The following is a 288,358-nucleotide window of genomic DNA, read 5'->3' as shown; positions in this document are numbered from 1 at the left end:
TTATTCCAGGGGCTGCAGAACATTATTGACCTCATTAACGAAGAGCAGTGGTAGGACGATTACAGTGCTGTTACCATAGGGAAGAGTAAAATGCTTCCCTCAATTATATTTCTCACACCATTTGAAAGTTGCTTTCCATTAGGATGTTAAGAAAGCGGATAGATAATTCCCAGAATAACATTAAAACCACATTGTCAGTTGTAAAGGAAGTGTGTGGCCAACAGCACAAGGTCGACGCCATAAAGCCAATACCCTAAAACATTTTTATTGGAATGTAGGATATGCGAGATGCGACAATAAAGTAGAGACTGATGTTAGAAAAATGTTGCTTACCGTTTTAGTTAAATTTGGTGTTGTCTTCTTCAAAGTAATTGCCTTTTGATTGTACACACTTTTTCCAGCGCCTCTGCCGTTGATGGTAACATTTCTGGAAGTCATCTTCTGTAATATCCCCGAAGACCTTCGTCATAGCTTTTTGGACTTCTTGTGTTGTTTGAAAATGGTGTCCCTTGACCACCGTTTTGGCTGTTGGAAATAGAAGACAGTCGCACTGGTGCATAAGGTGGCTGTGGTAGTACTGAAATTTGTTTTGAATTTAAAAATTGATGTACTGACAAAACAGTAAGGAATGGCACACTATCGTGATGCAGGATACAAATATCAGCAATTTTGGCACGGACACGAAAAACTCTTTTACAATTTCATTGTAGTAATATTGGTTAACTTTTTGTTCGGGAGGTACCCACGGTTTAAGAGCAATTCAATTGGAATCAAAGAAGCACACAAGCAATTCACTTTTGACTTTTGACATTCGTTCTGCCTTCACTAAACTTTTTATGCCAACTAAAAACTTGAGCTCTTTACATAACCTCCTCTCGCAAAGCCTTCTGAAGCTTACCGTTATTTGTCATCGCCTTTTCACCTAATTTAACGGAAAAAGAAATGGCATGCCGTTGCGTAATATTACGCTGTTCCATTTCCGTGACGAGAGACACAAACACATGTTAACTTATTACAGCACAACTCACGACATCTTGCAAAGAAAACCTGTCTCATTACTGTACTGTTGCACCTCGTAAATACACTAATTAATAATTATTAGCAAGTGAATTGGACAAAAATTTAGATTCTACAGTGAAACATATAACACTCTTAGAAAAGTTTTCTTAGACAGTTGCCTGAAAAATACGCCTCCGTGATAATGACAAGGAGATTAAGGTAATAATTAAATCACTGAAGACTAAAGATTTTCATGGATGTGATGAAATACCTAGCACGATACTGAGGTACTGTGCTGTATACGTTAGCACAGCAGATAGTTACATTTGTAATTTTTCCTTTAGGAATGCTCAGTTTTCTGAACTTAACATACTCACCAGTGAAACCACTTTATAAAAATGGGAGAAGAATACTGTAGACATTTGAAACCTGTTTCTATGCCGCTAGCCTATGTAAAAGTTATTGAGATAGTTGTATATGAGTATTAAACTAAGTGAACATTTCAGTTCAGAACATTTTATAATAGTAATTCTTCATTTCAGCTCACATAATTTGCTGTCGAACTTGCAGACTGGTTTTATAAATGGTTTAACAACTTAAAATGTTGTATTCTCTTTTCTCTGTGAGGCAGTGGACGGATTAAACAAAACATTATGGTGATTCTAAACTATTTCTGTTTGCGTTTGACACTAGCTTGGTAGTGAAGGATGCTGAATACCTCATAGAGAAATGAATCAAATGGAGACGTTCAAGGCGTAAGTTCATGGCTTGTCGACAGTAAATTGATAGTAAATGAGAGTCGGACTCAGTTTTTACATTTTCAATGCCGAGTTTTAACCAAAACTGACATGGAATGGGCATATGGTTTGTGAGTTTGAATATTCCAAATTCCCTGGCTTACAGATAGATGGATAGCTGTTATGGAAAGCCAATGGTCAGGATATTCTTCAAACTGAATGCTGCTGCGTTTACCATAGGGTACTATCTACAAAAAGTAGTTAATCTAATTTGCTTCTGTTTATTCGCTTATGACGTGAGGTAACGCTTATCATTCGCAAAGGGTATGTTTTGCTCAGGAACTCGTAGTTAGAGCAATAAGTGGTTTAAATTTCCGAATTTCTCGTAGGCCCATGCTCAGCAATTCAGGAATTCTGGCAGTGGTCTTTCAACAGATATTTAGTTCTAAGTAGTTTGTCTTTAACAATACGAACTGATTACCAGGGATTAGTAGATTTCACTTTTCTAGCCAGAAATAATATCTGTATCTGGTTTGCGGGTTTGTAGCGCACAGTGTTCTGTTGCTCCAATTTCAATAAGCTACGACACATTTTTGTTTAAATAATGAGAATTAATTCTCACACGTTCATGTTTAAACTGAAGGATTTCCTCCATGACCACTTCTTGCCTTCTCTTTGCGATTTTCTAGACGATAACTAAACAGACTTCTGTGTTGTGTTCCTCAGTATACTAAGATACACTGAGTAGCTAGTCATCTACACGCGTAAATTTTAATTTTTCCGTTACTAACTTTCATGGCGTTAATTTCATGCACTGACTCGTCCCCTGTCATTGAAGATTTGGTCCTACGGAACTAGAGTTGTAAAATAAAATAACAAACAAAATCGCTCGAGATGTTTTCTGCGCAGAGTTCACCCTGTTTATAGTTTATGGCTGCTTGTTGAAAATGGAGCTTATGCGCTACTCTCAGGCATGCATTTAATGTGTGATTCAACAAAACACACTGCCCGAAAAGCAACATTATTGTACAGAGAAAACCTATGGAAAAGACGTCCCACTGAGCGGATGAAATTCATTAGAGCGGACACAAACGCGCGAGCAACTGGGTCGCCCAGACCGAAGTTCTCGACAAAGAATAATTCGCGCGATAGAATCTGAGGAGATGGAGATGGATAGTGCTGGATAGGATTCATGAATAGGCATCCGTCAAGTTACCTGTGCGGAAAAGCTAATTTTAACTACTTTTAAGGTCGCTAACTATGTGTTCAAAAATTTCAAAACTCTTACCTTTGAGGGGCATCCTTCGAAGGACATGTTCGAACAGATATTACACGCCTGTCGTACACAGCGTGAAAACAGTGGTACTGCAAGGTCTACAAGTGTGAAATCGGAATATCCCTACAGATGCTGGTAGCCTTATGTGTAGGACCCGTGAGACCGCGTCTGCAGCGCCATCTGTTTCCTGTAACGGTTGACGAGAAATGTCAGCAGAGATTAAGCCAAGTTCCATACATCGGTATCTGTTTCAAATGCGTAAACATATCGGGTTTGGTGCCTACGAACTATGATTTGCAGCAGTATTGGTTTTCTGTTGTCATTTGAAGAAAACTAGTGCAGAATCACATCGAGTGCTTGTCGAAGCAACAGTGCTTCGTGTGGTTCAAAAAATTCAAAAGTGATGATTTTGACGTGAGAAACGACGAGCTCTGGAAACCACCGAAAAAGTTCGAAGACTACGAACTGCAGGCCCTATTGGATGAAGATGACACTCAGTCTCAACAGGAACTCGTGGAACAATTGAATGTGGTGCAGAAAGCCGTTTCTCTTCGGTTGAAAGCTAGAGGAAAGGTGCAGAAAGAGGAACAATGGGTTCCGCATGAACTGAATGAAAGACAGCAAGCAAATCGAAAGATCGCTTGCGAAGTGCTACTCGCCATATAGAAAAGAAAGTAGTTACTTCATCGATTAGTGGATATATTTTAAGAATATATGCGTCGTAGAACATAGGTGAATTCAGGCTATCCATCGACATCGACTGCAGGAAGAAATTGCTTTGGAAAGAAGACAGTGCTCTGTGTTTGGTGGGATCAGAAGGGTGTCATCTATTATGAGCTGCTAAGAGTTGTTGAAACTGTTAACATTGATGTAGTACTCGTAGTTGTTGTAGTCTTCGATCCTGATACTGGTTTGATGCAGCTCTCCATGCTACTCTATCCTGTGCAAGTTTCTTCATCTCCCAGTACCTACTGCAGCCTACATCCTTCTGAATCTGCTTAGTGTATTCATCTCCTTGTCGTCCTCTACGATTTTTAACCTCCACGCTGCCCTCCAGTACTAAATTGTTGATCCCTTGATGCCTCAGAACATGTCTTACCAACCGATCCCTTCTTCTGGTCAAGTTTTGCCACAAACTCTTCTTCTCCCCAATTCTGTTGAATACCTCCTCATTAGTTATGTGATCCACCCATGTAATCTTCAGCATTCTTCTGTAGTACTAAATTTCGAAATATTCTATTCTCTGTTTGTCTAAACTATTTATCGTCCATTTTTCACTTCCATAGATGGGTACACTCCATACAAATACTTTCAGAAACGACTTCTTGATACTTAAATCTGTACTCGATGTTAACAAATTTCTCTTCTTCAGAAACGCTTTCCTTGCCATTGCAAGTCTACATTTGATATCCTCTCTACTTCGACCATCATCAGTTACTTTGCTCCCCAAATAGCAAAACTCCTTTACTACTTTAAGTGTCTCATTTCCTAATCTAATTCCCTCAGCAACACCCGACTTAATTCGACTACATTCCATCATCCTGGTTTTGCTTTTGTTGATGTTCATCTTATACCCTCCCTTCAATACAATGTCCATTCCATCCAACTGCTCTTCCAAGTCCTCTGCTGTCTCTAACAGAATTACAATGTCATCGGCGAACCTCAAAGTTTTTATTTCTTCTCCATGGATTTTTATACCTACTCCGAATTTTTCGTTTGTTTCCTTTACTGCTTGCTCAATATACAGACTGAATAGCATCGTGGAGAGGCTACAACCTTGTCTCACAACCTTCCCAACCACTGCTTCCCTTTCCTGTCTCATGACTCTTATAACTGCCATCTGGTTTCTGCTCTCTGTATTTTACCCCTGCCACCTTCAGAATGTGAAATAGAGTATTCCAGTCAACATTGTCAAAAGCTTTCTCTAAGTCTACAAATGCTAGAAACGTAGGTTTCCCTTTCCTTAATCTTTCTTCTAAGATAAGTCGTAGGGTAAGTATTGCTTCACGTGTTCCAACGTTTCTACAGAATCCAAAGTGATCTTACCCGAGGTCGGCTTCTACCAATTTTTCCATTCTTCTGTTAACACGTTTGTTAACACTGATATCAACAGCTAATGATCGACTGAAATCGAGCATTACGTGAAAAACGACCGGAATAAGGAAAAAGTAATCACTTGTTCAAATGGCACTAAGCACTATGGGACTTAATATCTGAGGTCATCAGTCCCCTACACTTAGAACTACTTAAACCTAACTAACATAAGGACAGCACACTCATCCATGCGCGAGCCAGGATTCGAACCTTCGACCGTAGCAGCAGCGCAGTTCCAGACTGAAGTGCCTGGAAGCGCTCGATCACAGCGGCTGGCTAAGGCATTCCTTAGTCATATTGTTTCATAATAACGCCGAATTACCCAGCAAAACTCCCCATGGAATGATAGATATGTTGAGTTGGGAAATACTATCGCATGCGGCTTATTCTCCAGGCAATTTGCATGAAAATGTACGAAAATGCCATGCTGAATGGTTTTTTTTTTTTTTTTTTCATTCATAGTCTGTCGGAGATATGGGAGAAATGTATAAATTGCTAAGGAGATTATTGTGAATAAAATATTATTTATCAGTTTCAAACCACATCCATGCAATTAGGGCAACCAAATTCCGGTTTCATACTTCTACACCTGGTAAATAATTTTTAATTCGGTCCTGTCGATGAATTATGAGGCAATGCACGCGGTTAGTATTTCAGTCGACAGTTAGAGAAACGTTTCTACGCTGACGTCACTCGCGTAGAGTTTAGGTTGTTTATACTAAGTATTAAGCTGAGTATGCATTTCCGACCCTTAGTTTTCTATCGCAGAATAGGGTCCTCTTCATCACCTATATGACATCCCGTGTATCGATCTATCCTATTGGCGACATAGTACAACGCACAGGGTAGTGGACAAGACAGAGTCAAAGGCGACCAAGACTTCTCGCTAACTGGGAAGGCCTCTATTCGTTCATAACGACAAAGCAATTTCTTGTCTGGGCGTGCTGAAGATCAAGGTGGATGTGACGTAAGAGGAGAACAAGCAATTTCACGCAGGGACTGTTTTCTTTGGCCATCTTGAGGGAAGCTAAAGGAGTTAACGTATAGATGTGGTTCGTTCCTTGTAATTTAGGGACCAGAGTTACTGTACGGTAGATAAACGAGCACTCAGCAACCCAATAAAAATATTTATAGCACGCTAACACTCGAATTAGAAATTGTGTTGTCTTAGTGTTCATTCTGGTCGTAGGACTCACGCAGCTGTTCATGCTGGTGCATAGGTCTTCATCTCTGAATTTCTCTTGCATCTTGCACCCATTTGAATCTCCTTACCCCAGACAAGCCTCTTTCCCACCACAAGTTTAATCTCCCCCTCCCTCCCTCTACACAATGTTCCCTATATTATTACCAAATTCATTGATCGCTGATGTCTCAGACGTGTTCTTCTTGTATTCAGTGAATGATATAAATTTCTCCCCAGTTCGATCCATTACCTGTCGTTGGTAATCCGACCTTACCATGTTTTCTTCAATATTTCAAAAGATTCCATTCTCTTCTTGTCTGGACTGTAATATCATCCTCGTTTCACATCCGTACAGAGCTACACTCCTGCTGATATATACCTTCATTGAAAATTTTCTAACATTTAAATCTATGATCAGTGTTAACAAATTTCACATTGTCACAAATTCTATTCTCACTATTGTCAGTCCACATTTTACAGCCTGCCTGTTTCATCCAGCCCACCTGCTTCATGCAAAAAATAGCAAAAACCATCTACAGATTGTAGTGTCTCATTTCCTAATTTGAAAAAGATAATGCCCCAACATCAAATGGTTTAATTCTAATTCATTCCATTACCTTTGATTTAGGATTGTTGATGTTCATCTTATAACCTGTCTGCAGAGCACTGTCTTCATCTACGTAACATCAACATCAATACTAATCGGTTCTCTATAGAGAGCATGGTGAAAGTTTCACCAGATCTTCCAATTCGTTTGGCGTTTCTGAAGGAATTCCAAACTTATCGGCGAAAGGAAAAGATTTGTTTCCTCGCTGTATTGTAATCCCCCTCCATGGTTTCGTCTTTATGTCTTTTACACGTAGTTCTATGTACATCTTGAATAATAACTCGAATCTGCTATCATCCTGAAACTTCCTGGCAGATTAAAACTGTGCACCCGACCGAGACTCGAACTCTGGCAGAAGTAAAGCTGTGAGTACCAGCCGTGAGTCGTGCTTCGGTAGCTCAGTTCGTAGAGCACTTGCCCGCGAAAGGCAAAGGTCCCGAGTTCGAGTCTCGGTCGGGCACACAGTTTTAATCTGCCAGGAAGTTTCATATCAGCGCACACTCCGCTGCAGAGTGAAAATCTCATTCTGGAAACATCCCCCAGGCTGTGGCTAAGCCATGTCTCCACAGTATCCTTTCTTTCAGGAGTGCTAGTTCTGCATGTTTCGAAGAAGAGCTTCTGTAAAGTTTGGAAGGTAGGAGACGGATACTGGCAGAAGTAAAGCTGTGAGTACCAGGCGTGAGTCGTGCTTCGGTAGCTCAGTTGGTAGAGCACTTGCCCGCGAAAGGCAAAGGTCTCGAGTTCGAGTCTCGGTCGGGCACACAGTTTTAATCTGCCCGGAAGTTTCATATCAGCGCACACTCCGCTGCAGAGTGAAAATCTCATTCTGCTATCATCCTGTTTCACTTCCTTACCAACTGTAGCTTTCCATTCATGTTCCTCAACACTTATAGCTACAAGCTGGTTTCTGTTCAACCAGTGAACAATTCCTCGTACCCTGAAATCAGTCCCTGCCAGCAGCGCAGTAAGATTTTCTCGTCAATATTTAGTTACATTAGTGGAGAGTGGTGTTGACGAGCAGGACGTGACGACAAGAGAGTTTGGGAATGCCGTGAATTATGTTCTGAATTTCTCCGCTATGTCTCTCGGTATGGTACTGTGCTACACTATGATCCCTATGGTGGTCGTGTTAGTTAAGCTCCTCAGGTTCATTGCTGTTGTTGAAAGCGCAAATGGCTATATTCAGACATAGGAAGATAGAGGAAGACGTTAGTCATTAAACTATTTCGGGATTTATTGGGGATAACCATGTAAATGTGTTACAACCATTTCCACAAATTCCTGTACTCACCTGTTGCATTCCATGAAAATAATTATATGGTCTCAGTTCATATCTTCTTTGTCACAATGATGATATCAGTTTAAGAGGTGACGCTGAGATTTTATCTGTTTTATCGGCAAGTCTTATATTCATAACGTTCTTCCGTATTATCTGGTGTCAGATCTCGAAATTCCTTCACCAATTCAGCTGCTGTGAAGATGTTGTACTACTTGTTCGTTGCACTGTGGAAAAGGTATGTTCTTCCCCTAAAATAAGCGCAAACCAATGAAAGAAGACGTGAGGACGAATGATGAAATTAAATAGGTCGATACAGTGTTTTCGCCAGTCGCATACGAATTTCACTCACCACTGACTGTTTCTCATTGTCAAACGAATGTTGCAGAGCGAGGTGACATCGTCCTGGAAGGTGTTCTTTCAAGAATATATCGGGACGTCCTTCGGCGTCCTAACGCTAGCTATAAATGGTGCGGTAAGTGACTATGCATTACAGATGTTATATATAAAATGCAGGAACACTGGACAAAAATTTACTTCCCCTCCCCTATTCGGCCTTACCATTCTTTTCACACTAATACTGTGTAACACCTGTGTAACAGTGTAACCGTTCATACTGGTCACAGTTCGGCCAGGAAGATAGTCTACAACTTCCTTCAGTTACACTAAATTCAGTTGAATCCTCTCACTGACAATTAGGTCATGTACACCTACGGAGATGGCAGATTTTGATTACTGCATTCCAAACGGATTGTAGAATTTTCATTTGGAATTAAGATCAGGTAATTTGGTGGGCCAATGGAAGCAAGATCGTCTACCGTTTAAATTGGAAAGAACACACAGAAAACACAGAAAACGTCGTGGGAAAAGTGAACCGAAGACTGTTTTTTATTTATTTATTTATTTATTTTTTTGGCGGTACAGTTAGAAGAAGCAACTGATCTACTAAAGAGACTGCCTACACTACGTCTGTTCTTCCTCTTTTGGAGTACTGCTGCGAGGTGTGGAATCCTTACCAGATGGATTCAAGGAGCACATCGAGAAAACTGAAAAACTGATAGAAGGGTTGCACATTTTGTATTATCGAGATATAGTGGACAAAGTGTCACGGACGTGATAGAGGATTTGAGTTGGACATCATTAAAACAAAGGCGGTTTCGTTGCGGCTAGGTGTTGGCACGAAATTTCAGCCACCAACTGACTTCTTCGAATGCGAAAATGTTTTGTTGACGCCGACCTACATAGAGAGGAACAACCATCGTAGTAAAATAGGAGAAATCAGAGCTCTCATGTAAAAATGTAGGTGTTTGTTTTTTCCGCACGGTGTTCGAAAGTGGAATAACAGAGAATTATTCCGAAGGTGGTGCAATGAACCCTCTACCTGGCACTTAAGTGTGATTTGCAGAGTTGTCACGTAAATGCCTAAGTGTTCGCTAAAGTGTGGAACGTGCGCGAGTTGTTGTCATCTTGAAAGACGGATGTGTCCACACCATAGCGGTCACGATGTAGAAGAAAGAGCACCACACAGTCAAGCGAGAATGTCTAGTTAAACATCCTGTTTCATATCCACAGTAACATGAAACGGTGGTCCCACGTTATGGTGGCAAAAGCACCCCCAAAACATCACAGAACCATGTCCTGCTTGAACTATACCCTACACAGCAAACGGGGTTAACGCCTCATTGCCCTCTTGGTTCACTCGAAACGTTGTATCACTTGAAATGAAGCAAAACACCGACTCGTCGAGCACACGGTACACCTGTTTGGCACACTAATGAGTTGAAGCGTTAGGTGTCGCTGTGAGACACTGCATTTTGCGATTTACCGCACTTCATATACTTGTCCAGTGCCAGTTCCCTCCGTACACTGTTCTCGGAAACTGCTTAAGACGGACAAAAAGTCAGCCGGCCGCTGTGGCCGAACGGTTCTAGGTGCTTCAGTCCAGAACAGCGCTGCTGCTACGGTCGCAGGTTCGAATCCTGCTTCGGGCATCGATGTGTGTGCTATCCTTAGGTTAGTTAGGTTTAAATAGCTCTAAGTCTAGGGGACTGATGACCTCAGATGGTAAGTCACATAGTGTATAGAGCCATTTCAACCATTTGGACATACAGTCACTGATAGCGATAATTCCTGCCGGTTCTGAAACCTGTTGACATTGGCCAGGCATAACACTCGTCTACAGTCGCTATCGGACAGGGATATTTTCCCCACAGTTCGTATGTTGTGTTAGATGACTGCGATTGTTACGCCGTTGCTTTTCGACACGTAGTACAGTCTGCGTGTATAGACAGTCAGCTTGGGCAGCTTTATTCACGCTGATGTTGTGGGCACGTCAAAACCTGGTAGCTCTTTCTACTATGGACTCGCATCCTTTGCTGAACCATGTTATTGCACTTATTCCATACAATCACGTGGTGCATACTGTAACGATTTATGTGTACAAGCACCTTCGCGATCTCGGAGTGCCTCCATAAAACGAGCTCAGTCCCAAATAATTTCTGTGACACGAAGCAATCTAGAGGGGGTCGTAGGACGCGCAAGGGCCTTTGAACGAGACCGTGAAGAATCATCTTCAGATTATCAGAGGAAGACGACATAGCCGCAGGCGGTCTTACTGACTAATGGTCTCCGTATGACATCGCAAAAAGGAATTGCCTGTGGAACAATACGGCCTCCTCTATGACGAACAAGACGGAGCAGCGTTCCATGATGATCGACGAACGCTATCCGCCTATCTCGGCGCTATGTCCGAGCGAGAGCTAACGGGAAAAGTCACAGAGGGCGACGTAATGTAAGCGATCGATAAGGGACCATCTAAATAATCCGGGGGCGCGACGGGTTTTCTTTAGAGTGTTATCGAATATTTAAAGATCTCATGAATCCACGTTGGACTGCCACATCCAGGAATTGATGTCGCCTAACCCCCCCCCCCCCCCCTCCCTGCCCCTCCGATGTGCTACTACCACCCACCTTTGTGGAAAATAAAATGGCTCTGAGTACTATGGGACTTAACATCTATGGTTATCAGTCCCCTAGAACTTAGAACTACTTAAACCTAACTATGCTAAGGACATCACACAACACCCAGTCTTCACGAGGCAGAGAAAATCCCTGACCCAGCCGGGAATCGAACCCGCTAACGCGGACGCGAGAAACGAGAACGCTACCGCACGACACGAGATGCGGACCCTTTGTGGAAGATATGAGGCTACTAGACATTGCCACTTTGTAACTGCGACTTCAACATCAACAGCCGGATACTTGCTGCAAGTTTCAGATGGATGATCCGCAAGAGATATTACTCGACCAGACGCAGCTAGGAGGGCATACTAATATGCAAACAGCACTCTCCAACTACCACGATATGATTGCAATGGCAACAACATGTCATATGCTGGGTGTATTGGTGTCAATAGATTTCGATCGCGCCTTTGACGGGATGAGTAATGCACACGAAGTTCCCACTGTGTTTTGTCACCGTCCTGATGTGGCTACTCCACTGCGACTCCTCCAGAGTGCTTGTCGATTCACACATGTTGCGGCCCATCGCTATTCCGCGATCGGTTAGGTAAGGGTGTCTAGTGTCGACGATAATTTATGTCATGGCTCTCAAGCCGCTGCTATGGGGGCTCGGGAACCGACTGCAAGTGATGACGAGAATGCAACACAAGCTTATACGCAGAACCTACGTGGATGATCTACTGTTTTTGGCAAGGCCTGACGACGAGTCAAGACCTGCTTAGCATTGGATTAATTTCTATGGTGTAGTTACGGGTAGTCGCATGAACATGACGAAATCGGAAGCGATCAACGTTGGGAGAGCATTCCCAATGGGAAGTGTGGCCACCACGATGGACAAATACAAAGCTTTGGAATTATCTTCACTACCGACGTTCGAGGCACTGCGGCACTCAGCTACACACGTCTTCTCCAGTCGATTCGTACGAGTGTTCGAAGTCATAGGTTAAGGGTACTTGACATGATACAATGTGCCACCTTCACCAACGCTTACCTAGCTTCTCGCATCTACACCCGGGCTCTACTCCTTCCAGTGCCGGTGGTGTTGGTGCGCCAAATCCTGGCGGCATTTCGAAATTTCAAGAGCACAGGGCTGCTATTGAATATTCAAAGTTAGATAACAAACACTCCCTCCTCTAAAACCAGTAGTCATGGAAGCATTTGGCTAGTTTATGTCCGCGAACGAGCACTGGCTATGTATCTCGGCACGATGACCATATTGCGGACACGACACCTGACAAGTCTGACTGGTACCTGATAGAGAAACTGGCATCGTTTTCTGGTCTGGCGCCAGTAGCGGTACCTCTCGTCTCCCTTCCGACTACCAGGATGGAAACGACACGAGATATACTCGGAAGCGCCAAAGAAACTGGTGCAGACATGAGTGTACAAATACAGAGTTGTGTAATAAGGCCTGTGGTCGACAACGCCTGTACACGACAAGGTCCGGCGCAGTTGCTAGATCAGTTACTGCTGACAGGAAGGCATGTTATCAACATTTAAGAGAGTCTCAATGTGGTGTTATAGTCGGCGCACGAGCGATGAGACACAGTATCCCCAAGGTGGCGATGATGTGGAGATTTTCTTGTACGACCATTTCACGAGTGTGCCGTGAATATCAGGAATCTGGTAAAACATCAAATCTCCGACATCGCCGGGGGCCGCAAAAAGATCCTGCAGGAACGGGACCAACGACGACTGAAGAGAATCGTTCAACGGGACAGAACTGCAACCCTTCTGCAAATTATTACAGATGTCAATGCAGGGCCATCAACATGAGTCAGGGTGCAAACTTCTCAACGAAACAACATCCATATGGTGTTTTCGAGCCGAAGGCCAACTCGAGTACCCTTGACGACTGCACGACACAAAGATTTACGCCTTCCCGGAGCCCGTCAACACCTACTTTGGAGTGTTGATGACTGGAAACATGTTGCCTGTCAAACGAGACTCCCTTAAAATTTTATCGAACGGGTGGTCGTGTACAGGTATGGAGACAATCTCATGAACCTATGGAGCCTGTATGTCTGTAGGGGACTGTTTAAGCTGATGGAGGCTATGTAAATGTGTGGTGCGTGTGCAGGTGGAGTGATATGGGCCCCTGATAAGCCTAGATATGATCCTGACAAGTGACACATACGTAAGTTTCCTGTCTGATACCCTGCATCCATTCATGTCCATCGTGCATTCCGACGGACTTTGGCAATTGCAACATGGCAATGCGTCACCCCACACGTTCAGAATTCCTACAGAGTGGCTCGAGGAACACTCTTCTGAGTTGAAACACTTCCGCTGGCAACCAAACTCCCTAGACATGAACATTATCGACCATATCTGGGATGCCTTGCAACGTGTTTAAAAGAGATCTCCACTCCATCGTACTCCATGGGACGTCGTACAGCATCACTTCGGTGCGTCCAGTGCACCACAATCAACTTGATACGGAAGACGCACGCACTGTGGCATCAGGTTGTAAATGGGAAATACGTGATATGTTCTAAGTTACATACAACTCAAATGACCGATACGCCACGGTGCCAATAGTGCATTGCTGTAGTGAAGGATGAACATATCTTGATATGCCAGCCCTCAGGGGCAACTTGATGGTTGTTTCCAAGATGATATTCCTTCTTTGGGCGGTGCCGAAAGCAATTCAACCACGGATACTGCTTCTCCCGGAAACAACGAAGACCAACGCCGTGACTTGGATTGGGAATATGACTGTACTTTAGCTTCTCCGATGGGGCGGTAAGAATTTGGCAGACTTTTCAGCCTTAATGCAAGGACGTCACGCATTGATTGTGCAAAATCCGAGGTATAGAACATATTACGAAATTGCCCCCCCCCCCCCCCCCAAACCAGTTGAGGTGTACGAGGTTGGAGAATGTAATTACGGCATGTGATGATTTTAACAAGAAAGGACGAGGTCAGTTGAGGGGATCCACCGTAACACGTGAAGCTGTGCCCGGCTCAAACACGAATTACAACATAATCTGTGAGGAACGCGCCCAAGGAGAGTGAAACGGTCCGTTATTTTTTGTGCTCAAGGAAGAAGTTTGTTATTTGTTACAGCACTAATATAAGAAATGGAATGTTCAAAATGTTTACTTCTTTACATTTCCAAGAAATATGTTATTTTATAAAGAACGTTGTGTTTTGTTTTCAAGCAAAAGGAATTTTTTTGTTTTACCATGTTAGCTGCAAAAAGAGGGGGTTACGGCGAACGCTCGCAACAAGCGGGAAACCCGGGTTCGAGTGCCACCCGGCACAAATTTTCAGATGTCACAAATAGCCGACGTCAATCCCGATTTGCAAAACGCGAATACATTTCGTCATTTTAACATCCTCTCTGCAGTCGTATCGTATAAACAAGCAGAGAATCAAACATACATGTGTGCAACGTACATCAAATACGCGTGTGTTTAAATTCACCCCCTCCCCCCTAAACCGCTTATTGGATTTCTACCAAACCTGGTACACACATTACTTACTATTTGGAAACAAACACTATGGGTTAAAAAGTACCAGCCTCCCATTGGGATGGAGCTGGGTGTGATCACAGGGTAATTGACTGTGTGATGGGAGGACCAAGTGGTGAAGAGAGGGAGAGCATGAGAAGACGGGCAGAGAGGAAGGGGGGGGGAAGAGATGCGCAGAAGTAATGAGCAGGAAGAATCGACAAAGAGAGGGGACAAGGCCGGGTTTTCAGCTGGTGAAATATACAAACACAAAAGGAGTTGACCCTTTATTTATAGAAATCAAATTACTATTATATTTAGCCTCGGCATGATTGGAGAAAGCTGAGCCAAGTTTACAGAAGATACTACCTTTCGTAAAACTGAGAAAATATGGTCTCGTAATTAACTGTAGAGGTAAAGATAGTTTTTACAAGATAAAGAAATCAATTATAAATACTGAAATATTTTTGTAAAGAACTGACACGCCTGAATACCTGTCTTGATCAATTCTTGCAGTGTTTTGCTTTTAGTGTCATCTGAAGTTGACGAACTCAGAAAAGGCGACTATTAAGCCAGCTCCAAACTCGGAGAAAAATCGGCACAGAATGATAACGTAACTTTAAACTGGAAAATTACGAGTGCATATTAAATAATTTTACCACCCGAGGCATAACGAATATTCTGGACGTTATTATCTTCTTTTAATCACACAGATGAAATATCTGTAGTTTTGGACGTTTCAAATCATTCAAGTCAGAGATAGGTTTATCGACTCGCAGTACAGACATGCCTATTGTAGAGGGAGAGCCTTATTGTGCTGTATGCTTGTTACAGGCAAAATCTTTCTTAGAGGTGACGCAGCTGTCAGCTATAGAAGAAGATCCGGGACGCACATCGGAAACATCAGAGGAGTCACACATAATTCATCATTGTCTCATTTCAGGTGAGGCGCTTCACTAGTAAGCACGCTTTACATCACTCGATCACATCCTGTTATGCTACAATATGCTACAATGAAGCTGAAGTGTATCCAGTGCGCAGAGTAGCATACACTGTTCTGTTATGTGTGGCACCATAAAATTTTGGACCTGACTGGTTTACATAACCACACTCGTACGTATTAGACAAGGCAACGCAAGACATACTGCATAGTGAGGGCACTTCATGCTACCTTTAGATATTAGCTTGTGTTGGACGAGGAAAACAGTCTACATTTTATGATCATAAGTATCCGGACACCCCTTTGTAACGCGCAACTGACCACTAGATGCCTGCCGAGATGGCCGAGCGGTTCTAGGCGCTACAGTCTGGAACCGCGCGACCGCTCTGGTCACAGGTTCGAATCCTCCCTCGGGAATGGATGTGTGTGATGTCCTTAGGTTATTTAGGTTCAAGTAGTTCTAAGTTCTAAGGGACTGATGACCTCAGAAGTTAAGTCCCATAGTGCTCAGAGCCATTATTGAACCACTACATGTCATAAAAGCCGATCCGGTAAAATACAAGCATGCGCAGAATCTTGTGTTGTCAGTAGAGTAGCATTAAGAGCAGAATGTCTCTATCTGCAGGGCTCAGTGACTTAGAATGTGGACTAGGCCTAGTTTGTCACCTGAGTAGAAAGTCGGTCAGTGACCTCTTACCCTTTCTAAATCTGCCTAATTCGACTGCTGGTGATGAGACTATGAAGTGGGAATGCAAATGAACAACCTTAGGTATATCAAGACTATGTGGACCTCATATACAAATCGATAAGGAATAACGAGTATTGCTGGTGGCGGTTGCAAAAAACGCGCTTGCAATCAGTGGAAGGAATCATTCGCGAGTTCCAAAGTGCTCCAGTAGTTCAGCTAGCAAGTTGACTGTAGGTACGGAGACAAAACAATGGTGTAAAATATTCAAGCTACTCCTTGAAAACCATATACACTGAAGTGCCAAAAGGCATGCGTATTCAAATACAGAATATGTGAACTTGCAGAATACGGGGCAACGGTCGACAACAACTATATAAGACAACAAGTATCTAGCGCAGTTATTATATCAATTGCTGGTGCTATAATGACAGGTTATCAATATTTAAGTGAGTTTGAACGTGGTGTTATAGTCGGCGCACGAACGATGAGACATAGGACCTCCAAGGTGATGATGAAGTGGGGATTTTCCCGAACGAACATTTCACGAGTGTACTAAAAGCTATCAGATAGATTATATAATGGTAAGACAGAGATTTTGGAACCAGGTTTTAAATTGTAGGACATTTCCAGGGGCAGATGTGGACTCTGACCGCAATCTGTTGGTTATGAACTGTAGATTAAAACGGAAGAAACTACAAAAAGGTGCTAATTTAAGGAGATGGGACCTGGATAAACTGAAAGAACCAGAGGTTGTAGAGAGTTTCAGGGAGAGCATAAGGGAACAATTGACAAAAATGGAGGAAAGAAATACAATACAAGAAGAATGGGTAGCACTGAGGGATGAAGTAGTGAAGGCAGCAGAAGATCAAGTAGGTAAAAAGACGAGGGCTAATAGAAATCCATGGGTAACAGAAGAGATATTGAATTTAATTGATGAAAGGAGAAAATATAAAAAATGCAGTAAATGAAGCAAACAAAAAGGAATTCAAACTTCTCAAAAATGAGATCGACAGGAAGTTCAAAATGGCTAAGCAGGGATGGCTAGAGGACAAATGTAAGGATGTAGAGGCTTATCTCACGAGGGGTAAGATAGATGCTGCCTACAGGAAACTGAAAGAGACCTTTGGAGAAAAGAGGGCCACTTGCATGAATATCAAGAGCTCAGATGGAAACCCAGTTCTAAGCAAAGAAGGGAAGGTTGAAAGGTGGAAGGAGTATATGGAGGGTTTATACAAGGGTGATGTACTAGAGGACAATATTATGGAAATGGAATAGGATGTAGATGAAGACGAAATGGGAGATAACATACTGTGTGGAGAGTTTGACAGGGCAATGAAAGACCGGAGTCGAAACAAGGTCCCGGGAGTAGACAATATTCCATTAGAACTACTGACGGCCTTGGGAGAGCCAGTCCTGACAAAACTCTTACCATCTGTTGAGCAAGATGTATGAGACAGGCTAAATACCCTCAGACTTCAAGAACAATATAATAATTCCAATCCCAAAGAAATCAGGTGTTAACAGATGTGAACCAGGTTTTAAATTGTAGGACATTTCCAGGGGCAGATGTGGACTCTGACCGCAATCTGTTGGTTAATAAGATTAATAAGTGACAGCTACAAAATACTAACGTGAATTATTTACAGACGAATGGAAAAACTGGTAGAAGCGGACCTTGGGGAAGATCAGTTTGGATTCCGCAGAAATGTTGGAACACGTGAGGCAATACTAACGTTACAACTTATCTTAGAAGAAAGATTAAGAAAAGGCAAACCTACATTTCTAGCATTTGTAGACTTAGAGAAAGCTTTTGACAATGTTAACTGGAATACTCTCTTTCTAATTCTGAAGGCGGCAGGGATGAAATACAGGGAGCGTAAGGCTATTTACAATTTGTACAGAAACCAGATGGCAGTTATAAGAGTCGAGGGTCATGAAAGGGAAGCAGTGGTAGGGAAGGATGTGAGACAGGGTTGTAGCCTCTCCCCAATGTTATTCAATCTGTATATTGAGCAAGCAGTAAAGGAAACATAAGAAAAATTCGAAGTAGGTATTAAAATTCATGGAGAAGAAATAAAAACTTTGAGGTTCGCGGATGACATTGTAATTCAGTCAGAGACAGCAATGGACTTGGAAGACCAGTTGAACGGAATGGACAGTGTCTTGAAAGGAGGATGTAAGATGAACATCAACAAAAGCAAAACGAGGATAATGGAATGTATTCAAATTAAATCGGGAGATGCTGAGGGTATAAGATTAGGAAATGAGACACTTAAAGTAGTAAAGGAGTTTTGCTATTTAGGGAGTAAAATAACTGATGATGGTCGAAGTAGAGAAAATATAAAATGTGGACTGGCATTGGCAAGGAAATTGTTTCTGAAGGAGAGAAATTTGTTAACATAGAGTATAGGTTTAAGTGTCAGGAAGTCGTTTCTGAAAGTACTTGTATGGAGTGTAGCCAAGTATGGAAGTGAAACATGGATGATAAATAGTTTCGACAAGAATAGAAGCTTTCGAAATGTGGTGCTACAGAAGAATGCTGAAAATTAGATAGGTAAATCACATAACTAATGAGGAGGTATTGAATAGAATTGGGGAGAAGAGGAGTTTGTGGCACAACTTGACAAAAAGAAGGGACCGGTTGTTAGGTCATGTTTTGAGACATCAAAGGATCACCAATTTAGGGAAGCATGGAGGGTAAAAATTGTAGAGGGAGACAAAGAGATGAATACACTAAGCAGATTCGGAAGTATGTAGATTACAGTAAGTACTGGGAGATGAAGAAGCTTGCACAGGATAGAGTAGCATGGAGAGCTGCATCAAACCAGTCTCAAGACTGAAGACCACAACAACAACAACATCGTGAATATCACGAATCCCGTTAAAGATCAATTCTCCGACATCGCTACGACCGGAAAAGGATCCTGCAAGAATGGGACCAACGACGACTGAAGAGAATCGTTCAACGTGACAGAGGACCAACCCTTCCGCAAATTGCTGCAGATTTCAGTGCTGGGTCACCAACAAGTGTCAGCACGCGAATACGTCTAGATACGACGCTGACAGGTGTCATGTACGTCGATCGCACGACTGTGCTATGAATATCAGGAATTCGGTGAGACATCAAATCTCCGACCTTGCTGCTGCCGGAAAAAGATCCTGCAAGAATGTTAACGACGACGACTGAAGAGAATCGTTCAACACGACAGAATTGGAACCCTTCCACAACTTGTTGCAGATTTCAATTCTGGGCCCTCAACAAGTTCTCGTGTGCGAACCATTCAACGTAACGTCATGGATATGGGCTTTCAGAGCCGAAGGCACATTCGTGTACCCTTGATGATTGCACGACACAAAGATTTACGTCTCACCTGGGCCCATCAGCACCGACATTAGAACTGTTGATGACTGGAAATTATGTTGTCTAGATGCCGAGTCTCATTTCAAATAGTATCGCGCGGATGGTCGTGTATGGGTATCGAGACAACCTCAGGAATCCATGGGTCCTACATGTCAGCAGGGAAGCTCGCGGGAGCACTGTAAGTGTGTGAGGCGCGTGAAGTTGAAGTGATACTGAATACGTCTGGATACGACTCTGACAGGTGTCACGTACGTAAGTATACTGTCTGATACCCTGCATCCGTTCTTGTCCACTGTGCATTCCAACGGAATTGGTCAATTTCAGCAGGACAATGCGACACCCCATACGTCCAGAATTGCTACTGAGTGGCTCGAAGAACACTCTTCTGAGTATAAACACTTCCGCTGGCCACCAAACTCACCAGACGTGAACATTATTGGGCATATCTGGGATGCCTTGCTAAGTGCTGTTCAGAAGGCATCTCCATCCCTCCGTACTCTTACGGATTTATGGACAGCTCTGCAGAATTGATGGTGTCAATTCCCACCAGCACTACTTCAAGTCCATACTACGTCGTGCTGCAGCATTTCTGCGTGCTCGAGCGGCCCTACACTATGTTAGGCAGGTGTACCAGTTACTTTTGCCCTTCAGAGTATTTCTGCAGGCACCGCTAAGCCGCGAGTGAGGTGGTGTAAAATGCGACGACACAGGACACATGATGAGTAAAAGCGAGAGATTCGATGTGATGAGTCATGCTACACATCGTGAAGGGATTCGGTTTTGGCGAATGCTCGTAGGACGTTGCCCGCCATTGTATGTAGGGTCAGCTGTAAAGTATGAAGGAAATGATATTACCGGAAAGGAGAGGGATGTTTCATGTGGTTGTTGTGTGACGCCGTTATTGCGTTTAAGGAAACGCTAAGTACCAAAAAATACCAAATGTCTTACAGCAATGTATACAGTACAGCAAAGTACAGTAGAGGGAAAGTTCAGAGACGACGATCGTATTTTCCAGCATTAAAATGCACTCTCTCATAAAGTAACATACGTGGGGCAATGGTTTGTGGACAATAACACTCATTAATTGAACTGGCCTACTCTGCGGTCTAATTGAACCCGAGGGAACACATTTTGGACGAATTCGAAGTTCGACTTCTCTATATTGTTGAAACTGTCTCCAGCATATTTCAAACCATCATAAAGGGGAAGAGTTGACGCTCCCCATATTAAAGGCCACTAATAGGTGTTCCAATTCTTTTGCTCACAGGATGAATGTATCTCGGCACAGCGCCAAATGAAGCTTATCTTTCTGGCGCTACAGTCTAGAATCGCGCGACCGCTACGGTCGCAGGTTGGAATCCTGCCTCGGGCATGGATGTATGTGATGTCCTTAGGTTAGTTAGGTTTAAGTAGTTCTAACTTCTAGGGGAGTGGTGACCTCAGAAGTTAAGTCTAATAGTGCTCAGAGCCATTTGAACTATCTCGTGGTCCCTACACATGATATATGATAGGCGCTGTAGGAATTGCGTTATAGTTTTCCTCGATTATCGGTTCTTGAAATTTAACCGAAAGGATTTCGTGAGAATGACACTTTTCAATAAAATATTCCCATTCCAGTTTCCTGAGCTTTATCGCTCCACTTTTGTATCTCTAAAGTCCTTAATGTGTCTCTAAAGTGTGTCTCTAAAGTCGTTTGATGGAATTTTCGTGTCAGCAGTATCAGATTACACAGTATAATTTGTGTCTTAGGAAACAGGACAATTCGGTCATGGTACTTCAGATCAGAAGCGAGCGGCATGAATTGCATTAGGACTAATTAATTTCAGTTGCCTAATGCCGTACAGGTTAGTGAAATGACGGCAGAGGAAAATGTGTTGAGTTGTCTGTGCTTCAGCTCAATCACAGATGTAAGACTGCACTGTGTACAATTAAAATCGCACAAAAGAGGAAGAGCCGCTGGACATGATGGGATACCAGTTCGATTTTACACAGAGTACGCGAAGGAATTTGCCCCCACCCCCCCTTCCTTCATGCAGCGGTGTACAGTAGGTCTCTAGAAGAGCGTAGGACTGTAAAAGGGCACAGGTCATCCCCGTTTTCAAGAAAGGACGTCGAACAAATTTGCACAACTATAGACCTATATTTCTTAACGTTGATCAATTGTAGAATTTTGGAACACGTATTATGTTCGAGTATAATAACTTTTTGGAGATTAGAAATCTACTCTGTATGAATCAGCATGGGTTTCGCAAAAGACGACCGTGTGGAACCCAGATCGCGCTATTCGTCCACGAGACTCAGAGGCCAATATACCTGTACATGCGTTCCCAGGTAGATGCCATGATTCCTGACTTCAGCAAGGTGATTGACAGAGTTCCCCACAGTCGTTTAATGAACAAAGTAAGAGCATATGGACTATCAGAGCAATTGTGTGATTGAATTGAAGAGTTCCTGGACAACAGAACGCAGCATGTAATTCTCAATGTAGAGAAGTTTTCCGAAGTAAGAGTGATTTCAGATGTGCCGCAGGGGAGTGTCGTAGGACTGTTGCTATTCACAATATACATAAATGACCTTGTGGATAACACCGGAAATTCGCTGAGGCTTTTTGTGGATAATGCTGTAGTATATCTTGAGGTTGTACTGAAATGCTGGAGTACCTGCAACGAATTTACGCATGGTGCAGGGTATGGCTATTGAATTTCAATGTAGGCAAATTTAATGTGCTGCGAATACATAGAAAGGAACATCCTTAGTCGTTTAATTACAATGTAGCAGACCATCAACTGGAAGCAGTTTGTTGTTGTTGTTGTTGTGGTCTTCAGTCCTGAGACTGGTCTGATGCAGCTCTCCATGCTACTCTATCCTGCGCAAGCTTCTTCATCTCCAATTACTTACTGCAACCTACAACCTTCTGAATCTATTTAGCGTATTCATTTCTTGGTCTCCCTCTAGAATTTTTACCCTCCACGCAGCCCTACATTGCTAAATTTGTGATCCCTTGATGCCTCAGAACATGTCGTACCAACCTGTCCCTTCTTCTTGTCAAGTTGTGCCACAAACTCCTCTTCTCCCTAATTCTATTCAATACCACCCCTTTAGTTACGTGATCTACCCATCTAATGTTCAGTATTCTTCTGCAGCACCACATTTCGGAAGCTTCTATTCTCTTCTTGCCCAAACTATTTATCGTCCATGTTTCACTTCCATACATGGCTACACTCCACACAAATACTTTCAGAAACGACTGCCTGACACTTAAATCTATACTCGATGTTAACAAATTTCTCTTCTTCAGGAACCCTTTCCTTTCCTTTGCCAGTCTACATTTTATATCCTCTCTACTTCGACCATCATCACTTATTCTGCTCCCCAAATAGCAAAACTCCCTACTTTAAGTGTTTCATTTCCTAATCTAATTTCCTCAGCATCTCCCGACTTAATTCGACTACGTTTCATTATCCTCGTTTTCCTTTTGTTGATGTTCATTTTGTCTCCTCCTTTCAAGACACTGTCCATTCCGTGAAACTGCTCTTCCAAGTTCTTTGCTGTCTCTGACTGAATTACAATGTCATCGGCGAACCTCAAAGTTTTTATTTTTTCTCCGTGGATTTTAATACTTACTCCGAATTTCTTTTTGTTTCCTTAACTGCTTGCTCAATATACAAATTGAATAACATCGGGGAGGGGCTACAACCCTGTCTCACTCCCTTCCCAACCACTGCTTCCCTTTTATGCCCCTCGACTCTTATAACTGCCATCTGGTTTCTGTACAAATTGTAAATAGCCTTTCGCTCCCTGTATTTTACCCCTGCCACCTTTAGAATTTGAAAGAAGGTATTCCAGTCAACATTGTCAAAAGTTATCTCTTGGTCTACAAATGCTAGAAACGTAGGTTTCCCTTTCCTTAATCTATTTTCTAAGAGACGTTATAAGGTCAGTGTTGCCTCACATATTCCAGCATTTCTACGGAATCCAAACTGATCTTCCCCGAGGTTGGCTTCTACCAGTTTCTCCATTCGTCTGTAAAAATTCGCGTTAGAGTTTTGCAGCTGTGACTTACTAAACTGACAGTTCGGCAATCTGTCAACACCTGCTTTCTTTGAGACTGGAATATATTCTTCTTGAAGTCTGAGGGTATTTCGCCTGTCTCATACATCTTGCTTACTAGATGGTAGAGTTTTGTCAGGACTGGCTCTCCCAAGGTTGTCAATAGTTCTAATAGAATGCCGTCTACTCTCGGCGCCTTGTTTCGACTCAGGTCTTTCAGTGCTCTGTCAAACTCTTCACGCAGTATCGTATCTCATCTTCATCTACATCGTCTTCCATTTCTATAATATTGTCCTCAAGCACATCGCCCTTGTGTAGACCGTTCATATACTCCTTCCACCTTTCTGCTTTCCCTTCCCTTCCCTGGGTTTCCATCTATGTTGTTAATTCCATAAATTATCTGGGAGTAGGCATTAGGAGTGATTTAAAATGGAATGACCTTATAAAATTAATCGTCAGTAAAGCAGATGCCAGACAGATATTCATTGGAAGAATCGGAAGGGAATGCAATCCGAAAACAAAGGAAGTAGGTTACAGTACACTTGTTCGCCCACTGCTTGAATACTGCTCACCGGTGTGGAATCCTTACCAGATAGGGTTGATAGAGAAGATCCAACGAAGTGCAGCGGGCTTCGTTACAGGATAATTTAGTAATCGTAAAAGCATTACGGAGATGATAGATAAACTCCAGTGGAAGACTCTGCAAGAGAGCCGCTCAGGAGTTTACAGGATAATTTAGTAATCGCAAAACATTACGGAGATGACAGATAAACTCCAGTGGAAGACTCTGTAAGATAGCCCCTCAGGAGTTCGGTACGGGGTTTTGTTCAAGTTTACAGAACATACCTTCAGTGACGAGTTAGACAGTATATTGTTGCCTCCTATGAATATCTGGCGAAGAGACCATGAGGATAAAATCAGAAAGATTAGAGCCCACACAGAGGCATACCGACAGTCTTTCTTTCCACGCACAATACGAGACTGGAATAGATGGGAGAACTTATAGAGGTACTTAAAGTACCCTCCGCCACAGACCGTCAGGTGGCTTGCAGAGTATGGATGTACATTTAGATGTAGATGTAGATATATTATAAGCTTTGCTTTCAATCTTTTCGTTACTCTCCACTGTCGATTGAGGGATATCCAGAGATTCCCCTTTTTGGAAATGACGGCGACCTACTTAGATGGTTGCATCCAGTGACGTCTTTTGTAGCCTCCACTTTACGCTGAGATTGTTTGTCGTTTTTATTTGTGTGCTCTAAGGGACGTCATCTTTTGTGTGCTCTAAGGGAGGTACATGTCGATTTGAGCCGTTGAGTAGCCAGTCAACCAATTTTTATCGAACCTTTATACGAAACCGACTCGCCTCTAGGTGTATGGTGTTTGGGTCAACCAGAGAACAATATTTACAAATACTGAATTCCGTGCACCACGAGGAATTTAGGCTGGCCAGCAGGAAATTTAGGACTAACGCCATTCACAAGCGTCTGCGTCGAGGCTGGGTGGGTGGCCCCTCCACGTCAGGCGCAAATCTTCAGACACACAAAATGTATTCCTCTCCTCTCTCACCAGTACATCATTCCGTTGCTTGTTTGCCTTTCGAACGACACTTAAAGATCTCCCTTGGCTTGGCCAAGCATTATTTTAGAATCGACCTTGTTCAAGAAAGAACGCACTTCGAATATAATTTTTAAGTCTACTTCTTACTGGATAGAAAAATGAAACATGCATTATACCACATATGTCTCTACTCATTAAGTGTCGAAACTTGAACAGAAATTTAATACAGGTAATACACTTCAACATTTGAATCACTTCAGTATGTGCACCTCTGGTGATATGCAAAATATCAAGCCGGTATTCAATATTTTGCCACACATTCTGCAATATGTCTGTTGTGATTGTGCCATTGGCATCTGTGATACGTTGTTGCAATTTTAGAATAAAGAATATCATTCACATACCCATAGCGAAAGAAATCTGAGGGGGTAATGTCAGGTGATCTCGGGGGCTACGGAATTGGGTCGTCTTTGCCACTTACCTCTTGGGAAAGCTTTCATTAGGAAAATCACTGTCTTCTAGAGCCTAGTCAGGGGAACTCAATCTTGCTGAAAGATTGTAGTGCCTTGCATATCCTGTAGCTGGGAAAAGGCATAAATCACCAACATGATAGGTAAACATATCCACATACGTTGCTTACGAGAAGAAAAATGATACAGCCACTCGATCACCCATAACCCACAACACACATTCACCTCTGAAATGTTGCAAATGTGTTGTCTTACACAGATCCGGACATTATGGCGGTTAACTGAAACTCAAACATGAAGTGTAGCCTCATTGGAAAACGACACACCCTTCAAGATGTCATTGTTCTTATCCATTCGGTTCAACATGTTCATTGCGAATTTTCTGCGTTTTGGATGATCATCAGATTGTAATGCCTGCACAGTTTAGACCTTTTATACATACTATTTGTCAAACACTTTATGCAATATACTCTTTGGTACATGAAGCTCCGGCGAAGCTTGGCCATCCGATTTCTGTGGCGATATCTTGAATGCGGTTTGAACTGCATGTATGGTCTCCTCTGAAACAAATGTTCTGACGCTGCTTGTCCGTTTCTGTACCGGCCACGTTGCTAAAAATGTTTCCATCCATTATCTGATTAACCTGACATCAGGTGCTTTGTTTCAATAATGAGCCACAAACTTTCGCTGCACAGTAATCGATGATTTGGTTTCTATTAACCTCACAACACACAATGAACTCCCCTGGGGAAATCACACAATATTTCTTGTGGTGAAAATGTTGAATGAAACACAGCTGTACAGAAATGCCGTGGGTTCTCTAGTGGACAAAAGAAAAACAAACATTACCACAAACGATACAATTAACATTTAATGCTGAAATCAGGGTAAACATTTGTTGACACCATGTGTATACAGACCGTTCGAAACCAGGCAATGTTCTTGGCTTCTCAGTAGCTTTTTACCCCGCTATTTTCACGTATCGATCTCCGATCTTTTACAAGTTTTAGTGCTGAATTGTACACGATCCTGAAGGCAATGCAGCAGATCAGGCATCATCAAGCTAAAAAGTTTTTAAAGAGGAATTTTAAAGGCTCACTCGAGAGAGCGTCCCATGTTAGTCCAGCGTAATATTTATTTTATTGCTGTGCATTTACAGAGCCATCAAAACAAAAAGATTAACCAGAACACCAGCAGCGGCTGAGTATCGCTGTTTTATGGCCGTATGTGTAAGCGTGGAAATAGACGGCGCTGTCGCTCCTAAAATATTGGTTATTCCCCATGTTTTCCTGTACCTGTTAATATATATCGATAAAACAAGTGTCGCACTAGACTCATTTGGTACTGCTCTGTCGAATGGGTGCGAAAAATTCCGATTTAGAAATTAGTTTTGTTCGTAACGGGAAACAAAGCGACGCTTTCCGACGCCACTGGCCGTCGGATGAAGGACGTGATTAGCGATGTGTGTCTGGGCTAAGACAAGCTACACAATGCTGAAACAAAATTGAAAATATCGTCACACGCAGCTGCTATTCTACCAACTAACTCCACCTCCCTATTCACTAGGTTCTTTCTCACAAGTGACTTTAGGTATCCCAGGAGAAATAATCATAGGGATTGAGGTCTAGGTGACTTCGCAGGTCATGGAATAGGACTTCCTCTTCTAATTCAGCACTAGGAAATACAGCACTGAGATGGTTTCGGACATCCCCACTGAAGAGAGGCGGTGCACCGTCATGTTGTATCCACATCGTCTCACGAACAGCCAACGGTACGTTCTCCAATAACTCCGGCAGACCTCTTTGCACGAATCTCAAGTATAGATGGCCATTCAGACGGCCAAGTAGAAGATATGGACCAATTAGATTGTTACCTACAATGCCTGCCCAGATAATGACAGCAAAATGTACTTTATGGTGTGATTCTACTGCAGCGAGTGAGTTTTCATTCCACACATGACTATTCCTGCTGTTACGACGGTAATACCAAAAATAAGGTATCCTAGTTTTTTATAAGTACAGAACTCTGTTTGTGTGGCAGCTGGTGACACTGTTATGAAGAGTGCATCACGCGCTGTGTGAAAACAAGCGCACGCCGTGCTAAAGCTTTCAGTCTTGGGTTGGCAGCCGTTGCGAATGGAACTCCAATTGGATGTTACCGCCAAGTTTCCAGTTATTCGGTTTTTGAACGCAAACGTCACTGCGCCGATTGAAATCCATCACCAATTGATGGAAGTGTATGGTGAGTCGTGTACGGATATGATAAATGTCCATAGGTGGTGTAGAGAGTTTTCAGCTGGTCGGACCGAAATTCACGACGAACAAAGGAGCGGGTGACCATCAATTTCAGAGCACGGTTGAAGGTTGAGCAAAGTATGCGTGAAGATCGAAGGGTCACCCTGGATGATCTGTCACGTTGGTTCCTGAGGTTTCCCGAACCACCGCTCACAGAATTTTAACGCTAACATTGATCTACCGGAAGGCGTGCGCAAGATGGGTGCCACGCATGCTGACTGAGGACCACATGCTTCAATGAGTTGATGCTTCCCTCGCATTTCTTCACCGCCTAGCACCAGAACAGGACAACTTTCTGGACTCAGTTGTGACGGGTGAGGAAACCTGGGCAGAACACTTTACACCTGACAGCAAGCAACAATCACGCCAGTGGCGGCATCCTTCTTCGCCAAAGCCGCGGAAATTCAAACACTATCTGCCGGTAAAGTCATGACAACCGTTTTTTTGGGATCGGAAAGGGGTATTGTTGGTCGAGTTTATCCCCACTGGGACCGCAATTAACGCTGCAGGTACTGCGAGACTTTGAAAAAAACTCAAACGGGCAATTCCAAACCGGAGAAGAGGAATGTTGATCAAGGGCGCACACATTCCCCATAACAACCCATCGCTCGGCAAACCATTGATCTCCTGCAACAGTTTCAGTGGAACACAATCACTGACCCACCCTATACTCCTGACTTGGCGTCTAGTGACTATCACCTGTTCCCTAAGTTAAAAAAAGCATTTGGCCGGAAAGCGATTCAGCTCCGACGAAGGGTGAAAGAAGAGGTTCATAACTTTCTGAACAGCATGCCAGCGAGCTGGTATGACATAGGCGTACAAAAACAGCCTCAGCTTCTACAAAAATGCATCGACAGAAATGTTCAGAACTTTCTGAACAGCATGGCGGCGAGCTGGTATGACATAAGCACACAAAAACTGCCCCAGCGGCTACAAAAATGCATCGACAGAAATGTTGATTATGTCGAAAAATAGCTAAATTTTCAAGCTGTAAACTGATGTAAACCACTGTAAATCTCAACAGGTCTATGTACTTATAAAAAATAGAAGACCTTACTTTTGGGATTACCCTCGTAGAAATAGCACCAAGATCAAATGAGGCCTCATCGGTAAACAGCACGATTTGGAGAAAATTTAGTCGATCAATCCATTGTTGGAGCAACCACTGACAGAAGGCGGCCCTTGGTGCCAATTCTGTCACAAGCACAGCGTGGACACGTTGTGGTCATATGGGTGTAACTATTGTTCGTGGAATACTCGCCACAAGCTACTATGTGCAACGACCATTTCGCGTGCAGTACGACAGTACTTAGACTGGGGTCTGCTGCAACACGTTCCTGGACCTCCTCTTCAAAATTGGATGTGCGAGTGATACTCACCTTTCCAGCTCCCTCGTTTCTTTTTGATGATGAACCATTCTCCCACATTCGTCGAACGAGAGAAGTAAACAATCGTCATGAGTGATGATGCTTGTTAGGAAATCGTTCCCTGTACATCGTTTCAGCAGTGAGGGTATTGCAAAGTACTTTTCCATACTCACGGTACATGTCAGAGAGTTCTGCGAAGCTGTATCAATACCTCTCCAACATATTGTACTGTAAGTGTCTGAATTGCTCTGGGAAATGAATGGGTCTGTCGTTGATTCATAGAACGTTCTGTCATGGAACAATGTAAATACACACACCAAAATATTTAGCATCATCTTTGTTCCGATAGTTTTGGAACCACCATAGGAAATTGGAATAGAGATCAACATAAATTCCATTACTGCTCAGAAAAACCACTCGTTGCAAGTTGTACCCCCATGCAGCGAGACCTTCAGAGGTGGCGAACCAGATTCCTGTACACATCTGTACCTCTAATATCCAGTAGCACGTCCTCTTGCATTGTTGCATGCCTGTATTCGTCCTGGCGTACTATCCACAAGTTCATGAAGGCACTGTATGTCTAGATTGTCGTACTCCTCAACGGCGATTCTGCGTAGCTCCCTCAGAGTGGTTGCTGGGTCACATCGACCATAAACAGCACTTTTTCAGTCAATTACAGGCAAGTTCGATAGGATTAATGTCTGGAGAACTCTCTGGCCACTCTAGTAGAGCGATGTCCTTATACTGAAGGAAGCCATTCACAAGATGTGCATGATGGGTCTGCGAATTGTTGTCCGTGAAGAAGAGTACCTCGCCAATATGCTGCCGATGTGGTTGCACTGTAGAAGGAGGATGGCATTCTCGTATCGTACAGCCGTTACGGCGCCTTCCATGACCACCAGCCGTGTACGTCGGACCCACATAATGACACCCCACATCCTCAGGTAACCACCTCCGTGCTGCACTCGCTGGATAGGGCGTCTAAGGCATTTAGCCTGAACGGCTTGCCTCCAGTCACGTCTCAAACGATTGTCTGGTTGAAGGCATATGCGACATTCTTCGGTGAAAAGAACGTAATGTCAGTCTTGAGCGGTCCATTCGGCATGTTGTTGGGGCCACCTGTACCGCGCTGCATGCTATCGTGGTTGCAAAGATGGGCCTCTCCATAGACATTGGGAGTGGCGTTGTGCATCATTCAGCCTATTGCGCACAGTTTAAGTCGTAACACGACGTCCTGTTGCTGCACGAAAAACATGATGGCGTTGCTGCCATTGTTCCTCCGAGCCATAGTCCGTAGGTAGCGATCATCCACTTAGTGGTAACTCTTGGACGGCCAGAGTGAGGCATGTCATCGACAGTTCCTGTCTATCCATGCCCGATCAACACCGCTTTGGTTCACTCCGAGGCGCCGGGAGAGTTCCCTTGTTGAGAACCCTTCCTAGCATACAGTAACATGGCGGACGCGATCGAACGGCGGTATTGACCGCCTAGGCATGGCTGAACTACAGACAACACAAGCCATGTACCTCCTTCCTGGTGGGTTGGAACTGATTGGCTGTCGGATCACCTTCGTCTAATGGGCGCTGCTCATGCATGGTTGTTTACATTTTCGGGCGGGTTTAGTGACATCTTTGAACAATCAGACTGTGTGTGTGACACAATATCCACAGTCAACGTCTAACTTCAGGAGTTTTTGGGAACGGGGGTGGTGCAAAACTCTTGTTGCTATGTGTATATACAACGGAGTCACCTTATGGGCGAGTAAAGTAAACAAAACGTGTATCATGACTTCCCGGTAATCCACTCGTCATCCTTGTTTCCTTGCAGGAAATAAAGAATGTACATGCAAACAAACAGCGCAGTACGTAAAAACTTGTACCATGTTAGATGTAACTAACGTGGAAAATAGCAATGCGCGACAGAGAGGTGGACGAGTTTACTTCCAGATCTTCCTAAGTTGACCTCTGGGAACCTATGGAAACCCCTCGTTTATACACTGAAGTTCAAACGTAAAGCAACTTACCGAAATTTTACAAGGTTGCGTTTATTTTGCCACACAACAGTACAATCAGGCGATAATGAAGAAGAAACAATTTAAAGAATACAGAACGTAACCAATTTTAACATACATAACGGTACAAAAGAGTGTCCTTCGTTTTTTTTCCCCAGCGTAACAGGTTTAAACACACATTCCAACAATTGGTTAATGGGCTCAGTATGGGTTGTGACCAGCTCTGGCAGCAATACAGGCCTGGAAAACGAAGGGACATGTTGTGAATGATATCATCAATCTTACGCTGATACAATAACGCCCATTCTTCCTGCAGCGCTGCTCGCAAGTCTTGGAGAGTGGTTGGTGGATGCTGACGTGATAAAACCCATGTCCCCAGAGCATGGCAGACGTTCTGTATGGTATTCAAATCGGTAGAGTGATCAGGCCACGCTATGCGTGCACTGTCTTCCGTTTCCAAGAGAACAGCAACCACGCATTCTCTATGAGGTCGAGCATTAACGTCCATCAATACGAAGTCTGAGCCCACAGCGCCTTGCAATGACAGCACATGACGTCCCAAGATATCGTGAAGATACCTGACAGCAGTGAAGCGTCGTCGATTTAACGATAAAATTTCACGAAGAGGTGTTTGATTGATCAACATAATCCCTATCCGCACCATTAGAGATCGTCCTCGATATCAGTCTCTTTCCACATGGGTCTCAAAATTGTGTTCCACGTTCTCCCCTGATGCGAATCCGTCGAGAATCACTGTCCAGATCAAATCAAATCGGGACTCACCTGTGGAAAGAACTTTGGCCTACTATTAGACCATCCAGACGGCATGTTGAGGTTCACATATAGTAGGTGTCTGACAATAAAGCCCCCTCTGCCGAAGCCTTCTGTGCACCGTCTGCCTCGCTACGGTAAGTCCTGCGGATGCTGCAAGCTCAGATGCCCGTTATTGTGACATACTAAGTCGGTACCATCGTACTCTTACAGCCTTCCCACGCCCGGGTTACCGGGTTAGATTCCCGGCGGGGTCAGGGATTTTCTCTGCCTCGTGATGGCTGGGTGTTGTGTGATGTCCTTAGGTTAGTTAGATTTAAGTAGTTCTAAGTTCTAGGGGACTGATGACCATAGATGTTAAGTCCCATAGTGCTCAGAGCCATTTGAACCAGAGCCGTTACAGCCAAATAACAGTTCTCTCTTTCTGATGTTACATGTGGGCAGCCTCGTCCTGGTCGTTGGGATACAGTTTTCATCCCTAGACACTGTCGCCACAATTCGGGAAACAACAGAACGACTCACATTAAGCCATCGGGCCATCTCATCTTACGACTGTCCGGCTTCCATTCCTATCGTGGCCGTCCACCGCAGATACGTAGCCTGGTAGGCGTCTCGTATGTGCCATACTGCCCCGTGAGTAACTGTGTACACAGTGATTGCGGCAAACACTTACCCCTTTGAAAAGGGCCCTGACGTCATCGTTGGTGTGGTTTTTATACAGGGTGTTCATTTTAACTGAAGACATTGAAATATCTTGAGAACTATACATCAGATAAAAAAGTTATAATTCCGATTTATTTGACATCCAACAATACCACACTCGACCCTCCACCCCACACCGTGCGTTGGCGGGGGGGATTAACTTGGAAATCTTCGATGGGAACTCCTGTTTTCATTGCAGATTACGGTTCTTCAGCATAATCCACATACGTTTTGTCTGAAACATTTTCTTCGTTTCACCACAGATGGCGCTGCATTCAAGAAATAGAAGTGGGTACACAGTCGTAATTTGCGACATGCTGTTTAATGTCCCTTGAATATCAAATGCCACGTGGGACCCCCACCTCCATGCTCCGATAGTAGGACAGGCCAGTATTTCATAGCTTCTAATTGGAAAGCCCATTCGCCACGTGCTATTCCTCCAGTATATTGAACGGGGGACTACTCGACTCTCCACTGTAGCCGTGTAGTGGACTACGTCATATCATAACATGCAGTAGCCGGCCGATGTCACCGAGCGGTTCTAGGCGCTTCAGTCTGGAACCACACGACCGATACGGTCGCAGGTTAGAATCCTTCCTCGGGCATGGATGTGTGTGATATCCTTAGGTTAGTTAGGTCTAAGTAGTTATAAGTTCAAGGGGACTGATGACCTCAGATGTAAAGTCCCATTGTGTTCAGAGCCATCTGAACCATTTGAACAGGCAGTCCACTGTGACCGGGGCTCGCTTATTGCGCAGATACAGAACAGATAGCGTCTCTAAAAATTACAATACTTGTGCAGTTTTTAATGCCTGCACACATACAATGCATCTGTAGAACAGACGTTTAAGTGGACTATGAATGGTGCAACCACAGAATAAAAAAAAAATTGTATGCTGTGGACCTATTTACCTACCCAATAACAAGGCGGATGCTCCATAAACTCAGACTTTTTCCATCAAACGACAATCCAAAGGCATATCAAACGTCTTCCGGGATTCACTGAACGGACTGTGAATATGCACAAGTGTACTGTCGCCAGTGCTTGCTGCAATGTATGGTTAACTTTTATGTTAGTTGATCTTGCATCAGTGACCTATTATTCAACTAGCTTAGTATCTCCTTTAATTCATAAGGCAAGTGGAAGCTTAAGTAGACTGACGTATTAAAATTTTATTGATATGAATCCGAGAAAGATAAATTTCTTTTGAGAAACCAACGTTTCATCTCCATCTGTGAAACGCATCTTTAATGAAAATAGTATCTAGAAAGCACTTGAAGGTTTCTTCCGTAAATTATGAATGGTTCAAATGGTTCAAATGGCTCTGAGCACTATGGGACTTAACATATGTGGTCATCAGTCCCCTAGAACGTAGAACTACTGAAACCTAACTAACCTAAGGACAACACACACACCCATGCCCGAGGCAGGATTCGAACCTGCGACAGTAGCGGTTACGCGGTTCCAGACTGTAGCACCTACGACCACACAATTTACCCCGGCCGGCGTAAATTATGAAGAAAGGTTAGGTTTTGATCTATGAAAGTAACTCGACAACGACATCATAACACGGAATATTTTAATAAATGTGTGTTGCATTTTACAGGTTAATTTGCGTACATTCATTTGTTTTGTGTGTATGTAGAGGGAAATGTTATTAGTCTGTGATCGAAAAATGTAACATATGTCATTTAAAGAGACTTGATGATTATACATCTTCAGAATGGTGCATACACCTGCCTCATAAAAGGTAATTCCTGTTGCTACAGTTAGCCCCGAGATCAAACGTGACCTGCAACTGTGGTTGGCGATGTTGGACCTCGAGAACCACGTCCTTCTTCTTGTCGCGGCCATCTTTGAGGTGAGTACTTCGTATTCGAATCTGTAAAGATGCTCACGCTGTTACGTTTATGGACCATCTGACTAACTAGGGAAATATACAATATTTTACAACGATAAAATTTCTCTTCCAGTGAGGCAAGTGAAATTTTGAATCAAGAATGTATTAAACTAGCAAATGTCATATTATTTTAGTTTAAAAAACAGTTAAAATTAATATCATTATACTGAAGTAGCAAAGAAACTGGTATAATTATGCGATTCAAACAGGCAAAATACGGCGCAGTAGTCGGGAACACCTATATAAGGATCCACAGACAAAAACATTATGGAGCTCATGTGGGGTGTCTTGAACGTGCTGCTCAGACCCCCACGTAGTCTCACGGATTTATGGAGAGCCCTGCAGGATACATGGTTTCAGTTCCCTCCAGCACTACTACAGACATTAGGCGAGTGCATGCCACGTCTTGTTGTGGCACTTCACCGTGCTCTCGGGGGTCCTACACGATATTAGGCAGGTAATTTTGATTGTAATGAGTCAGAAAGTGGTGTTATAGTCGGCGCACGAGCGATGCGACACAGTATCTCCGAGGTAATTGATAAATCGGGGAATTTCTCGCACGACCATTCCACGAGTGTACCGCGAATATCAGGAATTCGGTAAAACACCAAATCTCCGACCTTGCTGTGGCCGGGAAAAGGTCCTACAAGAATTTGAGCAACGACGACTGAAGAGAATCGTCCAGACAGAATTGGAACCCTTCCGCACTTGTTGCACATTTCAGTGCTGGGCCATCAACAAGTATTTAGTGTGCGAACCATTCAACGGAACATCATCGATATGGGCTGTAGGACCCGAAGACCAACACATGTACCCTTGATGAATGGACGATACAAAGATTTACGTCTCACCTGGGCCCACCAGCAGAGATATTGGACTGTTGCTGACTGGAAACGTGTGTCCTGGATGATGAGTCTCGATTCGAATTGTATCACGCGGATGGATGTGTACGGGTATGGAGACAACCTCATGAATCCATGGGTGCTGCATATCCTGGGTCGTTAATACAGCGTATAAGGTTTATGTGGTTAGTGCCAAAGCTCCCTCCCGACAGTTTTCTATGAGGTCTCTATTTTGTTTCACAAGCTAGATCCTGGTGAAAAGTTAAAACAGTTCTGAGTGCAAGCTATGGAAGACGTTGCTAAGATAACCGTAGGCTATAGAAATACAGCATAATACGGGCAGAGTTCCTAGTAAATGGAGACACCACACGAAAAACTTCTAGATTAATTTTGTCATCGTTACAAGGGTGTGGGCGTGTGTTTAAGAGTTGCAGTACTAACGGCAGCCCTGTTTCATTCATTTTTTCTTCATTGGACAAACGGCCACAGTTTATGAGACGCAAACATTTCGCAAAAGTGTCTGACGGTCACGGTACATTACATAATAGATTATGTTATGTGTAAGTATGTACCCAGAGTAAGAGAATTAGATATAGCTGGTTGATTAAATAATATGAGATGCAAGATAACCATAAGACACTAGTCTATACATCGTGAGGAATCGAAAAGGTACCACTGCAGAAGTTGTAACCAAGTGTTATCTAACAAGGTATGACTCTTTCGGGACAAGTTAACTGAATTCAGCCGTACACTTGCTCTGGTGTCCCTGACTCGTAGCTGATGTGCAACTCGGAGTTTACTAAAACGGAGCCAAAACTACTGGCTTCATCTGTTATTGACAACATTGTATTTACGATTTCTTTGCAGATGAGGCATTAGATGATTCCCAGAAAATTTTTCGAAGTAAGCTAATAGTGCGTAACGTAACCAAATATAGAAACTGGGGAAACGAAGAAGAAACATGTTATAATCAAACATATCAAATAAACATCATCGTTCAGACATCGTTGTAGTTCTTGCCTCCGTTGCTGGCAATGTCCTGACTGAATGACTGATGTCTCCCAGCCCATACCGCTAAGAATTGAAACTTTGAATTTGGAGGTGTGGATCTTACAGCATAGGCGTCGTATAAGAAGTGATTTTTCGAAATTCCAATCCAAGGGTGGTGAAATAGGAGATGAAGGTCCTTTTCTTTTCTTTAAAATGTCGCTAAAGGGATTTTTGAGCTAGACATACGAACATTAGTGTTTGGTTTCTCGGTCAGAAATAACGAATTATTCCTACGTGTTTCAGAATTTTTGGAAATTGAGCCACTAAGAGGATTAAATAGTGGGTGAAAATGTTTTGAAAATAAGTGATTACTAAAAACTACTGGAGGATTTTTAAGGCTAGATCTATGAAAACTGATATTTGGCTTCTTGTTTAGAAAAAAGAAACACGTTTTAACAAGATATTTAGCTATATTAAAAATTTTATACCTACATTTATAAAAAATGGTGTCTCGCTTCTCAGTTATATATAAAGTTAATATTTGCTAGGAGATGAAGGTCGCTGTGGAAATATCTCCACAAGAACGAAAAATGCTTGACTAACAAAAACTTTGGTAGCTACCAGAATAGACCATAATTAGCGTGAAAAGCTGTTGCAGTTATTGAACAACATGAATATTCGATTACATAATTCAAAAATAAAAAAAAAAAAACAGAAAACTCCCAGCAAGCTATACAGTGTACGCCAGAAAAGCAGCGGATCCTGAGCTAACATTACATTGATGAACAGAGTAGCAACTTTGAACAGGAGTCTGGAAATCGAGTACTAGGAAACTGAGAAATTATGTACATTAACAACATATAAATACCATAAAATAAGGGTAAACACATATAACCAACTGAAGAGTTTTTGTGCTTATGATAGCTAATGACAGCGAATGGGTGATCAGCAAAACAAATTAAGAGAAGAGTAGTAAAATTTCTGGATAGGTTTTGCTAAGCTGATTAGAGACCTCAAACTGAAGATTGCAATATATCTGAAAATGATAGTGTGCAATCAGTGGGTAATACATTACTTTTTAATCTACGGAAGTGAGACATAGGTCATTAATACGAAAACTACACACATAAAAAAGAAGTTTGGCATCACCCCGGTTCCCAGAACTCCTGAAGGTAGACGTTGACTGTGGATATTGTATCACAGACACAGTCCCTGTGACTGTTTACAGATGTCCCTAAACGCGCCCACAGATGTAAACAACCATGCAAGAGAAGTGCATTAGACGGAGGGAGTCCGACAACAGATCTGTTCCAGTCATTCCACCAGGAAGGAGGTACACAGTTTGTGTTGTCTGTAGTTCAGCCATGCCTATACGGTCAATACCGCGGTCCAATCGCGTCCGCATTGTTATTTTGTGCCAGGAAGGGCTTCCAACAAGCATCCAGGCGTCTCGTAGTGAACCAAAGCGATGTTGTTCGGACATGTATGAGATACAGAGAGACAGGAACTGTCGATGACATGCCTCGCTCAGGCGGGAAAAGGGCTACTACCTACTAATTATGAGTCGGCAGAACACTGACAGCAACGCCATCATGTTGAATAAAGCTTTTGTTTCAGCCACCGGACGTCGTGTTACCACTCAAACTGAGCGCAGCACGGTGTATGATGCGCAACGTCACTCCCGACGTCCATGAGAGGTCAATCTTAGCAACCACGATACCATGCAGCGCGGTACACATGGGCCCAACAACATGCCGAATGGACCGCTCAGGATTGGCATTGCGTTCTCTTCACCGACGAGTGTCGCATATGCCTTCAACCAGACAATCGTCGGAGACGTTTCTGGAGGCAACCCGGTCAGGCTGAACGCCTCAGACACGTTGTCCAGCGAGTGCAGAAAGGTGGAAGTTTTCTGCTGTTTTGCGGTGTCATTATGTGGGGCCAACGTACACCGCTGGCGGTTATGGAAAGCGCCGTAACGGCTGCACGATACGTGAATGACATTCTCCGACCGATAGTGCAACCATATGGGCATCATACTGGCGAGGCATTCGTCTTCATGGACGACAATTCACGACCCCATCGTGCACATCTTGTGAATGACTTCCTTCAAGATAACGACGTAACGACGTCGATCGAGCAGAGTGGCGAGCGTGTTCTCCAGACATGAACCCTATCGAACACGCCTGTAATAGATAGAAAAGGTCTGTTTATGGACGACGTGATCCACCAACCACTTTTAGGGATCCACGCCGAATCGCTGTTGAGGAGTGGGACAACCCGACCGACAGTGCCTTCACGAACTTTTGGATAGTACACCACGACGAAAACAGGCATGCATCAATGGAAGAGGACGTGCTACTGGGTATTAGAGGTACCGTTGTGTACAACAGTCTGGAGCTCCATATCTGAAGGTCTCGCTGTATGGTGGTACAACATGCAAAGTGTGGGTTTCATGAGCAATAAAAAGGGCGAAAGTGATGCTTATGTTGATCCCTATTCCAATTTCCTGTACAGGTTCCGAAACTCTCGTAACCGAGGTGACGCTAAACTTTTTTTTGATGTGTGTATTTAGAGTAAAATCGATGTTTAGTGAACAATGGACAGATACGTTTAGGCATTTTTTTTAGGACAAATAAGATAAAATATCGATTTGGAAACAGACTGAATTGTAATACGAAATGTGAGCTGTAGCCAAGTAGGTGAATGGCACCTTGGGCAAGGCAATTTTTTTTTCGATTCCAAGAGATAGAAAAATATGAATCGACAGTTTGTTGGATACTGGGCGGGTGATACAGAAAAACAGGGGAGGGCCAGCATGAATGTGTATTTCTGAATGATCCAATGTGTGAGAGCCGTCCGGGTTGGCCGATCGGTTCTAGTCGGTAAAGTCTGGAACCGCGCGACCACTACGGTCCTTAGGTTAGCTACGTTTAAGTATTTCTAAGTTCTAGGGGACTGATGACCTCTGAAATTAAGTCCCATAGTGCTGAGAGCCATTTGAACCATTTTAAAGCGTAAGAAAACGTGAAGAAGACCATTATCAGAGAGTGGAGGCCAAATGGCTGATGAATGTTACGCTGACGCTTTACATCACGTAACCTTGTTGCTTTGGTTGCCGCAGAGTCCGCCGCTGGTAGTGCCGTGGCTGATACTACATGGTACGCAGTCGCTGGTGGAGTTGCTTTGGATTTTCAGCCATTTGAAGATCTCTCAAGACTTACGGGCCAGCTTCATGCGGTTGATGGTCACAGGTAGGAACCAGACTCCTCGATCGGTCTGCCAGACGACTCGAGTTCGAGTTCCGTTTTGTTGGCCAAAAAGTACATAACTAGCCATTAAATTAGAACAGCATAACTATGTGTAGACCGTACATTGCTGAGAATATGTGAGTGAATCTGTAGGTGATTTTTCGGGTGTACTGGATACGAATTGTAGTATAGAGAACTGCAACCTTTAGCCGTGACGATGTCTCTAACATTACTGGTTTTCGGTTCGACATGAGCTACACACAAGTACTCCACTACATGCCGTTCCAACTCTACGCTAGAGTTCATGAATCGCTGCGTCTGCGGAGCGATGGAATGTTGGCCTGTCGGTCGATATGAGCAGGTGTTTGCGAAAAGTGAGAGATTTGGAGAGTGGGCTAGCCAGGGCAACACCAAACACTCTCTGCGCGAGTCCGATCAGGAAGACACTGCGCTGTCTTGATGAGGAATTACGTCACAGAAATCTCGAAAACAGGGCGCAGCCACAGGCCTTAACAAGACACAAACCGGCTGCGTGAATCACAGATTGATCTTTTTATATACCCAAATGGTGCCGCACACCATCATGATAGGTGCGAGGTTCGTATGTTGATGACGGATGCAATCGGGTAATGATAGTTCGCCTATGAGCCTCCACATACCGATAAGCCTTTTTGATGCCCTTCGCAGGACGTTGATTCGTCACAATAGTCTATGTAATGCTATTACTGTGTTGTCACTGTGTGTTCCACTGTTGGCGTGTGCCTTTCTCTCTGCTGCTACGTCAACGGAAGCCTTACCAATGATCGCGATACAGACAGTTCCAAATGGTCCAGACGACGCTCACTCTAAATTTCGATACGTACCTTGGTGGAAAGCAGCCCATTTCTTAGTATCGTGGCTGTACGATGCTCCACAGAGTCAAGGTGAACAGTATGGCTGTCCTTTCAGGTTCTAGTTTCGTGGGTAGGGTGAGATTCTCCATGGCGTTGAGTATGGCCTTCCTGAACCCACCAGTTCCAAATTTGCTTGTGATATGCTACGCGCTGTTGAACGCGCTGGTGAACGCGCAATGAGGACACTGTATGGTATACAATGTAGAACAAGTTTACTGAATGTGCAAAAACACAATCCCGCTATGTGGATTTTTAAGTCCGTCCAAATGAATGTTTGTTTGGTACTTTTAAGTCCCCACAATGGAACACAAATAATGACCATGTGGCCGAAGGCCAAGAAGAGTTGAAAAAAGATTAGAGTGGAGATTCATTTGGAATGTTCATGCGTTACTAACGCATGACAAAAGCCTAAAAAAAATTTAAGAAACTGCCCTAAGGTCGGTGGACATTATAATATAAGAACTGAACGGCGACTGTCCGATGATGCTTCCTGGTGAGAGTCCTGATAGATGGGCTGCGGATGCAGCCGACGCCTGGCCCCGAGGACTTGAAGGAATGACTGGTTCGATAGCCGAGACCAAAGCGCCAGTCCGTGGTTGTGCTCCAGCGTAAAGCCGTCGGCACACGGGCCGTGCATCCGAACGTAGAGCGTTGAGCGTGCCGAGTTTCTGACGTCATAGCGTTGAATAGCACGTTCGGGGGTCTTTACGAACGTGCAGAGCAATATCTGGCATGTCAGACATTCTGAGCGTGCGTCTGAGAGTTGACCAATGAGATGGCACAACACCACCTACGTCACACGCACGTCGTCTCCCTTCAGTACACAGTTGATAGGCGCCATATTGGCATTTATTTCAAGTCTATATGTATATATGCCGTTTCTGAGCACCAGCAAATTGAGAATCACTGGAAAACCCGTTGTTAGCTGCGTGATTCGTTCCAATAAAATAATGAGAAACATGATATTCGTGGCTAAAGAATTACTGTAACTTGTGTATTATGAGAGTAGGCTATTTGAAGGCAGTGACACACTGAAGATCCACCCAAAACGCATTGTTCTTGGTACAGTTTGTTATAATTGTATTTCTATTAGTAACATAATTATCTACGATTAACGTTTTCAGTAAGGGGTAACATAATATGATTAAGTACAACAAGCATGTTGTTGATATAGCATTATGGGTAGCGTCTCTGTCCGATAATGAGTTTTTGTTGAGGCAGCAGTTCGCGTCTTAACATTTCCAAATTTCTTTTCCTAACATTCCCATTTTTATTAGGTTATGTAAATATTAGTTCATCTTTTTTTCAGGAGTGACTTTGTTCGATTGGCTTAATCTACAGGACAGCTTGCGCTACTTGTGTAAAGACATTTTTCTCCTTTTTCTTTTACGCTTCGTAATTCACATGTTGCAAAGATTCTGCTACTGGGTAGGAACAGTGATCAAGTAAGACTGAGCTAGGGGTTTTACTAAAATATTGGAATGATGAAATAATGTTTATCTTATGCGGAGAAGAATTCCAGATTTGTACCGCACTGTTTCTAATGGAACTTTTGTAAGCCTGTGTCCTTATTGATTGGACATGGTACTTTCCTTTTCGTGGACGATGGAGGAAATGTGTGTTTCAGTAGAGCTAACGTGGTAACATTACGCTCGCCCGTTGAGTAAACAGTGTGATTTACGAACTAGAAACATCCCTCAAACTGTCGCAGGAGTGCGTTGCGATCGCGTATACCACGTTGGGGCGCACGTACCGTGTGCGCAAGTAGCATCGTTCCTGAGCGTTCAGCAGCACGTCGAACTTGGCACGCTCAACGTTAACGTTCGACAGCACGGCCCGTGTGCCGCCGACGGCTTAAGCACTGACGCTGCGTACGGGCACGACACGTGCTGCTAGCGGGCACGCGACATCACGTGCGATAATAAAGCGGACGACCATTGTGCCGTGGTCGTGGAGGTGCGCTGTCTTGACAGCGGACCTGATGCCTCTGCTGGCTGCTGCCAGACACTTCGTGGACCATAACTGGGTGTGTTTTTCTTTTTCCGGAACAATTATCAACATCCAAGACGAGCGCGGATCGATGCTTGGTTTGCGGACGCTTGTACTCGTTATGATAGACGGTATTCTTAGCATTGGCCCCTTCGAGACCCGAGAGTGTTGTAGATTTATTGTTTTGTAGCAGGGATACGGCCAGGAGCGATTCTAGAAGTCGATTTAGAATGGGGGAAGGGGGGACCCTAAAGGGGGTGGGGGTTGGGTGGTGGAGTGGGTTTTGGGGAATGAAATATTGCTTAAAAAGGAAAAGGAGAGTTGGGGTCCACTAAAGACAAATTGGTAAAATTTGGTGTTGCTTATAGTAGTTTTTGGTACCTGTTTTGGAGTTAAGGTTAAAAAAGTGTATTAATAAATAATGATACGCCAATTTTAAGTTAAATGATATTTATTGACGTCGGTTTTAGTAGGGTTTTGGAGCATATACTGTATTCAAACATTACGGATCACCTCAAAGGGAACGATCTATTGATACGTAATCAGCATGGTTTCAGAAAACATCGTTCTTGTGCAACGCAGCTAACTCTTTATTCGCACGAAGTAATGGCCGCTATCGACAGGGGATCTCAAGTCGATTTCGTATTTCTAGATTTCCTGAAAGCTTTTGACACCGTTCCGCACAAGCAACTTCTAATCAAGCTGCGGTCCAATGGGGTATCGTCTCAGTTGTGCGACTGGATTCGTGATTTCCTGTCACGAAGGTCGCAGTTCGTAGTAATAGACGTTAAATCATCGTGTAAAACTGAAGTGATATCAGGTGTTCCCCACGGAAGCATCCTGGGACCTCAGGTGTTCCTAATATATGTAAATGGCCTGGGTGACAATCTGAGCAGTTCTCTTAGGTCATCCGAAGCCCAGTATCAGTTGCAAAGCGATTTAGAAAAGATTGTTGTATGATGCGGCTGGTGGCAGTTGACGCTAAATATCGAAAAGTGTGAGGTGATCCACATGAGTTCCAAAAGAAATCCTGGGTGTTAAAATTACGAATAACTACAGGTGGAAAGACCACATAGATAATATTGTAGGGAAGGCGAGCCAAAGGTTGCGTTTCATTGGCAGGACACTTAGAAGATGCAACAAGCCCACTAAAGAGACAGCTTACACTACACTCGTTCGTCCTCTGTTAGAATATTGCTGCGCGGTGTGGGATCCTTACCAGATGGGATTGACGGAGGACATCGAAAGGGTGCAAAAAAAAGGGCAGCCCGTTTTGTATTATCACGTAACAGAGGAGAGAGTGTGGCAGATAAGATACACGAGTTGGGATGGAATTCATTAAAGCAAAGAGGTTTTCCGTCGCGGTGAGATCTATTTACGAATATTTCAGTCACCAACTTTCTCTTCCGAATGCTAAAATATTTTGTTGAGCTCAACCTACGTAGGTAGGAATGATCATCAAAATAAAATAAGAGAAATCAGAGCTCGAACAGAAAGGTTTTGGTGTTCGTTTTTCCCACGCGCTGTTCGGGAGTGGAATGGTAGAGAGATAGAATGATTGTGGTTCGATGAACCCTCTGCCAAGCACTTAAATGTGAAATGCAGAGTAATCATGTAGATGTAGGAAGTAAGCTACTCGTATTTTCCACTCTTATTCTTTCGTTAAAATGAGTTTGCAAAACATTGCAACCTATGTTGCTACATAACTACATAAGAATGATTGAATCTCTTGAGGTAATGTATTCGCTGATTTCTGAAGTCATTTTATTCAGTTTAATATAACAGTCCATGGAGTGAGAGGGTATAGCCACCATAGACCCCCCATCCCTTTCCCACCGCCAGTGGACACAGCAATGTGATCCCGAACAAGGCGAACAGCGATATTGAGGAAAAGCAAACAGCAGTCTCGATTCCATTCCATCCTGTTGCCACCGAATTCCGACATGGGATTGCAGATGTCTAGTGCATCTTACACGACGCATAACGAATCCTCTTACACAACATTAAAATGGTATTTCTGCACGAAGAACCAGTTAGGTGTTGAATATGGATGGCATTACTCCTACCGAAATGTGCGACTGCACTGAAATGATCATCATTCTCATATCAAAGTTTTTAGTATACTGTGTGCCAATTAGACTTTTGTTGCGTCCAATTTTTATGACGTTCTAATTTTACCGTTCAGCAGCTTGTTCTGAACCGTTATGTGACTGAAGTACTGGTTAATGTTATCCAACCCATCGACAGTGACGCTACTACAATTATACTCATTGGAGAAACTCCTCCATCGGGAACACGTGGGGCGTCCCAAAGCCTTACTGTCCAATGTATGGTGGTGGTAGAGGATATGATCACTTAATAATTTTGAAAGCCTTCACTAGTGCTGGTTCTTCGCTACTTAAATCCGCCTGCTTAGCTGGGTGGTAACGTGCTCGCCTCCCATGCAAGTGGGCCCGGGTTCGATTCCCGGCCGGGTTGGAGATATTGTGGCACTGGGTGTTGTGTTGTGCTCATAATCGTTTCATCCTCATTATCGGCGTGCCAGTCGCCCATTGTGGCGTCGAATACAAAAAGACTTGCACTTGGCGGCCGAACTTTCCCGAATAAGGGCCTCCTGGCCAACGATGCCATACGCTAATTTCCATTTTTGCTACTTAAGGGCGAATATACACAATGTGATCCTATGTGACAGTGAAGTGGAAACGTGAAGGGACACGTAAAGCACAAAAGCGTACAGGCCGACCTTGTGTGTTGACTCACAACAACCTTAGCCTGTTGAAGAGGGTTTAATGTGCAATAGGCAGACATCTATTCAGACCATCACACAGGAGTTCCAAACTGCATCAGGATGCAATGCAAGTACTCTGAAAGTTGGCGGGAGGTAAGAAAACTTGGATCTCATGGTAGAGCAGCTGCTCATACGCCACACATCTCACCAATGAATGCCAAAAGACGCCTCTCATGTTGTAAGGAGCGTAAACATTGGACGATTCAACAGTGGGAAAACGTTTTGTGGAGTGACGAATGACTGTACACAATGTGGCGATCAGATGGCAGGGTGTGTGTATGGCGAAGCCCCGGCGAACGTGTGTACTGCCAACAGTAAAATTCGGAGGCGATGTTGTTATGGTGTGGTCGTGTTTCTCATGGAGGGGGCTGGCACCCCATGTTGTGTTGCCTGGCACTATCAAAGCACGGCCCTACATTGATGTTTTAAGCACATTCTTGCTTCCCACTGTTGAAGGACAATTCGGAGATGGCGATTGCATCTCTCAGCATGATCGAGCACCTGTTCAAAATGCATGGCTTGTGGCGGAGTGATTAGACGACAATAACATCCCTGTAATGGACTAGCCAGCACAGAGTGCTGACCTGAATCCTACAGAACACCTATGAGAAGTTTTGGAACGCCGACTTCGTGCCAAGCGTCGCCGACCGACATCGACACCTCTCCTCAGTGCAGCACTCCTTGAAGAATGGGCTGCCATTCCCCAAGGAGACTTCCGGCACCTGATTGTACGTATGTCTGCGAGGGAGGAAGCTGTCATCAAGGATAGAGATGGACAAACACCATATTTAATTCCAGAATTACCGATGGAGGGCGCTACGAACTGGTAAGTCATTTTCAGCCAGTTGTCCGGATACTTTTGATCTCATGGTGTAAGTCTGTAAGGTCGTTAATACATACAGAAGAAACAGAGGACAGTATTTTACTGGCAGATGGTGACACTGGTTTTCACAGAAACGACTTATACAATCTGTAACGACTGAAGCAGAAAATAAGTATACCTTACATAGGATTTTCAAAGGAATAAGTCTGTGCAGTTTCATGTCAGGAGGCTCAGTGGATGATGATACTTTTGCCGTGAGAAAGAGGAAACTAGTAAGGCAGAGAGAAACTGTGATGAGCAGCTGTAGCACAGAGGTAGTGAAATGAACCATTGCCTATTAGCGACTTTGGTTCTTTAGATGTATGCAGAATTAAGAATGAGTCATAGTATTCGACCGGCAACGGCCCTGCCGCCCCGTCAGATCATCGAAGGTAAGCGCTGTCGGGTGTGTCCCACACTTGGATGGGTGACCGTCCGGGCCGCCATACGCTGTTGCCGTTTTTCGGGGCGCAGTTAGCCTCGTGATGCCAGTTGAGGAGCTACTCGACCGAATAGTAGCGGCTCCGGTCAAAGACAACCATCTTAACGACCGGGAGAGCGTTGTGTTGACCAAACGCCCCTCCTATCCGCATCCTCAGATGAGGATGACACGGCGGTCGGATGATCCCGATGGGCCACTTGTGGCCTGAAGACGGAGTGCATAGTATTGAGCCCTCTACCCTAATGAGACAATACCCTCCAGCCTTTCCCTGTGGCTTCGTTCAGTTGTTTAGATATTTAATTACATTCCTTTTTGTGTTCACTTGTCTAATTGGCGACGCCATTGGTATCCTTTCAGTTCATCTCTTATTCTCTTTTTTACCAGGACTATGATTACTCACTTTTGCATGTCCAGCATTTCATGTCTCATGTCTTATAGACGCTCAGCTCTGTCCTCATTGCAATTTTAAGTCTGTCTTTATGTCACTGAGTTTTACGGGTAAGGAGAAGTTTAAAAAATCGTACGAATGTTTGTCTATAAAAGAAAATTGTTTTGAAAATTTACTGTTTCGTTACTTATATTGTTTATTATCGTTTGCATTACTTAGAGTGCTTGCCAAACTAATATTCAATAATCAGAAGGATCTTTTCTTTTCCAGGAACGACCATATATGATTTCCTTCAAGTATTTTGTTATTTGTTAAGGAAGCTATCATTCTGGTAAAATCGAAGAAACAGTAGCTCGCCTGTTCACAAAGTGATGCAATAATAGTGCTCAGACGCTACAGCGTTTTTTGCCAACTATTTGTGAAGTTCGCAATCTGTGAAAATCGCCCAGGGAGAGGATTTGCACTCCCAAAAGGAAGATGCTTCAGCAGCTTTCAGAGTATTTAATATTTATTCTTCTGGAGTAACAATTAAGTAATGACTATTAATATCTGTACCTTACAGCTGGTCAAAATCGATCCAAATATTTCTTTTTTCCATTTCGTCGGGATGTAATGACCAGTATATGTGCAACAGATGCGTACATATGAACTGTGTTACAACAAGTCTTCAGAACTTGCAGCAATGTGCAAGACTCAGACGCTACAGCGTTATCCAAAAGCTATTTGGAATCATACAGCCTGTGAGAAATCTTCCAGTACAGCTACAAAGAAGCATCCTTGCAACTCCGAAACGGAAACTGCATAAGCAGCTTTCAGAATGTGTAGTTAGTATTATTCCTAAGTTGTGCTTATAAAACTTATTGATACCTTTATTATATCGTTATAATTTTAATAGTACAAATATTCTTTATTTATTATTAATAATAAATATTTTTATGTTTACCGGTACTTTCACTTTAATTATTGGTTTAGTTATTGGTTTTAGTTGGTGTAGCTTAGTTCCTTTTATCCTTACTCTCCTGAAAACGTGGAAAATATAAATATTTCTTTTTAAATACCACAGGAGACCGAGAGATGTATTCCGCAGCGGCGATCTCGGGGAAATTCCTAGCCGCTATCTGCTCCCCCTCATATCTCTGAAACGTTTACTCGCTACGCAGATCGTTCGGCAAAACTGTGCGTTATGTTGTTTGTTTAGTCTAGATGATAGGTCCAACAATTTAGCAAGTTACGTTTCATTAATTGGGAGATAATTTCTCGACGAATTATGACCGTAAAAAACCGTAGGAAACGAATTATGACCGTAGAAAATGCAGGTTCGCACTATCGTAACGAACTTCATCTCCCAGCGATCTACTTCTCGTAATATCTGTACCGTGATAATTAACTAATTTCGGTATGGAGATATAGATATACACACCTTAAATACTTGATGTTAGTTATTCCATTTTATTTTGCGCCAAAAACTATTTGAAGATTATTGTTATCTTTGATACTTTTTTGTGACTTTTGGCGCGGAAGCGTACAGAGTAGTCAAGTTTTTGTGTTGAATATGAACAGTCTTGACTTTGTCTTTTAAATGAAAAGATGAGTCTGAGTTGTGGACAATGAAAAATGTTGTGAGTTTTATTAAGAGCAGTAACGGCTGCGAAATTGTATGATGAAATAATGTTTTGAACGTGCAAAAGTAGAAAAAGTTTAATAAATGTTAATTTCTGTGAAAAGTGAATGTCAAGAATTATTTTCAAGTGACCATTGTTTAAAAATGTATGAAGTACATTGCAATGAAAAACATAAATCATCAAATTAATCCTGAAAGATTGTCTTCGTAAGTTGTTCAAGTCGGCGTAATTAACATCCGACTGCGTTTCGGAACAACAGCGATAGTCACGCTACCTAGACAACATTTTTAATTACGAGCCAAAGCCACAGCGAGATTGTCGTTGGATTGCAAATACAAGATAAGTGATATTATTGTTAATTTTTTCCAGTGACTGTAATCAATTGACGTAGCAATACCTGCGACATTAAAGGCCATTTAGCTGTGTAATAAAAAGATCATACTTTCAGTGCGCGACGGGATAATTTTTGAACTAATTAACTGTTAGTGGAGGTATTGTTATAACACAGAGTCCCTAAAACAAAATCTTTGTTTCGGTAAAAATGGAAATGCCGTATGGCTAGGGTCTCCCGTCGGGTAGACCGTTCGCCTGGTGCAAGTCTTTGGAGTTGACGCCACTTCGGCGACTTGCGTGTCGATGGGGATGAAATGATGATGAAAGACACACAACACCCAGTCATCACGAGGCAGGGAATCGAACCCGGGACCCCGTCCGCGGGAAGCGAGAACGCTGCCGCAAGACCACGAGCTGCGGACTTTGTTTCGGTAAGAGACAGAGATGCGTTCGTATCACGGCACGTCCGATTCGTCGCACCCAATTAAAAATTTTGCCTTACATTAATAAACCATGTTGCTCATCTTGAGGGCGAATTTTTTTCCTTAGACACTTCGGGGCCAAAATTACAATACATAAAATGACTACTGTTTCACTATAGCATTTGTGGGATGTGGTTGCAGCGATTGACAACTTTATTCGCTTATGCAATCTGAGTAACTTTCATAATCACTCGCTACTGTCCATAAGGTTAAAAAATTTGACATGAACTTTTTAATCACAATAGCCTCCCCATTCTGGCGATGTTTCCTAAAGGAAAACATGGAAAACCAGGAACAAGGCTAATTTAATCTTATGTTCCACCCAGCAATTTACAAAATTTATTTAAAATTTTACCTGACAGATCTGAAAGCATCTCGCATTGGTGGAATCAGGTATAAACAAATGTGAAGATATCTTGGTAGCGTCGTCAGCACGTCTCGTGGAAGGTGCAGGGAAGGTGTGGAGAGAGACGGAGGATGACCGTCCTGCTACTGTGTGTGGGATGGTAGACGTGATTAGGAACAAGGTCGATCCTCGGGTACAAGAAAGGCAGGATCAGACCCTCAAATCGCCATTCACAGGAGGGGGACGTGTGAACATGTAACATACCCAGGAACAAGTAACAGTGCTAATCATAACTAATGGAAAAACGCTCTCCATTGTCACGCTACTGGTATGAATTCAGAGATTTGGAAGAAGTAGACCCAAATTCATTACCCATAATTCGCGTAATATTTCGTCACATTTACCAATTTTTGTCTTTATATAGTCAATTATGAATATCGGAGTACCACATCCACACACTCACGTGGGTGGTGTGACATGGACCAAGGCAAACTGGAGCCATGACAAGGCTACGACGAGGCAAACTGCCAAGTTCGCCCGACTTTCGACAGAGACGTTGGAGGAAGTTCCTACTCGACTATCAGTTATTAAATTGACGGAGAAAGCTATAGATGACGCAACTACTTATGTGTTAGCAAGATATCATAATTTTGCTCCTACACTTGTTTCACCACAACTAGTGGACTTTGTCAGTACCATCGAAGAAACTGAGCGCCGCCTTACTACAAATGAAGCTGAGGACGTACGTCGGCATTGGCGTGTGTTGACAAGAGCTACTCCGTCGACGGCCATCTCGCCCATGGAGATGGCAGCCCTCCGGAACTTGCGAGCAGACGCGGATACAGTGATACTTAAATAGGACAAAGGTAATGCTACTGTTTCAAGCTACGAGAGGACTACATTAATATCAATGTTCTTTTAAGCGACCCAACATGTTGCAAAACCGATAAGGACCCTACTAACCTAGTGGCGCGGAAAACAGCAGAACTTCTAACAGTTTCATACCAAAGAAGGTAATTACGAGACTGAAACGAAATAGTTCAGCTCCAGCTGGGCCATATGGATTGCCTACGATCCACAAAGATAACGTACCATAACATCCAATTGTGACTAATAATGGAGCAGTCACCTATACGACTTAGCAAAGTAAGTGGAGACTCTGCTCAAACCAATGGCAGGAAAAGGCCCAACTTCACATAAAGAATTCTAAAGATTTCATCAGCAGCAAAATAATGGCTTGTAGGTCACTTCTGATGTGGTTTCAATTTTTACAAATACATCTCTTTTGGACTCACTACATCTCATTGGCAATAGGTTTGGAGCCGACATTACGACGCTGTTTGAGACCACCCTCTCCTCTGCATATTTCTTATTTAACAACGAGTTTTATGAGGAATCAGACGGTGTCATCATGGTGTTTTATGGAAGATCTCGAGGAGCGAGCACTCGCCTCAGCCACTTTTAAACCAAGAGTATTTTGGCGATATGTTGTTGATACTTTTATAGTATGGCCTCATATTTTGGATCGTGTGCGAGAGTTCCTACATCTGAACTCCATATACGAAAGCATAAAATTTACCATGGAGATGGAGAAGGTCGGTTGCTTGCCGTCTTCAGACGTCTTGGTGCGACGTAAGTGCTATGGCATACTTGGTCATTCAGTATATAGGAAGTCCACTCATACACACCTTTCCTTGTAAGCCACTAGTTGCCACCATCCGGCACAAACGATGGGTGTTGTGAACACCTTGATTCGACTGTATTTCTGAGGAATGGGTATTCGTCCCAGCAAGTGGAGAGAGCTTTGCAGACGTATAAGCGACAGACCAAAGGTGGGTAGGAGGCCTTTAAAACGAATAACTATTAACCGTATATTGGTAATATTTCAGCGCAAATAGGCAGAATAGGCAGAAATAATGTAAAATAAATGTAATCTTTCGACCTCCTGCAAACATTTCGTAGCTGTTGGTATCTGTTAAAAACCAAGAGCTGCGCAAGGAAGATGTTTGCAGGGTTCCGTGTGAAAACGGCAAATCTTGTGTAGGGCAAACGACGCGTGCTGCGCAGGATCGCACTGTAGAACATCAGGCGCATACTCCGCTCCTTCAGCGTTATAAGTCTGCAGTCGCCGAACACTGTATTCCCACCGATTATGTAATGAATTATAGTGAGACAAAAATTGTGGCCATACGTCTAACTTCAGGAGCTCTCTTATTAATGAATCCGTGGAAATACGACTGTCTGACAGTGTGTCTTCTATTAAACGAGATGGCGGTTTTCAATTAAATTCGGCATGGAATCCAGTCGTTGAAAACCTTCGTGTCCTCCGTGGGCGGCGTAGTTCTGTGATGGAACGGCGGGAAGACAATCGCGTTGATACCGGTACTGCGAGTTTTCACCACAGAGGGCGCGCCGCGCAGCAGAATCGAACGCACTCAAGTACCGCAGGCGCGAGCGCAAGTGAATCCACCACGCATATGCCTGCGGGACCTTAAATAACAGAGCTCAGTGCGTTTCCGCAAGTATTACCTGAAGGTGACCAGAAGAGTCTACGCCAGAATATTGTGGCAGAAAGTTACAGTAATCTGGCAGTTCTCCCGAAACATTGTGCCTCCTGCGTGTAAGTACATTGACCATCTATTAGAACTCGTAGCCGGCCGAGATGGCCGAGCGGTTTTAGGCGCTACAGTCTGGAACCGCGTGACCGCTGCGTTCGCAGGTTCGAATCCTGCCTGGGGCATGGATGTGTGTGATGTCCTTGGGATAGTTGGCTTGAAGTAGTTCTACGTTCTATAGGACTGATCACCTCAGAGTCATTTGAACCATTATTAGTACTCGCATAATAGGCTATGTAATGTCTTCCATAACTCAGTGCTGATGGTCTTGAAGACTGCGACCGAAATGGGGCCAACCAGCGATGGGCGGCTGATTAAATCAGCGTTGAGAGGGAGCGCTGAACTCTGTCTTCCTAGCGGCGCGGTGTTGCCCGCTCTTTTTATTGGCGCGCAGGTCACCGCCCTCTTGATTCCTTTTCCTGACCCTCCGATGGTCAGTCTGCTGTCGGCACTTTAGGATTGCACATTTCTACCCTTCCCTCCCGCTCCCCGCGCACACCTTTGTCATGTAGACAAGAATATTGATGACGTGCGAAAGCTGTGGGCCGCAACTGGGACAGAGGCCGAGCCCCTGGGCGCGTCCCGACATCCGTCTTGCACTCCGGGTTGAACGTCGATCGGAGAACCACGAAAAGGCGCCCACCCTCTTCCTGAGCGTTCTCGACGATAAACGGTGGTGGTGGGGGGGGGGGGGAGGCAGATAGCGGCGGCGGCGATGACGACGAGAACGACGGCGCTATGTCCACGGCGAGCGCCGGAACGAACGCCGAGAAGTTGAGCTGCTGTAGCGGCGAAGACGATGACTCCACCTGCGTCAGTTCCACAGGCGGTGCCGAAGAGTTACTTGGACGTGGCCCTACCGGTCGCAAGATCCCGTTAGAAAACGAATCTGGGGACAGAAAATCTGTGGAAAAATCACGCAAGTGACAAGCATGAATCTGGCTCTGATGGTGGCGCAGCAACCCAGCAAGACCTTGAATTAAATTCATGCAAGCCCCGAAATTTCGAAGAATCGTTCCCCTTCCAGCGTCTGGTGCGACAGAAAACAGTGAAAGGATTTGAATCATTAGGCGGAAAGCGATACTTGCGGGAGGTGCCGTTTGCGGCGGCGGGTGCAGCAATTGGAGCAGCCGGCGGTGGCGCCGGCCGTGCAGAAGCTCGGCCGACGATGGACCGTTGTGGGACTGGGAGCGGTACGTCGTGAGGAAGAGCAGCAGCTCTTGCTCCCGTGTGTGTGAGGCAGGTAGTTAGGTCACGTGTTGCTTGAGCGTACGCACAAATCGTTTAGCTTCACCGCTCGACTGCGACTGAGGATGATACGGGAGCACTGGTAGGATGAGTGATGCCATTGGCTGTGCAAAAGTGTTCAAAGTCCAGAGACGTAAACTGTGGTCCGCTTTCCGTAACCAACACTTAAGGCAAGCTACTCAAGCTAAAAATTAGACGACAAAGCCTGAATGGTTCTACGGAACGTAGTCGTGTTCATGGGCACTGCAAACGGATATTTCCTAAAACAGTCTGCAACAATAAACCGACGAGTGTTCCAGAAGGGCCAACAAAGTCAATACGCACTCGTTGCCACGGTGACTGAGACTTTGGCCAAACTGAAAGCGTTTGCGACAGGGCCGATAGAGTCTCAGCGCAAGCTGTCACCTGTTCAATGTGGGCGTCTATACCGAACCAAGTACAGTGCCGACGCACTAACTGATTTGTGCGTACATTTCGCCAATGTCCTTTGTGAAGCAATCGCAACAACACTTTAGGAGCAAGCACACACGATTGTGCAGAATCACTTTGCAATGAAACCTCACCATGGTGGATGAAGAGGCTGTGCCAATGAGCAAAATATCAGCGAAGAAAAGATTTCTGAATGTTTTTCACTGAACGAGGCCAAGCAGTAATGATGTAGTGCAACAAAAGCTTGAAGTCAAGGGCTTCTTCTGTGGCCTGTACACGTTTGCTATAGTTCGGTGGAAAAGTCTGTAAGAGTTCAGTGTCGGTGTCCTGCACATCGATCTGACAACAAGATGCGGCATTACGTTTTAATTCAGACACAGGACCAATAGGAAGGCGAGAAAGGGCGTCAGTATTTGCATTTTGCATGCTTCGATGTGGCCTATGCAATATTTCGTATTGATAGTGTGACAATAACTAAGTCCAACTTAGCACCTTCTGAGACGTGCAAGATGGAACAGGATAACAGAAGTGTCCCATTCCATCCATCTGCTTTGACACATGTCGTCAATAATATGACGAAAATGGCCATTCTCAGCGTCTCCAATATTACACCTATGAGGTCACTACGTACACACGCCAACTAACACGAAAATAAAAATAAATAAGACAGTAACATCTAGCCGGCCGATGTGTCCGAGCGCTTCTAGGTGCTTCAGTCTGGAACCGTGCGACCGCTACGGTCGCAGGTTCGAATCCTGCCTCTGGCATCGATGTGTGTGTTGTCCTTAGGTTAGTTAGGTTTAAGTAGTTCTAAGTTCTAGGGGACTGATGACCTCAGATGTCATAGTACTCAGAGCCATTTAAACCATTTGAATAACATCTACTTCGAAAAATACAATCAAACTTACGGGACAACCACGGATATTGGATTTTTAGGGTAGCGACAACCTAACTAAACAGTAAAACTAGCACACCGGGAACCCAAGCACACAAAATCACCAACAAAAAAATGAAATAACAACATTCCGCTACATCAACAATATCCACAGACATCGGAAACTTCTCTTGACCTTTGCACCGCAACGGAAACTCTGGATACCATCAGAACTACGAAGATGGGAACAGGACATTTCCTTTGACCTGTATAGGCCAATCACAGCCGACGATACCAAAACAGTAATACCTACAACTAAAACCACGAAATCTGGAATCGTACATTTCCCTTGACCACAAAAATCGATACCAAAATACCAACCAAAACTAATCGAGGACCTATAGCAGAAACAGCACATCAGCAAAACAATCTCTCTCGCGGCCAACCTAGATTTTTCGAGCCAGATAGCACGACTAATGGAGCGCTAGATGTTACCACGCTTACGTAGCCACATGTACCCGTCCATGATCCGAGACGTCGGAACTGCGGTTGGCCTCATGTTATCGCAGCAAATACTAAACTTCACAATCTCAGCGATTAGTCCAAATAACTGGAGGAATTTAATAACGGACAACATGTCCTCTCCCATCTCCGACCGCAACACAGCACTGTTATATTTCATCGTCATATACATATCTAACAACAGAAGCCACACAGTAATTTAAATGTCTTACCGCACCATAAAAAGCAAACCAATAACGCCTAACGGAAACACCAAACTCATAAACAAAAAAAAAAAAAAATGATAACTCACTGAAACAGACTTTCAATCTTAACGTCCAGAACTACAAACATTACCAACAACTTCACATATCCAACACCAAAGCTAAAATGAACGCAATACAACACATTACACTCAGCACTTACACACACACGGGCCACCATCAGACAAAACAAGACGACATCAACAGACACAATCAACTCATAAACTTCGCGCTGTCACACACCACAACACCCTTACGTCAGGGGTCAAAGCAGCCGGGCGGAATCGGACGCTACCGTTGACCCAAGTCCTGACAAATTAGATAAAGGTGAAACTTTGTCACGCCATAGATAATAGAGAGCGCTTCCTTCTCGACTGGGGAATAGTTCAATTGAGCATTGTCAAGAACCTGGAAGCGAAATCAATCGGCTCGTCCTGTGAACCAAATCTGTGCGAGAGCACAGCTCCTATTCTAGTGCTAAAACCACTGTCTTAGCGGGAAGCAAACGAACAAGGCATCTGTTACTCAACAAGGCATTGGTTAGTACCTGGGTTGCATCCCGACACTCTTCGGTCAAAAAAAAAAAAAAAAAAAAAAAAAAAAAAAAAAAAAAAAAAAAAAAAAAAAGAGGCACAATCTTCCGGCGTAAACGATGTAACGAAGCCGCGATCTGGGTTGCCTTGGGTATAACCCGGGTATAGTATGTCAACTTCCCGCGAACTGACCGCAACATGTGGCCAACAAATCTGATTGAAGGGGATGAACACCTTGGCTATTAAGAACATGGTGTAAGCACTGAATTTTAGTCTGAAAAAGTCACATTTGTCCAGGTGACACTTCAAACCTGCTACTGGAAGCACTTGAAAAATCGCACGGAGGTTACCGATATGCTCTTCCAGTGTACGGCCTGGCAATAAGCTACCACAAGAACATAAAAATCTTAGCAGTAGCTCAAACTCTTTTAAGTCTAAACTGAAGAGTTTCCTCTGGGCTCACTCCTTACATTCTGTCGAGGAGGTCTTGGAAGAGCTAAAAAATTAAACAAATTCCTGTGTTACATTGTGGATTTTGTTTATTTAAACTTACGACTTGTCGCCTGAATATGTTACTTATATTTCATTTTATATGTTTCTACAATCGTGTTATAATTTCATGTATTGACTCGTTCCATGAGCACGGAGACTTCTCCTTCATTTGGTCCTACTGAACAATCAATAAATAAATAAGTAAATAACACAATATGGTCCAAATAATTTGAACACATGCTTTTGGATTCCTGCTATCGGCCATCGCAACTTCTCTCCTTCCATGTTAGTGTCAGTGGTGATTCCCACAGTAACCGCTACAACATACACGACATCATTTTCTGTTTGTTCCCAGATTTATTGGCAGTATGACATACAAGGAGACTACACATCAAAAAAATCGATCTGGATTGACGTATCGTGGGTACAGCCACTGATGTCTATAAAACGACAGTTAAAAGTATTTTCTCCATATTATTAGAATTGTCCATAAATATACGTGTAATAGGATTTTATGAATTTTATTGAGGCTAATGAATTGTTGGTGAATTATAGTAACATGGTTAGGTTAGTGTTGTTTAACGTCGCGTTGACAATGAGGTTATTAGAGACGGAGTGCAAGCTCTGGTTAGAGAAGGATTGGGAAGGAAATCGGCCGTGCCCTTTCAAAGGAACCATCCCGGCATTTGCCTGAAACGATTTAGGGAAATCATGGAAAACCTAAATCAGGATGGCTGGAGACGGGATTGAACCGTCGTCCTCCCGAATGCGAGTCCAGTGTGCTAACCACTGCGCCATCTCGCACGGTGTAGCAACATGTTTCAGACAATCAGTAATTTGATATAAATATATTTTTACGTCAAAACTTTATGAATTGTCTTCTGTTAACAGTTGCATCGGTTTATCTGTTAATTACATTTCATTACTGAATACCTCTCAGTGCTAACATGTTTTCGACAATACTAGAGCAAATATTTAACAAATACCTATTACTATTTCTTTTTTCTATGCTGTTTTGAAAAACTGCAGCCTAGCTGTTCGTTTGCAATCAGATTAACCTGACGACATTTACAGTACGAAATCTGCCTGAGATGTCTGAGATTTACTCAGTGAGTTGAGTCATTACATTCTAGTTATTCCTTTTACATTAATATTGTGAGTTTAAATCATCGACAGCCAAATAGAGGCTGACCTGGAAACGATGTGTTCTTAATAAGTTGTTCTGCTTTGTTACATTACACTGTGATGACTGTTTACCGTAACATAGGTGAAACATTTGGATCTGAACTACTACTGTATAACCGTTCAAAATCAAAACAGGAGTTCAACAAGGAGACGGACTCTTCCTAATTCTCTTTAACTTGGTTTTAGATGAAACAGTAAAAACATGGGTAAGCACATTAAAGACAGAGGCACTACGCTTATAAGCATGGGCCAAGGAAAGAACAAATTTGAAGTGAAATGTTTAGCCTTGCAGATGATATGGCACTGATAACTGAAAACCAAACAGACGTAACAGTTATGCTTGATCTGTTACATGAGATTGCTGAGAAGACGGGCCTAAAAATATCCTATGAAAAACCGAGTATATAGAACACAAACATAATGAAGAAAAGTTTATGAAAACAAACTATGTAAAAATTAAGAGGGTTGATAGATTCAAATACTGGGGGAGTGGATCCAAGCCAATGGGCTGGATAACACAACAAATAAAGAAAGAATAAAAAAAGCTAGAATATGCATATAAATTAACACAAAGCTACTACAATAAGAAATCAGTATCCACACAAGCGAAGATTAAACATTATAATTCATTTATTAGGACACAAGCAACGTATGGAACAGAGTGCCTAACATTGAATAAGAAAGGCGAATTAAGATAACTAGAAAAAAAGAGAAAAATACTAACAAAAATTCTAGCTCCTGAGAAAAACAAGGAAAATAGGTGGATTAAAAGAAGAAATAAAGACTTATAAAAAAAAATACAGAAAGGGTCACAGATACAATGAGGAAGAGACGGCTAAAATTTTGTGGACTTTTAAAAATAATGGAAGAAACATGGATTACAAAGAAAATTTTTAATTAAGTTTGTAAGCTGAAAACAAACTGTAGGATGGATAGAAGCAGTAAAGAAAGACGTCAGCAAAATAGGTGTTACAGAAGAAATAATACGTAACAGGAATCACTTGAGGCTACTGATAGAATACGTACATTATGAAGAAGATGAGCCAAAACCTCGAGCCAAGAGAGTGTGGACAGATGAACAGGGGTGAGCAGAGACGAGCAGTTGGCGAGAAAATGAAGAAGTGCTCTGAAGAACGGAAGGAAAAGAAACACCATAAGTTTTAAGTTGTATGCGGTCCCTAGCTTTGACCAAGCTATCAAATATACATATAGCCCAGTGACATTCAGTTGCATTTCTGCATCTGAATAGAATATTGTTCTTTTGAGATAATATTTTCTGCACATTGTATTAGTATCACCTCTTGATTTCTCCTTTACTGCCCACCAAAGGGGACATTTATGATCTCCTTCTGCAACGACTGTCCCACTGGCGTAGCTCTTCACACCATCTCAAGCGTCATCAATGAGGATCTGCTCGGCCGTCGTTCCACTTTCTTCTGAAGTCCCTACGCAGTGTGCTAGGTGGATTGCCGGTAACACTTTCTAACTCATGGGTGATTCATTCCCCTGGTTTCATGTGATCTTTTGAAACCACCAGCCACAATGCTCAATAAAAACAATACCAATCACCGTTGCACAGGTTTATTTCTAGGGAACCGATTTCGACGTTACACTACGTCATCTTCAGGCCTGCTCCAATCCAGTAACCTTCGTTTTAAAAATATAGCAGTGCCTTTAACAGGTATCGTAAAAGCTACTACAAGCCTAAAGGAAGGCATTGCAATATTTGTAACACGAAGGTTACTGGACTGGACCAGTTTACGCCTGAACACGACGCATTGTAACGTAGAAACCGGTTGCCTGGAAATAAACTTATACAACAGCGATTGGTATTGTTTATACTGAACATTGAACGGCCGAAGTCCCGTATTCTACTAGAAGATGGGGTCACAGCCACAATGCTCATCACTCCATGTCCGACAGAAAGTGAGGTCCGCCTCGTATTGGTTTATCTGTAGTTGTTTCTACGCGTTTCCACCTGACTTTCGACATGGGCGACTTTGGAAGGGATTTCTTACTCAGATGACGTCCAATGACCTGTCCACGCTGAATGTCCCTGAGCTCTTTTGACCGACCCATTTTGCAGTCAGTGCTTACCTTCCGACGACACAATACTCACTATCTACCTTTATTCTGCCGGATCCACTTGTCATCTAATGGCCAATTCCGCATTACATTGGTGTGTCCACACATTTTAAACATCCACTGCACAACAGACTAAAGGATGCTCCGTAATTGCCTCCCATGGGAATATTTAAATTTGAAATTCGGATCAAAGATGCCTAGAGATTTCGTCTGCAATGGCGCAAAAATTAGGCGCATTGCGAAGATGCCATCGGAAAAGCGAGAGAAGGAAACATAGTAGGTGAATATGGATTGGAGCCAAGAAATGAATGAGGAAGCCGCCTGGTAGAATTTTGGACAGAGCATAACTTAATCATAGCTAATATTTGGTTCAAGAATCTTAAAAGAAGGTTGTATGCATGGAAGAAATGTGGAGAAACTAAAAGGTATCACATACATTATATATTGGTAAGACAGAGATTTAGGATCTAGGTTTTAAATTCTAGGCCATTTCCAGGGGCAGATATGGACTCTGGCCACAATCTATTGGTTATGAACTGTAGATTAAAACTGAAGAAATTGCTAAAAGGTGGGAATTTAAGGAGATGGGACCTGGATAAACTGACTAAACCAGACGTTGTACAGAGTTTCAGGGAGAGCATAAGGAAGCAATTGACAGGAGTGGGGGAAAGAAATACAGTAGAAGAAGAATGGGTAGGTTTTAGGGATGAAGTAGTGAAGGCAGCAGAGGATCAAGTAGCTAAAAAGACGAGGGCTTGTAGAAATTCTTGGGTAACAGAAGAAATATTGAATTTCATTGATGAAAGGAGAAAATATAAAAATGCAGTAAATGAAGCAGGCAAAAGGGAATACAAACGTCTCAAAAATGTTGGGAATGGCCAATTCCGCATTACATTGTGTGTCCACACATTTTAAACATCCACTGCAGAACAGACTAAAGGATCATTTTTTCGAAGCTCCGTAATTGTCTCCCATGGGAATATTTAAATTTGAAATTCGGATCAAAGATGCCTAGAAACTTCGTCTGCAATGGCGCAAAATTGAGTCCCATTGCGAAGACGCCATCAGGCTCAGGGACGCTTCAGATAGAAAAGTGTCGACATCTGCGAAAGAAAGGGTACAATTCAGAAGATCGTGTGACGCGTAAGAGGATTATTCGTATCATGTTGTCACTACATTACACCACTATTCTCCCCAACGCCACGATAGAAGTTTCACAAGCTGGGAGGGTCATCAGATCCCTCTTACCCACATTTCAGAATAAGGTCAGAGCGGCAACACACAGCGTTGAAATCTTGCGATTTTCATATGGTTGGCCAAGGAGAGGATTTCAGACACATCGCCGATCAGAATCGACTTGAAAAGGCTTTAGTGCCGCGCGACCACAAATTTTGCTCTCGTGTTTAGGTTGGTGCCACTACAAGCCGTTAAAACTATTCAACTAAATGCGAACGTGATATGAACCAGCACATGGTGATTACGGTTTTTCAGCGCTACTGTTTCACGTACTTCTGTGGTGCAGTCACAGAGCGTTGCGGCATTGACACATGCATGAATACAATGGCATGCAGATGCAGCCCCATAATGTCCTCAGAGAGAGGTTGAAACGTCCAGCGGTGTTACAAGTGTCAAAGTGTCAAAATTTGTCACGAGCGTCGTCCTGTTGATCTCACTGAGAATAGTCGTTTTCGATAGCGAAATTTCCAGGTATCAACGCTCCCCAAAAAAGTGTAGTTTCATTGACGCCCTTTATGAATCGTTCTGAGCTTTCTTCATTGCGATTCTGAGAGTAAGTGTGTCTGAAATCTTTTCCTTGGGCACCCATAAGAAAACTGCGTGATATTAACGGTGTTGTTGGCATTATAACCCCCATTGCAGACGTGTCAAATCAAGGGGTAAAATGTAGATGAGACGTCAGTGGTAGCGTTCAGTTTGGTGATGATGTGACACCATTAGCCCACCATACATGTCATTGGCGGCCGAAGACTTCTGGCATAATAAGTCACCTTCATTCTTGAAGAGTGGGTTGAAGTTTAAGAGATTAGGCAGGGGAAATCAATATGCAAAGAGCTCGAATATGGAAATACTAGCGAATGACGAGACCAGTTTCAAGTTTTCTAAACCTGTAGATACAGCAATGAGGAATATCTGTAGCTCATAGGAGTACAGTTGGCGATTGGTAAAGAAAGCTACAGCCTCAGGAGTCGTATGTAGACGTCATTTTGTCGCTGTACTATGGCTCTGCCATCTAACAGAACGTTTCGAAACTTCACCGTCGCGCAACCATCAAATGTGAAGCACTAACATAGAAGTTTTTCTGTGTATATTAACAGATTTTCTTTAAAAAAAATTGGGGCATTACTTATTGAACGACCGTGATATCATCCTAAAAATTTCGAAGACTGCAAGACTTGACATGTGTGAGAATTATCACGCAGTCAGCTTAACAGCTGATTCATCTAAGTAGCTGACAAGAATTATATACAGAAAAATGGAAAAGTAAATGGAGGACGTGTTAGATGACTATCAGTTTGGCTTCAGGAAAGGTAAAGGCTCCAGAGAAGCAATTCTGTGGCTGCGGTTGATAAAGGAAACAAGACTAAAGAAAAATCCAAGCAGGCTCATAGGCTTTGTCCACCTGAAAAATGCGTTCGACGACGTAAAATGGTGCCAGATGTTCGAAATCCTGAGGAAACTAAGGGTAAGCTGTAAGGTGGTACAGGTAATATACAATTATGTACAAGAGCCAAGAGGGAATAATAAGAGTGGACGAACAAGAAGAAAGTGCTCAGATTTAAAAGGGTGTAAGACAGGGATGTAGTCTTTCGTCCTTACTGTTCAATCTGTACATCGAAGAAGCAATTATGGAAATGAAAGAAAGGTTCAGGAGTGGAATTAAAATTCGAAGTGAAAGGATATCAATGATAAGATTCGCTGATGAAACTGCTATCCTGAATGAAAGTGAAGAAGAATTACATGATCGTCTGAATAGAATGATCACTAATTAGTACAGATTATGGACTGAGAGTAAATCGTACAAATACGAATGTAATGAGAAGTAGTAGAAATGAGAACATCGAGAAACATAACATCAGGATTGACGGTCACGGAAGTACATGAAGTTAACGAATTCTGCTACCTAGTCCGCAAAATAACCAATAACGGACGGAGCAAGGAGGACATCAAAAGGAGACTAGCACTGGTAAATGGGCATTCCTGGCCAAGAGAAGTCTACTAGTATTAAATATAGGCCTTAATTTGAGGAAGAAATTTCTGAGAATGTACGTTTGGAGCACTTCATTGTATGAAAGTCAAACATGGACTGTGGGAAAAAGCAGAAGAGAGTAGAAGCATTTGAGGTGTGTTGCTACACACGAATATTGAAAATGAGCTGAATTGATAAAGTAAGGAATGGGGAGGCCCTGCGAAGAATTCGAGAGGAAAGGAATATACTGAAAACACTGACAAAGAGAAGGGACAGGATGATAAGACATCTGTTAAGACATCAGGGAATGACTTACATGGTACTAGAGGAAACTGTAGAGGGAAAAAAGCTGTATAGGAGGAGCGAGATTCAAATACATAGAATAAACTTCGTATGAACTTCTGAACTGTGGCCTTTCTTCAGCGCGTGTCGACAGTTTGCTTTTTGAAGACAGTTTTGATCCGAATTTCTAACTTAAGTGGCCCAATGCGAAATATTTGCGAGATATCGAAGAAGCGATACTTATTCCTGCTGCGCAGTAGAGGAACGAGCAGGAAGTTTCCGTTCGGAGGCTTCACTTACCCTTGTCTACATGCTTATACACCCGAGTCGGAGTCGCTTTGGGTTGCTTATAAGCTGCAGCAACGTTAGCAAACGGAAAATTTTTCATCGATGTTCAGGGAAGTACATTAGAAAACGAGACACTTCAAATGGCAGATGAGTTTTGTTATTTACGCAGCAGAATAACTGATAGTGACCGAAGTAGAGACTGTATAAAATGAAGACAAGCGTTTCTGAACAAGAGAAATTTGTTAACATCGAATATCAATTTAAGTGTTCGGGAGTCTTTTCAGAATGTATTTGTATGGAGTGTAACCATGCATGGAAGCGCAACATGTATAATAAAAAGTTTAGAAAGAAGAGAATAGACGATTTTGAAATGTGGTGCCACCGGAGGATGCTAAAGATTAAGTCGATAGATAACGTAACTAATGAGGAGGTAATGAACAGAAACAGGGAGAAAAGTAATTTGTTCATAACTTGACTAGAAGAAGCGATCGGTTGACAGCACATGTTCTGAGATATCAACGATCCCCAATGTAGTGCTAGGGGGATGTGCGGGGAGGGGGGGGGGGGGGTGGTGGGAAATTGCGCAGGGAGCCAAAGAATGAATACATTAAGCAGATTCAGAACGATGTAAGTTGCAGTAGTTGGAGATAAAGAGGCTTGCACAAGGTATAATAGCATCAAACCAGTCTTCAGACTGAAGATCATAGCAACAACATTAGCACAAACTGGTATCTTATCAGGAGCCATTACCTTCCAAATAGTTTCGTTGGGACACAATGATTCCAATGATTATATAAATTTTTAAATATGTCCTGGAAGACTTTGTTTGGTAGTGTGTTTAGTTCATTGCGGGATTCCGCTTGAATCTTTATCACTGTACCGAGCGAGGTGACGCAGTGGTTAGCACACTGGACTCGCATTCCGGAGGACGACGGTTCAATCCCGTCTCCGGCAATCCTGATTTAGGTTTTCCGTGATTTCCCTAAATCGCTTCAGGCAAATGCCGGGATGATTCCTTCCCTTACCCGAGCTTGCGCTCCGTCTCTAATGACCTCGTTGTCGATGGAACGTTAAACACTAATCTCCTCCTCCTCCTTTATCGCTGTATTCAACCCTTGCGCCCTCAACTCGAGTTTCATATAGGAGAAGGGGTAAAAGTCAAACGTTTATTATGTATGATGATTGCGTCAGGTGGGGTATGTCTGTAATTTGTCGTATTTCTAGGTTAAAATAATAGAGTGTACGCAGTCATGCTCATTTATGGCGGAGTATCGACTTCTGTGGACGTTTTCCCCTCTTGCCCTTTTTCAAACGTCTTAGAACATCGCTGTACAATGCATAACGATGTACCGGGAGGAAAGAACCTTTTATGAACAATCCTGTCAACATACGACAAGAGATCACCAAGAACAAGATGCATATATTCCGATTCAGTGTTATTGCCATAAACGCAATATTTTTCCACTAATCAAAACAAAAAGCTTTTGGATCGTCTTGAAGCAGTCATTAAATTACCTGCAGTCTTCCAAATTCTTTCAGAGGCAAATGAGTCACTACCTTTTGTGCATAATAGTAATGTCTAGTCATTCTCCTGAGCACAGCACCTCTCTAAGTCTCACCAATCGTGGGAGAGTGGGGGTGTATGTGGGTGGCGGGGGGAGGTGGGCGGAATGCTGAAATGCTGACTCACTTATCCGGACGTACTGAGGAGAGGACTTGGAGACGCGCGTCTTTGTGGTCCTGGAGGCTTCAGCGGGCAGTGGTGCAATGTGAAACTCAGTTTTTGTTATAAGATACTAGAGAAGTAGCCGCCATTGCTCGGTATTGATTCTAATCTTGTATTAGTACACCTTCTCCTCTCTATCTTCCCATTTCCTCCTTCACCCCCTCTATCCTTTATGATTATCTGCTACATCCCGTCTCTCATTCACCAGATCCATCCCCCCCATATGGCAATTCTCCTCCGCCCCTTCTCTCTAACCATCTCCTGCTTCCCACACTCTCTCTCCATTTGCTCCTCCCGTCTGTCAATCTGCTCCTACCACTTTTGACTCCCTCCTCCATCCCCCTTCTCTGTCCACGTTACCACGCTCGTCCCAGTGGGAGGCTGGTGATTCTTAGCATCACAGTATTTCCTTCCACATCGATATCAAACCCCATACCCTCCCGCCAAGAACCATGGACCTTGCCGTTGGTGGGGAGGCCTGCGTGCCTCGACGATACAGATAAACTTACCGTATGTGCAACCACCACCGAGGGGTATCTGTTGAGAGGCCAGACAAACGTGTGTTTCCTGAAGAGGGGCAGCAGCCTTTGCAGTAGTTGCAGGGGCAACAGTCTGGATGATTGACTGATCTGGCCTTGTAACACTAACTAAAACGGCCTTGGTGTGCTGGTACTGCGAACGGCTGAAAGCAAGGGGAAACTAAAGCCGTAATTTTTACCGAGGGCATGCAGATTTACTGTATTGTTAAATGATGATGTCGTTCTCTTGGGTAAAATATTCCGGAGGTAAAATAGTCCCCCATTCGGATCTCCGGGCGGGGACTACTCAACAGGACGTCATTACCAGGAGAAAGAAAACTGGCGTTCTACGGATCGGGGCGTGGGATGTCAGATACCTTAATCGGCCAGGTAGGTTAGAAAATTTAAAAAGTGAAAGGGATAGGTTAGAGTTATATATAGTGGGAATTAGTGAAGTTCGGTGGCATGAGGAACAAGACTTCTGGTCATGTGAATAGCGGTGCGGGTAAGCTACTACAAACAGCATATTGAACGTATTATAGTGGCCAAGATAGACACGAAGCCCACGCCTACTACAGAAGTACAAGTTTATATGCCAACTAGCTCTGTAGATGACGAAGAAATTGAAGAAATGTATGATGAGATAAAAGAAATTATTCAGGTAGTGAAGGGAGACGAAAATTTAATAGTCGTAGGAGACTGGAATTCGAGAGTAGGAAAAGGGAGAGAAGGATACATAGTAGGTGAATATGGATTGGAGCGAAATATTTGCGAGATATCGAAGAAGCGATACTTATTCCTGCTGCGCAGTAGAGGAACGAGCAGGAAGTTTCCGTTCGGAGGCTTCACTTACCCTTGTCTACATGCTTATACACCCGAGTCGGAGTCGCTTTGGGTTGCTTATAAGCTGCAGCAACGTTAGCAAACGGAAAATTTTTCATCGATGTTCAGGGAAGTACATTAGAAAACGAGACACTTCAAATGGCAGATGAGTTTTGTTATTTACGCAGCAGAATAACTGATAGTGACCGAAGTAGAGACTGTATAAAATGAAGACAAGCGTTTCTGAACAAGAGAAATTTGTTAACATCGAATATCAATTTAAGTGTTCGGGAGTCTTTTCAGAATGTATTTGTATGGAGTGTAACCATGCATGGAAGCGCAACATGTATAATAAAAAGTTTAGAAAGAAGAGAATAGACGATTTTGAAATGTGGTGCCACCGGAGGATGCTAAAGATTAAGTCGATAGATAACGTAACTAATGAGGAGGTAATGAACAGAAACAGGGAGAAAAGTAATTTGTTCATAACTTGACTAGAAGAAGCGATCGGTTGACAGCACATGTTCTGAGATATCAACGATCCCCAATGTAGTGCTACGGGGATGTGCGGGGAGGGGGGGGGGGGGGTGGTGGGAAATTGCGCAGGGAGCCAAAGAATGAATACATTAAGCAGATTCAGAACGATGTAAGTTGCAGTAGTTGGAGATAAAGAGGCTTGCACAAGGTATAATAGCATCAAACCAGTCTTCAGACTGAAGATCATAGCAACAACATTAGCACAAACTGGTATCTTATCAGGAGCCATTACCTTCCAAATAGTTTCGTTGGGACACAATGATTCCAATGATTATATAAATTTTTAAATATGTCCTGGAAGACTTTGTTTGGTAGTGTGTTTAGTTCATTGCGGGATTCCGCTTGAATCTTTATCACTGTACCGAGCGAGGTGACGCAGTGGTTAGCACACTGGACTCGCATTCCGGAGGACGACGGTTCAATCCCGTCTCCGGCAATCCTGATTTAGGTTTTCCGTGATTTCCCTAAATCGCTTCAGGCAAATGCCGGGATGATTCCTTCCCTTACCCGAGCTTGCGCTCCGTCTCTAATGACCTCGTTGTCGATGGAACGTTAAACACTAATCTCCTCCTCCTCCTTTATCGCTGTATTCAACCCTTGCGCCCTCAACTCGAGTTTCATATAGGAGAAGGGGTAAAAGTCAAACGTTTATTATGTATGATGATTGCGTCAGGTGGGGTATGTCTGTAATTTGTCGTATTTCTAGGTTAAAATAATAGAGTGTACGCAGTCATGCTCATTTATGGCGGAGTATCGACTTCTGTGGACGTTTTCCCCTCTTGCCCTTTTTCAAACGTCTTAGAACATCGCTGTACAATGCATAACGATGTACCGGGAGGAAAGAACCTTTTATGAGCAATCCTGTCAACATACGACAAGAGATCACCAAGAACAAGATGCATATATTCCGATTCAGTGTTATTGCCATAAACGCAATATTTTTCCACTAATCAAAACAAAAAGCTTTTGGATCGTCTTGAAGCAGTCATTAAATTACCTGCAGTCTTCCAAATTCTTTCAGAGGCAAATGAGTCACTACCTTTTGTGCATAATAGTAATGTCTAGTCATTCTCCTGAGCACAGCACCTCTCTAAGTCTCACCAATCGTGGGAGAGTGGGGGTGTATGTGGGTGGCGGGGGGAGGTGGGCGGAATGCTGAAATGCTGACTCACTTATCCGGACGTACTGAGGAGAGGACTTGGAGACGCGCGTCTTTGTGGTCCTGGAGGCTTCAGCGGGCAGTGGTGCAATGTGAAACTCAGTTTTTGTTATAAGATACTAGAGAAGTAGCCGCCATTGCTCGGTATTGATTCTAATCTTGTATTAGTACACCTTCTCCTCTCTATCTTCCCATTTCCTCCTTCACCCCCTCTATCCTTTATGATTATCTGCTACATCCCGTCTCTCATTCACCAGATCCATCCCCCCCATATGGCAATTCTCCTCCGCCCCTTCTCTCTAACCATCTCCTGCTTCCCACACTCTCTCTCCATTTGCTCCTCCCGTCTGTCAATCTGCTCCTACCACTTTTGACTCCCTCCTCCATCCCCCTTCTCTGTCCACGTTACCACGCTCGTCCCAGTGGGAGGCTGGTGATTCTTAGCATCACAGTATTTCCTTCCACATCGATATCAAACCCCATACCCTCCCGCCAAGAACCATGGACCTTGCCGTTGGTGGGGAGGCCTGCGTGCCTCGACGATACAGATAAACTTACCGTATGTGCAACCACCACCGAGGGGTATCTGTTGAGAGGCCAGACAAACGTGTGTTTCCTGAAGAGGGGCAGCAGCCTTTGCAGTAGTTGCAGGGGCAACAGTCTGGATGATTGACTGATCTGGCCTTGTAACACTAACTAAAACGGCCTTGGTGTGCTGGTACTGCGAACGGCTGAAAGCAAGGGGAAACTAAAGCCGTAATTTTTACCGAGGGCATGCAGATTTACTGTATTGTTAAATGATGATGTCGTCCTCTTGGGTAAAATATTCCGGAGGTAAAATAGTCCCCCATTCGGATCTCCGGGCGGGGACTACTCAACAGGACGTCATTACCAGGAGAAAGAAAACTGGCGTTCTACGGATCGGGGCGTGGGATGTCAGATACCTTAATCGGCCAGGTAGGTTAGAAAATTTAAAAAGTGAAAGGGATAGGTTAGAGTTATATATAGTGGGAATTAGTGAAGTTCGGTGGCATGAGGAACAAGACTTCTGGTCATGTGAATAGCGGTGCGGGTAAGCTACTACAAACAGCATATTGAACGTATTATAGTGGCCAAGATAGACACGAAGCCCACGCCTACTACAGAAGTACAAGTTTATATGCCAACTAGCTCTGTAGATGACGAAGAAATTGAAGAAATGTATGATGAGATAAAAGAAATTATTCAGGTAGTGAAGGGAGACGAAAATTTAATAGTCGTAGGAGACTGGAATTCGAGAGTAGGAAAAGGGAGAGAAGGATACATAGTAGGTGAATATGGATTGGAGCTAAGAAATGAATGAGGAAGCCGCCTGGTAGAATTTTGGACAGAGCATAACTTAATCACAGCTAATACTTGGTTCAAGAACCTTAAAAGAAGGTTGTATGCATGGAAGAAATCTGGAGAAACTAAAAGGTATCACATAGATTATATAATGGTAAGACAGAGATTTACTAACCAGTTTTTAAATTGTAAGACATTTCCAGGGGCAGATATGGAATCTGGCCACAGTCTATTGGTTATGAACTGTAGATTAAAACTGAAGAAATTGCAAAAAAGTGTGAATTTAAGGAGATGGGACCTGGATAAACAGACTAAAACACAGGTTGTACAGAGTTTCAGGGTGAGCATAAGGGAACAATTGACAGGAATGGGGGAAAGAAATACAATACAAGAGGAATGGGTATCTTTGAGGGATGAATAAGTGAAGGCAGCAGAGGATCAAGTAGGTAAAGAGACGAGGACTAGAGAAATACTTGGGTAACAGAAGAAATATTGAATTTAATTGATGAAAGGAGAAAATATAAAAATGCAATAAATGAAGCAAGCAGAAGGGAATACAAACGTCTCAAAAATGAGATGGACAGGAAGTGCAAAATGGCTAAGCAGGCATGGCTAGAGGACAAATGTAAGGATGTAGAGGCTTATCTAACTAGGGGTAAGATCGATACTGCCTACAGTCTACACAAGGGCGATGTACTTGAGGACAATATTATGAAAATGGAAGAGGATGTAGATGAAGATGAAATGGAAGATACGATACTGCCTGAAGTGTTTGATAGAGCACTGAAAGACCTGAGTCGAAATAACGCCCCCAGAGTAGACAACATTCCATTGGAAGTACTGACGGCCTTGGGAGAGCCAGTCCTGACAAAACTCTACCATCTGGTGAGCAAGATGTGTGAAACAGGCAAAATACCCTCAGACTTCAAGAAGAATATAATAATTACAATCCCAAAGAAAGCAGGTGTTGACAGATGTGAAAATTACCGAACAATTAGTTTAATAAGCCGCAGCTGCAAAATACTAACTCGAATTATTTACAGACAAATGGAAAAACTGGTAGAAGCCGACCTCTGTGAAGATCAGTTTTGACTCCGTAGGAATGTTGGAACACGTGAAGCAATACTGACCTTACCACTTATCTCAGAAGAAAGATTAAGGAAAGGCAAACCTACGTTTCTAGCATTTGTAGACTTAGAGAAAGCTTTTGACAATGTTCACTGGAATACTCTCTTTCAAATTCTGAAGGTAGCAGGGGTAAAATAGAGGGAGCGAAAGGCTATTTACAATTTGTTCAGAAACCAGATGGCAGTTATAAGAGTCGAGGGACCTGGAACGAAAGCAGTGGTTGGGAAGGGAGTGAGTCAGGATTGTAGCCTCTCCCCGATGTTATTCAATCTGTATATTGAGCAAGCAGTAAAGGAAACAAAAGAAAAATTTGGAATAGGTATTAATATCCATGGAGAAGAAATAAAAACTTTGAGGTTCGCCGATGACATGATAATTCTGTCAGAGACAGCAAAGGACTTGGAGGAGCAGTTGAACGGAATGGACAGCGTCTTGAAAGGAGGATATAATATGAACATCAACAAAAACAACACGAGGATAAGGGAATGTAGTCGAATTAAGTCGGGTGATGCTGAGGCAATTAGATTAGGAAATGAGGCACTTAAAGTAGTAAAGGAGTTTTGCTATTTTGGGAGCAAAATAAGAGATGATGGTCGAAGTAGAGAGGATATAAAATGTAGACTGGCAATGGAAACGAAAGCGTTTCTGAAGAAGAGGAATTTGTTAACATCGAGTGTAGATTTAAGTGTCAGGAAGTCGTTTCTGAAACTATTTGTATGGTGTGTAGCCGGGTATGGAAGTAAAACATGGACAATAAATAGTTTGGACAAGAAGAGAATAGAAGCTTTCGAAATGTGGTGCTACAGAAGAATGTTGAAGATTAGGTGGGTAAATCACCTAACTAATGGGACGGTACTGGATAGGATTGGGGAGAAGTTTGTGGCACAACTTGACTAGAAGAAGGAATCGGTTGGTAGGACATGTCCTGAGGCATCGTAGTATCACAAATTTAGCATTGGAGGGCAGCGTGGAGGTTAAAAATCGTAGAGGAAGACCAAGAGATGAATACACTAAGCAGTTTCAGAAGGATGTAGGTTCCAATAGGTCCTGAGAATGAAGGAGTTTGCACAGGATAGAGTAGCATGCAGAACTGCATCAAACCAGTCTCAGGACTGAAGACCACAACAAAAACAACATCGACATCAACGAGTGAATCAAATTTGGTTGAAATCATTCCAGGGGTTTAAAATCAGCTTTCCACCCATGGTTTTGCCCACGTACGCACCTGCCACATATTTTTAACATTTTTCACACGTGTTTGTAGACATATTTTCCCTGTACCTCTGGCAAATTTCACCCTGCCATTTCATTTTCAGGCAGTTTAATGTTTATGACCTCGTATCTAGTGAACTATATACTTTGCAATGATATAGTTTCGCTGGTACATCCTGTGGTATACGTGTCTATAGTTTGCAAAATGTTTTGCGAGTAGAGTTAGTAGTGAAGAAGTAAAAATTAAAACACATACATGATCGGCAGTTTTTACACGTTTCTATATTTCACGCAATATATTCTGAATTATGCGCCGTAAAATGGTTTTTTATGTAGGTACGCTCAGTTACATAACTGGATACTTTTTGTGATACGTGTTGCAAATAGAGGTAGTAGTGAGGAAGTAATAAATTAAAACTTCATGAATAGTGCTGCAGTTTCTCTCGCACCCCAGTTTTTATTACGTCATATCTTCTGAACTGTGTGTCGTACAACGATACAATTTTGCTGGTACATGCAGTAGGGTATGTGAATACTGATAAAAGATAAGCCACGAATACAGTTTGTAGTACAGAGGTAATAAATTATAATGTCGTACTTCATATACAGTTTTACTACATGAACACCGAAATTGTAGTAAATGATAAACCTGTTTCCTTCAATTATTTTGTGCGCGGGGGGGGGGGGGGGGGGGGGGTGTTTCCAGCAATAACAGGTTTGGCAAATGTTTGATATTATGTGTTACATTTTTTGCAAGTCAATAAGTGCTCTCGTTCTGAAATACTGGATGGCTAGAATATGCCTAACCGACCGTCGTGGTCTACAATGCTTTTCATCCCCATCCCTTTGTTAGGTAGGTGATTCTTACCCACTCAGCGATACTTTCGATACAGTGAGTGATATGTGTACCAAGTTTGATTGAAATTGGAACTATAGTTTACAAGGAGATGTTAAACATACATATACAGAGTGTCCCAACAACTACCAACAAATTTAAGGCACCGTTTCCTTATACCAAAACAAGAAAAAAATGTTTACGAAACAGAGGCTCTAGAATACATACCTTGAGGGCTATGAGCGTTTGTTCGCTTCGACACTATTAAATATATCTCTTCTACATCAAGCCCTTTGCTATCCATATTTTTTTGGAGGAGGCAGTATGAATGAAAAAAGAAAAACTGTCCCGCAAACAGGGGTTCTAAACTGCATACCTTAATAGCCATGAGCACTTCCTCACTAACAGTGATGTGTTTCACACTAGCGAAGGTGAACAAGTGTTCTTAGCTTTTAATGTACGCAATTTAGAGCCAGTATTAATTAGTTTTTTCTTCTTCTAAATCTTGACGGTTTTGTTTGGCTCACCCTGTACACATACATACATACATACGTGGACCGGTTTTTAGTACATACGGATTTGGATTAAACTGTGTAGAATCTAGAAATCGTTCTTATTTAATGACTTAAAATCTGGGAGTCTCTAGTTGGCTCTGTGTGGCTATACTGATTTATGTTTTCCGTGATTTTCCTTTTTAATTTCATACAAATACCAGGATGAATGTTTCTGCAAAGACACAGTCAACCACATGTCCTGTCTTAATAATCATCCTAATATATTCTGTGTATATGTGTACTGGAGCTTTTTCCTTTCGTTCGTCGGGGTGACCGAGCGGTTCTTGGCGCTACAGTCTGGAACCGCGTGACCGCTACGGTCGCAGGTTCGAATCCTGCCTCGGGAATGGATGTGTGTGATGTCCTTAGGTTAGTAGGTTTAAGTAGTTCTAAGTCCTAGGGGACTCATGACCTCAGAAGCCGTTTTATTTACTTTCGCTATGTTGTGATGCAAAGTTCTGTATCACTGTGAAATCATTCCTGGATTAATGAATAAGTAATTATATAAATTAAATGTTCATACACTGAAGTCTTTCGCGGCCGGATGTCTTGGTTGCTAGTGAGATTAACGAGTTGTGTAGACGTCATCTATAGATTTTTATAGTTCCGAACTTTTCACAAGATTTATATCATTCTCCGAAAGATGACCCCTTGAAATCTGGTTATTTCTCAGAATTTCCATTTTCTCGTAGTGTGTTTTACCTTTTCTGCGAATCGCTGTACTTTTTTCTATAATCTAGGAGATCCTGCTGTAACAAGCTTTTACGTATCGATACAAGCTCTTTCGCAACCTTTTTGCACAGCGACTAAGTCCGTATGAAATTTTTGGCTTGTGGGTTTGCTTTCGTCCGCAGCCGTTCGCGGATTGGAAACTATGTGGTTTTGTTGTTTGAAGAAAGTTATCCATTACTACTATTAGTTGAGTGTAGTCAGTTTCCGGTTCTGAGTTGCAGAATTACATTCGAGAGAATGTAATGCTGTGTTGAGAAGGAAATAGCCTTCCTATGGCGGAGATTCAACGTGTTGAACAGAAAAATTCGCAACGCATCTGGAGGTATAAATCCAATTTATATTCGTTAAAATTTGTGGGGAAACATTAAGCTGCCATTTATTTTGCACGTATCGCTACTAGTTTCGATCAATGACCATTATCCATAAATGACAGATGAGTGTTGCATCGTGAATTTTAACAATTATTTGGCGGCAGAGAATCCCCACTTGCAAACATACGTCAATTTATATTCACTGACGAAAATTTGTTTTGCATTTGAAGTTAATTGGCAATATTTGTTGGTATGATTCCGGGTGTGAGTATTTCGTAGCACGTTTCCACGCATTGAATGTGGTGCAGGTAAGCTGCTAATTCGGAGTTACTTGGAAGCTTGATATAGCATCACATATTACTTTATTACTTTATCCACATCTCGCTAAGATGAAGTGACACATATCACCTTTCCTGGAGTTATAGATTAATGTTCTAACTGATTTGTACTCCGATATTGTGAGAATGGCTTTGCGTGTGCTTGTGAAACCAATACTAGACGTAGCAAGTGGAAATATCCTTACGGTTCGTAACGTTTGTTTTTGTATGATTTTGAAAATATTGTAACGAATAATAAGGGATGGAAATTAGGAAAAAATTATTAAAACTCATTCACATTGCCGCAGTCAAATTTCAGTTATGTGTGAGAGCGAGGCGGAAGCAGGACCCAAGCCAGTACGCAGTAAGTGGGTCAAGTCGACAATACATTACGACATCGTCTGCAGGGTGAGGATACACATTCAGTAGAAAGGAGACTGCTAGAGAAAATCAAAGGAAGTGAGACAAGCATATACACTACCTCGTGAGATCTGCTTAACGGACTCCCTCTCTTCATTAAGAGAACATAGCGAGAGACCGACGCAGCATTTAACAGCCTGTTAACTGAACGTAGCAGAATAACGAGGACACATTCGGTCATTACGAATAGAATCTCTTTAAATACTCCAGCTCTCCAGGTCTCGTCATCAGTTCATTAACGGGATCGACGGCATTCACAGTAATAGCGCTTTATTCTGTAATTACGATGTTGCAGTGAATCTACGTCCTGGGTGCTCTAGCACAGTCTTTGAACTAGCCGAAGATGTAATCAAGATAGTGGTCTTAAAAGGGACGAACCTCATGCTGCTCGCCACCTAGCACCTACTAATGCAGAAACTGACTCTCTTCCGATGATACTACCTGACAGTGTGCTACCAGTATTGGACTACAGCTCGAAAGCCAGCAACAGGGCCTCCCCGTTCGTATTCAACATTCAGGAGTCTTCGGGCGCTGAAACCGACGGGTAAGGACGAGATTAATCGATCCCCCGACTACCGTCTCGACGTATACAGCAAGGGGCATCAAGGGTCATCGTAAAATTCGGATTGGAACATAGGACACTCCTGTAAGCAGCCCGAAACAGCCACGCCTCCTCAGTGGCAAGTTCGCCGCATCGCCAGTGTCGCTGACTTCTTCTCCTGGACGCTCAAGCGCTGAGCTGACACCACCGACGTCAGTCAGAAGCCAACACGCAGCTTAAAGAACAATAACAGAGGCTGGTTCTGATGGACGACGACTTGCGAACATTTTGAATGAATAGCTGAATTCTAATAATGTGTTACTAGCGTCGTTGACGCTTCACAGTTCCCCAACAGCCATCCTGACGTCACACAAAGGCGTATCCCCTAGGTCCTTTGTAATGTAATGCTGCTTGAACTCAGGTCTCAGGATTTTGTTTTACTGAAAAACCCATCATTTTTGTGCACAGTCGATTTCAACTTGCTATACTGTTTGGCTGTCATCTTGTTCTTTTGGAGTCAGGGTCACACAGATAACCTAAACTGCAGCAGCTACGGAGCCACGATTAACGCACGTTGGTAACAGACAGAAGGTCTATGCAAGCTGGATGGTGTATACAGGAACTAAATAAGGTAGTAATACAGACGCTGTGCCACTGGATGCTGGTATGATACGTATGGTTATGCTACTTTTAAGACGCTTGCAGTAATCTGCACGACAAGAAGTTACTGTTGTGATAGATGATCATTCTATTAGTTAACTATATTATGCATTTCGTATTTATGTGCACAGACCTGGGGAGAATACCCCGTTGCACTTCTGGGTGATGCATATGAAAGACAAACACAAGTTTGGAGTATTCAGTACCACATATGAAATAGTTCATGCATGTAGTATAGGCAATATTAAAATAGTTATGCCGCCAGTTCTCTCCATTGTGGTGAATTTATGACAGTGGGTGCTGTGTCACTATTTTATATACGATTTTTAAATCTTACCACATTGCTAACTTTATTCTCTTGGCTATCAAATATTTCATTTTCATCATCTACGAAGTTTCGGGGTATATTTATCACTATCTTTGAGTATAGTTTATGCTTCTTAATTAAAAGAAACACATCTTACAAACTGGACGATCATGCAAAAATTCTTTGTTCCCATGTATTTTCTGATCGATAATAGAATAGAATAGCCGACAACAGGATAACACTACGAATCGGAGCACGGAATGTGAGAAGTTTGAACGTAGTAGGAAAGGTAGAAAATCCGAATAGGGAAATGCTGAAGCTCAGTGTAGATGCAGTGGATATCTGCGAAGTGAAATAGAAAGAAGATAAGGGTTTATGGTCAGACGAATATAAGGAATATCGATAGCGACAGAGGATGGTGTGATGGGACCAGGATTCATTATGAATAGGAAAGTAGGGCAGAGCGTAAGCAACTGCGTAATAGTCTTGGGGAATTGGAACATTGCTGAAAGGAAAGGAATAGAAGAAAGAGTAGCGGTAAAATATGGGCTCGGCAGTAGGAATGAGGGAGGAGAAATCCTAACTGAGATATTTAGTAAATTTCAGAAGATAATGATAAATGCTCCGTCTAAGAATCACAGCAGTACGATGTGTATTTGGAAAAGAGCCGAAGTCACCGGGAAATTCCAGCTGGAATACATCTTGGTCAGACCGTGGCACACCGAGGTTTATCTACAGACCCTTATCACAACTTAGCAACGACGAAAAATAAATTGAAGGTTAACAAAATCATTGGCAAGAATGAGTGTGGAAGGAAGTGGGATACTGAAGTACTGAGGAATGGTGGGACGCTTTCGTTGTTCGCTAGGGATGTGGTTACTGCGATAAGGGATACCAGAGTAGACAGTTCAGTTTAAGAGGAGTGGAGAGACAAACATAGATATAAGAAAAGTATCTGCGAAGAAACCTTGCGTAAGAGATCGATCGACGAAAGAAGAAAGTACAAATATTTTCGGAGAAAGAGAGGAACACAGGAAAATAAATGACTTGCGATTGAAGTAAATAGGAAGGATAGGGCAGACAAGGCGAAATGACTGCGGGAAATACGTGAAGAAATCGAAAGAGAAATGATCGCTGGAAGGATGGAATCAGGATATAGAAAACAGCCTTCGGCGAAATTAAAAGCAATGGAGGTAACATTAAGAGCGCATAGAGAATTCCATCGTTAAACACAGATGAGAGAGCGGATACCTGTAAGAATTCAATGAAGGTCTCTATGATGGGGAAGACCTGTCTGATTACGTGACAGAGAATGAAACTGGAGTTTAAATGAATGACAAAGTGGATTCAGTATTAGATTCAGAATTTGAAAGAGCTCTGGAAGACTTGAGATCAAGTAAGACAGAAGGGATAGATAACATACCACTAGAATTTCTAAAATAATTGGTGGAAATTGCATCCAAATGAGTGATTGATATGGTGGTGTCTTTGACGCTGGTAACGTACCATCAGACGTTCTGAAAAACGTCCACACAATTCCGAAGATAGCAATGCAAGTAAGTTCTAGAAATATTACACAATCAGCTTAACATCTCATACATCCAAGCTTCTGCCAAGAATAGTTCACACAATAATGAGAAAGAACATTGAGGATCTGTCACGTGACGGTCAGTTTGACTTTAGGATAGCTAATGGCGGAATAAAGTCAGTCCTGACATTGCCTTTGATAATGGAAGCAATACCGAAGATAAATCAAGACACGCTCATAGGATGTGCCAATCAGCAGAAACCGTTCGACAATGTAAACTGATGCAAGATGTCCGAACTCTGAGAAAAATAGGACCAAGCTACAGGAAACAAGGCTAATATGCAATATTTCCAAGAACTAAAAGGGAACTGTAAGATCCGAAGGCCAAGAATATAGTGCACCACTTAAATAGGGTGTAATATAGGGATGTATCTTTACCCCGTACTGTTCTGTCTACACATCAAAGTAATGTTGAGCTGCAGAATAATTTTCCTGTACATTTTAAAATTTTTCTAAAGCTGTGCTAGGTGAGCTCAGAACACAGATGGTGGCTCTGGGCCTGTATGCCATTTGAAATGTCAACAAGACATGTCCGTGATATAATGGGCGTTAGAACAGGAGAGTGTGTGAAGTAGCATTTTGTGGCTTCAGCGGCAGAAAGTCACTGCATAGTTAAAAGTAGGTGGAAATATCCTAGCCCTGCGACCTAGAATTAATTATGATATGGCACAACGAGGCAATGGGAGCCAATACACGGCGGAAAATGCCTTAATACATCCAGAGCGAAACGTCACAAGCACGACTTTGCCGTTAAATAACGAGACTTTTGAAGTCAAAAGACTCATATTCTTGTGCTGCCATTCCGTCTACGGCACTAGATACAGAGAGAATGAGAGTCTACTGAGCTTGAATGAGGTGAGACGAAGCTGATCGATGGTGGTCTGCCTGCAGCCGCCATGCTGTCTTGCACACCGAGATGCAGCCAAGCTGATGCTTACCACAGCTGTGGTCTGTCACTGTCACATGCTGGGACACTTCGGGTGGGGAGAAGAACAGCAACTGACTCGTGAACTTCTACTGCAGCCCTGGTCAAACCATGATGGATTATCAGGGCTTGGTCTTCATAACAACCGACACTCTGTCCTTACCTGAACGTGAGGTGTCCATCTTCAAGGGAACTAAGGTGGGAGCTGCACTTTACAGCACATTGTCTGGGTGGGCGACGCCTTCTCATCCCCCCGCTGTCGGCAACACAACTGATCTGTGGGGCACAGCTCGCTGGCGACGCGTCAACACTTCACGGCATGCGCTCACGCCTGGCATACGACGTCTGCTCTGAAGGCATGTTACAACTGTGGCATCTCAGCATGAGAAATTGTAAGCTTATCAGTCCTTCGCTGACATAGAAGACTGCAAAACCTTCTTTCCTTCCCGTCTGGGCAAGCAGTGACTAGAGTACATGTAAAGCTTACTGGGACAGGGTAAATGCTAGCTACAATGAAGTCGATCATTCGATCGTAATATTGATATTCCCCACAACTGACAAAATTAAAAAAAAAGTGAACCTCTTTGTCCACTCACACACTCCTGACAATGGCGCATTAACAATTTGCAATTATGCACCCCTATTGCCGGCAGCTGCGTTGATAAATACTCGGCACCTCGCAAGGATAACTTCTAGATCGAGAATATTCGGTGAGTTGTTGGAAGTGGTTAGGCGTTGGTGAAAATCTCGCTTCTGAGCATACAAAGAGCTCTAACCGAAGAAGTCTGCACGGAACACGCGTTGGTGCAGTGTTGCGATACAGACCGTATATCTCCCTTCGAATACGGTGGCCAAGACGCCGTCTTCAGGTCCGTGCCGCTCGATGGCTGAAGGCGAAGTCCTTCCACAATTCTCTCGTCACCCACTGGTACGAAAACGCGGCGGAAGAATGTTCAGTTTCGGCCAATGTCGAACAGTCTATCATCACCGAAATCCCTCCACTGAGATCTACCCAATGATCGAGTAGGTCATGACGCCCCTAGGCAAACGAAACTGCAGTCTTCGCCACGTGTTACCCAGCACAGGTGGCTCCGGATGCCGGGCTGCCCCCAAAAGCTCCGTATTGTCCCACGTTTCCGGTGATGGCTACCTGCCGCCCACAGTGGCCCGGCGAGCTACGGCCATCTGCAGACATTACATTCCACAATTCTCAACTTCCGACGCCTTTCATCAACGCTTTAAGTTAGTGGCTCAGTCCTGCGGACATGCAGGGAGTACTGCTCGAGAGTACCTCATATTTATCATAATTCAATAGTCATGATCTGATGCCCTTGACAGTCCCCTTATTATTAATACTAATGTTGGTAAGCTAGCATGTAAGTGCCCATGTCCTGGCACCTTACAGAATAAATGTTATTGCAGGGCACGATGTCACTGACGCCTCCTTGCAGAAACTGGACCACTCACAACCCTTGCTTCCCACGCCTTGGTTCCCGGGTTCGATTCCCGGCGGGGTCAGGGATTTTCTCTGCCTCGTGATGACTGGGTGTTGTGTGGTGTCCTTAGGTTAGTTAGGTTTAAGTAGTTCTACGTTCTAGGGGACTGATGACCATAGATGTTAAGTCCCATAGTGCTCAGAGCCATTTGAACCATTTTTTCACCCCTAACCCACACTCCATGCTTGGAACCTGTTCTCAATATGACCCTCGCTCTCTAGATCACAACATTAGTCATAGAATTTTCTGTCATCTCAGGATTTTGGTGGCAGTGGAGTTATGTCTAGAGCATCGACCATTGTCGCGCAGTACTTGCATAATATTTTGTGATGGCATTTCTAGAGTGTATGTGTATCTGTATATGCCGTCAAACCACAAGATCCTGTCAATTTGTAATTTTTTTTGAGGGAATGTTACGGAAAATGATCAGGGGCATTCAGTAAGTGTTGCAACACTTTTTTTTTCTCGGCAGATTTCGGTGGAAAAGGTGTGGGGTTTGTTGTGGGACATAGTGGAATACTGCCGCTTCAGTTCCTATAGCTTCACGAAGTTCCTATAGGTGACGGCGCTGTACTCAACCATTCAAATATTATCTTTTACGGAGGTTCGTTCCAAGCAGAGAGCTGGTATTGAGCTACTTTTGGAGGAAAACCAAAGCGTAGCAGATATTCACTGCCGCAGGCTGGCAGTGAAAAAGAGCACGGTGAGACCTTGGAGAAGGTGATTGTTGTCATAGAGACTAGGTCGCGCAAACCTGTCTTATCTTCATCGCGCTATCCGGCCGCTCACAGTTGTGACTCCTGCAATGCTGGAACGTGCGGACACTGTCATTCGAGATCATCGATGGGTCACGAAGACTGTGCTGCACGACTAGACGTCTTTGTTGGCAGTGCTGACTCATTCGCCACCAGTTGGAGTAGCTCTCTGGATCCCTCGCCGCCGAACACACGAGAACAAATACCACGTGTGCGGAATTTCTTGCACTTTACGAAACTGATCATCACAACTTTTGTCGCACATCGTCACATCACTTCGAACCGGAGGGCGCCACACCATCTCTCCTCAAAACAAGTAGTTCACCTCCGCACGCTCAGGTGGTATAATCATGGCGACGTTATTCTGGGACTCTGGAATTGTTATTCCGTTTGACGTTCTGTATCATGGTTCTACGATCAAGTATAAAGTGTATGGTACTACCTCAGAAAACTGAAGAAACGAGTTCAGTGTTACGTCACCACAAAGATGCAGACGAACATCTCTTCCGTGTCAACGCAAAGTGTCACATAGTCTGCATACGCGAGACGAGCTTCCAAAACCTCACTGCACTGCTCTTTCTCATCCACCCTACAGCCCAGATATGGCACCTTCCGACTTCGATGTGTTAGGCCCCATGAGGCATGCACTCCTCGGGAAGAAGAACGTGGAAGGTGGGTACGTTAACGACACGGTAAGACGTTGGCTCCGATTTCGAACTTTGGAACGGTGCTATGAAAGCATACAGGTTCTCCCAGCAAGGTGGAACAAGATCGTCGCATTGCATGGAGACTGTGTTGAAAAATAGGATTTTGTATCCAGAAGAGTGGAGCATAATACTGTGTATTGTGTATTAGGCGTGAATGTTCTAACCTGTCAGGGCACCAGTTTCCATCTACCAAAATCATGTCATTCTTTAGTAGTACTTGCAGATGATTTCAGAGTCTCAATGGGCAGTGATAGACCGTAGGGTTAGTGTATACTTCTTGTTTATGTTTTAAGAGTGAAATTTCTCTATTTATACTTGTTGTTGTTATAAACGTCAGTGGTAACTTACGCAAAATGGCAGACGCACATTCTGATACTACGGCGAGAGTATGACGATTCGACATAGGAGGCACAGGTACTTTCAATGTTGAATCCCCAGCAACAATAGGAAATGAGGTGCTTGTTAAGCAGGTTGCCATCAAAAGGATAGAATGCTAGATTGCGCTGTGTCTCATAATACCAATTGTTCTTATTTGGTGTAAACCACAAAAGCTGCAGTGGGAGTGGAAGTGAACAGGCTGTTTTGAAGTAAAGATAGGATTTGAACGAAATTCTATCTGAAATTGATTATGTACGTTATGATGAAACCAGGCGCAGAGACCGCTAGAGGTCTTAAAAGTCACCACGGAGCTAACATATGTCGCAGTGCACATCAGGAATAATCAGACATCGTAGAAAAAACAATTTAGACTCAAAGTTCTAAGAGAAATAACGCAAATATGCATTTGATAGCGCGATAATGGTGCTTAATTTTCACAATACCAAACTTTCGCTTTACAGGAGAATTAAACTGCTGAAACATGTAATTAGCTTCTACAGACCATTAGTAGTATTTAAGGCTCATATTCAATCAATAGTGAGTCATCTTAACGCAATAACAAGATTGTCATTGATAACTGATTTAAAGCTACAAACATGGCGATCTAACATGCGTCTGGACAGAAGGAAGAGTGTGTAGTAAGACACTAAAACACTTCGGTTGTGTCATATAAAAGAAGAACGAACTTATTTCAGCGACTTTAGCACATTGGCTTCAAGAATATCCATACATGTTTGCATCGTAACCAAATTTGTTAAGAGGTAGAAGTTTCATGAGCAATGGTTCAGCAATTGCAATCAGGGTATGAGCGAGTCAAGGTAGTTGTGTGTGTACCCTCCCGTTGTCCTCTCGATCAATTGGCAGCTACCTTCATAACCCCTTTTTCGGTCATATCAACAGAGGACGTAACTGCGTTTACTTACAATGTGAAGGCTGCCACGGCAATGAGTGGTTGGCTAATTTACGATTGACAGGCGAAGGAAACATGTACCTGTTGTACCACGAAGTTCTCAGTAAGGCAAAAGCATTCCAGCAGCTAGCTGACGGCTTACGACGACGTTATCAGAAGCAAATAAGCAAAAGGTTATCCGGGAAAAATTGAGTACCTTAACGCAGAAGCATAAGAGCCCAGTGGTAACCTTTAAAGACAAGATCCGGAGGATCAATGCGCAGACGTGCTGGCTGACACGAAATGTCGAAGTGCTGCGGGAAGCCGTGCATAGGGCTTTAGATGATTTTCTGCTCGGAATCCCCGTCGAGAGGTCACGTAGGATACGCTTGGAAAGTCTTGGGGATTTGGCTCCAGCTGTTGGGGCAGCTACTCTGTTAGAGGAGATCGACATTGCTGAAAGAATACGTAGAGACCATCACGTTTTTCTGTAGAAGTAAAGTGTTATAGTTCTTGGCGTAAAGGTCTCATATGGAAACAGTGTGAGAAAAATTGATGCAATAAATAACTTTTAGTTTAGCTTGAAAGGTATAGGTTATTGTTAGGGGATTATTGAAAGTCAGACTGCGTTGCGCAAATAATATTGTGTGTTAGTTTGGTGATGATCAGAATAAGTAAAGAGGGAAATGTCTGAGTACGTTTAGTTTTACTCAGCTGTTTGAAAATCAAATAACGTAAGAGGTTTAACAGCACAGTAATTCATAATGTTTTCTAAGGGGACGTTTCAAGCTGGAACAACAAACGTGATAAATTATTTTGAATGATTCTGCCGCTATTGTACTGAAATTATTTTTAATTTATTGTTATACAGTCTCGAATTCGGCCTTACGCCATTGTCAAGTACAAAAACTGGAATAAGCAGCGAAAGTACTAATCACAAAAAGCAAGAAACATGACATCCATGAAAAATAGTGTATTAAAACCATGATTATTTACCTTATTTACATGTCAAAACACATAAGACTGCTACGAAAAATGAGTACTTGTCAAAAAAGCGTATCTGCTCATGTAGTCCAGATCTGTCATTACTAAAAGCGAGAACATCTCTAAAACGCAAAATAAGTTGCACACTTTCATTTCTGGAAGGCACATCCAAATGGCGACGAAACAGTGGGTAGGGGGAAGGAATACGGATGCAACTGTAGAACCATGAGAAGAAGACACATTTTTCAAGCCGGATGGGTCTGGAGAGTGGCGTGGATGGCATGGAAATGGGGGGACTTGAGGGAGAGGGACAGTCAGAAGAAATGGGTGTACGAGAGGGAAGGGGGTGAACCAAAGTTTATAAGGTTACTGGATTCAGATCCACACTATCTGAGAAATAATAATAAAACTTCTCCTGTATACAGTTCATGTTACAAAAATTATTGCAGTGCTAATAAATATGTTTAACACTTTCTATAACATCCACTGTAATACTTCTTGAACATGCGGTGCGTTAAGATGTACGCCACAAGTTGCATGTGCGTTAAGAAAAGGTAAAATTCCATAACAAAATAAATAAAATTATTATACAATATTAATTAGTTTATTATGTCTCTCCACTCCACCCGTCCTCCCCAAAAAAATTACAAATCGTTCAATTATTAGATGCCTTAAGCTCTGACTTTATACATACAATGAAAATCCATAGAAAGTGATTGCGTAGAAAGTGTTTATAATTACTTCATCATTCAGTTTGTTTCATATGTTACTAGTTTAAATAATAACCTAATGATTTAACCACTGAACCTATGAATACTGTTAATCCCTAAACAACTATTGTTTTATACTTGAGGAAATACTTTATTACTATATTACTACTTGCCGTATAGCGCACCATGTTTTGTATAATTAACTGTATTGCAAGGTGGAAACTCCATGTTTGTTACAAATGTATTACGATTATACACTTCACGATGTTTGAAAGTGAAACTTAATAGTGCACCTCCATGACATAACTGTAAACACTGTTATGTACCAGTGTACGCAAAATAAATATTTCAGCTATCTTGCTCAATAATACATCACAGATTACATTGCGCAGATTACGCTGTGAGGTCTCTCGGGCGATTTTTGGAAGATAGTTTCATCTATGTTCATTCCAGTTATTGTTCAGAGACAATAGTATGGCGAATACTTTTATATTGGTTAGCAAGTTCATGTAGCAGCTGTGCTACAGAAGTCCAGAAATGAAAGTTTGCAACTGACGTGGGCGTTTTGGGATGTTGTCACTTTTCCCAGTGACAGATCTGGGCTATACGACTTCCTTATCAGGGACATGTATTTTATACAATTCTGATGTCTTTCGGCAAGTAAAGAATTGTACTATTTAAACACTATTTCTCATGGTTGTACTGTTTCTTGTTTTTGTGATTTGTACTTCTACTGTTTATTCTAGTTTTTGTGCAAGAAAATGGCCTAAGGCCGAAATCTAGATCGTAAACCAAGAAAATAAAAATAATTGCAGTGAAAGAGTGGCAGTATCATTGGAAAAAACAAAATGAATGCTATAAATGTATCCAAGGTGGATACTGTGCTGATATTTACTCAGGTCCTTCACACTATGATGCATCATAAGTGATGGTAGTAATAAGACACTGTCTTCTACGAAATACTGTGTTTATTTTTACCTGGGTGATGGAATTACCAGCACAGGTGTTGGAGGCTGAGACGATGAGCATCGTGGTCACACAAACGATAGCCACACACCAGGAGAAGAGACAGTTTGCGTTGTGGCCGTCTGATGCAACTACTATTCAAATACGAATTTCTGTTCTGTTTATCTAACCAGAAAATGTTGTATATGTTTTACTGAAGTCAGTTCATGGTTGCACTTTGACATGGATACAGCGGTTATGTACAGCAGTATTCATATGTAGTAAGATATGGGTGATGTGCAATTAATTGTTGTAGGAGAATTGTTATTGAGGAAGTACAGAACTGTGTTGAGAATTACTTACAAGGGTGTACGTAACGAAAGTACTGAATTGATCTAAGGAAGCACTGTAGTTGAATTGGAAGCTTAAATGATACTTACAAGGAGATAAACTCTAACGAAGTATGTAATATCTTTGATAATGGTTGCTAGACGAAATGAAACTTCTTGCGCAGTATTATGCCGTTTGTGAGATGAACTATTTCTGCTATTTAGTTGATATGTCATTGGCAGTAGATCCTGTGGATAGTCTAGCTGTCATCACTGTTGCTAAATTAGCACCACCCAGGAGGCACGTGTAGGGTATTTCAAGGTTAAACCTACGGGCGTGAGCAACGCTACCTCAAAATGTACCTATGCATAATAATTTAATATCATAATATGTCTGTATTAGCCATGTGGTGTCACCGCCAGACACCACACTTGCTAGGTGGTAGCCTTTAAATCGGCCGCGGTCCGTTGGTATACGTCGGACCCGCGTGTCGCCACTATCAGTGATTGCCTACCGTGCGCCGCCACACGGCAGGTCTAGAGAGACTTCCTAGCACTCGCCCCAGTTGTACAGCCGACTTTGGTACCGATGGTTCAATGACTTCTACGCTCTCATTTGCCGAGACGATAGTTAGCATAGCCTTCAGCTACGTTATTTGCTACGACCCAGCAAGGCGCCATTATCAGTGACTATTGATACTGTGAATCATGTAATATCAAGAGCGACGTTCACCATTAATGGATTAAAGTTAAGTGTTCCACCAGCTACGTCTGTTTTTCTGAAGCCTAATTTCCTTGTCCTGTTGCAGACCTCACGCCAGCCTGCGTGAACTAAAACGCGTGCATATCGGCCTCCTCTAGTATCACGGTGTTCGCTCTCCTGCCAACCACAACAAGCCATACGATAGATAAATAATGTGAAATGAAGATATTTCACACGTAAACTTTCAACTACTTAATGAAAAATATTAGTTCCAAAAACCCTCTCCCATCATATGAAATACGTTTGAAGTATGTTCTAAAATTACGTTTTAGTCAGAGAGTTGACAATAGCAGTTGCGATCTCTACCGATTTCTTGGAGATAAGAGCAGAGATGACACTATAGCTTACACTCTACGTTGTTTTGAAGCCAGAATGGGAGAGGTCTGATGCCATCTCCACTAGCCCAAAACATTATCAGACTCCGTTTGCGACTCTGTCGAGTACAAACATCGGCTGTTTTGAATACTAAAAATTACAGTGTTTACATGAGACATGAACCACGGACCTTGCCGTTCGTGGGATGACTTGCGTGCCTTGGCAATACAGGTAGCCGTACTGTAGGTACAACCACATCGGAGGGGTATCTGTTGAGAGGCCAGACAAACGTGTGGTTCCTAAAGAGGGGCAGCAGCCTCTCCAGTAGTTGCAAGGGCAACAGTCTGAATAGTTTACTTATCTGGTCTTGTGACATGAACTAAAACGGCCTTCATGTGCTTGTACTGCGAACAGCTGAAAGCGAAGGGAAACTACAGCTATAACATTTTCCGTCGCATGTAGTTTTACTGTATGGGTTAATGATGATGGCATCCTTTTGCGTAAAATAAACTGGAGGTAAAATGGTCTTCCCTCCGAATTTCTAGAGGGGGACATCGCAGGTTGGTGTAGTCATCAGGAAAAACAAAAGCAGGTTTCTACGTATCGAAGCTTTGAATGTTAGGTCCCTTAACCGGCCAGGTAGGTTAGAAAATTTAAAAAGCGAAATGGATAGGCTGAAGTTAGATATAGTGGGAAATAGTGAGGTTCGATGAGAGCGGGAACATGACTTCTGATCAGGTGAATTCAGGGTTAAAAGTACTGTACAAAATCAAACAGAGGTAATGCAGGAGTAGTTTTAGTAATGAATAAGAAAATATCAAATAGTAAGCTGCTCTCATAGTGAACGCATTATCGTAGTCAAGATAGACAAAAAACCCGAACCACCCATTGAAGTAAGAGTTTATATGCCAACTAGCTCCGCAGATGATGAAAAGATTGAAGAAATGTATGATGAGAGAAAAGAAATTATTCAGATAGTTAACGGGGACGAAAATTTAATTGTGATGGGGGACTGTAATTCTTTATTGGGAAAAGGAATAGAAGGAAAAATAGTACGTGGATATGGAATGGGGGAAATGAATGAGAGAGGAAGTTGCCTGGTAGAATTTTTCACAGAGTGTAATTTAATCATCGCTAACAATTGGTTTCAGAGTCATGAAATAAGGTTGTATTCGTGGAGGAGATCTGGAGACACCAGAAGGTTTCAGACTGATCATGTAATGCTAAGACAGAGACTTCAGAACTAGATTATAAACTGTAAGACATTTCCAGGGGCAGATATCGAATCTGATCACAATTTATTGGCTACAAACTGTAGATTAAAATCAAAGAAAATGTAAAAAAAAGGTAGGAACTTAAACAAATAGGACCTGTATAAGTTGAAGGAACAAGAAGTTGTTCACAAATGCCTAGAGGAAAAATATAATGATATAGAAGCATATTTCAGTAGGAGAAAGATGCAAGTACAAACCGCCTACAGGAAAATTAAATGGCAGACCATTCTTCACGGAGTGCTGCACTGACGAGACCTGTCGATGTCGGTCGGAGAGGCCTGTCACTAAATCGGCCTTCCAAAACACCCCAAAGGTGTTGTACAGGATTCAGGTCAGGACTCTCTGCAGGCCACTCCATTTCACGGAAGTTACTGTCGTGTAACCACTCCGCCACAGGCCGCGCATTATGAACAGGTACTCGATCGTATTGAAAGATGCAACTGCCATCTCAGAATTGCTTTTCAATAGTGGAAAGAAAGGACGTGCTTAAAACATTAATGTTGGCCTGTGGTGTGATAGTGTCACACAAGACAACATGGGCTGCAAGCCCCCTCCATGAAAACACGACCACACCATAACACCACAGTCTCCGATTTTTTTCTGTTGGCACTACACACGCTAGCAGATGACGTCCACCGGGCATTCGCATCATCCACACCTTGCCATCGGGTCGCCACATTGTGTACCAGGATTCGTCACTTCACACAACGTTTTTCCACTGAGCAATCGTCCAACGTTTACGCTTCGTACACCAAGCGAGGCGTCGTTTGGCATTTACTGGCGTGATGTATGGCTTATGAAGACCCGCTCGGCCATGAAATCCAAGTTTTCTCGCCTCCCGCCTAACTGCCATAGTACTTTCAATGGGTCCTGATGCAGTTTGGAATTCCTGTGTGATGTTCTGGATAGATGTCGGCCTATTACACATTACGACCCTCTTCAACTGTAGGCTGTCTCTGTCAGTCAACAGACGAGGTCGGCCTGAACGCTTTCGTTCTGTACGTGTCCCTTCACGTTTCCACTTCATTATCTCATCGGAAACAGTAGACCTAGGATTGTTTAGGAGTGTGGAAATCTTGCATACAGGCTATGACACAAGTAACATCCAGTCGCCTGAACACGTTCGAAGTCCGTGAGTCCCGCGGAGCGCCCCATTCTGCTGTTTCGCGATGTCTAATGACTACTGAGGTCACTGATATGGAGTACCTGGCAGTAGGCCGCAGCACAGTACACCTAATATGAAAAAAGTATGTTTTTGGGGGTGTCCGGATACCTTTGATCACATAGTGTAGCATTTATTGACTTAGAGAAAGTTTTGACAATGTTGACTGTAATACACTTGATTGAAATTCTGAAGGTGTCAGGGGTAAAATACAGAGAGGGAAAGGCTTTCTAGAACTTTTACAAAAACCAGACGGGAGTTAAACGAGTCAAGGGGCGTGAGATGGAAACACACATTGAGCAGAGAGTGAGACGTGGTTGTAGTTTATCCCCCATATTGTTCACTCTGTACATTTAGCAAGCAGTAAAGGAAACCAAAGAAAAATAAGGAGTAGGAATTGAAGTTCAGGGAGAAGAAATGAAAACTCTGAGGTTTGCCGATGACATTGTAATTCAGTCAGAGACAGAAAAAACTTGCAAGAGAATCTGAACGGATGAGATATTGCCTTGAAAGGTGGGTATAGAGTGAACATCAACAAAAGCAAAATAAGGACAGTGGAATGTAATCGAATTAAATCATTTGATACTGAGAGATTAGATTATGAAACGAGAGACTTAAAGAAGTAGACGAGTGTAGCTATTAGGCAGCAATATAAATGATGATGGATGAGGTAGTGAGGATATAAAGTGTTGGCAGGCAATGGCACCAATAAAGTTTCTGAAGAAAAATTTATTTACATGGAATATAGATTTAAGTTTGTGAAGTCTTTCTTAAAGTATTTGGATGGAATGTAGCCATATGGAAGTGAATCATGGACGATAAACAGATTAGACAAGCAGAGAATAGAAACTTCTGAAGTGAGGTGGTACAGAAGAATGCTAAAGATTAGCTAGGTTAATCACGTAACTAATGAGGAGGTGCTGAGCATAATTGGCGAGAAAAGTCATTTGCGGCACAACCAGAGTAGAAGAAGATATAGATTGATAGAACACATTCTGAGACATCAATGGAGGACATTGAGGGCTAAAAATCGCAGATGGGGACCAAGAGATGAATAAATAAGCAGATTCAGAAGGGTGCAGGTTGTAGTAGTTATTCGGAAATGAGGAGACTTGCACAGGACAGAGTAGCATGGGGAGCTGCATCAAACCAGTCTTCGGACTGAGGACCATAACAACAACAAATGAATAACATATTGCTAGGAAGGCAATTTCGAACGTTTATCTGTTCTTGAATGCTTATTTGTTTTAGTGCTATATGTTTGGTCTCCTTAATGTAACTTGTGTTTTGCTAATATGTTTAGAATAACCAAGAAGAGAAAGATGTTATGTGGAAATGGTGGTTTCGTAATACATTTAATTCCACTTTAACGGTATTTGTGTCGATAGCAAATGAGACTGGAGCTTCATCGCAACATTTTCAGCTTTCAAGTCGAATGCACAACATTTTTCATTTTAATTTTCACGTTTGCAAACAGTTTACTTTCGTGTTCTTTACTAGGCCATAAACGAGTGTATTGAGGAACGAGCAGGACATGCTACCGTATCCTGTGCACGTGAACAACGTGGTTGATTATTGCAATGTCAAAGAAATGGAACTGCGTAGTGGAATACGTCCATGCAGAATACAGTTCATGTTTTGTTAGATTGTCAGTTCATTAGTTCCACTGTAGTTTACACATCTTCTCACCCGGAAAACTTACTACACTTCATTGTCAGTTCGAATAGCAACAGATACATCGACGATACTTACAGCAGGCTTCTGCTGCAGCTGTGGTGGTGATATCTTCGTCTCTATCTAAAAAAACATGATAACATTGGAATTACTAAAACCAAACTTTCTTAAATGTCATGCATGTTATTAAATCTTAAATAAATAGTAATATCAATTCTGCAGTAACGTATATCGCAACAAAAATAACATTTTATACCTTGGCAGAAATTTTTATTTTGTGCTTTTATTGTAGCTAAATTCAAAGTAGATATTCTACATTTCACTTACGGACATGGCCAAGCGAAACATAATAAGCAATTTAAGAAATCTGGCAATGGGATCGTGGAACTGCTAGGCACAGTTCAAGAACATCTTTCACCCTTCAGTAACACACTGTATTCTATAAATTCAATATTTTTGAATTAAAACTTTCCCTGGGTTCTGAGAAATATTATTTAAATAAAAACAAGCAACCTAACTCACACCCTAACTCAGCGTCTTGAGGGGGATCCAAAATTACCCAATTCTCAAGAGAAATGTTAACCATCAATGTTACACCTTCCTACAATTTAAAAGCTAAAATTTTTTTTTAAAGAAGAGGTTCCTATCATTTGAGCCACACAACCATTTTAGGGACCATCTACATATACAAGGAAGCTTCAATTATGTACTATTGCCATCATACTTAGTAAAATCTTACAATTTCTTTTAGTTAATCAACAGGAAAATTGTTAAAATCTCAATGATTTGTCAGCCCCAGTCAAGGTACACGAAGACAAGCCTTTGACTACGTATAACGTTTCACTTGACTCTTCGTTCGGTGAGACGTCTGCCGTCCCTCGGTTGCCGTAGATACTGGCGTCATTGCGCCCCGTCAGACTGGCGTCGTCTTGTACAAGGCTTGGGTCTCACGCCGGCAAGACTAGAACACACTGAGGCGTTTGTTAACGGTCGGTCCTATACCATTGGTTGAGAAGTAATTTCGGTAAATATATACAAGAGAGAAATACAAACCTGGTGCAAAACAGCATACTGCCGCGAAAAATCACAGTCAGTATGGAAATACCAGGCTACCAGGGGTTCAAAGTCAACGCGCAGAAGCCAAGGCCTGCAACTAGACGCGGCCGAATCGAATCAAAACACCACAGAGATGTAAGCGAAATCCAGAACGACACAAGAGGTGGCCAACAGACGCATAACGTTAAGCCAAACAGTCCCCCAACTTAGGCCAACTCAGTGGAGGCAGCAAGTTATGCAGTCCACAGGTGGAGTTAATGATACACACCCACTACCCCGATGACGTCGGGAAGTGTCCACAACAGGACCGAGTGGTTCTCCAGATTATTTTGATAGATATAACAACTGCCAGCAAGGCGACACTATCCAGACGTATTCATACAGGAATAACGGCTAAGCCATTAACTAACTTTGTAACCAGGATCAAAATTCATCTCCAGGATCACAGCATGACGACCACTCCACCGAATAACGAAAATTAAAGGTCACTAAGTAGTGGAAACACGAGTAGGGGGGAGGGGACAGGGGGTATGATCCATTTGCACCGGACGCCAACACCTGGGCCCTTTCGTTGTGAAAAACGATGGAGTCGTCTCCTCCCTGTAGTGGCGGCCGCGTCGTAGCTCCTCTTGCCACCTCGGTCCGGCCACAGCTGCTCCAACCGATTACCCTGCATCGATCGCTGTGACCGCCGTACTGCCGATCGCGCCCTGTCGCGGCCACCGTCTCAGAAATCTAGCTGCTGCCGCGACGCAGAACATTTCAGGAGCAAAAGAAGAAAATAAAGAAAAGGACAAATAGACCCCGGGTTTACTAAGAAAGCTGATCAGCAAGACTCAAAGGAGGAAGGAAGGAGGAGACGTAGGAAAAATGAACGTCGTAGTATTGTACCTGATACACACTGACGAAACTCATGTTCCCTATATGTCCTCTTTCCCAAAATGCTGGTTGGTTCCCAATATTTCCTTCCTGCAGGGTCTACCCCGAGAGCTTTGCGAATATGACTGACAGGGAATCTTAACTAAAATAACAGAAAAGAAATCACTACAGGAAAAGGAAGCAGCTGAACCATAATTTATGTTTAAAAAGGAAAATCTTGCTTGAATGGCTCCACTTACGAATTAAATGCGAATCCTTTAGGTTACGATCATATCAATTGGTACATCCGTAAGCGACACAAGCTGGCAGTTTTGATGAAACAGCTACGTCTCCGCACAATTAAAGCACCACTTACTATTTGGGATACGACCACTAAAGTCGATACCCGGCCGAGGTGGCCAAGCGGTTCTAGGCGCTATAGTCTAACACCGCGCGACCGCTATGGTCGCAGGTTCGAATCATGCCTCGGGAATGGATGTGTGTGATGTCCTTAGGTTAGTTAGGTTTAAGTTGTTCGAAGTTCTACGGGACTGATGACCTCAGAAGTTGAGTCCCATAGTGCTCAGAGCCATTGGAATCATTTGAACTTACGTCGATAGATATCCCCAACAGTCGAAACAGGGCACGGGCACGTCACAGTGACATCACGGGTACTGCCGCGGGGCGAACCATAGTAGTATAAATTCGGTTCACTTAAAGTTTTGGGGTTCTGTAAAATGGCGGACGTTAGCTTCAAGTTTTGGACGTAATGAAATCTTCTTTTTGTACCTCCATGACCGATTTTGAGATTTTTATAGGTCCTATGAACAGCCTAGCTACCGATAACATTGAAGTTATATCAAGTAAAAGTCACAAAAGGAACCAAAAGGACATTGACAATTATGATATTAGACTGATTTGTGCACTTGATTGTTTGTGCAACTGATCCGTTAAATAAATAAATAAGTTCCGCAGTGCTAAAATTTCCTGACGAAAGGTAGACGCTATTCTGCCTAAGGTTTGAAGGCTTTTATGCTCTAACGCATTTCGAAATTTTCCAATTAGACATCGAAGTGAGAAGGGATGCAGAAAAATCTGGGAAGGTGTTTGGGCGATTTTGTGGAACTATCCGGTCCGTGTAACGACTACGAATCACCAACGAGCAGTTACACGTAAACGACGAATGTAACCAAAACAAGTGTGGACGGTTGACACACACAGTCTGATAGATATTCTACTGTGAACAACTGCCGCAACACCATCACAGGAATGTCTGAAGCGAAAGCAGGAAAACCAACGTCAACATATGGAACCGTTAAATGTAAACGGGAATGCTTCAGCAATTGGAAGGCATTCTTAATAGGATGTAACACTGCATAAGTTGAAAAAGGCTCTGAACACTATGGGACTGAATTTCTGAGGTCATCAGTCCCCTAGAACTGAGAATTACTTAAACTTAACTAACCTAAGGACATCACACACATCCATGCCAGAGGCAGGTTTCGAACCTGCGACCGTAGCGGTCGCGCGGTTTAAGACTGTAGCGCCTAGAACCCCTCGGCCTTCGTGGCCGGCACTGCGCAAGTAGATGCAGAGACGGAATGTTGCTTTTAAGGCTTTATGAGAGGCAAGAAATATACTTCACTGGTGGATACAGGTCCACACATATCAGACGTCAGTCTAGACCTCCTAGGCAGGAGGAGGCCCAGGCTTCGCCATTACAAATAGAGTGGTAAGGTATAGCGTAGCAACATTTTAGGATCGCAAATAGAGAAATTTGATTAGCATGTGCAAGGCTTATCGTACGTGACCGGGGGGGGGGGGGGGAAGGGGTAGTCAGCATTTATTGGACTCCACTTTCGCGAATGACGTGATGACAAATACAGTATTCAGTAAAACTCAGTCGGACTTTGTTTTTACTGGGAGGTATAACTGCAAAAGAGGCAATACCGCAAAGCACACACCTTAATGACAGTTTTGCCTACTAAACTGCCAACACTTACAATAAAGATTGGTTCCCACGGTAAAATACCAGCAGGTACAGGAGAAGTCAGTTTTTTATTTCGATGATACGAATTTACTACGTGATGTACCGTATGTGGTGCAGCCACTGAGAGAAAGGAAGAATTAGACAAAATCAACTGTTTCGTGAATAAAAGCATAGTGGGAATAAGTAATATTAACTGTGAACTTATAGTTCCAGTAAGCTTGGATAACAGCTTAATGATTACCACATTAAAAGCTTTAGATGGAGAAGATATTGATAGGTAATACGATGACCAGAGCCAGAAGTAAACCATCGATGCAGAAGTCTTACGCAAGATTTTTTTTTGTCGTCAATCTACAGATTGGTTTGATGCGACCCGCCACGAATTCCTTTCCTGTGCTAACCTCTTCATCTCAGAGTAGCACTTGCAACCTACGTCTTGAATTATTTGCTTGACGTATTCCAATCTCTGTCTTCCTCTACAGTTTTTTCTCTACAGCTCCCTCTAGTACCATGGAAGTCATTCCCTCATGTCTTAGGAGATGTCCTATCATCCTGTCCCTTCTCCTTATCAGTCTTTTCCACATATTCCTTTCCTCTCCGATTCTGCGTAGAATCTCCTCATTCCTTACCTTATCAGTCCACCTCATTTTCAACATTCGTCTATAGCACCACATCTCAAATACTTCGATTCCCTAGTGTTCCGGTTTTCCCACAGTCCATGTTTCACTACCATACAATGCTGTACTCCAGACGTACATCCTCAGAAATTTCTTCCTCAAATTAAGGCCGGTATTTGATATTAGTAGACTTCTCTTGGCCAGAAATGCCTTTTTTGCCATAGCGAATCTGCTTTTGATGTCCTCCTTGCTCCGTCCGTCATTGGTTATTTTACTGCCTAGGTAGCAGAATTCCTTAACTTCATTGACTTCGTGACCATCAATCCTGATGTTAAGTTCCTCGCTGTTCTCATTTCTACTACTTCTCATTACCTTCGTCTTTCTCCGTTTACTCTCAAACCATACTGTGTACTCATTAGACTGTTCATTCCGTTCAGCAGATCATTTAATTCTTCTTCACTTTCACTCAGGATAGCAATGTCATCAGCGAATCGTATCATTGATATCCTTTCACGTTGTATTTTAGTTCCACCCCTGAATCTTTCTTTTATTTCCAGCATTGCTTCCTCGATGTACAGATTGAAGAGTAGGGGCGAAAGGCTACAGCCTTGTCTTACTCCCTTCTTAATACGAGCACTTCGTTCTTGATCGTCCACTCTTATTATTCACTCTTGGTTGTTGTACATGTTGTATATGACCCGTCTCGCCCTATAGCTTACCCCTACTTTTTTCTGAATCTTCAACAGATTGCCCCATTTTACATTGTCGAACGCTTTTTCCAGGTCGACAAATCCTATGAACGTGTCTTGATTTTTCTTTAGCCTTGCTTCCATTATTAGCCATAACGTCAGAATTGCCTCCCTCGTGCCTTTACTTTTCCTAAAGCCAAACTGATCGTCACCGAGCGCATTCTCAATTTTCTTTTCCATTCTTCTATATATTATTCTTGTAAGCAGCTTCGATGCATGAGCTGTTAAGCTTATTGTGCGATAATTCTCGCACTTGTCATCTCTTGCCGTCGTCGGAATTGTGTGGATGATGCTGTTCCGAAAGTCAAATGGTATGTCGCCAGACTCATATATTCTACACAGCAACGTGAATAGTCGTTTTGTTGCCACTTCCCCTAATGATTTTAGAAATTCTGATGGAATGTTATCTATCCCTTCTGCCTTATTTGACCGTAAGTCCTCCAAAGCTCTTTTAAATTCCTATTCTAATACTGGATCCCCTATCTCTTCTAAATCGACTACTGTTTCTTCTTCTATCACATCAGACAAATCTTCACCCTCATAGAGGCTATCAATGTATTCTTTCCACCTATCTGCTCTCTCCTCTGTATTTAACAGTGGAATTCCCGTTGCACTCTTAATGTTACCACCGTTGCTTTTAATGTCACCAAAGGTTGTTTTGAATTTCCTGTATGCTGACTCTGTCCTTCCGCCAATCATATCTTTTTCGATGTCTTCACATTTTTCCTGCAACCATTTCGTCTTAGCTTCCCTGCACTTCCTATTTTTTTCATTCCTCATCGACTTGTAATTCTGTATTCCTGATTTTCCAGGAACATGTTTGTACTTCCTCCTTTCATCAATCAACAGAAGTATTCCTTCTGCTACCCATGGTTTCTTCGCAGCTACCTCCTTTGTACCTGTGTTTTCCTTCCCAACTTCTGTGATGGCCCTTTTTAGAGACGCCCATTACTCTACAACTGTGTTGCCTACTGCGCTATTCCTTATTGCTGTATCTATAGCGTTAGAGAACTTCAAACGTATCTCTTCATTCCTTAGAACTTCCGTATCCCAATTCTTAGCGTATTGATTCTTCCTCACTAATGTCTTGAACTTCAGCCTACTCTTAATCACTACTATATTGTGATCTGAGTCTATATCTGCTCCTGGGTACGCCTTACAATCCGGTATCTGATTTCGGAATCTCTATCTGACCAAGATGTAATCTAATTGAAATCTTCCCGTATCTCCCGGCCTTTTCCAAGTAAACCTCCTCCTCTTGTGATTCTTGAACAGGGTATTCGCTATTTCTAACTGAAACTTGTTACAGAAATCAATTAGTCTTTTTCCTCTTTCATTCCTTCTTTTTCAAGCCCATATTTTCCTGTAACCTTTTCTTCTACTCCTTCCCCTACAACTGCATTCCAGTCGCCCATGACTATTAGATTTTCGTCCCCCTTTACATATTGCATTACCCTTTCAATATCCTCATACACTTTCTCTATCTGTTCATCTTCAGCTTGCGACGTCGACATGTATACCTGAACTATCGTTGTTGGTGTTGGTCTGCTGTCGATTCTGATTAGAACAACCCGGTCACTGAACTGTTCACAGGAACACACCCTCTGCCCTACCTTCCTATTCATAACGAATCCTACACCTGTTATACCATTTTCTGCTGCTGTTGGTATTACCCGATACTCATCTGACCAGAAATCCTTGTCTTCCTTCCACTTCACTTCACTGGCCCCTACTATATCTAGATTGAGCCTTTGCATTTCCCATTTCAGATTTTCTAGTTTCCCTACCACGTTCAAGCTTCTGACATTCCACGCCCCGACTCGTAGAACATTATCCTTTCGTTGATTATTCAATCTTTTTCTCATGGTAACCTCCGCAAGATAGTGGTAGTAATCAGCAGGCTACTACGCTTTATGGATTTACTTAGCATGAATAGTCCTTTACCAGCAACACCTTTTATCCACGCACATGCAGGTAATAATTCACCTGTTTAAAGAAAGTCACGCCGCTTATCGAAACGTCTCCAACCCATAACAGAAGAGTTACACAAAAGGAAGTACAGATTCTGTGGCGATTACAGCTACCTGTATGCAAAAACCCTGATGGATACCCACCTTATCCCCATTACTACACAAATATTAGAGAATCTAGGACAGTGTCAGTATTTCACAACAAAGAATCTAAGCAGCGGATATCACCAATTAGACAGAGTCCCAGAAGACAGACTGAAGACCGCTCTGGAGACCCCATGAGGACAGTTGTGCAAAACACTATGGCTGGAGACATTGTTTCTTAGCCCGCATCTCGTGTTCGTGCTGTAGCGTTCTCGCTTACCGCGGCCGGGTTCCCGGGTTCGATTCCCGGCGGGGTCCTCGTGATGACTGGGTGTTGTGTGATGTCCTTAGTTTGTTAGGTTTAAGTAGTTCTAAGTTCTAGGGGACTGATGACCATAGATGTTGAGTCCCATAGTGCTCAGAGCCATTTGAACCAATTGCCATTGTTTCTTCAGTTGGCGCGTTTGTTCACATCTGAGGGGAAACCACCTCGATCACTTTGTTTCCGAATCGCAAAATCTATTTCATCCAACTGTGTGGCAATTCTGATATTAGAGGACAAATTGGCTGAAACACGTCTCACGAATAGTTAAAAGGCATTATTCTATGCTAGCAGCAAGACGACTCTATCCGCCTCTGCACTGTGCGTCTATTCGTAAGTTTGTGAATTCAGCTTAAGAATTCCGTAATAGAATCCTTCTACTCATTCGCTATGTTTCTGCATTAACCCGATGAACTCTTCCATGAAGAATCTAGTAGCATTTTTCCTACGATAGTGTTATGTTACTCCTTCAGCCAGCTGCTTAAATGTTTGCGCCTAACCAATGATTTTATGGTATGCGAGAAAGAAGAGCAGCACATTTTGTATTATCGGGACATAGCGGCGAGAGTGCCACCGACATGATTCAAAATTTGGGGTTGATATCATTAAAACAAAGGCGTTTCTCGTTGCGGCGTTTTTTCAATCACCAACTTTCTCCTCCGAATTCGAAAATATTTTGTTGTCGCCGACCTTCATAGGATAAAATGATCATCATAACAAAATAAGGGAAATCAGAGGTGACACGGAAAGATATGGGTGTTCGTTTTCTCCTCGAGCTGTTCGGGAGTTGAACAATAGATAATTATTATGAGGGTGGTTTGATGAACCCTCTGTCAGGTACTTAAGTGTGATTTGCTGTGTCCCCATGTAGATTTAGATGTAGACATATGTTCTAACGTCACCTGTTGACCGTAACTTAGCTATAGAAAGATATGTTGCGTATGGCCAGTTCCCTAACCGAACTGCTTTCTTAGCGTTATCGAGGAAAGATGACACATCCTCAGATGTTTTCCCAGCAAAAGGTGGAATGAGACTAGTTGCCGTAGGATCAGCGGATGGAACAGATACATTAACTTGGTGTCCCCTCCTTGCGTTTGCATCAGACCAGTTGCACCTAGTAATAGTTCTAGTAATCTTTGGCTTTAATCGCTAAGCCGTCCCCGTTCTGTTTTACCGGGAGTAGCGCGCCTACATGATTTTTTAAGACACCCACGGTTTCTTTCAAAGTTACTGAAGGAGCTTCTGGGCGTCGTGTAATCTCCATTTTGAACAATGCTTCAGAACAAGTGGGATGCTTTCGTACCCACACAATATCGAGAAGCAAAAACACATACCTCAACAAAAGATAAGAATATCACAGAGTTTGCTACTATGACTTCTTACAGTACACCCTTTGTGATTTATACAATACCTTATTAACAATATTTACAATTACTTCTGAAAAGAAGAAAGATTTTCGTTAGTTACAAAAAATCGTTACAGAAGAATGTAAGCTCTCTTCTAAGTGTATATCTACAAACAAAATGAGTGAAAATCTATCTCATGACTATGGTTATCTGCTTTAGTAGTGAGTTTGTCCTCTCCGCACACGGATGAGTTCTTCCACTATGCGAGGCATGCTCTGGATGAGACCATCAAGCTTATCTTGGGGAGTAAGGTCCTACTCCCCAATGGCAGCTGCTGAGAGATCCTGGAGATCGTCAGGTGAATTCGGACGATGGAATAGGAATTCGACAGTCCTGCTGTATTCGTGTCTCGAGCTGTGCTAGCCAGTGCATTCGGTTGATGTTGCATCTTTGAAGACACCAAGACACTGCTAGAGTAGGGTGTGGTCTAGGATCAAGTTGTCACAGACTTCACATCTGTAGGGCCTTACAACATCCTGTAGAACCTCTTGTAGACATCTGGGACCAGTCAAATTGCCTTACATTAAAATCCGAGGGGTACACCATCCCACCATTATTGCCGCCCAGAGCATTAGAGTTCCACCTGCAAACCGATCCACTTCCTGAAAGTATCGGTGTTCCTGGTACCGCCTAGCTCTTCTACATACCCTAACACACATAGTGTCCGGACTCGTCAGCAACGATGACATTACTACACTCTGCAATGACCCAGTGCTGATGGGCAAGGACCCAGGTTCTTTAACTGCGGAGGTTCCACCGGTTCAGTGCCAAACTTCTCATTGGTGTTCTGGAATGAAGATCACCCTGATGTAATCATCTACGCACTATTTGGTCTGAGTTACGAATCCCTGTTGTCTGGGACAAATCATTTCAAATACATTCCTGGAAATTGAAATAAGAACACCGTGAATTCATTGTCCCAGGAAGGGGAAACTTTATTGACACATTCCTGGGGTCAGATACATCACATGATCACACTGATAGAACCACAGGCACATAGACACAGGCAACAGGGCATGCACAATGTCGGCACTAGTACAGTGTATATCCACCTTTCGCAGCAATGCAGGCTGCTATTCTCCCATGGAGACGATCGTAGAGATGCTGGATGTAGTCCTGTGGAACGGCTTGCCATGCCATTTCCACCTGGCGCCTCAGTTGGACCAGCGTCCGTGCTGGACGTGCAGACCACGTGAGACGACGCTTCATCCAGTCCCAAACATGCTCAATGGGGGACAGATCCGGAGATCTTGCTGGCCAGGGTAGTTGACTTACACCTTCTAGAGCACGTTGGGTGGCACGGGGTACATGCGGACGTGCATTGTCCTGTTGGAACAGCAAGTTCCCTTGCCGGTCTAGGAATGGTAGAACGATGGGTTCGATGACGGTTTGGATGTACCATGCACTATTCAGTGTCCCCTCGACGATCACCAGAGGTGTACGGCCACTGTAGGAGATCGCTCCCCACACCATGATGCCGGGTGTTGGCCCTGTGTGCCTCGGTCGTATGCAGTCCTGATTGTGGCGCTCACCTGCACGGCGCCAAACACGCATACGACCATCATTGGCACCAAGGCAGAAGCGACTCTCATCGCTGAAGACGACACGTCTCCATTCGTCCCTCCATTCACGCCTGGCGCGACACCACTGGAGGCGGGCTGCACGATGTTGGGGCGTGAGCGGAAGACGGCCTAACGGTGTGCGGGACCGTAGCCCAGCTTCATGGAGACGGTTGCGAATGGTCCTCGCCGATACCCCAGGAGCAACAGTGTCCCTAATTTGCTGGGAAGTGGCGGTGCGGTCCCCAACGGCACTGCGTAGGATCCTACGGTCTTGGCGTGCATCCGTGCGTCGCTGCGGTCCGGTCCCAGGTCGACGGGCACGTGCACCTTCCGCCGACCACTGGCGACAACATCGATGTACTGTAGAGACCTCACGCCCCACGTGTTGAGCAATTCGGCGGTACGTCCACCCGGCCTGCCGCATGCCCACTATACGCCCTCGCTCAAAGTCCGTCAACTGCACATACGGTTCACGTCCACGCTGTCGCGGCATGCTACCAGTGTTAAAGACTGCGATGGAGCTCCGTATGGCATGTCAAACTGGCTGACACTGACGGCGGCGGTGCACAAATGCTGCGCAGCTAGCGCCATTCGACGGCCAACACCGCGGTTCCTGGTGTGTCCGCTGTGCCGTGCGTGTGATCATTGCTTGTACAGCCCTCTCGCAGTGTCCGGAGCAAGTATGGTGGGTCTGACACACCGGTGTCAATGTGTTCTTTTTTCCATTTCCAGGAGTGTATTTCTGGCAGTTGACGTTGGGCGCCTGCGACGCGACAGTTAGTGGAAACAATTCTGCATTAGTGTTGTCATATTAAGACGAACACTGCGGTGTTTATCGTCCACATTTTCCACCTTTGTGTACTTTCTCCACACCACTTTGAATGACATGTAACGGACAGGCAACATCTTGCAGCATTAGACTTGCTGTAACTAACGCCAGTAGTCTTACTCTACCAAAGTGCTGTGTGCTTCTACGTAGCATGTTACTGCAGTACGGAACACAAACTGAATGAAGCTGTTGATGATAAAGGACTGCTCGCAGTGTGTCGCTGCTGCAGCGGTATGTTTACATATCTGGGAAACGGCCACAAAGCAAGCCATTTGTAAACACCGTCCAGTATATGGGCTCTAACTGAATAATGCATGAAGTGCCTAGGTCAATAAGACGTACAGTATTGTAGACTCCATTTTTCGATTGTATTCCAAACTTTCGCTGAGCAGTGTAACTGTACTAATCTTTTCTCCGTGTCATAGACCAGCGAGGATCAGTGCAGTGACGTGCTTCCTGGTCTAATCATCTACAAGCAACACATGTTACTGACACTGCCTCAGTGCACAGTAACTCGTGCTCTGATAACTCACAGAACTAGTTGCCTCTCAAATATGATATGTCAGCAGGCTCTTGTGGCCTATACAATGTGACTTTCATGTTACTAAGCACATGCTTAAGACTCAACATGGCTCCAAAACAAAAGGAAAAGAAAACAGGCCAACAAAAATCGGTGCCCAACTCACCGCATTATGGCAGATACCGATGGCTGCTGATTATGCAGATGTGGCTAGTCGACGGCGACATCCTCACACTGTTGCGTGGCTTGCGGAGTATAAATGTAGATGTAGATGTAGTATCTCAGACGCACAACTTGTAGGACTGCAAGTTCGTTGGCACCACGAAAAGAGTGAGAGCTACTTTCTGACGTGAATGAATTGTGCCACGTCCGCTGCCGACACTGATGTTACGTGTTAGCTCCACCTCTTGATACCAATGTCACGACGAGAACGGCGCTTGTTGTTATTAAGAAGTCGGTTGAAAATTTAGGGCGAGTGATCCTGTGGAGCGCCGTGGCGTCAATTAAACACCATTCAAGTAACAATCATTTATTGGAGAGAGTCTTACAATCAGTGCCTGTTCTTCCCAGCGCTGTCTAGTATTGACTCGTCTCGTTTGGAAGGGCGAAGTGACACTTCAGTGCTTGGCGAGGTACCTGCCATGCGCGTAGTCTGTGATCAGTGCCACGGTTCCATAAATGAGGGGAGGAGGATTGAGTTGGCGGGTGGCGGTGGCGGGGGTGGCGGCTGCCACGTGTTTCCGCAGTCCACTCATTGTGGCTGTGGCCCTCTGTCGCAGCCTCAGGAGTCTCGAGGAATGTAGCTACGCTCAGGCTGATTCGCAGAATACCCTTGTGGTCCTTTGTCGAGAAGGCGTGAAGGCGGAAGTCCCAACAGCAACGCGAAGGACATCCCGAGTGGCAGTCCGAGCATACGTCCGGTAAGGTAGTTCCTGTACTGCTCTAACACGGCGACACAGGCGCCTGGTGCCCCAGTTGTATAGCTCGCAGACAGGCAGATCAGTTCTTCATCCATGGAAGATCAGCCCAGGCCGCATCTCCAGTCAGTGACCGTTGTCAGGACTGTGGCTAATCACAAGTTCCCTCCACGGCCGATTGGCTGAGTACTTGTGGCAGTGGACTCCAAGTTCGTGGCATTATGTAGACATTTGTTCAATTCACCAGAGCACTCTGAAAATTAATAGTGCTGATCTTCCGTCGGTACCTAGGAAGCAGATGAAATGGATTCACTCTGGATTTAGAAGGCGAGCAGGAAATGAGGCGATACTCCCACACTGATGACCAAATGTGCTCCCTTTTTCTGAAAATGTTAGTGCTCTCAGCTGCTCGAATGTTTAGCTTCAGGGTTTCAGGGCGGTTCCTTGTGCGAAGTTTGCACCCTATGAGGCGTTCTTATGAGATCTTTAGAGACAACAGGAGAGCTGTTTCGACACTGAAAAATAAAGTTTAGATGTATCAGGATTGCACTACGAGCTATGTGGTCCGCACCATTGGCTAAATTGATTGGAAGGCACCACGTTACCAACGCAACGAAATGTATAGCATCCAATTTTTATACTGTCCTACAAATCTTTCGCTGGAGCGGAGCAGTTAATGCAATTTCCCAAGGTATTTCGAGATATTCATTGACGTTTTGAAGACCATTTTTAATGGCAGAGTAGATTCCGCATTGCTGTGTAACAACTGCTTTAGCTTCCCAGTGGCAATTCTGGTTCTCATGCGGAAGTCGAAGCTGTTTTTTCAATAGCTTGCCCAAAGGTAGGCAAATAAGCCCCACAACCAATAAAAGTAATGAATGGTAATGGATTTTATGAAAGCCACCATGGAAAATGATAATTCCTGCCAGAACGTGTAATTTATACGCGCAAAGTACACGCTAATATTAAATACAACGAAATAGTTGACTGTTCAAAAGAACATATTTGAAACATCAAAGTACCATCGTCAGATATGAAGATTAAATTCTATAGAGGAGCAAAAAACCGGAGAGAAAACGAGTATTAAGTAACGAAACGCAGTAAACAGATATATTATGGACAAATACAATACAGGCGTACGTTCCCTCTAGAACCCATTACCACACAGTTAAAGCGAACAATAATGTTATAAGTTCTAAGACGCATGAGATTTAATAATGAATGGTTCCCTAGTAATTTTCAGTGAATGCTTGGACGAAATAATCGTTATAGTGTGTGTGATGGAATAATACTGGGAGACATATAAATGTCATTTTCGTTACGTGTAACATACATACGATCTAGCACATTGGTTTCATACAATATTCAATTAGGTATGATTCGTTATTTCCCAAACATATGGAAAAATCCCTCTTCCGAAAGATACATTAATTTAAAAGTAATAATGAATATTTTTAAGAAATGTGTCTTTAACCTGTAAAATAGTAGAAAATTCCTACAGTAATAAGATTTTGTCGCCTACCTTTTACTGGCCAAAGGCCAGTATATAAGAAAGTACGGTTTTTTTGTCGATTTGAAACTCCTTCGGGTTTGGAAGAAACCCAATGAGCTGAAAATGCAGGCTGTAAGATGTGGAAAGTATGCTTCTGTTCTCCTGCCTGATGCAGGGTTGTAACTTGTCACATGTAGACGCAGTTGCAAATAGTCTGCTTAGAATAGATGGGTTAATCACCAGTGTTCAGCTCTCTTCACTCTCTTTTAATAGCGGATCTGTCGTTATGGGTGTACAATGAGTTCACACATGTGTGTAATATTTGTGGTGGGCCGAATGTTTAATCGAGTATTTATATCAGCATCATGTTCACCAGTACGAGCGTTTTATGGAATCTCTTACATGTTCATTCTTGTTAGTTACTACATTACTGTCTTCAATTATGTATATTGCTAAATCATCTCAGAAATGGGGCGAATTTTGAACTGCAGTTTCGTGAAAATTGTAATTAATCACTTAATTATAATAAAAGTTGTTGTTGTTGTTGTCTTCAGTCCTGAGACTGGTTTGATGCAGCTCTCCATGCTACTCTATCCTGTGCAAGCTGCTTCATCTCCCAGTACCTACTGCAACCTACATCCTTCTGAATCTGCTTAGTGTACTCATCTCTCGGTCTCCCTCTACGATTTTTACCCTCCACGCTGCCCTCCAATGCTAAATTTGTGATCCCTTGGTGCCTCAAAACATGTCCTACCAACCGATCCCTTCTTCTAGTCAAGTTGTGCCACAAACTTCTCTTCTCCCCAATCCTATTCAATACCTCCTCATTAGTTACGTGATCTATCCACCTTATCTTCAGTATTCTTCTGTAGCACCACATTTCGAAAGCTTCTATTCTCTTCTTGTCCAAACTAGTTTTCGTCCATGTTTCACTTCCACACATGGCTACACTCCAAACAAATACTTTCAGAAACGACTTCCTGATACATAAATCTATATTCGATGTTAACAAATTTCTCTTCTTCAGAAACGCTTTCCTTGCCATTGCCAGTCTACATTTTATATCCTCTCTACTTCGACCATCATCAGTTATTTTACTTCCTAAATAGCAAAACTCCTTTACTACTTTAAGTGTCTCATTTCCTAATCTAATTCCCTCAGCATCACCCGATTTAATTTGACTACATTCCATTATCCTCGTTTTGCTTTTGTTAATGTTCATCTTATATCCTCCTTTCAAGACACTGTCCATTCCGTTCAACTGCTCTTCCAAGTCCTTTGCCGTCTCTGACAGAATTACAATGTCATCGGCGAACCTCAAAGTTTTTACTTCGTCTCCATGAATTTTAATACCTACTCCAAATTTTTCTTTTGTTTCCTTTACTGCTTGCTCAATATACAGATTGAGTATCATCGGGGAGAGGCTACAACCCTGTCTCACTCCTTTCCCAACCACTGCTTCCCTTTCATGCCCCTCGACTCTTATTACTGCCATCTGGTTTCTGTACAAATTATAAATAGCCTTTCGCTCCCTGTATTTTACCCCTGCCACCTTCAGAATTTGAAAGAGAGTATTCCAGTCAACATTGTCAAAAGCTTTTTCCAAGTCTACAAATGCTAGAAACGTAGGTTTGCCTTTTCTTAATCTTTCTTCTAAGATAAGTCGTAAGGTCAGTATTGCCTCACGTGTTCCAACATTTCGACGGAATCCCAACTGATCCTCCCCGAGGTCTGCATCTACCAGTTTTTCCATTCGTCTGTAAAGAATTTGCGTTAGTATTTTGCAGCCGTGGCTTATTAAACTGATAGTTCGGTAATTTTCACATCTGTCAGCACCTGCTTTCTTTGGGATTGGAATTATTATATTCTTCTTGAAGTCTGAGGGTATTTCGCCTGTCTCATACATCTTGCTCACCAGCTGGTAGAGTTTTGTCATGACTGGCTCTCCCATGGCTGTCAGTAGTTCTAATGGAATGTTGTCTACTCCGGGGGCCTTGTTTCGACTCAGGTTACACTATGGAAAAAATGGTTCAAATGGCTCTGAGCACTATGGGACTTAACATCTGAGGTTATCAGTACACTAGAACTTAGAACTACTTAAACCTAACTAACCCAAGGACATCACACACATCCATGCCTCAGGCAGGATTCGAACCTTCGACCGCAGCGGTCACGCGGTTCCAGACTGAAGCGCCTAGAACCGCACGGGCACAGCGGCCGGCTTGTTTGCACAGTTTTTCAAAATTACGCTGTAAGGAAGATATTCGACCGTATATATGAGTACATGCACTTAACACAAGGTGACTGGGTGACCATCAAAGCAATATTGTCAAACAATATTGTTTGGAACAATATGAGATTAGGAACATGATGTGGTATACTACATTTAATGCACTTTGTTTTGTAGTTTTCTTGTAATGGCGACAGTGAAGTTTCTTCTTTCTCAAAACAGGATCTAGTGGTAAATCTGTGACATTATGTTCTAGCTTGTCTCATCTAGAACAATTTCTTGAAATTTTAGATAGCCTTTCTCTTTTCATAGCAATACGGCAACTTGATTCCAGAATTGCATTGACGATCCTTCGATGAAATGCTATATGGTTCAACATACCACCATCCTCTCTCTAGAGCTGTAATTTGTTGTGATTGGCTGCATCGACAAAATGTACAATAAAGTGGAACTACCATTTCTTACTCCAGACAGATAGTTTGTAGAGCGAAATATTTTGCTCAGATCTGTCAATTCTACCCATAAACTTGGGATATTAAATGACTCTTGCTTTTGAGTTACTCTCCATTTTGTTTGCTGATGTGAACATCACGTTGTTGGATGAGTTGGATTTATGGGATTAAAGTTTACAGGTACTGTCATTCCAAGAAACCATTAACATACTAGCTGAACTGTCAGATCTGAAGTCAAATCTTTCTCTACGTTCCTTTATCGGTTCATGTCTGTTCTGTAAATTTTAATCTTTATTAGTTCTGTTTGGTGCTACTGTACTTGTGGGCGGGATATTTCTTATATCCAAGAGACAGAGAAGGTAAAATACAGTAATCAGATTATCAGAATACAATCCATACAGCAGCTCTTCTACGTGTTCGTTATATGACATGTTTTCTCTGCAACTAAGACAAGACAAGACTTTTCTAGCAATGTACCAGCACCCTGGTATAGTTCGAAACATGGGAAATATCCCTTACTTGGCCTTCCACAAAAGAAACATAGCGTATATGTTATAGGTTTTCCTCGAATAAATTGCTTTGCCCCATGCCATCGAATATAAGAAACTGTACTCTGTAAATTCATATATTCTGAATGATGATAAATGTGCTTAAGGGCATGTTATATACATTTTAGAGACTTATATCAGAATAGTATGTTTTTGTTGCTAAAACATTGTACAAAAATATCACAGCAAAACGTAAGTGGCAGAAGACGTATCTGATTTTTCTCTGCATAAAGTTAATATCGTTCTAAAATTATGTACTCAAACAATCACTGAGGCTACAATGGGCATGAAAATATTCGTATGATGCATTACTGTGTTAATATGAAATTCAGAGAAAATATGTGAACAGTTTTTTCTCGAACACATACGTGCACAGAGATATTATACTTACTCATCAACTAGAAGATAAGGCGGATAATTCATTTTCAGCAAACCAAGTTTTCTTACGCACACAGAATAACAGTGACTCGACAATAAAAGCTAATGTCGTTTTAAACAATTTTGAGTTTCATTTGGAATTAATGTCATCTGTTGCAAATTGAAATAAAGATGTAATATAAGCCGTTTTACGCTTCCCTGCAAATATCCTTCCTGAAGGACAGCAGCCGTAACTGGGTTGTAAAGAACAAACTTTTTATACCAGTATAGCTCACTGAACTTATTAGTATTCAACATTCATCAGTGTTTTATTCTGCAGCGAATATCGGCCATAACTCAGCTTTTCATTCCGTGAAAGCATGTAGCGATATCTGAGACTTGTGTCAACTTCCATTTTCTTTGCACGCAGGATTATCGTGTACCTTGTTTTGTAATTCTGGTAAAGAGTAGCGATTCACTGTAGAGTGGAAGAGAGCGGTATGTGGCATTTATTACAAGAGGCAAGGTTCCACTGACCTTTAGGCAGGCACAAAACTTCTTTGTTTCAAAACAGACCTCTGAAGGACGAAAGGTACTACTGCGTTTACAATGTGTTACTTTTTAAAGAAGTGCATGTAAGCGTATTTCGTTTGACAAGCGTCATCTGTTAGCCATCTAAATTCCTGTCAGTCACTAACGGAGCACCAAAGTGCATTAACATAACTATAAGAAATGCCAGTGGCCGCCCAATAAACTCACAAAATCGTGTACAGTATTGGAGCAATACCGCAAACGCCGCCTTGTGGCATTTCGTATACATCTTTAACGCGTACTTTAGTATTAACATCGCCCTCCCTATGCACACTTAAGGATTTTTGTAACTACTGTCGGCAGCTGCATAGTTTCCATCCAAGCTGTGTGCCTTCTGTTCAACAGCGAACCACTTTTATGCCAAACTATCCACGCTTTCCTCTTGCCTAGGTTTTCCTGTTTCCCTTCTTGCATCTCATCTGCTAACCTCACTTAGTTATTTTTTACTCTTCTTCGAGCTGGTCAGCTTTTTCCTATATTTCCTCCTTATGCTGCGATACATTTCCAATATTCGAAGAGAATGTAATAAAGAAACAAAACAATATCAATATAAATGATATACCTGAAAAAAATAAATGCTTTTACTATCTCCATCACTTTTTTATTGGCTTGGCCTACTAAGGACCGCATGATATAATTTTTGTATTCTTTCCTTCTCCTTTCAGTCTTTCCAGTAATTTTTCATTCTTTTCGTAAGTTTTTGTCTTATTTCATTTGACCTTATAGCACCTGAGTTTTTCTTTGTTTTCTCCTGGAAGACCTTGAAATCTTTTACTTTTTTAATCTGAACTTTTCTGTTTCTCCTTTCTCATCTTCCAGTATTTCCATTTACCTCCGCTCTACTGTAACTTATTTTATCTACGCTATTGGTGTTTTGGGGTTTCTGTCTGAGGAGCTGAAAATTCTTTTTGATATCTTATTTACATCTAGCCTTTGTAGGTGTCCATAGAATGCAACTCTTCTCTTCCTCATCGTCTCCGGTATTCACTCTATTTTTTCGTGAAATTCCTTATTACTTCTTAATTTCCATTTTCCAATTTCATATTTTGGTCATAGGATTTTCCTGAATGTATTCCTTTCCTACTTTTCTGTTTCGCCTGATTGTTGAGCTGGTAACGAAAGGCGTTCTGATATATAAAGGCATTCTGGTTTAATAATACCTTTACGTTTACGGAAATAGATGTCTTGTTAGGCTGTTTTTTTGTTAATTGAAAAGCCACCTCAATTTTCCTCGTCCTTGGTGGCTTAGCTTCTGTGTCTAAAGCATTTGGTCGTGTTATTTCACCGATATTAAATTTTGTAGCCCTTTTATTCTGTATGATCAGTTTCCATTTATTTCGTTTCCTCCTTTACATCTGTCATGCACGCTGTTTCTTCAAAAGATACATGTACGCCTGCTTTTAAAGCTATCTCTAGTAGGAGATTTTATCTGTTGTTGCATCTACTATAGATTCAGCAAAGATGGCAATACTATCTGCAAAAGCCAGAAAATCAAAACTCAGATTATCACGACATTTCCTAATTGTGATAGTTCTAAATCCTTCTTCTTCTGTTCTTTTCCTCCATTTCCTGACTATTTTCTAGCACAGAACTGAACAGCATTGGGGACAGTCCATCTCCCTGCCTTGTGCCACGTTTGATCTCAAAAGCCTTGGACGTTTGACCTAAAAATATGTGAACCGGACAATCGTGGGTTAAGGAAAACGGGAAGTACCAGGACCACAAATCAAATCGTAATTTTTTCATGCAAACAACAATTTATCGATAGTTTGGAATTTAACTTAAAATAAAGGAAATAAACAGTGCAGTTTAACCCTAAAGGTTACGTTGTAAAAGAAATATAACATGCTTCTAATAATAATAATAAGAAAAGAGCCAGCTATGTAAACGTTCAGGTGAAATTTGCAATTTCAATCTTAAGGCCACAGTTGGGTGAAATATAAAATTCTTTTAATAATAATATTAAGAAACGAGCCAGCTAAGTAAAACTTCATGTGAAATTACCAATTTAAATCTTAAGCCTACACTTTCGAGAAATATAACACACCTTTAATAATAATAGTAACACGAAAACAGTCTGCTACGTAAAAGTTCAGGTGAAATTTGCAATTTAAATCTTAGGGCCACAGTTTGGAGAAATATAAGGTTACTCTTTCCAGACTACCTTGGTCAAGCTGATCTTGTGTAAGCTGTCGGCGCTGCATGGATGGAAGAGGTGCCTTAAGATCGTAATCTTTGAACAACCAGTCGGATGGTGTATCCGACAGATCGGTCCATGGTGAAGCAGAAGAATTAGGCTGCGAGCAACCTGAACTGGCAGTCCATACAACCATATGAGTTGCGGGTTCAGTAACCAATGATCGGAGGGCCACAAAGTTGCCCCTTTCCACAGCCTGAGGCCCGCACGCGAGGAAGGCAGAACCCACCAACCGACCGACACGCCCCACACCACTCGTCCAACAGGCAATTTCCTGTGTCGGACGGATGCGTCTTTCGTAGACCAACTTGGCCCACACAGCCCAACTCAGCTCTCAGACAGGAACCCGATGTCACAAACAACGGGACTCTAACGTGCAACTCCGTTATCTCAGCCAACTGTCCTCCCACCCAGACGCACACCACACCGCCAACACTTCGACCTAGGTCGACTTAAACCGAAGATGCTTACTGAACAAATAGTAAATCGATAGCAAACTCGAGCCAGTGGCGCCAGACAAGACCGAAGCTGAGTAAAATGTTGCGCCGCGTCTCACTATCTATTATTATTATTGTTATCATTATTAAGCATATTGTAATATTATGTCATAAAGTGTACCTACAGCACGCAACGAATGAAAGGGTCATTTTTTGGAAACGTTTTAACTGTCTCCCACTGCGACAATTAAATTTGGCTCTAAGGTACCAAGAAATCGTGTAGCCCAGCACCGTTGCCCTCAGTTCAAACAGCAGCGTGTGGACATATGCGAAAAAAGGCCAGAGCTCAGAAGTTCACGTGACGTGTAGGGTAGCTAAATGATGTCACATCCTATCAAATAATGGAATGGCCGTCAAAACCCCTGGTACCCACATTTCACCCTTCTTTTCATGCCCCAGCGATGGAGGTAGAAACGACGACACACTGCGTTGAAATCACGCATATCTGTTATAGGTGGCCAGGCAGAAGGGCACTGCTACATTGACGCTCTGAACAGACATGAAAAGACCTCAAGGCGTGGCATAAATGTGTTAAATTTTATACACCTCTTTCGTCAGTGCCTTGATTCCCGTACATTTCTAAGTCGAAAAAGACAGTTCTCTGTGCGACAAGAAAGAGGACGATGTCCTTGAGCCTGGTGACAGCCCCCGGACGTTTCCATCCCTCTCTAAGTACTCTTCAAGGTTGCATCCTCATTGAGCGTGATCATACCCCTTTGGAGAGCACCCAGGCAGCAATTCTTGCTCTCATGAGCTGGTTGAGACGACAAGGGACCGTTCGAAACCCTTCGATGACATTTGAACGTAAACTGAATCAACAAAAGATGCTTAAGCTTTTTCAGTCCTCCTGTTTCACGAACTCCTGCGGCATGATCTCAGAGGTGTGTGAGACACTGCAGGCAGGCAACCACTTGACACCTAACCGATGCCAGTTGCTGTGCGCTAGGCTTACAGTGGAGGTCTGTAGACACCTTTGAGCCAAATTTCAAACTTATAATGTAATTCTTCAAGCTTTCGCGGCGAGGCGTTGTCATCTTGATTAATCGCGTTTCTGCCGGTTATTCGCATCTTTCCTGCACGATATTTGAACTGCGTGACTCGTCGTCTACTTCAGGTGCTGTCTGATACTGATTACAGTGTGGAACGAGTCCAGTATGTTTATGCCTATGTTGTGCTAGGCGCACCCTCTGCGGTCCGCGCCGCGTCTGGCGCTCTGTCCGTGGTGTGCCCCAACCAATAGCAACGTCTGTAGCGTTTTCTTCTAGCCGCGGCTGTTCCGAACGCTGTGCGCGTACTTTGAGGTTATTATCCGTTGTCAATTAAGTAAATTATGTGGTGAATGGCTTCCAAGCTGTACTAGACGTTTTAGCTTCCGATTATCGCCACTTGAGTCCTCCCGTGAATTAGGACGTTCCGTTACCGTGCTGAGTCGTGTTAGGCGTTCGGTCCGGAGTTTTTGCCCGCCAAGAGCGGATGCAGTGTTATTTTGAATCAATATTGGCGCAGCCACCTACCTCACTGCACAACACCTTAAGAAGATGCTCTCACCATATGTGGGGAAGTGTGCCCATCACATTCGCAACTCATAAGATTTCCTACAATGCCTCAGGCAGCTAAACATCTCGCATTCTGACTTTATGATCTGTTTCGACGTAGTCTCCCTGTTCACCATTGTACCACTGAATGATTCACTTGAGCTCTTTGGAGAAAACTTCGACGGTGCGCTCCTGGACTTATTAAGACACATACTGACTTCGACGTACTTCCCGTATGGTGGTCAATTCTATGAGCAAACGGAGGGGGTGGCTATGAGCACCACCGATGGTGGCCAATCTTTTTATGGGAAGATTTAAAGAAGGCGCACTTACATTGGCCCAGATCAACTTAAATGCTTTATTAGATACGTGGGTGACACCTTTGTCATACAGCCCCACGAGAGGAAAAAGCTCGACGTTTCCTTGGACCACCTAAACTCACGCTACCCTAACCCCTAAAATCACAATGGAGCTGGAGAAGGAGGGAGTACTCGCTTTCCTAGATGTACTAGTCACTAGGAAGGGAGATGGTACCTTCAGTCACGGTGTGTACAGCAAACCCACTCACACCGACTTGCACCAGCAGCTCAGCAGTTGCCACCACCCAGCACAGAAAAACGGTTTACTCAAAACACTGGTCCATCGGGCACGAACTCTGTCAGATTCGGATAATTTGGCAACGGAGGTAGAACATCTATAACCCGTGTTCTACAAAAATATGCACTCCTTTTGAGATCTTCAAAAGGCGCTGCACCCTATTCCCCGCGAGAGGTTCCTGAAGAGATACAGGAAGAAACGCAAAAGGTTGCACATGTGCCATATTATGGGCCGATATCCGCAGAAAATCAGCAGCATCCTTCGCAAACATAACGTTAGAAGTGAGTTCCATCCACCCATCAACATTATGGCTCTTCTAGTAAGTGTGATTGATGACCTACAGAAAAATGGTATTTACCACGTACCAGGTGAATGTGGTATGGCATACATCGGCCAGACGACCAGGGCCATTGACATCAGGTGCAAAGAGCACCAAAGGCACACCAGACCAAACCAGACTAAAACAGGCAACCAACTTAGAGATTGCTGAACTCAGTAATTCTATGAAGCTTAATGAAGCCAAGATTTTAACACAAAAATTGAGATACTGGGACAGCGTCATAGAAGAATCTATTGAGATTAAGGTTGCGGAGAATCTCATTAACCGGGATACCAGTTTCCAGCTTTGCTCGTCTTGCAACCCAGCACTCGATCTCCTGAAGACCCAACGTAGGTAACCTCGAGAGCCCAAGAGACACATGTATGAAGATGGAATTAGGGATAACAGCCCAGTACTTGTAACAAAGGACGTACTTTAAATGGCACCTCGGGCAACGGACTCAGCATCTGAAGACACTCTTCAGAGTCTCGAGAGACAATTTGAACACAATCAGCCTGAAAATACCACTGCAGACGCTCCTGGCGGGCAAGAACTCCGGACCGAACGCCTAACACGACTCAGCCCGGTAACAGAATGGCCGAATTCATGGAAGGACTCAAATGACTATAATTGGAAGATAAAACGCCTAGCACAGCTTGGACACCATTCACGAATTAATTCACCTACTTCACAACGGTTAATAACCACAAAGTAGGCGCACAGCGTTCGGAACAGCCGCGGCTAGAAGAAAACGCTATAGCCGTTGCTATTGGTTGGGGCACACCACGGACAGAGCGCCAGACGCGGCGCGGACCGCAGAGGGTGCGCCTAGCACAACATAGGCATAAAAATACTGGACTCGTTCCACACTGTAATCAGTATCAGACAGCACCTGAAGTAGACGACGAGTCACGCAGTTCAAATATCGTGCAGGAAAGACTCGAATAACCGGCAGAAACCCGATTAATCAAGATTCAAACTTATACGCCGCAGTTGGAGTCAGTTACGTGGTTTCGTAAAATTGTACCCTTAATTGTGTAGCATAGTGTAGTTAGAGCGCAGAGAGAGGCTGGAGAGTGAAGGGGGAGGCGTGTTTAAAGCGAGAAGAAGTGCAATAGTATCGAAGGAAATTGACGGAGATCCGAAATTTGAAGGTCACGGTTAAAGCAGGCTCAGACAACGTAATTGGATATCTATATAGGCCCCCGGGCTCAGCAGCTGTTGTGGCTGAGCACCTGAAGGATAATTTGGAAAATATTTCGAGTAGATTTCCACACCATGTTATTGTTCTGGGTGGAGATTTTAATTTGCCGGATATAGACGGGGAGACTCAAACGTTCATAACGGGTGGCAGGGACAAAGAATCCAGTGAAATTTTTTAAGTGCTTTATCTGAAAACTACCTTGAGCAGTTAAACAGAGAACTGTCTCGTGGCGATAACATATTACACCTTCTGGTGACAAACAGACCCGAACTATTTGAAACAGTTAACGCAGAACAGGGAATCAACGATGATAAAGCGGTTACGGCATCGGTGATTTCAGCCGTAAATAGAAATATTAGAAAAGGTAGGAAGATTTTTGTGTTTACCAAAAAGGACAAAAAGCAGATTACACAGTACCTGACGGCTCAACACAAAATATTTGTCTCAAGTACAGATAGTGTTGAGGGTCAGTGGACAAAGTTCAAAACCATCGTACAATATGCGTTAGATGAGTATGTGCCAAGTAAGATCGTAAGAGATGGAAAAGAGCCACAGTGGTACAACAACCGAGTTAGAAAACTGCTGCGGAAGCAAAGGGAACTTCACAGCAAACATAAACATCCTAAAGCCTTGCAGACAGACAAAAATTACGCGAAGCGAAATGTAGTGTGAGGAGGGCTATGCGAGAGGCGTTCAATGAATTCGAAAGTAAAATTCTATGTACTGACATGGCAGAAAATCCTAAGAAATTTTGGTCTTATGTCAAAGCGGTAAGTGGATTAAAACAAAATGTTCAGACACTCTGTGACCAAAATGGTACTGAAGTAGAGGATGACAGACTAAAGGCCGAAATATTAAATGTCTTTTTCCAAAGCTGTTTCACAGAGGAAGACTGCACTGTAGTCCCTTCTCTAGATTGTTGCACAGATGACAAAATGGTAGATATCGAAATAGACGACAGAGGAATAGAGAGACAATTAAAATCGCTCAAAACAGGAAAGGCCGCTGAACCTGATGGGATACCAGTTCGATTTCACACAGAGTAAGCGAAGGAACTTGCCCCCCCCCCCCCCCCCTTCTTGCAGCGGTGTACCGTAGGTCTCTAGAAGAGCGTAGCGTTCCAAACGATTTGGAAAAGGGCACAGGTCATCTCCATTTTCAAGAAGGGACGTCGAACAGATGTGCAGAACTATAGACCTATATCTCTAACGTCGATTAGTTGTAGAATTTTGGAACACGTATTATGTTCGAGTATAGTGACTTTTCTGGAGACTATAAATCTACTCTGTAGGAATCAGCATGGGTGTCGAAAAAGATGGTCGTGTAAAACCCAGCTCGAGCTATTCGTCCACGATACTCAGAGGGCCATAGACACCAGTTCACAGGTAGATGCCGTGTTTCTTGACTTCCACAAGGTTTTCGATACAGTTCCTCACAGTCGTTTAATGAACAAAGTAACAGCATATGGACTATCAAACCAATTGTGTGATTGGATTGAGGAGTTCCTAGATAACAGAACGCAGCATGTCATTCTCAATGGAGAAATGTCTTCCAAAGTAAGAGCGATTTCAGGTGTGCCGCAGGGGACTGTCATAGGACCGTTGCTATTTACAATATACATAAATGACCTGGTGGATGACATCCGAAGTTCACTGAGGTTTTTTGCAGATGATGCTGTGGTGTATCGAGAGGTTGTAACAATTGAAAATTGTTGTGAAATGCAGGAGGATGTGCAGCGAATTGACGCATGGTGCATTGAATGGCAATTGAATCTCAATGTAGACAAGTGTAATGTGCTGCGAATACATAGAAATATAGTTCCCTTATTATTTAGCTACAAAATAGCATGTCACCAACTGGAAGCAGTCAATTCCATAATTTATCTGGGAGTACGCATTAGGAGTGATTTAAAATGGAATGACAATATAAAGTTTATCGTTGGTAAAGCAGATGCCAGAATGAGATTCAGTGGAAGAATCCTAAGGAAATGCAATCTGAAAACAAAGGAAGTAGGTTACACTACGCTTGTTCGCCCACTGCTTGATTACTGCTCAGCAGTGTGGGATCCGTACCAGATAGGGTTGATAGAAGAGATAGAGAAGACCCAACGGAGAACAGCGCGCTTCGTTACAGGATCATTTAGTAATCGCGAAAGCGTTACAGATATGATACATAAACTCCAGTGGAAAACTCTGCAGAAGAGACGCTCAGTAGCTCGGTACGGGCTTTTGTTAAAGTTTGGAGAACATACTTTCATCGAAGAGTCAAGCAGTATATTGCTCCCTCCTACATATATCTCGCCAAGAGACCATGAGGATAAAATGAAAGAGATTAGAGCCCACACAGAGGCATACCGAGAATCCTTCTTTCCACGAACAATACGAGACTGGAATAGACGGGAGAACCGACAGAGGTATTCTGGGTACCGTCGCCACACACCGTCAGGTGGCTTGCGGAATATGGATGTAGATGTAGATGTAGATCCAAAAACTCTGATAGCCCTAAATTATACCGTTGAAGTCAATGTGTGAATATATTACCTGCCAACATTTTCTCTTACATTAATCTTCTTTGGAAACTCGAATTTCCATCATCTGCTGACGCGTCTACTGTACAATGCAGTGACTGGGAAGGAAGACGAGAAAATTACCACAGTTACAAAGTCACTAGTGGTTCTGGCTACTGATACGTGCTGACAGTGTTTCAAGAACTCTGCGTCAGCTTGAGCACTAGTAGCCGAATTGATATTCTATGCAGTTCCTCTGTGTCTGAAAAATGTGGGAAACGTGGCGCGGAAAATGAAGAACTCGGCTGAAATATCTGGCACCCAGTTTGGCGCCAAAGAGCATCTGCCGTGGCCACTGGGGAGGAAACGTGCAGATTTGATCTGAAGCCAAGCTGGCGCCAGTTCAGCGAGGGACTAAAAGATTATAACACCAACAGAGGGGCGCATGATTCAAGCTGCATTAAGGCGTTTATTGCAAGGCAACCTCTACCAAGTAACCCGTATTATTACACACTCTTATTTGAAAAAAAAAAAAGAAAATCAAAGACGAATATCACCGCAGGGACCGGACTGTAACAGCGTAACGGCTTGTAGATGACGAGGTCTTTAGAGATGGAGTACTTTCTCGCTATAAGGTACAGGGTGTCTCGGAGGTACTGTCAAGAACTTTTCAGATGTTTTCCTGGTAACAGTACCAAAAAAACCTGGTTTCGTATCTCAAACAAATCTCTGAAAGTCTTTTGCTTCTTGAATATCTCTAAAGTTTATATTCAGTGTATTTCTTGGCAAAATCCATCAACTGAAGTTGGCAACCAACAACGAAAATTCATTTTCTTATGTACCCGTGTCATGTTATTGACTTTGTATGACATTAATGAATCAAAATATGCAGATCCAGCTTTGTGATAGTTTTTCATAAAGAGAGGCTACGTAATAATTGTAAGAACACAACCACTTTATACTTTTAAGAGATTCACACTACATTTAATTCATTTCATTTTCTGAGGATTCCGCACAAGCTTAATTAAACGTATAGTTCACTGAACCTTTGAATCGAGAATCTCAACGAGTTTTGCCTGTAATTGAAATCGATACTGACAAGATATTGGTCGCATGAACTCCAAGACTGCATCAAAATCTCTGTTGCAGTTCCTTGGACTTCCGCGACGCACAGCGAGCAGCTGAATTCGTTTTATATATTACGTAGAGAGAAGATTTGATAAAATATTTTTATTTACGTACTGAAATCTGACAACAACTTTGGCTGAATCTTTTGATTTCGTTGACTCATCAACTTAAAATTTTTTCACCACTGAGGGCCCTTATGCCACAATATGTGACATAAGTTTCAAGTTGATACGTCAACGCGTAACAGAGAAAAAGTGTACTTACCAGATGGACAGAGAGATAGATAGAGAGAGAGAGAGAGAGAGAGAGAGAGAGAAAGAGAGGCAGACGGATAAAAAAATGACAAAATGTATCTTTCTAATTATATGACTAAAAATTATCAATTTCATTACTTTGACTATGAATCTTTGCTTCTTGCCGAACTTCATGATTATAGGTCAATGGAGATCGCCCTACAGGTTTTGAAGAGTGAGTTTTGGAGTATGAAAGTGTGAGATATAAACGGCCGTCTCTTTTAACTGAATTGGCTTGCAAGTTTAAAATATTTACACCACCAAGTAACAAATCTGAACCTGATACGTCTAACCCTACCAGAGGAAAATTGTTTTTTATCAGAAGGGCAAACAGACAGGCAGGTAAAAAATGACAAGGAATATTTTTCGAGTTATGTAATTACAAATTAAGAAATTTAGGATTTTTTCCTTTACTTCTATTTTGAAATCTTGTTTCTTGGCGAATTTCAAATTTCTATGTCTACAAGAAGCACCATACAGGTTTTTAAGAGCGAATTTTCAAGTATCGAAATATGTGACATAAATAATCGCATCTTGAGTTGAACTTAGTTGGAAGTATAAAATTTTTATTCCGTCAAGGGACCGTAGTCCCTAATATGTGACCTGAAACGTCTACCCGTAGGTGAGAAAAATGTTTCTTAACAGTAGGACGTAGTGACAGATAGACAGACCGACAGCAAAACGAAGAGCAATAAGTGTTCCGTTTCTACAGACTGAGGAACAGAACACAAGAAAACAGGTCGCGGGTCGTAAGTTATGCGGTTTTACATGTAATAGTACACTGTTGCGCTTTATTAGCAAAAAAACGATGGCAACAAAAGTGGCAAAAACAATGAGTTACGGAAAAAATTAAATTAGTTGCAGGAATAGAAGTGAACAGACTATTTTCTATTTATGTCGTAGATAGAACCTCGTCATTTGATACTGAACATTTATTCAGTTGAAATATGATGCGCTGTTGCGAACGAAAGCTAAGAGAATAAAATCCGTCGTACGGCTTGTTAAATAAAATGGAAGTTCCCGAATACTGGAAAAAAGAATTTTCAGTTTCGAACTTGCGTTATTTCATTATATTTTCTCAGAACTCTTTTACAGTACCCGTTATTTGCATCGTAGAAATATCTTTCCTTGTATTCCGTAATTCTATATGACATAAAAATGAAAAGATATTTAGAGAAGACTCTTCGTTAAGTTAAAATCTGTCAGGAAAGAAAGTAATCTATCGTATTCGGCATACTGTTAACTACAGACGAGGCCATGTCTCGCAGATTTATCATATTACTCCCGTATGCTGATTTCGTCCAGTGCTGCAGAACGTAATTACTGTTCCGCGCGATACAGAGTTATGTGAAAGCAATGTAATTACGCATTTAAATTCTGTTTGCATCGCCGCCATATCGTGCGAACTTTGTGACGGGTGACGCGCTGCAATGATATCTCATTCCAAATGTCACGACAGACCGCCTCTGCTGCAGTAGCACGTGCCACAGAGTTCACGTGTTCTCCTTGCAGCGTTAATGGCGTTTGGTATTGTGTCTTATGAAAGAAAAGAGGCAGGAAGCGCTAATTTCAAGCAAACATAGCTTTAGGATAGTGCACTGTGTTCACAAATCACCAGACTTGGAAGTAACACCAAACTTCGAGGGACGTTTGATGGTCTGAATGTACTGCAGTGACAGAAACCAGTGCGTAATAATTGCATATACATAGCGCACACAATACCTATGTAGCATGAGGCATTGTTAAATTCTGAAGAAACGGAAATTCACTTGAAATGGGGGTATTTTGATAAGTAATATGCTTGTAATGAAATTAAATCCTGGAGTGAGTCGCACTGTAAAATAAAAATAGTTCTTTATACATAAATATTCCGCTGATACTGGCTCTATTCACCAGGCTGAGCTGAAATTCATGCCCTTCCGTCTACATTATGTTCGTTAATTATCAAACGTGTCCCACCAAGTCAATTTACATTAAAGAACATACGCAAAAAATCATTACTAATATTTCGCGCGACGGATGACCTGGATGTCTTTAAGCAAGCAGAGTGGAAAATGAATTCATCGATGTTGTATTCGCGTCCAGTTCGTTAAACATTCGTTAATTTGAATCTTATTTAGTTTTCCGGGCACACTTGTGTTCCGTTTGCACTATTACTTGGCGGTGGACACGTAGCAGCGGGTGGAAAACGGATTGTTGTTGTTGTTATGGCCTTCAGTCCGGAGATGGGTTTGATGCAGCTCTCCATGCTGCTCCACCCTGTGCAAGCTCCTTTGTCTCCCAGTAGCTACGGCAACCTACGTCCTTCTGAATCTGCGTAGTGTATTCATCTCTTGGTCCCCCTCTACGATTTTTCCCTCCACGCTGCCCTCCAATACCGATCTGGTGACCCCTTGATGCCTCGGAATATATCCTACCAACCTATCCCTTCTTCTAGTCAAGTTGTGCCACAAATTCCTCTTCTCCCCAAGTCTATTCAATTTCTCTACCCACCAAATCTTCAAAATTCTTCTGTAGCACCACATTTCGAAAGCTTATATTCTTTTCTTGTCTAAACTACTTATCGTCCACTCTCCACTTCCATACATGGTCACACTTCATACAAATACTTTCAGAAATGACTTACTGACACTTAAATCTATACTCGATGTTAACAAATTTCTCTTCTTCAGAAACGCTTTCCTTGCCATTACCAGTCTACATTTTATATCCTGTCTTCTTCGACAATCATCAGTTATTTTGCTCCCTAAGCAGCAAAACTCATTTACTACGGGTTACGTGATTTAAAGAACCATATAAGTAGAAGCGAGGATCTTCGGTTATGAATGATGATTTACTCTAGTCGAACATGGAGTTTCCATCGATGTACATTTCGAAACACGCTCACAATACTAAACATTTGCAATACGAATAAACTACAACGGAACTTCGTCCGAACAGGCGTCAGAAAGTCCAAGGGTACCGATCGACAGCCGTGTCACCCTCAACTGACTGGCGTCACTGGATATGGGTATGGAGGGGTATATAGCCAGCATACCGCTCTCTGGCCGTTGTCAGTTTTCGTGACCGAAGACGCTATTTCTCAGGCAGGAAGGTCCTCAATTGGCCTCAGAAGAACTAAGTGCACCTCGCTTGTCAACAGCTCTAGGCAGACTTTTACTGTCATCCATCCAATTGCTGGGCAAGCCGGACAACGCTTAACTTCGGTGATGTTACGGGAGCCGGTGTTACCACAATGTTACGCGCGTTGGCTGCTATTTGAATAAAGGTACATTATTCATCATAGCTGGTTTCTGTGCCGATTCATCAAATGGACGGCCCGTTAGTACACATCAGAATGGCATAGATTCTGTTACAAGTGGCACCAAACTCCTTCGAGACAGGGACGAGATGGGAAAGGGATCATTTCATCCACATGCACAAAAACAATGACAGAACGGGCAAAGTTTATAGTTGCAGTCAACGACTAAGAGAATCTTCAGAGAAGAAACGGTGAGAGCAGAGAAGTGTATCGGACGTGATAAATATTGTACACAGTGAGGTTATTTGGAAGTTTTTGCAAAATTTCTTTTCAAACTTCGCTTTCCATCCAGTATTTCAAGTACTGGCTTGGTTCAAATGGCTCTGAGCACTATGGGAGTGAACATCAGAGGTCATCAGTCCCCTAGAACTTAGAAATAGTTAAACCTAACTATCTTAAGGACATCACACACATCCATGTCCGGGGCAGGATTCGAACCTGCGATCGTAGCGGTCGCGCGGTTCCAGACTGAAGCGCCTAGAACCACTCGGCCACACCTGCCGGCTTTCAAGTACTCTTCCAGCATAACTTCGCCATTACTTAGGTGCCGCCCAGCTTGCCTTTCAGGACAGAAGCAGTTCATTTCAGTGTAACTAGCTAAATTCAACATCACGCCACTTCTCTGAAGAATAGACTGACGTAGCCGCGCCGTCGTTTTGACAAATACTGAACGTGGGAGGCGCGGCACTTGTACGGTCGCTGGAGGTTTTTGGAGCGCAGAGCACAGTGGATTTGCTCTCCTGGTTTCCAGCTTTGAGACAGAGGAGCGGCTCTCTTCTGTTGTGACCTTCGTACAGAGCAGAAGGCCTCCTCCCGTCCGCCTTTGTCTCTGCACTCCAGGACCGGCCACCAGCTGCGCAAACGTGGCCCGACACCTCTCCTCTTCGCTATCCCGGTATTATGTTCGACCATACTCCTAGACTGACAGTCAACTTCCACCAACGCCCCCAGGGCGAACCTTTCCTGTATTCTATCATCGAGAATCCATCACAAGTTTACTATTGTAACTTGAGTTGTTTCGTCACCCCCTTCGAACGCTCATGTATGCAATACCACTCGCTTCAGAGACTGGTGACAAATATTTTGGAAAAAAGTAGGAAGCGAAAGAAAATTCTCAATATATTTACACTGAAGTGCTAATCAATATGGTACACCTGCCTAATATCGGGTAGGGCCTCACGAGCACGATGAAAAGCGCAACACGACGTGGCATGGAATTGCCTGCTGTCCGAAGGAGTGTTGCAGGGAATAAGAACCATGAATCCCGCGGCGCTGTCCTTAAATCCGTAAGGGAATGATGGGGTAGAGGTCTCTTCTGAACAGCAAGTTGCAAGGCATCACAGATGTGCTCAATAATATTCATGTCTGGGGTGTCTGCCGACCAGCGGGAGTTTTTTAACTCATAAGAGTGACCTGCAGCCACTCTGTAGCAATTCTAGATCTGTGGGGTATTGCATTGTGCTGCTGGAGTTGTCCAAGTCAGTCGTAATGCACAATGCACATGAATTGATGCAGGTGAACAGAGAGGATGCTTATGTATGTGTCACCTGTCAGAATCGTATCTAGACGTATCAGGAGTGCCATATCACTCTAACTGCACAAGCCCCACACTACTGGATAGCTTCAACCAACTTGAACAGTCCCATACAGATATGCAGGGTCCATGCATTCTTGAGGTTGCCTCCATACCCGTACACGTCCATCCGCTCGATACAATTTAAAACGAGACTCACCCGACCAGGCAACATATTTCCAGTCATTAACAGTCCAACGTCGGTGTTGACGGGCACAGGCGAGGTGTAAAACTTTGTGTCATGCAATCATCAAGGGCACACGAGTGCGCCTCCGGCTCCTAAAGCTCACGTCGATGATGTTTCTTTGAATGGTTCTCACGTTGACACTCATTGATGGCGCAGCATTGAAATATGCAGCAATTTGCGAAAGGGTTGTATTCCTATCACGTTGAACGATTATCTTCAGTCGTCTTTGGTACCGTTCTCGCAGGATCTTTTTCCGGCCCCAGTGATGTCGGAGATTTGATCTTTTACCAAATTCCTGATATTCACGGTGCACTCAAGGAATGGTCGTACGAGGAAATTCCAACTGCGTCACTACCTCGTAGATGCCTTGTCCCAACGCTGGTTCGCCGACTATAACAGCACGTTCAAACTCACTTAAATATTGATAACCTGCCATTGTAGCACCAGTAACTGATCTAACAAATGCTTTAGACAATGTTGTCTTATATAGGCGTTGCCGACCACAGCGCTGTATCCTGCCTGTTTTCGCATCTCTGTATTCACTTAAATCTTGATAACCTGCCATTGTAGCACCAGTAAGTGATCTAACAACTGCTTTAGAAAATATTGTCTTATATAGGCGTTGCCGACCACAGCGCTGTATCCTGCCTGTTTTCGCATCTCGGTATTCACTTAAATCTTGATAACCTGCCATTGTAGCACCAGTAAGTGATCTAACAACTGCTTTAGAAAATATTGTCTTATATAGGCGTTGCCGACCACAGCGCTGTATCCTGCCTGTTTTCGCATCTCGGTATTCACTTAAATCTTGATAACCTGCCATTGTAGCACCAGTAAGTGATCTAACAACTGCTTTAGAAAATATTGTCTTATATAGGCGTTGCCGACCACAGCGCTGTATCCTGCCTGTTTTCGCATCTCTGTATTCACTTAAATCTTGATAACCTGCCATTGTAGCACCAGTAAGTGATCTAACAACTGCTTTAGAAAGTCTTGTCTTATATAGGCGTTGCCGACCACAGCGCTGTATCCTGCCTGTTTTCGCATCTCTGTATTCACTTAAATCTTGATAACCTGCCATTGTAGCACCAGTAAGTGATCTAACAACTGCTTTAGAAAATATTGTCTTGTATAGGCGTTGCCGACCACAGCGCTGTATCCTGTATGTTTTCGCATCTCTGTATTCACTTAAATCTTGATAACCTGCCATTGTAGCACCAGTAAGTGATCTAACAACTGCTTTAGAAAATATTGTCTTATATAGGCGTTGCCGACCACAGCGCTGTATCCTGTATGTTTTCGCATCTCTGTATTCACTTAAATCTTGATAACCTGCCATTGTAGCACCAGTAAGTGATCTAACAACTGCTTTAGAAAGTCTTGTCTTATATAGGCGTTGCCGACCACAGCGCTGTATCCTGCCTGTTTTCGCATCTCTGTATTCACTTAAATCTTGATAACCTGCCATTGTAGCACCAGTAAGTGATCTAACAACTGCTTTAGAAAATATTGTCTTATATAGGCGTTGCCGACCACAGCGCTGTATCCTGTATGTTTTCGCATCTCTGTATTCACTTAAATCTTGATAACCTGCCATTGTAGCACCAGTAAGTGATCTAACAACTGCTTTAGAAAGTGTTGTCTGATATAGGCGTTGCCGACCACAGCGCTGTATCCTGCCTGTTTTCGCATCTCTGTATTCACTTAAATCTTGATAACCTGCCATTGTAGCACCAGTAAGTGATCTAACAACTGCTTTAGAAAATATTGTCTTATATAGGCGTTGCCGACCACAGCGCTGTATCCTGTATGTTTTCGCATCTCTGTATTCACTTAAATCTTGATAACCTGCCATTGTAGCACCAGTAAGTGATCTAACAACTGCTTTAGAAAGTGTTGTCTGATATAGGCGTTGCCGACCACAGCGCTGTATCCTGCCTGTTTTCGCATCTCTGTATTCACTTAAATCTTGATAACCTGCCATTGTAGCACCAGTAAGTGATCTAACAACTGCTTTAGAAAATATTGTCTTATATAGGCGTTGCCGACCACAGCGCTGTATCCTGTATGTTTACGCATCTCTGTATTCACTTAAATCTTGATAACCTGCCATTGTAGCACCAGTAAGTGATCTAACAACTGCTTTAGAAAATATTGTCTTATATAGGCGTTGCCGACCACAGCGCTGTATCCTGTATGTTTTCGCATCTCTGTATTCACTTAAATCTTGATAACCTGCCATTGTAGCACCAGTAAGTGATCTAACAACTGCTTTAGAAAATATTGTCTTATATAGGCGTTGCCGACCACAGCGCTGTATCCTGTATGTTTTCGCATCTCTGTATTCACTTAAATCTTGATAACCTGCCATTGTAGCACCAGTAAGTGATCTAACAACTGCTTTAGAAAGTGTTGTCTGATATAGGCGTTGCCGACCACAGCGCTGTATCCTGCCTGTTTTCTCATCTCTGTATTCACTTAAATCTTGATAACCTGCCATTGTAGCACCAGTAAGTGATCTAACAACTGCTTTAGAAAATATTGTCTTATATAGGCGTTGCCGACCACAGCGCTGTATCCTGTATGTTTACGCATCTCTGTATTCACTTAAATCTTGATAACCTGCCATTGTAGCACCAGTAAGTGATCTAACAACTGCTTTAGAAAATATTGTCTTATATAGGCGTTGCCGACCACAGCGCTGTATCCTGTATGTTTTCGCATCTCTGTATTCACTTAAATCTTGATAACCTGCCATTGTAGCACCAGTAAGTGATCTAACAACTGCTTTAGAAAGTGTTGTCTGATATAGGCGTTGCCGACCACAGCGCTGTATCCTGCCTGTTTTCGCATCTCTGTATTCACTTAAATCTTGATAACCTGCCATTGTAGCACCAGTAAGTGATCTAACAACTGCTTTAGAAAATATTGTCTTATATAGGCGTTGCCGACCACAGCGCTGTATCCTGTATGTTTACGCATCTCTGTATTCACTTAAATCTTGATAACCTGCCATTGTAGCACCAGTAAGTGATCTAACAACTGCTTTAGAAAATATTGTCTTATATAGGCGTTGCCGACCACAGCGCTGTATCCTGTATGTTTTCGCATCTCTGTATTCACTTAAATCTTGATAACCTGCCATTGTAGCACCAGTAAGTGATCTAACAACTGCTTTAGAAAATATTGTCTTATATAGGCGTTGCCGACCACAGCGCTGTATCCTGTATGTTTTCGCATCTCTGTATTCACTTAAATCTTGATAACCTGCCATTGCAGCACCAGTAAGTGATCTAACAACTGCTTTAGAAAATATTGTCTTATATAGGCGTTGCCGACCACAGCGTTGTATCCTGCCTGTTTTCGCATCTCGGTATTCACTTAAATCTTGATAACCTGACATTGTAGCACCAGTAAGTGATCTAACAACTGCTTTAGAAAATATTGTCTTATATAGGCGTTGCCGACCACAGCGCTGTATCCTGCCTGTTTTTGCATCTCTGTATTCACTTAAATCTTGATAACCTGCCATTGTAGCACCAGTAAGTGATCTAACAACTGCTTTAGAAAATATTGTCTTATATAGGCGTTGCCGACCACAGCGCTGTATCCTGTATGTTTTCGCATCTCTGTATTCACTTAAATCTTGATAACCTGCCATTGCAGCACCAGTAAGTGATCTAACAACTGCTTTAGAAAATATTGTCTTATATAGGCGTTGCCGACCACAGCGTTGTATCCTGCCTGTTTTCGCATCTCGGTATTCACTTAAATCTTGATAACCTGCCATTGTAGCACCAGTAAGTGATCTAACAACTGCTTTAGAAAATATTGTCTTATATAGGCGTTGCCGACCACAGCGCTGTATCCTGTATGTTTTCGCACCTCTGTATTCACTTAAATCTTGATAACCTGCCATTGTAGCACCAGTAAGTGATCTAACAACTGCTTTAGAAAGTGTTGTCTGATATAGGCGTTGCCGACCACAGCGCTGTATCCTGCCTGTTTTCGCATCTCTGTATTCACTTAAATCTTGATAACCTGCCATTGTAGCACCAGTAAGTGATCTAACAACTGCTTTAGAAAATATTGTCTTATATAGGCGTTGCCGACCACAGCGCTGTATCCTGTATGTTTACGCATCTCTGTATTCACTTAAATCTTGATAACCTGCCATTGTAGCACCAGTAAGTGATCTAACAACTGCTTTAGAAAATATTGTCTTATATAGGCGTTGCCGACCACAGCGCTGTATCCTGTATGTTTTCGCATCTCTGTATTCACTTAAATCTTGATAACCTGCCATTGTAGCACCAGTAAGTGATCTAACAACTGCTTTAGAAAATATTGTCTTATATAGGCGTTGCCGACCACAGCGCTGTATCCTGTATGTTTTCGCATCTCTGTATTCACTTAAATCTTGATAACCTGCCATTGCAGCACCAGTAAGTGATCTAACAACTGCTTTAGAAAATATTGTCTTATATAGGCGTTGCCGACCACAGCGTTGTATCCTGCCTGTTTTCGCATCTCGGTATTCACTTAAATCTTGATAACCTGACATTGTAGCACCAGTAAGTGATCTAACAACTGCTTTAGAAAATATTGTCTTATATAGGCGTTGCCGACCACAGCGCTGTATCCTGCCTGTTTTCGCATCTCTGTATTCACTTAAATCTTGATAACCTGCCATTGTAGCACCAGTAAGTGATCTAACAACTGCTTTAGAAAATATTGTCTTATATAGGCGTTGCCGACCACAGCGCTGTATCCTGTATGTTTTCGCATCTCTGTATTCACTTAAATCTTGATAACCTGCCATTGCAGCACCAGTAAGTGATCTAACAACTGCTTTAGAAAATATTGTCTTATATAGGCGTTGCCGACCACAGCGTTGTATCCTGCCTGTTTTCGCATCTCGGTATTCACTTAAATCTTGATAACCTGCCATTGTAGCACCAGTAAGTGATCTAACAACTGCTTTAGAAAATATTGTCTTATATAGGCGTTGCCGACCACAGCGCTGTATCCTGTATGTTTTCGCATCTCGGTATTCACTTAAATCTTGATAACCTGACATTGTAGCACCAGTAAGTGATCTAACAACTGCTTTAGAAAATATTGTCTTATATAGGCGTTGCCGACCACAGCGCTGTATCCTGCCTGTTTTTGCATCTCTGTATTCACTTAAATCTTGATAACCTGCCATTGTAGCACCAGTAAGTGATCTAACAACTGCTTTAGAAAATATTGTCTTATATAGGCGTTGCCGACCACAGCGTTGTATCCTGCCTGTTTTCGCATCTCGGTATTCACTTAAATCTTGATAACCTGACATTGTAGCACCAGTAAGTGATCTAACAACTGCTTTAGAAAGTGTTGTCTTATATAGGCGTTGCCGACCACAGCGCTGTATCCTGCCTGTTTTCGCATCTCTGTATTCACTTAAATCTTGATAACCTGCCATTGTAGCACCAGTAAGTGATCTAACAACTGCTTTAGAAAATATTGTCTTATATAGGCGTTGCCGACCACAGCGCTGTATCCTGTATGTTTTCGCATCTCTGTATTCACTTAAATCTTGATAACCTGCCATTGTAGCACCAGTAAGTGATCTAACAACTGCTTTAGAAAGTGTTGTCTGATATAGGCGTTGCCGACCACAGCGCTGTATCCTGCCTGTTTTCGCATCTCTGTATTCACTTAAATCTTGATAACCTGCCATTGTAGCACCAGTAAGTGATCTAACAACTGCTTTAGAAAATATTGTCTTATATAGGCGTTGCCGACCACAGTGCTGTATCCTGCCTGTTTTTGCATCTCTGTATTCACTTAAATCTTGATAACCTGCCATTGTAGCACCAGTAAGTGATCTAACAACTGCTTTAGAAAATATTGTCTTATATAGGCGTTGCCGACCACAGCGCTGTATCCTGTATGTTTTCGCATCTCTGTATTCACTTAAATCTTGATAACCTGCCATTGTAGCACCAGTAAGTGATCTAACAACTGCTTTAGAAAATATTGTCTTATATAGGCGTTGCCGACCACAGCGCTGTATCCTGCCTGTTTTCGCATCTCTGTATTCACTTAAATCTTGATAACCTGCCATTGTAGCACCAGTAAGTGATCTAACAACTGCTTTAGAAAATATTGTCTTATATAGGCGTTGCCGACCACAGCGCTGTATCCTGCCTGTTTTTGCATCTCTGTATTCACTTAAATCTTGATAACCTGCCATTGTAGCACCAGTAAGTGATCTAACAACTGCTTTAGAAAATATTGTCTTATATAGGCGTTGCCGACCACAGCGCTGTATCCTGCCTGTTTTCGCATCTCTGTATTCACTTAAATCTTGATAACCTGCCATTGTAGCACCAGTAAGTGATCTAACAACTGCTTTAGAAAATATTGTCTTATATAGGCGTTGCCGACCACAGCGCTGTATCCTGCCTGTTTTTGCATCTCTGTATTCACTTAAATCTTGATAACCTGCCATTGTAGCACCAGTAAGTGATCTAACAACTGCTTTAGAAAGTCTTGTCTTATATAGGCGTTGCCGACCACAGCGCTGTATCCTGCCTGTTTTCGCATCTCTGTATTCACTTAAATCTTGATAACCTGCCATTGTAGCACCAGTAAGTGATCTAACAACTGCTTTAGAAAATATTGTCTTATATAGGCGTTGCCGACCACAGCGCTGTATCCTGTATGTTTTCGCATCTCTGTATTCACTTAAATCTTGATAACCTGCCATTGTAGCACCAGTAAGTGATCTAACAACTGCTTTAGAAAGTCTTGTCTTATATAGGCGTTGCCGACCACAGCGCTGTATCCTGCCTGTTTTCGCATCTCTGTATTCACTTAAATCTTGATAACCTGCCATTGTAGCACCAGTAAGTGATCTAACAACTGCTTTAGAAAATATTGTCTTATATAGGCGTTGCCGACCACAGCGCTGTATCCTGTATGTTTTCGCATCTCTGTATTCACTTAAATCTTGATAACCTGCCATTGTAGCACCAGTAAGTGATCTAACAACTGCTTTAGAAAGTGTTGTCTGATATAGGCGTTGCCGACCACAGCGCTGTATCCTGCCTGTTTTCGCATCTCTGTATTCACTTAAATCTTGATAACCTGCCATTGTAGCACCAGTAAGTGATCTAACAACTGCTTTAGAAAATATTGTCTTATATAGGCGTTGCCGACCACAGCGCTGTATCCTGCCTGTTTTTGCATCTCTGTATTCACTTAAATCTTGATAACCTGCCATTGTAGCACCAGTAAGTGATCTAACAACTGCTTTAGAAAGTCTTGTCTTATATAGGCGTTGCCGACCACAGCGCTGTATCCTGCCTGTTTTCGCATCTCTGTATTCACTTAAATCTTGATAACCTGCCATTGTAGCACCAGTAAGTGATCTAACAACTGCTTTAGAAAATATTGTCTTATATAGGCGTTGCCGACCACAGCGCTGTATCCTGCCTGTTTTCGCATCTCTGTATTCACTTAAATCTTGATAACCTGCCATTGTAGCACCAGTAAGTGATCTAACAACTGCTTTAGAAAATATTGTCTTATATAGGCGTTGCCGACCACAGCGCTGTATCCTGTATGTTTTCGCATCTCTGTATTCACTTAAATCTTGATAACCTGCCATTGTAGCACCAGTAAGTGATCTAACAACTGCTTTAGAAAGTGTTGTCTTATATAGGCGTTGCCGACCACAGCGCTGTATCCTGCCTGTTTTCGCATCTCTGTATTCACTTAAATCTTGATAACCTGCCATTGTAGCACCAGTAAGTGATCTAACAACTGCTTTAGAAAATATTGTCTTATATAGGCGTTGCCGACCACAGCGCTGTATCCTGTATGTTTTCGCATCTCTGTATTCACTTAAATCTTGATAACCTGCCATTGTAGCACCAGTAAGTGATCTAACAACTGCTTTAGAAAGTGTTGTCTTATATAGGCGTTGCCGACCACAGCGCTGTATCCTGCCTGTTTTTGCATCTCTGTATTCACTTAAATCTTGATAACCTGCCATTGTAGCACCAGTAAGTGATCTAACAACTGCTTTAGAAAATATTGTCTTATATAGGCGTTGCCGACCACAGCGCTGTATCCTGCCTGTTTTCGCATCTCTGTATTCACTTAAATCTTGATAACCTGCCATTGTAGCACCAGTAAGTGATCTAACAACTGCTTTAGAAAGTGTTGTCTTATATAGGCGTTGCCGACCACAGCGCTGTATCCTGCCTGTTTTTGCATCTCTGTATTCACTTAAATCTTGATAACCTGCCATTGTAGCACCAGTAAGTGATCTAACAACTGCTTTAGAAAATATTGTCTTATATAGGCGTTGCCGACCACAGCGCTGTATCCTGCCTGTTTTTGCATCTCTGTATTCACTTAAATCTTGATAACCTGCCATTGTAGCACCAGTAAGTGATCTAACAACTGCTTTAGAAAATATTGTCTTATATAGGCGTTGCCGACCACAGCGCTGTATCCTGCCTGTTTTCGCATCTCGGTATTCACTTAAATCTTGATAACCTGCCATTGTAGCACCAGTAAGTGATCTAACAACTGCTTTAGAAAATATTGTCTTATATAGGCGTTGCCGACCACAGCGCTGTATCCTGCCTGTTTTCGCATCTCTGTATTCACTTAAATCTTGATAACCTGCCATTGTAGCACCAGTAAGTGATCTAACAACTGCTTTAGAAAATATTGTCTTATATAGGCGTTGCCGACCACAGCGCTGTATCCTGCCTGTTTTCGCATCTCTGTATTCACTTAAATCTTGATAACCTGCCATTGTAGCACCAGTAAGTGATCTAACAACTGCTTTAGAAAGTGTTGTCTTATATAGGCGTTGCCGACCACAGCGCTGTATCCTGCCTGTTTTCGCATCTCTGTATTCACTTAAATCTTGATAACCTGCCATTGTAGCACCAGTAAGTGATCTAACAACTGCTTTAGAAAATATTGTCTTATATAGGCGTTGCCGACCACAGCGCTGTATCCTGCCTGTTTTTGCATCTCTGTATTCACTTAAATCTTGATAACCTGCCATTGTAGCACCAGTAAGTGATCTAACAACTGCTTTAGAAAATATTGTCTTATATAGGCGTTGCCGACCACAGCGCTGTATCCTGCCTGTTTTCGCATCTCTGTATTCACTTAAATCTTGATAACCTGCCATTGTAGCACCAGTAAGTGATCTAACAACTGCTTTAGAAAATATTGTCTTATATAGGCGTTGCCGACCACAGCGCTGTATCCTGCCTGTTTTCGCATCTCGGTATTCACTTAAATCTTGATAACCTGCCATTGTAGCACCAGTAAGTGATCTAACAACTGCTTTAGAAAATATTGTCTTATATAGGCGTTGCCGACCACAGCGCTGTATCCTGCCTGTTTTCGCATCTCTGTATTCACTTAAATCTTGATAACCTGCCATTGTAGCACCAGTAAGTGATCTAACAACTGCTTTAGAAAGTGTTGTCTTATATAGGCGTTGCCGACCACAGCGCTGTATCCTGCCTGTTTTCGCATCTCGGTATTCACTTAAATCTTGATAACCTGCCATTGTAGCACCAGTAAGTGATCTAACAACTGCTTTAGAAAATATTGTCTTATATAGGCGTTGCCGACCACAGCGCTGTATCCTGCCTGTTTTCGCATCTCTGTATTCACTTAAATCTTGATAACCTGCCATTGTAGCACCAGTAAGTGATCTATCAACTGCTTTAGAAAATATTGTCTTATATAGGCGTTGCCGACCACAGCGCTGTATCCTGCCTGTTTTCGCATCTCTGTATTCACTTAAATCTTGATAACCTGCCATTGTAGCACCAGTAAGTGATCTAACAACTGCTTTAGAAAGTGTTGTCTTATATAGGCGTTGCCGACCACAGCGCTGTATCCTGCCTGTTTTCGCATCTCTGTATTCACTTAAATCTTGATAACCTGCCATTGTAGCACCAGTAAGTGATCTAACAACTGCTTTAGAAAATATTGTCTTATATAGGCGTTGCCGACCACAGCGCTGTATCCTGCCTGTTTTCGCATCTCGGTATTCACTTAAATCTTGATAACCTGCCATTGTAGCACCAGTAAGTGATCTAACAACTGCTTTAGAAAATATTGTCTTATATAGGCGTTGCCGACCACAGCGCTGTATCCTGCCTGTTTTCGCATCTCTGTATTCACTTAAATCTTGATAACCTGCCATTGTAGCACCAGTAAGTGATCTAACAACTGCTTTAGAAAATATTGTCTTATATAGGCGTTGCCGACCACAGCGCTGTATCCTGCCTGTTTTCGCATCTCTGTATTCACTTAAATCTTGATAACCTGCCATTGTAGCACCAGTAAGTGATCTAACAACTGCTTTAGAAAGTGTTGTCTTATATAGGCGTTGCCGACCACAGCGCTGTATCCTGCCTGTTTTCGCATCTCTGTATTCACTTAAATCTTGATAACCTGCCATTGTAGCACCAGTAAGTGATCTAACAACTGCTTTAGAAAATATTGTCTTATATAGGCGTTGCCGACCACAGCGCTGTATCCTGCCTGTTTTTGCATCTCTGTATTCACTTAAATCTTGATAACCTGCCATTGTAGCACCAGTAAGTGATCTAACAACTGCTTTAGAAAATATTGTCTTATATAGGCGTTGCCGACCACAGCGCTGTATCCTGCCTGTTTTCGCATCTCTGTATTCACTTAAATCTTGATAACCTGCCATTGTAGCACCAGTAAGTGATCTAACAACTGCTTTAGAAAATATTGTCTTATATAGGCGTTGCCGACCACAGCGCTGTATCCTGCCTGTTTTCGCATCTCGGTATTCACTTAAATCTTGATAACCTGCCATTGTAGCACCAGTAAGTGATCTAACAACTGCTTTAGAAAGTGTTGTCTTATATAGGCGTTGCCGACCACAGCGCTGTATCCTGGCTGTTTTTGCATCTCTGTATTCACTTAAATCTTGATAACCTGCCATTGTAGCACCAGTAAGTGATCTAACAACTGCTTTAGAAAGTCTTGTCTTATATAGGCGTTGCCGACCACAGCGCTGTATCCTGCCTGTTTTCGCATCTCTGTATTCACTTAAATCTTGATAACCTGCCATTGTAGCACCAGTAAGTGATCTAACAACTGCTTTAGAAAATATTGTCTTATATAGGCGTTGCCGACCACAGCGCTGTATCCTGCCTGTTTTCGCATCTCTGTATTCACTTAAATCTTGATAACCTGCCATTGTAGCACCAGTAAGTGATCTAACAACTGCTTTAGAAAATATTGTCTTATATAGGCGTTGCCGACCACAGCGCTGTATCCTGCCTGTTTTCGCATCTCTGTATTCACTTAAATCTTGATAACCTGCCATTGTAGCACCAGTAAGTGATCTAACAACTGCTTTAGAAAATATTGTCTTATATAGGCGTTGCCGACCACAGCGCTGTATCCTGCCTGTTTTCGCATCTCTGTATTCACTTAAATCTTGATAACCTGCCATTGTAGCACCAGTAAGTGATCTAACAACTGCTTTAGAAAATATTGTCTTATATAGGCGTTGCCGACCACAGCGCTGTATCCTGCCTGTTTTCGCATCTCTGTATTCACTTAAATCTTGATAACCTGCCATTGTAGCACCAGTAAGTGATCTAACAACTGCTTTAGAAAGTGTTGTCTTATATAGGCGTTGCCGACCACAGCGCTGTATCCTGCCTGTTTTCGCATCTCTGTATTCACTTAAATCTTGATAACCTGCCATTGTAGCACCAGTAAGTGATCTAACAACTGCTTTAGAAAGTGTTGTCTTATATAGGCGTTGCCGACCACAGCGCTGTATCCTGCCTGTTTTTGCATCTCTGTATTCACTTAAATCTTGATAACCTGCCATTGTAGCACCAGTAAGTGATCTAACAACTGCTTTAGAAAGTCTTGTCTTATATAGGCGTTGCCGACCACAGCGCTGTATCCTGCCTGTTTTCGCATCTCTGTATTCACTTAAATCTTGATAACCTGCCATTGTAGCACCAGTAAGTGATCTAACAACTGCTTTAGAAAATATTGTCTTATATAGGCGTTGCCGACCACAGCGCTGTATCCTGCCTGTTTTCGCATCTCTGTATTCACTTAAATCTTGATAACCTGCCATTGTAGCACCAGTAAGTGATCTAACAACTGCTTTAGAAAATATTGTCTTATATAGGCGTTGCCGACCACAGCGCTGTATCCTGCCTGTTTTTGCATCTCTGTATTCACTTAAATCTTGATAACCTGCCATTGTAGCACCAGTAAGTGATCTAACAACTGCTTTAGAAAATATTGTCTTATATAGGCGTTGCCGACCACAGCGCTGTATCCTGCCTGTTTTCGCATCTCTGTATTCACTTAAATCTTGATAACCTGCCATTGTAGCACCAGTAAGTGATCTAACAACTGCTTTAGAAAGTCTTGTCTTATATAGGCGTTGCCGACCACAGCGCTGTATCCTGCCTGTTTTCGCATCTCTGTATTCACTTAAATCTTGATAACCTGCCATTGTAGCACCAGTAAGTGATCTAACAACTGCTTTAGAAAATATTGTCTTATATAGGCGTTGCCGACCACAGCGCTGTATCCTGCCTGTTTTTGCATCTCTGTATTCACTTAAATCTTGATAACCTGCCATTGTAGCACCAGTAAGTGATCTAACAACTGCTTTAGAAAATATTGTCTTATATAGGCGTTGCCGACCACAGCGCTGTATCCTGCCTGTTTTCGCATCTCTGTATTCACTTAAATCTTGATAACCTGCCATTGTAGCACCAGTAAGTGATCTAACAACTGCTTTAGAAAGTGTTGTCTTATATAGGCGTTGCCGACCACAGCGCTGTATCCTGCCTGTTTTCGCATCTCTGTATTCACTTAAATCTTGATAACCTGCCATTGTAGCACCAGTAAGTGATCTAACAACTGCTTTAGAAAATATTGTCTTATATAGGCGTTGCCGACCACAGCGCTGTATCCTGCCTGTTTTTGCATCTCTGTATTCACTTAAAACTTGATAACCTGCCATTGTAGCACCAGTAAGTGATCTAACAACTGCTTTAGAAAATATTGTCTTATATAGGCGTTGCCGACCACAGCGCTGTATCCTGCCTGTTTTCGCATCTCTGTATTCACTTAAATCTTGATAACCTGCCATTGTAGCACCAGTAAGTGATCTAACAACTGCTTTAGAAAATATTGTCTTATATAGGCGTTGCCGACCACAGCGCTGTATCCTGCCTGTTTTCGCATCTCGGTATTCACTTAAATCTTGATAACCTGCCATTGTAGCACCAGTAAGTGATCTAACAACTGCTTTAGAAAGTGTTGTCTTATATAGGCGTTGCCGACCACAGCGCTGTATCCTGCCTGTTTTTGCATCTCTGTATTCACTTAAATCTTGATAACCTGCCATTGTAGCACCAGTAAGTGATCTAACAACTGCTTTAGAAAGTCTTGTCTTATATAGGCGTTGCCGACCACAGCGCTGTATCCTGCCTGTTTTCGCATCTCTGTATTCACTTAAATCTTGATAACCTGCCATTGTAGCACCAGTAAGTGATCTAACAACTGCTTTAGAAAATATTGTCTTATATAGGCGTTGCCGACCACAGCGCTGTATCCTGCCTGTTTTCGCATCTCTGTATTCACTTAAATCTTGATAACCTGCCATTGTAGCACCAGTAAGTGATCTAACAACTGCTTTAGAAAATATTGTCTTATATAGGCGTTGCCGACCACAGCGCTGTATCCTGCCTGTTTTCGCATCTCTGTATTCACTTAAATCTTGATAACCTGCCATTGTAGCACCAGTAAGTGATCTAACAACTGCTTTAGAAAATATTGTCTTATATAGGCGTTGCCGACCACAGCGCTGTATCCTGCCTGTTTTCGCATCTCTGTATTCACTTAAATCTTGATAACCTGCCATTGTAGCACCAGTAAGTGATCTAACAACTGCTTTAGAAAATATTGTCTTATATAGGCGTTGCCGACCACAGCGCTGTATCCTGCCTGTTTTCGCATCTCTGTATTCACTTAAATCTTGATAACCTGCCATTGTAGCACCAGTAAGTGATCTAACAACTGCTTTAGAAAGTGTTGTCTTATATAGGCGTTGCCGACCACAGCGCTGTATCCTGCCTGTTTTCGCATCTCTGTATTCACTTAAATCTTGATAACCTGCCATTGTAGCACCAGTAAGTGATCTAACAACTGCTTTAGAAAGTCTTGTCTTATATAGGCGTTGCCGACCACAGCGCTGTATCCTGCCTGTTTTTGCATCTCTGTATTCACTTAAATCTTGATAACCTGCCATTGTAGCACCAGTAAGTGATCTAACAACTGCTTTAGAAAGTGTTGTCTTATATAGGCGTTGCCGACCACAGCGCTGTATCCTGCCTGTTTTCGCATCTCTGTATTCACTTAAATCTTGATAACCTGCCATTGTAGCACCAGTAAGTGATCTAACAACTGCTTTAGAAAATATTGTCTTATATAGGCGTTGCCGACCACAGCGCTGTATCCTGCCTGTTTTCGCATCTCTGTATTCACTTAAATCTTGATAACCTGCCATTGTAGCACCAGTAAGTGATCTAACAACTGCTTTAGAAAGTGTTGTCTTATATAGGCGTTGCCGACCACAGCGCTGTATCCTGCCTGTTTTCGCATCTCTGTATTCACTTAAATCTTGATAACCTGCCATTGTAGCACCAGTAAGTGATCTAACAACTGCTTTAGAAAATATTGTCTTATATAGGCGTTGCCGACCACAGCGCTGTATCCTGCCTGTTTTTGCATCTCTGTATTCACTTAAATCTTGATAACCTGCCATTGTAGCACCAGTAAGTGATCTAACAACTGCTTTAGAAAATATTGTCTTATATAGGCGTTGCCGACCACAGCGCTGTATCCTGCCTGTTTTCGCATCTCTGTATTCACTTAAATCTTGATAACCTGCCATTGTAGCACCAGTAAGTGATCTAACAACTGCTTTAGAAAATATTGTCTTATATAGGCGTTGCCGACCACAGCGCTGTATCCTGCCTGTTTTCGCATCTCGGTATTCACTTAAATCTTGATAACCTGCCATTGTAGCACCAGTAAGTGATCTAACAACTGCTTTAGAAAGTGTTGTCTTATATAGGCGTTGCCGACCACAGCGCTGTATCCTGCCTGTTTTTGCATCTCTGTATTCACTTAAATCTTGATAACCTGCCATTGTAGCACCAGTAAGTGATCTAACAACTGCTTTAGAAAGTGTTGTCTTATATAGGCGTTGCCGACCACAGCGCTGTATCCTGCCTGTTTTCGCATCTCTGTATTCACTTAAATCTTGATAACCTGCCATTGTAGCACCAGTAAGTGATCTAACAACTGCTTTAGAAAATATTGTCTTATATAGGCGTTGCCGACCACAGCGCTGTATCCTGCCTGTTTTCGCATCTCTGTATTCACTTAAATCTTGATAACCTGCCATTGTAGCACCAGTAAGTGATCTAACAACTGCTTTAGAATGTGTTGTCTTATATAGGCGTTGCCGACCACAGCGCTGTATCCTGCCTGTTTTTGCATCTCTGTATTCACTTAAATCTTGATAACCTGCCATTGTAGCACCAGTAAGTGATCTAACAACTGCTTTAGAAAATATTGTCTTATATAGGCGTTGCCGACCACAGCGCTGTATCCTGCCTGTTTTTGCATCTCTGTATTCACTTAAATCTTGATAACCTGCCATTGTAGCACCAGTAAGTGATCTAACAACTGCTTTAGAAAATATTGTCTTATATAGGCGTTGCCGACCACAGCGCTGTATCCTGCCTGTTTTTGCATCTCTGTATTCACTTAAATCTTGATAACCTGCCATTGTAGCACCAGTAAGTGATCTAACAACTGCTTTAGAAAATATTGTCTTATATAGGCGTTGCCGACCACAGCGCTGTATCCTGCCTGTTTTTGCATCTCTGTATTCACTTAAATCTTGATAACCTGCCATTGTAGCACCAGTAAGTGATCTAACAACTGCTTTAGAAAATATTGTCTTATATAGGCGTTGCCGACCACAGCGCTGTATCCTGCCTGTTTTCGCATCTCGGTATTCACTTAAATCTTGATAACCTGCCATTGTAGCACCAGTAAGTGATCTAACAACTGCTTTAGAAAGTGTTGTCTTATATAGGCGTTGCCGACCACAGCGCTGTATCCTGCCTGTTTTTGCATCTCTGTATTCACTTAAATCTTGATAACCTGCCATTGTAGCACCAGTAAGTGATCTAACAACTGCTTTAGAAAGTGTTGTCTTATATAGGCGTTGCCGACCACAGCGCTGTATCCTGCCTGTTTTTGCATCTCTGTATTCACTTAAATCTTGATAACCTGCCATTGTAGCACCAGTAAGTGATCTAACAACTGCTTTAGAAAATATTGTCTTATATAGGCGTTGCCGACCACAGCGCTGTATCCTGCCTGTTTTCGCATCTCGGTATTCACTTAAATCTTGATAACCTGCCATTGTAGCACCAGTAAGTGATCTAACAACTGCTTTAGAAAGTGTTGTCTTATATAGGCGTTGCCGACCACAGCGCTGTATCCTGCCTGTTTTTGCATCTCTGTATTCACTTAAATCTTGATAACCTGCCATTGTAGCACCAGTAAGTGATCTAACAACTGCTTTAGAAAATATTGTCTTATATAGGCGTTGCCGACCACAGCGCTGTATCCTGCCTGTTTTTGCATCTCTGTATTCACTTAAATCTTGATAACCTGCCATTGTAGCACCAGTAAGTGATCTAACAACTGCTTTAGAAAATATTGTCTTATATAGGCGTTGCCGACCACAGCGCTGTATCCTGCCTGTTTTCGCATCTCGGTATTCACTTAAATCTTGATAACCTGCCATTGTAGCACCAGTAAGTGATCTAACAACTGCTTTAGAAAGTGTTGTCTTATATAGGCGTTGCCGACCACAGCGCTGTATCCTGCCTGTTTTTGCATCTCTGTATTCACTTAAATCTTGATAACCTGCCATTGTAGCACCAGTAAGTGATCTAACAACTGCTTTAGAAAATATTGTCTTATATAGGCGTTGCCGACCACAGCGCTGTATCCTGCCTGTTTTTGCATCTCTGTATTCACTTAAATCTTGATAACCTGCCATTGTAGCACCAGTAAGTGATCTAACAACTGCTTTAGAAAATATTGTCTTATATAGGCGTTGTCGACCACAGCGCTGTATCCTGCCTGTTTTTGCATCTCTGTATTCACTTAAATCTTGATAACCTGCCATTGTAGCACCAGTAAGTGATCTAACAACTGCTTTAGAAAATATTGTCTTATATAGGCGTTGCCGACCACAGCGCTGTATCCTGCCTGTTTTTGCATCTCTGTATTCACTTAAATCTTGATAACCTGCCATTGTAGCACCAGTAAGTGATCTAACAACTGCTTTAGAAAATATTGTCTTATATAGGCGTTGCCGACCACAGCGCTGTATCCTGCCTGTTTTCGCATCTCGGTATTCACTTAAATCTTGATAACCTGCCATTGTAGCACCAGTAAGTGATCTAACAACTGCTTTAGAAAATATTGTCTTATATAGGCGTTGCCGACCACAGCGCTGTATCCTGCCTGTTTTCGCATCTCGGTATTCACTTAAATGTTGATAACCTGCCATTGTAGCACCAGTAAGTGATCTAACAACTGCTTTAGAAAATATTGTCTTATATAGGCGTTGCCGACCACAGCGCTGTATCCTGCCTGTTTTCGCATCTCGGTATTCACTTAAATCTTGATAACCTGCCATTGTAGCACCAGTAAGTGATCTAACAACTGCTTTAGAAAATATTGTCTTATATAGGCGTTGCCGACCACAGCGCTGTATCCTGCCTGTTTTTGCATCTCTGTATTCACTTAAATCTTGATAACCTGCCATTGTAGCACCAGTAAGTGATCTAACAACTGCTTTAGAAAATATTGTCTTATATAGGCGTTGCCGACCACAGCGCTGTATCCTGCCTGTTTTCGCATTTCTGTATTCACTTAAATCTTGATAACCTGCCATTGTAGCACCAGTAAGTGATCTAACAACTGCTTTAGAAAATATTGTCTTATATAGGCGTTGCCGACCACAGCGCTGTATCCTGCCTGTTTTCGCATCTCGGTATTCACTTAAATCTTGATAACCTGCCATTGTAGCACCAGTAAGTGATCTAACAACTGCTTTAGAAAGTGTTGTCTTATATAGGCGTTGCCGACCACAGCGCTGTATCCTGCCTGTTTTTGCATCTCTGTATTCACTTAAATCTTGATAACCTGCCATTGTAGCACCAGTAAGTGATCTAACAACTGCTTTAGAAAGTCTTGTCTTATATAGGCGTTGCCGACCACAGCGCTGTATCCTGCCTGTTTTCGCATCTCTGTATTCACTTAAATCTTGATAACCTGCCATTGTAGCACCAGTAAGTGATCTAACAACTGCTTTAGAAAATATTGTCTTATATAGGCGTTGCCGACCACAGCGCTGTATCCTGCCTGTTTTCGCATCTCTGTATTCACTTAAATCTTGATAACCTGCCATTGTAGCACCAGTAAGTGATCTAACAACTGCTTTAGAAAATATTGTCTTATATAGGCGTTGCCGACCACAGCGCTGTATCCTGCCTGTTTTCGCATCTCTGTATTCACTTAAATCTTGATAACCTGCCATTGTAGCACCAGTAAGTGATCTAACAACTGCTTTAGAAAATATTGTCTTATATAGGCGTTGCCGACCACAGCGCTGTATCCTGCCTGTTTTCGCATCTCTGTATTCACTTAAATCTTGATAACCTGCCATTGTAGCACCAGTAAGTGATCTAACAACTGCTTTAGAAAATATTGTCTTATATAGGCGTTGCCGACCACAGCGCTGTATCCTGCCTGTTTTCGCATCTCTGTATTCACTTAAATCTTGATAACCTGCCATTGTAGCACCAGTAAGTGATCTAACAACTGCTTTAGAAAGTGTTGTCTTATATAGGCGTTGCCGACCACAGCGCTGTATCCTGCCTGTTTTCGCATCTCTGTATTCACTTAAATCTTGATAACCTGCCATTGTAGCACCAGTAAGTGATCTAACAACTGCTTTAGAAAGTCTTGTCTTATATAGGCGTTGCCGACCACAGCGCTGTATCCTGCCTGTTTTTGCATCTCTGTATTCACTTAAATCTTGATAACCTGCCATTGTAGCACCAGTAAGTGATCTAACAACTGCTTTAGAAAGTCTTGTCTTATATAGGCGTTGCCGACCACAGCGCTGTATCCTGCCTGTTTTCGCATCTCTGTATTCACTTAAATCTTGATAACCTGCCATTGTAGCACCAGTAAGTGATCTAACAACTGCTTTAGAAAATATTGTCTTATATAGGCGTTGCCGACCACAGCGCTGTATCCTGCCTGTTTTCGCATCTCTGTATTCACTTAAATCTTGATAACCTGCCATTGTAGCACCAGTAAGTGATCTAACAACTGCTTTAGAAAGTGTTGTCTTATATAGGCGTTGCCGACCACAGCGCTGTATCCTGCCTGTTTTCGCATCTCTGTATTCACTTAAATCTTGATAACCTGCCATTGTAGCACCAGTAAGTGATCTAACAACTGCTTTAGAAAATATTGTCTTATATAGGCGTTGCCGACCACAGCGCTGTATCCTGCCTGTTTTTGCATCTCTGTATTCACTTAAATCTTGATAACCTGCCATTGTAGCACCAGTAAGTGATCTAACAACTGCTTTAGAAAATATTGTCTTATATAGGCGTTGCCGACCACAGCGCTGTATCCTGCCTGTTTTCGCATCTCTGTATTCACTTAAATCTTGATAACCTGCCATTGTAGCACCAGTAAGTGATCTAACAACTGCTTTAGAAAATATTGTCTTATATAGGCGTTGCCGACCACAGCGCTGTATCCTGCCTGTTTTCGCATCTCGGTATTCACTTAAATCTTGATAACCTGCCATTGTAGCACCAGTAAGTGATCTAACAACTGCTTTAGAAAGTGTTGTCTTATATAGGCGTTGCCGACCACAGCGCTGTATCCTGCCTGTTTTTGCATCTCTGTATTCACTTAAATCTTGATAACCTGCCATTGTAGCACCAGTAAGTGATCTAACAACTGCTTTAGAAAGTGTTGTCTTATATAGGCGTTGCCGACCACAGCGCTGTATCCTGCCTGTTTTCGCATCTCTGTATTCACTTAAATCTTGATAACCTGCCATTGTAGCACCAGTAAGTGATCTAACAACTGCTTTAGAAAATATTGTCTTATATAGGCGTTGCCGACCACAGCGCTGTATCCTGCCTGTTTTCGCATCTCTGTATTCACTTAAATCTTGATAACCTGCCATTGTAGCACCAGTAAGTGATCTAACAACTGCTTTAGAATGTGTTGTCTTATATAGGCGTTGCCGACCACAGCGCTGTATCCTGCCTGTTTTTGCATCTCTGTATTCACTTAAATCTTGATAACCTGCCATTGTAGCACCAGTAAGTGATCTAACAACTGCTTTAGAAAATATTGTCTTATATAGGCGTTGCCGACCACAGCGCTGTATCCTGCCTGTTTTTGCATCTCTGTATTCACTTAAATCTTGATAACCTGCCATTGTAGCACCAGTAAGTGATCTAACAACTGCTTTAGAAAATATTGTCTTATATAGGCGTTGCCGACCACAGCGCTGTATCCTGCCTGTTTTTGCATCTCTGTATTCACTTAAATCTTGATAACCTGCCATTGTAGCACCAGTAAGTGATCTAACAACTGCTTTAGAAAATATTGTCTTATATAGGCGTTGCCGACCACAGCGCTGTATCCTGCCTGTTTTTGCATCTCTGTATTCACTTAAATCTTGATAACCTGCCATTGTAGCACCAGTAAGTGATCTAACAACTGCTTTAGAAAATATTGTCTTATATAGGCGTTGCCGACCACAGCGCTGTATCCTGCCTGTTTTCGCATCTCGGTATTCACTTAAATCTTGATAACCTGCCATTGTAGCACCAGTAAGTGATCTAACAACTGCTTTAGAAAGTGTTGTCTTATATAGGCGTTGCCGACCACAGCGCTGTATCCTGCCTGTTTTTGCATCTCTGTATTCACTTAAATCTTGATAACCTGCCATTGTAGCACCAGTAAGTGATCTAACAACTGCTTTAGAAAGTGTTGTCTTATATAGGCGTTGCCGACCACAGCGCTGTATCCTGCCTGTTTTTGCATCTCTGTATTCACTTAAATCTTGATAACCTGCCATTGTAGCACCAGTAAGTGATCTAACAACTGCTTTAGAAAATATTGTCTTATATAGGCGTTGCCGACCACAGCGCTGTATCCTGCCTGTTTTCGCATCTCGGTATTCACTTAAATCTTGATAACCTGCCATTGTAGCACCAGTAAGTGATCTAACAACTGCTTTAGAAAGTGTTGTCTTATATAGGCGTTGCCGACCACAGCGCTGTATCCTGCCTGTTTTTGCATCTCTGTATTCACTTAAATCTTGATAACCTGCCATTGTAGCACCAGTAAGTGATCTAACAACTGCTTTAGAAAATATTGTCTTATATAGGCGTTGCCGACCACAGCGCTGTATCCTGCCTGTTTTTGCATCTCTGTATTCACTTAAATCTTGATAACCTGCCATTGTAGCACCAGTAAGTGATCTAACAACTGCTTTAGAAAATATTGTCTTATATAGGCGTTGCCGACCACAGCGCTGTATCCTGCCTGTTTTCGCATCTCGGTATTCACTTAAATCTTGATAACCTGCCATTGTAGCACCAGTAAGTGATCTAACAACTGCTTTAGAAAGTGTTGTCTTATATAGGCGTTGCCGACCACAGCGCTGTATCCTGCCTGTTTTTGCATCTCTGTATTCACTTAAATCTTGATAACCTGCCATTGTAGCACCAGTAAGTGATCTAACAACTGCTTTAGAAAATATTGTCTTATATAGGCGTTGCCGACCACAGCGCTGTATCCTGCCTGTTTTTGCATCTCTGTATTCACTTAAATCTTGATAACCTGCCATTGTAGCACCAGTAAGTGATCTAACAACTGCTTTAGAAAATATTGTCTTATATAGGCGTTGTCGACCACAGCGCTGTATCCTGCCTGTTTTTGCATCTCTGTATTCACTTAAATCTTGATAACCTGCCATTGTAGCACCAGTAAGTGATCTAACAACTGCTTTAGAAAGTCTTGTCTTATATAGGCGTTGCCGACCACAGCGCTGTATCCTGCCTGTTTTCGCATCTCTGTATTCACTTAAATCTTGATAACCTGCCATTGTAGCACCAGTAAGTGATCTAACAACTGCTTTAGAAAATATTGTCTTATATAGGCGTTGCCGACCACAGCGCTGTATCCTGCCTGTTTTCGCATCTCGGTATTCACTTAAATCTTGATAACCTGCCATTGTAGCACCAGTAAGTGATCTAACAACTGCTTTAGAAAATATTGTCTTATATAGGCGTTGCCGACCACAGCGCTGTATCCTGCCTGTTTTCGCATCTCGGTATTCACTTAAATGTTGATAACCTGCCATTGTAGCACCAGTAAGTGATCTAACAACTGCTTTAGAAAATATTGTCTTATATAGGCGTTGCCGACCACAGCGCTGTATCCTGCCTGTTTTCGCATCTCGGTATTCACTTAAATCTTGATAACCTGCCATTGTAGCACCAGTAAGTGATCTAACAACTGCTTTAGAAAATATTGTCTTATATAGGCGTTGCCGACCACAGCGCTGTATCCTGCCTGTTTTTGCATCTCTGTATTCACTTAAATCTTGATAACCTGCCATTGTAGCACCAGTAAGTGATCTAACAACTGCTTTAGAAAATATTGTCTTATATAGGCGTTGCCGACCACAGCGCTGTATCCTGCCTGTTTTTGCATCTCTGTATTCACTTAAATCTTGATAACCTGCCATTGTAGCACCAGTAAGTGATCTAACAACTGCTTTAGAAAATATTGTCTTATATAGGCGTTGCCGACCACAGCGCTGTATCCTGCCTGTTTTTGCATCTCTGTATTCACTTAAATCTTGATAACCTGCCATTGTAGCACCAGTAAGTGATCTAACAACTGCTTTAGAAAATATTGTCTTATATAGGCGTTGCCGACCACAGCGCTGTATCCTGCCTGTTTTTGCATCTCTGTATTCACTTAAATCTTGATAACCTGCCATTGTAGCACCAGTAAGTGATCTAACAACTGCTTTAGAAAATATTGTCTTATATAGGCGTTGCCGACCACAGCGCTGTATCCTGCCTGTTTTCGCATCTCGGTATTCACTTAAATCTTGATAACCTGCCATTGTAGCACCAGTAAGTGATCTAACAACTGCTTTAGAAAGTGTTGTCTTATATAGGCGTTGCCGACCACAGCGCTGTATCCTGCCTGTTTTTGCATCTCTGTATTCACTTAAATCTTGATAACCTGCCATTGTAGCACCAGTAAGTGATCTAACAACTGCTTTAGAAAATATTGTCTTATATAGGCGTTGCCGACCACAGCGCTGTATCCTGCCTGTTTTTGCATCTCTGTATTCACTTAAATCTTGATAACCTGCCATTGTAGCACCAGTAAGTGATCTAACAACTGCTTTAGAAAATATTGTCTTATATAGGCGTTGCCGACCACAGCGCTGTATCCTGCCTGTTTTCGCATCTCTGTATTCACTTAAATCTTGATAACCTGCCATTGTAGCACCAGTAAGTGATCTAACAACTGCTTTAGAAAATATTGTCTTATATAGGCGTTGCCGACCACAGCGCTGTATCCTGCCTGTTTTTGCATCTCTGTATTCACTTAAATCTTGATAACCTGCCATTGTAGCACCAGTAAGTGATCTAACAACTGCTTTAGAAAGTGTTGTCTTATATAGGCGTTGCCGACCACAGCGCTGTATCCTGCCTGTTTTTGCATCTCTGTATTCACTTAAATCTTGATAACCTGCCATTGTAGCACCAGTAAGTGATCTAACAACTGCTTTAGAAAATATTGTCTTATATAGGCGTTGCCGACCACAGCGCTGTATCCTGCCTGTTTTCGCATCTCTGTATTCACTTAAATCTTGATAACCTGCCATTGTAGCACCAGTAAGTGATCTAACAACTGCTTTAGAAAGTCTTGTCTTATATAGGCGTTGCCGACCACAGCGCTGTATCCTGCCTGTTTTCGCATCTCTGTATTCACTTAAATCTTGATAACCTGCCATTGTAGCACCAGTAAGTGATCTAACAACTGCTTTAGAAAATATTGTCTTATATAGGCGTTGACGACCACAGCGCTGTATCCTGCCTGTTTTCGCATCTCGGTATTCACTTAAATCTTGATAACCTGCCATTGTAGCACCAGTAAGTGATCTAACAACTGCTTTAGAAAATATTGTCTTATATAGGCGTTGCCGACCACAGCGCTGTATCCTGCCTGTTTTTGCATCTCTGTATTCACTTAAATCTTGATAACCTGCCATTGTAGCACCAGTAAGTGATCTAACAACTGCTTTAGAAAATATTGTCTTATATAGGCGTTGCCGACCACAGCGCTGTATCCTGCCTGTTTTCGCATCTCTGTATTCACTTAAATCTTGATAACCTGCCATTGTAGCACCAGTAAGTGATCTAACAACTGCTTTAGAAAATATTGTCTTATATAGGCGTTGCCGACCACAGCGCTGTATCCTGCCTGTTTTTGCATCTCTGTATTCACTTAAATCTTGATAACCTGCCATTGTAGCACCAGTAAGTGATCTAACAACTGCTTTAGAAAATATTGTCTTATATAGGCGTTGCCGACCACAGCGCTGTATCCTGCCTGTTTTCGCATCTCTGTATTCACTTAAATCTTGATAACCTGCCATTGTAGCACCAGTAAGTGATCTAACAACTGCTTTAGAAAGTGTTGTCTTATATAGGCGTTGCCGACCACAGCGCTGTATCCTGCCTGTTTTCGCATCTCTGTATTCACTTAAATCTTGATAACCTGCCATTGTAGCACCAGTAAGTGATCTAACAACTGCTTTAGAAAATATTGTCTTATATAGGCGTTGCCGACCACAGCGCTGTATCCTGCCTGTTTTTGCATCTCTGTATTCACTTAAATCTTGATAACCTGCCATTGTAGCACCAGTAAGTGATCTAACAACTGCTTTAGAAAATATTGTCTTATATAGGCGTTGCCGACCACAGCGCTGTATCCTGCCTGTTTTCGCATCTCTGTATTCACTTAAATCTTGATAACCTGCCATTGTAGCACCAGTAAGTGATCTAACAACTGCTTTAGAAAATATTGTCTTATATAGGCGTTGCCGACCACAGCGCTGTATCCTGCCTGTTTTCGCATCTCTGTATTCACTTAAATCTTGATAACCTGCCATTGTAGCACCAGTAAGTGATCTAACAACTGCTTTAGAAAATATTGTCTTATATAGGCGTTGCCGACCACAGCGCTGTATCCTGCCTGTTTTCGCATCTCTGTATTCACTTAAATCTTGATAACCTGCCATTGTAGCACCAGTAAGTGATCTAACAACTGCTTTAGAAAGTGTTGTCTTATATAGGCGTTGCCGACCACAGCGCTGTATCCTGCCTGTTTTCGCATCTCTGTATTCACTTAAATCTTGATAACCTGCCATTGTAGCACCAGTAAGTGATCTAACAACTGCTTTAGAAAATATTGTCTTATATAGGCGTTGCCGACCACAGCGCTGTATCCTGCCTGTTTTCGCATCTCGGTATTCACTTAAATCTTGATAACCTGCCATTGTAGCACCAGTAAGTGATCTAACAACTGCTTTAGAAAGTGTTGTCTTATATAGGCGTTGCCGACCACAGCGCTGTATCCTGCCTGTTTTCCATCTCTGTATTCACTTAAATCTTGATAACCTGCCATTGTAGCACCAGTAAGTGATCTAACAACTGCTTTAGAAAATATTGTCTTATATAGGCGTTGCCGACCACAGCGCTGTATCCTGCCTGTTTTCGCATCTCTGTATTCACTTAAATCTTGATAACCTGCCATTGTAGCACCAGTAAGTGATCTAACAACTGCTTTAGAAAATATTGTCTTATATAGGCGTTGCCGACCACAGCGCTGTATCCTGCCTGTTTTCGCATCTCTGTATTCACTTAAATCTTGATAACCTGCCATTGTAGCACCAGTAAGTGATCTAACAACTGCTTTAGAAAATATTGTCTTATATAGGCGTTGCCGACCACAGCGCTGTATCCTGCCTGTTTTCGCATCTCGGTATTCACTTAAATCTTGATAACCTGCCATTGTAGCACCAGTAAGTGATCTAACAACTGCTTTAGAAAGTGTTGTCTTATATAGGCGTTGCCGACCACAGCGCTGTATCCTGCCTGTTTTTGCATCTCTGTATTCACTTAAATCTTGATAACCTGCCATTGTAGCACCAGTAAGTGATCTAACAACTGCTTTAGAAAGTCTTGTCTTATATAGGCGTTGCCGACCACAGCGCTGTATCCTGCCTGTTTTCGCATCTCTGTATTCACTTAAATCTTGATAACCTGCCATTGTAGCACCAGTAAGTGATCTAACAACTGCTTTAGAAAATATTGTCTTATATAGGCGTTGCCGACCACAGCGCTGTATCCTGCCTGTTTTTGCATCTCTGTATTCACTTAAATCTTGATAACCTGCCATTGTAGCACCAGTAAGTGATCTAACAACTGCTTTAGAAAATATTGTCTTATATAGGCGTTGCCGACCACAGCGCTGTATCCTGCCTGTTTTCGCATCTCTGTATTCACTTAAATCTTGATAACCTGCCATTGTAGCACCAGTAAGTGATCTAACAACTGCTTTAGAAAATATTGTCTTATATAGGCGTTGCCGACCACAGCGCTGTATCCTGCCTGTTTTCGCATCTCTGTATTCACTTAAATCTTGATAACCTGCCATTGTAGCACCAGTAAGTGATCTAACAACTGCTTTAGAAAGTGTTGTCTTATATAGGCGTTGCCGACCACAGCGCTGTATCCTGCCTGTTTTCGCATCTCTGTATTCACTTAAATCTTGATAACCTGCCATTGTAGCACCAGTAAGTGATCTAACAACTGCTTTAGAAAGTCTTGTCTTATATAGGCGTTGCCGACCACAGCGCTGTATCCTGCCTGTTTTCGCATCTCTGTATTCACTTAAATCTTGATAACCTGCCATTGTAGCACCAGTAAGTGATCTAACAACTGCTTTAGAAAATATTGTCTTATATAGGCGTTGCCGACCACAGCGCTGTATCCTGCCTGTTTTCGCATCTCTGTATTCACTTAAATCTTGATAACCTGCCATTGTAGCACCAGTAAGTGATCTAACAACTGCTTTAGAAAGTGTTGTCTTATATAGGCGTTGCCGACCACAGCGCTGTATCCTGCCTGTTTTTGCATCTCTGTATTCACTTAAATCTTGATAACCTGCCATTGTAGCACCAGTAAGTGATCTAACAACTGCTTTAGAAAGTCTTGTCTTATATAGGCGTTGCCGACCACAGCGCTGTATCCTGCCTGTTTTCGCATCTCTGTATTCACTTAAATCTTGATAACCTGCCATTGTAGCACCAGTAAGTGATCTAACAACTGCTTTAGAAAGTCTTGTCTTATATAGGCGTTGCCGACCACAGCGCTGTATCCTGCCTGTTTTTGCATCTCTGTATTCACTTAAATCTTGATAACCTGCCATTGTAGCACCAGTAAGTGATCTAACAACTGCTTTAGAAAATATTGTCTTATATAGGCGTTGCCGACCACAGCGCTGTATCCTGCCTGTTTTCGCATCTCTGTATTCACTTAAATCTTGATAACCTGCCATTGTAGCACCAGTAAGTGATCTAACAACTGCTTTAGAAAGTGTTGTCTTATATAGGCGTTGCCGACCACAGCGCTGTATCCTGCCTGTTTTCGCATCTCTGTATTCACTTAAATCTTGATAACCTGCCATTGTAGCACCAGTAAGTGATCTAACAACTGCTTTAGAAAGTGTTGTCTTATATAGGCGTTGCCGACCACAGCGCTGTATCCTGCCTGTTTTTGCATCTCTGTATTCACTTAAATCTTGATAACCTGCCATTGTAGCACCAGTAAGTGATCTAACAACTGCTTTAGAAAATATTGTCTTATATAGGCGTTGCCGACCACAGCGCTGTATCCTGCCTGTTTTCGCATCTCTGTATTCACTTAAATCTTGATAACCTGCCATTGTAGCACCAGTAAGTGATCTAACAACTGCTTTAGAAAATATTGTCTTATATAGGCGTTGCCGACCACAGCGCTGTATCCTGCCTGTTTTCGCATCTCGGTATTCACTTAAATCTTGATAACCTGCCATTGTAGCACCAGTAAGTGATCTAACAACTGCTTTAGAAAGTGTTGTCTTATATAGGCGTTGCCGACCACAGCGCTGTATCCTGCCTGTTTTTGCATCTCGGTATTCACTTAAATCTTGATAACCTGCCATTGTAGCACCAGTAAGTGATCTAACAACTGCTTTAGAAAGTCTTGTCTTATATAGGCGTTGCCGACCACAGCGCTGTATCCTGCCTGTTTTCGCATCTCTGTATTCACTTAAATCTTGATAACCTGCCATTGTAGCACCAGTAAGTGATCTAACAACTGCTTTAGAAAGTGTTGTCTTATATAGGCGTTGCCGACCACAGCGCTGTATCCTGCCTGTTTTCGCATCTCTGTATTCACTTAAATCTTGATAACCTGCCATTGTAGCACCAGTAAGTGATCTAACAACTGCTTTAGAAAATATTGTCTTATATAGGCGTTGCCGACCACAGCGCTGTATCCTGCCTGTTTTTGCATCTCTGTATTCACTTAAATCTTGATAACCTGCCATTGTAGCACCAGTAAGTGATCTAACAACTGCTTTAGAAAGTGTTGTCTTATATAGGCGTTGCCGACCACAGCGCTGTATCCTGCCTGTTTTCCATCTCTGTATTCACTTAAATCTTGATAACCTGCCATTGTAGCACCAGTAAGTGATCTAACAACTGCTTTAGAAAATATTGTCTTATATAGGCGTTGCCGACCACAGCGCTGTATCCTGCCTGTTTTCGCATCTCGGTATTCACTTAAATCTTGATAACCTGCCATTGTAGCACCAGTAAGTGATCTAACAACTGCTTTAGAAAGTGTTGTCTTATATAGGCGTTGCCGACCACAGCGCTGTATCCTGCCTGTTTTTGCATCTCTGTATTCACTTAAATCTTGATAACCTGCCATTGTAGCACCAGTAAGTGATCTAACAACTGCTTTAGAAAGTCTTGTCTTATATAGGCGTTGCCGACCACAGCGCTGTATCCTGCCTGTTTTCGCATCTCTGTATTCACTTAAATCTTGATAACCTGCCATTGTAGCACCAGTAAGTGATCTAACAACTGCTTTAGAAAATATTGTCTTATATAGGCGTTGCCGACCACAGCGCTGTATCCTGCCTGTTTTTGCATCTCTGTATTCACTTAAATCTTGATAACCTGCCATTGTAGCACCAGTAAGTGATCTAACAACTGCTTTAGAAAGTGTTGTCTTATATAGGCGTTGCCGACCACAGCGCTGTATCCTGCCTGTTTTCCATCTCTGTATTCACTTAAATCTTGATAACCTGCCATTGTAGCACCAGTAAGTGATCTAACAACTGCTTTAGAAAATATTGTCTTATATAGGCGTTGCCGACCACAGCGCTGTATCCTGCCTGTTTTCGCATCTCGGTATTCACTTAAATCTTGATAACCTGCCATTGTAGCACCAGTAAGTGATCTAACAACTGCTTTAGAAAGTGTTGTCTTATATAGGCGTTGCCGACCACAGCGCTGTATCCTGCCTGTTTTTGCATCTCGGTATTCACTTAAATCTTGATAACCTGCCATTGTAGCACCAGTAAGTGATCTAACAACTGCTTTAGAAAATATTGTCTTATATAGGCGTTGCCGACCACAGCGCTGTATCCTGCCTGTTTTTGCATCTCTGTATTCACTTAAATCTTGATAACCTGCCATTGTAGCACCAGTAAGTGATCTAACAACTGCTTTAGAAAGTCTTGTCTTATATAGGCGTTGCCGACCACAGCGCTGTATCCTGCCTGTTTTCGCATCTCTGTATTCACTTAAATCTTGATAACCTGCCATTGTAGCACCAGTAAGTGATCTAACAACTGCTTTAGAAAATATTGTCTTATATAGGCGTTGCCGACCACAGCGCTGTATCCTGCCTGTTTTTGCATCTCTGTATTCACTTAAATCTTGATAACCTGCCATTGTAGCACCAGTAAGTGATCTAACAACTGCTTTAGAAAGTGTTGTCTTATATAGGCGTTGCCGACCACAGCGCTGTATCCTGCCTGTTTTCGCATCTCTGTATTCACTTAAATCTTGATAACCTGCCATTGTAGCACCAGTAAGTGATCTAACAACTGCTTTAGAAAATATTGACTTATATAGGCGTTGCCGACCACAGCGCTGTATCCTGCCTGTTTTCGCATCTCGGTATTCACTTAAATCTTGATAACCTGCCATTGTAGCACCAGTAAGTGATCTAACAACTGCTTTAGAAAGTGTTGTCTTATATAGGCGTTGCCGACCACAGCGCTGTATCCTGCCTGTTTTCCATCTCTGTATTCACTTAAATCTTGATAACCTGCCATTGTAGCACCAGTAAGTGATCTAACAACTGCTTTAGAAAGTGTTGTCTTATATAGGCGTTGCCGACCACAGCGCTGTATCCTGCCTGTTTTTGCATCTCTGTATTCACTTAAATCTTGATAACCTGCCATTGTAGCACCAGTAAGTGATCTAACAACTGCTTTAGAAAGTGTTGTCTTATATAGGCGTTGCCGACCACAGCGCTGTATCCTGCCTGTTTTTGCATCTCTGTATTCACTTAAATCTTGATAACCTGCCATTGTAGCACCAGTAAGTGATCTAACAACTGCTTTAGAAAGTCTTGTCTTATATAGGCGTTGCCGACCACAGCGCTGTATCCTGCCTGTTTTCGCATCTCTGTATTCACTTAAATCTTGATAACCTGCCATTGTAGCACCAGTAAGTGATCTAACAACTGCTTTAGAAAGTCTTGTCTTATATAGGCGTTGCCGACCACAGCGCTGTATCCTGTATGTTTTTGCATCTCTGTATTCACTTAAATCTTGATAACCTGCCATTGTAGCACCAGTAAGTGATCTAACAACTGCTTTAGAAAATATTGTCTTATATAGGCGTTGCCGACCACAGCGCTGTATCCTGCCTGTTTTCGCATCTCTGTATTCACTTAAATCTTGATAACCTGCCATTGTAGCACCAGTAAGTGATCTAACAACTGCTTTAGAAAATATTGTCTTATATAGGCGTTGCCGACCACAGCGCTGTATCCTGCCTGTTTTCGCATCTCTGTATTCACTTAAATCTTGATAACCTGCCATTGTAGCACCAGTAAGTGATCTAACAACTGCTTTAGAAAATATTGTCTTATATAGGCGTTGCCGACCACAGCGCTGTATCCTGCCTGTTTTTGCATCTCGGTATTCACTTAAATCTTGATAACCTGCCATTGTAGCACCAGTAAGTGATCTAACAACTGCTTTAGAAAGTCTTGTCTTATATAGGCGTTGCCGACCACAGCGCTGTATCCTGCCTGTTTTCGCATCTCTGTATTCACTTAAATCTTGATAACCTGCCATTGTAGCACCAGTAAGTGATCTAACAACTGCTTTAGAAAGTCTTGTCTTATATAGGCGTTGCCGACCACAGCGCTGTATCCTGCCTGTTTTCGCATCTCGGTATTCACTTAAATCTTGATAACCTGCCATTGTAGCACCAGTAAGTGATCTAACAACTGCTTTAGAAAGTGTTGTCTTATATAGGCGTTGCCGACCACAGCGCTGTATCCTGCCTGTTTTCGCATCTCTGTATTCACTTAAATCTTGATAACCTGCCATTGTAGCACCAGTAAGTGATCTAACAACTGCTTTAGAAAGTCTTGTCTTATATAGGCGTTGCCGACCACAGCGCTGTATCCTGCCTGTTTTTGCATCTCGGTATTCACTTAAATCTTGATAACCTGCCATTGTAGCACCAGTAAGTGATCTAACAACTGCTTTAGAAAGTCTTGTCTTATATAGGCGTTGCCGACCACAGCGCTGTATCCTGCCTGTTTTCGCATCTCTGTATTCACTTAAATCTTGATAACCTGCCATTGTAGCACCAGTAAGTGATCTAACAACTGCTTTAGAAAGTGTTGTCTTATATAGGCGTTGCCGACCACAGCGCTGTATCCTGCCTGTTTTTGCATCTCGGTATTCACTTAAATCTTGATAACCTGCCATTGTAGCACCAGTAAGTGATCTAACAACTGCTTTAGAAAGTGTTGTCTTATATAGGCGTTGCCGACCACAGCGCTGTATCCTGCCTGTTTTCGCATCTCTGTATTCACTTAAATCTTGATAACCTGCCATTGTAGCACCAGTAAGTGATCTAACAACTGCTTTAGAAAATATTGTCTTATATAGGCGTTGCCGACCACAGCGCTGTATCCTGCCTGTTTTCGCATCTCTGTATTCACTTAAATCTTGATAACCTGCCATTGTAGCACCAGTAAGTGATCTAACAACTGCTTTAGAAAGTCTTGTCTTATATAGGCGTTGCCGACCACAGCGCTGTATCCTGCCTGTTTTTGCATCTCGGTATTCACTTAAATCTTGATAACCTGCCATTGTAGCACCAGTAAGTGATCTAACAACTGCTTTAGAAAGTCTTGTCTTATATAGGCGTTGCCGACCACAGCGCTGTATCCTGCCTGTTTTCGCATCTCTGTATTCACTTAAATCTTGATAACCTGCCATTGTAGCACCAGTAAGTGATCTAACAACTGCTTTAGAAAATATTGTCTTATATAGGCGTTGCCGACCACAGCGCTGTATCCTGCCTGTTTTCGCATCTCTGTATTCACTTAAATCTTGATAACCTGCCATTGTAGCACCAGTAAGTGATCTAACAACTGCTTTAGAAAATATTGTCTTATATAGGCGTTGCCGACCACAGCGCTGTATCCTGCCTGTTTTCGCATTTCGGTATTCACTTAAATCTTGATAACCTGCCATTGTAGCACCAGTAAGTGATCTAACAACTGCTTTAGAAAGTGTTGTCTTATATAGGCGTTGCCGACCACAGCGCTGTATCCTGCCTGTTTTTGCATCTCTGTATTCACTTAAATCTTGATAACCTGCCATTGTAGCACCAGTAAGTGATCTAACAACTGCTTTAGAAAGTGTTGTCTTATATAGGCGTTGCCGACCACAGCGCTGTATCCTGCCTGTTTTCGCATCTCTGTATTCACTTAAATCTTGATAACCTGCCATTGTAGCACCAGTAAGTGATCTAACAACTGCTTTAGAAAATATTGTCTTATATAGGCGTTGCCGACCACAGCGCTGTATCCTGCCTGTTTTTGCATCTCTGTATTCACTTAAATCTTGATAACCTGCCATTGTAGCACCAGTAAGTGATCTAACAACTGCTTTAGAAAGTGTTGTCTTATATAGGCGTTGCCGACCACAGCGCTGTATCCTGCCTGTTTTCCATCTCTGTATTCACTTAAATCTTGATAACCTGCCATTGTAGCACCAGTAAGTGATCTAACAACTGCTTTAGAAAATATTGTCTTATATAGGCGTTGCCGACCACAGCGCTGTATCCTGCCTGTTTTCGCATCTCTGTATTCACTTAAATCTTGATAACCTGCCATTGTAGCACCAGTAAGTGATCTAACAACTGCTTTAGAAAGTGTTGTCTTATATAGGCGTTGCCGACCACAGCGCTGTATCCTGCCTGTTTTTGCATCTCGGTATTCACTTAAATCTTGATAACCTGCCATTGTAGCACCAGTAAGTGATCTAACAACTGCTTTAGAAAGTCTTGTCTTATATAGGCGTTGCCGACCACAGCGCTGTATCCTGCCTGTTTTCGCATCTCGGTATTCACTTAAATCTTGATAACCTGCCATTGTAGCACCAGTAAGTGATCTAACAACTGCTTTAGAAAGTGTTGTCTTATATAGGCGTTGCCGACCACAGCGCTGTATCCTGCCTGTTTTCGCATCTCGGTATTCACTTAAATCTTGATAACCTGCCATTGTAGCACCAGTAAGTGATCTAACAACTGCTTTAGAAAGTGTTGTCTTATATAGGCGTTGCCGACCACAGCGCTGTATCCTGCCTGTTTTCGCATCTCTGTATTCACTTAAATCTTGATAACCTGCCATTGTAGCACCAGTAAGTGATCTAACAACTGCTTTAGAAAGTGTTGTCTTATATAGGCGTTGCCGACCACAGCGCTGTATCCTGCCTGTTTTTGCATCTCGGTATTCACTTAAATCTTGATAACCTGCCATTGTAGCACCAGTAAGTGATCTAACAACTGCTTTAGAAAGTCTTGTCTTATATAGGCGTTGCCGACCACAGCGCTGTATCCTGCCTGTTTTCGCATCTCTGTATTCACTTAAATCTTGATAACCTGCCATTGTAGCACCAGTAAGTGATCTAACAACTGCTTTAGAAAATATTGTCTTATATAGGCGTTGCCGACCACAGCGCTGTATCCTGCCTGTTTTTGCATCTCTGTATTCACTTAAATCTTGATAACCTGCCATTGTAGCACCAGTAAGTGATCTAACAACTGCTTTAGAAAGTGTTGTCTTATATAGGCGTTGCCGACCACAGCGCTGTATCCTGCCTGTTTTCGCATCTCTGTATTCACTTAAATCTTGATAACCTGCCATTGTAGCACCAGTAAGTGATCTAACAACTGCTTTAGAAAGTCTTGTCTTATATAGGCGTTGCCGACCACAGCGCTGTATCCTGCCTGTTTTTGCATCTCTGTATTCACTTAAATCTTGATAACCTGCCATTGTAGCACCAGTAAGTGATCTAACAACTGCTTTAGAAAATATTGTCTTATATAGGCGTTGCCGACCACAGCGCTGTATCCTGCCTGTTTTCGCATCTCGGTATTCACTTAAATCTTGATAACCTGCCATTGTAGCACCAGTAAGTGATCTAACAACTGCTTTAGAAAGTGTTGTCTTATATAGGCGTTGCCGACCACAGCGCTGTATCCTGCCTGTTTTCGCATCTCTGTATTCACTTAAATCTTGATAACCTGCCATTGTAGCACCAGTAAGTGATCTAACAACTGCTTTAGAAAGTGTTGTCTTATATAGGCGTTGCCGACCACAGCGCTGTATCCTGCCTGTTTTCCATCTCTGTATTCACTTAAATCTTGATAACCTGCCATTGTAGCACCAGTAAGTGATCTAACAACTGCTTTAGAAAATATTGTCTTATATAGGCGTTGCCGACCACAGCGCTGTATCCTGCCTGTTTTCGCATCTCGGTATTCACTTAAATCTTGATAACCTGCCATTGTAGCACCAGTAAGTGATCTAACAACTGCTTTAGAAAGTGTTGTCTTATATAGGCGTTGCCGACCACAGCGCTGTATCCTGCCTGTTTTCCATCTCTGTATTCACTTAAATCTTGATAACCTGCCATTGTAGCACCAGTAAGTGATCTAACAACTGCTTTAGAAAATATTGTCTTATATAGGCGTTGCCGACCACAGCGCTGTATCCTGCCTGTTTTCGCATCTCGGTATTCACTTAAATCTTGATAACCTGCCATTGTAGCACCAGTAAGTGATCTAACAACTGCTTTAGAAAGTGTTGTCTTATATAGGCGTTGCCGACCACAGCGCTGTATCCTGCCTGTTTTCGCATCTCTGTATTCACTTAAATCTTGATAACCTGCCATTGTAGCACCAGTAAGTGATCTAACAACTGCTTTAGAAAGTCTTGTCTTATATAGGCGTTGCCGACCACAGCGCTGTATCCTGCCTGTTTTCGCATCTCTGTATTCACTTAAATCTTGATAACCTGCCATTGTAGCACCAGTAAGTGATCTAACAACTGCTTTAGAAAATATTGTCTTATATAGGCGTTGCCGACCACAGCGCTGTATCCTGCCTGTTTTTGCATCTCTGTATTCACTTAAATCTTGATAACCTGCCATTGTAGCACCAGTAAGTGATCTAACAACTGCTTTAGAAAGTGTTGTCTTATATAGGCGTTGCCGACCACAGCGCTGTATCCTGCCTGTTTTCGCATCTCTGTATTCACTTAAATCTTGATAACCTGCCATTGTAGCACCAGTAAGTGATCTAACAACTGCTTTAGAAAATATTGTCTTATATAGGCGTTGCCGACCACAGCGCTGTATCCTGCCTGTTTTCGCATCTCGGTATTCACTTAAATCTTGATAACCTGCCATTGTAGCACCAGTAAGTGATCTAACAACTGCTTTAGAAAATATTGTCTTATATAGGCGTTGCCGACCACAGCGCTGTATCCTGCCTGTTTTTGCATCTCTGTATTCACTTAAATCTTGATAACCTGCCATTGTAGCACCAGTAAGTGATCTAACAACTGCTTTAGAAAGTGTTGTCTTATATAGGCGTTGCCGACCACAGCGCTGTATCCTGCCTGTTTTCCATCTCTGTATTCACTTAAATCTTGATAACCTGCCATTGTAGCACCAGTAAGTGATCTAACAACTGCTTTAGAAAGTGTTGTCTTATATAGGCGTTGCCGACCACAGCGCTGTATCCTGCCTGTTTTCGCATCTCGGTATTCACTTAAATCTTGATAACCTGCCATTGTAGCACCAGTAAGTGATCTAACAACTGCTTTAGAAAGTGTTGTCTTATATAGGCGTTGCCGACCACAGCGCTGTATCCTGCCTGTTTTCGCATCTCGGTATTCACTTAAATCTTGATAACCTGCCATTGTAGCACCAGTAAGTGATCTAACAACTGCTTTAGAAAATATTGTCTTATATAGGCGTTGCCGACCACAGCGCTGTATCCTGCCTGTTTTCGCATCTCGGTATTCACTTAAATCTTGATAACCTGCCATTGTAGCACCAGTAAGTGATCTAACAACTGCTTTAGAAAATATTGTCTTATATAGGCGTTGCCGACCACAGCGCTGTATCCTGCCTGTTTTTGCATCTCTGTATTCACTTAAATCTTGATAACCTGCCATTGTAGCACCAGTAAGTGATCTAACAACTGCTTTAGAAAGTGTTGTCTTATATAGGCGTTGCCGACCACAGCGCTGTATCCTGCCTGTTTTCGCATCTCTGTATTCACTTAAATCTTGATAACCTGCCATTGTAGCACCAGTAAGTGATCTAACAACTGCTTTAGAAAATATTGTCTTATATAGGCGTTGCCGACCACAGCGCTGTATCCTGCCTGTTTTCGCATCTCGGTATTCACTTAAATCTTGATAACCTGCCATTGTAGCACCAGTAAGTGATCTAACAACTGCTTTAGAAAATATTGTCTTATATAGGCGTTGCCGACCACAGCGCTGTATCCTGCCTGTTTTTGCATCTCTGTATTCACTTAAATCTTGATAACCTGCCATTGTAGCACCAGTAAGTGATCTAACAACTGCTTTAGAAAGTGTTGTCTTATATAGGCGTTGCCGACCACAGCGCTGTATCCTGCCTGTTTTCCATCTCTGTATTCACTTAAATCTTGATAACCTGCCATTGTAGCACCAGTAAGTGATCTAACAACTGCTTTAGAAAATATTGTCTTATATAGGCGTTGCCGACCACAGCGCTGTATCCTGCCTGTTTTCGCATCTCGGTATTCACTTAAATCTTGATAACCTGCCATTGTAGCACCAGTAAGTGATCTAACAACTGCTTTAGAAAGTGTTGTCTTATATAGGCGTTGCCGACCACAGCGCTGTATCCTGCCTGTTTTTGCATCTCGGTATTCACTTAAATCTTGATAACCTGCCATTGTAGCACCAGTAAGTGATCTAACAACTGCTTTAGAAAATATTGTCTTATATAGGCGTTGCCGACCACAGCGCTGTATCCTGCCTGTTTTTGCATCTCTGTATTCACTTAAATCTTGATAACCTGCCATTGTAGCACCAGTAAGTGATCTAACAACTGCTTTAGAAAGTCTTGTCTTATATAGGCGTTGCCGACCACAGCGCTGTATCCTGCCTGTTTTCGCATCTCTGTATTCACTTAAATCTTAATAACCTGCCATTGTAGCACCAGTAAGTGATCTAACAACTGCTTTAGAAAATATTGTCTTATATAGGCGTTGCCGACCACAGCGCTGTATCCTGCCTGTTTTTGCATCTCTGTATTCACTTAAATCTTGATAACCTGCCATTGTAGCACCAGTAAGTGATCTAACAACTGCTTTAGAAAGTGTTGTCTTATATAGGCGTTGCCGACCACAGCGCTGTATCCTGCCTGTTTTCGCATCTCTGTATTCACTTAAATCTTGATAACCTGCCATTGTAGCACCAGTAAGTGATCTAACAACTGCTTTAGAAAATATTGTCTTATATAGGCGTTGCCGACCACAGCGCTGTATCCTGCCTGTTTTCGCATCTCGGTATTCACTTAAATCTTGATAACCTGCCATTGTAGCACCAGTAAGTGATCTAACAACTGCTTTAGAAAGTGTTGGCTTATATAGGCGTTGCCGACCACAGCGCTGTATCCTGCCTGTTTTCCATCTCTGTATTCACTTAAATCTTGATAACCTGCCATTGTAGCACCAGTAAGTGATCTAACAACTGCTTTAGAAAGTGTTGTCTTATATAGGCGTTGCCGACCACAGCGCTGTATCCTGCCTGTTTTTGCATCTCTGTATTCACTTAAATCTTGATAACCTGCCATTGTAGCACCAGTAAGTGATCTAACAACTGCTTTAGAAAATATTGTCTTATATAGGCGTTGCCGACCACAGCGCTGTATCCTGCCTGTTTTCGCATCTCGGTATTCACTTAAATCTTGATAACCTGCCATTGTAGCACCAGTAAGTGATCTAACAACTGCTTTAGAAAGTGTTGTCTTATATAGGCGTTGCCGACCACAGCGCTGTATCCTGCCTGTTTTTGCATCTCTGTATTCACTTAAATCTTGATAACCTGCCATTGTAGCACCAGTAAGTGATCTAACAACTGCTTTAGAAAGTCTTGTCTTATATAGGCGTTGCCGACCACAGCGCTGTATCCTGCCTGTTTTCGCATCTCTGTATTCACTTAAATCTTGATAACCTGCCATTGTAGCACCAGTAAGTGATCTAACAACTGCTTTAGAAAATATTGTCTTATATAGGCGTTGCCGACCACAGCGCTGTATCCTGCCTGTTTTTGCATCTCTGTATTCACTTAAATCTTGATAACCTGCCATTGTAGCACCAGTAAGTGATCTAACAACTGCTTTAGAAAGTGTTGTCTTATATAGGCGTTGCCGACCACAGCGCTGTATCCTGCCTGTTTTCGCATCTCTGTATTCACTTAAATCTTGATAACCTGCCATTGTAGCACCAGTAAGTGATCTAACAACTGCTTTAGAAAATATTGTCTTATATAGGCGTTGCCGACCACAGCGCTGTATCCTGCCTGTTTTCGCATCTCGGTATTCACTTAAATCTTGATAACCTGCCATTGTAGCACCAGTAAGTGATCTAACAACTCCTTTAGAAAGTGTTGTCTTATATAGGCGTTGCCGACCACAGCGCTGTATCCTGCCTGTTTTTGCATCTCTGTATTCACTTAAATCTTGATAACCTGCCATTGTAGCACCAGTAAGTGATCTAACAACTGCTTTAGAAAATATTGTCTTATATAGGCGTTGCCGACCACAGCGCTGTATCCTGCCTGTTTTCGCATCTCTGTATTCACTTAAATCTTGATAACCTGCCATTGTAGCACCAGTAAGTGATCTAACAACTGCTTTAGAAAATATTGTCTTATATAGGCGTTGCCGACCACAGCGCTGTATCCTGCCTGTTTTTGCATCTCTGTATTCACTTAAATCTTGATAACCTGCCATTGTAGCACCAGTAAGTGATCTAACAACTGCTTTAGAAAATATTGTCTTATATAGGCGTTGCCGACCACAGCGCTGTATCCTGCCTGTTTTCGCATCTCTGTATTCACTTAAATCTTGATAACCTGCCATTGTAGCACCAGTAAGTGATCTAACAACTGCTTTAGAAAATATTGTCTTATATAGGCGTTGCCGACCACAGCGCTGTATCCTGCCTGTTTTCGCATCTCTGTATTCACTTAAATCTTGATAACCTGCCATTGTAGCACCAGTAAGTGATCTAACAACTGCTTTAGAAAATATTGTCTTATATAGGCGTTGCCGACCACAGCGCTGTATCCTGCCTGTTTTCGCATCTCTGTATTCACTTAAATCTTGATAACCTGCCATTGTAGCACCAGTAAGTGATCTAACAACTGCTTTAGAAAGTGTTGTCTTATATAGGCGTTGCCGACCACAGCGCTGTATCCTGCCTGTTTTCGCATCTCTGTATTCACTTAAATCTTGATAACCTGCCATTGTAGCACCAGTAAGTGATCTAACAACTGCTTTAGAAAGTGTTGTCTTATATAGGCGTTGCCGACCACAGCGCTGTATCCTGCCTGTTTTTGCATCTCTGTATTCACTTAAATCTTGATAACCTGCCATTGTAGCACCAGTAAGTGATCTAACAACTGCTTTAGAAAGTCTTGTCTTATATAGGCGTTGCCGACCACAGCGCTGTATCCTGCCTGTTTTTGCATCTCTGTATTCACTTAAATCTTGATAACCTGCCATTGTAGCACCAGTAAGTGATCTAACAACTGCTTTAGAAAATATTGTCTTATATAGGCGTTGCCGACCACAGCGCTGTATCCTGCCTGTTTTTGCATCTCTGTATTCACTTAAATCTTGATAACCTGCCATTGTAGCACCAGTAAGTGATCTAACAACTGCTTTAGAAAGTCTTGTCTTATATAGGCGTTGCCGACCACAGCGCTGTATCCTGCCTGTTTTCGCATCTCTGTATTCACTTAAATCTTGATAACCTGCCATTGTAGCACCAGTAAGTGATCTAACAACTGCTTTAGAAAATATTGTCTTATATAGGCGTTGCCGACCACAGCGCTGTATCCTGCCTGTTTTTGCATCTCTGTATTCACTTAAATCTTGATAACCTGCCATTGTAGCACCAGTAAGTGATCTAACAACTGCTTTAGAAAGTGTTGTCTTATATAGGCGTTGCCGACCACAGCGCTGTATCCTGCCTGTTTTCGCATCTCTGTATTCACTTAAATCTTGATAACCTGCCATTGTAGCACCAGTAAGTGATCTAACAACTGCTTTAGAAAATATTGTCTTATATAGGCGTTGCCGACCACAGCGCTGTATCCTGCCTGTTTTTGCATCTCTGTATTCACTTAAATCTTGATAACCTGCCATTGTAGCACCAGTAAGTGATCTAACAACTGCTTTAGAAAGTGTTGTCTTATATAGGCGTTGCCGACCACAGCGCTGTATCCTGCCTGTTTTCCATCTCTGTATTCACTTAAATCTTGATAACCTGCCATTGTAGCACCAGTAAGTGATCTAACAACTGCTTTAGAAAATATTGTCTTATATAGGCGTTGCCGACCACAGCGCTGTATCCTGCCTGTTTTCGCATCTCGGTATTCACTTAAATCTTGATATCCTGCCATTGTAGCACCAGTAAGTGATCTAACAACTGCTTTAGAAAGTGTTGTCTTATATAGGCGTTGCCGACCACAGCGCTGTATCCTGCCTGTTTTCCATCTCTGTATTCACTTAAATCTTGATAACCTGCCATTGTAGCACCAGTAAGTGATCTAACAACTGCTTTAGAAAATATTGTCTTATATAGGCGTTGCCGACCACAGCGCTGTATCCTGCCTGTTTTCGCATCTCGGTATTCACTTAAATCTTGATAACCTGCCATTGTAGCACCAGTAAGTGATCTAACAACTGCTTTAGAAAGTGTTGTCTTATATAGGCGTTGCCGACCACAGCGCTGTATCCTGCCTGTTTTTGCATCTCTGTATTCACTTAAATCTTGATAACCTGCCATTGTAGCACCAGTAAGTGATCTAACAACTGCTTTAGAAAGTGTTGTCTTATATAGGCGTTGCCGACCACAGCGCTGTATCCTGCCTGTTTTTGCATCTCTGTATTCACTTAAATCTTGATAACCTGCCATTGTAGCACCAGTAAGTGATCTAACAACTGCTTTAGAAAGTCTTGTCTTATATAGGCGTTGCCGACCACAGCGCTGTATCCTGCCTGTTTTCGCATCTCTGTATTCACTTAAATCTTGATAACCTGCCATTGTAGCACCAGTAAGTGATCTAACAACTGCTTTAGAAAATATTGTCTTATATAGGCGTTGCCGACCACAGCGCTGTATCCTGCCTGTTTTTGCATCTCTGTATTCACTTAAATCTTGATAACCTGCCATTGTAGCACCAGTAAGTGATCTAACAACTGCTTTAGAAAGTCTTGTCTTATATAGGCGTTGCCGACCACAGCGCTGTATCCTGCCTGTTTTCGCATCTCTGTATTCACTTAAATCTTGATAACCTGCCATTGTAGCACCAGTAAGTGATCTAACAACTGCTTTAGAAAATATTGTCTTATATAGGCGTTGCCGACCACAGCGCTGTATCCTGCCTGTTTTCGCATCTCTGTATTCACTTAAATCTTGATAACCTGCCATTGTAGCACCAGTAAGTGATCTAACAACTGCTTTAGAAAGTGTTGTCTTATATAGGCGTTGCCGACCACAGCGCTGTATCCTGCCTGTTTTTGCATCTCTGTATTCACTTAAATCTTGATAACCTGCCATTGTAGCACCAGTAAGTGATCTAACAACTGCTTAAGAAAGTCTTGTCTTATATAGGCGTTGCCGACCACAGCGCTGTATCCTGCCTGTTTTCGCATCTCTGTATTCACTTAAATCTTGATAACCTGCCATTGTAGCACCAGTAAGTGATCTAACAACTGCTTTAGAAAATATTGTCTTATATAGGCGTTGCCGACCACAGCGCTGTATCCTGCCTGTTTTTGCATCTCTGTATTCACTTAAATCTTGATAACCTGCCATTGTAGCACCAGTAAGTGATCTAACAACTGCTTTAGAAAGTGTTGTCTTATATAGGCGTTGCCGACCACAGCGCTGTATCCTGCCTGTTTTCGCATCTCTGTATTCACTTAAATCTTGATAACCTGCCATTGTAGCACCAGTAAGTGATCTAACAACTGCTTTAGAAAATATTGTCTTATATAGGCGTTGCCGACCACAGCGCTGTATCCTGTATGTTTTCGCATCTCTGTATTCACTTAAATCTTGATAACCTGCCATTGTAGCACCAGTAAGTGATCTAACAACTGCTTTAGAAAATATTGTCTTATATAGGCGTTGCCGACCACAGCGCTGTATCCTGCCTGTTTTCGCATCTCGGTATTCACTTAAATCTTGATAACCTGCCATTGTAGCACCAGTAAGTGATCTAACAACTGCTTTAGAAAGTGTTGTCTTATATAGGCGTTGCCGACCACAGCGCTGTATCCTGCCTGTTTTTGCATCTCTGTATTCACTTAAATCTTGATAACCTGCCATTGTAGCACCAGTAAGTGATCTAACAACTGCTTTAGAAAGTCTTGTCTTATATAGGCGTTGCCGACCACAGCGCTGTATCCTGCCTGTTTTCGCATCTCTGTATTCACTTAAATCTTGATAACCTGCCATTGTAGCACCAGTAAGTGATCTAACAACTGCTTTAGAAAGTGTTGTCTTATATAGGCGTTGCCGACCACAGCGCTGTATCCTGCCTGTTTTCGCATCTCTGTATTCACTTAAATCTTGATAACCTGCCATTGTAGCACCAGTAAGTGATCTAACAACTGCTTTAGAAAGTCTTGTCTTATATAGGTGTTGCCGACCACAGCGCTGTATCCTGCCTGTTTTTGCATCTCTGTATTCACTTAAATCTTGATAACCTGCCATTGTAGCACCAGTAAGTGATCTAACAACTGCTTTAGAAAGTCTTGTCTTATATAGGCGTTGCCGACCACAGCGCTGTATCCTGCCTGTTTTCGCATCTCTGTATTCACTTAAATCTTGATAACCTGCCATTGTAGCACCAGTAAGTGATCTAACAACTGCTTTAGAAAATATTGTCTTATATAGGCGTTGCCGACCACAGCGCTGTATCCTGTATGTTTTCGCATCTCTGTATTCACTTAAATCTTGATAACCTGCCATTGTAGCACCAGTAAGTGATCTAACAACTGCTTTAGAAAATATTGTCTTATATAGGCGTTGCCGACCACAGCGCTGTATCCTGCCTGTTTTCGCATCTCGGTATTCACTTAAATCTTGATAACCTGCCATTGTAGCACCAGTAAGTGATCTAACAACTGCTTTAGAAAGTGTTGTCTTATATAGGCGTTGCCGACCACAGCGCTGTATCCTGCCTGTTTTTGCATCTCTGTATTCACTTAAATCTTGATAACCTGCCATTGTAGCAATAGTAAGTGATCTAACAACTGCTTTAGAAAGTCTTGTCTTATATAGGCGTTGCCGACCACAGCGCTGTATCCTGCCTGTTTTCGCATGTCTGTATTCACTTAAATCTTGATAACCTGCCATTGTAGCACCAGTAAGTGATCTAACAACTGCTTTAGAAAGTGTTGTCTTATATAGGCGTTGCCGACCACAGCGCTGTATCCTGCCTGTTTTCGCATCTCTGTATTCACTTAAATCTTGATAACCTGCCATTGTAGCACCAGTAAGTGATCTAACAACTGCTTTAGAAAGTCTTGTCTTATATAGGTGTTGCCGACCACAGCGCTGTATCCTGCCTGTTTTTGCATCTCTGTATTCACTTAAATCTTGATAACCTGCCATTGTAGCACCAGTAAGTGATCTAACAACTGCTTTAGAAAGTCTTGTCTTATATAGGCGTTGCCGACCACAGCGCTGTATCCTGCCTGTTTTCGCATCTCTGTATTCACTTAAATCTTGATAACCTGCCATTGTAGCACCAGTAAGTGATCTAACAACTGCTTTAGAAAGTGTTGTCTTATATAGGCGTTGCCGACCACAGCGCTGTATCCTGCCTGTTTTCGCATCTCTGTATTCACTTAAATCTTGATAACCTGCCATTGTAGCACCAGTAAGTGATCTAACAACTGCTTTAGAAAATATTGTCTTATATAGGCGTTGCCGACCACAGCGCTGTATCCTGCCTGTTTTCGCATCTCGGTATTCACTTAAATCTTGATAACCTGCCATTGTAGCACCAGTAAGTGATCTAACAACTGCTTTAGAAAGTGTTGTCTTATATAGGCGTTGCCGACCACAGCGCTGTATCCTGCCTGTTTTCGCATCTCTGTATTCACTTAAATCTTGATAACCTGCCATTGTAGCACCAGTAAGTGATCTAACAACTGCTTTAGAAAGTCTTGTCTTATATAGGCGTTGCCGACCACAGCGCTGTATCCTGCCTGTTTTCGCATCTCTGTATTCACTTAAATCTTGATAACCTGCCATTGTAGCACCAGTAAGTGATCTAACAACTGCTTTAGAAAGTGTTGTCTTATATAGGCGTTGCCGACCACAGCGCTGTATCCTGCCTGTTTTCGCATCTCTGTATTCACTTAAATCTTGATAACCTGCCATTGTAGCACCAGTAAGTGATCTAACAACTGCTTTAGAAAGTGTTGTCTTATATAGGCGTTGCCGACCACAGCGCTGTATCCTGCCTGTTTTTGCATCTCTGTATTCACTTAAATCTTGATAACCTGCCATTGTAGCACCAGTAAGTGATCTAACAACTGCTTTAGAAAGTCTTGTCTTATATAGGCGTTGCCGACCACAGCGCTGTATCCTGCCTGTTTTCGCATCTCTGTATTCACTTAAATCTTGATAACCTGCCATTGTAGCACCAGTAAGTGATCTAACAACTGCTTTAGAAAGTGTTGTCTTATATAGGCGTTGCCGACCACAGCGCTGTATCCTGCCTGTTTTCGCATCTCTGTATTCACTTAAATCTTGATAACCTGCCATTGTAGCACCAGTAAGTGATCTAACAACTGCTTTAGAAAGTCTTGTCTTATATAGGTGTTGCCGACCACAGCGCTGTATCCTGCCTGTTTTTGCATCTCTGTATTCACTTAAATCTTGATAACCTGCCATTGTAGCACCAGTAAGTGATCTAACAACTGCTTTAGAAAGTCTTGTCTTATATAGGCGTTGCCGACCACAGCGCTGTATCCTGCCTGTTTTCGCATCTCTGTATTCACTTAAATCTTGATAACCTGCCATTGTAGCACCAGTAAGTGATCTAACAACTGCTTTAGAAAATATTGTCTTATATAGGCGTTGCCGACCACAGCGCTGTATCCTGTATGTTTTCGCATCTCTGTATTCACTTAAATCTTGATAACCTGCCATTGTAGCACCAGTAAGTGATCTAACAACTGCTTTAGAAAATATTGTCTTATATAGGCGTTGCCGACCACAGCGCTGTATCCTGCCTGTTTTCGCATCTCGGTATTCACTTAAATCTTGATAACCTGCCATTGTAGCACCAGTAAGTGATCTAACAACTGCTTTAGAAAGTGTTGTCTTATATAGGCGTTGCCGACCACAGCGCTGTATCCTGCCTGTTTTTGCATCTCTGTATTCACTTAAATCTTGATAACCTGCCATTGTAGCACCAGTAAGTGATCTAACAACTGCTTTAGAAAGTCTTGTCTTATATAGGCGTTGCCGACCACAGCGCTGTATCCTGCCTGTTTTCGCATGTCTGTATTCACTTAAATCTTGATAACCTGCCATTGTAGCACCAGTAAGTGATCTAACAACTGCTTTAGAAAGTGTTGTCTTATATAGGCGTTGCCGACCACAGCGCTGTATCCTGCCTGTTTTCGCATCTCTGTATTCACTTAAATCTTGATAACCTGCCATTGTAGCACCAGTAAGTGATCTAACAACTGCTTTAGAAAGTCTTGTCTTATATAGGTGTTGCCGACCACAGCGCTGTATCCTGCCTGTTTTTGCATCTCTGTATTCACTTAAATCTTGATAACCTGCCATTGTAGCACCAGTAAGTGATCTAACAACTGCTTTAGAAAGTCTTGTCTTATATAGGCGTTGCCGACCACAGCGCTGTATCCTGCCTGTTTTCGCATCTCTGTATTCACTTAAATCTTGATAACCTGCCATTGTAGCACCAGTAAGTGATCTAACAACTGCTTTAGAAAGTGTTGTCTTATATAGGCGTTGCCGACCACAGCGCTGTATCCTGCCTGTTTTCGCATCTCTGTATTCACTTAAATCTTGATAACCTGCCATTGTAGCACCAGTAAGTGATCTAACAACTGCTTTAGAAAATATTGTCTTATATAGGCGTTGCCGACCACAGCGCTGTATCCTGCCTGTTTTCGCATCTCGGTATTCACTTAAATCTTGATAACCTGCCATTGTAGCACCAGTAAGTGATCTAACAACTGCTTTAGAAAGTGTTGTCTTATATAGGCGTTGCCGACCACAGCGCTGTATCCTGCCTGTTTTCGCATCTCTGTATTCACTTAAATCTTGATAACCTGCCATTGTAGCACCAGTAAGTGATCTAACAACTGCTTTAGAAAGTCTTGTCTTATATAGGCGTTGCCGACCACAGCGCTGTATCCTGCCTGTTTTCGCATCTCTGTATTCACTTAAATCTTGATAACCTGCCATTGTAGCACCAGTAAGTGATCTAACAACTGCTTTAGAAAGTGTTGTCTTATATAGGCGTTGCCGACCACAGCGCTGTATCCTGCCTGTTTTCGCATCTCTGTATTCACTTAAATCTTGATAACCTGCCATTGTAGCACCAGTAAGTGATCTAACAACTGCTTTAGAAAGTCTTGTCTTATATAGGCGTTGCCGACCACAGCGCTGTATCCTGCCTGTTTTTGCATCTCTGTATTCACTTAAATCTTGATAACCTGCCATTGTAGCACCAGTAAGTGATCTAACAACTGCTTTAGAAAATATTGTCTTATATAGGCGTTGCCGACCACAGCGCTGTATCCTGCCTGTTTTCGCATCTCGGTATTCACTTAAATCTTGATAACCTGCCATTGTAGCACCAGTAAGTGATCTAACAACTGCTTTAGAAAGTGTTGTCTTATATAGGCGTTGCCGACCACAGCGCTGTATCCTGCCTGTTTTTGCATCTCTGTATTCACTTAAATCTTGATAACCTGCCATTGTAGCACCAGTAAGTGATCTAACAACTGCTTTAGAAAGTGTTGTCTTATATAGGCGTTGCCGACCACAGCGCTGTATCCTGCCTGTTTTCGCATCTCTGTATTCACTTAAATCTTGATAACCTGCCATTGTAGCACCAGTAAGTGATCTAACAACTGCTTTAGAAAATATTGTCTTATATAGGCGTTGCCGACCACAGCGCTGTATCCTGCCTGTTTTCGCATCTCGGTATTCACTTAAATCTTGATAACCTGCCATTGTAGCACCAGTAAGTGATCTAACAACTGCTTTAGAAAGTGTTGTCTTATATAGGCGTTGCCGACCACAGCGCTGTATCCTGCCTGTTTTTGCATCTCTGTATTCACTTAAATCTTGATAACCTGCCATTGTAGCACCAGTAAGTGATCTAACAACTGCTTTAGAAAGTGTTGTCTTATATAGGCGTTGCCGACCACAGCGCTGTATCCTGCCTGTTTTCGCATCTCGGTATTCACTTAAATCTTGATAACCTGCCATTGTAGCACCAGTAAGTGATCTAACAACTGCTTTAGAAAGTGTTGTCTTATATAGGCGTTGCCGACCACAGCGCTGTATCCTGCCTGTTTTTGCATCTCTGTATTCACTTAAATCTTGATAACCTGCCATTGTAGCACCAGTAAGTGATCTAACAACTGCTTTAGAAAGTGTTGTCTTATATAGGCGTTGCCGACCACAGCGCTGTATCCTGCCTGTTTTCGCATCTCTGTATTCACTTAAATCTTGATAACCTGCCATTGTAGCACCAGTAAGTGATCTAACAACTGCTTTAGAAAATATTGTCTTATATAGGCGTTGCCGACCACAGCGCTGTATCCTGCCTGTTTTCGCATCTCGGTATTCACTTAAATCTTGATAACCTGCCATTGTAGCACCAGTAAGTGATCTAACAACTGCTTTAGAAAGTGTTGTCTTATATAGGCGTTGCCGACCACAGCGCTGTATCCTGCCTGTTTTTGCATCTCTGTATTCACTTAAATCTTGATAACCTGCCATTGTAGCACCAGTAAGTGATCTAACAACTGCTTTAGAAAGTCTTGTCTTATATAGGCGTTGCCAACCACAGCGCTGTATCCTGCCTGTTTTCGCATCTCTGTATTCACTTAAATCTTGATAACCTGCCATTGTAGCACCAGTAAGTAATCTAACAACTGCTTTAGAAAATATTGTCTTATATAGGCGTTGCCGACCACAGCGCTGTATCCTGCCTGTTTTTGCATCTCTGTATTCACTTAAATCTTGATAACCTGCCATTGTAGCACCAGTAAGTGATCTAACAACTGGTTTAGAAAGTCTTGTCTTATATAGGCGTTGCCGACCACAGCGCTGTATCCTGCCTGTTTTCGCATCTCTGTATTCACTTAAATCTTGATAACCTGCCATTGTAGCACCAGTAAGTGATCTAACAACTGCTTTAGAAAATATTGTCTTATATAGGCGTTGCCGACCACAGCGCTGTATCCTGCCTGTTTTCGCATCTCGGTATTCACTTAAATCTTGATAACCTGCCATTGTAGCACCAGTAAGTGATCTAACAACTGCTTTAGAAAGTGTTGTCTTATATAGGCGTTGCCGACCACAGCGCTGTATCCTGCCTGTTTTTGCATCTCTGTATTCACTTAAATCTTGATAACCTGCCATTGTAGCACCAGTAAGTGATCTAACAACTGCTTTAGAAAGTCTTGTCTTATATAGGCGTTGCCGACCACAGCGCTGTATCCTGCCTGTTTTCGCATCTCTGTATTCACTTAAATCTTGATAACCTGCCATTGTAGCACCAGTAAGTGATCTAACAACTGCTTTAGAAAGTCTTGTCTTATATAGGCGTTGCCGACCACAGCGCTGTATCCTGCCTGTTTTTGCATCTCTGTATTCACTTAAATCTTGATAACCTGCCATTGTAGCACCAGTAAGTGATCTAACAACTGCTTTAGAAAGTGTTGTCTTATATAGGCGTTGCCGACCACAGCGCTGTATCCTGCCTGTTTTTGCATCTCTGTATTCACTTAAATCTTGATAACCTGCCATTGTAGCACCAGTAAGTGATCTAACAACTGCTTTAGAAAGTCTTGTCTTATATAGGCGTTGCCGACCACAGCGCTGTATCCTGTATGTTTTCGCATCTCTGTATTCACTTAAATCTTGATAACCTGCCATTGTAGCACCAGTAAGTGATCTAACAACTGCTTTAGAAAATATTGTCTTATATAGGCGTTGCCGACCACAGCGCTGTATCCTGTATGTTTTCGCATCTCTGTATTCACTTAAATCTTGATAACCTGCCATTGTAGCACCAGTAAGTGATCTAACAACTGCTTTAGAAAGTGTTGTCTTATATAGGCGTTGCCGACCACAGCGCTGTATCCTGCCTGTTTTCGCATCTCTGTATTCACTTAAATCTTGATAACCTGCCATTGTAGCACCAGTAAGTGATCTAACAACTGCTTTAGAAAATATTGTCTTATATAGGCGTTGCCGACCACAGCGCTGTATCCTGCCTGTTTTCGCATCTCTGTATTCACTTAAATCTTGATAACCTGCCATTGTAGCACCAGTAAGTGATCTAACAACTGCTTTAGAAAGTGTTGTCTTATATAGGCGTTGCCGACCACAGCGCTGTATCCTGCCTGTTTTTGCATCTCTGTATTCACTTAAATCTTGATAACCTGCCATTGTAGCACCAGTAAGTGATCTAACAACTGCTTTAGAAAATATTGTCTTATATAGGCGTTGCCGACCACAGCGCTGTATCCTGTATGTTTTCGCATCTCTGTATTCACTTAAATCTTGATAACCTGCCATTGTAGCACCAGTAAGTGATCTAACAACTGCTTTAGAAAGTGTTGTCTTATATAGGCGTTGCCGACCAAAGCGCTGTATCCTGCCTGTTTTCGCATCTCTGTATTCACTTAAATCTTGATAACCTGCCATTGTAGCACCAGTAAGTGATCTAACAACTGCTTTAGAAAATATTGTCTTATATAGGCGTTGCCGACCACAGCGCTGTATCCTGTATGTTTACGCATCTCTGTATTCACTTAAATCTTGATAACCTGCCATTGTAGCACCAGTAAGTGATCTAACAACTGCTTTAGAAAATATTGTCTTATATAGGCGTTGCCGACCACAGCGCTGTATCCTGTATGTTTTCGCATCTCTGTATTCACTTAAATCTTGATAACCTGCCATTGTAGCACCAGTAAGTGATCTAACAACTGCTTTAGAAAGTGTTGTCTTATATAGGCGTTGCCGACCAAAGCGCTGTATCCTGCCTGTTTTCGCATCTCTGTATTCACTTAAATCTTGATAACCTGCCATTGTAGCACCAGTAAGTGATCTAACAACTGCTTTAGAAAATATTGTCTTATATAGGCGTTGCCGACCACAGCGCTGTATCCTGTATGTTTACGCATCTCTGTATTCACTTAAATCTTGATAACCTGCCATTGTAGCACCAGTAAGTGATCTAACAACTGCTTTAGAAAATATTGTCTTATATAGGCGTTGCCGACCACAGCGCTGTATCCTGTATGTTTTCGCATCTCTGTATTCACTTAAATCTTGATAACCTGCCATTGTAGCACCAGTAAGTGATCTAACAACTGCTTTAGAAAGTGTTGTCTTATATAGGCGTTGCCGACCAAAGCGCTGTATCCTGCCTGTTTTCGCATCTCTGTATTCACTTAAATCTTGATAACCTGCCATTGTAGCACCAGTAAGTGATCTAACAACTGCTTTAGAAAGTGTTGTCTTATATAGGCGTTGCCGACCACAGCGCTGTATCCTGCCTGTTTTTGCATCTCTGTATTCACTTAAATCTTGATAACCTGCCATTGTAGCACCAGTAAGTGATCTAACAACTGCTTTAGAAAGTGTTGTCTTATATAGGCGTTGCCGACCACAGCGCTGTATCCTGCCTGTTTTTGCATCTCTGTATTCACTTAAATCTTGATAACCTGCCATTGTAGCACCAGTAAGTGATCTAACAACTGCTTTAGAAAATATTGTCTTATATAGGCGTTGCCGACCACAGTGCTGTATCCTGCCTGTTTTCGCATTTCTGTATTTGAATACCTATGCCTATACCATTTTCTTTGGCGACTCAGTGTATAATGTCAGTATCTTCAAGTGATTCTGTTAGGTTACAGATCAAGATGTGCAATTGTCCATTTGAGAATGCATTTGTGCATGACATATTTATTCCAGATAAATTAATTTGATTTTTGATATCTCTTTTGCTGTTGGCTGCAATTTAAAATAGTGAAGTTTGTTGATTCTGAGCTATCAAGTATGAGGTTTGTTCGAAGTGCTAGTTTATCAAGAGCTGCCTAGCTAATAGCTTGGTTGCATATTCTCCCACAAAGCTCGAAATAAATAGACTATTGCTTTTATTGTTCTTTAACTCATTGGTTATTGTTACCCATGTCATAACCTTCGTTCGTTAAATCACCACGCGTTGCGCAAGCAGAACACAGATCATAGCAAATGTGTCAAGCGTTTAGTACAAGTGTCTTCAACAATTATCTCTCGTTCATTTAGCTTTCCTTTCTACATATTCTGGAAGAGTTGCAGTCTTAGATAAGTAGATGATTTATTTGTACTTAGTGGCGTCCTGTGAGATGAATGATGCCATATGTTCATGGTTCAGTAGCTACCACTGAATGCTACTGTGAATGTTGTGGAACGTGAAATGACGCTCTCACTGAATACGTGTACTGGAGAGCCAAAGAAACTGGTATAGCCATGCGTATTCAGATATAGAGATACGTAAACAGGCAGAATACGTCGCTGTTGTGTACAACGCCTATATAAGAAAAGTGTCTGAAGCAGTTGCTAGATCGCTTACTGATGCTACAGTTGCAGGTTATCAAGATTTAAGTGAGTTTGACCGTTGTGTCCTAGTCGGCGCATGAGCCACTGGACACTATATCTCCGAGGTAGCGATGAAGTGGGGATTTTCCCTTACGACCGTTTCACGACTGTGCGTCGAAAATCAGGAATCCGCAAAAACATCAAATCTCAGATATCGTTGCGGCTGGAAAAAGATCCTGCAAGAACGAAACCAACGACGACTGAAGAGAATCGTTCAACTTGACTGAAGCGCAACCATTCCTCAAACTTCTTCAGATATCAGTGCTGAGCCAACAACAAGTGTCAGCGTGCAAATCATTCACGAAACATCATCGACATGGACTTTCGGAGCCGAAGGCGCACCCGTGTACGCCACGCCTAGGCCCGATAACACCGACATTGAACTGTTGATGACTGGAAACATGTTGCATGGTTGGACGAGTCTCATTCCAAATGGTAACCAGAGGATGGACAACCTCAAGAATCCATGGACCCTGCATGTTAGTAGGGGACTATTCCAGTTGGTGGAGGCTCGGTGATCTTCTGGGGCGTGTGCAATTGGAGTGATATGGGACCCCTCAAACATTTAGATACGACTCTGACAGGTGACACATGCGTAAGCATTCTGTCTGATCACCTGCATACATTCATGTCAATTGCGCATTCTGACGGACGTGGGCAACTACAGCAGGACAACAAACACGTACAAAATTGCTACAGGATGGCTGCTGCACGAAGACTCTTATGAGGCTAAACACTTCCTCTGTCCACCAAACTGCCCAGAATTGAACATTTGTGAGCATATCTGGGATTCCTTGCAACGAGCTGGTCAAAATAGATCTCAACCCCCTTGCACTCTTACGGATTTGTGGACAGTCCCGCAGGATTCATGGCGTCAGTTCCCTCCATCACCAATTCAGAAATTATTCGAGTCAATGCTGCATCGTGGCGGCTGACTTCTGTGTGTACGTGTGGTCGTTACGCGATATTAGGTAGGTGCACCACATTTTTGGCTCTTCAGTGTACTTAGAATGTTACAGTAAAGCCCCAGAAAGCACTCCGCCGAACAGTTCTTTTCTGGGGCAAGTGGAGGGAAGAGGACCCATTAAGAACGGTAAGACAAACTGCAGCCCTGTGGCGTCCAGAGCTAGCTCTTATCTTTGACACTGGCAATTGACCTCCTCTCTTTGCTTTTTTGTTCCATCACATTTAGTTGGCCAGCCGTACCTACCATTTAATAACCCCGGTTGCCTGAAGAAACTTTTGAAATTCTATCTCTGTCACTGATAGGTCTTCCAGAAGCAAAATAATTTGGCTCGTCAGTCCTCTAGAGGCTCATTATTCGCTTGAATGATTCGTGCAGGTCGTGAACTCAGCATCGTAAGGACATTTAGATGTGCTATATGCATGATATTTACGAAACGAATGTGATTGACCCATTTCTCACGACGTGACAGAAAAGTGAAGTACCCATATGCCTAGATGGGTTGACAATGTAACTTCCGAGAGGGATATACCATCTATGTCTATGTAACTGATTAAAGAAGCATATGTCTCTGACAGACAGATTGGCCACCAGAATGCATTAGCGTTCTTCATGTATAGTGTTATCACCAGTAGAGTGCATAAGGCGCGTGAACAGTGTCAGGTGTTAAGAGACCAGTGTGAAGTATATGGAGATGCCACAAACTCGTGCGATACAGCATTATGAGCACACGCTGAGACTTGGAAAGTGGCTTCATTCTGGGTCTCCGATCGGTCGGGGAAACGTGATGTACCGAGACTTGTACGGCATTCATATGCAACAGTGTCCCAGAGCTAGACTGTATGAAATGTGAGGACAGTCATACTCTTCGTTGAGATTCGATCGACCATGTTCGTTCACCACAAGGATATATCGTCGTAATGTGTACCAAGGACATCGTAATGCCTTAAAATCTTTACCTTCCATCCTTCAACAAGTACTCGACTGCCAGCAATTTTGGGTGTCATTAGAGACTAGAAGCAGCTGGAATATGGTATTAGTCACCCACACAGGCCATAAGAGCACATAGGGTGTCATGCCCGTGAAGCATAGCCTGCTGGTGAATGGCGTCATATTGTGTTCAGCGAGGAATCGCAGTTCGGCACTACCCCAGATGAATATTGTTGGCGAGTATGCTGGTAACATGTAGAGAGGGCCCATTATGCCAATGGTTAGAAGAGGCACTCCTAGCGTCATCGTGTGTGGAGTATTTGGGTATAACTGGAACTCATGGCTGGAAGGTACAGAGGGAACTAAGATGACACTACGGTACATCACGGACGTCCTCCGTCCTCATGCATTTTCTCTCATGTGAGACTATTTTGGTTCCATTTTTCAACAAGACAATGCTCGTCCACACGTTACACCTGTCTATAGGAATCATCCTCAAAGTGTTAAGATCCCCAGAGCTGTCTTCAATGGACAGCTGTTAGACCAGCTTGGACTTAGCCCTAGGGTCTGTTTCCTTGATATTTGAGATCAAGTTTTTTAGTTGTATAGCGTGTAGTCTCGGATGCAGAAGTCAATGGAAACCACTGCATTAAAGACACGTAACGTGTATCCACAGGACATGTGGCCTGTAGTTGAAGAAGTGTCATGATGATCTCTCCATTGGCAAAAGATTCCGGAATAGTCCCCCATTCGGATCTCCGGGAGGGGCCTGCCAAGGGCGTGGTTACCATGAGAAAAAGATTGAATAATCAACGAAAGGATAATGTTCCACGAGTCGGGGCGTGGAATGTCAGAAGCTTGAACGTGGTAGGGAAACTAGGACATCTGAAAAGGGAAATGCAAAGGCTCAATCTAGATATAGTATGGGCCAGTGAAGTGAAGTGGAAGGAAGACAAGGATTTCTGGTCAGATGAGTATCGGGTAATACCAACAGCAGCAGAAAATGGTATAACAGGTGTAGATTCGTTATGAATAGGAAGGTAGGGCAGAGGGTGTGTTACTGTGAACAGTTCAGTGACGGGGTTGTTCTAATCAGAATCGACAGCAGACCAACACCAACAACGATAGTTCAGGTATACACGCCGACGTCGCAAGCTGAAAAAGAACAGATAGAGAAAGTGTATGAGGATATTGAAAGGGTAATCCAGTATGTAAAGGGGGACGAAAATCTAATAGTCATGGGCGACTGGAATGCAGTTGTAGAGGAAGGAGTAGAAGAAAAGGTTGCAGGATAATATGGGCTTGGGACAAGGAATGAAAGAGGAGAAAGGTTAATTGAGTTCTTTAACAAGTTACAGCTAGTAATTGCGAATACCCTGTTCAAGAATCTCAAGAGGAAGAGGTATACTTGGAAAAGGCCGGGAGATACGGGAAGATTTCAATTAGATTACATCATGGTCAGACAGAGATTCCGAAATCAGATACTGGATTGTAAGGCGTACCCAGGACCAGATATACACTCAGATCACATTAAGTAGTGATGAAGAGCACGCTGGAGTTCTAGACATTAGTCAGGAAGAATCAATACGCAAAGAAGTGGGATACGGAAGTTCTAAGGAATGACGAGATACGTTTGAAGTTCTCTAACTCTATAGATACAGCAATAAGGAATAGCGCAGTAGGCAGCACAGTTGAAGAGGAATGCACATCTCTAAAAAGGGCCATCACGGAAGTTGGGAAGGAAAACATAGGTATAAAGTAGGTAGCTGCAAAGAAACCATGGGTAACAGAAGAAATACTGCAGTTGATTGATGAAAGGAGGAAGTACAAACATGTTCCGGGAAAATCAGGAATACAGAAATACAAGTCGCTGAGGAATGAAAAAAAAATAGGAAGTGCAGGGAAGCTAAGACGAAATGGCTGCAGGAAAAATGTGAAGACATCGAAAAGGATATGATTGTCGGAAGGACAGACTCAGCATACAGGAAAGTCAAAACAACCTTTGGTGACATTAAAAGCAACGGTGGTAACATAAGAGTGCACCGGAAATGCCACTGTTAAATGCAGAGGAGAGAGCAGATAGGTGGAAAGAATACATTGAAAGCCTCTATGAGGGTGAAGATTTGTCTGATGTGATAGAAGAAGAAACAGGAGTCAATTTAGAAGAGATAGGGGATCCAGTATTAGAATCGGAATTTCAAAGAGCTTTGGAGGACTTACGGTTAAATAAGGCAGAAGGGATAGATAACATACCATCAGAATTTCTAAAATCATTAGGGGAAGTGGCAACAAAACGACTATTCACGTTGATGTGTAGAATATATGAGTCTGGCGACATACCATCTGACTTTCGGAAAAGCATCATCCACACAATTCCGAAGACGGCAAGAGCTGGCAAGTGCGAGAATTATCGCACAATCAGCTTAACAGCTCATGCATCCAAGCTGCTTACAAGAATAATATACAGAAGAATGGAAAAGAAAACTGAGAATGCCATAGGTGACGATCAGTTTGCTTTTGGAAAAGTAAAGGCACGAGAGAGGCAATTCTGACGTTACGGCTAATAATGGAAGCAAGGCTAAAGAAAAATCAAGACACGTTCATAGGATTTGTCGACCTGGAAGAAGCATTCGACAGTATAAAATAGTGCAAGCTGTTCTAGATTCTGAAAAAAGTAGGGATAAGCTATAGAGAAAGACGGGTCATATACAATATGTACAACAACCAAGAGGGAATAATAAGAGTGGACGATCAAGAACGAAGTGCTCGTATTAAGAAGGGAGTAAGATAAGGCTGTGGCCTTTTGCCCCTACTCTTCAATCTGTACATTCAGGAAGCAATGATGGAAATAAAAGAAAGGTTCAGGAGTGGAATTAAAATACGAAAACTGAAGTTACATCGCATTTTGTTTTAAAAAGGGGTGGAAGAGGTAACAGAAGCACCAGAACCACTTATAAAAGGTTGATCCTATACAGGAAAAAATAATAAGTAGGAAATATAGTGGAACCTGAGAATGCTCGATGTAAGCAACGGCCAATCAAATACACAGAAAACAGTTGTTGGAGAGGAGCCTTTGCATTGCGTTAATAGACTGCTTCTGTTTCAGATCTAAAATTTATTATAGTCATAATGCACTGATATTTGTGTGTGCTTATGATGGTGCTGAAATGTTCGTCGTTATGCTGCGAAGAGAACATTTTTTTATGGTCAGGCAGTTTTTGGAATTATGTGTGCACGGCACAAAACTTAAAGAGCTTAGCTGGCAACAGACGTAGTATGGTCCCATTGTCGTATATTCAAACTCGACGCAATGAACAGCGTGTACCATCTATTGCTACATAATGTTATCCGCCGATGAACCTAAGAAAATTCAGCACAAGTAAGGTCTAACTAGTTTATCGGACGAGTCTGTACAGACTTTCCATTCTTTAGAGCTGATAGCGTTCAAATTATAGTTTTTGATTCTGGCAGCAATTGTAATGTTTCAACCTGAACGTTTTCCGTGGTAGGGTCCTTCCTTTGTTTAGGTGAAATTTCGAGTGGTACTAAGAGTTATAAACTTGTTTAAATCAGCGAACAATAAACTAACATTTCTTTTGCGATAGGTTTGAAACAGTTGAAATTTTCACAATGCTTTATGTTAACCGCTCACAATATAGTGACAGTTATATAACAATGGCAGCGTGAACCACGTTTTCTGAAACCAAAAGATAAGAAGCTTAATTTCTTGGAAAAAAGTAACTGATCATGCTCAGATTAAATAATTCTAACAAAATCGCTCTGAGCACTATGGGACTTAACAGCTGAGGTCATCAGTCCTCTAGAACTTAGAACTACTTAAACCTAACTAAAATAAGGACATCATACACATCCATGCCTTAGGCAGGATTCGAACCTGTGACCGTAGCGGTCGTGCGGTTCCACACTGAAGCGCCTAGAACCGCTCGGCTACTCCGGCCGGCCTGATTTTAACAATTGTGAGTATTATCACTTTTCACGTGATAGCTTTCTGGCTTTTTTGATCAAACATTGTTTCTTAAATAGAAAGGGCATTACGTTTCAACTGTCAAAACATGAATTCCAGTTTTCGATTTTACATTATTTGTTACTGATTAACGAAATTAACGTCTTAAGGATGGTAGTAAGCATTACGCTACAGTTATTGCTAAAGTCACTACACCAGAAAATATATTCAATTATTGCTTCATTTCGAAGCTAATATATAAGAGCAAATGCAAACATATTACCATACAGGTATACTGAAGACAGCCAACATTAAGCTTTAAGGTGAGTAACGTTGTAACATTACGCTTCACGCGACCCTTTCCTAAAGAGAATGTAACAGGCAGTGACAGTGCTTTGAGCAGCTATTCTGTTTAACAACCAAGAAAGAAACCTCCCTTTCGCTGTAGCATTTCCGTTTCATAGCTGTGTCAATGTACTGTGAAACGTTGACTAGCGTCGTATGCTAATAACAAAACGAGCTGAGTTATGCTGCTGTTGTAATTGTTTAAATATTTCAGTATACAAGAGTTCCCGTGTGGAGTTTGCGGGTCTCCCATCGGGAGCCTCCCCAGGTGGCGGATAGGGGAATGCTCACCAGATATGGGGTACCGGGGAAATAAAATACCCGGGGTGGACCAAAACTAGCAACTGCTGCCTTGTAGTATGATATTGGCTTATGAAAGGATAAAGGAAGAAAACCTTGAGTAAAATTTACCTGGTCATCCGGGTTGGGGGTTGTGCAGTGGGCCAGCTCCTGACTCACATAAAAACATAAAAATGCTAAAAAACCTAATAATATGCTTCGTAAAAATTGGAACTTTGGACGACGAACTGGCGATGAGAAACGAAAAATTATGTTTGGATGCTGGAATGTGCAAGGTATTTCCACTAAAATAAATTTACTACCTGCCGAACTTGACATGTTCAACATGGATGATGTCGTACTCTCTGAAACAAAGAAGAAAGGCCAAGGAGAAGAAGAACTGGATAATTATGTACATATCTGGAGTGGGGTATCAAAAGCAGTAAGAGCCAAAGCTGGAGTCTCCATTATGATAAAGAAATCATGGAAAGAAAGAATGACAAATTGGACATTCATCAATCAACGTATTATAACTGTTGAAATGACATTATTTGCCAGGGAAGTTGTGATTATTGGCGTATATGCACCCACGAACGACACAAAAGATAAGGAGAAGGATACATTTTCGGACACCCTCAGGGAGACTATTGAAAAAATCCCAAGAAGAAAAGAACTGATTATCATGGGAGATCTGAATGGAAGGGTAGGAATTAGAAAATCTTGTAGAGTAGTAGGAAAACATGGAGAGGACGAATATAATGGCAATGGGGAACGATTGATTGCAATTTGTGAACAATTTGATCTAAAAATAACCAACACATTTTACAAACATAACGACATTCATAATACACTTGGCAAAAGAACACCAAAGAACTTCGTTCTATAATAGATTATATTATCATTAGGCAAACAAGTAGTTTCAAAGCAGTAGATGTCAGTTCTTATAGAGGAGTCCAGTGTGGATCAGACCACTATCTAGTTAAAATGAAGTCTTTTTCCCATGGAAGAATGCAAGGAATGGTACAAGTAACATAAATAAAACGAACCAGACTGAGAAAGATGAAAATTTGCCTTTTAATATTGACAGCCTACAAGACGAAAGTATCAATACACTCTTTTCGGCCAGGATGGAAAGGAAACTGGATGAATCATTTGAAGAAAGTACAGAGGAAACATATGATATATAAAAGCTAAAGTGAAAATCATAGCATCAGAGGTGTTGGGTAAAAAAGATAGCAACCACGACCGTGCAGTAGAGTGGTGGTCAGAGGAACTAGAGGTCCTCGTTAGAGAAAAACGAAGTGCGTTCCTTCAGTGGTTGAATGATAAATCAGAAGAAACAAGATCAATATACAAGGAAAAGGAGAATGAAGTGATGAAAAAAATAAGGATGGCAAAAAATTAATCATGGGAAAGAACACGTGCCAAGGTGAATAGCAAATTAGGATTTGGGAGACCAAAAGAAGCATGGTCAGTATTGAAAGGGCTTCGACAGGATACAAAAAGCAAAACTAATCTCCAACTGATGACACAAAAGGAATGGGAAGAGTATTTCCGAAAATTATTAAATGAGGACAGAGAAGAATATCTAGAAGAAGGAACAGGGGAAGATAAAGGACATGAAGATGATGAGATCCAGATTTTAGAAAGTGAAGTACTTCAGGCGTTGACAACAGGAAAGAATGGTAAATCACCGGGACCAGGCAATATCAATATCGAGTGTCTGAAATATGGTGGTGACAAAATTGTGAAACTGATAACACAGCTCTTCAACAAAATGCTACATGGAGAGTCAATACCCAACGAGATGAAGCTAGGTTACATTAATACAATATTTAGGAAAGGGGATCGCAAAATTTGTTCAAACTATCGAGGAATTTGTGTTACAAACACATTAATGAGAATTTTTGGGAAAGTAATTAAAAACAAACTGGAAAGAGATTTTAGAACCCAAGAAGAACAATGTGGATTCACGGCTGAGAGATCCTGTGTAGACCATATTTTCACATTACGACAGATTTTGGAGAAACTTAGAGAAAAAAAAAAAAAATATATAAGATTAATTTTCATAGATCTAGAAAAAGCGTATGATATGGTTCCTAGAAAATTACTTTGGAGAGCACTACGTATGGCAAACATAAACCCTTCCTTGATTACAATAATACAACAGATGTATAAAGAAAACATTTGCCAAGTGAAAGTTGGTAGTAAACTTTCACAGAAATTTAGAACAAGCAAAGGCCTTTTACAGGGCTGTCCCATGTCACTATCATTACTTAAAATCTGTATAGATATTAGCCTTAGAACATGGTCTCGTAAATGTAATAGTATGGGATTAGATATAAGAGACGGATTTTACCTACATCATTTATTATTTGCTGATGATCAAGTAGTCGTAGCACAAGATGGGGAGGATGCAAACTATATGTGCAATCAACTAGCAATAGCATACAAAACTTGGTGTTTGAAGATTAATTACCAAAAAACAGAATACTTAACTAATGATTCAGATGAGCTATACATTGAAGGAATGTTATTTGGGATCCATTTTAGAAATCGAAGGAAAATCAGAATCAAAAATTAATAAAAGAATTAGTAGCGGACGGAGGCTCATTGGGATGCCTAACTCAGTCTTATGGTGCAGGAATGTAATGAGCAGAACTAAAAAATTAATATACAAATCCATATTAGAGAGTGTGGTTCTGTATGGAACGGAGACCTGGACAATTAACATGAAGCAATTTAAAAAATTACAAGCTCTAGAGATGGACTTTTGGAGAAGATCGGCAAGAATCTCCAGGATAGGAAAGATAAGGAACACCGAAGTTATAAGGGGAATGGAAATAAAAGAAAGAATATATGATGCAATGGATAGGAACAAATTACAGTGGTAAGGGCTGTACGACGGATGGAGAAAACAAGAATACCAAAATTGATACTGGGGTGGGAACCGGAGGGGAGAAGAAGAAGAAGAGGACGCCCTATGACCACCTGGATCCAAAATGTACAGCACACAATGAGGAGAATGGGTACAGAGGAAGAAGACACACAAGATCGAAACACCTGGAGAAATATTTTGAGAATATAGTTTAAGAACAGTTATTATTTATATTGTAATTTCCAAGTAAATTATTATGTTGGAGATAAACCTCTGTAATGAGGAAAAGCTCAAAATAATAATAATAAAAGAAATACTAGAGTTGCTGGTGCAGAGAGCTGGCGACCGTACGTGTCTTTTTCTGTCAACTCTGCATATTAAAGAACAGGAAATAATTTATAACACCCTCTCTGTTACGACAGGATAATTTTACTTCAGATCGGTTTCCTTCTTCCATGTTGTAGGGATACTTAGTGGGAGTGTTAGAAATGGTACTTAAAGCTAGACGTATGGAACATTATGTTTCGGAAATCGTTGGGCAATTCTATTATCCGAGACCCTCAGCGTCAAGAACGTGTTGACAATGCGACATTTCAGGCATCGCCTCTCACCACGAACAATGCAGTGGCTAATGGCATCTGCTTAACAACCTGGAGCAGCGGCCTTTGCATAGAGCTGTCGGAGCTAGCAGAGTGCGTGAGATAATCACAGAAATCAGTGTGGGAGGTACGTCGAATGTATCCGTTAGGGCATTGTGGCGAAAATTTGTGTAAATCGCATGCAGGGCCTCTCCTGAGCTCTTGACCACGTCGTTGGACCCTAGTTGGAAAAGCCTGGCCTGGTCATAAGAGTTTCGATTTTAATGGGTAAGAGCTGATGGTAGGTTTCGACTGTGGAGTAGACACCACGATGCCATGTACTCAAATTTCCAACAAGACACTGGACAAGCTGGTTGTGCCTCCAAACTGGTGTGGGGTGTATTTACATGAAATGGGCCGGGACCTCTGGCTAGAGTGAAGCTGTCGTTGACTGGGATTGATTATATTCGGCTACCTCGAGGCCGTCTGCAGTCATTCATGGACTTCGTGCTCCAAAACAACGACGTATTTTTATGGATGTCAATGCGCCATGTCACCGGGCCACAGTTGTTCATAATTACACTGATGGACATTAAAATTGCTACACCACAAAGATGGCGTGCTACAGGAGCGAAATTTAACCGACAGGAAGAAGATGCTGTGATATGCTAATGAAGAGCTTTTCAAAGCATTCAAACAAATTTGGCGCCATTGGCGGCACCTACAACGTGCTGACATGAGGAAAGTTTCCAACCGATTTCTCATACACAAACAGCAGTTGACCGGCGTTGCCTGGTCAAACGTTGTTGTGATGCCTCGTGTAAGGAGGAGAAATGCGTACCATTACGCTTCCGACTTTCGTAAACGGTGGATTGTAACCCATTGCGATTGCGGTTTATCGTATCGCGACGTTGCTGCTCGTATTGGTGGAAATCCAATGACTGTTAGCAGAATATGGAATCGGACGGTTCAGGAGGGTAATACGGAACGCCGTGCTGGATCCCAACGGCCTCGTATCACTAGCAGTTGAGATGACAGTCATCTTATCCGCATGGCTGTATCGTATCGTGCAGCCACGTTTCGATCCCTGAGTCACAGATGGGGACGTTTGCAAGACAACAACTATCTGCAGTAACAGTTCGACGATGTTTGCAGCAGCATGGACTATAAGCTCGGAGACCATGGCTGCGATTACCCTTGACGCTGAATCACAGATAGGAGTGACTGCGATGGTGTACTCAACGACGAACCTGGATGCACGAATGGCAAAACGGCATTTTTTCGGATGAGTTTAGGTTCTGTTTACAGCATCATGATGGTCGCATCCGTGTCCGTTGACATCGCGGTGAACGCACGTGGGAAGCGTGTATTCGTCATCGCCATACTGGCGTATCTCCCGGTGTGATGATATGGGGTGCCATTGGTTACACGTCTCGGTCACCTCTTCTTCGCATTGACGGCAGTTTAATCAGTGGACGTTACATTTCAGACGTGTTGCGACCCGTGGCTCTAAATGTCATTCGATACCTGCTAAACCTCACATTTCAGCAGAATAATGCACGACCGCATGTTGCAGGTCCTGTAGGGCCCTTTCTGGATACAGAAAATGTTCGACTGTTGCCCTGGTCAGCGCATTCTCCAGATCTCTTACCAACTGAAAACGTCTGGTCAATGGTGACCTAACAACTGGCTCGTCACAATACGCCAGTCCCTACTCTTGATGAACTGTGGTATCGTGTTTTTGCTGCATGGGTAGCAATACCTGTACACGCCATACAAGCTCTGTATGACTCAATGTCGAGGCGTATCAAGGCCGTTATTACTGCCAGAGGTGGTTGTTCTGGGTACTGATTTCTCAGGATCTATGCACCCAAATTCCGTCAAAATGTAATCACATGTCAGTTCTAGTATAATATATTTGTCCGATGAATACCCGTTTATCATCTGCATTTCTTCTTGGTGTAGCAATTTTAATGGCCAGTAGTGTAGTTTGAGCAACATCCTGGACAATTTGAGCGAATGGAATCCCAACGAAAATTTATGTGATGTAGTCAAGAGGTCAATTCGTGCACAAAATCCTGCACCGGCAACACTTCGCAGTTATGGGTGGCTTGAAGGGGGACTATCTTATTTACTAAGCCGATTTTCAGGTAGTTTTGGCAATAAATGTGAATGAAGCTACGAGTTTAATAAATGTACTCAACATCTCTAATATTATACTCATTAGACAGAGACCTTACTTCTTTTCAAGATAGTAGCAGCGTGCGTTGCACAGTCTGGCTGTGTCCTTGGTAGTTCTAACTGTATTGCTGCTTACTGTTAGAACGTCGCATATAATTGAAGTTTACTGTAGAAACCTTATAATGCAATGTATGGTTTTGTCTTGTAGTTACGGTCGAGGAAAGTAATTGAGCACATGAAAATTATTAAGGAATATTTTGCTAACTTGTCTAGGTGTGAGAAAACTGTGGAAAGAAGTATTGTTGTCATGATTAAATGAAGCATAACTAAACTTGGAGTCATGTTCTCTCTGATCAAACGTAAGATTAGTTCCCCGTTTCATTTTTACTTTCACTACTGTTTGTATAGAAATTTTATGAAAATTTAAATGAAATTTGATTCTTGACAGTTTCACCATTATTCTTAATGGCGAAAGGTTCGTGAACAGATGAGCGTTCTGTGCGCAAAGTAAGGCCAATAAATTTAATTAATATCAAAGTTCATGTCCATTACAAGGCACAGTGATCTTCACAGTGCTTTTATGAAATTAACATGTCAGTTCAGAGGCTTAGTACCAGTAAAATATTACAGTGAATTGCTAACTTGTGAAGTTTCCAGCAGTTTTAATGGAAGGTCAGGTGAGTTAAATTTTAAGTTCATTTCCTCTGTAATTACGATAGCAGTTCTGGTTCAGTGGTTGTCTGCAATTCAAAATACGAAGATTAGCAAAATTCATGGCCAACATTTTAATCCGGGTCATTTTGTTTTGCAGTCAGAAGCGCTATGTAAATTTCATGGAGAATAGGATTTCATTCTCGCAGAAGAATTGTTGTATTTACCGGCTGGTCTGGATTCCGCACCCCGGATTCGATTCCTTGCGGGGCCAGAGATTTTGCCTGCCTCGAGATGACTGGGTGCTGTTGTGTCGTCTTCATTATCATCCTTCATCCCCATTACGGTCGGAGGAAGGCAGTGGCAAACGACTTCCGCTAGGACCTTGCCTAGTCAGCGGTGCGGGTCTGCCGCATCTTCCCCTACGCTCCTCGCAGTATGAGATCTCATCATCATCAGTAGCATGAATTGCACATATTTCCATTCAAAATTAAATCTTCACATAGTTCTGTTACACTGGACCCACATTTACGTATCTCAAAGTAATTTTTTGAAAATTGGAAATTAGTAGTAACCTCCTAAGGGACCAAACTGCTGCCGGCGGCTGTAGCCGAGCGGTTCTAGGCACTTTAGTCCAGAACCGCGCTGCTGCTACAGTTGCAGGTTCGAATCCTGCCTCGGGCATGGAAGTGTGCGATGTCCTTAGATTACGTAGGTGTAAGTAGTTCTAAGTCCAGGGGACTGATGACTTCAGATGTTAAGTCTCATAGTCCTCAGAGTCATTTGAACCATTTTTGAACCAAACTGCTGAGGTCTTCGGTCGCTAGGCTTACTACACACTACTTAAACTAACTTACGCTAAGGACAACACACACACACACACACACACACACACACACACACACAAACATGCCCGAAGGACGATTTGAAACTCCGACGGGGAGGAAACGCACAAACCGTGGCAAGGCGCCTCAGAACGTGCGAATATCCCGCGCGGCCTCGATATCAAAGTAAGTTTTATACATTTCTCAGATACTAACTTGACACTTACAAACACGAAAATAAGTTCTACACATTACTTTCCGGCTATAGACGTAACATGGCTCAGTATTTCTGCAGGGGTTTTCCAGCGACTTGTTGAGTTCGTGCCTTGTCGAGCAGCTGCACTGCACCGGAAAAAGGAGGTCCGACGTGATATTCGGAAATATTCCATGATCTCTGTCACCTCTGTGTATAGAGAAAGGATCATTGTGATATAAAGAGAGAAATAAGAGATCGCAGGTAAAGATTTAAGTTTTCGTTTTTTGCCATGAGCTAATCGAGAGTGGAAGACAAGAGAAATAGCTTGAATGTGGTTTGATGACCCTTCCGCTAGACGCTTAATTGTTTATTGCAGAGCACTCATGTGGATATAGTTGCAGATGACGTTCTCAGTCCTTGTTGACAAATGGCCTCTCTCTGTTCCGCGATTGCAGCTTTCAACTTATCACTATGGATAGTCGCTCTCGTGAAAATCTTTGTGCTTAACCCCATAGACAATAATCATGGGCTGAAAGAACAGATGATCCTGCCGGCCATGAGATATCACTGAATCATGAGGATAATAGATAGACAAGGAAAGTGGCGCAGCAGTATAGCCTCTGAATCTCTTTAACCGAGTTGAAACCATATCGTGTTTAGAAGGCATTGTCCCTTCAGCTCTGGAATGAAGATTTATTGTTAACCAGGGGCTCATACCACTACAAAGTGACAATCCCTGGCTGATAACTGTTGTCAAAATAATATTACCCAGCGGTTCCAATGGACTATTCCATTAGCTCTCCAGACGAGACCCTCGGACTTTTCCTGAAAGAGCTGCTGGTATATCCTTAATGTAGCAAGTTTTTTTTGTTTGCTGGCACACTCACTGACTTGAAACTTATGCCATTTCAGACATCACAACATTTGTCAGAAATGCGTCATTTTGATCAGTTCTTTCCAGTAATGTTGTGCAGTGCGCCCACTCAGTCTCCAAGATGTACTTCTTGAGCCACTTGTAGTTCATGAGGATGAAACTCTAACTCCTGTTACACAGTCCTCTGCAAAGTAGTACTAGGTACTTGTAATGTTCTGGAATGGCGACGGACAGATCGCTGTATATTTCGCGGCAGAGCTGCACGAAGTTTTCGTTTGCCTTCCGACTATTGAATTGTCATTTCAGGTCCATTATGCTTCACATCTATAGTAGAACAGGCCTCACACGATTCTTTTATGCACGTGGATGTCATCTTCCTGTCTGGAACACGCAAGCCGTGCGTGATTAGCCGAGCGGTCTAAGGAGCTGCCGTCATGGACTGTGCGACTGATCCCGGCGGAGGCTCGAGTCCTCCCTCGGACATGGGTGTGTGTATTGTCCTTAGGATAATTTAGGTTAAGTAGTGTGTAGGCTTAGAGACCGATGACAAAAGCAGTTAAGTCCCATAAGATTTCACACACATTTGAACATTTTTGAACACTGGCGCACTGCGTATTAGAATGCCGCAACACTCTGCACACGACAGTAATTCATCGGTGCCTCTATACACACTTACACTGGCCAACGTTCCATGCAGAACTGGATGGCGTACTATTAGGGTCAGATTCGACGCGGTAGATTGTGCGATCACACCTATATTTCAGCACGGTGGCCAACAGAAATTGTGCAATTTCACCCTGTAAATTCCTGGTTATTAACTTGTAATGTTTCAGTTTGAGTTGCAGAACTTGTCCGTGAACAAGTACTAACAGTACAGAACACCTCAATAACGATACAAACATCGCTGAGTACTTTGTAAGTCTATTCCTCATTTACCATTAGGCAGAAACCGATACGCTTCCTGCCACAGTTTGAGGAACCTGCTGCAACGTATGCAGTAATGAGAGCGTGCTTGTTCGGAATTCCCACACAAAGCCGACCACAGTGAATGCAGTGTAAGTGGAACATCCTGTAGAACAGTACCAGTTCACGAACTGGGAACGTTTGGTTGGGATGGTCAAAAGTACTGGAGAAAAAGCACGTGATTTATGCGCCTAGAACACGTGTGAGAAACTTGACATCAGTTAAATATCACAAATACCAACAGAAGCCACCGAGAAGGACGCAGGCTTAAAGGTGCCACCAAATCTAGGGCCATAATCGTTATATTCGCGTCCTATACGAACAAAGAGAAAAATTTTTTAACCGAGAAAGGAAATCTGTAAAGACGGCATGACTATCAACAAAGATTTTTTTATGAGAAAGCCTTAATAACTAAGCAGCACCATCTCACAATATAGATAAATTCAGAACTGCAGGAGAGAGCAATCAGTTACGGACGTCCTTATGTTGGAATAAGTAAATCAAATTCTCTTAGCTACAAGACTCATTTCAAAATTTATGTTTTGTGTTAGCTTCTCATTTGAATCTGCTCGTACTATGTTGTCCAAAGCCACGAACGACATTTTGCGAATTGCCATAACCGCAAGTCATTTCCGTGAATATATTTTATGGACCAGTCCTGGTAATTTGGGGCCTGTCGTTTCCCGCTAACACGCAGACCCCACCCTTCGAATTTAGTGTCTCAGATCGTCCTGGTTGCTGGATGCCTTAGTGCGTGGAGTACACCGGCGGAAATCGGAATATGTCTGCGGATGCTGGGCTGCCTAGAGGCCACTTAGTGGACATCCTGTCTCACAAAGTACGGTGTGCAAAGCTGCGACTTTTGACATTTTTATTTTAGTACATTTTCTGATTTCTAAAAAAAGTTATACCATGAAGAGGAAGCTGTTATGAATGAGTAGGAAGAAAATTGTGGCGGTTTGTACGCTACGTACGGATATACTTATTGAAAGAAAAATGACACAACATGCTTTCTTATTGGCATCCACTATAATCTTCGTTGACACAGTCTATCAGATTTTCACTTCTTGAACAGGTATTCGCCTGTCTGGGTTCTTTTCTGGTATTTAATCTCAAAATTTTCCTTTTCTTCTCACGTTGAAACTTAGCTAAAATACAGTCTTGCACCTATAGTCCGACTATCTGTTCGTAAACCCCTTTTTTTTTATATTCTCGTTCGTGTGACGCTCAAGGGCCAGGTTGCCCAAAAAGTGTATTTTGTGTTGCAATGTTATAGGTTTTTGGATATGCTTATGGGTTCCACTTCTGCACCGCAGTGAACTTTGTGTAACTATTCACGAGTAGAGAAAGAAGAATTGGCTATCCTGCATGGTGTCACCGAATACCACCATTGTTTGTATGCCACAAAATTCTACTTAGTAACGGATCACAAGCCATTACAGTCCTTGTTTCATCCGATGCAGCCGGTTCCTATTCGAACTGCCTACAAATTGCAACGATTGGCTTTGTTGTTGTCTCAGTACCAGTACGAGACTACGTATCATCCGACAGCTGAACATGGTAATGAAGACATACTTTCACGTCTTCCGATTGGCCCTGTAACAGACTTCGATACTTCTGACGCATCCTGTTAATTCGTCGATGCTCACGATTCTGAAATGCTTGAATTCTTTCCTTTGAATTAGGAAAACAGCACAGACAAGGAATCTAATTCAGATTTGAACATTTTGTTAAAATACATTCGCACATCTTGGCATCGCTCATAGCGTAACATAAAGAAATCTGTAGTGCGCCGATACTTTGCATGTCGGCACAGCCTCGCTATACAGCAAGGTGTTAGTTGGTTAGTTGGTTTAAAAGATGGGGAGGGAGGGACCAAACTGCAAGTTCATCGGTCCCTTGTTCCCAGTAAAATAACTACACAACGGAAAGTAAAAAGAAAGGAGACGTACAGCACAACAACAAGAAAAAGAAAGAACCAGAAGAACGACGGAAAGACAACCAACACTACTACGGACAAAAACAGGAAAAGAAAACCATCGAGAGAAGCAAGAAAGAGGTAGAACGGGTAAAATAAAGAGAGCAGATGACCGTGGATGGCCGACCATGAGAATAAAAAGGACAATCCAGCCACTCTGCGACACACCCTAAATGCATTAGAGTGGAGAACACAAAGGGACAAAGGACATGCGCTGCTACTTATATAGAATGCTGAAACCCACCGTCTCGTATAAAACGTAAAACTAAATTAGCCGATGAGGCTTTGTCATCTAAAATTAATGGCAACGAGTCCGGTAACTAAAGTGCCCGTCCCAAGCTGCCAAAGAAAGCGGCTCTCTAAGATATGGGCCACTATCAGCCGGGCGCCGCACCGAGTTGAGTCAACACGGCGCAGGAGGTAGCCGTGTGTCAAACAAGGGTGGCCAATGCGGAGTCGGCAGAGAACCACAGAATCCCTGCGAGAGGCCAGCATGGAGGATTGCCACACATTCATTAGTCTCCTTAATGGCATGCAGTTTGTTGTGACTGGTGAGGTTATGCCCTTTCGTCTCCCAAGGTCGCAAAACCTTGCGGTATAGTACTGAATGCAAGTTGCAGAGAAGCCGATCTCCATAAGTGGTTTCCAAGCAGCCTGTTTGGCCACCCTTTCGGCAAGTTCGTTGCCTGGGATTTTGACGTGACCTGGGGTACACACAAACAACACTGAACGACCGGACCGTTTCAGGGCATAGATGGACTCCTGGATGGTCGCTACCAAAGGATGACGAGGTTAGCACTGGTCGAGAGCTTGTAGGCTGCCCAGGGCACGAACGGATGTGCTCAAGGCACCAGATATGGCCACCAGCTCGGCAGTGAAAACACTGCACCCATCAGGCAAGGAATGCTGCTCAATATACATAGGCGAAGCCAACGTGAGCATCAGCAATCGAGCCGTAGGTGTAAACCAGTTCGTGGTCTCGGTACTTTTCAAGAATCGAGAGGAAGTGACAGCGGAGAGCTGCAGGGTTAACTGAATCCTTAGGGCAATGTGAAAGGTCCAGGCGAAGCTACGGCCTAGGTGTACACCATGGAGGTGTACCTGAATGGACCTCAAGTATAGGTGGTAGAGGTAATGACTAAAGTTGAGAAAGAAGGAATCGGACACGATCTGCAATTGGAAGCCCTAACCTGGGCCGACGATGCGGGAGATGAACCACCATGGGTGGGAAAAGGAGACGGTAATTCGGATGCGCAGGAGAACTAAGAACGTGTGCTACGCAACGGGCCAGTAGTTGGGCATGCCTAACCTGCAATGGAGGCACTCTGGCTTCCACAAGGATGCTGGTCACCGGACTAGTCCTAAAAGCTCATTTTGCTAGACGAACGCCACAGTGGTGCACTGGGTCGAGTAAAAGCAACGCTAAGCGCGCCGCTGAACCATAAACCAGACTCTCATAGTGAAGGCAAGATTGAACAAGGGCTCTGTAGAGCTGCAGCACCGTAGAGCGATCTGCATCCCAGTTGGTGTTGCTCAGGCAGCATAGGTTATTGAAGTGCTGCTAGCACTTTCGCTTAAGCTGACGAAGGTGAGGAAGCCAAGTCAATCGCGCGTCGAAAACCAGTCCCAAGAATCGATATGTTTCCACTACAGTTGGTGGACCGTTATTAAGGTAAAGTTCTGTTTTTGGATGAACGGTACGACGCCGACAGAAGTGCGTAACACGCAACGTTGTGGCCAAAAACTGGAAACTGTGAGCTGGAGCACATGACTTCACCTTGTGGATGGCTCCCTATAGGCGCCGCTCAGCAACAGCACCACTGGTAGAGCAGTATGAAATGTAGAAGCCGTCTGCATATAGATAAGGTGAAACGGACCGCTGTACAGCTGATGCTAGACCATTAATAGCCACTAAAAATAGAGAGACACTGAATATGGAGCCCTGCGGGACCTCTTTCTCCTGTATGTGGGGCGACACGGAAAGTACGGAGCGACAGGAAGTTTTAAATAAAAATCGAGAGTGGGCCTTGGAGACCCTACTCGTATAATGTGGCAAGGATATGATGACGCCAGGTCCTGTCATACGGTTTTCGTAAATCAAGAGAGACGGCAACCAGGTATTGGCATCTGGAAAAGGCTGTTCGGATGCCAGACTCAATGGACACAAGACCACCAGTGGTAGAGCGACCCTGACATGGAGCCAGTAGGCCACATGACTCCAGGACTCAACCCCACCACCGACGCACCATACGTTCCAGCAGCTTACAAAGAACGTTGGTGAGGCTGGTGGGCCGATACCTATCCACATCAAGTGGGTTTTTACTGGGTTTGAGCACCGGAATGATGGTGCTCCTCTGACATTGCGATGGGAATATGTCATCGCACCAGATACGGTTGAAGGTGATGAGGAGATGTCGCCTGTAGTCAGATGAGAGATGTTTAATGATCCGACTGTGGATCCGATCTGGTCCAGGAGCTGTGTCAGGGCAATGTGCAAGGGCACTGAGGCGCTCCCACTCTGTAAACTAGGCGTTATAGGATTCACTGTGGCGTACAGTAAACGAGAGGACTTTCCCTTCCAGCCGCCATTTGAGAGTGCGAAAGCCTGTGGGATTTTTCACAGAGGCTCGAGCATAGACTTCGGCAATCACGTTTGCATCAGTAGCTAGCACGTCATTTATACTAACACAGGGAACAGCTGTTGGGGTCTCGTACCCGAAAACGCGTTGGATCTTTACCCAGACTTGCAACACCCAATGGTCGAGACGTATCTCTGCCAACACTCCTGCTTTCGTCGTTTGATAAGTTGGCGAACGCGAGCAAGGAGCCCTTTAAAGGCCATCAGGTGCTCCAGGGATGGATGCCGCTTATGCCATTGTAGAGCTCACCGACGCTCCATAATTGCTTCAACGACTTCTGGCGACCACAAAGGGACTGTCTTTCGCTGGGACACCCCAAATACCGAGCGATCGTGTTTTCTGCTACAGAAACGATTGCTGTAGTCACGTATTCAACTATCGCATCTATGTTACCATGTGGGGGAGATACAACGGTGACAGCAAAGTTCCCGTCTGCCTTGTTTAAAGTCCATCTGGGCAGGCGCCCTTGCGCCTGACGCCAAGGCAGTGACAGGAAGACGATGAAATGGTCACTACCACACAGGTCGTCATGTGCTCTCCAGTGAATATATGGGAGGAGTCCTCGGCTCAAGTTGATAAATGAATGGCCAAGTAACTACCTTGAAAGATACTGAAGTGTGTGGCGACCCCAGTATTTAAGAGGCAGAGGTAGAACTGAGACAATAAAGTTTCGACCTCTCTGTCTCGGCCATCCCACAATGAATTATTGGCGTTAAAATGTCCTGAAAATAGGAAAGGCTTATGGATTTGATCAATCACTGCCATTAATATATTCAGGAATACTACACCATCTGGAGGAAGATATACAATGCAGACAGTTATTTCCTACATCGTCCTTATTCTGACAGCCACAGCTTCAAGAGGGGTTTGGAGGGGCACAGGTTCACTACAAATTGAGTTTAGGACAAAAACACAAACTCCACCTGACACTCGATTATAGTCACTATCGTTCCTGTACTATCCCTTACAGCCACGGAGTGCAGAGGTCTGCATTGCCAGGAACCAGGTTTCCTGGAGGGCAATGCAGAAAGCAGGTGTAAAGTTTAACAGTTGCCATAGTTCAGACATCCAGTGGGAAAAACAGCCGCAATTCCACTGAAGGATGACATCATCGTGAGAACAGGAAGGCGTTGAAAATTCAGTGAGGCAGTTTACGCCTCAAGGTCACCTGCTGCTACCGACTTTTTGCCTGAGCAGTCTATATCCATTTTATCTGAGGGTCCGGCGAGATCTAGGTCCCCAGTGGACACCAAAATCTGCACCTCATCTGCAGATGCAGACCTTGTAGGCAGCGGTGGTGTGGGTGCCATTGCAATTCCCTTGATCTTTGGGACCTTCATTTTGGATGTATCTCACTGTTCCTTGGGTTTCTCTGGCTGAGAGGACTTCCCTGATTCAGTCTCTGGGATTGATGACGAGCGTGATGATCTGTGGCCAGCTGCTTTTGGGCTCTTCAACCACTGGCCACAGTTGACACAGATGGGAGGTGGGGCACATGGAGTACTGGGATGTGATGGGCATCTGTAATCTTGACATGTGATGCTGGAAGTACAGTGGGAAGACATATGACCGAACCTCCAACGTTTAAAGCACTGCATGGGGGGGGAGGGATATAGGGTTTTATATCACAGCAGTAGACCATCACCTTGACCTTCTCGGGTAATGTATCACCCTAAAAGGCCAAGATGAAGGCACCTGAGACAACTTGATTCTCCCTTGGACCCCAGAGGACATGCAGAATGAAATGTACATCTGGAAGTTCTAAATTGGCGTGCAATACATCATTCGGCTGCAAAAGAAGGTCGCTGTGAACTATGATACCCTGGACCATATTTAAGCTCTTATGGGGAGTGTTGGTTACAGAAACATCCCCCAGTTTGTCAAAAGGGAGTAGCGCCCACGACTTGGAGGAGGATGCTGTTTTGATCAAGACTGACCCACATCTCATTTTGGACAAGCCCTCCACCTCCCCAAACTAGTCCTCTAAATGCTCAACAAAAACTGAGGCCTCATCATCATTAAAGATTCCTCATCAGCTCTCAAACATACAAGATACAGGGGGTAATAAGAGCCGCTGCCATCGTTAGCCTGGCGTTCCTCCCGAGGAGTGGACAGGGAGGGGGACGATTTGGGGTCAAACTTCTGTGTGTTGAATTGAGACTGTGAACTCTTAGAGATTTGTGGCGTTTGACCACCAGCAAGAGATGATGTACTTCACTTCTTCACTTGTCATCCACCCTGGTGGCACCCACTCCTACCAGGGGCCCTACGCATGGGCGTCAGCCCGCCACAGAAAAGGCCACCTGGCAGGATGGCAATTGCTGGGAGTCTCGATGCCCCAGGGGGATGGGTGGGGTTGGGTTGCTTTGGGGAGAAGACCAGACAGCGAGGTCATCAGTCTCATCGGATTAGGGAAGCATGGGGAAGGAAGTCGGCCATGCCCTTTCAAAGAAACCACCCCTAGACGAATTATGGAAATCATGGAAAACCTAAATTAGGATTGCTGGACACAGGATTGAACTGTTGTCCTCCCGAATGCGAGTTCAGTGTGCTAGAGGGGGATGGGCATCTACCCCTTCGCATACATGGTAATTTAACGGCGCAGGCATCATCAGAGCGATCCCTGTGTAGTCAGGGGACTACAATCAACTGGGTACATGGTGGTCCCACCACAACGGACTGGCTACCATGTTGGATATCAGGTGCACCCAAGCACAGAGGTCCATTTTCATCGTCAGCGTGTAAAACGATACTGTACAGTTGATGGGATAATATGCACCCAGGAAGGTGACCTCGCCCAACAGTTGGAGAGTGAGCGGAAGTGCAGATCCACATTGACGAAGGATGCGATAGGTCTCTGCAGTTGATGGACAGGATGCAGCATGTGAGACACTCTTCCCCAATTGGCTCGCTCTTTGGGAAATTTTTGGAAAATGGAGGTCAAACCCAACAGGGGGCCATCACAAAGGCCAAAACGTGTGATACTCCTTTTAGTCGCCTCTTACGACAGGCTGGAATACCTCGGGCCTGTTCTAACCCCCGCACCCACATGGAGGTATACCAAGGTGTGATTTTTGTTGAAAATGACAGTGGACAGTCCCGTGTGATCCCCAAGCTTTGCAGAAAGAAGTGTCGCAGTTACTCCACCAAGGACACTCTGGGATTGTTCGTACGAAACAGCGCATTGACACTGCAGTTGGCAAGGTATGGACTCCAAACAGAACAGAACATGTCACAGTTCACGCATGTGCTGAAAAATCAGTCCACTCTTCCACAAAAATTCTCTGCTTAGCCTATGTCGAAATCACCATGGCGACGTGTGCAAATCGACTTTGCGGGAATATATTGGAACATTCTTTGTTTGATTGTGGTGGACTCTTATATCATGATTTCTTTTGCTATGCCAATGAAGACGACAACGTTACCGAGCACGATTCAGGCGTTGTCCTCTATTTTTTGCCTCTAAGATTTGCCTGAAGTCAGTGTCAGACAACGGCCGTCAGTTCACGTCCAATGAATTTGAAACATTCTATGAGCGCAATGGCCTACAGCATCTCACTAGGACACCGTTCCAGTCACAGTTCAACTGCAAAGCGGAACGTTTTGTCAGAACCTATAAGCATCAAATGGCCAAACTTCTTAGAGACCAGGGATCAAGCATTGCAATTGTTTTGCTCCTCCTATTGTTCGCATCTACGAGATGGAACTTCGCTGGCGGAACTGCTTCACGGAAGTCGCCATCGGTAACTGTTTCATCTGCTCCACCGCCTCAGCATCCGGCGCCAATGGAAGGCCGCAAGTATCGCTTCGCGCCGCATGATATTGTGTTTTTCAGGAGAGATCCTTCGTCGACTTGGCGTATGCATGTATTTCATTTCAGGCCCAGACGGACTGCGGCACTGCCATCACAATCAGATTTTCCACGATCTCGTGCACGGTGAATCTGATCCCAGATTCATGGACAGCGCAGCCACAGCAGCTGCCAGAGGGTGTCACCATGACACCCTGGGACTACCCCATGGAGACGGAGCCTCCGCCTCCTCCACCTCCTCTCGTCCTTCATATGAAGCTGTAGGCCTTCCACATCATGGTATGGGCCTTAGGAGGTTGCCGCGTACCCTTCTGGGCGATTACCACGGAACATTTCCACCAGAGCGAACGCCAGATGGCGGGTAACGACCGGAAGTCTGACGTGTCCTGCACCCACAGCTTCCAGTCCATCAGAGCATCCACGCTCTTGCCTCCTCTTCTGCTTCCGTGCCCCGTACATGACGACGGTCCGTCTCTTTTTGGGGGGGCGGGGGGGGGGGGGGGAGAAACGTTACGGCGTAATGTCAAGCGCGGGCATGCAAGTCGGGAATGGCAGGGAAGAAGAGAAGGCTGTGAGAAGAAGTCAGCCAAACGTACACTGACAGGACCTCCCTCCAGGATGACAACGCGACAGCAGCGGCTTCTGTGTGTAGAGGACATGAGCGACGCGACCGACTAGTGACGGCCCAGTTCAATAGCAGATTCAAGTTTAGCGACTTCGGTATCAGCATCAACGCTAGTCACTTCACTTGTTCTGTATATGTAGCACAGACTTGTGATTCTCTATACTGGTTATTTCGAATGTCGCCCTTTGCTTGCAACACATCTGTGTAGTTGCCAGAGTATCTGTGATTTTCTTATAATTGTAAAACTCATTAATGCGACTTGTTTGGTTGTTTGTCTAACGAACCGATTATGCAGGCTTCTTAGACACTGTATATAATAGGAACGAAGAGAATACGTAAAGTATTGTGAGCCAGCTACACTTCCACTACTTGCCTTTCTATCCATGATCACTTATTTCTAATGTCCATCGAATATACTGCCAAAGGAAAGACGTACCTAATGACATACAGTATACACTATCCAGTAGCGGGATGTAAGGACTAAACCATTATTAGACATTAAGTTTTAGGAATTCACTCTGAGACCTTCTGAACTGTATAAGAAATATGGATCTCAGCGCTCTGTTAAGCAGAGTTACTACTCAACGGTTTACTACAGAATTACGTCATGCACTATATAAGCCAGAGTCTGCATGCAGTTTGCAGGAAAATCCAGTGCCTGTACCTTATGAACTATACAGAGCATTGCTCAACGCACTAAAACAAAACCTTCGCAACGCCATAATTAGGCCCGCCCCTTCTGTTGTATGCGGCAAGTAGGAACAGGCAGTCTACCGTCTGAATCTGTGCAGTTTCGTCACACAAAAGTCGAGTTTTGGTATTTGTATGTCTCCAAATAGGAATAAATTTTCTTATCTAGACCGTTCATATCTGAGGTAGTGATGTATTGTTAGTCACCACATACACAAATCACCAATTCCATGACGAATATATGTTTTTCATAAAATATGTTTCAATACGCACTGTGTGGAAAGTCATCATGATTTCGGAAGAGATGTAGCCTTCCCCTGTTCATAAAACGTACCACAGATGTTCTTTAAGATTCATACGTCATACCTTCGTAAATGTAATCGGCTTTATAGAAAATGTGTTACCTCGGCCTACATTAATTTCATTACATTATGAATCAAGTATGCCGTAATTCTTCTCAGGGCCTGTACATAAAGTGTATTGTTGAACGATGATGGCAACGTCTTGAGTGAAATATTTCGGAGGTAAATAGTCCTCCAGTCGAAACTCCGGGTGCGAACTCGTCATCAGCAGAAAGAAAACTGACGGTCTATGGATCAGAGCGTCAAATCCTAAATCTCTTAATAGGGCAGGCAGGTTAGAGATCTTAACAAGGGAAATGAGTAGGATGAACTTAGATCTAGTAGAAATTAATTAAGTTCGGTAGTGGGAAAAACAGAATTTCTCGTCATGTGAACGCAGCCTTATATGCACAGAATCAAATACGAGTAATACAGGAGGACGTTTAATAATGAGTCAGAAAATAGGAATGCGGGTAAGCTACTATGAACTGCATAGTGAACTTATTAGAAGTTAAGACAGACACGAAGCCCACACCCATTAGAGTGGTAAAAGTTTATTTGGCATCTAGATCCGCAGATGATATTGAAGAAGCTGCATCGTCATCATTGGTATCTTTCGGAACAGTTACTATCATTATATGAAGAAATGTATGATGACATAAAAGAAATCATTCAGACAGTTAAGGGAGACGAAAATACAATTGTTAACAGGGACTGAAATTCTATAAAAAAAGGGAAAATAGGAAAAATAGTAGGTGGCTATGGAATGGGGGAGAGGAATGAAAGAGGAAGCCGCCTATTGGAAGGAATTTGAATACGTGGAAGATACTTGGAGACAACGATAGATTTCAGATTTATTATACATAATATAAACACAGATTTCGGAACAAGATTTTGAGCTCCAGGACACTTCCAGGGGCAGATTTGTAGATTGTGAACTGTAGATTCAAAAGAAGAAATTGCAAAAAGGTAGGAAATAAAAGAGATGAAAACTGGATAACTTGAAAGAACCACAAATTTGTAGGAATTTCAGTCGGACAATTAGGCAGCGGTTTGAATAGAACAGGGAAAAGATATACAGTATGAGACGAATGGGTAGCAATGACAGATTAAGCGGTGAAGTCAGCAGAGAATCAGATAGGTAAGAAGAGGAGGCCTAGTAGAAATCCTTGGATAACGCAAGAAATTGTAATGTTTTGTGAGCCTCACTGGCCCTTTCTTAACTAATTTGTGCCTGATTTTATTCTGAGAAGCTCAGTAATGTATGTAAAACCTGCAAATGTAAATTTGATTCAAAAAGTACTTGAAGTGAAGTGAAGCGCAGCTGCTCTTTAGCGCGCAATCTCCGCAACGATAGTAGTTGTGATTTTTCCAGTACGGACTCAAAAAAAAAGTTGATTTATATAAAAAAGAGGACTGTTAATCTGTATCTTGTGGAAAGAGGACATGTCGTTAGGGCGTCGCTCAGAATTTATTGTTAAATTTAATGAAAATTGCTGTTTCAGTGAAAAAACTGAGTAAAGTATGTGTAATAGTTGTCAGACATTTATGTATACAAATTTTCAGGAAGTGAAGAACAGAAATATTTGTTTTTTGGAAAAGGACTTCATTGTCTTCGCCGGCTATCACTCGACAGAACTGTAAGCGTACAAAGTTCACTGAAATATAGGAAAGGAAATGCATTGTTTATAGTTTTATTCAATACGTAACAACCTCTCATAATTTCTTAATTGCATTAATTGGATTATGTTCTTGCATGGTGCTGAACTCCACTGACCAAGTTTGATGCAGCAGGATGTGTAGTTTGAAGGAAGTTTGTGTGCCAAGGAATCTCCTTTTCTGACGAAAATCAGATTGCTGTTTAATCTTATTTACTTACAACAGTGGTCCCTTAGGTATGAAAAGTTACGAAAACTTGGGCTCAAAGCTATCCGCAATTCGGGAAAGTACCTAACAGAGTCCTATTTTAAACCTTAAAGAACAGTAATTTCCTCCAAATTATAATACGTCACCAACTGGTGATGACGCTGATTATTCACGGATGCAGCAACCAAAATGCAGGCACCTGTTACGACTTAAAGTAAAAATCTCAATTAAAAATCAATATCTCTCCCTCTCCCTCTCTCCAAACACATATATAAATATTCATATTATTAAGACAAAAGCCGTTTCATAAGATGCTCGATTTGACTGACGAAATGACGAAATACAAAAATGCAGCAATTGAAGCAAGCGAAGGGGAATACAAAGGTCTAAAAATGAGATTATAAGAAGCGCAAAATAGCTAAGCAGTAATAGATAGAGGACGAATGTAAGGATTTAGAAGCATGTATCACGAAGGGAAAGATAGATACCGCCTACACGAAAATTAAACAGGGCTTTGGAGAAAAGTGAAGCAGCTGTGTGAATAGCAAGAGCTCAGATGGAAAACCAGTCCTGAGCAAAAAAGGGAAAGCTGAAAGGTGGAAGGAATATATAGTGCGTCTACACAAGGGTGATGAAATTGAAGGCAATATTATAGAACTTGAGGGAAACGTAGATGAAGATAAGATGGGAGATATGATACTGCGAGAAAAATTTGATAGAGTAGTGAAAGACCTAAGCCGAAACAAGGCCCCAGAAGTAGACGACGGTCCGTCACAATAACTAATAACATTGGGAGAGCCACTCATAACAAAACTCTTCTATATCGTGAGCAAGACGTATGAAACTGGTGGAATTCCCTCATATTTCGAACAGAATATAATAATTCCAATTCTGTTTGTCTTAGATGACACGTTAAGAAAAGGCAAACCTATGTTTACAGCAGTTGTAGACTTAGCTTTTCTTAATGATGACTTGCGTACTCTCTTTGGAAATGTGAAGGTAACAGGGGTACAAAACAGAGTAAAAGGGTATATATAAATTGCACAGAAACCAAACGGAAGTTATGAGTCGAGAGATATGAAAGGGAAACAGTGGTTGACAGGGAATGAGACCAGGTTGAAGCCTACCCCGAACGTTATTTAGTGTGTACGTTGAACAAGCAGTGAAGGAAACCAAAGAAATATTTAGAGTAATAACCAGTACTCTGGAAGAAAAGAAATTGAGATTTCCAGATGACATTGTAATTCCCTCAGAGGCAGCGAAGGACTTGGAATAGCACCAAATCAACGATAATGGAATGTAGTTGATTTATATCGGGTATTACTGAGGGACTTCCGTTAGTAAACGAAACACGTAATATAGTAGATGAATTTTGTTATTTGGGCAGCAAAGTAACTCATGATGGCCGAAGAAGAGAGGACATAAAATGTAGACTGGAATGGCAAGAAAGGCGTATCTGAGGAAGAGAAATCTGTTAAACTCGAATTTAGGTTTAGGATTTAAGAAGTCTTTTCTGAAAGGTTATGGGATATAACCATGTATGGAAGTGAAACAAGAACGACAAACAGTTTAGACAAGAAGACAATAGAAGATTTTTAAATGTGTGGCTACACAAGAATGACAAAGGTTAGGTGGATAGATCACGTCACTAATGAGGAGGAACAGAATTTATGAGGAAAGAAATTTGTGGCACAACCTGACTAGACGAAGGGATCGGTTGGTAGCATACGTTCTGAGACGTCAAGGGATCACCAATTTAGCACTGGAAAAAGTGTTGGGCGCAGGTTTTGAAAATCATAGATGGTGACCAAGAGTTGTGTAGAGTAGATGAATGTAAGTTGCATAAGTTTTTCGGAGAGGCTTGCACAGGACAGAGCTGCATAGAGAGCTGCTTGAAACCAGTCTCCAGATCTGGTAAATTCGTGACAAATATGAAGAGGACCAGAAAAAATGCAGACACTGTTTGATAGTTTTACTGGAACAAAATGAGATACCGGTGTAATTCAGGTGCAGAGGGGGGGGGGGGGGGAGGAGACACAGGCTATTTTATGTGTTAAAAGTGACTTCCATTAGCAGCCATGCAACGTCAATGCCACTGATATGTTGTTGACCGAACTATGGCTGTCAGTGTTGCCGGTGTGATAGCTGCAGAGAATACCAAGACGGATTCTCGTAGCTCGTCCAATGCAGTTGACTTCTGTTGATCAACTTCATTTTCCATAAGCCCTCCCCACTCCCCCACCCATAGGTAGAAGTCAAGGGGGTGTAACGTCTGGACACCATGGGGGTTTCTCAACAGCTCCTCTTACACCCATTCATCCTACAGGTAGATTTTCATCCAAGTAGGCTCTGACATCTCTGTGGTAGTGAGGCAGAGCGCCATCTCGTCTTAGATAAAAATTTTCATTTGCAAAGATCTCTCGGAGAGCAGGTGAGGCGGCAGTTGTGACCGAGCGGTTCTAGGTGCTTCAGTCCGGAATCGCGTGACTGCTACGGTTGCAGGTTTGAATCCTGCCGAGGGCATGGTTGTGTGTAATGTCCTTAGGTCAGTTAGGTTCAAGTAGTTGTAAGTTCTAGGGGACTGATGACCTCATATATTAAGTCCCATAGAGCCATTTGAACCATTATAGAGTAGGTGAAATCGATGTCTGCAGCATATGAAGAAACACCTCAGCAATTACGATATTTTCAAAGAAAAATTGACCAATCAAACTGGGCAGCGACAGACCTCACCACACTTTAACACCCAGTATACATGTCTGTCCATATGAACATGAAGACTTTCAGGACCCAGTATATGAAATTGTCAGTGTTTACAGTACTTTACATTTTAAATTGTGCTTCGTCATATCAGATAACTATCCCTGCAAACCGTTCACTCCCGCAAAGCATGCCTGTAAACCAACTGCAGTACTCCATCCTACGATGCGCGTCGTCCTCGTTTATAGCACGCAGCCATCTCGTAGTCTACACTTTGCACTTTGCAGCCTTCAGAATTTGTCGCGCGTTTGAACGGCTTATATACCGAGCGAGGTGGCGCAGTGGTTAGCACACTGGACTCGCATTCGGGAGGACGACGGTTCAATCCCGTCTCCGGCCGTCCTGATTTAGGTTTTCCGTGATTTCCCTAAATCGTTTCAGGCAAATGCCGGGATGGTTCCTTTGAAAGGGCACGGCCGATTTCCTTCCCAATCCTTCCCTAACCCGAGCTTGCGCTCCGTCTCTAATGACCTCGTTGTCGACGGGACGTTAAACACTAATCACCACCACCACCACCACCTTGAACGGCTTATTCCGCTTTCACGGGCGCCCTGCTCCCCAGATTTCTGAGTTGACCTAGTAGAAGGTTGCAACACTGCAGTGTTGAAGCTGGACTGTTTTTGGTCGGCCAGATATTTTCTTATGTACATTCTGAACAACATCACCGGCTTCAAATGTATGCTTAATATGAAAAAAAAATTGTATGGGTTGATGGCTGAGTTCTATACACTTTACGCCATTCCCGTCGCACCTCCAACACGTTTTCGTACCTCCAGTACCACTTCAGTACGGCCTTGAGTTTGTCAAAATACAATGTTACTTTCTTAATTGCTGCACTCTAATCTGCTGGTAAACATGTGCCAAGATCTATTGAGAAAACGATGGACCACGCTACCGCTCAAAATGGCAACGTTACTTCATTTTGTTCCAAAGATATTAACTATCTAATATGTAAGAGACTGTCAGCCTCGATTGCCGTAATGAAACAAACGTTTACCTAGGTTTCAGCCCAAATAATTGAGCATTCTTCAGAAGATAGACCTTAATCTATGATTTTTCTAAGAGGGCAAGCTCCGGAAATAAAACTAAAACAGCCTGAAGGAGGCTCAATTATTTGGGCTGAAACCTAGGTAAAGGTTGGTTTCATTACCGCAATCGAGGCTGATAGTTTCTTACGAACTAAATTATCACGACTGCTGACTGTGCCGCAATGCTAAAAGTACTAAAATTAACTATCAACTTGTTCCTGCATTTTTGTGGACATCTCTGTATTCCCATCTTTTTGGGATTGTGTCTAAAATGCTGCTCATCTGCACTGACATACCGAGCATAGACTAGTTAATACTCGTGGCTGCGCTCTCATATTGGTATTTTTCTTGTATGATTGTTGATGGTAAGTAACCTACTGGACGTGCAATGGTGTCAGCTGCCTTCACGTGTCTGCTTTTTCAAGTAATCGTGGCTCGTGATTAGCATCAAGCTCTCCCCTCTCCAAAGCAATCCCAACACGTGATGCGTCGGTAAGCGCAGTGCCACTCCCGAGTAGTATGGCGTGGGCAGGAACGCGTATCTATCAACCGTGATACTGCAGTAGCTATACATTACACAACCTTTATATTACGCGACAAATAGTGTGGAAGTGTGGATCAAACACACTGAAGATCGTATAAGCATCATATTCATTAATTTTAATCACATCACGTAGCACTTATCAACCAATAAAAGCATTTTCACAAACATGGTAGAGATCGAAAGTCAAAGAGTATTTAGTTTTCTAAAACAGTATATACTTTTCCCTAATTCGTGTAATATTCTTCGTCAATAATTTCCTTCGACTACACACTTTGTAAAGTACCCTATTTACTGCTCGGAGTTCAAGCTATCTCCATACCAAATTTCATGGGAATCGCTTCAATGGGTTAATTGTCAAAAGGTAACAGAGTTACGTTCCTATCTGTAACATTAGTATTGATGAAACTTCAAATCACGATACCTTTTTCTACGTTATCGCTTTTTGATGAAATAAACTCTATACGGTGTCCCAAGTTTTCCTCAAGTTTCTTGCGAAAACCTAATGAAAAGTCGAAATGATAATTAAATCAAGACCCTACGCTGCTGACAGGCGTTGATATACATCAAATGTGTGCCATGAACGGGACTCGAACCCGGGATCTCCTGAATACATGACAGACGCTCTATCCATCTCAGGCACCGAGGGCATAGAGCTTAGTACTACTGCAGGGATTTATCCCTTGCACCCTCCCCGTGAGACTTACATTTCAACCTAATGTCCGCACACTACATTCCTAGTGCCCCTGCCCATTACACTCGGACAATCTTACCGAGTCCCGTAACAGTTAGGGCAATAAGTGTGCATCCGCACAAAGGAAGAACGTCAATGGCCGGTTAGGTGTAACTACACTACTGACCATTACAATTGCTACACGACAAAGATGACGTGCTACAGACGCAAAATTTAACCGACAGCGGGTAGATGCTTTGATATGCAAATGATTAGCTTATCAGAGCATTCACACAAAGTTGGCGCCGGTGGTGACACCTACAACGTGCTGACATGGGGAAAGTTTGCAACCGATTTCTCATACACAAACAGCAGTTGACCGGCGTTGTTGTGATGCCTCGTGTAAGGAGGAGAAATGTGTATCATCATGTTTCCGAGTTTGGTAAAGGTCGGATTGTAGCCTATGGCGATTGCGGTTTATCGTACCGCGAAATTGCTGCTCGAGATCCAATGACTGTTAGCAGAATATGGAATCGGTGGGTTCAGGAGAGTAATACTGAACGCCGTGCTGGATACCAACGGCCTCGTATCACTAGTAGTCGAGATGACAGGCATCTTATCCGCACGGCTGTAACGGATCATGCAGCCACGTCTCGATCCCTGAGTCAGCATTTGGGGACAACCATCTGCACGAACAGTTCGACGACGTTTGCACCAGCATGGACTATCAGCTCGGAGACCATGACTGCGGTTACCCTTGACGCTGCATCACAGACAGGATCGCGTCCGATGGTGTACTGAACGACGAACCTGGGTGCACGAATGACAAAACGTCATTTTTTCGGATGAATCCAGGTTCTGTTTACAGCATCGTGATAGTCTCTTCCGGCATCCCTGTTTGGCGACGTCGCGGTGAACGCACATTGGCAGAGTGTTTTCGTCATCGCCATACTGGCGTATCACCCGGCGTGATGGTGTGGGGTGCCATTGGTTACACGTCTCGGTCAGCTCTTGATAGCATTGACTTCACTTTGAACAGTGGACGTTACATTTCCCGTGGCTCTACCCTTCATTCGATCCCTCCAAAACCATACATTTCAGCAGGATAACGCATGTTGCAGGTCCTGTGCGGGCCTTTCTGGATACAGAAAATGTTCGACTGATGCCCTGTCCAGCACATTCTCCAGATCTCTCACCAACTGAAAACGGCTGGTCAATGGTGGCCGGGCAACTGGTTCGTAACAATACGGCAGTCACTACTCTTGCTGAACTGTGGTATCGTGTTGAAGCTGCATGGGCAGCTGTACCTGTACAAGCCATCCAAGCTCTGTTTGACTCAATGCCCAGGCGTATTAAGGCCGTTATTACGGCCTGAGGTGGTTGTTCTGGGTACTGATTTCTCAGGATCTATGCACCGAAACTGTGTGAAAATGTAATCACATATCTGTTCTAGTATAATATATTTGTCGAATGAATAACTGTTTATCATCTGAATTTCTTTTTGATGTAGCAATTTTAAAGAACAGATACCATTTTGATATAATGAAAAGTAGTACCGGTAGGTTTGGAGAAGCGTGTGTAGACAAACAAACAGACACGACAGCTTTACACATTCATTGTAAGTATAGAACAAATCATGAAACAACGCCAAAAAAGCTTCTCGATTGTAACGCGTAATTAAGTTCTGTCATCGACCAGAAGGATGGTCCTATGAGAGATGGTGTCTACCACGGCTGTTCAGCATGTAATGCAACACATTTTGTTTCTGAAAGCACATTGGTTACATTCAGGACCAATACACCATATTATATTCAACTCTTTTGGCTGCAAAACCCTGTAATTCTACATAAGCTCAGTTGAACGCGACAGCCTTACAACACCTTTCTGGGAGGATCTGTATGCTCGCATGGTATCACTGTATTGGTCGACGTCGTAGCCAACGTTTTTCTGTATCAATAATCTCAGCCTTCATTGGACCATACACATGGAAGTCAAAAGGTGATGTTTTGATGGCTGAGGAAGAACATTGCAATGAACATTTGTGAGCTTCTAGCGGGTGCACAACCTTGTGTAAGACTTTGCGTTGCCATGCAGAAGGAGACGTTCTTTTGAATTTTTGGCGACGAATACGCTGAAGCCGGTTTATTCCACATCCTGAAGGTAGCACACTGCACTTCAGAGTTGATCTTTGATCCATGAAGGAGGACATCAAACAGAAAAACGCCTTCGGAGTTCCAGTAAACTTTACTGGCTGAAGATGGAGCTTTGAACTTTTCCTTCGGAGTAGACGTGGTGTGGCCGCCGCTCCATGCATTGCCATCTGGTTTCCGGTTCGAAGGGATGAACCTGTGTTTCATCCCCAGTGAAGGTGTTCAATAAGAAATTGTGACGATCAGCCTCATAACGGGCAAGCAATTCTGCACAGGTGGTCCGTTTTTGCTTTTTATGGTGTTCTGCCTGCCGGGGTGGAAGCCGTTGGGCACCCATGTTTGAGTTCCCCAACTGGCGGGAGTTTGTTTCAGCACCACCAACAGAGACATCCAGTTCTGTGGCGAGGTATGTGATTGTGCTCGGTCTATCACCTCGAATGAGATTGTCCGCAGGTTACAACATTGCAAAAGTCATACCTGTGTGCGGCCGGGTGGCAGGTGGAAGATTGGACGGGTTCGCGCTACCTCGTTACAATGATGATAGACGCCTAGCGCAACGTATTACCGTCCTTCTGTTCACTGCTTGATCTTCGTAGACATTCTGCATATACACTCCTGGAAATTGAAATAAGAACACCGTGAATTCATTGTCCCAGGAAGGGGAAACTTTATTGACACATTCCTGGGGTCAGATACATCACATGATCACACTGACAGAACCACAGGCACATAGATACAGGCAACAGAGCATGCACAATGTCGGCACTAGTCCAGTGAATATCCACCTTTCGCAGCAATGCAGGCTGTTATTCTCCCATGGAGACGATCGTAGAGATGCTGGATGTATTCCTGTGGAACGGCTTGCCATGCCATTTCCACCTGGCGCCTCAGTTGGACCAGCGTTCGTGCTGGACGTGCAGACCACGTGAGACGACGCTTCATCCAGTCCCAAACATGCTCAATGGGGGACAGATCCGGAGATCTTGATGACCAGGGTAGTTGACTTACACCTTCTAGAGCACGTTGGGGGGCACGGGATACATGCGGACGTGCATTGTCCTGTTGGAACAGCAAGTTCCCTTGCCGGTCTAGGAATGGTAGAACGATGGGTTCGATGACGGTTTGGATGTACCGTGCACTATTCAGTGTCCCCTCGACGATCACCAGAGGTGTACGGCCAGTGTAGGAGATCGTTCCCCACACCATGATGCCGGGTGTTGGCCCTGTGTGCCTCGGTCGTATGCAGTCCTGATTGTAGCGCTTACCTGCACGGCGCCAAACACGCATACGACCATCATTGGCACCAAGGCAGAAGCGACTCTTATCGCTGAAGACGACACGTCTCCATTCGTCCCTCCATTCACGCCTGTCGCGACACCACTGGAGGCGGGCTGCACGATGTTGGGGCGTGAGCGGAAGACGGCCTAACGGTGTGCGGGACCGTAGCCCAGCTTCATGGAGGCGGTTGCGAATGGTCCTCGCCGATACCCCAGGAGCAACAGTGTCCCTTATTTGCTGGGAAGTGGCGGTTCGGTCCCCTACGGCACTGCGTAGGATCCTACGGTCTTGGCGTGCATCCTTGCGTCGCTGCGGTCCGGTCCCAGGTCGACGGGCACGTGCACCTTCCGCCGACCACTGGCGACAACATCGATGTACTGTGGAGACCTCACGCCCCACGTGTTGAGCAATTCGGCGGTACGTCCACCCGGCCTCCCGCGTGCCCACTACACGCCCTCGCTCAAAGTCCGTCAACTGCACATACGGTTCACGTCCACGCTGTCGCGGCATGCTACCAGTGTTAAAGATTGCGATGGAGCTCCGTATGCCACGGCAAACTGGCTGACACTGACGGCGGCGGTGCACAAATGCTGCGCAGCTAGAGCCATTCGACGGCCAACACCGCGGTTCCTGGTGTGTCCGCTGTGCCGTGCGTGTGATCATTGCTTGTACAGCCCTTTCGCAGTGTCCGGAGCAAGTATGGTGGGTCTGACACACCGGTGTCAATGTGTTCTTTTTTCCATTTCCAGGAGTGTACAATGATCTAGTTTTCCGCCGAAAGACACTCAAAGATGGCTCTATGCTTAGAACGCACTTCCGCTGTACATGCCCTTTTGAACGCTACCATCGCCACCTATCGGAAGTTCATGAAACTAAATGGACTGAAGCTGGACTACTATGCGATGTACCACAACAAATTCCGCATTTTTTACCCGAAACTAGTCGAGAAAAGCTATGTGTTCCAGTACGACCGTGTAATGGTTCGTTATTTACGTGACCATTACCGCACTCGAACCCCAGTTCTCGATACTAGTATAATAGTACTACTTTTCTGCGAAGTAACAGACATACACTCCTAGAAATGGAAAAAAGAACACATTGACACCGGTGTGTCAGACCCACCATACTTGCTCCGGACACTGCGAAAGGGCTGTACAAGCAATGATCACACGGACGGCACAGCGGACACACCAGGAACCGCGGTGTTGGCCGTCGAATGGCGCTAGCTGCGCAGCATTTGTGCACCGCCACCGTCAGTGTCAGCCAGTTTGCCGTGGCATACGGAGCACCATCGCAGTCTTTGGTAGCATGCCGCGACAGCGTGGACGTGAACCGTATGTGCAGTTGACGGACTTTGAGCGAGGGCGTATAGTGGGCACGCGGGAGGCCGGGTGGACTTACCGCCGAATTGCTCAACACGTGGAGCGTGAGGTCTCCACAGTACATCGATGTTGTCGCCAGTGGTCGGCGGAAGGTGCACGTGCCCGTCGACCTGGGACTGGACCGCAGCGACGCAAGGATGCACGCCAAGACCGTAGGATCCTACGCAGTGCCGTAGGGGACGGCACCACCACTTCCCAGCAAATTAGGGACACTGTTGCTCCTGGGGTATCGGGGAGGACCATTCGCAACCGTCTCCATGAAACTGGGCTACGGTGACGCACACCGTTAGGCCGTCTCCCGCTCATGCCCCAACATCGTACAGCCCGCCTCCAGTGGTGTCGCGACAGGCGTGAATGGAGGGACGAATGGAGACGTGTCGTCTTCAGCGATGAGAGTCGCTTCTGCCCTGGTGCCAATGATGGTCGTATGCGTGTTTGGCGCCGTGTAGGTGAGCGCCACAATCAGGACTGCATACGACCGAGGCACACAGGGCCAACACCCGGCATCATGGTGTGGGGAGCGATCTCCTACACTGGCCGTACACCTCTGGTGATCGTCGAGGGGACACTGAATAGTGCACGGTACATCCAAACCGTCATCGAACCCATCGTTCTACCATTCCTAGACCGGCAAGGGAACTTGCTGTTCCAACAGGACAATGCACGTCCGCATGTATCCCGTGCCACCCAACGTGCTCTAGAAGGTGTAAGTCAACTACCCTGGCCAGCAAGATCTCCGGATCTGTCCCCCATTGAGCATGTTTGGGACTGGATGAAGCGTCGTCTCACGCGGTCTGCACGTCCAGCACGAACGCCGGTCCAACTGAGGCGCCAGGTGGAAATGGCGTGACAAGCCGTTCCACAGGTCCACATCCAGCATCTCTACGATCGTCTCCATGGGAGAATAGCAGCGTGCCTTGCTGCGAAAGGTGGATATACACTGTACTAGTGCCGACATTGTGCATGCTCTGTTGCCTGTATCTATGTGTCTGTGGTTCTGTCAGTGTGATCATGTGATGTATCTGACCCCAGGAATGTGTCAATAAAGTTTCCCCTTCCTGGGACAATGAATTCACGGTGTTCTTATTTCAATTTCCAGGAGTGTATTTTTGTGACAATATTCACATCTGGATTTATTAATGTATAGATACTTCGATGTATCGATATATTTGAGTGATATGGTTCTTGTGTGTGTTCATTTCTGTCAGACTGTCATAATCTTTGGCTTACTTGTAACCGTTTTGGTGTGGATGCGGACAGAGCAGTCTTTGTTTCACTTTACGGAAGTTAAGTTGTTTTTCGCTTTGTAAAAGAACAGTCAAGTGTTTGTTTAAAGGGGAAATTAAATATATGAAGATTGATACCAAACTGTTTTCTTGATGATGTGACAATTAAGAAGAAGTATATGCGAATTTACAAGAAGTTTAATAAAAATTGGGTTTGTGAACACCAAGTCAAAAATTATATCTACCATACCATTGTTCTGATCTGGGATTGACAATCATAAAGAATTTCATGAAAACCGCATTTGTTAGGTCTTCGAATATTGCTAAAATACCGATCTGGACCTTCTAGCAGTCAAAGTGGAATCACCCTAGAATCAACAAAATGAGCCACAACAACTTCGACGAAATCTACGTGGGAATCCATTCCAGATAGTGCCAATATTAATGACTTTTATCCAGTGACTTCATTATTTCCATTCTGACGATACCATCCACAGTCAATAACTTTGATGTTGCCCAATAAAGCGAACATATGCTGCGTGAGCAGCATTATTAATCTGATTTCTAAACTACTTTGCACGTGGTGGCATCGTTAGGACCGTCGCAGTTGTCCTCCTGCAATTTTTAAACTGACTTACCCAGTCATTTGTAGGCGGTACCCACAGCATCTGAAACACAGTGCAGCTCCACATTCTTCACACTACCAAACGTTACCAGAGGCGAGAGAAGTAATATGTGACAGATAAAACCCTATGGACTGCCTAGAGAACGAATCTGAGGCCTTTAGGTCAACTGTCTGTCACTTCACCGCCGAACCACCACTGTGTCTGTTGCTGTGTAACTAGCTCGGTAAGTTAGCTGAAATGTCGGAGGAAGGTAACGGTATACTCCCATCTGCAGGAAGATGTGTTCAGTCACAAGAGCAGCAATCCCTGTCAAGCATTGAGTTTTAATTTGCCAAGAAGTTCCTAATCGTTCTGTAGTTTTCACGATTACCTGCAGTTGTGTTCTTTTACAACACAAGATAGTGCTAAAACTTCCTGGCAGATTAAAACTGTGTGCCGGACCGAGACTCGAACTCGGGACCTTTGCCTTTCGCAGGGAAGTGCTCTGCTGACTGAGCCACCCAAGGGCACGTCTCATGCCCGTCCTCACAGCTTTAATTCCGCCAGTACCTCGTCTCCTACCTTCCACTTCACACAAGCGCTCCTGCGAACCTTGCAGAACTAGCACTCCTGGAAGAAAGGATATTGCGGAGACATGGCTTAGCCACAGCCTGGGGGTTGTTTCTAGAATGAAATTTTCACTCTACAGCGGAGTCTGCACTGATAGAAAACTTCTTGGTAGATTAAAACTGTGTGCCGGACCGAGACTCGAACTAGGGACTTTTGAGGACGGGGCGTGAGTCGTGCTTGGGTGGTTCGGTCAGTAGAGCACCTGCCCGCGAAAGGCAAAGGTCCCGAATTCGAGTCTCAGTCCGACACACAGTTTTAATCTGCTAGGAAGTTTCATATCAGCGCACACTCCGCAGTAGAGCGAAAATCTCATTCTGCAAGATAGTGCTTATCTAGAAATCAGATGGTCGATCATCTACGCATTTAATTTCTGCAACAAATCGAATAACTCTTTACTTCCTACAACTTACATAGGTTTCACTATCTCCATAGGTGGATGTTCGACTCCTCTAGGGACCACTCCATGATCTGTCAGACTTACATGCGGTAATATTCTCAGGGCGTTTCTTGCGTTGAAATACGAGACCTCGGCATCTGGGGTAACTCTGATAATTTAGGGCGACTATTCCCCGGAGAATTTCGTAGGGCGCTGGCAGGAATGCAGCAGCTTTATTCATGAGGCGTCAGCGAAGTTCTCTCAACTTCCGGAAGGGACGCGCAGGCTCCGTAACTCGTCGGCTGACTCAGTACGTCCTGGAGACGCCGCCCGCGCACTCGCTGACAGCTTCAGGACGGGCGCAGAAGCTGCCGTTTCTGATTTGACACGCTGGTGTAATTGGATTAGTCGCAAAAACTTTTGGGACGTACTGATGACTTAAAGTCCATTCCTTGAAACTTACTCTTCCTTATAAATTTTGTGTAGCAGTGGAGAGCATACGAGATACGGACAAGCAGTCATTCATTGCTGCCAGACACTTTCAGGCTACAGTATCCATGAAAAACAATGTTTTCTTTCTTATTTTTTTCTGAGTGATATTCAAGAACTGCAATGAGGTGTTGTGACGGTTTTCATTATTCTTCTCGCAGTAAGGTCACATTGCGTAGTAACGCGTCTAGTGGAAGTGACGTCATAGAGGGCATGCCCCAATGACGTGTGATACGCCCTTTCCCTGTTTTTGGTCTGTGTAAATTATGCAGGAGCAAGCTCACCAACCCTCTTAGATTACACGGAGTTTATGTGGTCGTTTGTCGACTAATCAAGTCGACTTAACAAACTACAAGGTGATTCACACAATATATCGGGACATTGTAATTTTAATAACTACGACGACTAAAAAACCGTGGACTACTTAACATGAGCTTTAAGAGAATCCCTTTCAATTGGTTACGTTACAAAATACACAAATATATAGTATCTAGGAACTGAAACTTCCTGGCCGATTAAAACTGTGTCCCGGACTAAGACTCGAACTCGTGGGCAAGTGCTCTACCAGCTGAGCTAACCAAGCACTACTCACGCTCTGTCCTCATAGCTCTAATTCCGCCAGTACCTCATCTCCTACCTTCCAATCTTCCAAGAAGCCCCCCCCCCCATCCCCAACGTCAACCTGCTCATCTCAGATATGGTCAAAGACCCAACGTTCTTGATTATTTGTTAAAGCACTCCGTCTTCAGGCCACGAGTGACCTACCGGGACCATCCGACCGCCGTGTCTTCCTCAGGGGAGGATGAGGTTAGGAGTGGCGTGGGGTCAGAACAGCGCTCTACCAGTCGTTATGATGGTATTGTTGACCAAAGCAGCTACTATTCGGTCGAGTAGCTCCTCAGTTGCCATCACGAGGCTGAGTGCACCCCGAAAAATGGCAACAGCGCATGGCGGCTGGATGAGATTATTTGTTAGTTATACACCTATCTCTGCCTTCATTACATTTTTTACCTTCTACAGCTCCCTCTAGAACGATTAGAGCTGTTGCCTGCTGTCGTAATAACGTGTACCGCCTTGCACAGCCTTGATACTTTTTGATAACAGGTATGGTTATTGCTATTGCAGGTTATACATTTATGGTTACGGCTATTGCAAATAAGTGTGATTGCATGTGAGTGACGAAATTGTAAAGTAAGATTAGCATGGACTTGATGGTGTTTTGCATCAAACAAATCAGAATACATTGAAGGTTTTACTCGCAAACTACCTTCCATTTAGTAGGTCTGTTAAACTCATATTGAAAATTACTTTTTGTACCCGTTGGATTCGTATAATGCTACCGGTTTCACTACAGGTTTTCTAGTAGTCGAAAATCATTCGTTTTTAAGAGGGAAGGCATGTGGACCGGACTGCTGAAGAAGGAATCACCGCAAGGTGAGTGGAACTGTTTTCTGTAGGACGAGATTCAAATCACCGCGCCGTTGCAGTAACATATGTCCTATCTTTATGTCTCTTCCTGTTTTCAGTGTTTTCCACATATTTCTTTCTTCTTCGATTCTGCGGAACGCCTTATGATTTCTTAACTTGCATGTTCCCCTATTTTTCAGTGTCCTTCTATAGCACCACATCCCAAACGCTTCGATCGTCTTCTCCTCAACTTCCATCACAGGCCATGGTTCACTTTCTTACAGAGCTGTGTTCCAAATGCGCGTTTTCTTTACGGCCACTGTTTCATACCAGTAGGCTTGGTTTGAACATAAATGCTTTTTTTGCTTGTGCTTTTATGTCCATGTTACCTTGTTTTGTTTTCATGATAACAGACTTTCTTTTGTTCATACAGTCAGTTCCACAAGAAAATGTAGCCCGTTATCTGTATGAAATAAAAGACACCATTATAAATATATGTTTACATGAAAATGTATGTTACTACTAATTACACAATTACCAAATAGTTAATCCTATCTATTACAGCTTAATATACGACCAAATATTACGTGATCGGATTTGCATCAGGAGACATTCCAGACCAATCGATCGTGGACACCCCATTCTCTTGTTTGCATGCTGTACACAGAAATCTGGGATTTTTGGGATCATTATCGTCTTGAAACACCCAGTTTGCCTCGTTCGAACCCAAAAGCTTCTTAGTGGACCACAGAAGGCATTTTTTATAAATATTGCACATTTTTTCAGCGTTTGAAGTGGATGTTGTCGCGCACGTTAGCCCTCAACTGGGTAAACCACCCACGTTTTGATCCTCCAAATATTGTCTGACCCATTTCGCAATGAATGCCTGTGAGTTTCTCAGAATTTTTAGTTGCAGCTTCACCTCCAAATTACTGCCCCCTTCGATGATTTACAAGGAACACTTTAACGTGACGCTTAAGATATTTTGCACTCATTTTAAACTGGAACCGACAAACAAAACATTCACCTCTCACACTGTTTATCTATACACTGTGCCAAAGCGCATTGAGTACAGACTCGAGACCACTACGAAAGATGTCACTACGGACGCTACATATAACAATATGGCGTACACTTTCTTGTGGAACTGACTGTACTTCATGGTCGACAATTTTGATATTAAGTTTGTCACTAATTTGAAGGCTTAATATCTGTCTTTCTACGGATTAGTCTCAATAAGTAATCTGAACTTAGTAGAAATTCATTCTATTCAATTCCAAGGTGCTACTCCAGGCCGGTGTAAAAATTAATGTGCGCAGTGGAAGATACAGAACGCGAAAATGAAGATTTGACCCTGTCTGACTACCCCTTGAGGCAGATCTTAGGATGTCTTAGTGGTGATATTATTTCTCCCTTCTTACTGTTTAACATATAAATTCCAACATAAAACACAAATGAATGATTGAGGTAACTAGTAATTTGCAAATGATGAATTTTTTTCTACTTATTCTTTTATTGTAGATTAAAACCCCTTTATTTATCACAAATATTTATATATAAATTCCAATGGACATAAAGAGATACAAATAAGTTTTCTATCTAATATCACAGATCAACTGCCAAAATCTGCACTTTTTATGGCTCCGCGATCTAACATATATAACGCGAGATGACTGACATCATCTAGGTACCAAACACTAGGACACACGACATTCAAAGGTGATCCGCAAGGTGTGCAACCTCAGTGGCAACCAAGTTATGTGATCACAGCTGTTTAGCTTTATAGCCCTAATAAGCCGAATCAATTAGCAATATCACCGTATTTACTGCATCCATTATGTCGGAGTGATGGTTCTCGTATACGTCTGCGACACCGGAAGAATTCCTGCCACAAAATATAAAAAAAAACTCTTTCAAACACTAGGACGGCAGAAGAAGGTCCTCTGACTAGTATAATCTAATACTGTCTTCTCCTCTCTGTGTTCTACAGACGGGAAACGCGAACTCCCAACCACACGGAAAGAATCCAGATAACGTCTCAACGTATAGACAGAAGCAGTGCTCTCAATCACTGACCGCTGCGCTCTTAACGTGACTCCCTACCCTGAGAAGAAGTCCAGAATCGTATAAGTTCTCAACAGTACAGTGCCTAACCTTTCACTAACTACAAAATATCCTAAAAAAAGTCAGTCTGTACCACCAAGAACTGATACTGAGGATCGTCAAACAAAGGTGCTCAAAACAGAAGACCACCTTTTCTCCACCACCGGCTTCCCACCGGAGCACGGCTCCAGTCGCTCGTAACTGCAGAAGGCGACACATATTCTCGAAACCACGGAATATTCTCCCTCCCTACAGTTTATTCTAAACGTCGACCAACCATATTTAGGCTTTTGTCGTCCAGCGCGGAAAGTTTGCAAGGAAATAGCTATTCCCGTTAATTAGGAATTCATACAATGGTACACTTCTCAGAGTAAAAATCCTCGAAAATAACCCAGGCTGTGTGATTTCCCAGGTAGCGCTTCCCCGTTCCTCTCTGGCAAACTGGCTGGCCGCCACTCCATTGTGCTTCAGCGCTCAGATGCGCCGACCGTCCGTCTTGGGATACTTGCCGGCTGGAATGGCCTAGCGGTTCTAGGCGCTTCAGTCCGGAACCGCGCTGCTGCTACTGTCGCAGTTTCGAATCCTGCCTCGGGCATGGACGTGTGTGATGTCCTTAGGTTAGTTAGGTGTAAGTAGTTCTAAGTTCTAGGGGACTGAAGACCTCAGATGTTAAGTTCCATAGTGCTCAGAGCCATTTGGGCTACTTCCAGTGTTAATCAGGACCAAGACACCTGATTGGGCTTTTTCACCCAGGGCCTGAGTTACGCCTGCCGTTTCGTTTCCACTGGCGTTCCTACCTCTGCTAGTTTAAGCAATCATTCATTGCGCCATTTTTGATAATAAAGTCAATCCATCTAAGAAGCGTTAACAATCTTCGAGATGTACATTACGTGACAACGTCAATCTCCTTTTAAATATTAATATATACGCTGTACAACCTATCAAATGATACCTAACACCGCCGGCCGCGATGGCCGTGCGGTTCTTAGGCACTGCAGTCCGGAACTGTGGGACTGCTACGGTCGCAGGTTTGAATCCTGCCTCGGGCATGGATGTGTGTGATGTCCTTAGGTTAGTTAGGTTTAATTAGTTCTAAGTTCTAGGGGACTTATGATAGAAGATGTTAAGTCCCATAGTGCTCAGAGCCATTTGAACCTACCTAATTCCGATTGTACATCACGGCAATGTATGCAGGTGAGTCCTTGCAAGGCGACAAATTACAGCTACCTTACAGAATTCTTTCCCGCTTATACTGAATATAACAATGTCATCAGCGACTCTTATCAGTGCTATTCTTTCACCCAGAATTATAATCCTGCGCCTGAATCAATCTTTTACTTCCGTGATTCTTTCATCACTGTGCAGGTTGAGGAGTAGACCGGCATCTGTCTCACCCTGGAAAGTCCACTGACAAAAGTGGCTTTGACAAAGGGCGAATTCTTGAAGCGTAAATGACGGGGTTGGTCGGCACCCCCCGTGAGTATCTGTGGAAAGTAATTGAAGAACATTGTAACCTCGAGTGGAGAACAGAGTGAGTGAATATCCATGCCTCATAACAGATCGCGGAGTCCAGATACTCGCCTGCTCTGTAAAGCACTGTTATGGCGTCTGTGTACAGCGCTCGTGTGCGCATAATTTCTTCGGAATACATCGTCCACCGCACATTCAGTTACATAGTGCTTCATTACAGATAGTCCCTACGTGTTCCATTGTTGACCCAAAAGACATTGTCAGTTACGAATGCAGTGGGCGCAGGATCCTCGACTCTAGATCTAGGAGCTGGAAACGTATCACCTAGGCGGATTATCACATTTCTTATTACAGCAGGTCGATGGTTGTGTCCTGATACGCCGTCATCCAGGCGAACTACTGAACGGACCATGCACTGTGCCACGTACACAGGCCAGCGGGGCGATGTTACGCAGTGCAAAACATTGTTTGAGACTTATTGCAGTAGTCGAAGCCAGTATGAAAACTGCTATGTGAGCATTGCATCCCTTAATGCTTGTCTGCACCGCCGGCGATAGTATCTTCCAAAATGATAGATGTTCGTGTCATAAGCTCAGAATCATGCTAGGTTCACGTTCACGTCTCGGTCGCCAATTTCGCCTGATTCGAACAAAATGGATCAGATTTCCGGAAACCTGCAAAACAACTGTCGCCTCGCTGCTGTAGTGTGTTCAAAAGTTGATTCGTAACGGAAATTAATTCCCTAAGGACTGGCCTCGAGCAGTTTTCTTTCCAAAATCACGCAAAGTTTTGCCAAAAAACAGAAATACAACGACATTTTGTCTATGTAGTGAGTGGTTGATTATTTTTAAAATTTTTTGTTTATTTATTGACGCAATCACACTTTTATGACAACGCATGAACTTGTGTTCAGGATGCGCCCCGTTTAAAATCTGAAGATGGTCATTGTATGGCCGAAACCGGTTATGACTGTCAAAAAAACCTGATTGCGTCTATAAATAAATATTTTTTTTATAAATTACAACTTTATTGCACTAACAAATAAACTGCGAAAGTAAATATGACAGGTTAAATAACTGAAATAAATTAAAACGTCCTGTTAACTAGCTGGACCAAATTTTTGGTAATAAAGAAAAGTTTAAAAGCTTATAAACATTCTGAGCAAATACACGCTCTCCTTTGAGCTTAAGTTAGAAGCATGATTCCATTACACAGCTTGGAATTAAGCACAGAATTTAAAGATTTTTTTTCTGTCCTTAGCAACAGAAAATCACAGCTATGGAAAGGTGAGTGAGGCTCCCGTTTTCTTCTTCAGTAAAATACAACAGAATACAACATTTGTTACAAAACATTACCAGATATACAGAGTAAACGATTACAACAATATTTTTTTTTGTCACCACCGCCAATCTCCCAAGGCTTTCAAAGGCCACGGCTCGTTTAAAGAAGGAAAAAAGTACAGTTAACATGACTATAGAGATCAGACAGCTATAATTTCAAATTTAATGAAACTTCCTGGTAGAGGCCGCTACTCTGAAGCATTAGGCTTTCATAGCAGCATGGGGACCCTTTTCCACCGCCACACAGACTTTACAAACACCGGCCGACGCCTCCGACGTTTGGGATGTCTCTCCGGATATTAAGGCGCCGGTGTAACCGACAGATACCTCCGGAAGGCAGCCGTGCTTGCTTAATCGGCTACAAGCCCCTACCAGGCCAAACACGCGGCCCACCAAACTTTACAAGGTATGTTGATTAACAAGTATGGCAGGCGTACCTGAAGTACAGACAGAGTTACTAGTTGTAATAAAATACCGTGTGCTACCTGAGGCACTCAGTAATCACTACATAAATTTTGATTACGAATAATTTCCCAAAGGATCCTCAAAGAGCAAAAATACAGATTTCGCAGTTGCTATCAACAGAGACACTGAAACAAAATTTCATGCTTAATGCTTACGGCCGTACTAACACGGAAGCCACAAAAATATGCCGAAGTACAAGTGCGTCTTCAGTTTAGGAACTTAAGAGGGATATATCGATCAATAAAAAACAAAACAAAAACATTTCTTAAACATGTTGCTCCTGAATGGCATAACAAAGCATGAATAGTAATTCCAAGTAAGTCCCATTGCAACCAAGTTCATAGAAAGTTTAAATACTGAGAAGAGTAGGAACTGCGTGTCTAGTTTACAGTTTGACCCTCTCTGCCAGCACACATAGACAAAATAACACCCCCAGAGCATCAACCTGCACAACCGCTCCGTAAACAGCACTAAAACAAACTAAAATGCAACATAGGCGAGTCAGGGGACGGAGTTTACATTCAATATCACAAGGACCTACTGCTTATTTAAAGCAAAAATACTCAGAAAGGCCACTCAAGCTGATACGTACGACCCTTAAGAGGCAGTAATATACTAAACATATAATACAATTACATCGGGATCCAAATCCCTTATGAGAACACCCGAGGTCACTTTCTTTCTCACATGTCCGACAAGTCACCATTCACTAAGAAGCGACCAGGAAGCATGGAGTATGAGTATACGAACGTATAATACCTCTGGTTTCAGAAGTTGAAATCTTCAATAGAGGTCTGTCCAAAACAACCATCAGGAAGCTAAAAGAAAGCACTACACTTCCGTGTAATGTAACGTGTGAAAAAATCCACGGCAAGAAGATAAAGAGCACCACTATATCAATCCGCTACATCAAAACGCGGCAGCACTGCACGGTCAAGGACACGCCCTCCCGATCTGCCTTGTGCTGACTTCCTTCCACTCCACCGACTGCCGACCACCTCTCTCTCCAAACTCTCCTCTCACGTGGGTTGAGCCACACTTAGCCTTCTCGTTCTGCAGCCGACCAAAGATCATCCTTTGCGCGGAAATCGACTATCAGCTAGCCGTCAATGCTCACTGATAAACACTTTGTTAAGTACAGGGCCATAATTGGTTTTGGGTCATTGAAGTATTAAAATAGATCTGGAACAGCAATACGTAAATCAGACTGCTAAAATGACTCAAAAGAAAACGTGTTCAGAACTGAATAGGTTGGTGGAAAAGGAAGCAGACATCGACTTATTCGAGACACGCTAGGATATAACTGTAGACACGGCGTGGAAGAAGACGTTCACAACAAAAGAACCACTACGAGTTGAACCTGGTGGGCGGTCCATCCCGCTGAAGACAGTTAATGCTGTAAAGCGATTCTATCAAGGAACGAAAAATGAGGAGACCATAAGAATTCAAGGAGGGAGGTGTATCTTAAGCAGATCAAAGCACAGAGAGAATTTGTAAGGTAAACCTACAATCATAGGAAGAATATTGTAGCTTCACGTCTGGAAACAATCCCAAAACAGGCGACGATTAGGACTTCACGCAACTAGAAATCCATGTACGGTTAGATTGTCTGTATCTCACCAAGACGATATGTGACAATGGTATTCTGAGTTTAATTACATTTCGAACATTGAACGTGTTTCCACGTTGTTTTTTTTTTTTAGAAAAATCTATAGTCATTTCCTTTATCGGATGTTTTAGGAAAGAGAGCTTGGAAATTACCGATATTTAAGCCTAGAAAAGAACACCACACCACCTAAAATAACCAAGTCCAACACAATAAGTATACATGGGCGCAATGACCCTGGAAAAACTGTTAATAAGCATGATAATAATGCTCGTACACTACAAGGATCATCTTCATAAAATTCAATTAGATTTCTTCCCACAGTCATAGACGGCTGAAACCATGGTGGCAGTAAAACATTTGTAGAGAAAGGTCTCCCAGACAAAATGTATGTAGTCACGTTGAGTGTAGATGAACAAGAAGCCTTTAACGCATCTTTATAGCCTATTATTTTGAAAATGTTTAGTGAACTGAGTACCCTGGGAATCCATACGTCTCGACACACAGCTATTTTAGCCAAGGACCGCAACGGTACTCGATAACAACATTCGAATTCCTAGCACTGGAGATTTTCCTTGATTCTTCTTCCGTCCATAGGTCGATATAAATATACCCTCTCCTCTTATATTTTCCTTATTGAAACATTATCTTCCTGTAAATCCTTATTCACCCCTCGGACGCTCTTCGTAGAATGTTTGTCGAACAGCCATAAAACTGGTACTACAAGAAAACTTCGAATATTTTTCACAACACATCTTTAAATTAATGTTAGTCTTAGGCCGGCCGTTGTGGCCGTGCGGTTCTAGGCACTTCAGTCTGGAACCGCGTGACCGCTACGTTCGCAGGTTCGAATCCTGCCTCGGGCATGGATGTGTGTGATGTCCTTATGTTAGGTTTAAGTAGTTCTAAGTTCTAGGGGACTGATGACCACAGATGTTAAGTCCCATAGTGCTCAGAGCCATTTCAACCAATGTTAGTCTTAAAACTTTTGTACTCTCTATAAGCGTTACGATACCAGCTCCTGAAATACTTGTTTGCAGGTAGACACTTTCATACTCCCATCAAATACCATGACCGCGGCATGCATAGTGCTATTAGGTGTTTTAAGTCGGGTATTTCGGTATTCTCGCCTCCCGTAGTGGTGGGATGTTCGCCGGGTTCAAGTCTATCGATTTGACGCCAGGAATATAATAGCGCTTGCCAGGCACTATTGTAAATTTTCGACTACACCCGGTGTAGCTAAAACCGTGCTTGGTTTCCAAGTGCCAGTAGTCTATACAAGAATAGCTCTCAACTTACCAGGTGCCAACTGGCATCGGAAAAGATTTCCAATTATTGTAGGCTCTACTCTGAATAATCTATACATTTATGTCTGACACGTTAGCAGTTTCATATGCCAACAAAATAAGAACTAGTCTGAATAATGACTATGAAATTCTAGCCTTCCAGATAAAATTACGAAACTTGCACATCTATTTTGAATTTATCATTGTTAGATTGTTACTAACATTCTTAGATTCCCGGAAAGCATATGAGACAGTGGCTCACTGCCCACCACTGACGAAGGTACAAGCTTATGGGGTAGGTTCGCAGTAATGTGAATGGCTCGAAGACTTCCTAAGTAACAGAACACAGTATGTTGTACTCGACGGCGTGTGTTCACTAGAGACAAGGGTATCATCAGGAGCGCTCCAGGGAAGTGTGATAGGACGGCTGCTATTTTCTTTATACGTAAATGATCTGGCAGGCAGGGTAAGCAACAGTCTGGGGCTGTCTGCTAATGATGCTGTGGTGAACGGGAAAGTGTCGTTGTTGATTGATTGTAGGAGGATACACAGTGACTTAGACAAAATTTTTCGTTCGTGCGATGAAATGCTGCTCGATCTAAATGAAAAAAAAAAAAGTAAGTTAATTCAGATCAGTAGGGAATACAAACACATAATGTTCGAGTATAGCATCAGTAGCGTACTGTTTGATGCAGTCACGTCGATTAAATATCTAGGCGTTACGTTAGAAAGCAGTATAAAATGGAATGATCATGTAAGTATTGTAGCAAGGATGATGGATGGTCGACTTCAGTTTATGGGGAGAGTTTTAAGAAAATGTGTTACATCTGTAAAGAAGTCCCATCAGCTTGGATGGAAGATAGACTTTGAAGCTGTTCAGAGGCGAGCTGCTAGGTTTGTTATCGGTAGGCTCGAACAACACGCAAGTATAACGGAGATGCTTGGGAAACTCAGATGGGAATCCTTGGAGACAGGGAACGTTCCTTTCGAGGAACTCTACTGAGAAAATTAAGAGAACCGACATTTTTAGTTGCCTGCAGTACTATCCTACTTCCATCAATGTGCATTTCGTGCAAGGATCATGAAGGTAAGATTAAAGAGACTAATTGTCGTCAGGAGTCATATAGACAGCTGATTGTCCCTCGCTCTGTTTGCGGATGGAAGGGGAAAGAAAATGACTAGTAGAGGTACATGGTACCCTCAGCCACGCACAATAAGCTGGCTTGCGGAATATGTGTGTGGATGTGGACAGAATATGTTGATAGGTACAGATAAATAATCATCAGTCATAAGTAAGTAGACCCTATACAGCCTTTCATTACATAAGAATTACTATACCTTGGCATGCCTTCCGCATGACTACCCAAGCAGCTAGTGTGTAAAACTCATCATCAAGTAATTCACAGTACTTATTCTGATGAATATACTGAATCAGCACGAAACAAGTTAAGAAGTGTATGCAAAGTCCCCCTAAAAGCTGGAGATGTTTGAGTAAACTGTCACATACGTGAGATATATACAGGAAATGAGATCTACGAAGAAGTTAGACCTAACGAAGAAGTAAGACTCATAACATGACGGTAACGTATTTTATGTTTTCTAATAATCAGCGAGTAGAGTGAACGTGAATACACCGATATTTGAATTATAATCTGGATCCTAATGTGATCGAGAATGAAAAATATAGAAATTACATAAAAATGACTCGAAATCAAATTGTGTTTCAAGATCATAAATTTGAAATGAAATTTGAACAAAGAAATTCAAGTAGATACTAAATATGAAATCACAGGAGGTTAATAGTTTAATGCATAAGGGGCAGTCTCTTCTGGAGATGTCGTGTGACTACAGGCAACGGATTTTAAAACATTATTATGGATGCTATCAGTTTACTAGATCGCCTTGGACTTCAAATAGGGATTTTCATCACGATATCACAGCCCAGCCAGAGTGTTTTGGGGCTGGTATTGGTCTTATAATGACTGGGGCAGGAATATAATGTGATTTTTAAACCGGATTAATGATCCGACAAAAGGCTAGGTTAGATTTTGCTAATTCAGACGGGCTTCATGATACTATAGTCCCTTGGTGCAAGAAATTTGTAATACCCGTAGTTTAGAAAAATCGAAAAGATCTGAAACTAGTATATAGATCCATGTTGGGAATAACCCACTTAGGAATACAAACACTATTTTAGATTTATAATCATTGATCAAAATGTTTGATAATTAGCTTAATCAATCTGTAAAAAAATCATCTGATTGTGTAACAGTAGAGCTACAGAAGTGTAACGATAAAATTTGGAATTTAGCACATATAATGCTATGGCAAAAGTAAGTTTGGGTGTATTCTAACATTGATTACAATATCTCTCTGTTTAATTAGTTTTTTGCGAAGTCAGAGTATGTTACTATAAAGTGTGTATGCTGGTCTTCCTAATAAGTGGTGTCAACATTCATAAATCGACTAATAATAATTGAGCTGATGAAATCAGTACATTGGACTGAAAGGACTGAATAATTAATTTATGTAATGTAAAGCCTAATTATAGCTCTGATTAATTCCAGAACATATTACGTAATTATCTTCTCTAAATATTCGAATAAAGAGTTAAAATATGTAAAATAAAATTAATTAATGATAGTGGTGCAGTAAGACCAAATGGTATGTTCCACTTTTCCCTGTTTTACTACGTGTTATAATATGTTCTTCTCCCATACTTTGCGTTGCTGAGTTCTTTCGTTATTTATCACAATTTATACCTCCTTTAAAGAATAAACGTCTCGCATTAAGTTTCCATGCGTACATGCACATGGACCCATGTTGCTACCGCATGTTTTTAAACCTCATTTACTATCGTTCCTTTCTGCCTTGGTCTCGCTCTATTCATAGGTTATGTAATTCTGCATTATTTGAAACATATCTTGCGTAGTGACCACATCGCTAAGATAGAGGAATCAGGTTTATGCAGAGGGTTACCGACGGTTTGTCTTACACGAACAGAATAGGAAAAGCGAAGTATGAAACTGGTGGCTTATATGGTACTCTTCACTACATATCGTTCTGTGCCTTAAATATCACAGCTGTGGATGTAGATGCAGATGTGTAGCAAGCCGAAAGCTATTACATCAACAGTACTGTGGCAGTAGCTGTGATGAGCACCAAGGCAACAGGCCTTATGTTCATTTGTTTTTCAGATAACCCGTACAAACTGTTTCATTATCTTGATATTTCCTGTGATTATAAAACAACTCGAATAAGATAACGATCATTCATTTCATTGCTCCTTTATTGCATTATATAGCAGTTTAAAATGAAGCATATTTGTTTTGGAAATATCTTTCCTGTGAACTTTCAAAGCAACATTTTCTTCTAATTGGGCATATTTTTATTGTGCTATACCTGACAAAGGAACTGGAGCACCCAGAATGTGAGGAGGAATCTAAATGAAACTTCATAGGTTGAGAGAAAATGTAACTTTGTTTCCGTGATTATGAAAGAGAATAAGATTAATAAAGAATTTGACAGTATTAGCCAACTTCCTAGTATGACGCGGTATCCCCTGTGGCCTGGATTCATATACCGATTCGCTTGGGAACGATCTCACAACGCTGTTGTGTCCTCTCCTGAGACAGCTAGACCTAGACAGCTGGCCCACAACTGAATTTTTTTTTTCTTTTTTTTTTGGTCATCAGTCTACTGACTGGTTTGATGCGGCCCGCCACGAATTCTTTTCCTGTGCTAACCTCTTCATCTCAGAGTAGCATTTGCAACCTACGTCCTCAATTATTTGCTTGACGTATTCCAATCTCTGTCTTCCTCTACAATTTTTGCCCTCTGCAGCTCCCTCTAGTACAATGGAAGTCATTCCCTCATGTCTTAGCAGATGTCCTATCATCCTGTCCCATCTCCTTATCAGTATTTTCCACATATTCCTTTTCTCTCCGATTCTGCATGGAACCTCCTCATTCCTTACCTTATCAGTCCACCTAATTTTCAACATTCATCCGTAGCACCACATCTCAAAAGCTGCGATTCTCTTCTGTTCCGGTATTCCCACAGTCCATGTTTCACTACCATACAATGCTGTACTCCAGACGTACATCCTCAGAAATTTCTTCCTCAAATTAAGGTCGGTATTTGATATTAGTAGATTTCTCTTGGCCAGAAATGCCTTTTTTTGCCATAGCGAGTCTGCTTTTGATGTCCTCCTTGCTTCGTCCGTCATTAATTATTTTACTGCCTAGGTAGCAGAATTCCTTAACTTCATTGATTTCGTGACCATCAATCCAGATGTTAAGTTTCTCGCTGTTCTCATTTCTACTACTTCTCATTACCTTCGTCTTTCTCCGATTTACTCTCAAACCATACTGTGTACTCATTAGACTGTTCATTCCGTTCAGCAGATCATTTAATTCTTCTTCACTATCACTCAGGATAGCAATTTCATCAGCGAATCGTGTCACTGATATCCTTTCACCTTGTATTTTAATTCCACTCCTGAACCTTTCTTCTATTTCCATCATTGCTTCCTCGATGTACAGATTGAAGAGTAGGGGCAAAAGGGTACAGCCTTGTCTTACTCCCTTCTTAATACGAGCACTTCGTTCTTGATCGTTCACTCTTATTATTCCCTCTTGGTTGTTGTACATATTGTATATGACCCGTCTCTCTCTATAGCTTATCCCTACTTTTTTCAGAATCTAGAACAGCTTGCACCATTTTATACTGTCGAACCCTTTTTCCAGGTCGACAAATCCTATGAACGTGTCTTGATATTTCTTTAGCCTTGCTTCCATTATTAGCCGTAACGTCAGAATTGCCTCTCTCGTGCCTTTACTTTTCCTAAAGCCAAACTGATCGTCACCTAGGGCATTCTCAGTTTTCTTCTCCATTCTTCTGTATATTATTCTTGTAAGCAGCTTCGATGCATGAGCTGTTAAGCTGATTGTGCGATAATTCTCGCACTTGTCAGCTCTTGCCGTCTTCGGAATTGTGTGGATGATGCTTTTCCGAAAGTCAGATGGTATGTCGCCAGACTCATATATTCTACACATCAAGGTGAATAGTCGTTTTGTTGCCACTTCCCCTAATGATTTTAGAAATTCTGATGGAATGTTATCTATCCCTTCTGCCTTATTTGACCGTAAGTCCTCCAAAACTCTTTGAAATTCCGATTCTAATACTGGATCCCCTATCTCTTCTAAATTGACTCCTGTTTCTTCTTCTATCACATCAGACAAATCTTCACCCTCATAGAGGCTTTCAATGTATTCTTTCCACCTATCTGCTCTCTCCTCTGCATTTAACAGTGGCATTTCCGTTGCACTCTTATGTTACCACCGTTGCTTTTAACATCACCAAAGGTTGTTTTGACTTTCCTGTATGCTGAGTCTGTCCTTCCGACAATCATATCCTTTTCGATGTCTTCACATTTTTCCTGCAGCCATTTCGTCTTAGCTTCCCTGCACTTCCTATTTTTTTCATTCCTCAGCGACTTGTATTTCTGTATTCCTGATTTTCCCGGAACATGTTTGTACTTCCTTCTTTCATCAATCAACTGCAGTATTTCTCCTGTTACCCATGGTTTCTTTGCAGCTACCTACTTTGTACCTATGTTTTCCTTCCCAACTTCCGTGATGGCCCTTTTTAGAGATATGCATTCCTCTTCAAATGTGCTGCCTACTGCGCTATTCCTTATTGCTGTATCTATAGAGTTAGAGAACTTCAAACGTATCTCGTCATTCCTTAGAACTACCGTATCCCATTTCTTTGCGTATTGATTCTTCCTGACTAATGTCTAGAACTTCAGCCTACTCTTCATCACTACTATATTGTGATCTGAGTCTATATCTGCTCCTGGGTACGCTTTACAATCCGGTATCTGATTTCGGAATCTCTATCTGACCAAGATGTAATCTAATTGAAATCTTCCCGTATCTCTCGGCCTTTTCCAAGTAAACCTCCTCCTCTTGTGATTCTTGAACAGGGTATTCGCTATTTCTAACGGAAACTTGTTACAGAAATCAATTAGTCTTTTTCCTCTTTCATTCCTTCTTTTTCAAGCCCATATTTTCCTGTAACCTTTTCTTCTACTCCTTCCCCTACAACTGCATTCCAGTCGCCCATGACTATTAGATTTTCGTCCCCCTTTACATATTGCATTACCCTTTCAATATCCTCATACACTTTCTCTATCTGTTCATCTTCAGCTTGCGACGTCGGCATGTATACCTGAACTATCGTTGTCGGTGTTGGTCTGCTGTCGATTCTGATTAGAACAACCCGGTCACTGAACTGTTCACAGTAACACACCCTCTGCCCTATTTTCCTATTCATAACGAATCCTACACCTGTTATAGCATTTTCTGCTGCAGTTGATATTACCCGATACTCATCTGACCAGAAATCCTTGTCTTCCTTCCACTTCACTTCACTGGCCCCTACTATATCTAGATTGAGCCTTTGCATTTCCCTTTTCAGATATCCTAGTTTCCCTACCGCGTTCAAGCTTCTGACATTCCACGCCCCGACTCGTGGAACATTATCCTTTCGTTGATTATTCAATCTTTTTCTCATGGTAACCTCCCCCTTGGCAGCCCCCTCCCGGAGATCCGAATGGGGGACTATTCCGGAATCTTTTGCCAATGGAAAGATCATCATGACACTTCTTCAACTACAGGCCACATGTCCTGTGGATACACGTTACGTGTCTTTAATGCAGTGGTTTCCATTGACTTCTGCATCCTCATGTCGTTGATCATTGCTCATTCTTCCGCCTTTTGGGGCAGTTTCCCACCCCTAGGACAAGAGAGTGCCCTGATCCTCTATCCGCTCCTCCGCCCTCTTTGACAAGGCCGTTGGCAGAATGAGGCTGACTTCTTATGCCGGAAGTCTTCGGCAGCCAATGTTGATTATTTATCAAAATTTACACAGTGGCGGGGATCGAACCCAGGACCGAAGACGTTTTAATTATAAATAAAAGACGCTACCCCTAGACTACACGCTATACAACTAAAGAACTTGATCTCAAATATCAAGGAAACAGGCCCTAGGACTATGTCCAAGCTGGTCTAACAGCTGTCCATTGAAGACAGCTCTGGGGATCTTAACACTTTGAGGATGATTCGTAGAGACAGGTGTAACGTGTGGACGAGCATTGTCTTGTTGAAAAATGGCACCAAAATAGTCTCACATGAGAGAAAATGCATGAGGACGGAGGAGGTCCGTGATGTACCGTAGTGTCATCTTAGTTCCCTCTGTACCTTCCAGCCATGAGTTCCAGTTGTACCCAAATACTCCACACACAATGACGCTAGGAGTGCCTCTTCTAACCATTGGCATAATGGGCCCTCTCTACAAGTTACCAGCATACTCGCCAACAATATTCATCTGGGGTAGCGCCGAACTGCGATTCCTCGCTGAACACATTATGACGCCCTTCACCAGCAGGCTATGCTTCACGGGCATGACACCCTATGTGCTGTTAGGGCCTATGTGGGTGACTAATACCATATTCCAGCTGCTTCTAGTCTCTAATGACACCCAAAGTTGCTGGCAGTCGAGTACTTGTTGAAGGATGGAAGGTGAAGATTTTAAGGCTTTACGATGTCCTTGGTACACATTACGACGATCTATCCTTGTGGTGAACGAACATGGTCGATCGAATCTCAAGGAACAGTATGACTGTCTTCACATTTCATACAGTCTAGCTCTGGGACACTGTTGCATATGAATGCCGTACAAATCTCGGTACATCACGTTTTCCCGACCGATCGGAGACCCAGAATGAAGCCACTTTCCAAGTCTCAGCGTGTGCTCATAATGCTGTATCGCACGAGTTTGTGGCATCTCCATATACTTCACACTGGTCTCTTAACACCTGACACTGTTCACGCGCCTTATGCACTCTACTGGTGATAACACTATACATGAAGAACGCTAATGCATTCTGGTGGCCAATCTGTCTGTCAGAGACATATGCGTCTTTAATCAGTTACATAGACATAGAAGGTATATCCCTCTCGGAAGTTACATTGTCAACCCATCTATACATATGGGTACTTCACTTTTCTGTCACGTCGTGAGAAATGGGTCAATCACATTCGTTTCGTAAATATCATGCATATAGCACATCTAAATGTCCTTACGATGCTGAGTTCACGACCTGCACGAATCATTCAAGCGAATAATGAGCCTCTAGAGGACTGACGAGCCAAATTATTTTGCTTCTGGAAGACCTATCAGTGACAGAGATAGAATTTCAAAAGTTTCTTCAGGCAACCAGGGTTATTAAATGGTAGGTACGGCTGGCCAACTAAATGTGATGGAACAAAAAAGCAAAGAGAGGAGGTCAATTGCCAGTGTCAAAGATAAGAGCTAGCTCTGGACGCCACAGGGCTGCAGTTGGTCTTACCGTTCTTAAGGGGTCCTCTTCCCTCCACTTGCCCCAGAAAAGAACTGTTCGGCGGAGTGCTTTCTGGGGCTTTACTGTAACATTCTAAGTACACTGAAGAGCCAAAAATGTGGTGCACCTACCTAATATCGTGTAACGACCACACGTACACGCAGAAGTCGGCCGCCACGATGTAGCATTGACTCGAATAATTTCTGAATTGGTGATGGAGGGAACTGACGCCATGAATCCTGCGGGACTGTCCACAAATCCGTAAGAGTGCAAGGGGGTTGAGATCTATTCTGAACAGCTCGTTGCAAGGAATCCCAGATATGCTCACAAATGTTCAATTCTGGGCAGTTTGGTGGACAGAGGAAGTGTTTAGCCTCATAAGAGTCTTCCTGCAGCAGCCATCCTGTAGCAATTTTGTACGTGTTTGTTGTCCTGCTGTAGTTGCCCACGTCCGTCAGAATGCACAATTGACATGAATGTATGCAGGTGATCAGACAGAATGCTTACGCATGTGTCACCTGTCAGAGTCGTATCTAAATGTTTGAGGGGTCCCATATCACTCCAATGGCACACGCCCCAGAAGATCACCGAGCCTCCACCAACTGGAATAGTCCCCTACTAACATGCAGGGTCCATGGATTCTTGAGGTTGTCCATCCTCTCGTTACCATTTGGAATGAGACTCGTCCAACAATGCAACATGTTTCCAGTCATCAACAGTTCAATGTCGGTTTTATCGGGCCTAGGCGTGGCGTACACGAGTGCGCCTTCGGCTCCGAACCAAACTAGGAATGGTAGAACGATGGGTTCGATGACGGTTTGGATGTACCATGCACTATTCAGTGTCCCCTCGACGATCACCAGAGGCGTACGGCCAGTGTAGGAGATCGCTCCCCACACCATGATGCCGGGTGTAGGCCCTGTGTGCCTCGGTCGTATGCAGTCCTGATTGTGGCGCTCACCTGCAAGGCGCCAAACACGCATACGACCATCATTGGCACCAAGGCAGAACCGACTCTCATCGCTGAAGACGACACGTCTCCATTCGTCCCTCCATTCACGCCTGTCGCGACACCACTGGAGGCGGGCTGCACGGTGTTGGGGCGTGAGCAGAAGACGGCCTAACGTTGTGCGGGACCGTAGCCCAGCTTCATGGAGACGGTTGCGAGTGGTCCTCGCCGATACCCCAGGAGCAACAGTGTCCCTAATTTGCTGGGAAGTGGCGGTGTGGTCCTCTACGGCACTGCGTAGGATCCTACGGTCTTGGCGTGCATCCGTGCGTCGCTGCGGTCCGGTCCCAGGTCGACGGACACGTGCACCTTCCGCCGACCACTGGCGACAACATCGATGTACTGTGGAGACCTCACGCCCCACGTGTTGAGCAATTCGGCGGTACGTCCACCCGGCCTTCCGCATGCCCACTATACGCCCTCCCTCAAAGTCCGTCTACTGCACATACGGTTCACGTCCACGCTGTCGCGGCATGCTACCAGTGTTAAAGATTGCGATGGAGCTCCGCATGCCACCGCAAACTGGCTGACACTGACGGCGGCGGTGCACAAATGCTGCGCAGCTAGCGCCATTCGACGGCCAACACCGCGGTTCCTGGTGTGTCCGCTGCACCGTGCGTGAGATCATTGCTTGTACAGCCCTCTCGCAGTGTCCGGAGCTAGTATGGTGGGTCTGACACACCGGTGTCAATGTGTTCTTTTTTCCATTTCCATGAGTGTATTTCAAATGCTTCTAAGCACTTTGGGACTTAACATGTGAGGTAATCAGTCCCCTAGACTTAGAACTACTTAAACCTAATTAACCTAAGGATATCACACACATCCATGCCCGAGGCAGGATTCTAACCTGCGACGGCAGCAACAGCGCGGTTCGAGACTGAAGCGCCTAGAACCGCTCAGCCACGGAGGCCGGCTCATCCATTCATGTCCAGTGTGCATTCCAACAGTTCTGGGATATTCCAACAGGACATTGCGATACCCCGCACATCAAGAATTCTTACAGAGTGGCTCCTGTTATAGTTTACTGAGTTTATACATTTGCCAAACTCCAGGCTCGAACGTTATTAAGCATATCAGCGATGGCTTGCAACGCGCTGTTTAGAAGAGATCTCTATCCCATCGTACTGTTACGGATTTATGGACAAGCACAGAAGGATTCATGATGCCAGTTCCCTCCTGCAGTACTTCAGACATTACTCTAGTCCATGCCACGCGGGTTGTTGCACTTCGCCGTGCTCGCGGGGCTCCTACACGATGTTATGCAGGTGTTCCAGTTCCTTTAGCTTTTCAGTTGTGTTCTAATGTATGTGAATTCCCTAAAGACCAAACTGCATAGGTAATTGGTCTTTAGACTTACACCCTACTTAAACTAACCTATGCTAAGAACAACACACGCACCCGTGACCGAGGGAGGACTCGAACCACCGGTGGGAGTGGCCGCGAACTTCAGTGCGTATGTAACTTTTTTACCTAACTTCCTTCTTCCAATCCATATACAGGGTGCTACAAAAAGGTACATCTAAACTTTCAGGAAACAGTCCTAACACACAAGGAAAGAAAATATGTTATGTAGACATGTGTCCGGAAACGCTTACTTTCCAAGTTAGAGCTCATTTTATTACTTCTCTTCAAATCACATTAATCATGGAATGGAAACACACAACAATAGAACGTACCAGCGTGACTTCAAACACTTTGTTACTGGAAATGTTCAAAATGTCCTCCGTTAGCGAGGATACATGCATCCACACTCCGTCGCATTGAATCCCTGATGCTCTGATGCAACCCTGGAGAATGGCGTATTGTATCACAGACGTTGACAATACGAGCACGAAGAGTCTCTACATTTGGTACCGGGGCTGCATAGACAAGAGCTTTCAAATGCCCCCATAAATGAAAGTCAAGATGGTTGAGGTCAGGACAGCGTGGAGGTCGTGGAATTGGTCCGCCTCTACCAATCCATCGGTCACCGAATCTGTTGTTGAGAAGCGTACGAACACTTCGACTGAAATGTGCAGGAGCTCCATCGTGCATGAACCACATGTTGTGTCGTACTTGTAAGGGCACATGTTCTAGAAGCACAGGTAGAGTATCCGGTATGAATTCATGATAGCGTGCTCTATTGAGCGTAGGTGGAGGAACATGGGGCCCAATCAACACGTCACCAACAATGCCTGCCCAAACGTTCACAGAAAATCTGTGTTGATGACGTGATTGTACAATTGCGTGCGGATTCTCGTCAGCCCACACATGTTGACTGGGAAAATTTACAATTTGATCACGTTGGAATGAAGCCTCATCCGTAAAGAGAACATTTGCACTGAAATGAGGATTGACACATTGTCGGATGAACCATTCGCAGAAGTGTATCCGTGGAGGCCAATCAGCTGGACACGCTCTACATCGTACGGAAACTGGTTTCCCAGTAGCAATCTCCATACAGTGACGTGGTCAACGTTACCTTGTACAGCAGCAACTTCTCTGACGCTGACATTAGGGTTATCGTCAACTGCACGAAGAATTACTTCGTCCATTGCAGGTGTCCTCGTCGTTCTAGGCCTTCCCCAGTCGCGAGTCATAGGATGGAATGTTCCGTGCTCCCTAAGACGAATTGCTTCGAACGTCTTCCTGTCGGGAGACCTTCGTACTGGAAATCTGTCTCGATACAAACGTACCGCGCCACGGCTATTGCCCCGTGATAATCCATACATCAAATGGGCATCTGCCAAATCTGCATTTATAAACGTTGCACTGACTGTAAAACCACGTTCGTGTGGAACACTAACCTGCTGATGCTACGTACTGATGTGTTTGATGCTAGTACTGTAGAGCAATGAGTCGCATGTCAACACAAGCACCCAAGTCAACATTACTTTCCTTGAATTGGGCCACATAACATATTTTCTTTATTTGTGTGTGAGGAATGTTTCCTGAAAGTTTGACCGTACCTTTTTGTAACACCCTGTAGTATACTACACCAGTCCCTTACACAGGTACGTTCGTCACCAAAAATCACAATAACAGAGAGGCAGCTAATTACGCATTGGAAGGCTCGAAGTCACTCCAAGATTAGACTTGCTGTCATCGGTGCAGCCTCCTTATAAGCTGACCCGGTGATGGCGCAACTTATACGTGGAGCAGAGGGATGTGTCTGCGGGACAGCTGGAGATTGGTACGGCGTTAACGTGTATTACGGGCAACTTCTGGACGTAGAATGCCTGGCGTGCTGTCGGCAGTGCCATAGTATAACACATCACACTAGCAGACAATAAATAGTTGGCAACGCAATCATGCAAATTAGTTCTGACCTGTTCACGTTGAAATATGAGCAAAACGGGACCGTCCTTCCCGAATACACGGCGTACTTCACCGGAAAAAGTTATTTCGGGAGGCGTCACCGCTGCTGAGCACTGTATTTGGAGACGGTCCTGGCAGCGGGCTGCCAGACTGCAGGCGCTGCGATGTCGCAGCCAATCTGGGAAGATGGCCAGGTCGGCGCCGCCTCCCCCTGCCCCTGCCCTCCCCGCGTATCTCGCGGCAGATTTACGAGCCGAGGGCCGCGGCGTCCCCTGATATTAAAAGGCCGGCCTGCCCGCCTCCCCGGCGACATAATTTTACGGAGACAGGACCTGACGTCGCTGCAGACGCTCTAAGGCACCCTCCGACCGAGCCGAGAACATCATCCCTCACATTATTCCCGTGTTCTCGTGGTTACCAGTGCATGAGAGGTTGTAAGGTTAACTGCAGTAATTTCTCCAAAGCTGTGGGCGACGAACAAAAATAAGTAGTAAACATGAAAGTATGGAGAGTGTTAGACAGCTACGAGCTTCGCCTACAGGAAGGAATTCTGATTGTTACACATCGCCTGTAGATACTTCATCTGTAAACTGTATAAGCTCATTGTTTATTTTCATCCTCTCTGCTACAGCCATCTTGCATTCTCTTCTTTTTGTTGGTCGAATGTTTAAGCCAAGCAAAAAGAAGACTCCGGTGAAATTACGAGAGGGATTTATGTCCTAATTTTCATAGCCAAACGAATAGTAGGAAGCAGACAAATGGGGTAGCAAATTGGCCAGAATAAGGTCTAGAATTAAACGCTTAAAAGTTAGCGGGGTAATAAAGAATAATTTAGTTAGTCATGTGGGGGAAAGTTTTCTGTGGACAAAAATTTTTACGCAAACCAAAATGTTTGGCCATTTTCTTATAAAATTGTTCATTCTCTTGTTTTAATCTTTCTTCTTTTCACCTTTCATCCACTCTTTCCTTGTCTTTGCTCGTCCTCCTTCTCCTCCTTTCCTTTCTTCTTGCTTTCCCTCATTAGCTGTCCCCCATCATTCTCTTCCCCTTTCTTGTGACTCATCTCCCTCTTCTACTTCCTTTCTTCTTTTTCAGTCTAGGATTTCCCTCATTGTCTAATTTGTTCGTAACAGCATTTGCGTGAAAGTGTGCTCCAGTTGGATTGCTTGCCTGTCGTCAATCTCTCTCCCGACGATCATTTATCTACCAGTTTAAAAAACCAAGAGCATACCACAAATAACTCAATCGTGCCTTTACTTTATTCTTGTGCTCTTATGAACCGAACGAAGTCATAAAAATGACCTTCAATTGACTACTTGCTGCGTGTCCTTACTGTCTTATAATTAATAGATTTGTATCTTACATGGCGATATCCGAAACTGGGAGAAACTAAACTACATAAAAAAGCACTAGTGTCATATCTCAATGAGTAAACAGAAACTTTTTGCACAGCACAGGAGCAAGTAGAGAAGCTCTTGCTCAAGTTTAAAGGAATTGGTGTGCATGCATTGGGTAGATATATACCCAGTAAAAGAGTTCACAATCTGGTGTATGTGTGTGTGTGGGTGTGGCGGGGGGGAAGGACCCCCTCCATGGTACAGTCTCTTTAAAGAAACTCTTAAAAAAACAGACTTCTGCATAATGGGGCTATACTTCTGCATAATCGGGCTATACATTGAGAGATGATGAATGAAACACAATGAGTGAAGCTCTCAGTAATTACAGTAGCAGAACGTTGTCAAATAATCTTTCACAAAACAAATACTTCTGGTCGTATGTAAAGGCTATTAGTATCGCCAAAGTTAACATGCTGGTTTATTCCTTCAAATGTTTCTTTACAAACGAAAACTCAGGAGTACTGCCCCAGTTTAACTCTCATACCTCTGAAAGGACGAGGGAAATAGATATTAGTGTCAGCGGCGTTGAGAAACAGCTTTATTAGTCATAATTCAAAAGCTCCAGAGTCCAATGGAATCCCTCTCACACTCTTTATTGAATTTATGGCGGAGTTAGCCATTCTCTCTATTATGCTCTACGGTAGATCCTTCGTACGAAAACAACTGTGCCCACTAGTTGGAAGAATGTATAGGACAACCATCCATAAGGACAGCCCAATTTACCAACAAAAAAATCGTGCAATCTCCCTGACATCGCTGCCGCGCGGGGTAGCCGTGCGGTCTAAGGCTTCTTGCCTCGGTTCGCTCGGTTCCCCCGTCGGAGATTCGAGTCCTCCATCTGGCATGGGTGTGTGTATAGTCCTTAGTGTAAGTTAGTATAAATTAGATTAAGTAGTGTTTAAGCCTAGGAACCGATGACGTTAGCAGTTGGTGCCATAAAAACTTGCCACAAATTTACAATTTCCTGACATCGACTTGTTGTAGAACCTTAGGTGCATATTCTGAGCTCAAACATAATGAGGTATCTTAAACAGAGTGACCTAGTCCATGTCCACTAGCATGGACTCCGAAAACATCGATCATGTGAATTCCACCTCGCACTTTTTTCACATAACTCACGGGCAGCGTATGATCAACGGAGTCAGGAAGATGCTTATTTCAGAAAAGTGCTTGACCCAGTATCGCATCTACACCTATTATCAAAAGTATTATCTGGTGGGGTATCAAGTGAAACTCGTGACTGGACTGAGAATTTTTTGGTTGGAAGGACACAGCATGTTATCTTGGATGGAGAGCCATCGACGGATGTAGAAAGCCTCGGATGTAGCCCAGGGAGACGCGTGCAGACCCTTGCTCTTCGTGTTTTACATTAACGACTTTATCGAATATTAACGGTTACCTCAGGCTTTTCACAATTATCTATAATGAAGTATTACCTCAAAAAAACACCATAAATATTCATTCAGATCTCGGTAACATATCAAAGTGATGCACAGATTGGCAATTTCAATAAGCTGTTAGAATAAGTCAACTCATGGAAACAGCTCTTAGTACAAATATGAAATAGAATGATCACATAGACGCAGTCGTTGGTAAAGTAAGTGGCAGACTTCGGTTAATAGTCAGAATACCAGGGAAATGCGGGCAGTCTACGAAGAAGATTGCTTACAAATCACTCCTGCGAGCCATCCTACAATATTGCTCAAATGTGCGCAACTCATATCAGATAATACTAACAAGGAATATTGACCGTAGACAACATTACGTTTGAAGCACAGATTCTGAAGAGAGTGGACTGTCTGAATTTCGGAGACTTAAGGTGTCCCGAGAGAGCCTACTTAGATGCGGCTTTATAAAAGGTCTCTGGGAACCCCTTCCCTATCGCTCTCGTAGAGATCACGCGCACTCCAGCAGATTAATTACAGCACCCATTCAGGCTGTTAAACAGTTATTCTTGCTGCGCTCCATACGTGAACGGAACATGAAAAAAACCATAACAACTAGTATAATGGGACATACCCTTTGGTATGCTCTTCACATTGGTTCGCAGACTATACACGGTTGAGTCAAAACATTATGATTCCTTCCCACCGCGACATTGGATGCCGCCTGGTGACGTTGCGGCCACGTGAAGCGGTAACATCAGTATGTAAGCAAAGCAGACACGGAAGGGGGATCACCTTTGCGAAAATATGGGACGAAAATGTGGGAATCGATTGAGATAAGCGACAAAGGGCAGATTAATATAATGCAGAGCATGTGAACGAGTATCTCGAAAACGGTGAAGCTGGTCGAATGTTCACGTGCTACTGTCGTGAACATCTACGGAAAGTGACACAAGTACAGTGTAACTACGACTAGGCGCTAATGAGTTGGACGTATACGAATCTTCACAGAATGTGAGGTTCGGAGACTTCTTCGCTCTGCAAGATAGGGTAGACGGCGATCTACGACATCTCTGCCGAAAGAGCGCCATTCTGGTGCTCGTACAAGTGCTTCGGAGCAACCCGTTCATCGCACATTGTTGAACATGTAGCTCCACAGCAGACCAATCCGACGTGTTTACACTTTGACTCAACGACATCGACAATTCCGAATGCAGAGGACACGGGACAGAGAGTTTTTGACCGTCGATCAATGGAAATATGTCGGATTTTCGGATGAATCACATTTTTGCTACACCGGGTCGACGGTAGTCTTCACAAACGCCGTCATCGAGGTAAACAGCGGCTCGAAAAGTGCAGCGCGCCACAGACACAGGCTGGTGGGAGCAGTATTATGCTGTAGGAGACATTCTTCTGGGCTTGTATGGGACCTGCCGTAGTAATCGAAAATACGCTGACAGCTGCGAACCACCTACCGCTTTTCATGCTGGGTATATTTCCCGACGCCGATATCTCCTGTCAGCAGTATAGCTGTGTCTCGCAGTCAGGTCCATGCTACAGTGTGGAACTTCTGAATTAAATTTCTTTCTTTACTTAAACTAAAATAACTGAGACGGGGTGAAACTTATAAATTTAATTCTGAAACTGCTGAGTGAAACTGAACGTACTGAGTCTACTTTCTCTATACTAATTCTTATCGTTTTAATACTGACTCACAATATTATAGCGCAACGCAATATGACTGCTCAAAAAATGGTAACCTGACTTCAAATAATTAACACAAAAGAATGGCCCTGAATAAGAAGAAATTCTAACAATAACCTATGCATTTCATAAGCCACTTACCTCACAGAAATTCATTACACCAACTACAGCAATGCAGCAGACACCAATAAATCCAGTTAAATAAAAGATTCTAATTACTGTAAGCTCTAACTACTCACAGGCGTGCGGTTAGCAAAGGAAAGATTTTGTTGCAGAGCAAACAATGTACTTAGCTGATTTTACCTTAATCAAGTATGTGACAACCAGTTCAATCATCAGTAATAAACCTCCACGACCGACACACATTCAGACCGTTCGCTCGCGCTAATACTGGAAACCTCCAACACCGCTAATTTTTAACCTCTAACCTCCATCACTGCTGACTACTCACTCCCAAATTCCATCACTGCTGACTGTTCACCTCCAAGCGAGTCCAACCAGCCACAGTCTCTTACAGAGTGCACACAGCACTGTCAGAGCTATTAATGGGAAGCGCTACACAGTGACCTCACGTAATGTCCTGGAGGACCAAATTCTCCTAATGTAAATCCTGTGGAGCCCCTCACCTCGTATGCAAATCAGCGGTCCGTTATTTACGCACATTACATAACATGTGGGTGAACATTTATTCCACATACCCTCACAGGCCTACTTACAAAGTATCGGATCCATGAATCGGAGTATCACTGACGCATTTTGTTTCTTAAGCTGGTGGTCATAATGTTTTGGCTCGTCAGTATAGACGTACATATAGATGACAGGAGGTGAATTATAAGATTTGCTAATGACACTGCTATTCTCAGCTAAGAGGAGGAAGAACTATTACATATGTTGAATGGAATGTCAAATGAACACAGAATATCAGTTGAGAGAAAACTGGAGAAGGACTAAAGTAATAAAATGAAGCAGAAAGGATAACAGTGAGGAACTTAGAATGTGACCACAATGCAGACGAAGTCAAGCAGTTTTCTTACCTTGGAAGCAAAATAACCCATGACGGACGGGCAAGAAGGACATCAAAAGCTCACGACCACAGACCAAAAGTCTTTCCTGCGCAAGAGAAGCATACTGGTATCGAACATAGACCATAATCTGAGGAAAATATTTCAGTGACTGTAGGTTTGGAAAGAAGAATTTTACGGTAGTAAATCATGGTAACAGGAACAAGGGTGTAACTCTACAGAAGAATGTTGAAAATTATGTGGATTTATACGGAACGGAATGAAGAGGTTCTCCGCAGGATTGGCGAAGAATGGATCAATGGAGAACACTGGCAAGAAGAAGGAACAGGACGATAGCACATGCCTTAGGGCATCAGGGAACAACTTCCATGTTAATAGAGGGAGCTATAGAGGATAAAAACTGCAGAGGTAGAGACTGGAATGGCTGCAATAAATACTGAGATTGTAGGGTGTCTCACCTCCTTGCGATAGAGGACAGAGAGACTGCTAATCCAACAAATCAGTTGGAAACAATGAGTAGTGAGTAGTAGCTTACACTAGCTGAGAATTCTTACAGGTAATCGGTCTGGCGTCTGCATTACCTGCGATTAGTTCTAAGCGGACGTTCCGCATTAAATCGCTTCGTCCGTATATTCCGAGATTTTAAGGGAACTGTTCCCAGTGGTTGTTCTGGAAGTGTGTAATCATACAGTTATGGTTCCTTGGCCTATCCGCGAGCAATAAGTTTCATTCGTACACAAGAAAGTTTGATTCAGTTATCAATCTCTGCATGAAGCGTGGATCACGTGGATGGTTTCTTGCATTTCGTTACACTTTTTATAGTGTGTTAGATATTATCTGCGAAGGTATTGCACAAGACTGTTGTCCAAGCTGCTTAGGTATGTAACTAATTAATATTCTGCCTTGTCTTTTTTAGTGTGCCGCTGAGTATCAGTACAGCCTGTTTGGAAAATTCCGTTACAGATTTCTATGACTTGTAGAGGGGAGTGAGAACATAATATTTTGAGGAGGAAGGCATATCCGGAAACGTTATCCGACGACGTTGCAGAGCACCTAAGTTACGGACGCCACGCCTGTAAATGTGAGTATACAAGTATTCAGTGTGATTCCGTGATGATAGTACAGATATTCTAGATTGATGGAGAAGGATAAATATGCCGGCCGGTGTGGCCGAGCGGTTCTAGGAGCTACAGTCTGGAACCGCGCGACCGCTACGGTCGCAGGTTCGAATCCTGCCTCGGGCATGGATGTGTGTGGTGTCCTTAGGTTAGTTAGGTTTAAGTAGTTCTAAGCTCTAGGGGACTGATGACCTCAGAAGTTTAGTCCCATAGTGCTCAGAGCCATTTGAACCGTTTGAAGGATAAATATAACAAGAAACTTTAGTGAAAACTTTTCTATGGTGACAGTAATTTTGCAATGATTTCATGTGAATGTTATGATGAGTAATCACTTATCGAAACTGGCTTCAGCAGTAAATCGTCGTGCAACACAGCTCGTGTTTAATCACTATAACAGTTCCAGCCGTGATATTTTGCGTTTGCTTTTTATCGGCTTAACTGTAATCATTAATTAGTGGACATAGGGGTCATCCCGTTTTAATCGAATGTTCGTATAGAAATGACGAATAAAGCCAATCCACTTTAAACATGGAACCATCAAGTAAATCACTGCGATTTATTGGAACAAACATCCGGAATATTCGAAAGCGATGACACGTGTCCTCGGTGTCCTCGCTAATCAAATAAATAAAGGAACATTACCACATATAGCACGCAATCAAATTGTGCATAGTTTTTGTTGCATCGTTGCTGGGAAACTGCTCACAACACATCCCAAAGGTCAAAGATGAAATAGCTTTTATGCGACAAATTTACTACAATCCCGCTTGCAAGCTATATCATGTCTACTTGCTTTTTCACTCGCATCAGTGTAATTGATACGAGCACAACGATGACTCTGATATTACACAAATGTAACCAATACGGGTCACAGGACAATGAAATCATTATCCGTTGCTAATTTTTGCCTGCCAATATTCATTCTTCATCCACACTCAGAAACATTTTCCGAGAGACTCACAGCTCTATTATTTCACGTATACACTGATATTTTTTATCTTTTTTAATTTTTTTATTTTTAAGTAGGAAATTCCGTTATACGGAGTGAATTCCGTAGAATATCCTTTCCCTCCGGTATACTTTTTTATGATTTTAAATTTATGTGCAAAGAAAATACACACCACACCGGCAGCAAGAAAAGAAAATGCCTAGTTATAAAATTAGAAAGAAAGTATTCAATCTCTCACTCTTTTCTTGCGCATTAAATGATTCTGGGAGAGATTATTTCTTTACTCATGCGAGTTTGATTTCATTCTCACAGAATAGTACGCTGGAGGTCGAGTTGTCGTCGTTGGAAGGCAGCGAGCTCGGTGATGTAGAACCGTGTTATTGATAAATAACAATCAGATTTTCCTAAAAACATTGGCTGCGGTTTCTACTCACAAATATTAAAGTTGGGAAAAATGATAGCGGGTTTATGGCGGGGCGATCGTTGCCTCCCCGAACAGGCCAAGAATTTAACAAAATAAACTTCAGTAAAGAGGGAATGTAGGGTTTCGTAGTATGTCACTAAATAAAGAGGAAATAGTCCAAAAACATTGTCGCAAAGCACAAAATGCAAGTTACAACTGTGATATAAGTTTACTTACCGAGACTCGAAGAAGAAGAAGCAAGTTCATTTTTATTATTTAACCAAAAAGGATCAAAGAATGCTCTATCACATGTATTTAAGATATAAAGATGAAATTGAGCTTATACTTTTGATAATGTCTTGCTGCAGTTCAGACTTCACCGACAAAGTCTCGGTAGTGGTTCAAGGTCATTTTTTGAATATTTCACTGTAAGGAAGACGTTGTCATCAGCGGCTCGTTACAGAGTAATATAGATATTGTGATTTAGTAGGTTCGTAGCGCCAACTGACTTCATTTCTATGAAAATATCCTAGCCACACATTGAAAGCTTATCATATGTAGTCGCCCAAACGTAAAATACAAAACACAAAGTGGCTCAAAGAACCATCAGACGTACGGGTATGCTGTGAAGTGGTTGCCGTCGCTTCGGGATGAGAGCAGGATAAAATCGTTGGTTGATATTGGGACAATATTTAGCACTAAACTTGTTCGTACTGCTGCATATCAGTGTTGACGTACATCTGACGCCGTCAGAGATAGAAGCATAGGCCAGAACCTTGCAACACTAAATGCAACCTTGGGGGCCATAAGCCTTGGCGCACGGACCTTGCAGTCGAACGTTAAGCGTGCCGAGTTTCTGACGTCATAGCACAGAAAAATCACGTTGAGGAGTCTTCAGAACTTGCAGAGCCATAGTTAGCACCTGCGATATTCTGAACGTACGTGTGCACATATACCAGGGAGATGGAAGAATGCCACCTTCGACATGTAACCTCATATTGTTCAGTACAAAGTCACCGTAGTGGATTTTGCTTCAAGTGGTTGGGTATATATTCCGTTTCTAAGCACCATAAAACTGAGTATCTCTCAGGAACCCGTCTTTAATTGCACTAGTTGTTCTAACAAAATGACGGGACACGTCATAATGATAGTTAAGGAATTGTTTTGTACTGCAAATTACGAAAGTATCTTATTTCAAGGCAACGGCACATTGAAAATCCGATCAAAATGATTTGTTCTTGGTGCAATTCGGTACAATCAAATGTCAGTTAAACATACCTAAGATTAAAGCTTTCAGGAGATGAGATACAAAAGTCGGTACTCCAGAGTTCACGGTCAGAAAAACCCAACGATTAGAGGAGCAGAATTGTACGTAGACCGGTGATGTGTTGCTGGTTTAAACCTCAGGAGATCTAAAAAATTTTGTTACTAACTTCCTCGTTTCGTAATACGTCCTGGTACTTTCTTAATGGTTTAATAAAAGTATGATGTTATGCAAATACACTGAAGTGCCAAAGAAACTGGTGTAGGCATGCGTATTCAAATACAGATATATGTAAATGGGCAGTACACCGCGCTGCGGTGACAACTTCAATAATCCATGGACCCTGGATGTCAGCAGTAGACTCTTCAAGCTCGTGGGACTGTGCGGCTGGTCCCCGCGTAGGTTCGAGTCCTCCCTCGGGCATGGATGTGTGTGTTTGTCCTTAGGATAATTTAGGTTAAGAAGTGTGTAAGCTTAGGGACTGATGACCTTTGCAGTTAAGTCCCATAAGATTTCAAATTCATTTTCTTTTCAAGCTCGTGGAGGCTCTGTAATGGTATGGAGCGGGTGCAGTTGGAGTGATGTGGACCCCCTGATTATGTTTAGATACGACTCTGACAGGTGACACGTACGTAAGCACCTTGTCTGATCACCTGCATCCATTCATGTCCATTGTGCATTCCGACGGACTTAGGATATTCCAGCAGGACAATGCGACACGCCACACGTCCAGAATTGCTACAGAGTGGCTCCAAGAACACTCTTCTGAGTTTAAACACTGTCTCTGGCCAGCAGTCTCCGCAGACATGAACATTATTGAGCATATCGAGGATGATTTGCAACGTGGTGTTCAGGTCTTCACCTCCGTCGTACTCTTACGGATTAATGGACAGCCCTGCTGGTTCATGGTTTCAGTCCCCTCCAGCTCTATATCAGACATTTGTGGAGTCCATGCGTCGCTTCCGCATGGTCGCGGGGGACCTACATGATATTAGGCAGGTGTACCAGTTGCTTTGGCTCTACATTGAATAAAAGCGCTGCTTCTGAAGAGTGAGTTTGTTAGATTCGCTTGTTTGCAGTACTAGTATTAAGATGTTTTGCCTTTCCTTCTTTCAAGTTCCGTATTGTACGAGTTGGAAAGATTTGCTACTGATTAACAACAATGATCACGTGAGAATGACCTCACGGTTGTTACTAAAAAGTGAGAACGAGAAATAATTGTTATCTTACGTGGAGAACTATACTAAATTTCTGTTGCACTATTTGTAATGTACCTTCTATAGGCTGTTATCCTTACTGAATGAACATGGTGCTTTCATTATTGTTTTGTAACATCTTCGTGGATATTGAAGTTTTTATTTATTTATTTATACTACATTCAGAGCAATACGACTAGCACATGGACAAGGGAGGAAATGTGCGACATAATAGAGCTAATGTAGGAATTTTACTCCCGTCAGTTTCCTACACTGAGAGAAATGACGCAGTGGTTAGGACACTGGAGTCGCATTCGGGAAGACGACGGTTCAAACCCGCGTTCAGCCATCTTGATTTAGTTTTTTCAGTGATTTTTTAAAATCACTTCAGGGAAATTCTGGGATAGTTTCTTTGCAAGTGCACGGCTGACTTCCTTCCCCATCGTTCCATAATCCGATGGGACCGATGGCCTCGCTGTTTTTCGCGCGGGATAGCCTCACGGTCTGGGGCGTCTTGCCACGGTCGGCGCGGCTCCCGCCGTGGGAGGTTCGAGTCCTTCCTTGGACATAGGTGTGCATGTGGTCCTTAGCGTAAGTTAATTTAAGTTAGATTAAGTAGTGCGTAAACTTAAGGACCGATGACCTCAGCAGTTTGGTCCCGTAAGACCTTAGCGCAAATTTTCAAATTTAACTCGCTGTTTGGTCCCCTCTCCCAAATCAACCAACCAACCAACTATTTCGAAAACAGTGTGATTTGCAAGCCAGATACAGTTTACAACAACCGCAGGAGCGCCGTGCGATCGCATACTTTACCTTGAGTTCAGTACAACGTTGAACTCGGAAAGTTTAACATTGACGTTCGATAGCGCTGTCCGTGTGCCGACAGCCTTACTGTTGTCTATGTCAGCAATTGCCGCGAGAGAATGGAACAAGTTTGTTTACAAACAAGACACATAGCGCGTAAAATCGACATTTGCTTTGTTGTAGGGATGTTTTCAGTGCAATACAGGTAAAAAGATTTGTCATGGTAAATCGGTGCACGGACCCGTCTTAGAAGCGACGCTTTGACATTTACGGCTAAATAGGCGGGCATAATTCGTCTGTGCTCGTGCTACATTATTCTGTAATTCCACTGGTAAAATCTTCAATCGGAAAATCACATTCTGTCGGTTCTTTGGCACCATTTTGTTCATCAACTATCACTCAGTGTTTTATTTCGATTATTTATGCTAGATGACAGGAAATTTCTGTACTCGTACACTAGCTAAAATCACTTCGCAATCGTGACTGGTAGATACCAAGTGCTGATAATTCAGCCACTTATGGCAATTCCTGTATTAGATGGTGTTGTATTCGTTTCAGGATTATTTTCGCCTTCCAACATGCGACCTACTTGAAACTTGGGCGCTTCTAGTTGTAATTACCGGCTCAGGGACAATCCGTACAAAATAAAGGTTGGACTGCTAAAACGTAATTCCCTCCAAAGACACGAGTTTTTGCTACTCGTGAACAGACCCTGACTAGCTCTGTCTAATCAGAAGAAGTCGAGTGCAGTACAAAAAAAATGGTTCAAATGAAAACTAATCACTAATTCAACAATAGTGTTTAGATTAATCTGAACCGCATTCAGAAACCCTATCGTAATGTATCACGCATCTCATACAGTCATATCAGGACTGTTTAAGTTACTAAGTCACGTTGAAAGAATGTTCGTAATAACACAGTTACATTTACGCAAAATTCGCTCAAATATGCCTTCATATCCCTAACTACTCTAAAATTCATCGATATCAATCGAAGTTCAGTTAAAGAAAAGTCGGCACTGTTCATTCATTTGAGGAAAGGTGAAGTAACACGACTATCTCCTTACTTTTTGTATTGTGCTTTCATTCTTTATTCATTTTCAGCGGCGACCGTCGATAATCTTTCTCTCTTGGGCCTGTAGCATCCTCGAACGCTGGTCGGTTATACGCCACCGAGGACGTGACAATCTCTTGGTCGAAGCTGACTGCGTTGACCACAAATGTCCCTGCACTCTGTAACAAATTACATCAGACATAACTGTCTCGTCTATAGGCGGACGCTTACACGTCTCGTATAATGACTGCTTTCATTGCGGATATGTAAGAGTGTGCATTTGTGGAGTGTGGGACAGTGTAATGGACGAGTGTATCGTGCGATATTATGTTTTGTGTTGTACAATCATAGGTAAGTAAATTGTTTAAAATATTCCTCCTGTTTAGGCACATAATTTTTGAAATTCTGTTTTCCATATGTGCTTTAGTTCATGTATGTAAACTTTAAACAAAGTTGGGCAGATACATCAACCTTGTCATACTTCGTTAGTTGGTGTCTCGTTACTCATTTTTCAGTTGTGGTCAAAATTGCTAGTAGTGTTATAATACTAATTTTATTTATCGGAGTGCTTCGTCATTATCTTCAAATGTATCTGTCTATAGACATTGTCAAACCTTTTTCAAATCTATGAAAGAATTGTCCATTTGTTTACTATATTCACTATGTTTCTGTATTATCTGTTGTGAAATAAAAATTGCACCTATCCTAGAGCGCCCTTTCCTAAAATCCTTTAGTTGATCATGCACTACTATTTCCGTCATGATTTAAAGTCTTGTGTTTAAAATCTTAGCATATATCTTGTACGCTCTGTCTAGTGAACTTATTGCTCTGTAGTTACTGTTAAGTTTCTCGTTTCTTAGAAACTGATATCAGTCTAACAATCTTTCACTGTTTGGGAATACTCGATTTCTTCCAAAATTCGTTTGAGAGACGTAGCAGTCGTAAATGTAGCCTCATTCGTCCACATTTTAGCAATTCAGTATTAATACCATCTCTTCCTGACACTTTTCTTTTCTCAAGTAATGATAATGCAGATTTTATTTCGCCAGACTATTTCATGTAGCAGATAAAGAAGACGACCTTCACATAGGAATGTACTTACTGAAACAAGTAAGTGCGAAATTTGATATGGAGATTTCAACAGAAATCTGGAAATTTGTGGTAAGGTCTTATGGGACCAAACTGCTGAGGTCATCGGTCCCTGAGCTTACGCACTACTTAATCTAACTTCAACTAACTTATGCTAAGGACAACACACACACTCATGTCCGAGAGAGGACTCGAACCTCCGACGGAGGGAGCCGCATCTCAACACATAAATCTAAGACAAAGGTATTAATGGGGAAGGAACATATCACAACCAAAATAGAGGTACATCACAAGATTTTACAGCAAGTAAACCACTTTAGTTACCTACGGTATAAGGTGACTTACGGGTACAGCAAAGATATAGACAGAAGCTCAGTAAATTTGGCCAGGTATGTGGGAGAATTAACAGGAGGTTTTAATACGAAACTATGAAAGATAGTCAGATTCTACAAAACAGTTGCAGCTCACACATTGCTCTATGGTTGCGAGACCTTGGTGATTGGCAAAAAAATTAAGAAAGCTCTATTCAAGCACAAGAAATTAAACTGCTGAGACGAGTTAAATATTGCACAATAGGAGCAGATTAAGGTATCAAAATATTAGGGAAAAACTAAAAACTTTTAGTCTAAATGGTAAAATTCAAGAGTACAGGAGAAAATGCAACAAGCACACAAAAGGCATGAGGAGTGGCAGACTACCCTTAAACACCACAAATTATAAGTGACAAGGAAGAAGAGATAGAAGAATACCCTATAAGCGATGGGTAACGTAACAGACAATTTCACCTAGAACGGAGAGAAGAAGAAGAAGAAGAAAAAGAAGAAGAAGATGATGATGATGAGAAAGGAGTGGGTGAAATCTGATACCAGCACATAGCTTACTACTCTCTAATTGCACTTAACACGGAGCGGTGTAGCACAGTGGTCAGCACAGTGGACTCGCGTTTGGGAAGACGACGGTTCAAACCTACGTGTGGCCATTCCTGATTTAGGTTTCCCGTGATTTCCCTAAACCACTTAAGGCAAATGCCGGTGTGATTCCTTAGAAATGGCACGGCCGCTTTCCTTCTCAATTCTTCCCAAATCCAATTTTGTGCTCTGCCTCTGATTAAATCTTTGTCGACGGGACGTTAAACACTAATCTCCTGCTCCCGTCCGACAGCCAGATCACCATCGGCAGTGTCAACTGCTCTCACTTTCTGAGGCACTGCGGAGAGGTCTGGAATTTAATTCAGTATGTGACACGAAGAGTGGTGGTCAGAAAATCACTACCTCGCCTACCTTTGCCACGCAAATAACAGCAGTGAAAATTTCATCCACCACCAGGATTCTAACCGGGTTACCTCCGAGTCGAGTGGCAACCAACAGGCTCTCGTTAGCGATGTCGGCTAATAAGTTTTGCATCACTCCGGTTCCCAGAACTCCTGAAAAAAGACGTTGTTTATGGATGTTTTATCACACACACAGTGCCTTTGACTGCTCAGAGATGTCACTAAACCCACCAAAAGATTAAACAACGATCCATGAGCACCGCCTATTAGACGCCTCAAGTTGCATGCAATTCAACCATGCCTAGACGGTCAATACCGCGGTTCTAACGCGTCCGCATTGTTACTTTGTGCCAGGAAGGGCTCTAAACCAAGGAAGTGTCGAGGAGTCTCGGAGTGGACTAAAGCGATGTTGTTCGGACGTGGAGGAGCTACAGAGAGACAGGAACTGTCGGTGACTTGCCTCGCTCAGGCCGCCCAAGGGCTACTATTGCAGTGGCTCGGAGGAACCCTGACAGCAATGCCATCATGAAGAATAATGATTTTCGTGCACCCACAGGACGTCGTGTTACGACTCACTGTGCGCAATAGGCTGTGTTATGCGCAGCTTTACTCCCAACGTCCATGGCGAGGACCATCCTTGCAACCACGACACCGTGCAGCGTGGTACAGATGGGCCCAACAACATGCCGAATGGACTGCTCAGGACTAGCATCAAGTTCTATTCACCAATGAGTGTCGTATATGCCTTCCACCAGACGTGTTTGGGTGCAACCCAATCAGGCTTAACGCCTTAGACACACTGTCCAGTCAGTGCAGCAACTTGGAGGTTCCCTGCTATTTTGGGGTGGGGTTATGCAGGAACGACGTACTCCGCTGGTGGTCATGGAAGACGCCGTAACGGCTGTACGATACGTCAATGGCATCCTCAGACTTATAGTGCAACAATATCGGCAGCTTATTGGCGAGGCATTCGTCTTCATGGACGACAATTCGCGCCCTGGTCGTGCACATCTTGTAAATGACTTCCTTCAGGATAACGATATCGCTCGACTAGAGTGGCGAGCATGTTCTCCAGACATGAACGCTATCGAACATGCCTGGGATAGACTGACTCACGAACCATTCTGAGGGATATACGCCGAATCGCCCTTGAGGAGTGGGACAATATGGACCAGCCGTGCCTTGATGAACTTGTGGATAGTACGCCACGACGAATACAGGCTTGCATCAACACAAGAGGACGTTCTACTGGGTATTAGAGGTACAGGTGTGTGTACAGCAATCTGGACCACCACCTCTGATGGTCTCTCTGTATGGTGGTACAACATGCAATGTGTGGATTTCATGACCAATAAATAGGGCGGAAATGATATTTTATATTGATCTCTATTCCAATTATCTGTACAGTTTCCGGAACTCTCGGAAACAAAAGTTATGCAATTTTTTTTACGTGTGTAGATCTATATCGTTGACTTCAGCCTGTTGTAGAAATATTAAATAAGTATTACGCTCAATAATTAAGACGTTTTTGGAGAAGGAAAATCTACATAAAAGTCATCGTGTCCAGCGAAACTCAGCTCGCTCTGTTCATCCTTCAGAGTCAATAGTGCCGTAGACGGTGCTCAGGTTGATGGCATTTTCGTTGATTTCAGGAAGGCGTTTGACACCGCCCCACAATGCCATGTAGTGAAAAAAAAATACGAGCTCATCGAATACGTCGCTTTTAACGGAACAAAATCGTTACATGGAATGGTAATTTCCGGTGAACTTCCAGGAACTGTTATAGGACCGCTACTGTTTACAATATACGTTATGTTACAGAAAGTGTCGGATGGTCTCTGAAGTTGTTCTCAGATGATGCGGTTGTCCGTAACGAAGCAAAAACGTCAGATGATATTAAGGATTTGCAGAAAGATCTCCAGAGAATTGATAAATGGTGCAGGCTGTGGCAGTTGACGCCGAACGTAAAAAAATGTAACATACTGCGCATACATAGAACAAGAAAGCCACTAGTGTGTCCCCGGTAAATGATGACAGCCAAAACAGTTGCAGGATGAAGATTTATTAAAATTCTTGACCACTGTTTCGGAATATCTAAATATACCTTCATCACAAGTAAAATACACCTGAACAGGAAGACACCTTTATTAGCAAAAACTTAGCATCGGAAGTGAGAAAGAAACAACACTATAGCTTAAGAAACTGTCGATTTAGCAGAGTATTACAGGCACAAAAACTTTTAGTCACTTACTAAAATCACATCCTGCAATGTACATTCATAAAACAATTGTGCCAAAGGCGTCGTCAGTAGTTAAAACATCATCGCCATTTATACAAGATAATTATGACAGAGGGTCGATGCGAACACAGGTTAGCATCACACTAGTATGTAACCACACTAGAGATGCCAAACAGCTGGAAACAGGGTCTGCCGTAAAATATCAAAGAGTAACTATCGGAAGCAACCCTAGGTGAAATGACCATATAAAACAAACAGCGGGAAAAGGAGATGACAGACTCAGCCTCACGGGAAGAATCTTGAGGACATGTAATTCATCCACGAAGGAAGTGGCTTATAAGGCGCCTGCTCGACCCTTTCTTGAGTACTGTTCATGTGTCTGGGATCCCTACCAGATAGGACTGATAGAAGAGGTAGAAAATATCTAACGAAAAGCGGCACGTTTTGTCACTGGATCGTTTAGTTGGCACGAGAGCGCTGCGGAGATGCTGAACAAGCTCCTTGACAGACGTTACAAGAGAGGCGTTGTCCATCATGGACGGATTTAAAATGGTTCAAATGGCTCTAAGCGCTATGAGACGTAACATCTGAGGTCATCAGTCCCTTAACTAACGTACAGACATCACACACATCAATGCCCGAATCAGGATTCGAACCTGCGACCGTCGCAGCAGCGCGGTTCCGAGTTGAAGCGCCTAGAACCTCACCGCCACAGCGGCCGGCGGACAGATTTCCCACTGAAATTTCGAGAGAGCATTTTCCGAGAGAAATCGGACAACATATTACCTCCAGCTACGCATTGTGACGGTGAGAAGAAAATTCGAGAAATTAGGTCCAATACAGTGGCTTATCGACAGTCATTCTTCCGACGCGCAGTGTGCAAGTGGAACAGAGTTGGAGGGTGTGGTGTGCGTACTGTAAGACCTTCGGTACACACAGCATCAGATTATTTGATTTGTCGCTCTAACGAAGTAGGCAAGTGTTAGCAATACGTCTAGTGGTGTTATCGTGGCGTGTTTATCTTCTGCCGTTAGGTCAGACGATATAAAATGCCACTTGCACGCATAGAGTAGTAGATTGACAGTGACCAACTTTAAACAGAACTTGATTAATTTTCACACACATTTATTAAAATAATAAAAAGAGAGTAGACATTACATAACTTGATTCTGGATGCTGTTTACAATTAAAAATCTGAAGTTCCTTTGGTCTTGGTACCTTCATCTTATTCTCACATATCTCTGATAGGTGACAAAGTGTCTATTCATTTATCTTCATATCTATGTACAGGAATATGATAATCGTATTAGGCGCAGACTGAATTTCGACTATAGACTGGTACAGACTAATGTAGACGGATGCAGACTTGTGCAGACTGACTAATCGGAGGTCTGTACACACTTTATAATACCTCGAGCGTTCAGGTATCACTGCGCGAGTGTGATCCGCGAGGAGAAAAGGCTCTACGTTAGCAGCAATCTCATTGGATGCGTTACATATTAATACGCGGGTCGGCGGAAGCAGAATTTGGTCCGTCTCTAAGACAGCGCCATCTCGTAGTGCGGAGACGGACGAGCGCTGCGCCTGCGCTGTTGTGCTTAGCGTGGCGCACTCTAGTGGGAAAGTTGTGAAAGCTCTGACTACGCGGAACTATGTATACAACAGAGAGCTCAGTTAGTGGTAGCCTACACGAAGTACCCTGCGCCACACACTATTAGGTGACTTGCGGACCATGACTTAGGTGTACAGTCACCTCTCAGTTTGAGGCCAGCAAGTTGCGAAGAACCCCAAAAGCACCATATCAAACAACTAAAAGAACTGCAAGTTCATCTTTCACCTTAATTCAAATGAAAGCAGTCTTGGCGGTTTACGTCTCTACCATATCCGTGTCCACTCGCTGACGCTGGCAGCCGCACCCTTCCTTCCTCGTAACTCCCGACCACCGCGACGAGTGATCCTCAGTGGCAGTGACGGACGCGGGCGGCAGCAGGCGCTCCACTATGGTCGGCAGTCGGTGCCCCGACTAGGGTCACCACCAGCTGGCGAGCCGCACGTCGCGCTGACCTGTGACATGTGACACATGACACGTGACACGTGACATGCCGTGTGTCAGGCGCACTGCGCCGCCACTGCGCGGGCGGCCGACATGGTTAGCGTTCGCCCGACACAGCGCGCAGCTCTGCGCGTTCATAGCTGGGCTGCTGCCAGTCATGTGTAGGCAAGTATACAGAGAGAGACTGGCAATATGAAGATCAAAAACAACGGTACCGAAGCACTCTGACGTTTGAAAAGTTTGGAAGGAGGATGGAAACCAAGTTAGAGTAATGAAAACTGCAAATAAAATATACGGCCTGACAAAAAAACAAAAATGTGTAGAAGACGTAATCGAATGACAATGTAACTTCGTCCGTATACACAACATCAGTGGGTATATAAATGATTACAGCTGAATTCTCTGTGACAGTCAGAGAGTCCACCAGCGTTTTGGATAAAATAATTTCAGGCCGCGTCATTGTAATTTACAAAAACTTCACAGCCGATGTTTCGGCCTTCTTACTGCGGTTCTCGTCATGACGGTTCACTGATGTCCACTAGTGAATATCATGAATTGTATAGTGTTATTTTCGGTTATTTGGTGGCTACCGACGTCACATATCTTTCATTGGACAATCCAAAGAGGTTGTTATGAAGGGGTGGCTCTACAGTAATATTTCCTAATGGTTGATTGGACGACAAATCTGGTAGGTGTGAGCCGGGTGGAGTGACCGAGCGGTTATAGGAGCTATAGCCTGGAACCACGCGACCGCTATGGTCGCTGGTTCGAATCCTGCCTCGGGCATCGATGTGTGTAATGTCCTTAGGTTAGTTAGGTTTAAGTAGTTCTAAGTTCTAGACACGTAACGTGTAACCGCAGGACATGTGGCCTGTAGTTGAAGAAGTGTCATGATGATCTCTCCATTGGCAAAAGATTCCGGAATAGTCCCCCATTCGGATCTCCGGGAGGGGACTGCCAAGGGGGAGGTTACCATGAGAAAAAGATTGAATAATCAACGAAAGGATAATGTTCTACGAGTCGGGGCGTGGAATGTCAGAACCTTGAACGTGGTAGGGAAACTAGAAAATCAGAAAAGGGAAATGCAAAGGCTCAATCTTGATATAGTAGGGGTCAGTGAAGTGAAGTGGAAGGAAGACAAGGATTTCTGGTCAGATGAGTATCGGGTAATATCAACAGCAACAGAAAATGGTATAACAGGTGTAGGATTCGTTATGAATAGGAAGGTAGGGCAGAGGGTCTGTTACTGTGAACAGTTCAGTGACCGGGTTGTTCTAATCAGAATCGACAGAATATCAACACCGACAACGATAGTTCAGGTATACATGCCGAAGTCGCAAGCTGAAGGTGAACAGATAGAGAAAGTGTATGAGGATGTTGAAAGGGTAATGCAGTGTGTAAAGGGGGACGAAAATCTAATAGTCATGGGCGACTGGAATGCAGTTGTAGGGGAAGGAGTAGAAGAAAAGGTTACAGGAGAGTATGGGCTGCGGACAAGGAAGGAAAGAGGAGAAAGACTATTTGAGTTCTGTAACTAGTTTCAGCTAGTAATTGCGAATACCCTGTTCAAGAAACACAATAGGAGGAGGTATACTTGGAAAAGGCCGGGATATACGGGAAGATTTCAATTAGATTACATCATGGTCTGACAGAGATTCCGAAATCAGATACTGGATTCTAAGGCGTACTCAGGAGCAGAAATAGACTCAGATCACAATATAGTAGTGATGAAGAGTAGGCTGAAGTTCAAGACATTAGTCAGGAAAAATCAATACGCAAAGAAGTGGGATATGGAACTTCTAAGGAATGACGAGATACATTTGAAGTTCTCTAACGCTATAGATACAGCAATAATGAATAGCGCAGTAGCCAGCACAGTTGAAGAGGAATGGACATCTCTAAAAAGGGCCAACACAGAGGTTAGGAAGGAAAACATAGGTACAAAGAAGGAAGCTCCGAAGAAACAATGGGTAACAGGAGAAATACTTCAGTTGATTGATGAAAGGAGGAAGTGCAAACATGTTCCGGGAAAATCAGGAATACAGAAATACAAGTCGCTGAGGAATGGAATAAATAGGAAGTGCAGGGACGCTAAGACGAAATGGCTGCAGGAAAAATGTGAAGACATCGAAAAAGATATGATTGTCGGAAGGACAGACTCAGCATACAGGAAAGTCAAAGCAACCTTTGGTGACATTAAAAGCAACGGTGGTAACATTAAGAGTGCTACTGGAATTCCACTGTTACATGCAGAGGAGAGAGCAGATAGGTGGAAAGAATACATGGAAAGCCTCTATGAGGGTGAAGATTTGTATGATGTGATAGAAGAAGAAAAAGGAGTTGATTTAGAAGAGATAGGGGATCCAGTATTAGAATCGGAATTTAAAAGAGCTTTGGAGGACTTATGGTCAAATAAGGCAGATGGGATGGATAACATTCCATCAGAATTTCTAAAATCTTTAGGGGAAGTGGCAACAAAACTACTATTCACGTTGGTGTGTAGAATATATGAGTCTGGCGACGTACCATCTGACTTTGGAAAAGCATCATCCACACAATTCCGAAGACGGCAAGAGCTGACAAGTGCGAGAAGTATCGCACAATCAGCTTAACAGCTCATGCATCGAAGCTGCTTACGAGAATAATATACAGAAGAATGGAAAAGAAAATTGAGAATGCGCTAGGTGACGATCAGTTTGGCTTTAGGAAAAGTAAAGGCACGAGAGAGGCAATTCTGACGTTACGGCTAATAATAGAAGCAAGGCTAAAGAAAAATCAAGACACGTTCATAGGATTTGTCGACCTGGAAAAAGCGTTCGACAATATAAAATGGTGCAAGCTGTTCAAGATTCTGAAAAAAGTAGGGGTAAACTATAGGGAGAGACGGGTCATATACAATATTTACAACAACCAAGAGGGAATAATAAGATTGGACGATCAAGAACGAAGTGCTTGTATTAAGAAGGGAGTAAGACAAGGCTGTAGCCTTTCGCCCCTACTCTTCAATCTGTACATCGAGGAAACAATGATGGAAATAAAAGAAAGGTTCAGGAGAGGAATTAAAATACAAGGTGAAAGGATATCAATGATACGATTCGCTGATGACATTGCTATCCTGAGTGAAAGTGATGAAGAATTAAATGACCAGCTGAACGGAATGAACAGCCTAATGAGTACACAGTATGGTTTGAGAGTAAATCGGAGAAAGAGGAAGGTAATGAGAAGTAGTAGAAATGAGAACAGCGAGAAACTTAACATCAGGATTGATGGTCACGAAGTCAATGCAGTAAAGGAATTCTGCTACCTAGGCAGTAAAATAACCAATGACGTACGGAGCAAGGAGTACATCAAAAGCAGACTCGCTATGGCAAAAGAGGCATTTCTGGCCTAGAGAAGTTTACTAAAATCAAATACCGGCCTTAATTTGAGGAAGAAATTTCTGAGGATGTACGTCTGGAGTACATCATTGTATGGTAGTGAAACATAGACTGTGGGAAAACCGGAACAGAAGAGAATCGTAGCATTTGAGATGTGGTGCTATAGACGAATGTTGAAAATTAGGTGGACTGATAAGGTAAGGAATGAGGAGGGTCTACGTAGAATCGGAGAGGGAAGGAATATGTGGAAAACACTGATAAGGAGAAGGGACAGCATGATAGGACATCTGCTAAGACATGAAGAAATGAAATCTATGGTACTAGAGGGAACTGTAGAGGGCAAAAACTGTAGAGGAAGACAGAGAGTGGAATACGTCAAGCAAATAATTGAGGACGTAGATTGCAAGTGCTACTCTGAGATGAAGAGCTTACCACAGGGGGGAATTTGTGGCGGGCCGCATCAAACCAGTCAGTAGACTGATGACCCCAAAAAAAGAAAAAAGTTCTAGGGGTCTGATGCCCTCAGAAGTTAAGTCCCATAGTGCTCAGAGCCATTTGGTAGGTGTGAGCCGTGTACGGCTCGTGTTCATACCATTTATTGTTTGTCATCTTCTATTACGGTACTGCGGCCTCGTTTTCTCGTTCCATTTACTGACGTCACTAACTTCCTGCCTTACTTGCCCATGAGGAACAGCAGAAGCGCGTATCGATAAGTGGAATGTCGCACCATTTCTGGAGCGACCGATAGTATTTCCGGGTCTTCGTGTGTCTGGCAGTCAGTTGCAGACGGACCATGAGTGAAGTCGGGACACAGGAGCGATGATGTCGGTGACGGAGCGCCGGTGAGGCTCTGACAGCCAGTGACCACCGACCGCTGGCGACACACATGAACTGAAGACGGAGGGAGATTGGAGCGGGACAACTGTTGGTTGGTCGTTGGATTGGTCGTCTCATCGGCCGACGTACATTTGGTCCTTTCACCTTTTCCGCACTCGCGCAGTCGGTCGGTTGGCGTGGAGCAGCAATGAAGTGTCCGTCGCGCGTACTCTGGCCAGGCCCGCTGGCGGTGTGCACGCACTTTGGAGTGTGAGGTGCCGCTTGTGACTGCTACAAAGTCTGTCGCCCACCGACGTTGCACATGAAGTTGAGTCCTCACTGTCGAGCCTCAACTGTTTACATTGTCTCGTTTGATCCTGGTTGTCGCTTTAGGAACATTCCCGGTAGCAACAACGTGTGTGTTTTCAAGTCGGCTAAGATTCCAGTAGTCTTCCTGTGGAGTTTAAAATAATTTACTCCCTGTTATTGAAGTCGAAAAGCGATATCTTCTGCTTGTGGCTGTTGACATTCCACTTACCTGTCGTGGTCATTTACGTAATTTTCGGCAGTATATTTTCCTCGTCCTGTTGTTGCTGTCCAGTGCGGCGTGTAGTTCGACAGCTGATGTTCAAAAATGGTTCAAATGGCTCTGAGGTCATCAGTCCCCTAGAACTTTGAACTACTTAAACCTAACTAACCTAAGGACATCAGACACATCCATGCCCGAGGCCGGATTCAAACCTGCGACCGTAGTGGTCGCGCGGTTCCAGACTAAAGCTCCTAGAACCGCTCGGTCACACTGGCCGGCCTTTTGATTGTAATTCTTCTTATTCCTTAATATGCGGTCTGTAGCCAGGTTCCATTAACTGTAATTGCTAAGGCCTTCAGCCTGTTTAGATTGAGGATTTAGAAAATTTTTTGGTTGAAACCTCCAGAAGAACCTTTTATTTCAATTTCTTGCTTAAGCCTTGGGTCTCGGATTTTGAGTGTGGCCTACAGGCAATCTAATCAAATGAGATCGATTAAACTTTTGGGTGTTTTGCATCCTAGTTGTAAAATTTTGTGTTGTAAAACAAAGTTGTATATTGAGTGCAACTGACAGCAACTTATTCTGGCCCCTTTCCGCAACCTAATCCGCTATGTCCTGCTAGCCCAGGCATTTGAAGGTGACTGGTAGAAGGTGTGTCGGTTTGCCTATGCCATTCTGATAAGTCACTGATAGGAAAAGTATCAATGGTGATTCGAATGCAACAGCAAATCGGCAGCTTGTATCCTACAGCGAGGCGTTAAGGCCTCACGCCAGTTCTCCCACGGCTGCTTTTTCAGCTGTTAAACCCTGCTGGCTGGCGAACACAGGCTAGAATCGCTGGCAGCCATGCCGTAAGTAACTTGTAGTCATCCTCCCTCTTCATGTTGTTAGGGAGTTTAATTATTTCAGTAGGCTCTCTTATTTTCCACTGCTGACGAGCAAGCTAGCGAAGTCGTTGAAGATGGTTCAAATGGCTCTGAGCACTATGGGACTTAACATCTGAGGTCATCAGTCTCCTAGATCTTAGAACTACGTAAACCTAACTAACCTTAGGACGTCACACACATCCATGCCTGAGGCAGGATTCGAACCTGCGACTGTAGGGATCGCGCGATTCCAGACTGAAGTGCCTACAACAGCTCGGCCATTACGGCCGGCAAGTCGCTGAAAACTGATACTATGGATGTATTCTTGATGGGTTCTGCTATAGCTGACTTGCTGTTCAGTCCCAGTCGCAGGCAACATTCATGCTAGGAAACGGGAGTTCTGATTGGTCTCTCGGTTTCACCGACACAGATGACACAGCATTCACAGCGGAGTTCGTAGACACCAGCAGTGTGGAGAGCATTCACGGGATCCTTAGTGGGCATCAACAAATCTCGGATCTTCCGGCCAATCTGAAATATAGGACTGATCCCTGCCAGATGCAGAACCTTGTTTACGCGGTTGCTGACACCTGCCGCATAATGTATGCGAGCAACTAGAAAAGTTCCTTCTGCACCTTTCTCTGTGTTGTCGTTGATGTATTAAACCGGTGAGCTCGGGCTGCCAGCATATGTAGCACAGCGTTCGGGTTTGTGCTGCATGGTGGTGTTCGCATTTAGTGTTGCTGTGGAGCCCTCGTGGAGTATACACGTTGGTCAGAAACAGTCTGGAAAGCTTGTAGGGGTCTTGCAGGATAGGTTGAGCTGAAAAATAATTGTTAAAATAGTTTCTATACGTCACACATTTTCCGAGGTAACTAGCTTAGAGACAGTGCCACCAAATGTATTCACCATATAATTTCCTAAAACCGAAGAAGAGAGCGATACAAAAATTGGACATGGGATGGTAGTAAGGGTCGAACCCAAGCCAAAGGACGAGCAGTATTATGCGCTATCATTGACTCTATGACAATAACGAACATTAATTGTATCTGGCGAGCCGCTTCTAGTTTCGCGCACAGTGACCTGATTGGCTAACATCAGTGGTAATTACCTTCGAAACGGTGCGGAGTGTCGATTTTTTTTTCACAACTATTTCTCAGCACAACCTACCTGTCAATACCATTACAAGCTTTCCAAACTATTTCTGACCAACCTGCATAACAGGCATGGACGGGATCAGACCTCTAGTGATTACTGTGAAAGACACTGAAATGCCGCGTACTCGTGGTAAGGAAGGAATGGAGATAATAGCATTCGGAACGATACTCGTGTAAGAGGGCGTTATTCGCACATAACAAAATTTGGTAGTGGCCTCACTCTCAGACTCCGTTTTGTCTAATCGTGCAATATCCAGATTCGTGGGGCTTTTCGATGTCACAGTGGCCTGATGTTGGATTGCTTGGGAAAGTGAAGAGAGGCATACTCGACAAAATTCCAGTCGACCACATTTGACCACCACACGCTCCTTAGTGCAGCAAACGCATTGTCATAGCTTCACATTTGCGTCTGCCATCCCAGAACAAGTCATGCACTCCCCATACTATTCGATGCCTTCCCACGCTACTGATCAGAGGAAACACGAATGACTGCGTCTAGAGAGTTGCCTTGAACGGCGTTGCATTATTTCAGCAATAAATCGTGGTTCTTCACTACCCCGGATGACAACCGTCGGCGAATATGCTTGCGGCCTCGGGAGAGGTCCCGTTCGTAAAATGGTGCTGTACTGTGGTGCTTCTCCTGGACTTACGATGAGGCGAGTCACAGCTGGAAGCAATTGAGCGAACTCCGATGGTACAAGTATGCATTCCGTACGTCTTACTTTCACATGTGTTATTTCTCTTGTGAGAGTATCGTGGTGCCATTCGTCAAGAGGACAATGCTCGTCAACATGTGTTACTTCCCTTTCGAAAGTATACTAGTACCATATTTCCACAATGCTAGCCCGCTAACGGCACGTGTGTCTGTGAACTTTCCGCGTGATATTATGATAAAATGGTTCTGAGCACTATGCGACTTAACTTCTGAGGTCATCAGTCGCCTAGAACTTAGAACTAATTAAAACTAACTAACCTAAGGACATCACACACATCCCTGCCCGAGGCAGGATTCGAACCTGCGACCGTAGCGGTCGCTTGGTTCCAGGCTGTAGCGCCTAGAACCGCACGGCCACTCCGGGTGGCGATATTATGGTACCTCCGTTGTCCCAGATCTGTGCCCGATAGAAGTGTGGGGCCAGCTTGGGTTTTATCTCTACCTGAGTTGCAATATTGATGATATCCTGCTCCAGTTGTAACAGTTGCGAGATAGTGCCCCTCGGTGCCTCAGAAGAGGATAAAACGACTTTGTGAGACCGCCCCCAAAATAATTAGTGTATATATCGATCTCAGAGTAGGTGCTACATGTACTGACAAGTGGGCTCATACTGCTGGTTTGGTGCTTACGTTCATAGTGTTTTTCCATAAACTGAAACGCAACAGATACACTTAACGAAAACTTTAGTCTTTAATAATATATTCACCTTCACTATTTACAACAGTCTGCCAACGCTGGAGTAGTTTTTCAATTCTGCGACCGTAGAAACACGTGGTTTCACGAAAAAGAACTCGTCGAACGATGTTCGAAGCCCGTTTTCACCCATAAGGGAGGTTTCTTGGAAACTTCTCTACAGAGAGCGGAAAAAGATGAAAATCTGCCTCTTTCAGGTGAATAAGGTGGGTGCGACACGACTCTCCAACGCTGCTCCTGTACAGTACTTTTTGTGTGTCTATCAGAATGTGGACGGCCGTTACCGTGGAGTAGCATCACTTCACGCAATCTTCGCTGTCGTTTTTCTTGGACTGCACGAACAAGATGTCTCAGTTGTTGGCTATAACTGACAGCAGTGATGGTTGCACCTCGGGGAAGCTATTTGTAGTGTTGCACACTGTCGCTGTTCCATCAGATGCACAACATTATATTTTGTGGATGCGCACAGGTCTTTGTACAGGGAGCTGCCCAAACATTCCTTTTCTTTTCCTTATGTTGGCATAAAGATACTATTTCTCGTCACCAGTAACGATAGAAGATACGAATGGACGGTGTCCTTCATGAGCCTATTGACAACGGGCAAGCAGATATGCACATCTGGCCACCCGCCAGTTTTTGTGATTATTGGTTTAGAGCATCCGGTACTCACGCACTCGGTTTTCGACCCTTCCCCATTGAATGCAAATCCTGCACGAGGACGGAATGACCACAGTTGAAAACATTTGCTAGTTATCGTGCACTCTGAATGGATCATTGAGGATCAATGAGTGTAAACCATCTTCATCAAGTCCCGAAGCTTGTCCTGAATGCGGAGTAACTAATTTCAAAACGATCCTCATTGAAATGAAAAAACCATTTATTTTCATTCCTCTCTCCAATGGCATTATCCCCATACACGGCGCAAATGTTTCTGGTTGCCCCTCTTTTATATCCAAACAGAAGAATACTTCGTAAATGTTCTAATCTGTCCACTTGGAACTCCATTTTCTAGCGCCCACAGCTCCTCTCAGTATCTTCAGATGACAAAATGACAATACGTAAAATTAAAAGAGTAACAGTGACCTAGAAATTAAAAAAATGGCACTAAATACATAAGCCCATAGGAGCCGGGATACCTACAGAGAAAAAAAAAGACGCTACGAACTTATGCACCGATCTAGTACCAAGTTCTTTGCAATTTCAACTGGGTATTTTGTAGTAATCACCCGAATGACGTCACAAGTGTGAGTTTTATTTCCTTCTCATCTCCTTGGTGCTTTCACTTTTTTGTCAGGCAGTGTGTATTAATTAAACTTCGAAAAACTGAATTGATGATCACGAACGTTATTGAGGTTTTGTGTTTTTCTATACATTCATTTTTCAACACTACATATTTTCCACATCGTTAGATAACTTGTTGGAGACTTCGGGTGAATAAATCTCCAATTACGCAACTGAGGAAACGTTCAACCTCGAAAATACTCCGTGATCATTCTGGAAGTGTCTGGCTTCTTCAGCCTATGAAAAAGGAAGAAGTCACAGGGGGTCTTTTCAGAAGAGATAATTTGATAACCAAAAGAAACAGCACATTTGCCTGTGACGCATGCAGAATGAGCTGTGGTGTTGCTGAAAAGCAAAATACCCCCTTCCACTATTCCTCTCGACGCATTGCATTGACAGGCTACCGTAAGCAGTTCAGGAGATCTCGGTAGTATATTTCTCTGACGAGTTTGGCCCTAACAAGCATAAGCTTTTAGCACAACGCCATGGCAGACTCAGAAATGTGAGCGTCACCTTGCTCTTTGATGAGTGATGATTTACCATTTTTGATGTTGGTACACCCACCTGTACCTGTTGCTAGCGGTGCTCAAATTCTCGGGCTGATGGTAACACACACATCATTTTTCCGCCGTGATCAAGTTTCTAAGTCATATGTACTGTAATGACGCAGTTCCTACATTTCGGCTGTTTTTTTGGTGCGGTGGATGTCTGTAGGTGCGTCAAGTAGGCGCGGCAACACAGTGGGCAGCGACCGTCGACGTGATCAAAATGGCGCGCAAGATGTAGAGCAGTAATCCATGACGGATTTTCACTTTTCTGTTTTCACTAGAGTGGTAACTTCTGTGCCAAATCACCACTTTGTTATAAGGAACTGAATTATTGCACTTGTACATCTACACCTCTACTCCGCAAGACATTTTATGATGCGCTCGAATCTTTCTAACTTTATATTCATGGTGTTTACGCGAGGTGAGGAGTGAGAGATATATTGGTTGGCTCTTCCAGGAACGTATGCCAACGATACGTTAACTGTAAACCACAACGCTGTATATAACGAATCTCTTACAGCGTCTGCCACTGAAGCTCCCTGGTCACCTTCGTACCACTTTGGGGATTACTAAATTAACCTGTAACTATTTGGATAATCTTTGGGCTTCCTCTGGTATTGACACTGGCAAGCGATACTCAAGTACTGAAGGATGGTATTGTATGCTCCCTCCTTTTTCTGACACACTACATTTTTTTTCTCAGTTTAAACGTTTTGTTGAAAGATTACCAGCAAACTTTTATCAATATTTCAGGAAAAGTTTATTAAAAACCTCGTGAGAAGTGCAGTAGATATGTTTGGGGGCTAGTTTCCACACAGGTTCATTCTCAATCAACGTGTACTGAGGCTGCACTGAAAGTGCTGGCCGTAATAACGCACATCAAAACTGCAATACAGGCCTTCCAAGTAATCTCCGTCTATCTTCTGCCTTTCCTGCGATTAGTTTTATGTGGCCGTTCCACTTTAAATTGCTCCGTATGCATACTCCTAGATATTGTATGGACGTAACTGCCTCCAGTGATTGTTCTGCAATCGTGTAATTATACAACAATGGGTCTTTCTACGTTTACGCAATACGCTACATTTGTTTGCATGAAGCATCGATCCTCTGCAGGTCTTCCTGCATTTCGCTAAAATTTTCGAGCGCTGTGATTTTTCTTTGTATAACAGCATGATCCGCTGAAAGCCTCATGGACTTCTCGACGTTGCCTCCTACGTCATTTGTATCTATTGTGGGTACTAGTGGATCTATAACACGTCCTTTGGGTGCACCCGCAGTTTCATGTTTAAGGACTTCTCTCCGCTGAGAATGCCGGCCGAAGTGGCCGTGCGGTTCTAGGCCCTGCAGTCCGGAACCGCGCTGCTGCTACGGTCCAGGTTCGAAACCTGTCTCTGACATGGTTGTGTGTGATGTCCTTAGGTTAGTTAGGTTTAAGTAGTTCTAAGTCTAGGGGCCTGATGAGAAAAATGGTTCAAATGGCTCTGAGCACTATGGGACTTATCATCTGAGGTCATCAGTCCCCTAGAACTTAGAACTACTTAAACCTAACTAAGCTAAGGACATCACACACATCCATGCCCGAGGCAGGATTCGAACCTGCGACCGCAGCGGTCGCACGGTTCCAGACTGAAGCGCCTAGAACCGATCGTCCACAGTGGCCTGTGCGACTGATGACCTCATTTGTTAAATCCCATAGTGCTTACACCCATTTGAACCATTCTTTGGAGCTATACGCGGGAGACATTCCATTTCGGAAATAGATAGGGAATTCAATATTCCAAGGTCCACTGTGTCAAAAGCGTGCCGGGAACACCAAATTTCAGGCATTGCCTCTCATCACGGACAACTCTGTGACGGACGGCCTCCAATAAACGACCGATATCAGCGGCGCTTCCTTATGGTTGTCAGCGCTAACGGACGATTAACGCTTTTCGAAATAACCGCAGTAATCAATGTTGGACGTACAACGAACGTATCCATTACAACAGTGCAGCGAAATGTGACATTGACGGGGTTTGGCAGGAAAAGACCAAGGCGGGTGTCTTTGCCATTACCACAACATCACCTGGAACACCTCTCGTGGGCTCATAACGTTATCAGTTGGACCCTAGACTACTGGAAAATCGTGTCCTAGTCAGATGAGCCTTTATTTCATTTAGTTAGAGCTGATGGTAGGGTTTGAGTGTGGTGCAGACCTCAAGAAGCGATGGACCCAAGTTGCCATCAAGGCACTGTGCAAGATGGTGGTGGCTCCATAAGTGTGTAGGCTGTATTTTCATGGAATGATTTGTCCAAGTGAACCAACCTCTGACTGGAAATAGTTATGTTCTGCTACGTGGAGACCATTTGCAGCCAAGGAAGGAATTCATGTTCCCAAACAGCAACGCAGTTTTTATCTATGTCAATGCACCATGTCAATGGACCACAGTTGTTCACAATTGGCTCGAAGAACATTCTGGGCAGTTCGCTCGAATGATAAGACCACCCATATCGCCCGAGGTGATTCCCACCGATTATTTATGCGACGTAATCAAGAGATCAGTTCGTGCACAAAATCCTGCACCACCAACACTTTCACAATTATCGGCGTCTATGGAGGGAGCGTGGTTCAGTATACTTGCAGAGCAATTCCAACAATTTGTTGAAGCCATGGTATGTCGAAATGCTGCACTAGCCGCGCCAAAGGACGTCAGACACGACATTGGGAGTTATCCCAGGTCTTACGTCACCTCAGTGTACTTCCTAATGGAAAAGCCTAGGCTACATTGCTCATTCATTGTGCAACACACACACGGCGCAGATTACACACTCTCTGTCAGCTGACATCAGGAACGTGCCGATGTATTTTTTTTTTTTTTTTCCATTTTGTGTTCCGCATAGTACCATTTGCTTGCCTAAAAGTTGAGTGAGCATCCGTCTATAATGAGTGAGATGTTCAACTCAGAAAGATGAAAACATGTTAGTATCATCCGTTGCAGAGCTCGGCTGTACGGTTTTTCAAGGCAAAGAATACAGTGAGAAAGTAACCTGTTAAATGACAAATGTGTTTCACTGTTATTTACTTGTGTAACTAATTTTTTTTGTAAAGAGAATTACTTAATGGTTGCGTAATCCTAGGTCTATGGAATGCATTCCTTAGCAAATCCATTTCCGTTATCATTTATAATAAGTATACACATAGACAATTTATTAGGCATTTTTTTTTGCTTCAAAACTGTGTGTAATATTTTACGTTTATTCTTTCATGGTAAACCTGCGTTCAATCTTGATCTTATTCCACGGTCGTGGATAACAGAACTGTCTGCGTAGTTATTACTAAGGTTACTTTTAATCTCCATAAGTGACTGATAAATGCCTAGTACCAACACACTGACGTACCTTGGGAATAACTGATAAAAACACGAATAACTGAAAACAGGCTATTTGCAATATTTGCAGGCCTTTGCGCTAACAATCAGAACAATTCGTAATTATATTGCGACACACTAAAGGTCTACAACATCAGACTGGTAATGATACATTGTAAAGTAGTATATTAGTAAAAGTGATGTACTATTGTTTTTTCTTTTAAAAATTTAACCAGTTGTGATTAGGAATCGTGCACAGAGGGTTCCATACATCATTATCGATACTTGCACGATACTGGCCCCCGGAATTCCAATACAATATCAAAATCGCTACGGCAGTTTCTCAGACTAGTACGAACACACAAAACAAAGCGAAAAGGGGACTTCTGTTTATGTATTTACAGAGAGAAGATTTTTAAAAAATCTTTTTTATTTACTTACAAAAACATGCCTACGGCTTATAGTTTATATTTGCATGCAGTAATGCTCGTCTGTTATGCTTTTGATTGATGATGAATGCTATGTATACTCAAATGGCAGAAGATATTTTTATGTGATATAATTACAGTTTAACCAGTTTCACATTTTTTACTTTACTTACACTGTGAAACCTTGTTTCTTACCGAATCTCAGGATTCTATATAACAGGAAGTACCCTATACATTCTAATGAGTGAGCTTGTGAGTACTAAAATCTGTAGCATAAGTCATAGAATCTTTTTACTGCATGGATTTAGAAGTTTAAATTTCTTACACCGCCAAGGGACCATATACTTCGGTTTGTGACATAAATTGTAGCTTGATATGTCAAACTGTTCCAGTGGAAAATCACAGCTCGACAGACAAACAGACCGATAAAAAATAGCCAACAATACTTTTTTATGTGATAAATGTAAAACTAATAGTTTTCCGTTTTTTCTTTACTTGTACTTTGAAACCTTGGTTTTGTCGTATTTCATGAGTATAGATCTGCCGGAAGCACTTTATAAGTTTTTAAAAGTAAGCTTTCGAGTGCCAAAATGTTTGACATAAACGGCCGTATCTTTTGACTTAAACTTTTCACACCTCCATGGGACCACATATGTTAATATGTGACACAGATGTGAGTGTGATACCTCTACCCGCCCCTGAGACAAAGTGTTCTTAACGGTCGGACAGGCAGCCAGGCATACATACATATGCACAACATTGCAATTGCAACCCTGTAAGGATTTCGTTTTTACAGACTGAGGTATGGTACATTAAAGAGATCAAAGGAACATGTGTTTTAGCTATATTTAATTGACAAACAAGAGTGAAGACAGGAAAACGTTTTGTAAGGTAGTAGAATGATTGACAGTGGCAATTTACGAACTAACAGGTTGAAAAGTTTGAAAACGGTCTGATGTAATGAAAATCGGAGCTTATTTGAGGGGATATTGACAGCCTTTGCAGTTTCGATATATGTTAAGTTACGATTTGGTTGCATTTTGGTGTCACTACGAAATAAAGGTACCCTTAACGTGCAATATTTCACAGTGAAAAAATCTTCTGTTCTGTTTGCCCACACAGTATCTATCGTAAAAGTATCATTGTGAGGGCACAGAACATTAGACAGATTTGCCGTGGGTGTTACCCTCGTCGCTTGTAAGCCGTTGCTTGGTGAATTACCCAGGGCGACAGCGGCGCTGGAAATCCGATATCCGTGCCTGGGGTGAAATATCACGGCGTGCTTGCAGCACCCACCAAACCAGCCACGCTCAAATACGCACACACGCACGCACACCCAGCAGCCCCCTCCCCCCATTCCCACAAACACACACACACCAAATGACTTTTTTAAGGAACGGGCGAGGGTAGTTAAAATTACAGAATTCAGAGCTCAATTATCACTTCGCACTGCCCTCACAAGCAGTGGAAAACGAAACCGTAAATTTCTTTAATCAATGTAAAAGTTGTAAGAGGTTTCGCAGCATTGTTTGAGTACATCCTTGCTCCTACGATTTCTCGTTCACAGCTTCCTCAAGCGGTATCCGAATATCATTTGCAAACAAAGTATCGTATGTACAGCAACAATTAAGTTTCGTGTCTGTTTATATGCAGTCTAAAATTACCAGTAATAGCAGCCCTCGGTCGCAAAAAGATGTAATTTGCTTTCTGTGATACAAGTTTTGTGACTAAAATCTTATGGCTTGATTTTAGTTTAAGGTTGGGTAGGACGTCAAACGGACCGACGTGGAGCATGAGAGGCACCACAGCACATTTTAATTTCCACTGTGTATACTTTTTACAAACAAACTCACAAAACTTTGTCATCATGACCAGGAAGGATACAGGGTTGACATTCATTGCAGTGGAAATTCAACAACATACCAAAAGAATTTTTTACAGATGAAATTTGATAATTTTTAACTTACTATTGGCTGTATTTGTTGCTATACCTACACTTTTCTTCATAAGTAAAAGAGATTCATCGATAAATTTTGCACAGAACACAAATCATGCTTACAGGTGTATGAAACTCTAGAATTTTCCAAATCTATTAAAAACTGTGATAAAAATGTAAATAAGTAACTATAAAATCTGAGTTTTTTCTAAACATGAATTTTAAAATGTAACAGCTCATTCATTTTTTAATAAATCAAATAAATTATAGAGTTTCATACACCTCTAATTATGGTCTGTATGCCGTGCAAAATTCGTCGAAGAATCTCTCTTTCTTATGAAGAAAAGGCCTCTATGTCAATTGCTCTAGCCAACACTAAGAGAAAAAATGATGAAATTTCTCATGTAAAAACATTTATTTTTGTTATGTTTTTGGACTGCCACTGCTATAATTGTGAACCCTGAATCCTTCCTCACAAAGTTTTATGAATTTGTTTGTAAAAGTATGGACAGTGGAAATTAAAATGTCTCGTGGTGCCTATCCTACTCCAAGACGCCCCGTTTGACGTCCTAGCCATCTTAATACATCATATGCCAGTTTGAGTATTTTTATTTCTGATTAAGGCACTCATAGCAGTGCCGAAACCTGGGTCACAAAACTCCTCTTTTTTGCGACCAAAGGCTGCTATTACTGGTAATTTCAGTTTTCAAACGGTTCCTGACCACGCAGCCATGTTCAAAACTTTTAAATGCCTTCTACTCATGGAGGACTGAAAAATAGCCCTGAGACATAGTTTATCGACATACTTGATACCTTAAGATGAAGAAGTAGAAGAAATAAAGAGACCTTCGATTAAATATCTTGTACATGAGTCATGAAATTGCAAGTATACGCTTAAAGTTTCGCTCTCGAACTACCACATCAATTTCGTAGCTCTGTGAAACCAGCAGCCGTGACAAAGGACATAGTTCACCTCATCAGCCAGCAGGACTGCAGAGGTATGTGTGAGATGATAGAATCTCTTTGGTTTTTAACAACTTAACCTGCAATTTAAGTTCCAAAGACCTGGGCCCAAAATGTAAACACATCGCCCGGCCTTCGAGCCATTCCGCGGGGCGGTAAATCGTTCATGTATTGTACTAATCGTGCACGACTTACGCGGTGTAAGTACATGTGTAATATCCAATACAGTTCATCTGTAATTCCTGAATACGTTCAAAATCCACAAAAAGCAACAATACAAATATGCAAACTTCAAGGGTGTGATATCATTCGATACATGCTGTTCCATGTAATAGACTTTATATCTCTTGGACTGCATGTGGGTTCAGTACTCTTTTTATTTTTCGTGCAAACTATAGAGCCTTGATTGCCTTTTTTATTGTGCTGTTGGGTCAATATGCTTACGAAAATGTGCTTAATGTTTCGCCTGCAGTGCGTCGTAGCTTATAGTACGGTTTTCGTGCATTCTTCAGTAATGATTCGACTACTTCAACTCCATAATCAAGATATTTTTCCGTTATTTATTTGTTTGCACGAGATGAAAAGACCAGTAGCGATTAGATAAAAGGAAATTTTTCGATATCCCTTCATATATGTTCTCATGATTTGGAAACTGTTAGTATTTGGTCTTGCTGAACAATTAAAATCATTCCTTTATTGCACTAAATAACACGATTCGGTTTTCAAGTACGATTGGATCCTTTTTTAATCATTCCTACTGTTCCGTATTTTGTCGTCATAATATGAACATCTGACTTTTCTTTCCATTTTATAGTGAGTATCCGATTGTAGCTCCTCACTCTGTATTCCTCCCTCTCTAATTATACTTACAGATATCTTTTGGCATATTCTTCCTGTTCGAACGTTCTGTGCCAGTGATATTTATTTGAAGCTTTGAGATAGTATAATATGTAATTTTTGTAAAGAGTAAAAATCACCAATTACCTAGGTATGAAGTGTACCCTCTGTGTAACACAGTCTATGATAGTTGTTTGGCAACAAATTGGCCGGCGTTAACAACTCAGTTTATGTTCCAAGGCCTGTACATATTTTATAAAGTCCTCGTAATAACCTGAATCTGACACATTTTATATGTAACATTTATTACCGAATCGTGGCTTTACTGATGGATTGAACTGTTTATAAGACGCGCGTCCTTTAATAGCGATTCAGCGACAGTAATATGCTGTTTTATTTATCCACTTCTTTAAATTTTTGTTTCAAATACTTATCCAGAGGTCTTAGTTTGCTCAGTTCTTCTGTCTTGGCAGCCAGTTCATTATTTTCAGAGTGGAAACATCTTGCAATTTGCAGATATCTTTTTTAGCAGCGTTGTCTCTCTACAAATGGGTTGACCCGCCAGGTTAACCGAGAGCGCCAATGGGCTGCATCCTGGACTCGGGCAGACGCGCCGGACCTGGATCGAATCCGCCTGGCGGATTAACGACAAGGACTGGTGTGCTAGCCAGGAAGTGGTTTATAGGCTGTTTTCCACATCCCACTACTGGAATACTGGGCTGGTCCCAACATTCCGCCTCAGTTACATGATTCGCAGACATTTGAAACACATTCGCACTATTTCATGATTTACACTAGACGCAGCCAGCTGGGGTACGCTGATTCCATCCCGGGGGATACGGGGTGGCGGCAGAAAGGGCACCAGGCGACCCCTTAAAATTAACCATGCTAAATCCGATTGTAACCTTGCTGACCCTGCGAACTGCGTGACGAAGGCAACAGCGATAGATATTTTTTTTTTCCTGCGCCATTATTGTGGACAATGCTAAATATCTTCAGTTTCATTACAATCAATATGAAACCAACTGTCGTTGATTCTTCGTATTCTGTTTGGAATGGTTTGCATTTGCTGTGTGTACTGGTTAATCTCGGTTACTATATTCTCCATGAACATGTTATCAAATGCTATATTAAATATAATTAGTTATCTTTTATTTACTCCTGCCTGACGCGGGATCGGCCTTTTTGTGTCAGGAGTTGTTGCATAGTTCCAGATTTTTGGAATATTTCGTGTTACTATCCTAATCCAAGGCTCAGGTAGTTGATCTTTGTTGGCGGTATTGTCCTCAATAACTAATCGCTTGCATTTTCATCGTAAGACGTAAATACTGTCACTGTTGGTAGCAGGAGTATCGACATAAAGCTCACTATTCTCATGACAACATTTACAAAATATATTTCATAGTGCGAACGTGACGAAGAATAACATTTAAGTGAGTGTGGTACAAAGAGATGATAAGACTTTCTCAACAGCCTGGCCTATCCTGTATGTGGTGGGGCACATAACAAGTCGCGACCAGAGTCTATACAGTTTACTTTTCGCCCGACTGACGTACTACGAGCCAGGCCATTGAAGTTTACATTTCGTCATGCGCACCACAGTCCAGGCTCATGACAATCACACTTATCCCGAATACCGGACCACGAGTCTCACACGTGCTTGAAGGTTATTAGCTTAAAGAGACTTGTAGGAGATCTTATGCCCTATAGGCTGCTTCACACGAAGGATGGTAGGTAAATCAACACTTTTCGAGAGAAATGTCTCGGGAGAATCAGTAGTAGGTGAAGGAACGTTAACGAGATTGATGGTGGAAACAGAAACCACTATGTTTTCTAGCAACTGTGCAAGATCCTGTTAAGTACTGGCACTAAATCACTTCCTACCTGTAACGCGATTCTCTACGCTAGCCATTGCATGAGAACCCAGTGTTAGTAAGGTATTTAGACTAATGACTAACGCAATGTAAACAGGTCGGCGAGAGAGAGAAGTGGGCGGTGTAGCTGATGTGGTTTGTCACGACCGACAGGAAGTCGTGCAGCTTTGAATTAGAGAGGGGTCGTCCAGAGTGGAAGTTATTCTATATACTAGTCGTATTAGTAACAGGGATGGATAGTCAAAATTTGTGAGATTTTTAGAAAGGAACAGTAATATTACAGGGCGAATCCTCAGTATTAGAAAGAGATTGAAACAAATGATTGTTACATTCGAGACAAGAATTGACGGCTGAAAGCCGTCTGCGCATTAGGAGACGCTAAATACAGGAGAACTACAGCAGATGGCGTAAGCTAATGGTCTTGGAAGAGACTATGTTCTCTCTCCCTCTACTACCCCTCGACTTCGTATATATTCAAATATTGGGTTAGGATACGAAATGGAATGATCACATATTCTGAGGCGTAGAGAGCTCAGGTAGCAGACTTCACTTCATATCTAAGGTACTGTTACAAACTCAGTCGGTCTACAAACCCTATTCTGTACCAAATTTTCGTGTGACACACCACAGAATACACTGTGACGAAAGTCATGGGATAGCGATATGTACGATGGTTGGCCAGAAAGTAATGCACCGCAGTTATTTCCTCACAATTCTTTATTGAACATAATTAGAATTATACACATCAAAGAATGGTATTTTATGTAGACATCCTATTTTTCCACGTAATCTCCATCCCATTCTGTGGACTGCTTCCAGCGCGAAACCAGGACCTGTGTGCCCTGTCGGTACCAATCCTCGTCATGGTGGCGGAGTCAGTGCGTCACTGTTTGAATCACCTCTTCATCATCTTCTAAATGGCATTACTTCACTGGCCCAAACAAGTGAATGTCCGGGAGGGCTAGGTCAGGGTGGATGGGGTAGCACTGACCAATCCTGTTTAACGATGTGTTTAGCAGTCCTCAGACTTGTGTGGGGTTGAGCGTTATCGTGTTGCAGCGAAACATCTCCTGGGTTACTGTGGCGCCAAAGTCGCCGGAAGCGCATGTTGAGCTTTGATAATGTGTTGACATATGCCTCTGAATAAATGGTACAGGCTCTTGCCATCACATCAATGACAATCGTACCTTCCCACTCCCAAAACACTGTGATCATGATCTTACCGCCGGATCAGCTGAATTGAATTTTTTTATTCTGTGAGGAATGGGAATGGCGCCATCCCATTGACAGTCGTTTTGTTTCTGACTCAAAATGGTGAACACAGGTTTCATCACCTGTCACATTCCGGGACAAGAAGGACTCCCCCTCAGCTTCGAAACGTTACAAAAAATCAAGACAAATGTCTCTTTCCTCGCGATCTGTGATCTACCATGAGACACCGCGGGACCCATGTTGCACACATTTGAAAATCCAGAAGTGCGGATAACTGCATCCACACTTCCTAAGTCGATAGACATATGCAGCGCCAACTGCCGAGTCGCAATGTGTCTGTCCTCGCGAATGACATCAGCTGGCCGCAACATGTCATGTGTGACAGCCGCGGATGGTCTCCCCGACCGCTGCAAATCGTGGGGCTCCACCGGACCACCATCTGATGACCTCACCCTCCGTGCCCAGAGGGTATCTGTAGTTCTGTCAACAGCAGATGCTCAAGCGTTTGTGAATATTCCCCGCAGTTTCTTCCTCTGCAGTGAGAAATTCAATGACGGTACGTTGTCTGACGCCGTTTTGAAACTGTCCTGCAGTTACGTTATCCATCGGAAATGACGCAAACCTGGCGCGCACACCCAGGACACTTCAAATAACACGTACATAACGTTCCGAACTTGTAGCAGTGTTTTCGGCTGAGAAAAACAGTTTGATGCATTACGTTCTTGGCAACCCTCATACATATACAGATGGCGATAGTATTGCGTACACAACGTATAAAAGGACAGTGCATTGGCTGAGCTGTCATTTGTGCTCATGTGATTTACGTGAAAATGTTTCAGGCGTGATAATCGTCGCACCATGAGAATTAACAGACTTTTAACGCAGAATCGTAGCTGGAACTAGGCGCACGGAACATTCCATTCCGAAAATCGACGGGGAATTCTACATTCCGAGATCCCTAGTGTCAAGAGTGTACCGAGAATATCAAATTTCAGGCTCTCATCACGTACGACGCAGTGGCCAACGGTCTTCACTCAAAAGCGTTGCGTAGAGTTTTCAATGCTAATAGACAACAAAATTGCGTGACATAACCGAAGAAATCAATATCGGACATACATCGGACGTCTGCGTTACGACAGTGCGGCGAAATTTGGCGTTAATGGGTATGGCAGCAGGTGACCTACATAGCCGAGAGGTCGGTTCGTACACAAAGTCCTGCACAGGAAACACTTTCACAGTTATGGATGGTTATGAAGGGAACATGGCTCAGCATTTTTGCAGGGGATTTTCAACGTCCTGTTGAGTCCATACCACATCGAGATGCTGCACTAGGAGAAAAGGTGATCCGACACGACATTAGACGGTATCCCACGACATTTGCCGTCTTATTATATTTTACAAGTCTGTGGGTTTCACTCCAAATAGAAGCAATTGGAGATATTGCACGACTGAAAGAAGGGCAGAACGAATGGTCATGTGTCTGTCTGATTCACGCGAGGGCGTCATTAAAATGCTGAAAAATCTGACAAATGCTTGAAGTTCATCGTAATCATCATCATCAGTCATCCTGAGAAATAATATTCCTGTCCTTCAAACTCACTCTTTCGTTCATCTGACAATTTTTTGAGGCAGGAGAGCAGAATTCCGTTACACAGAGCTGTGTGTTCATTTATTATTTCTTTTGCTTCATTCCTTCAACTATGGCTTGGTAGGGTGTGCCGAAAAGTATTGCCACCAAATTTTTTATGTGAAAACTCTTAATTTTTTTAGATAAATCTGACGTTATCAGTATTCTAAATCTTGGTTCGTCATGTATACACATTTACTTCTCAATATAGTCTCCCTGGCGATGAACCAACGAGAGAGCCGTTTGTTGATACCGTCAGTGTAGAATGTTTGACTTTGTTCATGGAGTCAACAACTGTTTAATCACCGTCAGACTTATGTCCTCGAAGGTTTGCTTTTAAGTTCTGGAGATAAAAATCAGATTGTATAGTGGACGATCGATGACTGTGAAAACAGGCCTGTTGCGTGGTTGCTGATGTCTCAGAGCTCGTGTGTGGTCTGCCATTGTCTTGCTAAAAGAGACGGTGCTCCATGTGTGAACAGACTCTTCGAATTTGAAACTCAGTCACAGTAAGCTGTTTCCCATGCGCCGACAGGAATTACTCTATACACCGCCATGTTACATGTTACAATTCAGAGCCCTCTAGCGGCACAGCGTAGCGGCAGAGGGATGCATTTATGTAGAAATGGAGAACAAAGATGTAGAAAGTTAACTACTTTCATGTATTAAAAAAGCTTTGAGATTTTTCACTTGAAAATTTAGGAGGCATTACTTTCTATGGGAGGCTGCTGTGGATACTTCCCTCTGAAAACTGAAATTCTATATTTTGTCGAGGTAGTAAAGAGCCATTTTTGCTGTCATCTATTAGAAAGAACGTAAGAAACCCACTGATAATGCTCTGACTTCAGCGAAACATATCTGGAGAACACGTAGGTTTGCTCAACACAGAATCTATGCAAAAACTAATTTCTTCACGAAAGCCTATTTTCAACGTTTAAAGATTTGGTATCGAGGGCGTATTCTAGAAATATACTACATGCCGTTACATATCGCTGCTCTGGGGTCACAAAGTCCACATTAATCTTTGTATAGCGCTCACACAGGTATTTAAGTGCCGATTCCTCCAAACTCAGGTAGCAAATGGAATGGGAAGGATCCCTAATATGTCCATGGCACAGTGGACTACAGCCTATGCCACGCACTTCACAGTTATTTGAAGAATGAAGGCTGCAAGGCGACTTCATCAAAAGATGGAAATAAGAACACATTCTCGCACTAATAATTCAGTATGGTAAAAGAACGTCCAATAAGCAAAATCCGCTAAGTGTGGTGTGACTCGAGCAATTTTCCAGTCCTTAGGTATGGATCTTTTTATAAGTGAGGCTTTGTATATAATTGCTAATTATGGAGCTATTGTATCAGCATTCTCTGAAAGGAACCTGACTGGTATACAATCTGGATCGAAAGCCTTGCCTTTATTAAGTGATTTTAGCTGCTTTGCTTCACTTCAATTTGAGATGCCTTTAATAGGTTCCAATACGAAATATTGTCTCGACATTTGGTAGAAAATCCGAAGAAATTCTGGTCGCATGTTAAGTACACAAGTGGCATGACGCAGCCAATACCTTCGCTGCGCAGTGCCGATGGCACTGTTACCGACGACTGTGCCGCTAAAGCGGAGCTATTGAACGCAGTTTTCCGAAATTCCTTCACCAGGGAAGACGGATGGAATATTCCAGAATTTGAAACAGGAACAGCTGCTAGTATGAGTTTCTTAGAAGTTGATACCTTAGGGGTTGCGAAGCAATTCAAATTGCTTGATACGGACAAGTCTTCAGGTCCAGATTGTATACCAATTACGTTCCTTTCAGATTACGCTGATACAATTGCTCCCTACTTAGCAATCATATACAACCGCCCGCTCACCGATAGATCTGTACCTACAGATTGGAAAATTGCGCAGGTCGCACCAGTGTTTAAGAAGGCTAGTAAGAGTAATCTATCGAACTACAGACCTATATCATTGACGTTGGTTTGCAGTAGGGGTTTGGAGCATATACTGTATTCAAACAGTATGAATCGCCTCGAAGGGAACGATCTATTGATACGTAATCACCTGGGTAACAATCTGAGCAGTTCTCTTAGGTTGTTCGCAGTTGATGCTGTAAATTACCGTCTAGTAAGGTCATCCGAAGACCAGTATCAGTTGCAAAGCGATTTAGAAAAGATTGCTGTATGGTGTGGCAGGTGGCAGTTGACGCTAAATAACGAAAAGTGTGAGGTGTTCCACATGAGTTCCAAAAGAAATCCGCTGTAATTAGATTACTCGATAAATAGTACAATTCTCAAGGCTGTCAATTCAACTAAGTACCTTGCTGTTAAAATATTGGGGGGAAGGCGAGTCAAAGGTTGCGTTTCATTGGCAGGACACTTAGAAGATGCAACAAGTCCACTAAAGAGACAGTTTACACTACACTCGTTCGTCCTCTGTTAGAATATTGCTGCACGGTGTTTGCTCCTTACCAGCTGGGACTGACATAGGACATAGAAAGGGTGCAAAAAAGAGCAGCTCGTTGTATATTATCAGTTAATAGGAGAGAGAGTGTGGCAGATATGATACGCCAATTGGGATGGAAGTCATTAAAGCAAAGACTTTTTTTGTCGCGGCGAGATCTATTTACGAAATTTCAGTCACCAACTTTCTTTTCCGAATGCGAAAATATTTTGTTGAGCCCAACCTACATAGGTAGGAATGATCATCAAAATAAAATAAGAGAAATCAGAGCTCGAACAGAAAGGTTTAGGTGTTCGTTTTTCCCGCGCGCTGCTCGGGAGTGGAATGGTAGAGAGATAGTATGATTGTGGTTCGATGAACCCTTTGCCAAGCACTTAAATGTGAATTGCATAGTTGTCATGTAGATATAGATGTAGATGTATTGACATTATGTAATTCATTTATCGCATAGTAGGATTCTTATATAGGCCCTTGGGGCTCAAGGGTCTGTCAGACCACGCGACTAGTCATGTTACTTTCCTCATAACACTTTTATTTATGCATGGAGACATCAATATATTTTTCTTTTGCCTTATTAGGTATGGAGGGAGAACGATTTATATTACACACTGAGGACGACGATAGTGGTCGACGAATGCTCACGATGCTTCTACTTGTTCTTCCTGAGCTGGGCCTACGCGACACCCCCTAACTTCGACGGTGAGAATGAATTTGAAGATGAGGATTCGGAAGGTGTGGCGAGCGACGACTATTTAAAATGGAGGGAGGAAACATCTGGCAACGAATAAGATAATTCCTCGGACGAGGATGACATTGGCGACATTTTTCTTGCTCGTGATGGTGAAAGTATTCTTCCGCCTGGAAGTAGGAGAACCCTGGAAATGAAAATTATTACACATTTACCTAGTGTTAAAAGACAAGCACAATATGCTACGTCCCCTTTACCCTGTTGGGAAATACTATACTTCAGTGCACAAGCATCCAAATTAGCACAAAAACATAATTTTCCTCGAGAAAGGGAAGCGAAGGATACAGGCGCAGTAGAATATTGAGGGTATATGTGGGCGTAATATATATGCTTGATTTGAAAAAATTGAATCGTACAAACTTCGAGGAAGTATGGGCTAACGATACAACCGGTGAAGAGTTTTCCAGAGCAGTGATGAGCTTGCAGAGGTTTAAATTTTTATTTAAAAAATTACGAATCTGTCATAAACGAACTCGTAAAGAGACAGAAAAACGTAATGAACTAGCTCCTATTACAGAACCTTTTGTACAAATAGCTTGTAACTTCCAAAAGTACTATACTCTTGGAGAATATGCTACACTTGACGAAAAGCTTGAGACTTTTAAACGAAAATGCCCATTCAAGCAATATCTACCTTCGAAACTCGCCAGGTACGGTGTAAAGATGTTTGCTCTTACCAATGCATGGAGTTTTTATATTTTAAGTTTGGAAATTTATTCTGTAACACAGCAGCCTGGACGTTCCTCGACTGGCATGTATCTATACGAAGTGGCGATGCGTCTGACGAAGCCTATACACAATACCGGCAGATATATTACTAAGGACAACTGGTTCAGTAGCTTTTCACTGGCCATAGAATTGTTAAGCAAAAGGATGACAATGGTTGGGACGGTAAGCAAAAATAAAAAAAAGAATTACCACCGGGAATTGCAAATAATCAAAATTTTTATTGCACCCAATTCTCGCTTGATGACACGGAAACTCTTATTGCATTGTTGTTGTTGTTGTGGTCTTCAGTCCTGAGACTGGTTTGATGCAGCTCTCCATGCTACTCTATCCTGTGCAAGCTTCTTCATCTCCCAGTACCTACTGCAACCTACATCCTACTGAATCTGCTTAGTGTATTCATCTCTTGGTCTCCCTCTACGATTTTTACCCTCCACGCTGCCCTCCAATACTAAATTGGTGATCCCTTGATGCCTCAGAACATGTCCTACCAACCGATTCCTTCTTCTGGTCAAGTTGTGCCACAAACTTCTCTTCTCCCCAATTCTAATCAATACTTCCTCATTAGTTATCTGATCTACCCATCTGATCTTCAGCGTACTTCTGTAGCACCACATTTCGAAAGCTTCTATTCTCTTCTTGTCCAAACTATTTATCGTCCATGTTTCACTTCCATACATGGCTACACTCCATACAAATACTTTCAGAAACCACTTCCTCACACTTAAATCAATATTCGATGTTAACAAATTTCTCTTCTTCAGAAACGCTTTCCTTGCCATTGCCAGTCTACATTTTATATCCTCTCTACTTCGACCATCATCAGTCATTTAGCTCCCCAAATAGCAAAACTCCTTTACTACTTTAAGTGTCTCATTTCCTAATCTAATTCCCTCAGCATCACCCGACTTAATTCGACTACATTCCATTATCCTCGTTTTGCTTTTGTTGATGTTCATCTTACATCCTCCTTTCAAGATACTGTCCTTTCCATTCAAGTGCTCTTCCAAGTCATTTCCTGTCTCTGACAGAATTACAATGTTATCGGCGAAACTCAAAGTTTTTATTTCTTCTCCATGGATTTTAATACTTACTCCAAATTTTTCT

Source organism: Schistocerca gregaria, chromosome 2, assembly GCF_023897955.1.
Source record: "Schistocerca gregaria isolate iqSchGreg1 chromosome 2, iqSchGreg1.2, whole genome shotgun sequence".
Classification (NCBI taxonomy): domain Eukaryota; kingdom Metazoa; phylum Arthropoda; class Insecta; order Orthoptera; family Acrididae; genus Schistocerca; species Schistocerca gregaria.
Note: the sequence above shows the minus strand (reverse complement) of the source record.